Source organism: Calypte anna, chromosome 4A, assembly GCF_003957555.1.
Source record: "Calypte anna isolate BGI_N300 chromosome 4A, bCalAnn1_v1.p, whole genome shotgun sequence".
Taxonomy (NCBI): Eukaryota; Metazoa; Chordata; class Aves; order Apodiformes; family Trochilidae; genus Calypte; species Calypte anna.
In genome coordinates this window covers 42,471,095-42,759,452 of record NC_044248.1, presented here as the reverse complement: position 1 = coordinate 42,759,452, position 288,358 = coordinate 42,471,095, and the positions used below count along the sequence as shown (strand labels likewise).

Below are 288,358 nucleotides of genomic sequence, written 5' to 3'. Positions count from 1 at the left end.
TGAGATTTGATAGTGTTTGCCATCAGAACGTTGGTTGTGGAGCATAAGGATTGTAGTAGTGAAAAGGCTTGACTCGTGTCAGCAAAGTGTCATTAGACAAATCCCTGTGAAGTATCATGTCCTGAAGAGCAGAGCTTGTCTTTGGATGAATAACTGGAGATGCTCTGGTTCTCCTTTCGTGCTCATTGATGTAATAAGTCCTCTTTTTTCCTTCATTGCTTATGTGCAGACAGGTTCCAGTGAAATATGGATTAAGCAGAACTCCTTTTGACTATCAGTAGCATAAATAAGAGTAAAAATTAGCAATATTATGTATAATTAGCTTCTACCGTGCTAGAGAATGCTGTGATTGCATTTAGAAGAGTGCTAGATAGTAGAATCCTTTTAAATCAAACCGTGGGTGCATGAATACTTTATGATCCTTTGGGAAATAATCAGGAGGATGTTTTAAATGGAATTTTATTAATATGCTTCACTTCAGAAATGTTTTTTTTCCCTGTCTGGGTGGTATATCCACTTGTCTGTTATCAAATAATTTGTGTTTGATTGTGGAAACACTTGTTGGAGTCATAATGCAGTCAGTGGACTACTTATGTTCTTGAAGTTATGGCTGTGCATAAATAATTTTGCGATCAGCATCTAGCATTGTGAAATTTTTAATACAGAACCATAGTGTTATTTGTCTGTCTACAGTTTTTCACATTATTTCCCGTGTTTGTGTTGGGATGTATATAAGACTCAGAATTCTGCATATTTTTATGCCTATAATTATATATAGAAATAATAAAGAAATTGACTTCATTTATACCTCAGCGGTGATAGGAATGCTTTCAGTCCCTGATGTATTTATTCTTTCCCAGCATTGATGGTATAGGAGAATGCTTATATGGCATACAAGGAACTGAGGAAATGAGACACTGAAGCTCAGATTCTTGTTGCCTTTTAAAATTCTATCTTCTGCTGATTTGGCTTACCAAAATAATTTACAGAGACTTTTGGCTGAAGGAGTTGTACCAGAAAGACATGAGCCCAAAAGGCAAGCTGATAGGTATGTTGTGTGACTCTGGGTGAAGAAGGTTGTAATTTTTTCTGTCTCTAGTTCACACTTCACTGAGAGGCCAACAGAAAAAGCAGGTACCAATTTAACCATGAACTAGTAATTAAAGGTAAATAACACTTCTGCATTGCTCAGTAGTGTTTTGTGGGAAAGGCTGCAAGACAATTTAATAACTTCAGTCCCAATCTATGTTAATAGATTTACTTGTTACAGATTTTGTTGATGTAGTGTAAACTAATTCCCCTGCGGAGGTGTAGCAATAAATATTGACTGAATTAAGTTAAGGACACAAAGATGTAGAGAAAATGAACTTCTAGCCAGAAGCTAGGAGGTTTGTGAACTAAACTGCTCACTGAAGAAATCTTTGCCAATGACATTTTCTAGCTGCTTGGCCTATGTTTATATCCACATTTTGGGTATAAGTAAATATTTCAATGGAAGTAATGTTATAATGAAATGCACTGAAGCATTATCAGGTATATTTTGTCACAGTCTCCTAGCTTAGACATTTCAGGTGATTATACTTGCATGCAGTGCAAAATTCAGTTGTGATAAATTTCTAGACAACTCATGCCTAATCGTGAGTGTCATCCCCTAAACATGTCTTTGAAATATACCATATTGGTAATTATCACTGGAAAATAAGCATCAGTCTCGCTGTGAGACTGAGGAGTAATTCTTACTTCTGCAGTGTTTATAAAAGTAGGAGTACAAGTACTGATAATAGGGTAAAAATTACTGGGAGAGGAAAGTAGAATAATAGAGGGAATGAGGAAATGGAAGTAATAATTAAGATTGAAGAGATTATTAAATGATTAATGCAATATAGTGGTGAAAACTGAGCCTGCTTTTGTGGAATGCCTGGGGTCTCAGTAATCCAGTTAGCAGTACCACAGTAATTAAAGCTTTGGGCAAACTGTAGAATTCTAGTATCCAAAAGGTCCAGCTCGGTAATGAGGCAACTAAAATCCTGGCAAATATCCTGCAGGGAAGCCTGACTGTCATATGCAAAGCTGGCAAAGTAATGGTTTTCACAGGTGAAGCCTGTGAGCATAAGATGAATTTCTTTTAACTATGTAAGGAGCGTTTGAAGAATTTATCAGATAAATGCGTGTATGAAAATGGAAACAAAATGACTTTAGTCCTACTAGAGTTTTAGCATTATAAACCATATGAACATGTGTCACCTCATTTTCTTTCCTCAAATGCACTATGTGCAGCCTATAAAATTATTACATATCCAAAAGATAATCTGTGAGTAACCAGACATGGTTACATGTGTGAGTAACTCACACCTGGTGAGCTCAGTGTGAACAGGGAGCTCTCAATCTGGAAATTAAACAGGGGTGACTTTTCAAATACGGAGTTTGAGCAAGTAAAAAAGTGGGGATATGTAAGATCTTTGTAAAGCTAAGAGGCTACGGATTTTGGATTAGTGTAATAGTCACAGTTTTGTAGTTGCTGGATAAGTCATTTTCTACTGAGCGTCCTTTGAACATAATTTAGCTTTCAGACACAAAGTCATCAAGGCTAGAAATCAAATTTTTGAATAATAAAACTCAAATTGACAATAGATGAATCATAATGATTAAAGCTAAAGTTTTTGAATGATAACATTTGAAATGATAGACTGGAGGTTGCAACTAAATTGTTCGTAGGCAGTTATGCTGACTATTGTGCAAAGGCAATGCAATTGTGGATGTTCAAATATAGTAATTCAAATCTTAAAGTAATTAATCAGAAATAATACAAAATGATTGTGTCTTTGAAGTAACTCAGTTACTAACTGGTCTAATTGAGTATGGGTCTAAAAAGCTGCATTGTGAAGGACAGGAGCTTATATTCCAGAAGTCAGGGTAGTTTTCTATGTTTTGGTTTTGGTTTTTTTTTTTCTTTAAATGATTTAAATGATAAGCATTGAAACAAAATTCTGCCTTTTTACTGCTGTGCTTGGAAGACAGCATATGCTGGAGTAACTTTAGTCAGGTTAGTGTTTTTATTCCATCTTTTAGGCTGTTGCTTGCCTGAGATTTCTGGAAAGAGTACAAGAAATAACTTGCTACTCAAATAGTTGATTAAAATGTATTTTACCAGAAAACTGGCCCTAAGGTTATGGAAATAGTTTATTCTGGTGAAGATGCTTTTTAACATTGTGTCCTGTGTGTTGTGCAGCAGACATCTAAAGGAATTTCTTCCCTGTTTTTCTTAGTCTTTTTTTGGATAATTTGCTGAACAGCTGTCTTTGATACAAGGGTTTGTATTCATTCAGAGTAGCACAGTACCAATATTGGCTCCTTAGTATGCAGTGCAGTGACTTCTTTCAGTTTACAGGAGTTCAGAAAACTTTGTGATTCTCTAGGGACTCTAATCTAGGAATCAAGCTGTGAAGCAGAGATGGAAAATGCAGGCAGGGTGTGCTGTGACATGGAACAGGCCAATTACGGTCCTTACTGAGATGTTGTGGGCACACAGAAGCCTCAGACAAGGGCACAGGCCCAGTTCAGTGCTCAGATATAACAAATATGTTTGTTCCAATCAGTGCTCAAGTATATCAAATCTGTTTGCTCCAAGGAAGTCAGGTGTGTCACTGGCTTCCAAATTGCTTTTCCCAGAAAAGTCAGGGGAGGTAGAATTTGAGAAGCCATGTGGCATGTGAACCTGCTCCGTGTGGTTTTTTAGGTGACGTTACAGTTTTTAATCTGACCACCACTGGTGTCTCAGTGTCAGCCTTATATGATGCCTGAAGGGAGCAAACACACGTCTGCTTTATGTGGTTCATGGTGACAGGAATGGATTACCACATTAACTCATGGCAGTACGGAGCCTCAAGTGCTTGTCAACACAAATTTTATCTTGCATTGATAAGCAGCTCAGATAACCTTTCTTTTGTGCCTTGACAATGCTTAACTCCTCCACGTGTCCCTGCCAACTCCTTCAGCAATTTTGAGGCTGTATCATTTGACTCACTGCCCTCCCATCCTAGCACTCTCCATTCCTGATTTCCCAGTCCAGTCCCATTTCCCAGTCTGTTTTGCCCATTTCTGCACTGTTGGCTCCTGGTATCTCGCTCTTAATCTCAATGTTGCCTTGTCTGTGTTCTAAACCTGTTAGCTTTTCTCCATACTGTGTTCTTGCTGCTGTGTTAACCCTGTGGAGGCTTAGTGCTGTTAGCTGCACCTGGCAACAAACCAGACAAGGCTTCACCTAGGCAGAGTTATCTTTAGGGCTGGCAAGCTTACAGGATTTTATAGCAGAAACCAAATTGTAAGTTTGTAAATAATATATAAAACAATTCTGTAGAATTGCCTTGTTCTTTGTATAAAGTTCCTTCTCCCACCCAGACTTTGAAGAAAGTGTGCTCAGAGGCATATGAAATTCAATAAAACGGCTTAAAGAAGTGTTGCAGGTTTACTTCTGTTTATTAATACTGAAGTCCTCATTTGTATGGATAACCCTTTCTGTCCTGAGTAACTGCACTGACACCAATTCATCCTTGTTAATTGAAACTGCTTGTAAGACTGTCTGGGCCCTATAGGTGCACCTTGAAGTCTATGTTGACATGGTTTTACTACTAATTCTAGGTGTCACTTAGGCTCAGATGTTATACTCTAAGATAAATAAAAAAAAATGAAGCATTGCTTCTGTGGATTGCATAGGAAGAAAAGCTCTGAAACACAAGATCTTATTTTCTGTGTAATTAAGTTCTATAAAATTAAGTTGGACTTCAGGTTTATTGGAAGAACATGCCTTTAATTTAATGAAAATAATGCCCAGCAAAGAAAAACCTTTCAGCAATGCAGTAGCTCAGATTGTATTGTTGACTAAGTCTTATCTTAAGACTGTTTGTTGGATTTTTTGTTCCAAAATGCACTAAATAGGGCTCCAATATTTGCTTGATTTCCTCCTTTTATTTTTTCCGATTTATGTAAGTCTTGGTTGTCTTTCCAATTTCTCTCAAGTGAGCAAGCTCTTGTAACATTTAATTCTCTCCTAGAAATTAAATCCTGGCTTCATCTTCAAGAAAATGCTGCTGTTTATATTCTCCCTCAGAAAAGAAAGGTTAAGCTCTCTTTAACACTTTCGGAGGTAGAGACTTTTAAGTGCTTTGATTGTGATCACAAAGGCTGTCTCCTCATGCTTCAGAGATAATAAGTGGACCTGCTCCTGGTGTCAGCAGAAAATTACATTTGTCATTTACAGGCAGTCACAAAGCTCTGGGTGATTATATATTTTTGGAACACCTGAAGGGCAAGCATTTGCTGAATGGAGCTTGTGATTGCTCTTGAACAGGAAACAAAGGAAACTTCAGCCCATCATAAGGAGCAGTTGAATTATGAACTGCTGCTTTCTTCCAAACTGTTAATTCCTGTATTGTTAAGTTGCCAGATGCCAACTGTGAATTACAAGTTTACTGCAGAAAATGGGACATGCTTGCAGACTTACAGGTTGTGTTTTTTGGTTTTGTGGTGTTTTTTGTTTTTTTTTTTTCTGGCACTAACTTTATGAAGTTCACCTTGGTATTCTGCTAGGGACTAATATTGCTCAAGGTGCATGTGGTGTGCTTCTGGACTACTTCTGAAATTTAGACACTGTGTAGGTGACTGGCAATGAGTTTGTTTAGTGGAAGCAGAAAGCTGGGAAAATAAAAAATATTCTGACTTTAGTCAGTTATAGTAGTTGGAAGGCACCCTTAATTTTCCTGGGAGATTATCAATGCATGACTAAAGCAGAAACAAGCCTTAGAGTATTTATGCAAATGCTTATAGAAATTGCATAAAGATGGAGAAAAACTGTTTTAATACTACAGTTTCAGGTGTGATCAGAACAGTCACAGGGGGTGAGAGACAGTTATTTCAGGCAGGACGAGGAGGCAAACATAAGTATTAATCAAGCTTTACATGTGGGTTTGATTCAGCTTGATTGTATAGAAATAATATTCAACTCCAATGCTGATTATCAAAATCATAACACATCATAATTTTTAATGAACTGTTACAAAAGAAAATTTTAAATTATGAAACTGGGAGACAGTAGATATAGAGTGCCTATAGTAGCAAGAGCCAATATTATTTATATATTATATATATATAATAATGAGATACATCAGCATGAAGAGGTTTACATGAGATAGCTTGCTGTCTGTAGTCTCATACTGCTTTTTGGAAGCAGAAAGAATCACATATGGATGCCAACAAGGAAAATAAGTGCACAACTCGATGATCTCCCATTAAGTTACGAAGTGTAAAGTCACCAGCCTTTTATTAGCACCCAAAAGAGAAGTCAGGAAATGGAAGCAGTGGTTCAAGTAGAGTACTTGGTGATGCCAGTAAAACTATGAGTGATTTTGGCTTGCTGTTTGCCAAAGCCAGTTCATAAGGGAAATCCCAGGCCAAACATTGCATCTTGTTTCTCCAGACAAAAGTGTAGATCATTAGACTTCTCTTTAGCTTCAGAGTACCATTTATTTTGTCAGAGCCATTTAACCTGAAAGTCAAAATGTTTGTGACATGAGTTCTTCCCTCTTCTTTTATAGTCCTGTGTTATCACAGCCTTGCTGTTGTGTGCTCTGGAAATGTGAGATGGACATTGTTCCCATTTTCTTTAAGAATCTTTATGGTGTTCTGTTTTTACTGCATTCTGTCTGATACAGTGGTACCTCTGCATTGCAGTTGATTTATTTCAACATTCCTTACCATAACAGAAAAATAATCCTGGATGCTGATATTTTGATTACTGCTTTTTACATCAGTGCATGTTTACTGCAGCCTCTGTCTATGAATTAATGAGATAAGGGGCGTAAGAAAAGCCTTCAGTTGCTTTTACTTGCTGCAAGTTATGTTAGACTGATGGTAATTTAAGTGTCTAAAAATAGAAGTTTTCCAGAGGTGGTAATCACTAAACAGCAGCTCTCATTTGGAAGGTCAGTGCCTGATGCTGATTTCTGAGTGATATTTTAGCAACCATCAGTGGCAGCTTGACATTTATCACTTTAACAATTAAAGACATCTCAGCGAGTAAACCGCTGCCAAATCTACTAATGTTTCATTCACCTACTGCAAGATAAGGAGAAGAGGTTGATGACAGATCTAATCCTCTGAGACATGTTTAATTATAAAAAAAAAGTCATCACTGTGAACACACTTTATTTCTCAATTTTCAGAGGGATCAGCCTTGACTTTCTAGAAAGTAACCAATTGCATGGGTATACCTTTTTGGGGGAATTAAAATTAAACCTAGAGATTTGTTAGAAACAGGAAGAAATAATGGGTTCAATATGTTAGCAAGACATCCAGAGTTATGTCAAGGAAAACAAGCAAGACCAAGGGAACTGCAGGCCAAGCAGCCCCATCTCTGTGGCCAGCATGATCATGGAACAGATCCTCCTGGAAACTATGCTAAGGCAGATGGAAAAGGTGAAGGTGGTTGGTGGCTACTGATGTGACTTCACCAAGGGGAAATCATGTCTGAAAAATGTGGTGGCCTTTTATGATGGGGTGACAGCATCAGTGGACAAGGGAAGAGCAACTGGCATCATCTGCCTGGACTTTTAGCGCAGCATTTGACACTGTCCTTCATGACATCCTGGTCTCTAAATTAGAAAGATTAGGGATTCAGTAGAATCACTTGGTGGATAAGGACTTGGCTGGCTGGTTGGACATGGAGCTCTTGGAGCAAGTCCAGAGGAGGGCCACAAAGATGATGGGAGTGGTGGAGAACCTCTTAAGAGGACAGCCTAAGACAGTTGGGGTTGTTCAGCCTGGAGAAGAGAAGCCTTCAGGGAAATCTTATGGTGGCTTTCCAGTACTTGAAAGGGACTGCAGGAAAGCTGAGGAGGGACTTTTTACAAGGGCTTGTAGTGATAGGATGAAAAGGAACAGTTTCAAACTGGAAGAAAGGAGATATAGGTTAGACATTAGGAAGAAATTCTTTTAATTTGAGGGTGGTGAGACTGGCACAGGTTGGCCAGGAAAGCTGTGGCTGCCCCATCCCTGGCAGTGTCCAAGGCCAGGTTCATGGGGCTTTGAGAAACCTGGGCTGGGCATGAGTGCCCCTGCCCATGCAGGGGAATTGCAACAAACTGGATGAGCTTTAAGGTCCCTTCTGACCCAAACCATTCTGTGATTCTAAGGATAGTTATGCTGCTTCTTCAGAAATTGGTTGATTCATAATAGCTGATCCCAGACAACAAAATTCTGTGCCTTCTGTGCCAAGCCCCAGAAGAACTGCTTCAGGTAGGTAGCTTCACCCAATCCATCTCTTGGTGTTTCTCTTGCCTGTTTTCAAGTTTCTAAATTGAGAACAAAGTGAATGAACACATGAAAACATGCTTTTGAAATCAGAGCTTCCTTTCTGTAGTGTGAAGTCCTACTGAGTAGAACTTCGGGCCAAGGAAAAGCAGCACCTTGATCTTTGAGGTGTTGCTGGCTGCTTTAGGTTTTTCAATGAACACACCAGAGGTTTAAGTTCCAGTACTGCAGCAGGGAGGAGCTGCTGGCTAGGCTGCTCTGTGAAGTCTTTTGATGCTGGAACCTTGTGCCTGTTCCCCATCTGGCAGAACCTCTTGACAATCTGCAGACCCTGCTCTCAGAAGGAGCTTACCTGAGGTCTCAGTGTGTGCAGGATCTACAGATTCGGTTTGTTGTTGCTCCCATCTGCATCTGAATATTTGGACAGTGTTGCCAAAGATCTGCTGAGTATTTGAAGTGTGAGCAGATCTGTAGAGTTTAGTGAGTGAATGCCTGTTAAAAGATTAGGTTTTTAGTAATTTAAAAGCATGCAAATCCAAGCAGACTAGGCAAAATGAATACTCCACTGTGGGTGTGCTTTGGATGTACAATTCATGTGACTGATGCCAGTCTGACTCTTGTGTCACAAATTATTGCAGTGGAAAACTTGCTGCTGGGAAACTTGGAAGCTGAGGCAACAGGGTACTGGAAACAGGCAAGTTTGGTGCTTGTAAATATGGTCATTTGCTTTGGGAAATCTGGCTCCAGTTGTAATCCAATCTGCATGTTTCCAGTTTTATAGGAGAGAGGTAATCCATTTAGCCAGTGACAGTATAGTGTGTGATATATGAACTCATCTGAAACAATTTGAATGTAAATACCAACAGCAACTGCTCATGGCCTGATAAAGAATTAGCTTTGACTGCAGCAAACAAATCATTTTGAGTTGTAAACACTGAGTCACTTGAATCTTCTCATGAGCAGGAAGGCTTAATTTGAACCGAATGCATTATTTAACACCGGGAACTTGCACAACAATTGTAAACAGTGGTGTATGCTAAGCATTACCTCCTGCATCTTTTGGAGCAGTATGTGGAGGTGTTCATTAACAAACAGCATACAGTAATAGGGACTCTAAATTTTGAGCTCATCTTCAACTGGAAGTAGTAGAGCAGATTTAAATTTCTGCCTGAGCTGTGGCAGCTTCAAAAGTCTTGAAAAAGATGCAACAGGAACAATTGTTTCTATAAACTCTGTAGTTCCTGGAGAGAGCAGCCTGAAAAGTTCTGAAGTTTGCATCCATGAAATGGGAGGCTCTTGTTTACTGCTTCAAAAGAAATTTGCCAGTATTAAGGGACGAAGATCCACATCCAAAACACCTGAATGCTTTTATCTAGCTAAAAAGGCAACTTTTAAACTTGTGTTTTCCCCTCCTTTTCTATACTAGTTCCTTTTGTGTGTTCTTTTTGAAAATGTACACTTTAGTATTGGTCAGTGACCAAGTGTACTGGAAGGGAGACTGTCAGGGGATTCCTGGCAAACAGCTACAGGCTGCAATTTGATGAGTGCAATTTTTGAGTACCCAGGGCATGCTTGAAGTTCGGTTTTCCTCTGAAACATCACACTTTTATACAAAAGGCTTAAGATAAAGGCATTATAAATTAATGAAGTGAGTTTATAAATGTATCCATGTTTAGCTTTTTGCCACTCTGGACTGTGGAGTATTTTTTGTTTGGTTGGTGTTGGTTGGTTTGTTTGTTTTATTTTTACAAGCTTAGCCAATGTCAAGGGAATAACAGAACAGGTGCCAAAGAGACTCTGCAGATGTGAGTGTTAAAGGGCAAACTGTAAAATTTGCCCTTTACCAAGGGCAAACTGTAAAATGAGCAATGAAGTCTTTTCATCAGACAGACATTTGGGAGGCAGACTCCAGTAGGAGCCTGGGCTGAAGCAGTAGGAGCTCTTATACATGAGAAGGACTCAAGTCTCTCAAAGGCTTCAAGAGTGGAAGGTACCTCCTAATGCTGCTGAATTATAGCTGATTTACAGTATTATTATGCCCCTGTGAGTAGGGAGGCAGCTTGGTACCTGTCTGTTTTCCATAACTGTCAGCAAAACTGAAAAATGTAGATCAAAGGTTTCAGCACAGACCTGGGGCTGCTGAAGTGCTGCCTGCAGTCTGCACACACAGGAGTATATGCACTCTGTGCAGGCTACTACTTGGAGCAGTCTTCTTGGCACAAACTAAGGATGGCTTGATTACCTCTACCTTCAGTGAGAGGTGCCAGGAGGCCTATAAGGAATTTCATAGTGACCAGACACTTACTGAATTGTTCAGAAATAGTAATTGAAATGCAAGCTGCTGCCAGCCACAGCTTTTGCTGTCCTACTTGTTTGGCTGTGTAACACTTCATGGGGTTTTTTGAGGCTGAGACAGAGAGACATATTTTAATCTGTGAATAAAAGCACAGATTTCTTCATTTGTTGTATATGAATAATCAGTAACTTCAGGGGACAACTTCACAGGAGTGGTGAAGGTGTTTTTGACATCTCTACCCCACCAAAATGTAGGAGATTACCAATGGGTTACTTGTTTTTAAAGTTGTATCCTAAAGCATGTAGTGAAGTGAAATTTTCATGTATTCAAGACACAGATGTGAGTAAGCTGTAAGCTACCATTGCTTCCTCAATATCTGTCAACCAAGAATTGTAGAAACTATATGAGGATGATGTTTTGTACATTTGTGATGCTGTATTTTTTTATAAAAAAGTAGTGTTATAAAAGCTACATACAGCTTTTAAAGATTTGTACTCCACATTTAAAAGCAATAAATTAATCTCACTACAGCCATACTGTTCAAGCTGACATTCATGTATTGATGTTTATCAACACTGATTCTGTAACAGCCATGGTTAGAAAACAGTTTATTTCACAACTGAACACATTCTAAATATGTTCCTCAAAAGTTGTACATGAGCAGACAGTACTTCACAGCATGTGCTTGTGGTACATGACCATCAAGTTAATATACTCAGGCTCTTTGTGTGTGTGTGCCCCTATACTGAATCTTCTCATTGAAGCTGTTAAATACCTGTTAAGATATAAAATTCTTAAACCAAGGTATTTTGAGGAGGAAAATAGAAAAAATACCTTATAGACATTGCATGACACTTACTTTACTACTGTGCACTTCCCCCCCAAACCACCCCTAGAAATTTGACATGGTTGAAAAACACTGGCAGTAAAAAGGAAAGCCTTTAAGCTTGAAATGAAGAGAGCTCTTGGCTTTAGTGAATTTAAGATCAAGCCTTGGGACAGGAAAAGTCTGGAATTGTGAAACATTTTTATCTGACTGCAATACTTTTCAGTCAGGTTCTTCAGATATTGCACATGTGAGGGTTTAATGTTGAATACCAGGTTTACTTCTTGGAGGATATTTGACATTATGCAGGATTTTGCTTTAGCAGAGCAACACAGAAATGCACTGAAATCACAGTACAAACACAAAGTCTACTTAGCATAACACAGCAATTGCGTATACAGACGAATTGCAAGATAAACATGATTCTTATTATTGTGTCTTATATGTTCACCACCACAGTGCTTGGCATCCCCAGTTACTTGGGGATAATCTAAAGCCAGCTCAAGCCTTTCTCTCCTCAATCTTCTTTTTTTAATTGGTCAGGTGTGGTACTGGGTTGGGTTGAACCACATGTGCACTCACGTGTTCTGGTCTGGCTGACTCAGGAAGACATTCACACCCTTTTGCTTAAGTTTGGACTTAACTGTTTGATAACAAACATTCACACAACCACTTGATGCACACCACTGATACAGCTGTTTATCTAAAATACTGCCCTCTGGTCCCTTTAGTATTAAGTTCAGCTTTCTTTGCAACCACTAGTGATTACTGGATGTTGGCTGATTTGAATGGGAAAGTGTCTGGGTAATAGAATCACAGAATGGTTTGTGTTGGAAGGGACCTTAAAGCTCATTCAGTTTGTTGCAACCCCTCTGCATGGGCAAGGACACTCATGCCCAGCCCAGGTTGCCCGAGCCTCATCCAACCTGGCCTTGGACACTGCCAGGGATGTGGCAGCCACAGATTCCCCGGGCAACCTGTGCCAGGGTCTTGCAACCCTCAAATTAAAGAATTTCTTCCTAATGTCTAACCTAATTCTCTTCTCTTCCAGTTTGAAACCATTTCCCCTTGTTCTCTCTCTATACACCCATGTAAAAAGCCCTACCCCAAGTGTTTACTTCAGTAAGCAGCCTGGCAGGCTTCCAGAAGTGAAACATGAATGCCACAGGTCAGTTACAGCTGAAACAATGTTTTTCATGCTGTTGGCTCCTTTCAGATGATGTCTGCAAATGCATTGCCACACATGAGGTGTGGCTGTGCTTTCTGACTGATGTGTCTTCAAATCCTTTTTTCTCTCCCCAGCAGAAACGTCAGTGATGCCTAAAGTTATTGTGATATTTTTGGTGGGGAATTTATGGAATTAGGTTTGCTTTCCTGTGGTGTGAACATCTAATCCCAAAGTAGGAGAGCATTGTCCAGTACTGCCATTCCAGCAACAGTCACCATGAAATGCTTAGGAATAATCACCTGCTGGTGTGTGCAGTGAACTGATGAGACTTGAGGCCACGGAAATGGTCTTGGAATTCCTCTGTGAACAGCCATTGAAGCTGGAGTCCCTCTGCACTGCTCTTTTCTTACGGCTGGCCTGGGTGTTGTCTCCATCGTTGGTGTCCATCACCACAGTCATGTTGGAGTCCATTCTGGACACGGTGTAGAGGCTGCTCTGCTGGGTGGGGTGAAACCTGGCTGCCTTCAGCTCCAGCTCATCACAGCTGGACACCTCCACCAAGGGGCACCACCGGAAAGCTCTCTTGAAGCCAGCTCGGAACCTGGGAGGAAGGATGTTTAGTGAGGAACCAAACTTGTGAGGGTCTTCACCTGGAAACATAGACTGTGCTGACAGGACTCTGGCTCAGCTCATTGCTTGCCCCTAATCCTGTCTGTAGGGAAGTCAGCATTTGCTGGAGTAAAATCTGAGAATGGTGATAAAGGCAGTGGTAACAGCTCATTTCTGCTTCTGGATTTCCATCTACTTTCACTGCATTTTAACAACAGAATTTTCCTGGTATTTAATTTCCCCTCCTTTGCCCATACCTAAGCAAATGACCACCATCTTTCATAGCACTCTTTTCACAGAAATATGAGATGTGATGCATCTGTTTAGGTCCTGGTCCTACAAGCTAAAATTAAAAACATGACTTCATTCTACAGATCAGTAGTCTCAGGTAAATATCTGTGAAATCTCACCAAATCTAGCAGGTGCAGTGCCTTTTAAGTTCAGAGCATAATTCTTTGCTGTCAAACAGTACTGTAGTTTACTATTGAGTGTTGAGGATATAATAATTTGTTTTATTAGTCTTTTACAAGCCTTAGAGCTCAGGAGAAACCTAATGGGAAGGTATGAAATACACAGTAAATTACATTTTATATTATATCCTTCCAGCACTGCAAAACAAAACTCTTTCTAGAATTAGTGAGCATACAGATTGCACTGTATAGCACTTGTGGCTGTCTTTGCCTGTTTGTTTTCAGGTTTTGCAAGGCCCAAAATAGTAAATTCCTGTCAATTTAAATTTTGCTCTGGAATTTTGAGTAGACAAGTGTTTACTGGAACATGCATTTGTTTTTGTGGGATTCAAGTAGTTTTTTATTTTCCTTCTCACAAACTGAAAACCATTCAAGTGAAAATTCTTTTGCCTTTCATCCCACTGAAACCATTTATATTCTTACTGAAGTTTTGCATCCCAAGTATTTCAGAACCAGCTCTTACCTTTTATTGAGGCAGCAGTAGATGATAGGATTGTACATTGTAGAGCTCATGGCAAGCCAGAAGCTGGCCAGATAGATTTGCTGAATATATTTCCACCTATTTAATTGCTGATAGATCCCAGTAACTATGAAGTAAATGTGGTAGGGCAGCCAGCAGATGGCAAATGTCAGAACCACCACAATCATCATTTTCACCACCTGAAAGAAAGACAGAACAATTCTATTTTACAATACACATGAGCATTTTTTATTTAGATTAGTATTTCTACATCTGTTAATAAATTTTATTGCAGTTGCTTACTAAGATTAGTCAAAGCAAAGATGAATATTCCTTTGTGGAGTTTTCCTTTTAATCTGGCATCCCTATATTTCTGATAAGTTGTTTTTTTTTTTTTTTTTCTTTTTTTTTTTTTCTTTTTCTTTCTCTTGGGGTCCTCCGTTTCATAAGGCAAGTAACATGAAAAATCTTCTCTAACTTTGTTTGTAGTGAGAATTTCAAGAAATGTATTTTCTTGGTTACAGCATGTTTTATTTGACACCTCATTTTAGCCTTTACTTACCCTGGTGTCTTTTATGTTCTGGTCTACAATTATAATCCTTGTTCCTAGTTATTATATGGGATTTGAATAAACAATGGGTTGTAGGCAATCAGCCTAAAAATTTCTTATTGCTGCCTTTTTCTGGAAATCCATGGTTAAGTATGAAATCATCATGAAAGCAGCAATTTCTGAAGCAAATAGTTAAACTAGACCAGAAATGATAGTTTTAGATGGCCAGTAGGGTTGATTTAATTTTGTGAGAGAAAAAGCCACTGGAATGACAAGCAGTGAAACACATTATGTTATTGCTAATTCAGGTTTGCAAATGTATTTTTTCATAAATAGCAAAAACTGCCTAAAAATCTGAAGTATCTTTTTCCTCTCAGATAAGGCTATATCAGTCTGAGTTTCACTGAAGTGAGTGGCAATGTACTGATAAATGCATTTGTAGAGGGAGACATGCAATGGAGTATCCTTATTAACATGTGGAGTTAGTTTGTTTTTTTTTTTCCCCTGGAGTAAAATGTGCTAATTTTTCAGCAAAAAGGAATGCTTAAGAAAACTCAAAGCTGAGTTGTCATTATTTTGAGTATTTATATACTGAAATTCAATCTGAGGGGATCAACTACAAGTGAGATGATTGCAAGTCTGTGTAGCATGAAATCCTTTCAAAGACAGGGCAGTTAGAGTTGGATATGAAGTCAGCCATAGAAGTTATGAATCCAAAAGCACTAACCTGCCTTTGTTTCATCAGTTAAGAATGTGTTGACAGAAAGGGAGGAAAAGAAGGGAAAGAGGAAGCTGCAAAAACAGGAGATTATTCCCTTTCCTCTTCCAGAGATGGGCATGCACAGCAGGCAAGACCATAACCTACAGTAGATGGTGTGGTTCATGGCCACCCCCTTGCTCTTTCCAGTGTTAAGTTTCGTTTCTTGATGATATAAAAAACTATGAGCAGAAACTACCTTTTCAGGGTCTATAAACCCAGGGCACCTGGGTTTTACTTGGTTTAAATCGTGAGGACTGACTGCCAGTAAACTGTGAAGTCCAGTTAGACACAGGGAAAATATGGGTCAAACAGGTCAAGTATGAACAAATATGATCAGGCAAAAGCCTGATTGTCTCTTCCCTGTGGACTGTGAAGTTTCACTAAAAAAACTCATGCCATTTTGCAGGTTAAGCTGCATAGTAAGAAAGAACTTCAATGGGTTTGTTAGTTTTTTTTCCCTCTTTTTTTTTTTTCTTTTTTCTTTGGAGTAATTAGACCTGTGGCTTTGACAGCACAAAGTTCTTTCTTCTTAATGTGCCTGCTCTCCTTAATTTTTTTGAGGTACTACTATTTTTCAACTGATGCAATCTTTTGTGTGTTTCATAGAAATCGTTAATAATTGCTCTTGTGCATTAGGAAGCCTTTCTGAAGCAAGCAAGCCAGAAAATTACTGAATTCAGTTGTGCTTAATGGCTAACTCTGTTACTGCCGCCAGTTCACCATGGAGCTTTCCAAAATGTGTAATTGCAGTGAATATCACCAGCCTGTGTCCCAGTGGCACTATTTTCCTTTGGTGATCTGTTCAATCTCCATTTGTTTATTGTGGGCAGCATGGCCAGAGGGAAGAAGTTTTGTTAGAATGAGTTCTACTGGGCCTCTCAGTTGTGCAACCTTTAGGCAAGTCTTGAGTCTGGATTTGGAATATGATGGAAAATCAAAGTATTTCATCAACCTGTTCTGCTGATACTGTTTTACTACTGCCTAGAGCAAAGAAAAACTATGTATCCATAAAATGTTAATATAGGCACTTTGTAGTCTTGCCTGCTCCTTTAAATTCTTTTTGAATAAGGAGTATTCTTTCATTAATGAATGATATGTAACAAGAAAAAAATGTATTTAAAAGAACAAAGCAGACACAAGCTCATTGGCATTGAAGTCTGCAGGTTTGCTTTGGTTCTGAAACTTTTTAAGCAGTGAAAGTGAAAAGAATCCAACAGATTCTGCTACATTTAAGCAGCAAGCATGGGGCTTTGTCCTCTTGTTTTTATTTTGCATGAAGAATAGCTGGAAAAGTTGGTTTGATTCAGGTGTATCCCTGAGAACAGCTATGGGAAGGTCAGGAATAAAATCTGCTTGTCAGAGAGACCCACTTGGTGCTGGGCAGCTGTAGCAGCTCCCTTTGGGAGGCAGTCATTTGCCATCGCTGCCTAAGGCTTGGCTAGGGAATCATTTCCTTTTCAATTTGCTCTGCAGCTCCCACCTCCCTTTCTAATTCATCTTTGATATTACTTCTTCCACAAGTCTGGGAATTTGGCTTCTGATTTCATTTCATATTTTTGTTTACTCTCTCGTGGATATTACTTCTCCATGTGAGTACAACTTAAACAGAGTTCACAGATAATCTCTGCGAGTTGTAATGTGTTTCTCCTTGTGCTCTGAGCTGTTCTGGAAGAAGAAAAATAGCAAACTAACAGCACTCAGCTCTGAAAAACTAGCATAACACTTCTCCCCATGTGTTAAGATGCAATCAGTGAATCCACTTCCCAGTCCTGGGGACATATATGGCACTTGAACACTAAGAGAAGGGAGCACCTTTATGACTTTTCCTTCTCCACAGTGCTTAGCTGGAATAAACTATCTGTCTTTTTCAAGAAAAGTAAGATTTAAAGCCATTAAAGTACAAGGATAGGACTGTTCTCTGAGATACCAAGTGCTGTGGGCTTCATATTTTTTTTTTCTCTTTTTTTGCGCTTTTATCCCACGGAAAGGATAGGTTCTTAATAGCTGAAGAAGGTGCACATTTAGAAGGAGAGGAATTGGGATCTTGGAAGTCTTTCAGTCAGGGAAGGTACAGTGTTTGGCAAGTAATTGTATTCTGACATACACTTGCCATCCATTTTTTCTCAGTTTGAAATAAACTACTTTTCATTTTAGTTTGCATAGTCCCTGGCTGTAGATAGATTTCACAATCGGTTTATTTAAGCTGTAAAGTTGGAAATGATATTCTGTTCTAGTATGAAGTAGCTTTGATTCAGATTGCTGTCTTAAAAATGCTAAAATGTGGAGTCCCCCTAAATAAAAGAAATTCTAATTTTTTTCATGAATGATCTTAACTACTGCCATTTTAAAAAATGATACTTTTCTAGTGGTGCATGGAAAATAGCTTTGACAGTGATTTTAAGATTCTCTCAACATGTCAAGAAATATGTATTCTACTGAAGAAAGGGGGTAAGTCTGTTGCTCTGGCTTTTTTTCCTTGAGGAGTCATTATTATGCAAGCATCTGACTGGGGAGGAAAAGTTGCTGAAAGTCTTATGTTACTTTATATTAAAAAAATATTTTAGTTTCTCACTAAAGATTGTTAGACTAAGTTTAGCTGATGTCTAACGTATACTAATGTCTGCTGCTCAAACTAGAAGTTCTTTTCTGTAACCCAGATGACATATACAGGTAGGTGGCCTTGATCTTAGTATAGAGTAGCATAAAAAGTTTGTTCTTTAGGAAATGACTCTGAGTAACTGTTGTGTGACCTACATAACTAAACATGGTTATCTGCCTGAGATCTGGTGCTGAAAAAAAGTGGAAAAGCTGAGATAGTGCTTTTGCATGTCAAATTCACAAACCTCACTTATTTTACAATAGTTTCCTTGTGTAGACATGACTTGGAATAAGTGGTGGTGCTTCCAAGCAGGGATGAGATTTGTTGGGGGGGGGAAAACAAATGAATCATCTCTTTCTTTGTTTTCAAACTCGGAGCAGCTGGTTCTTAAGTTTGCTTTCTGCCATAATTCTGCATTTGTTTTGGGACCTTTAGACCTTGCCAGTGCTTTAAGATATGCTAGAATTTTCCATCTAAGATTTGTCGCATGTGATTTTTAAATTATTTCTCTGGGAAACTAGCCCTTATATTAAACATTCAATAAACAAGTAAGGCTATGCTGAATTTCACAGGAGTCCTTAAACATGGTCTGCTTTATGTGGGCTTCTATCAGTGAAGACTTCCCTCTTGAGCCTAAAATTAGGTGGGAACTTTTGGTTATCTTAAAACCAGGAGCCCAGGCTCTTACTTTCACATGGAAATCCTCAGGTCTTTTGGATTGTTTTATTACCATCTTATTCACTTAGGATGAAATAAGCAATTTATATAATTAGAAAGCATTTTAACATTTCCTATATTTCTCTATAATTTTGGCACAAGAGCATCATAAGAAAGCATGCAGACTAGTTAATACCTAGTGTGAAAAAGCTCTTTTCTCTTCTGTTGATGTGAATAAAATAGTGTTGCCTGAAGATGAAATGAATTATTCCTGGTCTGCATTTGTTTAAAATGCATGGCAAAATTCTGTTCAGACAAAACCCCACATATAGAAAGCTATTCTTTTATTGCCATCATTATGCATTTGTGATGGTAGCAACATCTTTTCTTCCAAAGGCTACAGCAGAAGTCTTCATTACCATCTAGGAAAAAAGCAGAATATAGCAATGTCCCCCACTCCTATTTAAACCTAAACATAGTTGAAAGGAAACTATTAATATCAGGGATGCCTGAGGCATGTTTTGCTTTGGATGCACTTAGTTGTTTTTTGTTGTTACACAAATGATTGTCTGAGGCTCCGAATTTATGAGGAAAAGACTTGTAACACATGTACAAAACATTTGGGAACTGTTTGGTCTTTAGAAAAGTGGTATATGCTCTAGTCAATTATTTTTGACAGAAAGTACCAGCAAATTTGTTGTCCTGGCAGCATCTGCTCTTTTTGCTTTTGTACAGAAATTGTAAAATTGCTGCAAGTATTAACATAGCCACATTATTTGGCCATAATGGTCAACACTGATCATTACTTCATGAGTTTGATACTCCTGTGGAACAAGGTATGAGCTGAACTGTGCCAGGGTGGTTGAAACTTTTTCCTAGGAAAACTGCCTCAAAGCCTGTGGAAATCCAGGAGAGACTTTCTAGGCACCCCAGAAAAGGAGTAATGACCTAAAGGTGCTTTGAATGGGTTGATTACAATCTTGCAGTAACTTCTAAAGCATGAAGTACTTGAGCTAAGGGATTACAGGTGGTAGGGGAAAGAATCAATAGGCAGAACAGAGACTAGTCAGGCTTCCTGAACTTTTTACCACACAGCTGCTGGGCAAAAGCTCAACAGACACAAAACTGATGCTAAAATAAATTAGTTGAATTCCCTAGAGGGACACAGTGGGGAAGAGAAAGCTCTCTCTTTCCTGGGCTATCCATATGATTGCATTTTAGTATGTGTAATGGGCTAACTATGTCTGCACCTTAGGTGAGAGATGTTCTGAGACAACAAAAGACCTTCAGAGTTTTACAGGGTTTCTTTGAAGGCTGGGGAAATAATTTGCTCAGGACTTAAAGAACATCCTTTGCCCTGAGCATAGGATATGAAGGTTATCTGTCTGGAGGGTCAGGTCCCAAACCTGGGGAGAACTACACGGGGGAAAGGAGAGCTGTCTTTAAAAAACCCAAAAACAGTTCCATGCTCTTAAATATGGAGGTCATCATCTCCATGCTTACCATTTAAATTTTGAAAAAGAGACAGATGTGCTTTCTGTTTTGTTTTTCTGATAAATACCTTCCCTTTGTTATGCATTATGGGGTATGTATAGTTCAGCTGAGCAGTGCATTTAAAAACACAACAAGTTCACTGTCATTGGACTGGTTTGCTGAAATTTTTGGTCTGTTTTGATCCAGTATTACTTCCATTCTTAAAAATGTGAGGAATTGCTAAGCGGAAATTTTTGTCCTGGGACTGTGACTAGACTTGGTATTTCACAATAATTTTCTGCTACAAGTGATAAGAACTACAGAAATACAGGTGAGAAACATCACAGAAATTCTAAGTGCTCGATTCTGAGCCTACTCACTGACCATGCAGAACCAATTTCAGTAGCTGTTGACTCCATGTACTTGGTAATAGAAAGGCTTTAACAGAGCCTTTGAAAATTTAAGAAAAAAGAAGTTTTCTCAGTACAAGTCCTGCTGCTTGGTACTGCTGGACAAAAAGTCACTCTGTGTTTAGGGAGGGGGTCATACTTTGTCACTAATGTGTTGGCTGTGCAATAATACTTTTTCAGAATTTAAATGGTAAACATAAAGATGATCTCCACATTTGAATACATGAAACTGTTTTGGGTTTTTTTTAAGACAGCCCTCCTTTCCCCTGTGTAGTTTTCCCTGAGTTTGGGACTTGACCCTCCAGACAAATAACTTTCATATCCAATGTTCAGGGCAAAGGATGTTCTTTAAGTCCTGAGCAAATTCTTTCCCCAGCCTTCAAAGAAACCTGTAAACCTCTAAAGGTCTTTTGTTGTCCCAGAATAATGTCAATAATAATGCCCAAATCAGCTTTTCCTGTCAATATTCATTGTATTCTTGCTGAGAATTTTGATAACTATGGGAGCATATTACTGATCTAAATATGAAAAGGTATCTCCCTCCCCTAGTATTTTCACCAGACAGACTTGTGAAACTCTAATCAGGTTTTTCATTGAAGTAGATCTCTCATTCCTATTATTATTAGTGTTTTGAAGGAATATACTGTGAGACCTTGCAACACAATTGCAGATGATGTTACCAGGATTCACTTGGTGATGTTTAAAGGAACAGTACCTTTCTCTTAGCTTTGAGCTGCTCGTGGTACTTGTTGGACGTGTCACCTGGTATTTCTCCTCCCCAGAGGGTAATTCCCACTATGGAATAAGTGATGCCCATGACAAGCAGTGGGAAACAGTAGACCAGGACAATCACAATGACATGATACCTGCAATGAAAAAGCATTAAGCTGATAAGTGCTTTCAGAGGGGCCATACTGATGGAATGGGCTTACCTAAGGGCAAGCTAGGCATTTGGGGTTCTAGTCTGGACCATAAAAGAAAGAGGAAAATATGTCTTTAAATAATGTATTTATACAAAGGCCTTGCTAAGTGTCCTGTGTTATCTGAGGTGCTTCATATGTCAGATGACATATGAACATGGTCATCTCTGCTATGTAAGCACTGGGAAAAAAAAGCTAATTTCCTTTGCCTCCTGTTAGTTCCTGGCTAAATGCCATCTTCAGGTAAAATCCCAGTGAAGGATCAGTGAAGAATCCATATCTGTCACCAAGAGTGGCCTTATTGCCCTAAAGAGAAATACCTGTTTGTTTTTCCTAAAGGTATAAAATTTACACATGTCTAGGGCCTCTTTCACTTGCCAGATAGAGAGCAAAAGATGATAGAGTTCACCTTAAAAGCTAATGAAGGCATGAAAAGGCAGAGAGTTTCTATGGATAGGTAACCACTTACTTTTAATTTTGCCAGAGGGAAAAATAAGGTATATTAAATTTGACTGTTACTCTAGACTTTCAGACATTGGAGCCAGTTACAGGCTTTGCAGTTTTCTTAGTTGGTCTGATAGTGTAACAGAATGAGTTAGGAAAATACAACCCTCTCATCAATGGATCTAGAGAAAAAAATACTGATTAGGACAAGCAGAGCCTGGAAATACTTATTTTCCTAGTTAGAGTGAAAAGGAAGCTTGCTCTAAATTGCATGTTCTGTCTGTTTCTGACCATCTCTGTCTATATAGAAGTGGCCATCTTAATTGAAGCAATGATGGTAAACATGCAACAAGGGATGGAGGACACTCATAGAAGTGAAAGAGAATGTGTTGTACTAATCACTTAAAGTGCTCTTAGTAGCTTAGAAAACTTGCTTTACATTTCTCAGTGTTCAGAGCTGTTAATCTGCATGTAGAGCATCTGCAGGATACTCTACAGCTTTAGCCAAACCCACTGCAAATGTACACACCACCATGCCCAAGTTTAAAAGAACAAAAGCTTACGTAAAATGCTGGTTTGGACCACCTGGCCATGCTACATAGCAAAGAGTTCTCCCAGGCATCACCTTGGTGATGGAGTAAAGGCACTGGGGAAAGGCCAACAGGAAAGCCAAAATCCATATGCTCCCAATGACCACCTTGGTAGCAGTTGCAGAGAGCCTGGGTTTCAAGGGATCAATAATGGCCATGTATCTGTAAAAGAAAGCAAAAACCTCTGCATAAGAAACCTCAGAGATAGCACCAGCTAAAGCTCAGGGTTTGGAGGTGGATAGAAGGAGAGATGTTTATCTTCCTGGAGTTCTTATGATATTGTCCTCTTTGGGTGATTCAGTCTTGTGAAGCCAGTGCTGGAAGAGAAAGAAGGTTCACTGATGTTGTTGTTCAGCAATGTTGTATTTTATGTACTGCATATCACATACTTCATGTGCTTGTCACATTTTTCTTAGTATGACTACTGCTTCAGTTTGAGCTAACCCCTGGATTAACACCTTTCCCACCACTTTCCCTGATTACAATATTTATTTCACTTAACAATGACCAAATAATGACTTGCAAAACCATTGATCATATTAATTAAATAGGAATGCTATGAAAAATTTCTTCCTTATCAAGGATTTCAAGTCTTTTATTTTGCATTCTTTTACTGCTCTTACATATTTTTTCTCATAGAGTAACTAATTCCCCTCTCCTTTATCTGCTTTTTGTTTTTTCATCTAAAATGATACTTTTGATATCTCATATAACTTAATAAATAGCTTTAATCAAGTTCTGGGTGTCCTGTCCTGAGAGAATAGCAAGCTTAAGAAAATATCAGTTGGATTGCTGCATTCTACCCCCTGGTTCCCTTCTCCAAAGACTAATTGCAATTTGGTAGTGCAGATAAGTTTGTAGTCATGAGTCCTGTCTTTCAAATTGAGCTAGCTTGAGTGTGGGCTGCCAGATAGTGTCCACAATGTTCCATGATCTTTTACTGGTTGTAGCTGATAACCCATAAACAAATAATAATTTTTAACTGCTTGTGGGACTCTTAAGGCATCTCCTCCTAGCCTGGAATAATTCCTTTCAACTGCTGGTTTTCTTATTGACATTGTTTTGTGTGCTACTGTCAGATTTCTGTTACATTCCCATTATTCATATTCCCAGCAGATACCAGCAGTAATTCTCTTTGGCTGAGAGAAAATTCTGTTGTTTTATCTCCCTGTCTGGTGACTGCCCTTTAAAGATGTGGATTGTTTGTGTGTAATGACTCATGCAGCTGTACTGGTGGAAATTGTAGCTATTGGCTGTCTGAATGAGGTAAGTCAAAGGCCAAGGATCAGATGTAAAGCAGTCTACTTGTCTTTCTTGGTGAAATTTGAGTGATAAAACAGCAGCCAGTTTTATTCAGCAGTCAGAGATAGTCTTAGAATAAAGCCCACAGCCATCTTTCCTAAAGAGAAAGCCATAGAATCACAGAATGGTTTGGGTTGGAAGGGACCTTAAAGCTTACCCAGTTCCAACCCCCTGCATGGGCAGGGACACCTCCCAGTAGATTAGGTAGCTCTAAGTCTTGTTCAACCTGGCCTTGAACATTTCCACAACTTTCCTGGGCAGCTTATGCCAGTGTCTCTCCACCCTCACACTGAAGAATTTTTTCCCAATGTATAACCTAAATCTACTCTCTTTCAGCTTGAAACTGTTATCCCTTGTCCTAATGCTACACGTCCTCACAAAAAGTCCTTTTCCAGCTTTCCTGTAGCCCCTTCAGGTTCTGGAAGGCTGCTATAGGATCTCCCAGGACCTTTCTATTATCTGGGGTGAAGAACCTCAACTCCTGGATTCACAGGGGAGGTGCTCCAGCCCTTTAAACATCTTTGTGGCCCTCCTCTGGACTTGCATGCATACCACTCCCCCAAGAAACAATGGAGATGTAGGTAAGTAGTAAGTGCTTTAGTAGTTAGAGGATTTAGGGCAACAGTTAAATATTCAGGTTTCATCATACAATGAATGCCTCTAGAATCTCACAGTTCATTCCATCGTCTTTATTCTGCTGGATTTTTTTTTTTATTGGTAGGATTTTTTCAAAGCAACCTATTAAATCAGGGCAGGGAATTGTAGTAATTTCCCTACCTAAGTTTCTTAATAACCAGTTGATTCCAAATACCCCATTTCAAAGCCAGCTGTGCATTCACAAAGGCAATGAGTGCACTCCCCTGCCTGCTGCTGCCAAGCCACTTACAGGCAAGCATGAACATTTTCTCTCAGCCTCTTTTTTCCTCAAGTCCCAATCTCCTGTTACAATCTGGGGCTGACTTGATGACTTTTTTCCCCGTTTGAGTTTATAAACATGCTGTAAACAGCTGAAACAAATCACTTACGATGATGAAGGGGTTTCAACTGTGCCTCCAGATGGGAATTTGCAGGATCCAATTTTGAACATAATTTTAAAAGCATCTTACACATTTTTGCTACAATTTTCCCAATACTGTGTTAAAGAGGGAAATTTTTCCTGCCTGTGTTAGTCACTGGCAAAACAAGAAGTTTTTTGTTTTACAAAAAGACAAATTAGCATTATATTTTTTTTAAATCTTTTCAACTCTCAGGGCCGTAATACACAAAGTTCAGAAGCTTCTACAATCCTCAAGAAAACCAGATCTATTCTGACCCCAGCGGGTAAGAAAACAGTCTTGAAGGAAGAGTGCTGCAGCAAGCACACCATGATGACAGGAATTCTCTTTAACATTGGACTTAATTATATTGTTCTTCTATTGCAATACCTTTGATTTAACTGAAAAATGGGCTGGGATTTTTGCAGAGTACAGAGCTGGGCTAAGTAGGTAACATCTGGCAGAATCTCATCTTTAGAAAGCATTGGGTCAAATCCATACTTTTTCCATTTCCTGAAAATTTATTTATAAAAAAGCTATATAAAAGCTACAGAAGAAGGAATGAATGAGTGAGTGAGTAAATGAATGAATGAAGCAGTATAGTGTAAAATCTTTGTTGCTCCTAATACTTGAGCTGTCTTGGTTAAAGCTGCCAGAGGCATCTCAGTCAGTTGGAAAAGCAGAAGGCAGAGGGAAAAGACCATCAGGAAGTGTTAATAAATGCAAATAAATTTGAGTGTGTGTTCATACAGCAGCCTGGGGGACTTTCATCCTCAGCTTCCTGCTATAGGAACTGCCTCCTCCACAGAAGCCTGTGTCAGGTCTGTGATTTCACAGTGCTCACAACTTGAGCAACACGACCTGCAGAATCAGCTGTGAAACATGTGCTGCCTGTGACCCCTGCTCAGTGAAGTCTAGAAACACACTGACTCATTCATACTCTGTGAACATTTGTAAAACAACCAGTGGAGCACATTAAGAATACTTCTGGTGAGCTGCAATCCATGATCTCTCGTCAGTAGTTCAGGATATGAACAATTTCTACTGGAAAATCATCAGATATTCAGGTACGATCCCATCATTTCAGTCCCCTTAGTAGCTTTGTCCTAATTTGCAGCTTTTTAAAAAAAAATTAAAATTAACATGAATGTGTGAGGCTGAGTTTACTGGGTCAAAACAAATGCAGAGTGTGCTATTTGAAGCACTGGCTGCACTTTCACATAAGGCAAATGGGAACCAAAATTTTTAAAAAGGTCCAACCATCAGATCTGTGCCCTGGAATAAGGCAATCTCTACACCCAGGAACATTCCCTGTGATTCATGTTGACCCTCATCTTTCCTCTTGGCTCTGCAGAAGTGTTCTCTGAGGAAGCCAGGAAAGGGTTAAAGATACTGAACACATCAGGTGTGATTTGGTATAAAAGGAATAGCAGAGTGAAGAGGGAAAGGGGAATAGGCTGCTCTTCTGTTTGTTTTATATGATGCTCCTTGGTACTGCATGGAGCTGACCACAACACAGCTGTGGCATCGTTCACTGTGCTCCCCCTGAGGGAAGATTTTGATTTATCTTCGGGCTTGGAAGATGTGGTGCTGTGGAAATTGTGATTTCTTTGGGGAATTTTCAGAAACAAGAAATAGATCAGAGGGAGTACTGGCAGTAATTGACTGACTTCTGAGCACCAGCGTCTCACATAGCTAAATCAAGGAAAAAAACATTTCCAGTGTATTTGTGCCTGATTGCAATAGATTTATCCCTGACTGTTGCATTTCAGTCAGCGTGGAGCAGAACAATTCTTTACTCACTCTGGAAACACAAACCCATCAGTTCCCAAGGAGCTGCATTCACCTTCTTTTCCGGTTCCCAAGCATAAATTTAGGAACTTTCAGTGTACAGAGTACTACATTTTTGTGGATGTTTCTGTCAGAAAAATAAAAAACCTTATGCAGAGCATCCTAATAACTGTTCAGCTGATGATGTGATCAGCTGCAGAAATAACAGCTCAATCTTCATCACTAACTGAAAATAGACAGGATTTGTGGTTTTACACTATCTCCTCTGTTGTTAAAGGGAGGTAGCAGTTGGGAACAAGTTACATCAGTGGCAGAATTGTGCTGGTTTCCTCCTGCCTTCACCCATCCCCAGAGAACAGAGGAAGAAGAGTTGCTGAGAATCTTATTTTCTTGTTAATTTTTAGCTTCATCAAACATTAGCGTATCTGGCTGAGAATGCCACCTAAAATTTGCAATTAGTTGAGCCAACAGAAAAGCATTACTATTGAAGTGTCCACAGCACAGACAGAAGGTACAGCAGTATGTTTCCAAATCTTTGCACCTGCAGATGGGAAATAACATTTCAGAAGATGGTTTAAAATCTTAACTACCATCACCAGAAAGTGCTGCAGCTCTGCCAAGTCAGTGCAGGCAAGATGCATAACATCACTTGGATATGTAGAAAGGAGTTTTGCTAGTGATTTCAGTGCATTGTTAAAATGATTAAAAGATCTGAAGTATAAAGTGATCTGCTTTTCTGTATGAAAATTCAGGAGTTTATTTACTTTCTGAAGCATAGGTTGTGTCTCTGGTACAGCAAGTGTGAAGGTGATCATAAAGAAAGGAACATTTCTTTGGGGAGACTCACAGCACTTTCTGAGAAAGATGGTCCATCAAAGCATCTCTGCTGGTGATCTGATAACTACATCTCCCCTTTACTCTGTGGAGACTGCAGCTGCCCAATGCCATTATTGCCAAGAGCACAGAGGTAAAGTTTTTCCCTCTCCTGTTTTCTTTTACAGTCACAAAGGCTTTTTTTTTTTTTTTCTGAAAAAAAAAAAAAAAACCCAAAACCTTTTTACCAGATCTCTGGATATACACAGATGGAAATGGAAATGTCAATAGTCTCTTTAGTTAAAATCAGGGGGAGCCAAGCAGCTCAGGGCTGTCTGTGAGAAGAGCTATTAAAAACAGAGCCTGAAGTGATTTCTGAGGAGGCAGCAAATGCCCCTGCCAGCTGCAGCAATACAAAGAGGAGGGAAATTTGAAATCCTTCACAAACAATCTCTGCCAGTCCTTAGCAGTATGAATTAGATAATAATTCTCACAGGTGGGGAAGCACAGCCCTGAGTTACGGCTGCTGCTAAAGAATTGGTATCAAAAGCTGGAGCAGAGAGAACAGGTGAAGTCAAAAGAGAGAGAAAGTGCTTGCTGCAAAAGAAAGCAAGAGAGTAAAACCAAGGGAAGGCTGAAGGAGAAAGACTAAAGACAGGATCAAAAACACCATGCTGGGGAGGGATCTTAAATCAGTGCAGAGCAGCACAATCAATGAACTATTGAGAGCGCTGCCTCCCATCACTTAGTGATTGTTATCTCTGTATTTTTATTTCAGCAGAGTGAATGATTTCAGTCTCACCCTTCAGCTTCTCTTTCCTCACCTGTCCACAGCTATTGCTGTCATGGAGTAGATGCTGGCGAAGACAGCTGTGATGGGGAAGAAGTTGTGGAAGCGGCAGTAAGCCTCTCCGAAGTACCACTCGCTGTGCAGCGCGTAGATGAAGTTGATGAGGGTGTTGAAAGCAGCCATGGAGGCATCTGAGAAGGCCAAGTTCACCAGGAAGTAGTTGGTCACCGTCCTCATGCGCTTGTGAGCCAGGATAATCCAGATGACAATGAGGTTTCCAAAAACGGCCACCGCCACCACGCTGCCGTAAGCCAGGGACCACAGGGCAATGCGCCAAGAGGGCTGCACAAACTGGTTGGAGAAGTTGGCTGCTGAGGATGCTACTGGGGGAGAAGCATTTCCAACTGGTGCTTCCAGCACCTCTCCCCAGGGACTGCCCGCTGCAGCAAGGCTCATGTTCCACCTGCTGCTCATGCTGATGTTCCAGGTGGCTGTGGGTACAGAAGTCATCTTGGAGGTTCCTCTCTTCCAAGGATGATGCTCCTCTCCCAGTTCCCACTCCCAGCCCTCCAAAATCCCCGCTAACAGGTAAGAAAAGGAAAGAAAGTAAGGGGGGGGGTTGGGAAAAAGGAAGCAAGGCAGCACAGCAGGTGGTGGGAAGGAGAGCTCTGTCAGAAAAAAAGCTTTGGCTGTGGTGTTCCAACTGCTAGAAATGCTGCACCAGCTGAGTCAGGAGAGCTGCCTCTGGATAGAAACATATCCCATTCCTCCTCTGCACAGCCACCTCTTGCTTTTGGTTTTGCAGAAGGAGCTGGGGACTGGCAGCTGAGGCACATTTTATAGGCTTGGGAGTGCCCAGCGTCAGGAAGGGAGTGGAGCAATGAGCTCTGGTGGCTGGTGAGGTAACACCTCTTTCTCTCTGCTCCCCCTCCTCCCCTTTGATTTCATTCATTGCCAGCAGCAGGAACTTTCAGGAGCTGTGGAGAGCTCCACGGAGAAAATGAATGCTCCTCTCCTTTTTGTACAGAGATTTGCTTTCTGTTGCCTTTATTTAAGTTTCACTGTTGTGCCTCCTTTTAAAGTAGTATTTCTACCCTGGTTTTGTTGGGCTAATTAACAGGCTTAGTCAAATGTCCCAGGACTGAGATTGTTTTTTATTAAAGCTGTTTCCAGTTAAATTTATGCATTTATTCCGGGTGAATTCAGATCTGCTTTTTTTCTGCTTTCTTTTATTTCGTGCACGCTTTCCTTTTAATCATTCTGCTAACTACAGATTTAGAGTAGTGGCCTCTTTCAGATAAAGAAATACATCTAACTACTCACTCATTTCACTTTTCAATGTGTTATATGTAATTGACATCAAGAAACATTTATAAAATAAAAATGTGACTTTTTCTTACAACACTGACTTTGGTGTCTATACAGCCATTTGCATGTTCAGCAGACACTGATCTTTGTTGAAACATTATGCAGCCCTAAACACAAAGGTCCATAAACATAGGCAAAATGGCAGGGGTTTATTTTCGTTGTGTCTCTGGAGAAAATATTTTTCTCTCTCTTTTTTTACTTGCATTTATTCCACTCTTAGTACCCTTGTTATTTTGAGCAAACAATATTTTTATAAGTGGTGATTTCTAGACTGGTAGAAAAGAGTAAATGAGGAAATTTAACACCTGATGTTTTCACATGCAGGAAATCAGTTTTCCCTGGTAATATGGTAACAGCAGCTGGCACTGGAAATGCATGCTTTGTGCAAGGGTTGATAGCAAGGGACTTCAATTAACAAACCTTTGTTATTCAGAAGGCTGCTGTCTTCAGGGAGAAAAAACATGTTTTAGTGCTGATCTGCTCCATTCTTTGACAATTTAGAGCTACTACTTGTCATCAGCAGAGATTGCAGCTGTATCACTGAACTGGGAGCTATGCAATACCCCTCTCAGCAATGACATGTTCTACATTTTTTCTTAACAAAGGCTTGGTATAAAAATTAAACATTCCTGTGTGCTGCTCCTTCCCTGCTGCATTTACCCCGTGGAAGTCATGTGTGCACCTTGTCAGGTCTTCACTGCAGATTCAGTTTCAATGACTGCAATGAGGCCATTTCTATATGCTTCTCAGGTCTTAACAGCTGACATCCCAAGCAGCAGCCTGACCCAGGCTTAGAAGCTTTGCTGAAAACGTTTGCTACAGCACCTCTAGCAACTGCCCATCTGCTTCAGGTCCTTATCCCAGGAAAACTACTGGAGTTCATCTCACAGTTCCATTTTCAAGGCCCATGTCTTCTGACTTCCTTGCCTTTCATCTTCTCCTTGGAGGTGAGTCTGAAGAAGGGAATAGTAGTTCACAAGCTCTTTCCCCAGTGGCTTTTGTGCTGTGTTCTCAAAAGAACCCATGGTGAGAAGCCTATAATCAGTGGAGACTTTAGTAATGCTCAACCATTTTTTAAAATGTAGCTTAAACTACACTGAACTGTAGGATACATTTCTTTATCTTTGGGGCATGTATAGAGGGGACTCAAGGAATGCAGTGAAAATAAACAATTGAGTAATCCAGGTAGACTCTCATGGTGAAATTAGTGGGTCAGACATGTCTGGTGTCTGACTTCTGAAATTAGCATTAATTATGCCCAAATATAACTGGAAGAGATTATTAAAATAAGAGATAGAGGAGTGTTGAGAATCAAGGTGGAAGGGCTGTTTCCAGCAGAAGGGTGCGCAGGATTTGCAAACTGTGCCCCACCCACAAAATGTGGCAAATTTTCTCATTTTGAACCCCTCCTACTCAAAGTGTAAGCAGAATCAGTAAGTCAGTTGTGGCCATATACTAAGCTGCCCTTAGGATGGTTTCTTCTACATGGTAAAATAGCTGATATTCTATGATCTACCAAACAACAAAACAAATTGCATCTGCTTTAGTGGAAAGTATAAATTACACCTCTCAGGCTTTAGCAGCCTTAAGTGAGGAGGTGGCACAAGTTAGAGAGGCCACATTAGAAAATTGAGCTGCTATTGATTGCTTGTTCCAAAGACATAATAATGTGTGTGAAGAATTTGAAAGAATGTGTTGTTTTAATACTTCAGACCGTTCTCAGCTGATGGAGAAAAATGTTCAGAGCTTAAAGGATTAGGCTTCAAAGTTTTATGAAAGAAAGGGAATTGAATTTTCTTGGTTAACCTCTTGGTTACCTAATCTGAATTGGCTGAAGCAGCTCTGTGATTCTTATGCTGGTGGGGGTGATTTTGATAGTTTGGAGTCATAGAATAATTTGGGTAAGAAGGGACCTCAAAAGGTCATCTACTCCAACTCTCCTGCAATGTGTTGCTGTATGATTCAATTCTTACCTCTATGAACTGACTCATGCAAGCAAATAGAAAGAAATAGGAACCCTCAGCAAAATAATGATGACCAGAGCAGAGGACAGTCAATCCTTTAATCCAAGAAATGGAGCAAGAGGAATCAGAGAGAAGAATTCTTTAGAAAACACGTAGCAAACTTAAGGGATGTGTAAAACATCATTAAGTCTCAAAGGGGAGATTTGTTGTCCAAAAGGAGAAGATTAATTGTCACAAAGATTCCAGGTTTCTCAACCAGGTGGGCTTGTGTAGTTTGTGAAGGGGGGATGGGGGCAAATCTAAACTCAAAACAGACAGCAGGAGCCTCAGGATAAAAGGATGGTAAATTTCTGCTTTCATATCTGGTTAGGAGTGACAAATGACTAACCAAGCATTTACTCTCCTGAAATTTCTTCTTTGTTGGTATTTTGTATGCAGGACCTGGCTTACTTCTCAACAGGCATGCTAGCTTTGGGAATTATTGCCTGGCATCCCTCCCTGCACTGAGCTGGAGCAAACCAAATATCTCCACTCTGCATGTGGGTTGGGTTTTGCAGACCAGGTAAGGAGCCCAGTTTTGGGACAACATTACCATAGTTTTATAATGGACAACCTAGATTTCTCATCAGTCACTTGCTCTGTTAGCTGTCTGTTATCTGCTGTGCTGCAGCACACAAATCTGGCAGTATCTGAATCTGGCAGAATAGGTGGTTGAATAGCTAGAGCTGTTTTGTTTTGAGAAATTGAATACTAAACAGCACAGGACAAATGCTGGGCAACTGGATCGGCCTCCCATGGGCAACAATTTGCAATTCCTTTCAGAGATGACTGTAAAAATTTGCTGGGATAAATTCCCCTATACTCTAGTTTTTTTCTTATGGAAACTCTAAAGGAGCAGCCTGGTACAAGCAATTGGAGCAAAACCATTGGAGCAAAACTAGGTCCTCCTCTATCCAAAAGAGCACAGTAATGAAATAGGTTGACCTGCCCTCTAGCACCTTTGTTGTTAGCATTTTATTTAACTGATTAGGGAAGGAGGTTAGGCATCTTTGCTGCTAATTTTTGAACTAATGGCTGTAAGCTCAGGCTTGTTAAACACAAATGAGAAATTGAGAATGTTCTTTATGTGTAATCAATGAGAAACAAATTACCAGGGTTGGTAGCAGATTCAGATGTTTTAGATAACTTCAAATTATGGTTATGATTGGGTGGAAAATACACTTTAGCAGAGTAGAAGTTATTTGGCTTAATATCATCACTCTTTTATTTGCTGTTGTTTATAAAAATATTAAATCTTTTCAGTCACTAGGGTTCCAGAATGTTACACCATCTACAGATCTTGCTCCCGTTCTTCTAAAATGAAGGTAATTTTGTTATTTGTTTTTTGTTTTGGTTTGGGTTTTTTTGATGTTGTCTGTGGGAAGGAAAATGCAGCATAATAAATAAATAATGAAGCAGTGAATATAAAATACATTTTCAAGCATGGCTCTACTTCCCCTCAAGAAGCTTGAATCTAATATTGGTTCCAAGCACAGCATTTCAAGTCCTGCAGCAAGATTCATGTTAACAAACCTGATAGTTTTGTATACTGCCTGATGCAGTAAACACTGTCTTCCTAAAACAGCAAACACAACAGTAATTCCCATTATTACTCCAAGCAAATAACTTGCCTCAGGACCAGAGGAACTAATGGAGATCCCATGATAGGGATTTGTTTTCTGCATGGCTTCATTTCTTCACAGCAGTAACCTAGCACCTCCTCTACCTCCTGTGATAACCCACCAGACATCCCCTGTGTTCTCTCTTGTTGCCCTCTTCCTTTGGGCACAGAGGAGTCCCTGAATGACCCATCCTCGCATTCCCATGGTATTCCTAAATCTCAGTTATCTCCCTTTCTTCATCACCAGGCAAGGAAGAGGCTCAGTGTGGGTGGGAGTCACACATAGACCAATCCATCAGCCAGCCAGTGTGCAGAATTAATTTCTTCTGACCATTTGCTGGCAGGTGTTGTTAGACTCAATCTGCAACCTTCACTTCAGTGCAAGAAGTTAATCCAGTTCTCCCTCATCTGCCCTCTCACAGACTTTCAGGAAGCTTGCAGGAAATGATTTGCCAACCATATCTTACCCAACTGTTTGGTGGGCTCGTAATTGGCACGTGATGGATGGGTGAAGAGAGGCAGCAAGGTCATGTAAGTTGCACTCCACTGGGAAACAAGGTTGAAGGCACATAAGGTATGTGTTGCAGAACACACTGGCTCAACTTTTCTGTCCTCTAAATGTATTTAAACCATAAATCTTCCATGGGAAAAATGAAAGCTGGTGAGAAGTTGAACAGAGTGGAATCAAGATGGGTGTGGGATGATATACTGAGTGTCTGTATCTCCAGAAAGTAATTCTCCTTCCCACTGGCAAGTACTTTTAAAATATTGTTTTTCTTCTTACACACCATTAGTTATTACAAAATTACCTAGAAACATACAAATGGATTTTAAAGCTTAAATCTTCTACCATTTATACTCTAAAAAGACATTAATAAGCATCAAAAGGCTAAGAAGTCTGAGTAAAATGTAGTTATGTGAATCCTATTCTTCCTTTTCATGTATTTTCCTGAGTATCTTTTACTATGTTATTGTCATCAGCAGGACCTTTAAGCAATTGATAAGATCAATCCCCAAATCCTCAGTGCTTCTAACTTCTGGTTTAAAAAAAAAGAAGTGAAGGCATCAGGAGTCTGTGATTCCCTTTGTAAACTCAATTAAATCAAATCAATCATTAACTATATGAAGAGTATTAAGAATGCAGACAGTGACAATCAAAGATGTAAAGGTTTGCAGTAAGGTACATGAAGAACAACTTTACATTGTAGAAATCCCTTTTTGGTACATCAGCATTTGCAGATTTCCCTATAAAAGGATTGTTAAAGATGTCAAAATACAGACAATGAACATCACTATGAAGTCCACTTCTAAAGTAGTTTCATTTAAGCCCCATGTTCCCTGAGCTCCTTGGAGGAAAGACTTAAAAAATTGAGCCTAGAAAATTCAAGTAACTGAGATGAAATTAACCTGGACTCAAATTTATGAGAAATAATTACCAGTGTGTATGAAAGTTTCCAGTACCCCACACAGGACTGACCGGCATACAGACATATAGAGAACCAATTTATTTTAGGTATTTCATATTCCCTTCCACATTTTTACATGGTTATATTTTTAAAGAGATAACTCCCTCTCACAGAAAAGGGTTATTTTCACCCCTCCAGTGGCAGCCCCTGGGAGTGTTTTCCATCCTTCTCTTCTGCTCCACACTCATGTGCTCACAGGGAAACTTAGGTCATTCCCTTTCTGAGTGTTACACCTCCCAGGTTGTAAAACAAAAATCTGTGGGATTATTTTCTTTAGTTCTGTTTTGTGTGTGTTGTGTCATTGTTCACCTTATTCTTCTCAGACTTTTTTTTGTTGAACTATGTTTATGAAAAGCTAAGTGCAAGCTAGAGCTCAGTGAGTAATGAAATGAACTAGATGTCGAACTTTTTATTTAAACTTTTGGGTAAAATGCTCCCTCTATAAGATGTGAAAGTAATGAATAAATGAATAATGTGTGGCAAAAATATTACGTACGTTGAGTGACATGTATGAGGGATATTATTGAATAATCCTTAGGGGTAAGGAAAAAGAAAATAAGAAAATGCCCCACATACCAAGCTTCTAACCCAACATACTCCTACTTTCCACATACCCAACAAGATGCTGTATTTGAGGCTGTTATTGCAAAATACCCCACTGGACAACAAGTTTGGTTGCTAACAACTATTACAGGTGATGCTTTTAGATAACAGAGGCCTTATAATCCTTTAAGGGGGTAATTTGTTTTCTTAAGATCCTGCATACTGGTGGAGTGTTATCCTGCGTGGTGACTTCTACTTAGAGAATAAGTATATGTGTGAAATGGTCTGGGAAACCCTGACCTTTCTTGTAGTCATTGGAAAGGTCTCCTAGTCTCAAATCCTGAAAAATTCTGGTTCTTAGTTTAGTGCTGTGGGCTCTTGACATAATGATAACACTTTCTGGAGCTAGAAATGGCAGAAATACTCATTTCATGCGTGCTTGTAGATTCTGTGTTTTGAAGTTTTGATCTCCCTGTGTTTCAGTTTTTTGTCTGTTAAACATGCTTGGCATTCCTGCCTTTCTGCAGTCCTTTTGTCGATTAAAACTGCAACATCTCAAGGACAAGGGCTGTCTCTTTCCCAGATATTTTTGTCACCTGGTACAATGAGCCTGCGGATGCTATCATGCGATATTTTAATTGGGTGTTACAAAGAGTGCACTAGACAATGCAGTAAAAATGAGTATTATCCATCATAAACCCGACAGTATTGCAAATTAAAACAGCACAATCTGGACTCTGACATTGGCCTGTGAATAAAAACTTGAGATGTGATGTCTTCAGGCTGTCACATAGTGTGGGATTGGCATGAAGACAATGCAGTGGAGCTGTCTACCTGATTTATTTTGATATGAAACGAGCTAATCTCCTGATATTAATTTCTTGTTTTGCTGGTTGATGCATGAAGACTTCAGGATTTAGAAAGCTTGTAGCTGGTTATCTCTCCTAGCTTTCCTTTTTGATTCTCTGTCAAGGATCCTTTTCAAAACTGGGCACAGATGCTAAAAGTGAGGTGCCTGCAGTTAGAGTCAGCCAAACCTCTTTACCAGATACAGGTGTAACACAGTTTTCTGGGGAGTAATTAGGGCAGTTTTCACCTCTCACTGATCCTTGAGAAAGGCTATGGCACTGACTGGACAAAGCCCCAGAACCACCCATGTCTTTAGTTCCCAAATCACTTTTCTCGTGTTCTTATCTACCTTTCAAACTCAGCATCTTGACTTAGAGTCTGAAAGCACCTTCCTGACATTTGAGTGCTCACCAGGGCACCAGATCATCAACTGAACAACTAAAAGAAGAGATCATGAAGGGGTGAGCTGGAAGTGAGAATTTCATCTGTGCCTTAGGATAGATACATAGTACATCTTTGTTCCTGGTATCTCCTTTTATGTCTCCTCCTTATATTGTTTCAATATTTCTTGCTTGAAGCAAGAGAGATGTTTTGTTAGTGGACCCTTGGAGAAAGAGGCAAAGAAGGTCCCTGCTGCCTGCTGAAATCCTTGTTTCAAATCTTTTTACTTCACATCTGTTTTTGAAGGGAGAGTCAGGCTTTCAGGAAGGGAAACCAAAATCTTAAAGGGTCTTACGCCATCAAGTAATAAAAATAGTGCAGACATCTTAACAGTTTTTCTTTTTTTTTTTAAATTGAGGCTTAAATCAATAATGTCACTGTGTTGCCTGTGCCGATGGAATGTAATGTGTATTGTACCCGAGGTAGGTTGCTGGAGCTAATTTTCTCTAGTGTTTTCTCTTGGCACCAACAGCATCCCTCATTAGTTCCTTTATTAGTACATTTAAATACCCTTTTAGCATCATTAAGCCAGCAATGGCTTTACTCATTGCTCAGCAGTGTTCACACTGGCTGCAAAGGGTCTTTCCAACAAATGTTGTGTTGCAGTTGAAGGTGATGCTCGGTGCTTGTTTTGTGTGAGTTGTGCTCTGTCTCTATACCTGCTGTACATCTGCTCCGTGCCATTTGCTGATCACCTCTTTAGCTGTCCCAGTTTAGACATGTGGGGCACACCGCACTGATTCTGCTCAGCACAGCCATCTGGTAACACCTCAACGTGTGAACCAAGATACAAATTTGGAAGCATGTTTGGAAACAGCTGTGAAGTCTGCACAGTAATTATCTGCTGCTGGCACAGTGGCCACCTCACTGAAAACTGGAACACATGGAGGTTTAATGTCAGCAAAAGACCTGAGGTGTAACTAACATTGAGTGCAGTTAGGCACAGCCTCAAGCTGGTGGCTAAATTGGGCTCCTGCTGAGGGAACCCCACAGCAGAGGCAGTGAATCACTCAGTATTCTGCACCTTTACCAAAAATCAAAAAATGTCCCTGGCTGAGGGATAGAATTCTGTTGGGGCTGGTGGAATTACTTGAGACCTTACCTGGAATCTTTAGGCTACATAGAGTGGGGGCTTCAAAGTGAAGGGCTTCAAAGTTTTGTTTGACAACAGCGTACATACAGAGCAGAAAACCTACCTGATAAGAGAACGGAGGAGGGCATCTCCTCTTGTTGGAGCTCATGTGGCTGGCTCAGAGGTGGAGAAAAATATAGCTTCTCTGAGGATACACATGCTACAAACCTTCCTTCCTGGAAGGCATCTGCAGGTGCAGTGTTCAAGCATTGGGAGAACTCCCTGAAGCCAGGGGCAACGGGCAGGAATCTGCTGTGCTGCAGTGCAGCCCCAGCATGATGTTTTGCATGGCCACCATCCAAATCTCCATCTGCCTTTCATCAGGTATCATCTACTATCATCAAGCCACCTCATGTTTGTTCTTTCAGGGTCCCAGAGACCTTGTATCCCTTCCCAAGTCACTCCAAAGCTCTTGAGCTCCTGAATTCCTCTACCATAGACTGGCACTGCTCACTTAGACAAAAGCTCTCATCAGTGGAGATGTAGCTGCAAAGAGCAATAGCTCAGATGCTCAGAGCCCCTTCTGAGGGTGCCCATCCCTGTTGATACAATGGGAAGACAGGAATAGGCAGTGGATAACAAAGGTGCCACAAGTGATTGAATAAATATTGGCTCCAGCCTCTCTCTAAGGGCACTCTGTGCAGAAAGACTGGCAAGATCATGGCATCACAGAATCATGCAATGGTTCTGATTGTTCGGGTCCTGGGGGTGTGCACTTTGGACAGCCACCCCCAGCAGGCAGAGCCAACCCCCCATGGGACACAACTCCATGAGACAGGCAGTCAGCACAGAGGGACAGCAGGGACAGCCAGGTTGTGTGATCATTGCTGATTTATTGGAGCCAGGGCCGTGGTGGTGCCGGGGGTCTCGGGGACGGTGTCTCCGCAGATGCCCGGTGCTGGGCTCAGCTCAGCATCGGCGTCTGCGTCTCCCCCTGCTCCGCCGCCTCCTCCTGTACCGGCGCCTTCTTGACCTGGACCGGCGATAGCTCCTCCCACGACGGCGTCGAGAGCGGCTCCGGTACCGGCGGCGGCGGCTGCGGGACCTGCTTCTCCGGTACCGGGCCATGGTGGGACTGGCTGAGTGGGCTGGGCCTCCTGCTTTTATAGGGGTTCCAGGGTGGGGCCCTTGGACACCTCACCACTTGCATCACATTGGCTCCAGGGAGCCTTCCAGCAGCACGGTCTCCATGGCTACCGGCCAGCACCAGAACCAGGGGGGCAGTGGGGATGCCAAGGGTGTTAGAGATGATCCAGTTCCAACTCTTCTGCCACGGGCAGGGACACCTCCCACCAGAGGAGGTTGCTCAAGGCACCACCCAACCTGGCCTTGAACACTGGCAGGGAGGAGGCAGCCACAGCTTCCCTGCGGAACCTCTGCCAGTGTCTCACCACCCTCACACTGAAAAATTTCTTCTTAATGTCTAAATTAAAATCTCCCCTCTTTGAGTTTAAAGCCATTACCCCTTGTCCTACCTTTCTGTGCCCTTTAAACAGTACTCCAGTTGAGGTCTCATAGGAGCAGAGGGGAAGAGTCACCTCCCTTGACCTGCTGGCCACACTGCTTTTGACACAGCCCAGGATGCCTTTGGCTTTCTGGGCTACAAGTGCACATTATGGGCTTTTGTTGAGCTTCTCATCCACCAGCACCCCCCAAGTCCTTCTCCTTGGGGCTGTTCTGACCCCATTCTACACCCAGCCTGTAAATGTCCTTGGAATTGCTCCAACCCATTTGCATGACCTTTCACTTGGCCATGTTGAACTTCTTGTGCCTTGCATGGGCCCACCCCTCAAGCCTGTGGAGGTCCCTTTGGATGGCATCTATTTCTCCTTGGGATGGCATCTCTTTCCTCCAGTCTGTTGACCACACCACACATCTTGGTGTTGTAGCAAACTTGCTGAGGGTGCACTCAGTTTCACTGTCCTGGGATGTGCTCTATCATGGAGCTCCATGGGCTGCAGATGGAAATCTTTTCAAACCAGGGGATGGGCTGGGGATGTGAAAACAGAATTCAGACCCAGCACAGGAGCTGGCAAGTAGGGGCATCTCCATTCTTGGAGCTGTGTGCTGGTCCTGGACGTGCACACCCATGGGATGGACACACTCAGCAGACACCAGGGACGCCCACCCATGGACAGCCACCCCCAGGAGGCAGAGCCAACCCCCCACGGGACACAACTCCATGAGACAGGCAGTCAGCACAGAGGGACAGCCGGGACAGCCGGGTTGTGTGATCATTGCTGATTTATTGGAGCCAGGGCCGTGGTGGTTCCAGGGGTCTTGGGGACGATGTCTCCGCAGATGCCCGGTGCTGGGCTCAGCTCAGTATCTGCGTCTGCGTCTCCCCCTGCTCCGCCGCCTCCTCCTGTACCGGCGCCTTCTTGACCTGGACCGGCGATAGCTCCTCCTACGGCGTCGAGAACGGCTCCGGTACCGGCGGCGGCGGCTGCGGGACCTGCTTCTGCGGTACCGGGCCATGGTGGGACTGGCTGAGCAGGCTGGGCCTCCTGCTTTTATAGGGGTTCCAGGGCGGGGCCCTTGGACACCTCACCACTTGCATCACATTGGCTCCAGGGAGCCTTCCAGCAGCACGGTCTCCATGGCTACCGGCCAGCACCAGAACCAGGGGGGGATGATGGGCACCCCCATGGATGGAGTGGTGGTGCCAAGGGCTCTGGTGTGGCTGGTGATGATGCTGTGGAATGCTTGCTCTCCATTCACCCTGCTCTCATTCTTTCTTGGAACAAGTTATTTCTCTGTACCGTGGTTGCCCATCCAATTACCTTCACAGATAGGGAAAGGGCCACAACATGGCATTCTAGCTGCCACTTGTCTCTGTTTCATACCAGAAATAATTTTGAATTCACTCATTTCAGGGCGATCCTTCCCATGTCATGTTGTTCTGCAAGCATGTCTTGGGGTCTTCTGTTACGTTTTATGCATTGAGGGCAGACCAAAATTAGGCCAGTGAAAGATCCCATGATAAATTTCTGGCTGGCGTGTGCCACCCTTGGAATGTGACCTGATCCACTTTGGTATTCTGTTAGCAGCAGGTGTATAAGAAAGTTTAGTAAACTGGACTATAAAAAATTACGACCCGGTTGAATGTGTACGAGATAAGTGAACTTGCATGTTTCCTGATAGAGATGGTGATGGGAAGGAAAAGTGTGTAGTACTCTTAATTACAAAGGACCACAGAGCTTTATTTGGTGGGACCCATCCCTGTCCCACTGCACATTTCTAACAGAGCAGAGGCACTGACCAATGCACTGCACAGTGATCTGCCTCTGCTTACAAGGAAACAACACAGGGTACCTGCTGCCGTAAAAGATTGCCGTAAGAGATAAGAATGATAGGACAAGGGCTATTGGCTTTAAACTCAGAGGGGAAATAGACATTTAAGAAGAAATTCTTCCGTGTTTGGGGGTGAGACAATGGCACAAGTTCCACAGGGAAGCTGTGGCTGCCTCCTCCCTGCCAGTGTTCAAGGCCAGGTTGGGTGGGGCCTTGAGCAGCCTCATCTGGTGGGAGGTATCCCTGCCCATGGATCATCTCTAACACCCTTGGCATCCCCACTGCCCCCCTGGTTCTGGTGCTGGCCGGTAGCCATGGAGACCGCGCTGCTGGAAGGCTCCCTGGAGCCAATGTGATGCAAGTGGTGAGGTGTCCAAGGGCCCCACCCTGGAACCCCTATAAAAGCAGGAGGCCCAGCCCGCTCAGCCAGTCCCACCATGGCCCGGTACCGGAGAAGCAGGTCCCGCAGCCGCCGCCGCCGGTACCGGAGCCGTTCTCGACGCCGTAGGAGGAGCTATCGCCGGTCCAGGTCAAGAAGGCGCCGGTACAGGAGGAGGCGGCGGAGCAGGGGGAGACGCAGACGCAGATACTGAGCTGAGCCCAGCACCAGGCATCTGCGGAGACACCGTCCCCGAGACCCCTGGCACCACCACGGCCCTGGCTCCAATAAATCAGCAATGATCACACAACCCGGCTGTCCCTGCTGTCTCTCTGTGCTGACTGCCTGTCTCATGGAGTTGTGTCCCGTGGGGGGTTGGCTCTGCCTCCTGGGGGTGGCTGTCCATGGGTGGGCATCCTTGGTGTCTGCTGAGTGTGTCCATCCCATGGGTGTGCATGTCCAGGACCAGCACACGGCTCCAAGGATGGAGATACCCCCACTTGCCAGCTCCTGTGCTGGTTCTGAAGCCCATCTCCACATCCCCAGCCTGTCTCTTTGTCCCAGCCCATCTCCATGGTGTTGGGGAAATAGTGATCTGTAGCCCATGGAAGTCCTTGGTTGTGGAGATTGCTGCTTTCCTTCCAGAGGTTGGAGTAGATGGCCAGTGTCCTGTTTTTTATTTTTTGCTTTTTAGCTTAGTGCAGCTCTCAACAATTTCGAGGTGTTTGGATGTTAAATATTTTGCTTTTCCATGATGTGGCTTAAAACACATCTTGAGAAGGCCTTTTGAACTCAGTTTCCAATTATTTCTTGTCAACTTGGAAATCTTCTTCCTGGTCTCACATGATAATTACACAGTAGGATATCTGCCAACTTTGCTGAAACTACTTCTAGAGTAAAGTAAAACTCAGGAGATCCAGGGATGACATGGGAAAGTAGCTAGTGCTAAATTGAAAGGAAGACTATTCTGAATTACACATAGTGTTCACAAATCATTTCTTACAAGGAAATTAATTCTGTGATGTAGAAACAGTCAGCAGAATTTCTTCATCTATTGATAATTTTGTCTTCAGGTCTTTCGGAAAGGCTGAAGTCTCTGGTTTGCTGCTGTCACTAGCATAGCTCAGCCCCCTGATTTTTAGCTGCTGCACAGAGGACAAGACTGAAGGGTGTGAATAGCTGGTGCAGTGAGGTGCCTGTGTCAAACTGCAGTTTCTAGAGCAGAGTTATGTGAAAAATAATTCCTATTCACCTGGCCATCTAGGACTTCAAGAGGAAAATAGATTATATGAAGTGCAATACTAGCAATGTTTTGGAAAAAATGAAGTGGGTGGATTCAAGTGGCTCTTCTTACTGCCAGCAGTGTATCTGGAGAGGAGGGAAAGGCAGTGATGGAATGGGATATGATATAGGATAACCCTTGGGATATTGTATTCCTTGGGGTATTGTGGTTCATCTTCTTTCGTGTTACTATTCTTTTATCTTTTTCTTTTATTATTCTTTTTTACATTCCTTGTTTCAGTCCCTGATGCAGATTAGCGTGGCATCTTTACTAAATTAAAATATTCTTCTTCTACACCATGGTAACTTCTTTATTTTCTCCAGTTGGAAATAAATAATTTGCAATTTTAATTCCAGCACCTTCTCTTTTTCATCTTTCTCCATCTGCTCAAGTGCCTGTTTAATGTCATGGATGAGATTAACAAGCAATTTACACCCAGGTGTGCACTCATGCATGTTTCCCCATATTCTTCTTTTCTTTTAAATGACTTTCCTAGTTGTGTTTTTGGTTTTGTTGGGGTTTTTTTCCCCCATTTACTAACAGAATGATAAAGTCATGCATATCAGAGCTGAAAAGAATGTGTTCTATTAGAATCTTCCAGGTTCTGACTCTATGGTCTTGAAACTGTTGGGGTAGGTGCTTTTGCCTCCTGAAATTCCCCCAGGCCTGTTTGTGAGTCCACTCAAGACAACAGAGTAGGCATCTACTGGTAGCACAGTTTCCTCTGTATTCTACAGAGCTCTTTTGTTTTGTTTCCTTCCAAACATCCAAATTAAGGTGGATTTTACTGGGGACTTTTCTGTCTTCTGGAGTTACTGAATATATGTTACAAATTATAAGTTGTACATACACGTTCATGCACAATAAAGTGCATATTCTAATACCCTGGGTAAGATGAGGAGGTGTGAAGAGAATCATAATAACTCAGTGCTGAGTGAAATCAGGAAATAAGATTTTCATGTAGCTTTATCCATGTTATTCACAGAGTATCACTGACACATCTGTGTTCCACAGTTACCTGGAAAATAAAATGAGAAAGGTTCTTGAGTTTGCTACTTAATAAAGGGAGATGCTCCTGAGCTACTGTTATAGTTCCTCTATCTTAGGTCTACTATATAGGTATTCACACCAAAGGATCAAAAGCAAACACTCACAAATGTGGGAAAACATTTGCTTTCTCCCATTCTGCATTTTGGAATCTAAGATTTATGCCCTGCCTGCTGCAGAATCTGGTTTTTCATATGAGATTCCTGTGGTGCAGGGGAGGGAGGATCTGAACTTGGCTTTTCCACCTCCTAAACCAGTGTCATGGTCTACAGCTTGGCAATACCTTGTTATGTTTTGTGTGTTTGCTTATGTGTCTGCCAGTGGAAAAGAAACAACTCTCAAAACTGATGCATAAAGATAACATTTAATTACAAACATTCAGTTTCTAAACTATAGAGTTTCTTTAGTCAAAAGGACTGCTAGTTAGTTGGCTTACAGCAGAAAGAATAATTTTTTTTTCTCTCCCAAATTCCAATAGATGATCTGCCTCTGCAGAGTTTTATGGAACCCAGTATTGAAATAAGAATGTCTTGAGAACTGTTATTTTTCAGTGCACCTGAACCATTGTTGCCAAAGATTCGGGTTTTGTCTCTTTTCCATAATTACTTCAGCAGCAGTGTCTTGGTTCTCTCATTTCTCACTTCCTTCTGTCATCAGAGAGATTTTCATGCTTGCATTTAAGGTTTTGTTTTGTTTTACATGGCTTCCTGGAAAATGTTAATTGCAATTTTTCATGAGGGGACTTGGTATTTATTCTTTCCTGTAGGCTACCTGACCCTTATAAGCATCTCATTGTGAGCTTGTTGTGGTTTAAACCCCATGGGCAGGTCAGTACCACACAGCTGGACATTTTCTACATCCATGCTGTTTTATTGCATCCACAAGGATGTTAGTTGATCATCTGACAATTCCTCTAACTATATATTAATTTGTAAACAACATTGTATTCTTGGTACCATCCCTTTAGGGTTGGCACAAGGTTGGGATCTCATGCTAAAAAATGTCTTCTAGCTATATTGGACATTTTAAAAAATAAAGGTGAAAACCCTTGCCTGTCTGTGTAAACAACAAAGGAAATGGGTGACAGCCTGAAATGTTCTGTGCATGCACACACACAACCCTGGTTCAAAGGCAGGAGCAGATACACAAACAGATGGCTTAAAGTAAATTTTTTTACCTTGTAGTTGAATCATTCCAAATGACAAATGAAAATGAGTCCTCCAGTATACAGCCTAAGCTTTACTATAGAAAAAAACAGAGCCAGCTACCCATCCCCGGTGTATTTATAAGGGTAGCTACAAGGACTGTAAAAAAATGTGAGAGATCTGAGATTTTTAATATTCAAATGTGAGTCTTTAGTTTTTCTGAGGCAGACAGGGAAAAAATCACACAAATTGTGATTAAATTTCCCATATTCTCTTCAGACTAATGTCTGAAAATAATTTGTTCTCATACATGTAGTGAGCACACGGGACTGAAGCTGTTTTATAAATTTTGTGATCTTTTAAAACCAATACAGATGGTGGCTGTAGATAAAATGTTTGTTGTCTCACTCCCTTATTCAGATGATTTGATTTTGTCGAGCAGGATTTGTAGCAGTAGGGATATGTGTGGAGGAAGCATTTGTAGGCTGAAGCAACTTATTTCTTGTGCATGACTTCATGTGCTCAGGGTGTTATCTAATGGATTTATTTACAGATGATTCTGGTGGTGGAAAAGCCCTTCAGCACACAGGTACTGCTTTATAGAAGACAGAGACAGGAAAAACTTGGACTAGCACATGTAATTTGAATTCTAGCATAGTCCTAATTAAACATCTTTGCATCCCAGAAGGATGAACTAATGTTCCCAGGTGCTGAGCAGTGGTTTTGCTTCATGTTCTTGGTTCTTTACTGAGGGATGCTCAAGAAGGCAAAGCAAAGGGTAATTGTAGTCTGGAGCTGGGGCAGTGGACCACGACAGCCATTAAACCAAACTTCCATTCTGAATAAAAAGACAGAAAAACAGAAGCAGAAGAAACTCAAAGGAAGGACAAAAGGGAAAAAGAAAAATCAGTGTCTAGCAGGGAAACAAGATGGGAAAGACAGCACTGAAGATAATTAGAAGATGAACCAAGTTGGTTTGTGGTTTTGGGTTTTTTTTTTTGGGGTGGGGGTAGGAGGAGAAAGGAATGAAAACCACAGCATCTGTGATTCTATTAATGCTTGTATAATGATATATTTTCTCAGGTGTCCATTGTGAGATTTAGAAATGGTGCAGTTTTATCTTTGAACACAGAGCAGCTTTGCTTAGACCCCTGTCTTGCATTAACAGGAGGTTATTCAGCCTCCATTACCACAGAGCCTCAAAACTACTCCTGCCTCCAAACCTCAAATGAAAGTGTTTGACTTTGAACTGTTGAAATTATTATGTTAATGAAATAGGGAAAAACATTTTGTTGTTGTTGTTTTAAAATCTAAACTTCTGAGAATTTCCACTTGGAAGTATCAAAGCTCTATGTTAATATTTTTGGTCTTGATTTAGGACCAAAATTTGAAATTTCTCATGTCTGTACATCAGAGGCTGTCTTTTTTTGCATAGTATCCAGCTCTGTCCATCTCTTTTCAGGCAGCCCAAAGCCTTATGGTCAGAAAAGAGTGGTTTGATACTGTGGACAGAAAATAGCATGTTTCACTTTCAGCTTTTCTTTCTCCCATCTCCCTTGCCCCAGCTGCCATCAGTCTGCAGCAATCACCTGTGTTTTTCACTGCTGTCACTCCTTATTTGAGAAGACTGAACTGTTCCTTTTTTACGTGCAGTTCAGCCTGGCATTCCAGGTTTATATGACTGACAAATTCATATTGTTATGCTAATGAGGCATGCAGTCACCTGCATGTTGAGCTCCTTCCTGTCAGAATGTTCAGTGTCCCACAAGCTTTGTTTTTTGGAAGGATCTTATGAAATTAATCAGCTAACTCCAGAATCAGCTCCTATCCTACCACAGAAAACTGGAAGAAGCTTTTCTGCTATATGTACTCTGTACCTTTGGGCTGTGGTGGAATTGTATACTCTTAGATAATGGATTTTATAATTTTAAAACATTACCAGCAGTAGCTCCAGATCCCATGGAAAGGTGCCACTATATCCATAAAGCTTTGTCTTCTCTTCACCATTGACTTCACTGAGCAGCCAGTCCAGTGGAAATCCCTCCTTCAGTCCTGGGATATTAGATGTAAAACAGATCCAAAAGCTGTAGGGTCTATAGAGAGGACTTTCTGGTTAGCACAAAATCTGCAAAACGAGATTTAGTAAGAGAAAGGGAGCTCAGTCAAGTAAATTACTCTTCTGGATTCCCATTGCACTGGAAATGTTTCTTCAACAGCCACTGAGAGTTTCACACAAAGAGTGATGCCCTTGATAATTTTTTCATCAGCTGGGCTGTTGGGTGTTTCAGCTTCTTAGAAGCTCATTTCTTCCTCATTTCTTTTGAGGTATTTCACCAGTGTTTCCCTCTAGGATCCTGTTTCTATGGCAGATACATAAATAGCCAGAGCAGTTCAATACAGTTTTTCCCCTGGTGTGCCATCCAACTTATTTTTAATGTGGTGTCCTGCAACCTTACTGGGGAGATCAGCTTTAGGGTACCATGTTTTATGGCCACCCTGAGACCTAGCAAATGTGATTTTATTTATACTTCCTACTATGTCATCTGGCTGTGAGATCCACAAGTAAATCATATCCTGTGCCAAAGAAAGTATTGTCTTGTGGCTGATGATTTCTTTTCACTTTCTCTGGTATTTCTGTTTCTAAAACTCAATCAGTAACCACTCTATTCATTTTCTGCAAATCAGTTAAGATGCATTAGAAGTGTTCCTTTCGCAAGCAGAGGAGTTTAAATTCTGTCATATGTAAACTATACCAAATCTCTCATTTCTGTGGAGTATTGTTGCCTTTCTCTGCAAATCTTCTGGTTACCTCTATCCTTTTTTTCCCCCTGCATTTGAAGGTCAAATATGGTGGGCCAACAGCCCAGGGTATGTAGGAAAAGCACCTTATTTCATGAGACTCAGTGCTGACTGATTCAGTAGTAAAAGAGCTCTGTGTACATGCAGTGTTGTTAATAGAGGATTTTAAGTTTCTTTAATAAAAAAAAAATCTATAGACCTCAGTTGCAGAAGGCAAATGAGAAGGCTTGAATGTTTTTATCTTTCCTCCCCCAAGCTGAGGATTTTCAGTGCGTTGCTTTTGCCTTTTCAGATCAAAATCCTGATTTTTGTCATGATTGTTCTCATGTTAGAGAATGGGAAGGTCCAGAGAGAGATGGATGAGACAGGCTGGCTGTAGAAATTTTTGCAGTAGCCACCCCTTGGGGGAAAGAACAGATCAGAATATATGAGACAGAGGAATTGCTCTGGTGGAAGAAAGCTGAGGCTTCTGTCAATTAATTTATTTTAGAATTATCTTCCTGGCAGCTAATGAGATATGAAGGGGCAGGATTTTGTTGTACAAGGAGTTGATTGTTTACATCTGAGGCAGAAATATGACTTCACCTGTTTATGTTTCCTGAAGTATTAAGAGAAAACATAAGCATTCCTATAGGGCTTTTTTTAAAAAAAATAAATTAATGGGAGCGGCAATGGAGTGTCAAAACCTGTTGAAAAAGGCTGTTCCCTATTATATGTTACCTATTTTTACACCATATAAAAATGAGTTGATTTCTTCTAAATCCTGTATGATTTTCTAGTTGGGGTGGTATTCTGAATTTTGAAATTAAATTCTTTGTTGGTCTTAGCTGGAGTTTTTAGTTTTTTAGCCTTTCAGAATTATGGAAACCACAAAGTATAGAAAGGAACTATTGGGTAGTGTTGGTAGGTTTAAAGTTTCCAGAGGGAGATGATCTTCATGTGGAAAGTACATATATCCTCTGTATAAGGAATATGCAGTGTGGTAGATGAAGAGCAAACAGCAGCTATAAGGAGGAGCTGTAGTAGGACTATTGATTAGAAATTGATGAAGATACCTTTTATCTGGAAAATTCAGCATAAAAAATCATTAGGCATGATCAAGCTTGCTGATTAATTTGATCTTCTAATCTGCCTTGTATCTGGAAAACAAAGTCTGTGCCAGAAACACCTTCATTACATAACTGAATGTCATTCTCTTGGGATAAAACATCTGAGAATTACACTGACATAAGAGAAAAGTGAAGACAGCCTAAATGACATGGGGGGAAACCAGAATTTTCTTCCAAAAGGCAGGAGGCTGTTTACATTTATGTCTGTCATACCCAGTGCTTAAAAGGTCAATATAGCTTTTCTTTTAGAAAACAATAGATTAAAGGGTATAACAGTAAGTCACCAAGCACTAACAAAATATGTACTGACATTGAAAAAGTGCTGACATTTTGCAAGAGGTGCTCTGGGAGTCAATGGAAAACACTGGAGAAGGAAAATTATGTAGTTGCAAACATTAAGAAGAATTAGTGTTACCTTTTTTAGTTAAGCACAGGATCATTCCGGAGAGTGAAAGTATTTGCAATTCAATAGTGGTATTGAGTTAAGGCATTTGGGCCTGAATTTAGATTCAGAGCAGCTGATGTGGAACTGGGAGCCTGATACCAGCCCAGATTGTGGAATTGCTTAGGAGCATCTGAGCCTGGAGTGAAGCAAAATTAGGAGCAGTTCCTTGACAACTGTCGTTCAGGTAATCCCAAATTGTACTTCTTGGAAGAGAAAGCTGCGTTTTTGGCAAGTCAGTATTTGTGTTTGTTACTATGTTTTTGTGCCTTAGGGAAATAAAACCCCAGTCCTTCCTTTCAGGCTCTCTCTGATACGGAAGATCATGAATCAAGTGAGCAGTCTGAGAGGGTTCCTCACTGCTCTTCTGATGACTCCTGTGCTGTGCCTGCTTGCTGAAGGAGTCACCCTCAGCTCCTGGCAGAAAAATCAGTGCTGATTACAGAGAAGGAGGAGAGCAGAGAAAATGTAAAGGTGCTTGGCTTGAGGCAGCAGCCAGGGGATATGCAGGAACACAGAACTCACCATTAAAGCAAACCCCTGCAAAAGTGGCAGAATTAATGTCACAGAAGGACTTCCTCCCCTGAAATAAGCTCTTACTGGCATTAGTCCAACTGAGCTTTGATGAAATGTTAGTCCAGCTGCTTTTTCCCTTTTGGAAAAAAGGCAGCATCTTTCTCCCCAAGTCCAGGGGTATAAAGATGTTTAGCTGGCTGAGAGCAGAGAGAAACCTGGAGCAGGAGTAGCTCATTTTGCTGTCAGTAACATCTAGCATGGTGTTTATTGGCTGTGCTCAGAAAGGTCCAGGCCAGCTAGGACAGAAGGTGCCTTCAAAATGAAGAATGGCCACCTTTCCCGAGGTCACCCATTGCTTGTCCTTTGGTGCTGTTTGAATGCAAAGGCCCTAGTTTATAGGGAAGTTTATTCAAACAGGGTGAGGGAGACTGACTTTTAAATGGCTCACCTCTGCAGCTGAAGGAGAAAAACAAACTCCCTAACAGTAATTCACAGTAATTATCCAAATGATTTTCCAGCAGAGATTTATGCTAGGAGCATGTGGAAGTCAAAGCATGAGGCAGGGTTAAAGAAAATATGTCTGCATTGTGTTCTTTAGGCATTGACCTACTAATCACTCCCTTTGAATGGTTGTTTTCTGAATTAAATAGCTAATGTTTATAAAGCTTTTTAGAAAATGTAAGTAGAAACACCTTGCAAGTGCTCTCTGTTATTGTTACATTGAATTAAGAACAACAATCATCTATCTCAGTTGTAGAGCAAATCCAGCTCCCATTGTTTTTAACAGTATGGATTTGGTCTAGGCTAATGAGTAAGCTAAAGCTGATGTCTTTTCCATGTCATTTAGGGAGAAAAGCCATTTTATTTCCCAACATTGTCATTATACACAGAGACTCTAATGGGAGTGCCATGCCTTTTTTCTTTATGTTTAACAGCTGGTCCTACAGGTATTATTAACTCAAATGGTGCAAAAGATATCGTTGGACTGGAGATCTAGCTGAAAACAGCAGAGATAAAGCCTTTCCAGTAGAGATAAATAGCTTAGAGGTGACAGGATGTCCTCCCTGAAGACAACAGTGGATTCTTCAACAAGTTCACGTTGTTGTTTCGGAGTACTGAAGTAGCAGCTTTGATTGCCATCTCTTCTCAGCAAAGGTTTGTGAATAGAAATCACTGCAATTTGGGAAATTTGGTTCAAATTGCTCACCTTTCTACATTTTCACTTCTGTTTCTAGGGTAGCACGTGGAGGCTGCAGAGTCCTATTTCTCAGCTGTACCTACTGTGAAAAATATTCACCACCTTGGAAACTTATTCCAGCAGAGGTTTGTTTCTTGTCTTGTCTGCCAGCTCTTGTAACAGCACAAAACAGGGTGTAACACAGCACCATCTTAAGCATCATTGTTTTGGAAAACTTGGAGATGCACTGAAATGCAAATCTTATACTCCATAACTTTTCTTACTGCAGGAGGTGAGTGACTGCAAATGGATAAGGATGAAATCATATTTGAGAAAACTGGCTTCAGCAAAGAGAACAAGAACTCTTCAGCAAAGAGAACAAGACAAAGTTCTTAAACCCTTTATTTTATTCATGCTGCCTGGAGCAGGTATTTATGGTGCAAGCCCACTTGGCCATTATTTGCCTACATATTTTTCTTTTATCACCCCACAGCCACAGTGTCTGAGAATCTTACACAGGCATTGTAATTGCAGTGTTGTGTTACAGAACATAATGCTTCAAGGAAGGATTTTTTTACTGATGAATGTCACCAGCAAGTGCCAAACTGCTGTGTTCTCATCTCCTGTGTTTACTTTACTAAAAGCCAGCAGAGTGCTTCCCTGACTTTACCACTCCCCTGTGTACAGCAACTTTGTATTGATGCTTGCTGTATAACACTGTGCTATGTGATTTGTTTCTCTTTTCTGAGCAGACCCATTCATTTTCCTTTAAAAACATGCCAGCAATCAGATGTCTCTTAGCTCCAGCACTTTTTAGCATTCAGAAGCAGGAAAGTTAAGTAGCATTCTTTAAACCCTTTAAACCCCCCATGCAAAATGTCCACTCATCCACCTGGTGACATAAAGGGCATAAAATACCCAGGGTGAGATCTGTGCAGTACCTGATTCAATTTCTATCTCTGTTGCTTTACAAAATCTGGTTTTATACTGCAGTTTGGTCTAAACAAAGGCTGTGAAAGAAAACTAAATCGCTTTAATTTCTAGACCATAAAAAGCTTGGTACTGAATTTGTAGGGTTTTCAAATATTCTTAATTTAATCCAAAGAAAGTGGCAGGAAATTAAAATAAAAACACTTCTTATGTGCAGAATTTTAAATTATATAGTGAATTAATTTTAGTTGGTATGGTGATGATTTTTAAATGACTTGTATTAAAATACAGAATCTTTCAGAAATTCTGGAAAAAGCTACTGGTTTGACACCCATCCATTTATATATCCAGTCGAGGTAAGAGGACAGTTACAGTTTTAGTGGTCATTGGTTGCTGTGGCAGTGGTTTTGCCTCTTTCATGGTCAAGATACAAGATGTCAAAAGATACATCTCTATTTAAAGAAACAGTTTTGTCTCTTGCATTTGAAGCCTCACATTACAGGCTAAATACAGAACAACTCAGGCTCAAATGGGAGCTGCATATCTGGGGGCTGTTTCCACAGATACATAATTAGGGAGGAAGAGAGGACAGTGGAGGAGAAGAAGAGCAATGAGTCAAGATACAAAGCACAAAGGAAAAATCCTTAGGATTTGGTAACAAAAGCAAACGAGGTCGTGCTAAAGAGCTGCCTGGGTGACCAGGACTAAAGGGTTGTGGTGAATGGAGTTAAAAGTAGCTGATGGCCTTTCACAGGTGGTGGTACCCAGGGCTCAGTTTTGAGGCCACTTCTACATCTTTATCAATAGTCTGGATGAGAGGATTGAGTGCACCCTCAGTAAGTCTGCAGATGATACCAAAGTGTGTGGGAGTGCTGATCTGCCTGAGGGTAGGAAGGCTCTACAGAGGCATCTGGTCAGGCTGGAATGGTATCTAGGGCCAATTTTATGGGGTTCAACAAGGCCAAGTGTTGGATCCTGCACCTGGAGCACACCAACCCCATGCAATGCTACAGATCTGGGGAAGAGTGGCTGGAAGGCTGCCCAGAGGAAAAGGACCCTGGGGCTGTTGGTCAACAGCTGGGTGAATATGAGCCAGCAACCTTCATTGAAAGGATTGTCAGGCCTGGGGAAGTGGCTGAGTCACCATCTTTAGAGATATTTAAAAGACATGTTGATGTGGTGCTTAGGGATGTGGTTTAGTGGTGGATTTGGCAGTTGGACTTAATCTTTTCCAACCAAAAGGATTCTGTGATTTTAAATTGGCAACTCTGGCAGCCATACACAATTGTATAAACTGTTGATAAAATTTCCTGGCTTGAAGGTAGGACTAGTAGAATCCTTTCATGAAACTCTCTTCCTTCTAGGTGATAGTTGGTTGGTAGCTGTTCATCCTGGTTCTGCCATGCTATGGCTGTGAATTTCCTTGTTGGAACTGGCCTGTATTTCAGCAGCACTGATGATCACTTGTGTGTGGTTTGTGAGGTGGGGAACTGAGCAAACACAGCTCCTTCCAGAAATCTGGTGTGTAGCATCTCTTCAGAGAAACACAACAACAAATACTGGAGGCAGGGTTTCGAAATTTCAAATGGAGGTGGAAGCAGCAATAGAAATCCATTTTTAGAGTTCAAGAAGGAAGCCAAATTTCATTTCATTCCCACCCCTGACTCTCTTTGCCAGTGGAAACAAATAACAGAGCTTGCTGCTGTTGCAGCTGAAGTAATTTGCTTCTCACAGCTTTCACTCCTTGAGCTGATTGACTAAAAAGGTGTCTGTAAACAAGGACTTGAACAAGCGGTGGAACTTGAAGCAGCTGATGCAGGTGGCTCTCAGTGCTGCTGAGGAGCTAAGAAAGCACAGCCTGGAGGAGGGGGCTCAGAGGTGTCACCTGTGTCCTGCTTAAACCTGCACTTTACACCACAGCCTCCTGAAGGACTCCAGGGACAGATAGAAGGTGTCTGTGAAGAATAAGAGAAAAGAAAACTGTCCCCAGTTGCTTGTTTTCTGATCCCTGAGTGCCTTCTTATGCTCTGGAGAGAGCAGTGTTATTGCAAGACCAAGGCCCTTTTCTGTTCAGTACCATTTTTCATGTAGTTACTTTGGGATGAACTATAGCAAAATAACTGTCTGCTGATTTGCATCCAGCTCCTTTTTTGGCAAATATTTGGATAGGTTTTGCTGCTTGTTTCAGCTGAAGCCATGTCAGGTTCTCAGCTGTGCTCTGGAGGTAAGGAGTGATGAATAACTCCAATGGAAAAGCATTAGCAACACAGGAGCTGCCAGGAAAGCAAATGGCCATCTGCTGAACAGCTTGGGGGCTGCAAAGAGGGTCAAGAAGAGAAATGATCCCCAGGAAGCAGGTGTGTAAGGAGAGTGGAGTGGCCTTTAATTTGTTGCTTAGGTGGAGTTCAGAGCCCAGGGTTGTACTTAAGGCTTTCCCTTTTGTTTGCCCACTGACCTTGAGCAGTTTTTTTTCTTTGAGGCTTTTCTTTGAAAAATTCTTTGCAGTCTGTTCTGAGTGTAAAAGCTGAACTACCAAGAAAAATACATTAGCACACTTCCTGATGTATTGAGTTAATAGAATTACAAGGGCACCATCTCTTTATGTGCCTTTTCAAAGGAGGGCATGAAGGAACTATTGTAATGGTTCCTTGACAAGGAATGTGGTGTGCACCTTACTGCCATTCCTTCTGCAACTGAAGGTCTTGTTCTCAGCATAAACCAGGTGTGGTTCTGTCTGATGGCTGCACAGTGCTTGCATTTTTGTCCCCTTGTCAAGGGAAAAACTGCATTAAACATAACCATAATTCATTAACTGGACCCTTTCCTACACTAGAGATTTGTCTGCAAATACTGCATTAAAAATGTCTCCCTTTTGGTGTTGAGTTCAGTTTTTTAAAAAAATGTCTCATTATTCCATTTATAATGATGCTTAGCTAGTTTTTTTTCTTAAAGAATATTGAATGTAGATGTCCCCTGAATATGAACAGTTTTCTATTCAGAGGGTGTCTGAATTCACTTTACTCTTTCTCTCTTTTTTGTTGCTGTAAAAGTTTAGTGTCTTTTATTTCTTGAATTTGTCTGCATCTGTGGCTGAATTTTATTTACTCATTTTTTTGAAGGGTCAAAGGCAATAGACTCTGAGATCTTAAAAGTAAGTATGTACTTTACTGTCTGGCAAGTTCTGCAGTGCCTTGAATTATATTACTTTGATATTGAATTGGCTGGATTTAGGAGTCTTAGTACCAGAAGTTACTGCAAGTCTGGTGCTCTTTATACCAGTTAAGACAAGGTTGCTTTTTCTTGTACAGCTGGGAAGACTATGTGACTCCTGCTGTAACTCACCCAAAATTACTGCCAGTGGGAATTTGGAGACTTCTTTGAATTTCCATGAGAATCAACAAAAGCATCCATGTGATACATATGTGGTTTGCATCAGCTGCAAATGTGATTTTTGGCTAGAATTAGATATAGGTCTGGAGAACTGTTAATAACAGCAGGGAGTGTACAAAGGGGACTGAAAGCTGTAAGTGGTGAGGGTATGAAAGTTGTGGCTGCCCCATCCCTGGCAGTGTCCAAGGTTGGATGGGGCTTGGAGCAACCTGGGCTGGTGGGAGGTGTCCCTGCCCATGCAGGGGGTTGGAACTGGGTGAGCTTTGAGGTCCCTTCCAACTCAGAAAATTCCATGACTCTGTGGTTATCAGGGCAGCACTGCTATTACATGAATCAACTAAACCTGTTTCCTGAGATCCTGAAACCTGTTGCTGGTCTAAATATCCAGCATAGTGTTATGCAGCTCTAAAGGCAAATTTTAAATGAGGGAAAAGCAACTCCCTGGGTGGGATGTGGAACTAATTCAGTTGTTTTCAATTTTCCCAGAAAAGTTTGGAAGTTGGATGCATATTTAGGAGAAACAGAATTTAAAAAACAAAAAACAAAAAAAAAAAAGCCAAGTAGTAACAATGAAAGTAATTAGCTGTCTTTCTCTATTTTTTCCCACAGGAGAGTTGTCAACAGGCAATACTGCTAGCAATTAGGAAAGGTTTAACAGTGGTAAAGATTAAACCTGAAGAGAACTGTAATTGCTCCAACCAGTCTGGTTGTTAGAGTAACAACCAATTACAGCTGAATTTCAATTACAGAGATGTAATGGGGGATACCAGATAGCTTCAGATAATGGAAGTTTTGTGCAAATAACAGAAATGTCAAGGTAATTAATCTATTCAGAGGATTTTCCTTGTATGAAGAAACAGATGATCTCAATATTTGTTATATTTGGTAACTTAGCATTCAACAACTAAAATAATCTGTGAATTCAAGTGCATGAAATAGGGCTGAAGCTTAAGAGTTTGGGCAAAAAAAAATAAAGGAAGCTGTCAGGACTGTTCTCCATAGTTTCTGTAATACTGATGTGCAAATGTTGCAATTGCTTATGGCAGGTTGAAAATAAAGTGAAAAGAACCCAACACATCAAAACCATCCCCAAATACAGAGCTAATCTGTGTAATTCCTTGCCACAGGCTTTTGCAGATGCTAAAAGTTTTCTGGTGTTCAAAACTGATTAGACACAATAATAGAGGAATATCTTGGACTATTAAAGATACCAACTGTGGTTCAGGAAATTTCAGAATAAAGGACTGAAATGTGGGAAGCAATTCCTGCAAAATATGTTTCATTTTCTTCATACTTTTCCCTAGAAATCCTCTATTTGCCACTACTGAGTATTGCATACTGAACTAGAGACATCTCTCAGCTGGAGTTTTATGGCTGGTCCCATTTTCTCACTGAATCTCTTTAAACCTAAAGCTGTTACTTTATTTAAAATTGGTACCATTACAAACCTTTCCCTTTACCTCCAGGGAAATACCAGCAGGGTTCACAGATGTGTTCATGGAGTCTGTGTGGTCCCTAAGAAAGTAAGAGACCTCTTTTTCACTAAGTGGTCTCCTGAAAAAGCAAGGTGTTTTCTGGGAAGAATAGGACTGTAAATACACAAAGATAATTTTGCTTTATCGGGCACTTTTGGGAAATAAAAATATATATTATTCTGACTCATTGCCCATCCCTTCCTTGCAAGTTTCTACTTGCCTGTCTTTCTGACCTGTTAAAAGTGGCATAGAGTTATGCATGGGAAGGAGCTCTAGAAGTTGCTGGACTTGGAAAAAAGCTGCTGATATTGCTTAAGGAATACTGTGCTTTATTTTGAATAAGATGGCAAAACTCTGATGAGTGCCTGTGAATTCTCATAAGGCACAGAACATTCTGCTTTCCACGATGAATTTAGATACATCTGATGTAGACAGTTTCCTTGGAAAACTAATTTCTTTTTGGTCCTACAACAGAGCACAATTGTCCTTTAATCTTTGGCAGAATTACTTCACAGACAACCCCTACTTTGCTGTACTTCATGGGTTTATTTTTCATCAATTCTGTATTGCTACAGTGAGGAAAACTTGTGGCTTTATGCCCCCAGGACTTTTGGGAAAGAAAATAAAATTGGTAAACTTTTAAGTTAACTCTTGTGGTCCTTCCTGAAATGTTCTGGCATATTAAAATCAGATTTGAGATCTTACCAGCAACCCATCCTCTTGGTTCCTTAATAGAATATGATCTTAACCTATAAAACAGAATGGAGCTAAACTATAAAGTGAGCCCTGAACAGTTAGGGGGGGGGGCTCATCTGATAGAAATGGGGCACTCAGTGGAACAAAGGGATTAGCTTTAAGTTCTAGACTAAAATTCAGTGCCTGTGTGTGTTCTCAACTTCCTTAGCTTGCACAGTGCTGTGTGTTTGCAAGCCTCCTGTTTCTTTTTGAAATGGAAAGAATGAAAAAATTTTTGATAGGGTGGTCAGACAGAACTGGCAATGGTATTGGCTGTATTTTCAACAATAAACAATCAGACTGAATTTACTGAAAAGAAACGTGGTGCAGAAACAGTGATTGCCACAGGATACCTTTGCTTAAGAGATAAATTTTACTGTTTCTTACTATGGGGTTCGCATTTCTTTGAATAGAGGATTGACTAATTTTTAATGCATTGTGGTAGGATTACTTAACACTCAGAAAAAACCTGTGTTCTCTTTTTTATACAATACTCTTCCACTAAATGTAATTAAAATCTAGACATAAGAGCACATATGGAAGATAGATATGCAGACTGATTTGCAGTTTTGGACAACAGGAGAAGTTTCAAGGGAACCCTGAATTCTGCTGCCTAGTGTGCCATGATGTTGTACTGAAAATCTACCTCTTGGGCAGTACTGCCATACGTACAAAAATATGACTTAAAAAATCAGTGCAGTAGTGGAAAGGCTAAAGGAGTTCAGGGTGAAAAGTATTCTTTGTTCACTGTAGGTAGCATTTTATTGGAGTATACATCACTTTCTAGTTAGTGGATAAAGGAAAAACTGTCTCTGCAGGCAAGGAAGATTTCACACAGAAAGGTAAAAATATGATTTTAATCAGGAAGATCAGCAGCTTTATGCATTTCCTCAATATCTGGTTGGAAATGGAAGCAGTGGGCACAATACTGACTGACTCCTAGGACTCTGGTGGGGACAAAAGCACTAAATACAGTCAGACCCTTAAGCAGCATTTAGCTGGATCTTAGAGAGATACCTTGGATGCTGTCAGTGACTCAAATGCTAAACTTTATAGTAACATGTTCCTTATTTTTTCTCCAGGAACTACCAGGCAGAAGCGATGCTGTGTCAGGTGTCAGTAACCAGTGCCAGTTTCCAGTCACAGGTAAACCAGTCATGGGGTGAGCTGGTAGCAGAAGTGTCCCCCAGGAATTCTTGCTTAATGCAGGTCATGTAGCAGAGTACCCCAGGGAGGGAAGTACCTTACTCCTATACCTTGGTCAAGAACAATCTTACGTGGGCAAAAAATGTATTCCCAGTTCCAGAATGGGATGTAAAGAGGTATTTCTGATGCTCATTCAGTAGCTGTGGCTAGCAAAGACACTACTACTTGATTTATCTGCTGGGTGCATTTCTCCATCTGAATGAGTTTTCTAAGCTCACTGTGTAGCCAAGTGAGAGGAGTTTGCATCTCCAGGGTGCTGAGATTAAATGGAGCTGAATCCTCTCCAGGGGGATCCTGTTGCTCCAGTATCATTCCAGAGCTTTCATGAGCATCTTCAGAAATAGCCACACTCAAGTGGGGACTCTTGATGAACTTGAACTGAACCCAAATGCACATTACTGCTTGCATTCCTCTAACAGAAGGGAATCTGCTGCATCATTACTCAAGTTTGTAGTGTTGCCCTAGTCTTGCAGAAATTCAACCATGTGTATAATATTTTTTAGAAAATACTACAGGGTTTTTTTCGTTGTGGTATGTCAATGCTTATGTGTTGCAGGCAATATAGGGAGGTCTGGAATGTGATACTTTGTTGGAAAAGCATAGAGCTACCACTTACTTGACTGGTACCTCATGTGAATTATTTACCATGTACATAATTTGCTTTTTAAAGTTATAAAAATCATCATTCAGAGAGAAGGAGACTATTTCCTTGCATGAATTATTTAAAACCCAGTATAATTCCAATTGGGTTTTGTGGTGATAGTTACTGAGAGGACCAAAACTCCAGGTGATGTTTTTGTTCCAAATTAATTGATTGTGCTATTACTAATTATTATTGCTTGCTTTGTCACATTCATCTATTATTTGTGTAAACGTTCAGAAATACTTGTGGACGATTTTCACGTTTCCTATTAAGTATGAGAGAAGCAGTTTGTTTCAGTTTTGCCTTCCTTCATTCTGCATGTGTAGCTGTAACCATGGAAGCTGCCTTTTTAAAAAAGGAAGATTATTTTTGTGTATGATGCTGCTTTAACTCCCAGGTACTTCTTTCTTTCCTTCTGCCTCTGTGTTGGTCCATTCTGCCTCCTAGAATGTAATCCCAGTAATCACTTCAGCTGTTCTCATCCAGTTCTTTACACTGACAGGAATTTTATTACATTCCATTCCATACAGTTTCTTTTTGAGATTTTCCACTGATTTTTAAGCAGCAAATCTTTACTGTGGTTTACATCAGGCACTAAAGCATAGCTACATCCTTAGTCAAGACTACCCACTGCTATTTCCTTAAAAATGTATTTATTCCTTGGTAGCAGGATTCATCAATGTTCAATGAAGGGAGAAATTCAGTTTTGCTGATAGGCTTCTGCAGAGCTGATGTTCTCATGGAGAGAGCCTGTGGTGAAACCTTTCTGTGGAAGGATTTAAAAGACTCCGTAACTTACAGATGGCTTCTTTGTGTTCCCTCCTGGTTTGCTAAACTCTAAAATATCCAGCACTGGTGGGAATGATTTTTCTTGCCTGTGGTTATGTCTTCTCTTCTCATGTGACTTCTGTGGTTGTGAATTGGAAAGGGAAGAGAGAAAAATCATGGAAAATTAACATGCTGCTGCCCATTTCCTCACGTCTTGTTAATCAGGGAATGAAACCACTGGACTTCATCCAAATACTTTTGTAAAGAAAGAACTGATTTATCCCAGTGTCCTGGTTTGGGCCCATCTAGCCCCAAAGAACCAGGCATGCACTCACTTGCTCCTTCCCCCATGGTGGGGTGGGGAGGAGAAAATCCTACTAAAACCTTGTGGGTCAAGACAAAGACAGGAAAGGTCCTGCCATGGGCAAAGCAGTCTTGGCTTGGGAGAAAAAAAAAATTAATTTATCACAAATCACATTGGGACAAAGAGGAAAACAGAACCAGATCTTAAAAACACCTTCTCCCCTCCTTTCTTCCTCAAATTCCTTTGCTCTCAATTTCTCTACATCCTCTCCCCCAGTGGCACAGGGAATGGCACAGGAATACACCTGAGTAGATTTTCTACTCTTATCTTTAGCTTTTAACCTGGAAATGGGTAGATTTCCAACCATGAAAGTTATTCTTTCCATTTATAAGCTAATGTAACCTGTCAGTCTGTTGGATAAGGCTGAGAAATTGCAATGTGCCTTTCTGTGTGTAAGAAACTTTCAGGGTGTAAAAATAATCTGGCATTTGGGCATACTTTAGCTAGATGAGGGTTTTTTAAAACCTCTAGGCTAACCCCCCTGTGAAATCCAGGGCAAACTGAGGGAATTGCTTAGGGCTTTGTCTAGCTGAGTTATTAATATCCCCAGGGGTGGAGGTGCCACTGCTTCTCTGCTCCTCATCCAGTGCCTGACCATCATCAGCAGGAATTTTGTAACATCAGGCAGAATTTCCCCGCTTAAACCCATGGCTGTTTTCCCTTGCCCTTTTCTTGGGAAGATGGCATAATCAGTAATAGGTAAGATTGGTGCATTAATATAAGTACACTTATACACTTATACACTTATACACTTAATATAAGTACACACTGTCTCAAAATATAAGTACACTTGCCAAATCCTATGTATCTTTACTCCCTACCTGTGGTAAAAACAGCCTTGAAAAAAAAGTGCTTATGAACCAGCTCACAAACCAGTGCCTAATGACTCCACTATTTTTATTTATGTGAGGGGTGCAGCATTTGCAATGCTTATTTAAACGAAATTGAGTCAAACTGGGTTAATATCCCCAGTCAGCTTTTCTAATAATTACATTACATTATATTATGTACATTCCCCAGTGAGTTTTATTCTTGTAATGTCTAAAGTAAACTTCCTTTCAGAATATGTACTCTACTAGATGTCTGATATGTAATGATTACTTAGGGTCTTGTAAACTAGATTTTCCCACCCTCACATGCTTGTATTTAGGGATTATAATAAATTGCCTATTGCAAACATAGGAGGGCAAACAGACAATGTTTTCTTGGGAAAGCAGATCCTCACTACACAGCTATTTAGTACTGTTCTGAAAAGGAAAAGAAGAATATGCTCCGGTTTTTCCTATTTATTTTTGGGTGGCAAGTAAAAGCCATCCCCTTAAATGTCTGAGATGGGCAAGCCCAAACTGAGATCTGAGTTTCCTGACTATTCAGAAACAGCTGTGATTATTAAAGTCCAGTTGAGCCACACAATTATATTTTACCACAGGGTGGCTTAAATTGCTTTGGCTTGTTCTTCTTGAACTAGTAATTACTAAATCAACAAGTATGTTTGTGAGACCAAGATGTACCATTCCTAAAGAAGAAAAGGCCTTTACTAGAATCCCAATGAACAGGACCAAGCAGCTCCACAGCTCCTCCTTTAGAGTTAACTTGGTTTTTTACTTGAAATAAAACTGCGTGAGGGGAAAAAAATGTAGAAATGTACAAATACAGTAGAATTTCCCTTATCACCTTCAACCTCAAATACTCTCAAGACCAGTGAAACCTGCATGCAGTTATCACAGGTGTGACCTCAAGGAGGGAAGGTTTCACAGCTGTAAAAGTGTCCCTTGATTGCCCATCCAGGCACAAGAAGGAGAGCTCTAGGTAACAAGTGAATTGTTCATCACAGTTGAGATGGAGAACACAAGCCCCTTTTTAATAGAGGTGCAGAATATAAATAGGAAAAGCAGTTAGGGTAGAAAAATTTGTTATTTCATTTTGTTATCACAGATATTTTGTGATATCTCTAATATTTTACTGTCACAAATACTACATGTGCTGTACTACATGAGCTGTTCCTCAGAACCAAGCAGTGGCTTTGGATCTTCAGACCATTCTCCAGAAATAACTGTAGATCAGTCCTAGAAGCAGACACTGACTCAAAAAGCTGCCATTAATTTCAGCAAGTGCAGCTACTCAGGAGAGACTGAACTGAAAAGTCAAATTATAATTATTAGAATGAAAACTGGTTCTGTCCTGGCTCAAACCAGCAATCTTTTTTTCTTTCCTTTTTTTTATATTTGTTTTAGCTTTCTGATCATACAGGTATGATTGTGTTTACTGGGATTAGTGCATGTATCTTGCTGCTGGCTCTTGATTGAGATCAGACCAGATGGCAATTAGTTATGCTGAGAGAAAGCCAAGCTGGGGAGCATCCTCTCTCAGCACTGACTCTGGGGTCAACTGCAACAGGGCTGCTTTGTAATTTCTAGTGTGCTAAATAAGCATGTCAAATGAAAAATGCTGCTGCTGCTGCTAATGGCTCTCCCTTTGAGAGCTTTCCTTCCCAGCACTTCACAAACACTAATTAAAGACTCACTGAAAGAGGCTTCACCCACCAAAGGATTGATGTTACTGCCTCTGTGGATGAGCAAATCAGTGCAGAAGGGATGTCTTCCTGCAGGAGTAGAACTGAGATTACTGATCAGGTTTTGGCTCCCAGGAATACATTCAGATGTCTCATTATGCAGGGAGGATGGAGTGAAAATGCAGATAAGAAAAGCAAGGCCCTAGAGCAACCCTTTTTAAACATAAATAAATAAAAACGCACCATCTATTGACGAAACAGCTTTTCTGAGTGAAAATGCTTGCTTAGTTCCCCAACTCTACTCTTATTTTAGTCTGTGTCACTAGCAGGAAACCAAGCAAACCAATAGAAGTGCTTTGTAGCTTTGTTTTTTTTTAAATATGTATTTCTCCTTAGTCTTTTTGCTTGATAACTACTTGTAAACTCAAACGTGTTTCAAATGATTCATCACTTTGCAAGTCTGAAATTGCATCTCTGCTTCACCAACTCTTAACTTATAATGGGCTGGATTTTTGAAGTGTGGGGCATTATTTATATATCTTTTATTATTTTCAGATGTGATAATGATAATTTCTAACTGCTCCTGTAGTCATAATTGCTTCTTTTCTTCTGGTGTAAATAATGACTTGATGGCTGAAGTGTGTCAAGAGACCACTTTCTTTCTCTACTGCTCTTTCAATCTGTCATTGCAATGAGTGTCATACATTGTATCATCCACTCTATAGTCATCTCTCATGTGGCCCAGTCCCTTTGGCATTAACTTAATGAGAAATATGGAGGAGAAAGTCTCTTCAGGAAGAGATGTAGCTAGGAAAGAAGTAACTTGTCCTTTTTCACAGCAGCACAAGGTTTAGGACAGAAAGAGAACTGAATTTTCTGGTGTGATGGACTGCAGTAGCAAAGAGTTGCCCACCCTCTAGCAGCTTCCCAAGACCCCTTGGTTATTTACATGCATGATATTTTCAAAGGTATTTTTACTTAGATTTGGCTTTTGGTCTTCTCTGTGTTGTCTCTTCTGCTTACTGCCAGTAGTTCCTGCCATCCCTCTGGTGGATAGCTGGCTGCCCACCTGAAACTGTGAGCTCAAGGGTCAGTGAAAAAGGGGTTCCTTGCCTTGAAGATAAATAAAATTAATAACAGAACCAAAAGAACCAACTTAAAATGCACAAGGCAGAGCTTTAACAGGAGAAAGTTGGAAAGGGGAAGCTGGGGAGATGGGAGCATGAGTTAGGGGAGACATCAGAGCACTAGCAGAAGCAGCAGTGGAACCTCTCCAGGCATAAACAAAATCACCTAAGTCTAAAATTCAGGATGTAGTCAGTTGTCTTCCTGGCTAACAAGGCTCACAAGGTCTACAGATTCTAGAGCTTGCCAGGTAGAACAATGCAGTCATGGGTGCAGAAATGCTTAGGAAATTACAGCACATGAAAATACTTTGCAAAAGCAGGAATGTTGCTAGGGAGGCCCTTACCAGTGGTATTTATTAATTTTATTTTTTCTATTACTATGTACCCAGTACTGAATACATGTCAGAGCACTTCTTTACTTTTTCCTTTCCATTTTTTAAAAATTAATATATTTTCTAGGTCAGTAGGTGGAAGAGCCTTTACTAAGTGGGGAAGTTACATCTGAGTGATGCTGTGTATTTTGTGATGTGTCAATTAAGCCCCTCTTTTGGCAGGTTACAATGCTGGGATGACTTCTGTGCCAGTAGCTGTCAGATCAGGTTGGACTTGTTCTTGAGCACATTTTCACTTGTTGAAAACTATGTCATTTTAAAAGCCAAGGGAGTACTTGTACTCTAATTATTGTCAATGAGATGATGTGTGTGTATGTCTAGCATAACTCTGCTCTTAAAAGCAGAACACTGCTGGAAATCAGATGCTTTGGTTTAGGGAATGTTCTGTAATGATGCCACTGAGCAAATTTATTCCAGGGTGTTTGCTGGGTTGTCTCTGCAGCTGAATTTTAGGTTAGATGATAGCAGACAGATGGTACTTGGAATTGTGCATCAGTCATTGACAATTAGGGAGAAGATTTTGTAGTGCTTTTTTTGTCACCTCAAATGCAAAATTTGTAAGAAAAGTTTTCTCCTTCCACAAGTGAAGATGGGACTTGCAGAGGAAAACACCCCATTGCCAGGGTCTAGGGAAAGCAGTGAGGGGATGTACACACAAAGGCCCTTTCCATGCTGATAATGAAGCAATTAATAAAAGGCTCATTTCTGATTTAGTGCTTCTGTTTTTAAGTGAGTTTTTCTCCTTAGCTCATTGTACTTTATGGGGTACTTAATTGTTGTCAAGTTTGGATGATGGCACAGATGTTTATTGATGGCAGCCTGGATCTAATTTATTACCAACCAAGTATCAGGAAAACTTCTGTATGTGATTTTCATAAGGTGTGATTAATCAACACCAATTCATCAAAGCCCACAGTCTGTTAATTCCAAAAGAAAATAAATATAACTAGTCAATAAAAATTAGTTGTCAATAAAAATGTAGGTGGAATTGCAGCTGTGTTTGAACCTTCAAGTAATAGGAGAGAAACTATGCTCAAGTGATTTCAAGCTTCTGAAGTTCAACAAATTATTGCTAGCACTAACTCTTGATTTTTAAAGCATTTTTTCACACTTCAGAAACTGCTTGATGTTCCAAACTTCAGACAGCTCAGCTGCAAAATCAGATTGGCTCATTAAGAGTTGATGTTGCAGAAATCAGTGGAGTTAGCATTGATGGGAGATGATGTGTTGGGACTCTTATCAGCTCATTCTGTTAATCCATGGGGCTGTTATTGCTATTAACATTCAGATGGGATATAATTTGTGTTTCCTATCTTTCTCATGCTGTTTCTGGGTTGCAGCTCCTTGGCTTCACAGGTCTAAATCCAGAGGGCCAAAGCTGAGATGTGTTTTATTCAGTAGCCTCTGCCAACTGACCCATGGAAATGTTTGGTTCTCCCATGTCCAGGTTAACACAGCTCCTCCACCCACACTCTTCTTCTTCCTTGTGTCACAGTGAGTCTCATGCAGGGGTGAAAACAACCTGAGACAGCAATCATCACTTCTTTATTACTAAAAATAAATAAGATTGTAGAGTATCTGTGTTGATGGAACAATCAGGACAATGAATATTAAACAGAAAATTCTGGATGCAAGCAAGGTTTATGGGTTTAGAATTCAAAACAAAATAGAAGATTCTATCCTTTTATTGTTTGTTCAGTATTCAGAATTTAAGCACTACATAATTCTGTCACCCAGGCTGATGGTTTGCAACTAACTGCTAATTAGGAAGACCTGAGCAGGAAAATTAGACCCAGAAAAATAGCAAGTATTTAAAATTCCCCTTGAAAAATCATCTAGAAATGCTATTTTTCAGAAGCCATTTAGGTTGGTGATTCCTAATACAAACCTGTGCCAAGGATTTGGACCCCCAGCAGACGTATATTGGGTTTATGAAGCACTAGGGAGTTAGTTCTTCATGGTAACTTAGCAATTCATTATCCTGCTGTAGATTTGTCTCAGGCAGTTAACTAACTGTGCTTGTGTGCTATTTGCATCTGTTGCAATGCAAAATCAAATGGCTTCACACCATCAACCACTGAGAGGGATAGAAGATGATTTGCAAAAGCCCTGTGAGGAAAACCTGGTGTTAGGATCCAGGATGCTTGAGAGCTGGAATCTGCTGCAGGGTTTACCAGAAGCCAGCAGCACAGTAGCTTTTCTTTGGGGTGGTGGTGGCTACACTTTGGTGTCTAAATTAACCCCATAACAGACTGGAAAAGTAAAGCCAGCTCCCATGCTCCATCCATGGATATCATCACCTCCCAGCTGAGGCAAACAAAAGCCTTTAAACTGCTTTGAAGCTTACGTTTGTTTGCATTCTGCTGACCATATTCCTTCAGGAAGTACTGTACGGATAATACCTGAGCATGAAAGGAGCCTGTTTGATAGCAGGAGCAGCTCTGCTGTGTGAGTGCTGAGCTGGGTCCATCAGCTGTTTCTTGGACCCTGGTGAGTGAGCCCCTTGAGCCATGAGATGCAGATGTGGAATGAGTTTGGAACAGCTGTTTAGGAATTCCTGAATCGTTCACACAATGGATGTGCACTTTTATTTCATAATTTTTTCTCTTTGACTCCAGCTTCATTTAGTGCAACATGCCCCATAATTGTACCAGAAGAAAATATGGGGTAAAATCTACTTAGCTTTAGACTAAATTAAACCAGAGGTTTAGAAAGCATCCAAAAAACCTGGATTGTGTCAGATCAATACAAACTAATAAAGGCTATCAGAAAATGATGACAGAAGTAGCAATAACATTTCTGATCTAAGTGCCAAGTGAGGGCAGATTTCTCTCAGTAGCTCCCCTGGCAGAAATAATCCATTTCTAATTAAGAAGAGCTGGAATGGAAACTTGGGATGTGATGGCAAATAGCCACAGCTTGGGCATCGTTAGGCTTAAAGCCTAACTGGTAATTCTAAATAAACTTTCTAGCTGTAAACACTGTGAGTTAATGAACTGGAGAAGAAAATGGGCCTTTGTAGAAGTGTATGTGTGGAATATGTTCCATACTAAACTGTAATTAAGGCTTCATGTTCAGCTTTGTCATTGGCTTTTCCTAACCTGTGTGCACAGTGTTTGTGCTTGACAGTGAATTGAAGAGGTAGGAGAGGACACAGTTCAGAAGCCACATCTTCTGAAGAGAGCTTCATGTACAGAAACCAAGGTTGTGAATTAGGCAGGCTCAGACTATCAGGACTGGTGGTCCCTTCACATCATCTTTGGTAGCAGAGCATCCCATGTCACTCTTGGATTGTTGTCATGGCACTGACTTCTTTGCCAACTGAAGAATCCAAGGGCATTAACCTGTGGGGGGTTTTTTTGTTTGGTTTTTTTTTTTTTTCTGACTAAAAGCAGTGAAAACATTCTAAATGGGAGATTTCTTTCATTGCAATTCTGAGTAACATGAAAAAGAGCTGAGTTGGTGATTTACTGCCAGCTGCAGTCTTTTGCTTTTTATCTGCTCCCTTGCCTGCATCAAGGTAAAAAGCAGAGTAAAATCTTGTTTTGGTACAGCTCAGGAAAAACCACATTGTGTGGTGGGCACAAAACCACATTGTGAGCAGAGCTGTGAATATTTTTTTAAATGTTGCTCACAAATTACAACTTCTGCAGTCACATTTATTCCACTAAATTATTTCTGGGATCCAGGCCCCTTGATTTAGACCCTTGATTTACCTTCACTGTTTCTGATTCAAAAAATAACCCCCTGCTTGCAAGGGAACACTTTAGATTTAGGTTCAACATTAGGAAAAAATAGTTTAACTTGAGGGTCTTTTATATGTCCAGTTTTGAGCAAGTTTTTAGTGTACGTCAAGTACCTAAGTGAAGCCAAAAGCTGCATTTCTATCATAGAAAATAAGTTTTCTCCTCTATTTTAACCTTCAGTCTTGTGATGCCTCCTAGGTCCTTTTCCACTCCAGTTATTTGACTATGTAAGTGGGAAAAATCAGTGACAGCTTCAATTTAATATTGCTAACAGAATTCAGCTGGTGACTAAGAGACAGCCACTTTTTCTTTTTTAAAAAGATCCTAAATACTATAACAATAGCTGAACATCTAAGAAAATGTACTTCTGCTGGTATTAAATCTAGTAATTATTTTTTCTTCTCATTTGGGAGGTAGGCACAAATCTCTGAAATGCAGCTCAGCATCCATTTAAGTTGAGTGTATTACTCACAAAGGGAATAGAATTATTCTGCTTCCTGATCACTTCTGCCTGAGTGTCCTTCACTCCTCCAGGAACCATCACTTCATGTTTCAGTCTTGAGACTGAATACAGTGGTCCCTTAGCTAAACAACATGCAGGAAGTTAGTAGTAGTGATAAATGTCACTGTATTTCCACAGCCTATGTATATATAATCTAATTTTGCTGTTTGGTTTTGTTTTAATGAAAACATTAGCATAGTGAAGCAACAAGAGGAAAAGAAAAGCCCCTGCCTGCTGCATTTTCCTTTATACAAAGCAGGCATTGTAAGTTGGCATAGGCCAGTGTGATATTTGGGTAGAATGCATGAATTTTGATAGAGTGCTCAAGTTTGTCAGGTCCATTAAAAAAAAAGCAACCAGTAAGTATTTTTTCCCTGGAGAAGCTGTTGGACAACTAAGAACCAACAGGAGCTTTGTTGAAGGTGCAGAGTCTTGCTGGTTGCCACGTGTTGAACTTGGTGGGTGACTTCATCCTGGGCTGAGATGGAGCTCCCTGAAGGGCAGGAAGCAGCACAGTCCCATCCCTCCTCCAGTGATCTGTCACAGTCCTGTTGCAATAAAGCAGCCATTGAAGGGGAAGTTGCCTGGGAAAGCAAACAAGGGAACTTTCCTGATCTTGTCCTGTAGGTATTAGATCCCTAGGGCTATGTTGCAAAGCTCAGAGGTCCCACTATTCCAGATGCTTCTAAATGTATCAGGATGATCTCTGCTAATTATTTGTGAGGAAATCCCAATTCATCTCTCTGCTTGTCTTGTGTTTTATCATGCTTAAGCTTAAAGGCTGAGCAACCTTTACCCACTGAGAGCTCTGGGTAAATAGATGCTATTAGCACTGAGCTGCTCCTGCAAGGTGGGAGAAGCTTGATCTTAATTTGTGCCAAGGTCCTTGCTAGATGAAATCCTGACAATGATTAATCATAGTACCAGTTAGCTGTGACCCTTGCTGCTATGTCAGCTCTGCTGACTTTTTCTTCACCAGAGAGCTGTTTTACTTCAGTAAAACCATGAATCATGGTTGCCACTGTGGATCTTTGTTCTGAGAGAACGAGGAGAAATTGGTGTGAATGCTTTCCAGGCTAGTTAGGGGTAAGAAGAGTAAATGATTTTTAGCATCTTCACCGTCTGGAGATACTTGTATCACTTGCAGGGAGACAAAGGGAGTGGAGAACTGTGTTACAACTTCATTTCTCAGACACAGCTCTCAGAAATGAAGTGTAGCAAAAATAAAAAAAATTTTAAAAATCCACATTAACCAGTACAGGCTGTCAGCATCCCTCAGCATGGTCCCACAGACCACTTTGGGGCAGCAGTTCCCCTTGCTGCAGGGGGTTACATTCAGCCTGTGGATTTTGTAAATCCACCACTCATTATTTCACAGAAAAATAAACTGTTAGATGGAGCAGGAAACAGCATGCTCAGACTCTCCTCCCTCCTATGTGAGTGTAGCCTAGCACTGCTTTTTTAAATAGAGGCTTTTACAGCAAAGTCAAGAGTTTCAGAAAAACAAATCAGTTTTTATGTTTCACTTTTCCCCTGCTGCTGCTGGAGAAATGTATGTTTAAAATGAAGGACCTTCACAAACTGGAATCCCTCCCTGTGATGTTTGGCTCTCCCAAGTGAATTTGTTCCATTTCAGTTGTAAAAGAAAGAGATGGACAGAGGGCACTACAGGGCAAGCAGATGGGAGAGCCTTGGAGAGCACAAAGTGGGTCCCTGCCTGTACTGTGCTGCCCACAACTTTTTCCCTTTGCCTGCCTGTAACTTGGGGGATGAAATGCCAGCTGTACTTTCCATAAAAGACAGTGCACTTGGACATGTAAAAATATTTCAGTCTCTACTGTATTCCCACTAAGGGTGTCAGGTATGCAGTGGCCTCTTGTCCAGAATTGACTCCAAGACCTCTGGTTCAGCATCAGGGTGTTAGGGAAGATAAACCAGTTGTATCCTCTTAGTAACTCTTGCCTTTAGTACTTAACAGCTGAGGTTTTTGTTTTGTTCTGTTTTAAAAAAAGTTTAAACATCACCCAGAATTGTCTGTGCTTAGAAAGTGAGGCTTACAGACAAAACTAACAAAATCAGTTGTTTTGGAGTCTTCCAAGCATGAGTTGATTTACTATTTAAATACTGTCTAAAGTACAGTAGTTGATTACACTAAGAATAATTCCAGTCTTTATATATGTGAGGACTCTTGAGGCTCAGTCCAAGACTCTTTGCTTGGCTTCAGAGATACATGCTGTCCCACTGTTATAAATTATATAAATATATATAAAAATAGACATCATGCAAAACAGATTTATTTTGTTTAAAATTAATATAAAAAAAATTTGCACTGTCTACTGAAAGAACCTTGTCATTTTTCTTGTGAAAGGTTTCCTCCTGTAAGTCACATGCATCCAGAATATCCAAGTTAGGCAGAATTGAGTTCCAAATGGAAACCAAGACACAAGACTCCTTCCAGAGCATTTTAAATTTACTTCTTTGAGCCCGTGCAGCATAAAACTCTGAATTTCAAAGAAGTGCATGTCAGTTCATAAGGCAGGCCTGTAATAAGACCCAGTATTAATTGAAAGTGACTTTCTTCATTAATAGGGTGTGTGCCTATGTCCCTTTCTGGCATTGTCACATTTTTTTGTCAGCAAAGCAAGAGAGAAGCTGAGAATATCTCGCCTGAAACACAAACACACCAAACCTTCTGGGCTTAACATAGCAGGGTTCTCTTTTATGGGACATTTCCCCTTTCAGACCTGAGGAGCCGTGACATGAAAGGCTGTGGCAGCTGTCACTTTGGTTGCCAGAGGTCATCCCCCTCTCCTGGCTTCCCTGGCTCCAGCCCCTCTGAGCTCCCTTGAAAGTGTTGACAGAAACTGCCACGTCTGAGGCAGCAAATGGAAAGGTTATGCTGGGAGGGAAGGGTGATGATAGAGGAGGGAGGGAGGAGGGGGAAGAAGAAGTCACCACAGAAGCTGAACTGATCAACCTTTGTGTAGCTGAGAAAACAGTGAGCAGTCAGTGTGGTCAGAATGGGTGTTTGTTGGCAGCTCTTAGCCCACAGAATTACTGGGCATGCAGATCTGCAGAGCGCAATCTACTGGCTCCAGAAGAATAATCCCTGTGCAGCAGTCTCTCTGAGCAGTGATGACACAATCAGACAGTGTGGATGGGCTGTTACACAGCCTACCTGACCCACAAATGATACTCTGGAAGTGCTTGATATCAGCCATAATAGTTCAGCAGCAAATAGCTGGGTACATTTAACCATTCCCATGCTCCTCACAAGCAGTGATAAGGGGAACTCCTTGGGTTGCTTTGCTATTTCACCCTTTAAAAAAAAAACTCAGATCATGTCTTATTTTTCTCAGGGCTCCTTTCAAAACAGTGTTACTGCCCACCTGAGTTCTGTGCTTTCAGTGAGGTAGAGCAGCAGTCAGAGTTCTGCTGTGGCAGCCCCTTTTGCACCTGCAGTGATGGTGTGAGAAGCCAAGCCTCACCCTTCCTATGACATTTCTGAAAAGCATCTCTGGTGAGCAGCAGCCTCTCACCAACTTGTAATTCTGAAAAACGCCCACTCCAGGTGTTTGAATTCAGGTGTCTGAATTGGCTGTGACTTATCTTGCCAGCAGTCCTGTGAGGATAAATAGGTACTGAGTATTCAGATTAATCCAGTATGCTTAAATAAATACCTCACTGAATGAGGACCTTATTTTCACAAACATTTCTCTCCTTTCTTCTCCTTCTCTAGTCACTGAGTGGTTACAGTCTGAAATACTTCCTTGGCACTGCAATAGACACTGTATTTTTTTCTGCCTTTGGAGCAGCATTAGGGCATTTCTAGTGTATTTTGTGAGTTTGCATTAGCTCATCTTTTCAGTGTACTGGAGGGGAAGCAATTTTTAAACTAAGGTTGCCCTCTAGTGAACAATGAAATACATGCAAACATCTCCACTTTTTTTGAGGAGAGGTGGGACTGTAAGAGAGCTTTGAACTTTATTTTAGTCGAGTGGACTTTATTTTAGTTGAGTGCAGCTATGGTGGTGAGGTTTTGGGGGTTTTTTTGGGGGGGAAGGCACTCAGCTGAGGTTAGGGACTTTCCTAAGGCTCCATGTGGAGGCTCAAGTACTGAGGTTAAAGTTTTATATGAGCATTGAGACAAAATAGAGAAGCAAAGTTTAAAACACCATCCTTGTCAGGGCAGCAGGGCCACACTGTGGGCATTACTCCAGCTGATTTGCCTCCAGGTGGGAAAGAAAGAGTAAAAATCCTCCAGTATAAGCTGGTCTCCCCTCTGTGTGTGTCCACAGGGGACTGACCCCCAGGCACAAGAGAGCTGGACATCTCCTTGGGCATCACTTCCAGCGCCTGGCCACGTTTGCCCCTCTAGACCACAAGGTGCAGGGGACTGCTTCTTCACAGGAAAGCTCTGGTGTGTGTGGCCCTGTGAGAGGGGAAGGTTTGCTGTCCTTGGAAAAGGCATCTTTCTTCCAACCTGTTTCCTCTCAAGGCACCAAGAAGTTGCTGTTTATGAGGAGTGTCTTCTCACAAACCATTACTGCTCAGTCAGTGCAAATCCTCTTTCTCTTGTTCTACAGAATGAGCAATGCATCACTGGTGGGTGATGGTTTCACTGCCCTCTGCACCATTTCACTCACATATGTGACTCCAGTGGCCTCTTAAATCCTTGCACAGCAGATGGGACTGGAATCCCAACCAAATCCTGCTCTCTGTGGAAAAGATGGGAAACTTGCATTTCAAAACCATCCAGCTAAGTAAAAGAAAATACAGGCTGGTGCTGCCATGAAGTTTCAGGCAGCTGCAAACTTCAGACTGGGATGTTAAAATTTAGTGTAAAGCTCTTTCCATAAATATTGAATACTGGAATATTTTATGTTGAAAGGAGAAAAGGCAAGGCCAGTAGGGAGGAAGCGAGCAATCAGACCAATAATTGTCTGTATACACATGCAGTGTATGGGAAATGAGCTCACAGTGACATTACAGGAAGGAAATTATGACTTGGCTGGTAATGCAGAAATGTAATGAGATAAATCAGAGATCTGGAATGTTAATATTGATGGCTGCAATCTCTGCAGAAGGGACAGAGAAAAATTTAAAAAGGTTGCACTGTACATCAAAATCTTGTGTGCAAGCTGTACAGCATAGGTGGATAATGGAAGAAGTGGTAATGGTAATTTTTTTTTATTGAGTCAAGATGAGAAACAACTTAAAACAAAACATACAGGTAGCTCCAGATACCAATCACCACCTTGGAATTAAGAGGCTGATAAACTGTCTGAAAAAGACTTCAGAGCTGTCAGTGTTGCAGAAAGATGAGTACTGTCACTATAGTAACATCTGTTACCCATACAAAGAAGAATATTGATTATTAGTGCACTATGGAAAATACTATTTTTTTCAAAAGATCACTGGGAAGTAAATTTTTTCTGAATCAAACACTGCCCACTAAGGAAAACATTATTGGAAACAGAAAGTAATGAACCACAAATGCTTGTTTTATTGGTACCAAGAGACACCAATTGTCTTCATGGTCTGTGAAGGCCATGATATGGTTATGATAAACAGCAGATACCAGATGTGGTTATGATGAGCAGCAAGATGATTCTTTCTTGGGGTTTCTGCATCCACAGAATGACCTACATCTAGGTTCCCTTTTCCTTTAAACTCACTGGCTCTTAACATCAATGTCTTAATCAATCTTAAAATCAATAAATAGATTTAGTAGGTGTGTATTGAATCATACAGCTTGCACAGGAATATCCCTGCTATAGGAGTGTAGGTTATTCAAGTTTTACAAAAGGACTATTTTTAACATTTCTTTTGAAAGTATTCCACCTCCCATGGGCTGAGGATAAATCAAAGCAAGAGCAGTGCTGCAGTGAAAGGTTGGATGGAATGCTTGGCTGGAGGGGAAAGGCTTGGTTTCTAGTCCTTGTACTGCTGAGCATCTGTACAAAAATACTCAGCTGAGCAGGAACCCCATAATGTCTTCTCCCAGTTGGGTATTCAGCCCATGAGGCTTCTGCTGACACCAGTGCCCACATCATTATTCTGAAGCCTGGCTGCCTTTTGGAAAGGAGCAGCCCTTCTTTCATCCCACCCAGCTTTGCACATTGTTGCATGTTCCTTGTGATGACTGAGATCACCTCGTTCTGCATTCCTGCCTCCCAGCATGTTGGTTAAATGCTCCATGGGCTGGGAAGCTGGCAGTGAAGGCACCACTGGGATGTCATCAGCTGGCAGGGATAGCATCACCACTGGATGTGAGCTGTGTGGCATCCAGTGGGTTTTTGGGAATGCCTGCTAGCTCAGAGCCCCAGAATTGTTCTGCTTGGAAAAGGCCTCTTAAGATTGTGGAATCCAACCATAAGCTCAGGTTCCCAGGAAATGTGCACACAAACACATCCTCCTCCCAGCAGGGTCTTACTGACAAAAATCTGAAACCAGTTCAGGCAATTCCAAGATTATGGGTGAGCTCTGAGGGCTCAGAAGGTCTGGAATCAGCTAGCACTGGCTTTTAAATAGTAAGCAAAGATTTCTGGCATAAGCATCTTTATACTGCAGAGAGTAAGATGCTAATTGTTGAATAGCTGTTCATATATTGCCTTACTCTGATTAGGATTTTTAGTTTCTACTTCTATGTTAGTGGTTACAAAGAGAAAGAGAAAAAAATACTGTTTGGGAAAGAAAGAAAGAAAGAAAGAAAGAAAGAAAGAAAGAAAGAAAGAAAGAAAGAAAGAAAGAAAGAAAGAAAGAAAGAAAGAAAGAAAGAAAGAAAGAAAGAAAGAAAGAAAGAAAGAAAGAAAGAAAGAAAGAAAGAAAGAAGAAAGAAAGAAAGAAAGAAAGAAAGAAAGAAAGAAAGAAAGAAAGAAAGAAAGAAAGAAAGAAAGAAAGAAAGAAAGAGAGAAAGAGAGAAAGAGAGAGAGAAAGAAAGAAAGAAAGAAAGAAAGAAAGAAAGAAAGAAAGAAAATAAATCAGCTGTGAAACAGGACAAGAAAACTGTAGAGAACACAGTGGTAATTAGGCTGTCTGAATAATGAAGAGGCTTATTAATTGAATGCATTACTTGATTAACTGTAGAAATTATTTCCCACTCCTGAATACTCTTTAATGACTTGGCCGTATTTTATGGAAGAATAAGGGAAAGTGTTCAAGACAAAACAGAGAAAAGAATACCAAAAAAGAAGGGAAACAAGGAAAGAAGCACAGAGGCCAAGTTCTCCTGGTTTCTTAGTATGTCTGGCAAAATAAAACAACTGTAAATCAGGCTTAATTATTAAGAACAGCACAAAGTAGCTAAAAGCACAGGTAGATTCCTGTGGAAGGGATGATGTCCTAACACCAGGGATTAACCTTAACATTTATAAATGCACAAAGAAGTGTTCTGAAGGAAACTAAAAAGACCAACATAGAAATAATCTGAGATAATCAAAGGAAAAGAGAAAACAGCACTTAAAAGAGAAGAAAGAAAAATCATGAAGGGTTGTGCATTCTAACATCCAACAACTCTACCTGTCTGCCAACAACACAGCCAACATTTTGTAAAATTGCCAACTTAAATCTACAGGTGGCCAAACAATGAAGAATGCTGTCATTTGACTAATTACAGTTTCAAATTAATCACTTCCAGCTACATTTCTGCCTCATTTATCTATGAGCTTTGTGAAACTACTTTTGGAAAAGAAACAGAAAAGCAATTCTTGACTTGCAGTTTGAGATATTTCAAGGCACCAGATTCTGGATGTCAAGGTCAACATCCTGGCACCACGGGTCCTGATGTGCTTGTTGGAGAAAAGAACTGAGCTGCTCTCAGGAAACCTGTCTGACCAATCCATCCAGGTCAGTTTGGGCTTATTTGTCATTCACTCATACTTAAATGTGTCTGGTGTAAATCCAAGTAACATTTCAGCAGCTAGGAAAAAGCACAAATATATTTATGGATATGCTGAGCAGGAATAAATTGGTTTCATTCACTTCATGAATAATTTCTGTTTGATTCCTCCATATGAAAAATGTAGCACAATAAAGAAAACCCTGCTCTATTTAAAAGATTTGGATCCAAAATTCAGATAGGAATTTCCTTCATTTTTCTGATAGCATCCCATTGTTCCTTTTACCCAGTTGAAGGGGGGAATCTCTTTTTATTTTTTTACTAGAACAGATGAAAAAGTGCCTGACCTAGTCCACAGAGCTCCACTGTGGTTAAGTGCTATAAAAATGCATGCTGAAGAATAATGCTAGTCACAACAATTTTCCTGTTTAAATAGTGAAGACAGACAACCAGGGGAAATGGCATCAGGAAGAGCTGAGATGAAGAGGCCAGACCCATCAAGTGAGACTCAGAGCTAGAAATTAAACACAAGCCCCCTGACTCCTAAGCTGGTGTCCCTCCCCTGGATCACACCGCTACTTTCATGGGATTACTTTGGAGCTTTATACTGAATCCTAATGACCCAAAATATAAAGCCCTTCTTATTTAATGTTTTCTCAGCTTAAAATAAGATTTACATGCTCCTGCATGAAATATCTGGCCTAGGAAACAGTGTTTTAGTCAGGCAGAACACAACACTCTGTGTCTGCCACACAGTCAGATTCTGTTACTGGATCTTCTGTGATTTTTATAACTTGTATATAGTATTTTCCTGTGATGCCAATAAACCAGAAACAGCCTGCTTCAGTAAGGTTCAGCTCCAGTCACCTCACCATAATAGCACTATCAGCTTTTATTCCAAGACAAAATATCATCCAGTTTGTGTCTACCTTCTGCAGAATATTTCCAAGAATGAGACAAAAGTAATAATTATAAAAGTCATCTTTTTATCTGGATGTGCAGGAGCGTAGTGAAGTGCCAGGATGAATTTATGGTGGATTAAAGGATGAAACACTAGCTCTGCATCAACCCCATCACAGGTTGTGCCTGAAAGGCAGCTGTTCACTTCGAGTGATTATGATTTTAAGCAAAAGTTACTGATGCAAAGACTATGTTTACCTGGAAATCACATTCACCTGCAACCACGGACTAATAATTTTCAGAAAGCTAAACTGAAGTCAGCTAATATTTGCACTTCAAACACAAAAAAACGTGGCTTGGAAGATGTGTTTGCTTCCCTCCGAGTTGCTCAAGAAATGATTGATAATCATCCCAGATAATAAATAATGATTAGAAACAACAGGAAAATGAAAAGATCTGCAGCACTGTGCTGTGCAGTATGTAGGCCAGGTCATTACATCACAGCTGTCAAACTTTCATGACCATGAAGAAAAGCAAGAAGAATAAATCACAGGCTCAGGCTTCTTTCTAGCTTAAGTTTGTTATTTTATTTGTTTGCTTGCTTGACAATGAAATTACACAAGGCCCATCTGTAAAACAGAATATATTGGGGGGGTCTCACCCTGCCAAATGCTAAAAATCTTTTTTAATATGGGGACTGTGAAAGTGCTGGGTTCTCAAGCAAGAAATGCCTGGGAAGAGATTAAACCATGCAATGCGTCATCGCTGGGAGCGGGAGAATAGGGCAAAATGTGGCTCTTTCTGCCAATGCACTGCATTTTAAAAACTAAATATAATAGGCTTAGTACCAAAGTCACATTTAAACTGAAACAGAAAGGCAGTGTTTCCTCTGATTCCCACCCTGCAGGTTCCATTTGTGAAGAGGTTTTAATGTGGGCTCGTAGAAAAATCCAATAATTGGTTCTTCATGTAATCACAAAGGCCTAATCCTGTGCTCATTAAAGTAATTGATAAAGCTCTTGACGTCAGCAGTGTGGGCTGGAGCCCTAATAGATCATTCTGGCTTTCAGACATACGTGTCACACGCAAAGTTAATCAAGGAAAGGCAGGGGGAAACACACAGAAGCTACTCAGAAGAACATCTTTTCAAAGGCTGAATGCTGTGTCCTTATCTCACAGACACACACAGGGGGAGAAATGGCTGATTCCATCCCAGACTCTCCCTGTTCCAGGATAATGGCTGTGCCCTTAGTCAGTGGTGGGAGATGGAGAGAGGGGAAGGGAATGCTTACAGATCTGCTCTAGCCCAACGAGGGGAAAACACTCCTTCCTAAAAATGTAAAAAAGAAAAAGGAGAATGGGTAATAATCTTCCTGACTGCACTTACTGAAAACACTCCTTCCTAAAAATGTAAAAAAGAAAAAGGAGAATGGATAATAATCTTCCTGACTGCACAACAGAGCTGCCCTTGCAGAATCACCTGAAATAATTGCAGTATTGAATGAGCAGTCTCTGACTTTGGTCCTTGGAAAAAACAATTCCACATGCACCAAGACAAAGCTGAATATAAGGCTTCAGTAATTTGGGACCAGCTGACATGCTGAGCATAGTAAATGAAGCTTACACAAGGTAATACTTTTCCATCCAGAATATTTCTCTTAGGTTAGTAGCTGCAGACCAGATGCTTCTCTTGTGCAAACAGATGAAACAGCCTGAACTTCCACTGAACTATAGCAAACTGAAGCAATTATGCATCTCTTAGCACCTGTAAGTTGTGGGTTACTGTTCAAGAATTCCTCTTAAACTCTCCTGATTTCTCTCTGCATCCTCTGCCTTCTTGTTTAAAACTCTTCAGCTCAGTGTTGTTTTTATCTTTATCCTGGTACCATATTTTCATTCCTTTACTTATTCTCAGTCCCCCAAATACCAGCTGTGTCTCTGCACTCTTTTTTTTTCTCTCTACCTGATTTTAATCCAGCTTCCATAGTTGGCTGAACCCCTGGGTTTATGTAAAGTAACAGTGTAAATTGATTTATGTTGATATTTTTGTTTAGATTTTAATGGCAACAACCAGAATGTTAACCTGCAAAACTCTGACACCCTTTTTAAAATATTAATCATTCTTGTTATAATAATGCCTAAGAAACAAACAGATGAAGTTCCACTGTGCTGATACTGTCTAGAAATGGTCTTTGTTCTGAACTTTGGCACTTTTCCTCTCATGTCTTGTTTTCTCAGCAATTTATAAGAACTAGTGTAGTGTCTTTGGTTCCTCCATGCCCTGTGAATAGGAAGCCAGTCTCATCATTACTCATGAAATACCTCCTTTCTCTCACTTTCCATCATTCATAAAACCCATATAATCCTACAATCGAATGCTCTAGCAGGATTACACCCACACAAAACCAGGACAGGAGTTCAGCCTCCTGCTGACCCAGAATTAAATCCTGCAAACAGGTTCACATCTGGGGATTTGACTCCAAACTCCTTCCTGAAGAAATTCAGAGAGGATCAGATGTGAGGTTCTGGTTTTGCACCATTTCTAATCCTAGTAATTTTAACTTAATCCAAGTCTCAGCTACAGAACTGGACAATTTTAATCAGGACACTACTGACAAATCGGAAAGTGAAAATAGGAAGCTGAGAATGACATTTGCAGCTACTGCCATTCATTAGTAACACATTTCGTACCAAGCAGGCATTGAGAGAACCTGATTTTTCTCTCAGTCTGCTTCTGCAGTGTTGTGACTATTAATTTCAGTGGAGTTGCTCCTAACCCACCCTCGTGTAACTGGAAAAAGATTCCATCTTCAAAATGGGAACCAGCATGGCCTTATGTGGGCAGCATGCCTGTGCTCTCTGTTCTTTGACAAATAGGTGGTTGTTTGTATTGCTTTCCAAGTTTTACCTTTAATTAGCTTATTGCCAAAGTCATCCCCAGTGCGGCCTGGGTTTTTGGTTGCTGAGTACATTTTCTGTTTTATTTTTCTTTCTACTGTCATGAGGCATCCTAACTTTGTAAAATATGTTTTACCTGGAGAAGAATTGAGGTTGTGTCCTGGTCTGAGAGGACCAGGGTAGGAAAAAGCCTTCCTGGGACAGTCTGCTGATGTGGCAGTGATAATGGGGAGCAGCTGTGACTATGAGAGGCTGGGTCAGGTGGCCCAAATGGGCCCATCACAGTGCTGAGGATAAAATGGCTCCCAAGAGAACCCTCTGGGGGGTTTTCTGGTTGGTGTGTTTGCTGGGTTAAGGTCTCTCTGCCCCTCCTGGTTTCCTCTCTCTATGAGAGCATCATTCACCCAGTCACCTTCTGCCTGCCCAGGTAGAACCAGGGGTTTGCTCTGAGACTGCTGTGAATGTTACTGAGACCCTGGACTTGGGCACTCCCATCCCTGTGGGACTTTTCTGGTGGGGAAGTAATTACCACCTGAGGAGGGCAAGCTCCATAGTTACATATTTGTAATTTAATTTGAATTCTTGAGGCCATCTGACCTGTGTAACTAGATTTCCAGCTGGCAGGGCATCCTTGGTCAGAGGGCAGGCTACAAACCTTCAGAGCCCACAGCCAGAGGGGCAGATTTGGTCCAGGCATTTGTCGTATCAACAGATACGGCTTTTAAAAAGTAGTTTAAATCTGGTTTTGGTTCAGCCTGAGTGTTCAGCTTGGTTCTACCGCACATGGGGGGAAAGGAATTCTCTGCCTTCATCAGTTTTGAAAACCTCCAGGCTTGGGTTGGTAACAGTGTAACTGGGAAGTTTTTCCGGGATTAAGCAGACAGCTCGAATTTTGTCTCGCTAAAATGCCAGCGTTTTCTCTTTCCAGGACTTTGGGTTTTAGATGGTCAGAAGGACACTGCTGTTACCCCCAGTCCTTGGGCTTTGGTGGGCACGGAGCGGTGCTGCTTGGTCTCTCTGCAGCCTCCCTTTAGGGGTGAGGTCCTTGTTAGCTTGGGCTGATTAAATGAAATAAACTTGCTTTAACCCTTCCCAGAAAGAAGCCTTGACACCCAGGAGCACTCAGACAACCCGCCCAGTGTACCCAGTTCACCACAGAGCTCCTCTTTTTGGGTAAGACCTTGCGTTCGGAGGAGAAACGGAGCACAAAAAAGCACCATCCGCGGCTGTCTTTACCGCCCCAGTCTGCTTCTCGGACCCCCACACCCCCACACTTGGGGAGATTTTCCTTTTCTTTTTTTTTCCCTTTTTTTTTAACCTCTCCCGCCTCCATCCCCCAAATCCCCGCACCCCGGGGAGGGTCGTGGCGCAGCCCCCGGCACTGCGGGGAGCGGCCGCTGGAGGGCGCCCCGACACCGCCAAGCGCCGCGGTTGCGGGTTCCGCTGCGGTCTCAGGGAGGGCTCCGGGGGCTCATCCCTCGGAGGCACCGAACCTCCCACCCTCCCCTCCCCTGTGCAAGCCGGAAAAACCCCGCAGGCGCGGGCGGTGTCTCCCGGGGCTCCTCACCCCCTCCCCTGCGCCCTCCCGCAGTGTCCCTGCACACCCCCCTATTCCCTGACACCCTTCCCCGCGGGAGCCATCTTGTGTGGCTGGAGGCTTTCCCTGGGGGTTGCGGCTGAAGTTTGCCATGGGGATGCACACCCCCTTCGCCTACAGCCTGACACAGGGGGAGGAGGTGGCATCGAAGCCGCCTGTCGTGTGCTGTACTGGGGATGGCGCTGACGCGCTCCCGGGATGTGGGTGCAGCGGTCGAGGCGCTGCCGGTGGTGGCCTCGGGGCTCTTGGAGCACAGGGTGGTTCCTCCGGGCTGAGTTTTTGCTTTGTGAGCTGGTGATTTTAGGGGTTTGGTGGCAAAGCTCTGTTTTCCCTGTCCTCCAGTCCTAGTGTGTCCCTCTGTCGTGCAGCTGTCCCTGTGAGCTGTATGGTGTGTGCATGGGTGGCTCATGTGGAGCTTCTCATCCCACAGCACCCCCAAGTCCTTTTTCTCAGGGATGCTCAGAAGTCAGTCCTTGCTCAGCCTGTATTGGTGCTTGGGATTGCCCTGACCCAGATGCAGGACCTTGCACTTGTTGAACTTCATGCAGTTTTCATGAGCCTACATCTCCAGCTTGTCCCTCTGGATGCTTTCCCTTCCCTCCTGTGTGTCAGCCACACCACACAGTTTGGTGTCATCACCAAACTTGCTGAGGGGACACTCAATGCCGCCATCCATGTTGCTGACAAAGGTGTTAAACAGAACCAGTCCCAATACTGATCCTTGAGGGATTCCTCAAGGAGTCCCTCACTGTCCTCCACTTGCACACTGTCCCATTGGCAGCCACTCTTTGGGTGCAGCCATAGAGCCACTTCTTCATCCAAGTGGTCCATCCATCAAACCTATGTTTGAGGAAGAGCCAGGAGCCTTGAGAACCATCCATCCACCCACCACCCACCCAGTAGAAGGCCTCTGCTGACAGAAAAGTTTCATTACCACCCACAGTAGCTCAGGTTCTCCCTGGATGCTTAATTCCCAACAATCTCACTGAGCTTGGTCATGGGTCACCAGTCCCAGCCAGACACTGTGCTTGGTGCTGTGGCTTAGGTCACAAGTGGCAAACCCAAACTGTTTTCATGAAACATACCAAAAAGCTCTCAAGTAGTCAAGGTCAGGTTTTTTCCAAGGGTTTTGGTGCCTCTGCAGCTTGGAATAATAGTTTAAATCTTCCTCACCTTCTCTCATATTAGCAGAGGTGGTGTTTAACTGCAGGAAGGAGGTGATGAGGTAATTGTTTGGATACAGTTTCAGAACAATACGAGCACAAAAGAGTTAGAGGCAGGAAAAGCAGGTATTCTGCCTAATGCCCTCAGCTATCATTAAGAAACATGAAAATCTAATTGTACTGAATGGAAATGTACATCTTCATTGCTACTTATGACACGGAAGAAAATTACTGCATGATTGGCATCATAATGGCCAATGTTGAAATGTGATGACACACCAATATGATGTACATCTCCATTAGGGATGATAAATCAAAGGTTATTCATTTGGGCTTGATTTATGCCTGGGAAATGCTACCAAGGGAAATCTTGATTTAAATCTCTCAAATCATACAAAAAAAAAAAAAAAAAAAAAAAAAAAGAAAAGCCATGACTGCCCTCCTCTGGCAACAAATGCAAACTGTAGGCCTGTTGGGTTTTATTTCTGTGTATAATTAAAAATTTCGGTCTTTCATTATCTCCTTGATCACCACTATGGTCTGTGATACTTTCAGTAATATAATTCATTGTCCCTTCTTGTATTTTCTTTTCTGTTTCAGTAGCAGACCGGATAACATTTAATCCTGTGAAATCTCCCTTCTCACAACCAGAGGCCATCATCTTGCTGGTAATCTTATTGCAGCAATACAGGAGAGAACTACACAAGGTTTGTGCATTTTATTACTGAGCATGGAGCAAAGGATTTGTATTTTCTGAGTTAGATGAGAGACACAACCTCATGGGTAAATGGAACAGGATCCAGACCACATGAGGAAAGAATCATTAGTGGGACTGCACTTAAATTCTTTGCTGAATTGTTGGCTTATCCTAGGGGGCTCCTCTATAGCTGCCTCTATTAAATAGCTGTAGAGAGAAGAGTGGAACAGAAGAGGAAAGGGAGAAAATGCCTTGACTTTCTGCTCTCCTTTGTACCCCCACCAAGCCCTCTGCCCACCTCATTTTCCTGTCACTCACAACTCTGTTGGAACATCATCTCTGACCTCTCTGCTATACATAGGTAAAGCTTCAGTCTTAGAGCTGCTTATACCACTCTGCCCCCTGATTCTTAAATCTTCCAGCTCTTAAGATGCACCTTTTCCCACTCTTCCATGCAGCTAAAATTCTTGCCTAAGCTCTGATTATTTAACAGGTCAGTTGCTGCCACATCCTTTTCTCTGGCCTAATCATGCTGCATGCCACTGCTGTTGCTTCAAAAATCATTTTCCTAGCCTGTCTCTTTGAACATGTCACTCCTGTCTTGGCATCCCTGCATTACCTCCCCCCTCCCCTATCTCACATCAACATAAGCTGCCTATCTTCATTTTCAGGCCCCCTGGGACCCTGCCTATCATCTCTCATTGTCAGGAGACAGGAATAGGGAACAGAGCAGCTCCAGTGACTGCCCTGCCTCAGCAGACTTCCAGCTCTGCCCTGCTTGGTCCCCGTTTTAGATCAGGCTGTGGGTGAACAGGATTGGTCAGGAGCAGAAGGAGGGGGTCACTGTTCGAGGCAGTCAGGAATGCAGCAGCTGTGACATTCAAATGTTAAAACCTTAACATGAACCATCTCCTTTTTGTTCAGAGTTACCAGCTCCTTGTGTTCCTCTCCAAGCAAGCCCTCTCATTTTCTGCTTTGTGAGGATCTCCTCTTACTTGGAGGATACCCTGCATAATGCCTTGGGGTTTAGCTTGGTAGCTCTCTAGAATCTCCTCAGATTCTAGAGAATGATGTCAAGAAAAGCTCTGACAACGTTTAGGTTGCCAGTGAGGTAATGCTGCTGCCAGCCACACCGAGCATTCTCCTTTCCTTTGCTCTTTCCCTCTGTCTGTCTGTATCCATTTGTGGTCTCTTGTCCCCTGTTTAGTTTGTAACCACTTTGGGACAGAGCCATCATTTTGCTCAGTGTTTACACAGTGCTTCCCACAGTATTTGTTGTTAGGGTTCCTGTGTGGTCTAATAACAGAGGCAATAAATAAAACCAGTAACAGCCCGAGGCAGGTGCTCTCTGCTTGCATAGACCTCATTGATTCCAGGCTGTGGGCTGAGCAAATTGCATGAATGTGGCTTGGGCCTTGTGGGTAACTGAGCAAAGGGCAAGACAGAAAAGCATTGCTGTGTGTTCCATTATAAATGTTGGCCAAAATGCCTTTAATCAAAATTCCCCCTCACCCTTCTCCCCCCCCCTTTTTTTTTTTTTTTTTTTTTCTGTTTTGTCTAGCATTGTGGAGCAGATCTAAGGGGCAACCTTTTAGTTTCATGTCATTTCCTTCTAGAAGAGGACAGGGTGAGAAAGAAGGCAAAAGTTTATAGGCTTATATTTCTTTCAGAAAAATACAGCAGAAGAGCTATAAACAGCAGGAGGAAGCAAAAACACAGATATTTGAAGATCCTTAGACCTCACCTTTTGCCCTTTGTAGGTGGTAGAAAACTACTCTAAAAGCCTAATCCTCAACTGTTTTCATAGCCAGTAGTAAACTTTGCCTTAGATTCTTAATCCATAAATTGAGCATCTCTTGCTGTAACCCGTTTTTTCTAAGTCCTTTGAAGACTGACAGGGATATGTCAGGAATTGTTACTATTCTGTGATAAACTTGGGTTCAGTTTTGTTAGCAAGATGGGTTTAAATTTTATTTAATTCGCTGCCTGCCCTGATCAGCCTACAGAAATGCCTGGTCCTTGCTAGAGAGAAAAAGGGATATGGCTGTGTCACAAAACACTCAGAAGGGATTCTCTCTGTCTCTGAATTTCAGAGTTATCACAGAGAGCTCTCTTTAGGCTGATGTAACTCATGAAAAGCAATCTTTGGCATCAGATCAGAATCCAAATTATGCAAAAGTGAGTTGAAGTACATTATCAATACCAATACAACACAGAACCTGTGTGGTTTACAGGACTAGTCAAGAGCAGACAAAACAATAAAGCAGGGTGCCCAGTTACAAATTCTTTATCAAAGTTATTGGATTAACAGGATGAGTATCAGATGGGATACAGAGCAGCTGTATGAAAACCACAGGAAGTGGTTTTGAGGTTTTAGTCTAAGCTGTGCTAAGGATCCTAGTAGAGCCCTGTGTTTTATTTAGTGCCTTTTAATTTGAAAGCTTCCAAAACACTTTCAGAATAGTGATTAAGAAAATGAAGATATTCCACTGTGTTACAGAATATGGGCACTGGTGATATTAAACTATAAACAGATGATTAGCACCTCTCTAAAAGCTGGATATAATCCCACTTGTTTAGTTTGCCTAAGGGATTCTTAGTGAAAGCAAAAAACCCCAAAAGAAGACCATGGGGAACAACCACCAGTGAGGATAAGAGAAGCCAGAATGAATAATGGGACAGACAGTGTGATGCAGGAGGCAGCTGTTCCACATGATGCTGGGCTGTAAAATCAGGATCATCCACACTGAGAAACCTTTTGCTCACTGATCCCCTGCAGAGCCAGCAGTCCAAGGCAGGCTTCACCCTGAGAAAAAGCACCCAAATGACTCAAGACCTTAAGGCAAGGCAGCCAAGTGTCAAACGCTCTGAACTAAGGCTTAGCAGGATCATCTGGTTTATGCTGATTGGCAAAATAGACCAAAAGTTGCATGCCTGAAAGAATACAAATGCGTGAGAAAACAGGAAATACAACAAAAAATATTTCTCTGAGAACATGAAGCGTGATGTGTAGATATAGCCTTGGTTTAAGTAGGAGAAACAGGCAGCTTCCCCAAAGTCACTCTTAAATGCTTTTCCCTGTCATGTGCTTGTCTGTCCTCACCTTTAAGATGACCTTGGTATCTGTAACTTGGCTCCTTTCTGTCCTGATCACTGCCACTGATGGGCAGATTTAGGCAGCACTTGACAATTAAACAGTAATATGGCATTTTTGTTGTCACCATGCCACAGTGACATTCAATTGAAGAAATACAGAATTATAGCCTAAATGTGAGCTTTTAGGGGTTTATTTGTTTGGGTTGGGGGTTGTTTTGATTTTTCAATGCTTATTGCATTAATTCTAGAACTAGAAGAGAATAGAACAGCAAGGCAGTTAATGAGACTGGAGAGGCATAAGAACACAGCAGTTAGATGGTATGCTATGGGCCAAAGTGAAGGCATTTATTTATTGCCTTAATCAAATGGCAACATAAGTTTATTCTCTTTCCCTTTGTTATTAATCTTCTAACATGGAAAACACTTTCTTTCCCTGTGGAACTCCTCCAAGTCAATCTTAGCACCATAAGGAAACCCAGCCTTTAATACTTGATAATAAATAAAACATCAGGAATAAAGATCTACAACAACACATTATGACAAATACTACCAAAACCCAAGCTCAGACCTGTTCAATAATGTCCCTTTGGAAAATCACTCTGCTGATGTATCTAAGCACTTAAGAATTTAATATCTGAGCACCTCACAATCACTAATGGATTTTTAGTCTCCCTTCACTCCAAAGGCAGAAAAGTAGAGTGGCCTTTTGCAGATTTAGAAGTGCAAGTGCCAGTGACTCACCCAGGGTCATAAGTCAATCTTTTGGGAGAAATGAGGCTTGGAGCAGAGTTTTCTTAGTCCTGGTCCTTCAGCTATCTTTTTTACTCCATTATTGCATCTGAATGTGTGCAGGAAAGGGCTGTGTGATGCACCACACTTTGGCTTTTGTTAATATCCCAGGTTCTTGTAGCCTCAACTAATCCTCAGGAAGAGTTTGCTATTAATTTAGCTTTTCAAGAAGCTGCTCTGATTTGTCCTGCCCTTAGGAGTTGTACACAACCCTGCAACAATTTGTGTATTTACAGCCAGTCCTCCCCCCCTAAAATAAACTGTCCTGGAAGGGTTTGGGACCGAGGTTTGCTGTGTGTTTAAAAGCCCTTTGTAGCATATGGCTTGGTTGGGAAAATCCACGAAAGCAAAGTGATAAAAAACCAATCCAATGAAAGAAAACAAACAAACAAAAAAATCAACTCTCCCTCCGGCCAAGATCTAAAAGAGTGGATGGTGCTCAGTCGATTCTACACCCGTGTTTAGGTTCTCCAGCCCCTACCTAAGGGAGCACTTAAGCACTTTGGGCTTAAATGCATGGGCGGTCACGTTGCCGCGGGGTGGGGGGTTGGGGAGAATATTCATGTGCTTTGCTGGGTCAGGAATCTGACCCGGAGTCCTGTGGTATTTGATTCTTTTGAAAACCAGGCCATTTCTTTAGTGCTTTACACGGATGCAGAGTCTAATTTTAGGCAGTTGTGGTTTTGAAATCCCCTCCCCATAGGAAACGCAGCATCCCTGATATGTGGGTCAGAATGCTCCCACTAGGGATAATTTCTTTAAGCCAGCAAAAACCAACCTGAGCAACCACCTCAGCAGTACCCTCCCCCCCCCACACTCAAGCTTTTCCTACCCCCAAGGTCGGTTTGGGAGCCTGGGTACATTTTGAATGGCTGTTGATATGAAGCCATGCTCTTTTCATGTCACTCACTTAAAGAGGAGTCTGGAAGCAGTTGTTTACTGCAGCAATGCTTAGGAAGAAAAAAGAATAGTGAGTGTATTTCCAAATGCCCTTAGCATCTTTCTTTTTCTTTTGCTCTCCAAGCCCCTGCTATTCAAGTTCTCTTCTCCTCAGAGCACTAACAGCTGAATTGTTCTGTGCACACAGCTCCCATTAGCAAAAGGACTCATGCACATCATTCCCATGAACCACTTTAACAGCACAGGTCTACAGGACAAGATGTGGCTCAGAGGGAGAGGATGCTAGGTAAATGTTAACCATACAGTGTTCTCATTTTGACTTACATTTCAAGTAGCATTTGGATTTTTAAAATGTACACTTGGATCATTTGGTATCAGTCATCTTTGTCTTACCAGTTGGACAAATTAGATATGCCAGACCATAACAAATCTGCGTGGGGTTTGTTGTTCTATATTGGAGAAAAGGAAAAAAAAGGGGGAAGGAGGAGGAGGAGGGTGGTGGTGTTTGTGACATTTGGATTTACAGTCATACCTCAGTAATCCACAAACCCTAATTTCTCAGCAATGAGTTCATGTTCTTTGCTTTACATTAACTGCATTGAAATTATTCCAACTTGCAGTAGTCACAACTCATTTAATATCCCTTGCTCTGTGCAGACAATCTGAGGTCTGACTGTGCTTGGATTCATAAATGGACAGACAGTAGGATTTCTTTACATGGCAGAGACTCTCTGGAGATCCTCCCACCTCCCAAAAAATGGTTTAGTTTAAGAAGAATTAAAGTGTGCCTCTGACTGACTTTCATTTGGGAAACAAATTTCCTTGGTTGTATCAAAATGAAGCTCAACAGTATAATTAGGAATGTACATACTCTCATTACATAGATTCAGACATACTATGTACTATAAAAGAAATAGAAATCTTTTTTGTGAGGTAGTGTGGGAGGAGATAAAAACATGTTTTTCCCTAATGTCTGACAATTAGTTTCTGATTTATATCTTGAAGCACATCAGCTGGTAAACCTTACAATTTCATCTTAGCTAGCATAGCTGTGGACAGCTTTTCAGAACACTCATAAAAATTTAAAACCATTTTCTAAGCCTAGTAGACCTTCTCTGTTATCAATGACAGTGAATGGTGTCTAGTTGTGGATTTTGTCTTTTAAACAAAAGATCTTCTTTTGAATGGCTCTTGCTTTTTTAATTAAATGAGAGGACCTCTAATTCTTCATGGCTACAGCAGTGATTGACAATCACATGGATATTTTTCTGTAACCATTAATGCCAGCAACTAGGAAAAGAAAGCCAATAAGAAAAGGTAGAAATTGTGTATCTCAAATACTTCCAACTGCACTCAAAATAACCACGAAACCTTTGCTCAAATGCATGGACAGAACTTTAAAACATAGCAAACTTAAATGCAGGGTGCACCCCTGATATTCTCCAAGCAGTACTTACCATTTATTCACAGTTTTGGACCACACATTCCATCAAAACATTGTCTTTGTGGTCAATGTATTTTCTTCCCCAGTTTATATGTGAGTTTATGCAGCAAAGGGCTGCAGTATGGACAAGATTTCAAGTACCATGCTTCCGTGAGCCTTATTTAAACCATACCAAAATGATTAATATTGCTTGACCATACCTTTTCAATTGGCTCCCTGATAGAAGTGGTAATAGGAATTCTAATACCTGTGTAAAAAGAGACATATAAAGAAAACAGGGTAATGTAAAATAATTCAGATTGTCTCTGTGTAAATGAGGCAATAAATGCCTGCAACAAGAAGCTCAGTCTGACTTCACAGCAGGGCCTGGTGCTTAATTGAAAGTCCTAACTAGACCCATTTATCAAAGAAATCACTCAGAGGGAAATTTAATTATCACAATCTCTATATATATTTTTTATTTTTTTTTTTAGAAAGTCTCAGCAAAGCACATTGAAAATTTCTTTGGGAAGAATTTTACAGTGTTACAACTGAAAGTCAAGTGCCAAACTTCTCCCCCCACAGAGGACCAAAAATAGCCAGGCAGGCTCAGGGCAGTGTGTAAGGAGCTCCTGGTAGCACCACCTGGGCACAGCCTGGAGTAAGGAGAACACAGCAGGAGCTAAAATGAAAATGTTGCTTCCTAAACCACAAAAATTGGTCCCTTGGCAAGCTGGAAACATCTCCTGGCTTGAGAGACCTGCCCCATGACATGGCAGTGAGACACATGGTCCTTGGCACAGAGTTCCTTGGCTCTGCAGGACACGTGGCATGGGGAATGGATTAAAACTGGAGGTAGTAGATTCAGATTGGATGTTAGGGAAAAGTTCTTCACCATGAGGGTGGTGAGACCCTGGCACAGGTTGCCCAGGGGTGTGGTGGAAGCCCCATCCCTGAAATTTTTAAGGCCAGGCTGGATGGAAGAGGCTCTGAACAACCTGATCTGGTGGGAGGTGTCCCTGCCCATGCAGGAGGGTTGGAACTGGATGAGCTTCCTTGAGAATTCTGTGGTTTTGTGATCCCTCAGCTGCCCCCTGTGAAGCACTGCTTGTGATTTGTCTCTGTGCACACACAGAAAAGCAGAGGCACCACCTGGCCTCTGCTCAGTGCCAGATGCTTTGTAAAGGAAGGAAGCAGTGGCACATTTTGAGTGCTTGTATAAAGAGCAGGAGTCTTTGGTAGAGCTGCCTCTGCTTGCATCAGCTCTGAGTTTGCTCCAGTGAGCAAAAGGCCATTCTGCAGCCTCGGCATTTCCCCTGATGGGCAATGTTCAACTCCAAGCTGCCTTTTCCTTAGCAGTTGTACAAGTTGAGAAAAGGAAGGTAGCTCTGAGGTGTGTTCCTACACACCTTCTCTATTTAGTGTTCCACAAGAAGTTTTCCTCTGCATGCTTTTTAAAGACCAAGTAACACTTAACTGTCTAGTTAAATTTTCTTTTCTTATTTTGGAAAACAAGCCTTTGCTTTTATGTGCAACCTGACCTCTCTTTCTTGTGCCTCCAGTGTGAGCCTGGGGTGCTGCAGGAGGCCACTTGTGGAGCAGATAACAAGTGGAGTTACATCTTCGTGCATCAGATGGCACTTGACATTCCAGTGTGAAGATGAAAAGAAAGAGCTGAGAAAGTATGCAGGTCTGTGCCAGGATGAAAATCCACTTCAGTCTATCAGCAAGCTGATAGCCAGTAGGGTTTGGGGTTTTTTTTGTAGGGCTTCTGGACACTAGCTTGCAGCAAGTGATAGGCAGGAGTCTGATCCTTCACTTTGAGAGCAGGGACCTGCAGCACTTGCACTGGAGGTAAGATGCAAGGAGCTGGTGTACTCACACTGGCTTCAAATGAAGGGCAATAGCAGGCACTTGAAATGACAGGGAAAAATGGAGCCAGGGATTTTCTTTCACATTGTGTGGCTTGCACAGCCCCACACCTGCTCAAGTTTCCCCAGGCTTAAGGAGACAGTCCATAAGTCATGCTAAGGCAGCATAATTTTCCCTTCTATTCTTCCCAAGCAGAGAAAATTAGAAATGATGATCCATGTTACCATTTTTGTGCAAGACTTTTTACCCTCTTTTTCGGTGGGAAAAGTTGGAGCTTGGTCTCCCAATGTCACCCGAGTTGTTTACTGCCTTTTCTTTTTTTTTTTTTCTTTTCTGTGCTTCCTACATTATTCAGGCTATACTAATCACCAGAGGGGAAGGAAACAACTCCAGAGCAGATTGAATTACTGTTTAATTGGGCATCCTGTGAAATAAACATTGTGACTTGGATAAGATTAAAATGTGAGTCACAAGTCTGGTGAGTTTTCAAGTGTTAGGGAACGAAGTGAGGGAATCAGGCAAGAACAGCAAGGAGAGAGCAGCTTGGAGCAATGCTCAGCAGGATAGAGGTGAACAGAACTGGGCAAAACAGCTGGCAGTTCTTTATTTGGGAAGAATTACTTTAAAAATATTTTTTAAAATGTTCTTTTGGCTGTACTGAACCCATTTGTGGATGCCCTCTGGCAATATACGACTGTCCAGCTCAGCTAAACTCTTAGATAGTAAAGATGAGTACTTAGAAGCATGAAGAATGACTTCACCAACAGGTTTGGCATCTTCCACTCACTCTCCATTTATGTGTCAGGCTTTGCAGTACCTCTGGTGAGTAGATGGGCTGGGAGAAGCAAAGGAGAAGAGGCTGGCTGCAGTGGAAGATGTTGCAATGGAGACTTTCTGCTGTCAGGCAGGAATTGGCCAGACTCCTCGGTCCTCAGGGTGTTTATTGTGGCTTGGAAATTGCAAAGGTTGCTGGCTTCCTCTTTGCCACCAGGTGGCCTAACTATTCCACCGTTCATGAGGAACCCAGACTCCATTAGAGAACAGCAGCTGCAACTTTTTAAGCTTTACATGTTTTTCTTCCCAAGCCTCCCCTCCTTCCTTGTTCAATTGATTAAAAGTGATCGGGGCAGCTCTGGTTTCTCAGTTCAGTCCTCTCCTCGAAGCAGATCATAGAATCATAGAATTGGCTGGGTTGGAAGGGACCTCAGAGATCATCTAGGATGATCAGAAATGAGGAAGCTTGGGCTACCAGCAGCCCAGCTTTGGCTTTAGAGGCTGAGCTCAACCATCTCCATTTAGCCCTCAGCCCAAAGGAACTCTGGCCATAACAACACAGGTTACTTGGATTTTTCCTTGTGCTTCAGTAGCCAGTGACTGACTCCTTTCTTTGTTACATCTGACATGTTTCCAGTAGCAGGTTTTGTGACCACCCAGGAGTTCTGTGCTAGGCACACAAGCTGCTTTTTTTTTAGGGCTGTTTTTTGTCCCTGGAGCATCATGGAGCAGATTCAGTGGGCCAGAGGATTCTCCTCAGCAAACAGGTTTTGGTTTTCCAAACCACAGACAGCTTAGGATTTTGACACTCCCCCACTCAGGAGGTTTGGGGTAGCCACGTGGGAGCTGGTTCCACTAACAGCTCCTTGGGTTGCAGCTCACTCCACTGCATGTCCTCCTTTTGAGGACTGACTTCCCAGCTTGAGCTGAGAAGAGCTTAGACTGACTTGACCTATAAATGAGAAGGAAGTTATCCTCAGATGTTCACCTTAGGGTTGGTTTTTTTATGGGAAACCTCTACCTGATGTCACAGCAGTATAAACTAAGAATAACTGCATCAGTGCCAATGGTATTTCGTGGCAAAGCAGGTGTTGGGAGGCCACTGAATGGCCTCTTAGGAAAAGGAAGCATGATTTCAGGAGGTGATGAACCCATTTTAGATGCTGCAACACCAAAGGCTTAATTTTGTATTTTCTGCCATTTACATAATGCCTGAGAGCTTTCGGAAGGTACTTTAAAAACATATCTCAGTAATTAAGTGATTAACTAAGATTCTTTGGTTCAAATATCCATGATTCATTTGTTTACCTGTATTTGTAATTATACATTTCAGTTTTGATGAGAGTGGGGACAAGATACAATAATGGAACATCACCTAAGAGCCTGGAAGTAGAAGTCTCTTCCCAAGATAGCTCAGATCAGCTCTGGAATTGGTGTCTGAAAAATCCCAAATCAAAGGTATGCAGCTTCTGAATGCCTCCTATCATAAGACAATTGCAGCACATGAGAACTCCACTGGGCAGGTTTTCCTAGAGGATGTGGTGATTGAACTTTTCAAAATACCAGCCATTTGGAGAAAATTTCAGGGGTCTTTAAATTACTTTGGTAAATGGATTAGTTATAAATAATAAATACCTGGAAATCAGTAGAGACTTTCAGTTGCATCACAAAAATGTAGTACTGGAAATTTCAGCTACTTTAACCTAGCCTTGGGCACAGAAGAGTCCAATTCTGATCATTTGCAGGATAAGCAATCAAATTCAGGGTAAGGAGGCTTTAGCCAAGGTGTAACTCTGGATTTACACCTTTGCAGATAGGATTGGATGCTATCTCCTCATCTGTGCCTCCTCTGAGAATAGAATTAATTTTGAATTCTGGTATCATCTGCTTGCTTGTGCACTTATTTGCTAACTGTCTGACTGAGTGAGCGATTCTGGGTCAGAATGATTTAGGCATCCTTTATTAGAGAGTTTCCAACTCAGTACATTTTTTAATCAAGACTAAATTGAAGTCAGGTTCCAGGTACATATAAATATAATATATACCAGTGAATACCTTGCCAATCCCTAAGTCTAATTTTGAACATAGCTGTAATAGAACAAAAAAATATGAAGGTTCTTTTATTTTATAGAGAAGTGTTTAAGCATTGCCACTTCCTAAAGGCAACTTAAGACCTATTTTCATATTTTAAAAAATCACATTAGCTAAAAGCTTGTTAAGAAATAAATAGTCCAGAGGATAATTGAGACTTAGCTGGCTTAAACATTAATGAATCAAAATCATATGCCAGATCATTAATTAATTCTACAAATTATCATGTTGCCATTACTGGCAAATACCATGATAACTGATACCAAGGAGCCAATTAAACTCTGTAGTATATTTTCCTTTTTACTACATGTCTCTTGCCAAAAACACAGTGGGTTTTTTTGGTTCATCACATACAGCATCTATCTTTTTAAAACTTCTGGTCGATTCTTAATTTTAAAAAACATTTCCATTTCCTTAACATGCTATTTATAGCAAGTGCCTATCTTAGACTGCAAGGGTATTTCCATCAGTGCTGAAACCCCAGGAAAGTAAAATGTAGTGAAAGTGACAGGAAAGTCCATTCAACAGTTCCAAACCTTGCAAAAATTCACACCTCTTAAAATCAGCCTCTTTGGCAAAGGACAGAGTAACAGACAGGTCTTGCAATGTGGCCTGAAGTGCAGCTGTCTCAGGCTCTGCCAGCCCAACGTGGAAAAGGAATTAGAGGAGAAGCAAGAAAGGCAGAAGAGAAGCTCAGCTGGACATCTCTGGCCACCACTTCTCATCCCACAACACTGAAACATCAATCAGTTTAGAAGGTGGCAAGCTTTAAAAACTCTTTTAAGGAGTAGAAATCCCATCTGTGGTGGGGCACTGCTCAAGCCAGAACCTTATGAGGAGAGAAAGGCTCAACAATGATGATGTAGGGAGGTGATATAACACCAATCTAGCCAGAATAAAACTGTAGGGCCAAAATGACAAGAGTCTTTGCACCTTTCTCTGGAAATTCACAGGATTTTGTCTGGTATGGTATATCTTTTTCTCTTTTCCCATCATGTGATAAATGCCAGATTCATCTAGGATCTAGAGCACACAGGTTCTTCTAGGGCACATCTAAAATGCTTTAACTAATACTGGAGACCAGTCAAAAGCCAGTGCACTGCAGGACTTGTGTGATAGTGTGATGCTCACTTAAGCATCACTAAGTAAGTGGTAGGTGTAATTTCCTCTACCTGAGATTTAGTGATCTTAAAGGATCCAGCAAAGAGTGTCTAGTCTGATGCCCATAAGATCAAACTTGTGTAAAAATGTCCCATTTTTCCCTCCATATTGATTGGTATTTTTGTTCTACTCCTTCCTCTTAAGTGAAAATAAAAAGTTTTAAATCTGGATGGTGGGGGTTTCTTTTTTCCCCTAGGAATAACACTAAGATATTCTGAAATAAAAATATTCTTGCTGTTTCCCAGTGACCAAAGGCAGCACTTTCCAGTAGGAAGCAGAAACTCATGAATTACCATGAGGTATGTTTCAGTAAGGTGCCACCTTCTTTCAGCATCTGTCCACCATCAATCAGTGGCAGACAAATCTTCTTTGGCAAAACAAATGCATAATGCAGATGAGAGAGTGCTAGCACCATGCCAAGAGTCTTTCTTCATGGCTTCATATACATGCTGAATAGGTGAATTCTTGATTATTTGTCACCCTTGGGGATGCCTGAACTTCCTAAAGATCCTGACCTTTGCCATGCATTAAAAATGAAACTGGCAATAGGCAACACTGTGGATAATAATACATTCTGATGTACCTAAGTTATCTACCCCTCTGCTGAATTCCTGGCCCTTTTCTGGGTCTGGAGATGACAGATAATACCAAAGCTGTTTCAATCTGGCCTTCTGCCAGAATTAGAACATCTGAAAATAGACAGACCAGTGATTATGATCTTCCTCTGAAGCTGCTGTCTTGAGCACAAGTCCAGAAGGAGCTGACAGCAGCCAGCACTGGGTGCCTAGGAAGCATGAGAACAGGACAAGCATTCAGGGATGTTCCCTCCAAGGACTTTTCCAGCCAGCAACTATTTGCAGCTCACCAATTTACTGAGATATTTAATAGTCCTTGGAAACTTTTTCTTGTATGAATTTGTCTGGTCTTTTTTTTTTTTTTTTAACTGTATATTGAGTAAGAAATACAGCCAGTGTAGGTCACTCTCCTAGTGATCAGGCTCCCCTGCTAGATTGGTGGAAAGATGACAGTTTTTTTGTAATGACTCAGAGGTGGAAAGGGCTCTTGTTACACGGTTGGATGGCCAAGTTCATGGTGAAATAGCTGCTATAATTCTGCTGGGATTTCATATTATCATTAATGATTTGCAAGGGCACTTGAAGCCTGCGATGCTATCCCTTAAAAGGATTTAAAATCTAAACACATTAAAATCTCTCTATTTGCTCTGTGTGGCTTAAGTTCCTATTTTTTACACTGTGGCCCAAATTCTTCTGACACTCTGAAGTCTGTCACTTTTGGAAATTAGTAATGCCACCATCATCAAGGAAAAACACAAGCCCAAACCAGGAACTTTAACAACTGTGCAGTCAAAGCAGGTAGTATTTGGCTTCTGTAGAAGGACCTTCTGCCTGAAACTCTCTTGCTCTTTAGCTTTTGTTTTCATCTTTTTCCATCCGTGGAAGTTAATTCTTTGCAGTTATTAAAAATTAGACAAATCCTATGCAGGCAAACCAATTTTATTCCAGATGGATGTGTTTCTAGGTTTTTTGGTTTTTGTGTTCTTTTCAAAAGGAGTCCAATGGCAGATCATGGTTATGGCAGTTTGGGGAGAAGGAAACAAACCAAATTTTCATCCACAGAAATCAGTTATCACAGAAAAAGAAGAAGCCAGCAAAATATGCTCAAGTGACTTTTTAGATGAACAATGTGGGGAATATTATTAATGATGGTTGATATAAAATGGTTTGGGGTTTTTTGGGCTTGTTTATGAAGCCATCCTAGAAGGTGTGACACAGTGGGGGAAATTCTTCCCTTGGGGAAGTTAATGGGAAAAAAATTCAGCATTTGCAACAGGGCCAGGATTTTTCTGACTGTGTATTATCCTGTTCCTATTCTTCCTTCTCTGCCTCCTCTCCAGTACACACAGAGTAGACAAAGAACAGTGCCTCTGTTATTTCAGCTCTCTTTTCAAAGGAAGGAGACTGACTGGATTCCCTATTACCAGGTCACTTAATTGCTCAGTAAAGGATCACGATTTTTATTGTTCCATTTAATTAGACATAGTCTGGAATAAAATAGTTTGAATTTTCTCATCATGCAATCTATGCCTCGGATAAAGGATAAAAGCTTATTTCAACAGGAAGCCATGGCTTGAATCACATCTGGAAGAACTCTAGCACCTCAAGTCACTGAAATTAAGCTATTTTTGTCTGTGTGGTCAAATGCAAAACTTGTCCTGATTTTTGTAAGAGCTGAGGAGTGGTATCAGTTGTTTTTTAGCTATGTTGGATTTTGGCAAAGAGGTTAAGCTCAGGGTGTAAAGAGGGCCTGGGAAAATTGAAATATAGATTATGTTAATTGATTGTGACCAAAGATGAAAGCTGTCTCCAGGACCTACCATTTCTTTAGGTTGCTGCAGAACCTTATAGCTCCAACAGAGGCTGTAACTACTGTACAAGAGAAATTCTGCTATTTAAAAGCTCATTTCTGGGAGGCAGGGGGGAGAAGAATATCTTTCTTTTGTACAGATATGGAGCTAACTGAGAGCTTGGCCATACTGGTGCAGAAGGATGCCAACCTCAGTAGCAGTTTACCTTTTTTCTTAAGAGCACTGAGAAACCTCATGAAGTTCAGTATCTGGCAGTTTGGAAGAGGAAGGAATTCTGTAGCTTTTGTCTGGTAAAACTTCTGACCCTTCTGTGGATATGTGTGTGATGTCTAAAAGCAAAAAAAGTAGAGCAGAAAGTCACTGAAAGGGAATGCTTTTCTGCTTCAGTTAAATTAAAATAAGTAATTGCTGGTGGGGGCTCAGAAGCTGCATGCCCAGTTAAGGGATTCAGTGATTCTACACTTTGCCAAAGTAGCTGTTTATCAAAAGCTCTTTTGCAGCAGCCAGAATGTGTTAATTTTTCTACAGGTGGTGGAGCTGGTGGCATGAAGTCCACCTAGATTTCTCCTTTGCTGAACGCCAGCATTTTTTCCAATGAATACACTGAAGTTTGATCAGCATAATGCTTTTTAATTTATTCTGGAGGTTGATGTATGTTATTTAGAAAGAGGTTAAAACTGTACAGATAAGAGCCCGGGCATGAAATTCTCTCTAGGTGTTATGTCTGTATTACATACTGTAACTCCCAACAAACTAGACTGAAAAAGCCTGGGACAGCCAAGGTGCTGAGCCTTCCTCTTTCCATTTTTTCCCTCTTTTCTCCTTCCTGTTTCCTTTCAATAACCACAGCAGATGTACCTCCTTTGAAGCCAGGAGGCCACTTCTTCACTCTGCACTGCTGGTAAAATACCCTGACACTGGCTCTGCCTGTGTTCCTTTCCCCTCAAAACTATTCCCTTCCAAATGGCACTCTGACCTTGCCCATCCTACTACCTCAAAACCCACTTGCCCCAAAAAGTACTTGCCCATCCCACTACTGCATTTGAAATACTCTGTCAGACATGGCTTACTCATGTGTTTAAGGTGCTAGTGTACCTCTAGCTCTTCAGCAAGTTCATGCAACTCAAAATAGATCCACCCAAGTTAGTGGAGATGCTCCAGTTCCCCACAAATGTAGATCTTGATCCGTCTTTTCTCATTTGGTTCTTTAGGCTGTCCCTTTGCTTTTTCCAACTTCCTTTCTCATCTACATTTACCAGTCTAGTATTTTGAGGTTTTATACAGTCTGGTTTCATTTACTGTTAAAAATGCATCTCCAGTATCAGGCACATCATTTTCTAAGCCTCCATCGTGCCAGGAGAGTTCGTAAAACATCAGTTTTTCACTTCAGTTCCCAACCCATATGTTTTCAAGTAGCACTAGGGAAACATTTTTTAAAGGACAGACTCCAGAGATGTCTTCTAATATCATCAGCAATGATAATCAAAAGCTGCTTCTGCAGAAGCCTGCAGGATGATCAGTCTCTCAAAAGGAAATTCAGCAGCTTTTTGAGCAGTAGCCTTTATTCTCCACGCTTCCACCTCAAGCTATCGTTCACCTCAAGGTTGTGACACCCTGGACAGCTCTGTTTCCATATGCACTTCCTAGTTCAGTGTCAGGAGGGACCCTTAATCCAGGGTCAGAACCTCTCATGGCTTTCTAAGGGAAATGTAACTCAAATGCTAAGAACAGTTCATCATAGTTCAGAGGTGGTGCAAGTTATTCTTCATTTACTAGTGCAAAACACCTCTGAGGAAGTTGGTTGTTGTGTTGTTTGTTTGTGGTTTTCTTTTCTCATCAAAATATTCTGCTTTCTTTTCTTCTTCCTCTTCTTCAATTCCTCAGACTACATCTTCAGTATTTACCACCCTTTGGGATGGAAGCAGTTCAGCATTTCCTGGGCCATCATCAGGGTGTATCTGGCTGTGGAGTCCAGCAGAGCCCCACTGACTCCTGCAAGAGGGTGATAGGTCCTTTTCTGCAAATCTGGAGGTGATCATTGCCTGCCTTGGCTTGTGCTTCCTCTTCTCAGGTAACCCCTTGAGCTTAATTTATTGTTAATAAAAAACCCTTAAAATCTACTACTTTGGCCCAGGGGAGACCTAACAGCAACCTTCCAGTATCTGAAGGGCCCTACAGGAAGGATGGAGAGGGATTGTTTGCAAGGGCCTGGAGTGATAGGATGATGGCTAATGGATTTAAATGAGAGAAAATGAGATTTAGATCAGGTGTTAGGAGAAAAAAATTTACCATGAGGGTGGTGGAACAATGGAGCAGGTTGCCCAGGGAGGTCTCATCCTTGGAGATATTCAAGGTGAGGCCTGAGGAGGCTCTGAGCAACCTGCTGTAGGTGAGGGTGCCCCTGCTGACTGCAGGGGGGTTGGACTGGGTGAGCTTTGGAGCTCCCTCCCAACCCAAATTATTCTAGGATTCTACTTTCTTTCTGCAGGGATGAAAATGTGAGCCTGGCCTGGCTTGCTCTCCTTAAACTTTCATCAGAGGGGTTTGTGGTTGTCTTTAGCACCTCCCCAAGAGGGCCATGAGAGAAGAGAGAGGGGATGTAACTGCAGCTTGGGCTGTGGCAAGAGAAATTGAAATGTAAATTCTGCACCCCTGCAATAAATTTCCCAGCAGCCTAATTTTCCTAGGAATGATGCCTTGGGCAGAGCCTGCGTGGCCCAGGAAGGAGCAGGTTTTAAATTTTTTAGAATTCCCTTAATCTGCTTTATCAGCCTCTTCTCCCTACAGTGCTGCTGCTCCCTGAGAGATTTAAAGCTGCAGTGGCTTCCTCAAGGCCTCTTCCTGATTATTGTGTTTATTCTCATCCAGTCAAGACAGAGAAACATTAGCATGTGATTTACAGCGTGGGACCAATGGCTGATAGCAGCACTCAATATTTGAAATTCAGGGAGGATTGGCTTGCAGCAAACTGGTCAGGATCAATCTAGAGATAAAAAGGAGGGCCCTACCTTTTTAGAAGGCAGGAGAGATTCATTGTTGAGCTCTGTCAGTCTTAGCTTGTCAGGTAAGATGCTGTGTGCATTGCTCCTAGGAGCCAATGCATGTGATGGCACTCACACAGTGTTAATACATGCCCCTCTGTTGACTTTAATTTCTTTCTTCTATGTGTGGGGTTTTTTTTTCTTTCAATTTTTTTTTTCTTGCAACCATCCAGTTTTCTCATGTTTCAGGTCTTTGTATGTATCTGTCAAGCAGGCAGTGGATTCAGAGCAGGTTTTCATGCCAAGGCATTCCTTTACCTAATGAAAACAAGTGAATAAAACATAAGAGAAGTACCTTCAAATTAAAAATAGACAAAAAAAAAACCCTGAAGAAAGCCAATATCTGAAGGAAAACATTTTTGTCTGAGAAAAATGCCTATTGAATGGATGAATACCTATTTATTTCTTCTAATTTAAGTATGCACTTACATTTAAATCCTGATTAAATAAGGAAAGGGGCCCATATGTGGCATAAGGGAAATATATATGCATATGTGAAGAGTCAAGAAAATCTAGATAAACTTCTGATGGCATGACATATTCATGCAGAGTAGTCACTTTTCAAAACTAAAATTCTCTCCCAAAGGGCCCCCAGTTTGTATTATTAATGACATTTTTTCCTAGCTTGCATTACCATTTCCATCTGAAGGGAAAAAAACCCAAAATAACCAGAAGAAACTTTTCTCAAGTTTTAAAGGACAAAACCATCTCGGAGCCACAAACATCAAATGCTTTTTTGCTCAGCCCTTGGAATGGGTTTCAGCCACTCTGCTTTGTGAGGGGATGGCTTGAAATCCTGTGCCAGGGGTCTCAAAGACAAGGTTACAGCCAAGTGCCAAACAAAAAGAAAAAAAAAAGGCATGGAAAAGACTCTTCACTGTGGCACACTGCAACAGCAGCCCCACACAATGGGGTCCCCTCCATCCTTCAGGACACCAGTCCCATTTCCCAGGAGCTTTGGAGAAGGGAATACGTTTGGACCCTGACTGAAGCCATGGGGTAAAGCTGCCTGCTTGGAGCTAATTCCAGAGTTGTGAGGAGCTGGGCCATTGGAGTGGTTTCAATCTGTTCCTCCAGGTTTCTGCTGGCTGCTTTGGGGCTTTGGATGCCATATCCTAAACGTCTGCCACCCAGGAACTGTCCCTCTTCTGTGTCACACTCACATCCTGTGATTGGAGTGTCAGGCTTCGTGCTGCCACCACTGAGGAGGAGACGGAGGAGGAACCAGGAGAAATCCATCGCTGCCGTAGTGAATGCCTGCAGGTCAGACCAGATTGGGCTGTTCAGATGTTTTATTCCTCCTTTTCATCTCCTTTGTGGAGGCTCAAGCAGTACCAGGACAGAGATCTCCTTTTAGGGCCTCAAACCCATTAAAGATCCACCAGGTCTGCTGTGCAGGGAGGCAGATGGGGAAGCTTTTCTTTGATGTGTCTTTGTCATCTCTCTGCTGCTTTTTGCAGGTGTGGGGTCACCTGGTGGAGGGTCCCCATGGGAAGCAGGGGTCAGGGAGCTTCCTGACTGCCAGGCTGCCATGCAGGGCATCTACCCTGGTGACAAGTGTCTGGTTGTACAGCAGTCCCCAGTGTCTCATTGTACAAGGTGGCACAGGTGGTGTCCCCACAATGAGGCACAGAAAGCACAGGCAGGTGCTGGCTCTGATGTTGGGAAGTCATTTACAGAACTGCTTTTAGGGCTGGGCAGTAGCTGCCACCAGCTGTGCTCCATATGGCCACTGGCATTTGCCTGCTGTTTCGTGGTTGGGGATGAGATCTGTGGTACCCAAAGGCCCTGGGAATTTTTTAGAATCATAGCATTGTCAGGGTTGGAAGGGATCCTAAAGCTCATCCAGTTCCAACCCCCTTGCATGGGCAGGGACACCTCCCACTAGATCAGGTTGCTCAGAGCCTCATCCATCCTGGCCTTAAAAACTTCCAGGGATGGGGCTTCCACCACCTCTCTGGGCAACCTGTGCCAGGGTCTCACCACCCTCATGGTGAAGAACTTCTTCCTAATTTCCAATTTAAATCTCTTCTAGTTTGAATCCATTCCCCCTGGTCCTACCACTACCTGACATCTTAAAAAGTCCCTCACCACCTGCTCTGTTTGTTTTGTTTTGCTTCCTGTCCAGCTGGATGGAAATCAAAGCTTTCTTTGTCACCTTCCTCCGTTCTCATGACTTGAAAATGGGACCTGGAGCTACCACTGCCTGTGCCTTCCCATGCCAGCTCTTGCTCTTCCCTCAGCAAGTGCCATCTACTCACTGACCAGCAATGAGAGATTTTAATACTGGTTTGTTGCCTTCCTTAGAAAGATCTGAAAATGAGTAAATCATAACACATATCCCACTGATAAAGCTATCACTCAGATGTGTAAAGACTGGGTGCTTGCAGAGATGTGGAGAAATCTGTGTCTGTTTTCTAGGAACTTTGGGGGGTTTTTAATATGCAAGACTTAAAATTCTTGCCTGGAACCCATTTTAGTATCTGGTATTGCTGAAGTAAAATTAACACTTGGAATGACCATCAAGTTAATGCTTACCTCTGTTGTTCTGATCAGGCTTTTAAAGATCAATTAATAGCCTCTTGTCACTGCTTTTATGGGATTTCCTATACCTATTGATAATAAACCTGACTTCTACAATCCAAAAGTAAACTCAAGAATAGATTGTAGTTACCTTGGAGAGATATTCCAGGTATAGCTGAAAAAAATACAAGAGTCATTTGTAGTCAGAAATCCAAGCTAGGATCAGTACATTTGGGTTGTTTTTAAATATGTAGCTAAATATAATAAAGACTTCCCACAGGCTTGAACAAATCATCACTAAATCCACATTTCAATAGGGAACAGGCACACTGGACTGCATAACTCTTGTGCAGTCTGGAGTGTTTTACATCTCCTGTTCGTCTCTTTACTTTTTCACAATGTTGCCCAGAAAATGTTAGAATTCATGCATTGGGGTCCAAAAATAGCTTAGGAAAGAGTACTGGATTAAAAATGTACTTCCCTGGAAAGCAAGATTTGTAAGAACATATTTTGTAGAAATTTTTCTCTGTAGACTCTCCAGGACATATTAATCTCGTGGTGTCTAGGTTAAAAATAAACCATTGAAAGAGAGCTTTTATTTGCAACTCAGAGCAGGACTTGTTCTCTCTTTGCCTTTAGCTAGTGCTGGGATGTATAAATTATTTTGTGTATTACTTACTAGCTGAAGGTTTGTTGGTGAGCATGTTGCAGTTTTAGCCTCTGTCCTATGGTAAGGTCTAAGTGAAGTTGTCTTTTCTGCAGGAGTCTGAATTGCAATAGATGTCACGGACATTCCTGGCCACAGCAAACCTCAGAAAAAAGCCATCAATTGCCTTGACCTTGTGTAGCTGACCCTGGTGGAACTATGATTACCTCTCCAAAACTCACCCAGATTGCATTGGCAACCAGCATGAAGTGTAAGACCAGTCTACCTGAAAAACTAATAACTTAGCCATGAAGATTGGCTTCCTGTGCCTGTACTTCAGCCTGCCTTGTAGGTAAGAATGAGCAGCAATTTCCACGGGGAGTGGGACAATTAATACAGCCCTGAAATGCACCCCAAATTAATTGCCTTTGCACTGAGTTACCTCCCTATGGGCTAGTTAGGAGAGGGGAACAGCACCGAAAGTTTTTGTGTTGACTTCTTCATCCACAGGGAATAAGGGTTCTACAGAGGTGATGAAATGTACCTGAGTGCTTTCCTGGATTGGCAGAGGGCTGGTTAGCACTGTGGTACCTCCTCGTGTTCACTTTGGGCTTGGCTCTGTGTCTCTGCTCATCCTACCTCGTGAGCATCCAGACTCTGCCTCTGCCCCTGCAGGAATGAGTTGTTTAGAGCCAGCACTGGCTGACACTGCCCATATGTGTGATTAAATCCCTGTGGCAGTGAGCAGGGGCTGTACCAATGGCCTTCTCAAGAGGTGGTAAAAGCCATAGTAACAAAGGCAGGGCACACACCTGATACTAATGAGCATTTATTGCCATATCTGTTTGCAAGGTTCCCTTTACTGAAGTCCTTAGTCCTCCCTCACATGCTTTTTCTCTCTTGATCTCTCCCCACCTCTCTGCTTTTGGTTGTTCAGACTCCTACAGACAGCCACAGAGGAAATGCAGGGTTCTTGCAGGATCTGCTGGGTGAATGGTGAGCCCCAAGCAAACACACTGTTTATTCAGAAATAATTCAGGCTGTTTTCAGGAGCCAGGAGAATCCTGATTTCTGATTGTGCTCACCTCTTAAAGGGGAGCGTGCAATTCTCAGTGGTAACTTTCCATTTCAATGGCTACTGAAAGAGATCTGTTTGGGGAATTGCCTTCCCTTAGTTGTGTAAAAATCCTTTTATGCCATTAAGATGCTTTGCAAAGAGAAACAAGGTCTAAGGGCTTGTCGAGGCAGAGTTTTCACTACCCAGTAGAGTTGGTCTCATTAAAATGGACCTCGTCTCCTCGCTGCTCCTGCTGTCAGTTTATCACACAGATCATCTGACATCTCTAAAATGGAAAGCATGACGTAAAGCATGAAAAAGAGATCAAGACTGGGGAAAAAAAAACAACAACCCAACAAAAAACCTGAAACAAAAATTACAAAGACTTTGGGAGGAATGGCTCATAGGGAAAGATGCCTGTATACAAACTCGTCAAGCCTTCAGGCAGCAATAAGCATTTAGGGCTCTGCACTACTCTGTGCCCTCACCCACCTCTGCAAGGGTTGGTGCAGGCTCCTGGAGCTGTACTCAAGGTAATAGTCTCCTTGGGAATGCCCTTTCCCCCCCCAAAAAAAACCCCTGCAGGAACACCTCTCCACCTTCAGGCCCTCCAGCCAGGAGTGCTGATACAGCCAGGAGGGGCTGTGGCTGACAGGGGCTGTCTCCCAGCTCTCCTGCCCAGACCCTGCACCAACACAAGGCAGGCAAATTGGGGTCTTTGGGGCAGTTCTCAAAGGTGGTGGGTCTCAGTGATGGTTTTACAGAATTATAGAATGGGTTGGGTTGGAAGAGACCTTAAAAGAAAGGACCTCATCCAGTTCCAACTCCCCTTGATGGGTAGGGACACCTTCCACCAGCCCAGGTTGCTCCAAGCCCCATCCAACCCAGCAAGAGGAGCCTCAGTTGTTATGTGAGGGTGGCCATGCACTGCAGGGAGCTGCTGGCCTCTGAGGTGGCTTCACTGAGGACCATTCCCTTCTTTGCTGAGGGAAGGAAATGCCCTCAGAAGGGAGCTTGCTGTGGAAGATGTAAATTCTTCTGTTGGTTTCTGCATGACAGCAATAAATTCTTTTATTGCTCCTTAAGTCGAATTTTCCACGGTCAGTTTTCCTTGGAGACTATTTTTGCATGCATTTCCTCCTTGCCTGGACAAGACCAAGACAAATTTGAAGGCAGAGCATTGCAATAACTCAGCTCCACACAACAAGCGTGGTTCAGTAGTGGTGGGGAATACAGGCAAACTGGGGATTGACAGGAAAAGAGATTGGAAGGGAGGAGGATCTTACACTGGCTGGGGTGCAGTGGGTTTTCAACATGAACTGGCACAAGACTGGAAGGCAGGTGGGGGTAATGGAAGGAAAATCAGGAAAAGAAGCTGTGGGACAGAGCAGTCCCTTTGTACATGTGTATATATATATATATGAATGTGTGTTGGGTATTTAGATTAAAACCCCCTCTTACTCAGTATGTAAAATGCAGAAGCATCTAATGTGAAGCCAAGGCTTTACCTCTGGCAGTCCCTCTGCTCCCCCAGATATGTTTGTCCCAGGCACTCCAACAGGAAAAAACAAACAAACAAAAAAAGAAAACCAGGCCTGCAACAGCAGTACAGAAACAGAAAGGCTTCATTATAAAGTGGTGTTCAAGGGCTCTCTAATTGAATACAGGGGGTGTGGTGTGTGCTTTCCCAGGGGGATTTGCCTCGACCTCCTCCCCACTTCACCCAGAAAGCATCTAAGCAGGGTTGGATTTTAAAGAGAGAAAGATAGCCACGTTCAGAATGCTGAACTAACAAAATCCACAGGCAAAAACCCCACAGGGAGGTGTCTACTTTGCTGTGTTTCCTGCACCAGACAGGTAACACTGGTTAATGTGTTGAAATGGGTAATGTGTCATTAAAAGGAAAATGGGATTGAAATGAAGGATGCCAGATGTGGGAGGCCAGCCCTTTAAGTTCCCAGCTGTAAATGCAAGGTTTGTGAATGAGCCTCTGCCACCAGGTACTTTGGAGGAAAAGCCTATCTAATAATTGTAGAAAATGGCATGGCACAAAACTCTCCGAGCACTTGGCCTGGAGGCTGTGTGTCCATTAGAGGAAATCAGAAAGTCAAAACAGACACTGTGTAATTTCTCTGTACTTGCATTAACCATATCCCCAACACTCCCAGTGTGGTTCACTTTAGTATAATAAAGCACTTTATTCCACCCCATCACAGCTAAGTGTCCTCATCAGACAGCGTATCACAGTGCCTGGAATTCACTTTTCCATTAAGGAGATAGTGCATCTTGCTAAGACATTGGTCTAAAGCACCAGCAGTGTTTTCATTATTTTTAGGAGGGCACAGTGTGCTGATAAAAACCCCCCTCCCAGCCAGAGGAAATGGTAATTCAGTAAAAACCAAAAAGTATTTTCATTTCTACTATTTTGCAACTACCTTGGTAAAATATTTTGTCTAAATTGCAAACTGTTAATCCAGTTGTTCCACCACATGGCAGACCTGTCCTTTCTAGGCACCAGAACTGGTTTCCTTGTGATGTTTTATTGCATTAACTCTTTGGAACTGGCAAAGTTCCAAGGAAAAGGATGGCAAAGGATGGGACTCAGCTTTTTTGACCTGGTGTCACTACCTGAAGGTTGGGCAAAGAAAAGTCTGAGCCAGACTCTTCTCAGAGGTGCAGCGGGACAGGAGAAGAGACTACAAATGCAAGACAGATTAGATATTAGGAAGAAAAGTTTTTGCAAGAAGGGCAGGCAGTCAAAACACAGAACCCACAGGGGCTGTGGTCTCCATCCTCAGCAATGCTATAACCCCAACTGGACAAGGCTCTGCACAACCTGATTTAATTGGTGCTGCTTCACCCTACGTGACCCCTGAGGTCCCTCCCAGCTTAAATTATTCTGTGTTTCTGTGAGCAGCTCAGAGAACATGGGGAAGGGCAAAGCAGCATGGGCAATTTTATCAGCTCTTTGTATTTTCTGTATGCCAGGACCAAGTTGGAGCCCCAAACATCCCAAGTGTGTATGAGTGCCCAAGAGCTGCACCAGCTGCTGGGAGGGCAGCCAGGTAAGGGCATCCCTCCTCTGACTTTGGGAGCCTGGGAGGGCTGAAGGCTTTGTAATCACTTGTTTTACACATGGGCATTGCCACATGCCTGTGAAGCATGGTATGTGATGTCTTTCTGGGGCTCTCTGGCTGAAAAGACCTGAGGTTGGTGCCACAGAGCCAAATTGTGCTCTCTGGTCTCCTGCAACCACTCTGAGGTTTGACCAGTTTAGTAAAGCAGAGACCCCAGTGAATAATGGAGATTTCTGCAATTCGTTTAACTGTTAGAAAGTTCTGGTAGCCTTATAATCCTTGAAGTAATTTTAACTCCTTGCTGACATATTTACATATTGGTTTTTTAAAATATCTATGTAAAAACATTAAGCAATATAAAGATGCCTTTTTGTGTTATAATGTAATACCAACCACAAGCAAGAGCTTCTCTGAGGCCACCTTTTAAACCCTGCTGCACCTTAAATGCCGGGTTGTTACTGTGTCATGTTTACTCTCACTTCTAGCTGCATTTTACTGTTTGGCTTCCTAAATCTCAGCAGGGGAAGGACAGCTTAGCTCCCTTGAAGGCCGTGCTGCTCTGAAATGATGACTGTTGCTGTGGGGGAAGGGGCTGATTTGTAGGACCCTCCATAAATCATTTACCAGCATGCCTTCTTCACTGCAAGCCACAGGCTCACAATTTGTGGGGCTTTAAGAAATGTCAGCAAGAGAACAACGTGTAAAGGACAAAAAAAAAAAAAAAAAAAAGGAAATAAAAATGAATGAAGAGATGGACATCACTAAAACCTCTTGCCTGGAAAACCGAAAGCCTTTATTTAAGTCATAAGGACAAGCACTGAGAGCATTTTAATGGGTGAGTGCCTTCCTGTGCTGCCACCACGTGTTCCACAAATTGCTGCTCGGTGGCTTCAGAGGCAGCCAGGGAGGGGGCTCAGCCAGCCTGGGGGGAGCAGTGCAGCTGCCACCCCCGTGTCTCCCTCTTGAAGCCCTTAATAAATCACCCTGCCACGCTCATAAAGGAGAGCCCAGCAGCAAAGCTAAGGCCTGCACAGGCAAAGCTGAGTGGAAAATCAAGGGGTTTTAAAAAGGGGAGGGCAATACCTTCTCTTTCTGTCACAGAGCTACACCCCGGTGGGGTTTGAGGACAACACCAGAGCAACCACTGGGGACAGAACTGGGAGGCATTACATTTTTCCTTGATGCTGGAGGAGCTCCCTGGCATCGTTCTTATGCCAAATGGAAGTGCTGATACAGATTTTAAGTGATAATTAATGTCAGTCAGCATTAGTATAAATAGAAACCCTGTCTCAAAAAATATTTCTCTTCCAGGTGATGGATTTGGTGCTGCAGCAATCCTCCCTTCCATTGTCAGGTGCTTCACTTAGCAGTGTAGAGCAGTGATTAAAAAATAAGCACTCCACAGCATCATAGATTCATAGAATTGTCAGGGTTGGAAGGGACCTTAAAGCTCACCCAGTTTCAACCCCCTGCATGGGCAGGGACACCTCCCACCAGCCCAGGTTGCTCCAAGACCCATCCAACCTTGGACACTGCCAGGGATGGGGCTTCCACCACCTCCCTGGGCAACCTGTGCCAGTGTCCGCCTCATGGTGAAGAACTTTTTCCTAATGTCTCATCTGAATCTGCCTACCTCTAGTTTTAATCCATTCCCCTTACTCCTACCACTACCTGGATCCCAAAGATCAGTGAAGGAAGCTTTAAATGGATGAAGAACTGAGGCATTTTTGAGTAGGACTGAAAGGAAGATGTTTCCACTGCAGGTTAGAGTCGACCAAGACATGGAAAATATTTTCCACCCAAGATTGTTAATGAAAACTAAAAGATGTGACAGGTAGCAACAGATCTGCCACAACGACTGGCCAAGACCACCAAACACACTGGTGGAGGTGAGGAGGTAATTTTTTTTCACATTTTATTGTCTGTGGGACAACAGGCCTGGAGGATTCATTTTATGATGTTCCATGCATTCCACAGTGCATTCCCATGGAAAACCTGCAGTGGAGCTGGGACAGGAGGCACTAGATAAACATCCTGTGTTATGTTAGCTGCTAGCCATGTCTCTAAAGTCCCTCAGAGAAACTGTAAATCATGAGGAAGTTGGTGCAATGTTTGGTTAGATAGACTGACTCAAACAAATGGCATGGAAAGGTCAGGGATAGGGAATGTGGAAGCCACTCCTGGAAGTGAGCAGCAGGAGGATCCCACATTAACAGCAAAGAGTTTTAAGGCCATAGCAGACAAGAAACTGAACATGGGTTGCCAGGGCAAAGTACCACTCAAAAAGAGGCAAAATAATAAAGAGGGAAATGTGAGCAGATTTGGGTAGGGGATTTTTATGTTATATGCAGTCTAGATGCAGCCAGGTCCTGGCAACACACTCAGCTCCAGACTTCACCTTTTGAAATAAGGGTGTAAGAGAATTGTCAACTACACTGAAAAAAAGCCACAGCAAGTGCCACAGAAATGGTTTAAGAGCTGAAGAAAGTGCTTTGCAGTGAGAAACACGGAGAACACAGTCTGTTTAACTTATCAAAAGGAGACCAAAAGGTGGATTGATTACAATGTTCCTTCATGAAGCAGTGGGAACCATGAAGCTCTTTGACACAGGAGATAACAAAAGCCAGTAGCTGGAAGCTGGAGGCAGGCAAATCTAAGACAGTAAAAATGCATTTTTAAGAAGAGGTTGAAAAGCTCTGAACAAAGTACTGATGGCAGTGATGAACCCTCCACCTCTCAGACTCTTCTGATCAGGATATGCAGCTTCACCAAGCAGAAGTGTATGTGTCTAACACCCTATTGCTGTCTCCCTCATCTTCATGAGAGTCATCCTTTAAAATTTCTAATGCCTGAGACTCCATGTGGCAACAAAGAGAAGGGAAGAACAGAGAGGCCTAGAAATAATTCCCTGGGATATTTTTAAATACCCAGTAATTATAGTGGATTTTAAATAATTGAGGGAAGTAGTTTGCACAAAACCTCAGATCTGCCTTCTCCAAAAGAAACTCCTGGCTCACGAGCTTCTTTCTTTCTGTTCCTTGCAGGAATGCTGGCAGAAGCACACCAGCATTTAACAGGTTTTCCCCAGTGCTGTAGCTACTGAGGGCAAAGACTGAGAGATGGGAAATGCCCCAGGAAGGCTGTCAAGAGCCAGCAGGCACCAGGCAGTGAGAGCAGACTGGCAAACCAAGAGCAGCCTAACTGCAAACATGGGTGATAGCTACTCCCATCAACAACTGTATACACCTTAGCCCTGGTAAGACCCAAGGCAACATTTTCTTCTGTGTTTATTTTCTGTGTGTATGTTCTGTGTTATTTTTCCAAGGTCACCAAGGCACAGAAACTGATCTTGCCTGTGGGACACAGGATTCTCTTTCCAAGAAATAATCATCAGAGGCTGATCAAAGGCATTTCTAGTGAGGGAACTAAAGAGGAGGTGTAAATGCTGACTCATATTAACTTGCTTCCATTTGGGTGCTTGCTATTGGTTTTGAAGTGCCAAAACTGAAGACACTGGAGGCTGAAAATGTTGCCTAATTTCCCCTTGCTATGCTTGATCTTCATGTCCCAGAGGAGTAAAGAAAGCAATAAAAAACTGATACTGGTCAGGAAATGCAACATTGCCCTAGTGACAAGGCACAGGGTGTGCAAAGCAGCACAGGAAGGTGCTCCCCCAGCCCACTGTACCAATGGCTGCATTTAAGATCACCTGTTGCATCCTTTTCAGAGTGCTTCTCGAATTTCTTCCAGACGTGTAGCAGGAGCCACAGAGCTGTGGGTGGGGAAAAACAAGGGAGAGAGAAATTACAATGTAAACAGGTAGGGAAGAGACTGAGAAAAGTGCTGGAGCAGCAAACTAATGCTCAGGGACACTCTGCCTTGAGTTCTGTGATAGGGAAGGAACATTTGGGACTGAGACATCTGAACTTCCTCCTCAGGTTCCTGCAGCCTGCCTGAGTTTGCTGACATGATTAAGGATTGGCTGTGCCCATGTGGATTTAAATTGATTTCTCATTGCAGCATGAATCCCTCCCTACAAGAGCAGGCCCAGCAGCTGAAGTTGCCTTTACAAGTCATACTGACATGGGAGAAAGAGGCTTATGAGATAATGAGCAATTATTTTTTAATTAGGTGGTGAACTGAGGATTTCCCCTGTTTTCTGATCCAGATCCTGCCTGGCTGAAGAGAAAGGAGAGGAGGAAGCAGGACATGGATAGACTAGGAGAGTGCCACAGTGAATGAGAGTTCCACAGAGTGGCTTTGCTCTTGCCATGAGCCCTGATCTCCCACAGCTGACTCTTTCTTGCTCTGGTATGCATGGTTTTTATTTTCCCCTCTCCTGCAAAGTGTGTCCATGTACAAAATCCCTTAGGCACAACTTGGGAGGCTCCCTAGTTTCCAAGGGAGAAGTAAACTAGGCAAGCCATGGGTTCACTCTGGGTGCCAGAGACTGTCTTCTGACTGGTTGTCTTTTTCTGTTACTCACTTGCAACCCTCTAATATCATCAATGCTTTAGTAAAGCTCCTCAAATGTGCAAACAATGTCATTTGCTTGACTCTGAGCATTCCCCATCAATAACAAATCTCAAATTATAGCTTAATAGACAAGGAGGCTACAGCAGCTGGCAGTACCACACAAATCTGGCATTCTTGCTGCTGACTTCATTAGACATTTTATAGTCCTGGGAACTAAAGATAATGGATCTCATTCCCATATGCTTCATCAAAAAGAACTGGGACTTCGTCATGCCCTTGATCTATGAGACAGCAGTGAATACAACAAATACTAAAATGAATCAATCCTAAACTGTTAGAGACAGCACGAAGCACTTTCCACTTTTCAGTTCTTGTTTTCTAATCTTCATTCCACTAAATGCTCTCCCAAGGGCCCTTATATACAGCAGTTTGCTGCAGACTTTGGGATCAGGTTGAGAGGAACTGCCCCTGTGGATCAGAGAGCAGAGCTGAAAGTTAGAGCCCTTTACCCTAAGCAGGCACTTGAGAGCTCCACTCTCTACAGCAAAACTTTTTTGGAGTTACTTTAATTTTTAAAAAGGGCTGCATGATTATCTTCATACAGGTTTTCAGAGCAATGATGTCCATTCTAGGGCCACAGAAGTATTTGATGACTAGAAAGCAAACTTTGGTTTGTTTCCAAGTGCAAACCTGTAAGCAGCTGCAGCCCAGAAAATAACTTATACCTAATTAAAAAAAGAGAAGTAGGCTTTAGTTTGAACCTGGCTAACAGTGAGTGCTACTTAGGTGCTAGCATTCAGAAACTATGGTACCATCCCATTTTAGCTTGTGAAAGTACCACGGTCTCTGCAGTCTTGAATCAATTTCTATTGAATCCAAAACATCATCTGTTTTAGCTCTTTAAAATGCATCATACTCAACATCAACAAATTGTTTTAAAACAAGCTTGCAAAGAAAAGAAAAGCCTTTAAAATAGCAGCCCCTAGACTGGCATCTACAAACCTGAAGCAAAGACAAGAGAAAAATGCCATGGTGTAAAATCAGTTTCCAAAGCAAGGCGAGGCTGCCTAGGATACAAAATTAAAGTTTCACCAAGACATTATCAGATGAAATAGTTTGGAGAGTTCCCACTCAAAGGCAGAGTTACAAAAAGCAAAGACAATCAGCTCCCTTCTCATGATTACAGATGCCAAGTGGATCTGATGACGGCCTCAGGCACTTTTGTGGCTCCATATGCCCAAAATCTCTGCAAAATCACATCAAGTGGTGTTTGGTATTTAACCTTGCACTGCCCTTATGGCAAGAAATAATGCTGCTTGGGTAGAAGGGCTCTGCAAAATAGGGAGAGCTTTTCAGTCATTAATATCAAGTAAATAACTCAGAAAGCTGGACAGAGAACTAAAAGAGAGACTAATGCATGCATTAGTGTAATTCACTGATGAAAAATCACCACTTGTAAATTAGTTTCTCCTTTATGTATTTGGATAGATGGGTGAATAATGAGTCTCTCAGATTTGTGGAGCATCTCTCACCTGGGAGAAGACCTGCTTGCTTTGAACCTTGAATCATTTTGGTCATTTGGAGAGTAAAACACATCAGCTGTTTAACAACACACCCAAGTTTACAACCTGAGGTAGAAGCAATGTAATTATTTTTGAGAGGAGTTAAACTGCTCATGTTAGTATGTGGATTCATGAGATGAGCTACTGAATGACTATGAAATCCAGACTTAGCTTGCAGGAGCAAAGGAAAATAATCTGCCCACCTTCAAGGACTTGCTGGGTGCAGGGAAGGACTCAAGCTTTCTGTGATTCATTATGATGCTTTTATCAGCACTAAACTAGAAAAATTGAAGTTCAGTTTTCAAGATTAAAGGAAGCTTATTAGGAAAGCAGTCCACCAGGATGATTCTTGGTAGATAGACTTAGTTGTCTGAGCTGTTTGCTCAAAAGAATGCAAATAAAAACTGGTCTTGGTGCAAAGGGAATACATAGAAAGATTGGTTTGGGTAAAATTGTGTTGCCCCCAAAAGAAATCATCTGCAGACTGCAGTATAAGATCATGACTTGATGAAATTGTCCAAGGGAAGTTAGCAGGCTTGAGACTGCAGTCTCTAACAGGGCTGAGACTGTGATTGACACATGCAGTACCTTATGTAAAGACCTCAAAGGGTCCTTGCCAAGGTTAAAAGAGTCCAAAATTATTTTGTTACCCTTTTATGAGGCTCTCTCCATGGCTGATTTGAAATTCATGCTTTTCAGTATTTTTCTAAAAGAGCTTTATTATTAAACCATAATTTAAACATAGCAATTACCTGAACACCTGAAGCCTGAAATGCTGCTGCCATGATGCAACTCTGCTGTGCACACAGAGATGTAGAATCAGTCATAGACACATCCCCTAACTCTAGGCCAACCTCTTCACTCCAGGAAAGCCTTGTGTGCTGACAAGGGAGGTGAGCATCATACCTGTCTAAGCACAACCTCCTAAGTTCAAGGGTGTCAGATGTGCAGAATTTAACCCTGACTCTACCACTCACATGAGGCCATCAACCAGCTGGCTGACCCTTGGGCACTGGTTACTGCCATGTGCTGGGGTTGGAGGGATTTGGGTTTGTGTGTGAATTATGCCCATGGCAGGGGATGCAATGTGCAGAGACTTCAATTGGCTGCAGCCTAGAAAGGGAAAAACTGGAGAAAAATCATGACACACTGGGAACTGTAGTAACACTTGTGTTCAAATGCTGCTAAAATAAATTAAAAAAAGCAACTTCATGAATCCCAGACAAGATCTAGTTTGGGTCCTGCAAAACAAACATTTTTTTCAAAGTTTCAAGATATTTGCACAGAATTCCTAACCTACTGGGTTCTCCTCTGCCCCCATCCTTGCCCCACGAGGAGGGGAGTGGGCAAGTTGGTGGGCCACCAACTGTCCACTCAGTCATGGCTCTTGTGGCCCCATTGCACATCCCTACTGCCTTGGTTTTGGTTCAGTTCCCTCAGGACTGAATCATCCATTAAATGAACAATTTAATCTTAACAACTCACTAGCTCAGTGACTCCTCATCATCCAGACAAGCTTCCAGTCCCTCCCTGCTGGTACCTGCTACCTGGAAGGCAAAGCAGGATAACACAGCCTTGCCAGCTTGGCATCTCCCTTTTACCCAGGCAGGATTAACCTCTCTTCTCTCTACAGCAGTTCTTCCCAGCTGCTAAAAACTGACTGAGCAGGCAGCTCAGTGCCTGGGAACAAGCTGGAGGGCTGCCCTTTTGACTGCCCCTGCCAGAAAAACGTGCTCGACCCAAGGAGCCTTGCACTGGCATCCAGCTCATGAGCAGAGACCTGCTGACCCCTGGGCAGCCCCAGCAGGGCAAAGGGGGAAACAGGACTCTGTTAACAAGAAACAAGAGGGGTGGAGCCTGGGCAGCTGTGGGGACATGGATCCTGGCCATAGAGTCAGTGGAGATGCAAAGATCAGGCTGTACCTCAACAGCACAGGTTAGTCTGCAGCAGCCCCCATGCTGAGCTCTGCAAGGCATGAATTAAACCCAGGAAATAATTAAACATCATCTGCTTTAACAGCCACCAGCAGGAAAATAAATGAGACATCCCAACAGAGGACAATAGAGAAATTTCACTTTAACGCTACCAAGGGGAGAGGGAATTTGAAACAAACAAAACATCTTTTTTTTTTTTTTCTTTCCTGCAGAAAAAGAAACTCAGCTGCCTGTCAAAGTGGGGCTGTAGCAACACTGAGGGCTCTGAGCAAAATTCCTCTCTTTGCTCCTGCATTTGATTAGCTGCCTGTGTTATGTGTTTTAATTTCCTGCCATTGAAGCACATTGCTGTCATGGTGATAGGTGCTGTAGAAATGAGTAAAATAAATAAATAAAAGTTTTTGACCAAGTCTGCACTAATTGGCATGTAAGACAAACAGACAAATGTTTTCTGGGATTTGTGTCAACTGTATCCAGATTCCTCCCCTGCTCCTCAGTTATCAGTGAAACCCTTTCTAGAAATGGAAATGAAGAAAGACAGCAGATGGTGCTGGGAATACTCTGAGTAAGATGTCTCCATTCAGAGCCAGATATTAGCAGCAAACCATCCAGTTAACAGCCTCTGTGAAGCAGTGAATATGTAATGTGGTGGTAGGGGAAGAGGGAGGAAGGTGATACTGCAGAATGACTGGTGAAGGGCTGAGCAGAAACCATTCAGAAATGGTGTGGGTGAGATGTTACACCTGGGATGGAAAAAGCTGAGCTAGTAGGAATAGAGGGAAGTGGGAGGGGAAGGAGAAGGGAGCTATCTGTCACACTGGGCAGGGGAGAAACATGGGATGGCAGAGATTAATCTTGTTAACGTAGTTTGTAACACCAAAATTAATGGTGTAGTTGTAGCTTTTATCTCTACATCTGGACTTTTTTTAAGAAGTCAAAATTGCCATGATGATAATTAGCACAGGGTTCAACCTCTAGGAGTTTTAGAGACATTAACCAAAGACTGCCTGTATTTTTAAAGTGAAGAAAGAAGTTCTCTGAGTGACAGTGGAAAAGAAATACATAAAAATTACTCTTTTTCCAAAAACAAGGAGGAATTGTTTCTTGCAGAGCTTCTACCACAAGCCATCATCATCCCCTCCTGACTGGCTTTTCTGTAGAGACTCAGAGGAACAACACATATCCTCAAGCCATGTAATATCACTGCTATTGCACTGTCAATGCAGTTCTGATCAAATTTTCTTTGATCAGAAAATGAGTCTGAGCTGGAAATAGGAAACTAAAGTGATATTTACTGGACATAGCCAGTATTACATTATCTGATGTTTAGTAATTTTTTTCCTGAGTACCATTATTTCTCAGATAAATATCCAAATTTAGGCTGTATCAACTCTAATCTCAGTTATAACATCTCCTGTCATATTACACCATCACCTGCTTATACTTTGCAATGCAAATCTCCCCAAATACAGTATTCCTTTAAGTTTACACCACTAAATGGATGCCTGTAGCCTGAAATCCCATGGCATGCATTTTTGGCATTGCACAGTTGAACTTGTAGACTTTAGACTTAATGTCATAACAGCCCACCATAGTCACTGAACCTCTGCTGTTAAAAACCCTGAGAAGTTATATCTTTACAGAGCAGAAATTGTATCTTTGCAGTTTTATTGAGTTGCTTTTGTTACAGTGTGTAAAGAGTCACTGACTGCTCGGTGTTGATTGCCTTTTTTTATTCAGGTGGCTGTAGTCTGCATCTGTGGAGGGGTCTGCAGCACAAATAAGGCTGAGAGGAGCAAGCAGACTGCTGAGGAGGACCACCATAAATAAGTAGCTATGCAGTAAGGGCTGGAAGTAAAGGAGAACAAAGATCCTGGGATCCAACACACCCTGTCTCCTCAACAGAGTGTTTTACTCTCTACCAAGGCAGAGAAATCACCACCACCCCAAAATCCTCTCCAGGGGTGAGCAAACAATTGGACAAAAGCAGTCACAAGTTGTGCAAGGACCAGCACCTCTCACAGCTCCAGCTGGACACCTGCACAACGTTGGCCACAAAGAGGAACAAAGCTTCAGCCACAGAAATCTCAGCACACCGGGTTGGAGAGGGGGACAGACCCACACTGCCTGGCTGAGACTGAGGGACACACACTGAGGTGAGGAGCAGCCCATCAGACAGAGGCAGAACCTTCAGAGACAGAACCTTAAGAGCTGCTGAAGGTGTTCAGAGGAAGTTTTCATATTCAGCATCCAAATTCTGCCTTAGGCTCCCGTTCAGGGTGCTGGTCCTGTGCCAGCACTCCATGCCCATGGACACTGTGTTGGGACTGGAGCAACATGGACCTTTCAAGCCTCTTCATGTTATCAGGAGGACATCATTCCTCTTGGCATATGCTGATGGACCAAGATTGCATTTGGAGGCTCCAGCAAGACAGAACACCCCATTTACAACCAGTCAGCAATGCTGCATCTGCTGAGCTGCAAAGGAGCAGTGCTCCCACAAGGCTGTCCTGGTGTCCTCAACTGGTGAGTGTCCTGCTCTGCATTTCCTCCTGGTTTTTAGGTGCAGACACAGGTGGGGTTTGGGGAGTTTTCTTCAAGGCCACATATATCATCATCAGTCCTGTAAACGTTTGCAGTGGCACCAGCTCCTGTCCTTGACTGTGCTGCTTTGCCAAGTGGGGCAGCCATAGCAATCACTCTGATGTTTTGTAAACCTGCAGATCACCACTGCCAATCTTTGTATAAACAGGGACTAATTAATCTTCACCACATCTCTGCAGAAAAGGTATCTGTTATCATTTATTATCTCTCCTGTTTTATAAACACAAAAGGGAGATGGCAAAAACAAAAGATTGTTTGCTGAGGGACAAGCAAGATAAACACATTGCAGGCAACAAATACAGTTCTGCTCAGTGGTAGGAGGCAGACTGTGAGATTCCCAGGCTTTACTCTAATGCAGATAATGAAGAGTAGCATTCCTCATAAATAGGTAGCTGTTCCATGAAGTGGAGGTTTCCCACCCTGGGAAAAAGTAGAACAGCATCTAGAATGTTTTACTAATTTTATTATGACAGAAATACTCAGATGAAGGCCCAGGATTTTGAGACAGAGCAGCAGCAGCACACATTTGGTTTTCATTTAAAAAAAAAAAAAAAGCACAGCTCCCATTGAGGCTTCAAAGTGCCTGCTCTGTCAAAAGGCCCACTGACATATTAAACCTCTTGACATTTTGATTTTTAATTTACCCTGAAATATTGCAAATGGATCAGCTAAGTGCTGAACTTCATTTTTCTTCTAGCCTGCTGCAGTCAGATGGCACAGAGCTGTATCTTTAAAATCTTGCCCCATTTTGTGTGTAGTAGGGATATGGAAAATTGGCTTTTTATGAGTGCAAAGGCAAGAAAGGATGTAGAAAGCTTGCTGAAAAGGAACTGAAAATTGCCTGCTTTGCTGTAGCCTTGTCTCAGTAAGATGCTCCTTGTCTGAAGAAATAGTAGTTGTTTCCTACCTTCTTTTTCCACATATTAGTAATTGCACTGTCTATTTTAAGGAAGTAGTTATGAGTGCAGATTATTTCCATGACTGGTCAAATGATGAATAATGATTTAGTATTCGTGTGCCACATTTTGCAAAGCACTTTAAACTGATTTGAGTGTGTGTGAGCCTGATCTTTTTGAAAATCTTAACTGAGTAAGAAGCAGCTGAAATTATCCTGAGAAAAAGCACTCAGGTGGCATGTCATTTCTTAGCTGTGTGAGGTGAGAGGGGAAAGGCAGAGCAGTGGTAAAAGCCAGGAAAGAATTTCTTGAGAATGAGCTCAAAGGGAAATCCCTTAGGGCCTCTGAGCTGGTAAATAACTAGCATTAAACAGTCCTGCAGATCTTCAGCTCACTTATTTCTTTCCTCTCTTTCTTTCATATGGAGAACCCTCACACAGTGCAGTAACCTGAATTTATTAATTCTTTATTTCATTTAATAAGCATTTTCTTCATATTTTTTCTCTTAATTCTGGGCACCACTTGCTAGCACCCTAAATCTTTCTCCTATTAAATAATGTAGTTAAAGATTAATCTGAGAAAGTCCCCTCTTTTCTGGTTGGGCAGAGCACCTGAGCTGAAAGTTAGGCATTTGCAAATCAGGAATGAAACTGAGGCCCCCCTCTATCCATCTTGGCCACACAGAAATGACTCCAGAAATTACTCCGGTATCTAAAATTAGGAGACATGAACATTGAAAGTCAAGAGCACCGTCTGTGATGGACTGTCCTGGTTTGGGCCAGGATAGAGCTAATTTTCTGTCTTGTAATTTTGCTTTCAGAAGAGTCTTTTGTAAGTAGCTGTACTTGCTGAAATTAACAGCATGTTTCTCAGTCAGTGTCTGCTTCTAGAACTGATAATGCTTGATGTTTATAGTTACTGATGGAGAACGGGCTGCAGAGCCATGGCCACTGCTCCATTCTGAGGAACATTTTGAGCTCTGATACTTCCAGTACCAGAAGGGGCTACAGAAAAGCTGGGGAGGGACATTTTAGAAGGGCGTGGGGTGATAGGGTAAGGGGTAATGGCTTTAAACTCAAAGAGGGGAGATTTATGTTGGACATTAGGAAGAAATTCTTTCTTCTGAGGATGATGAGACACTGGCACAAGTTCTGCAGGGAAGCTGTGACTGCCTCCTCCCTGGCAGTGTTCAAGGCCAGGTTGGGTGGTGCCTTGAGCAACCTCCTCTGGTGGGAGGTGTCCCTGCCCATGGCAGAAGAGTTGGAACTGGATCATCTCTAACACCCTTGGCATCCCCACTGCCCCCCTGGTTCTGGTGCTGGCCGGTAGCCATGGAGACCGTGCTGCTGGAAGGCTCCCTGGAGCCAATGTGATGCAAGTGGTGAGGTGTCCAAGGGCCCCGCCCTGGAACCCCTATAAAAGCAGGAGGCCCAGCCCGCTCAGCCAGTCCCACCATGGCCCGGTACCGGAGAAGCAGGTCCCGCAGCCGCCGCCGCCGGTACCGGAGCCGCTCTCGACGCCGTCGTGGGAGGAGCTATCGCCGGTCCAGGTCAAGAAGGCGCCGGTACAGGAGGAGGCGGCGGAGCAGGGGGAGACGCAGACGCAGATACTGAGCTGAGCCCAGCACCGGGCATCTGCAGAGACACTGTCCCTGAGACCCCTGGCACCACCACGGCCCTGGCTCCAATAAATCAGCAATGATCACACAACCCAGCTGTCCCTGCTGTCCCTCTGTGCTGACTGCCTGTCTCATGGAGTTGTGTCCCGTGGGGGGTTGGCTTTGCCTCCTGGGGGTGGCTGTCCATGGGTGGGCGTCCCTGGTGTCTGCTGAGTGTGTCCATCCCATGAGTGTGCATGTCCAGGACCAGCACACAGCTCCAAGAATGGAGATGCCCCCACCTGCCAGCTCCTGTGCTGGGTCTGAATTCTGTTTTCACATCCCCAGCCCATCCCCTGGTTTGAAAAGATTTCCATCTGCACCCCATGGAGCTCCATGATAGAGCACATCCCAGGACAGTGAAACTGAGTGCACCCTCAGCAAGTTTGCCTACAACACCAAGATGTGTGGTGTGGTCAAGAGACTGGAGGAAAGAGATGCCATCCCAAGGAGAAATAGATGCCATCCAAAGGGACCTCCACAGGCTTGAGGGGTGAGCCCATGCAAGGCACAAGAAGTTCAACATGGCCAAGTGAAAGGTCATGCAAATGGGTTGGAGCAATTCCAAGGACATTTACGGGCTGGGTGTAGAATGGGGTCAGAACAGCCCCAAGGAGAAGGACTTGGGGGGTGCTGGTGGATGAGAAGCTCAACAAAAGCCCATAATGTGCACTTGTAGCCCAGAAAGCCAAAGGCATCCTGGGCTGTGTCAAAAGCAGTGTGGCCAGCAGGTCAAGGGAGGTGACTGTTCCCTTCTGCTCTGCTCTTGTGAGACCTCAATTGGAGTACTGTTTAAAGGGCACATAAAAGTAGGACAAGGGGTATTGGCTTTAAACTCAGAGGGGAGATTTATGTTGGACATTAGGAAGAAATTCTTTCTTCTGAGGGTGGTGAGACACTGGCAGAAGTTCTGCAGGGAAGCTGTGGCTGCCTCCTCCCTGGCAGTGTTCAAGGCCAGGTTGAGTGGGGCCTTGAGCAACCTCCTCTGGTGGGAGGTGTCCCTGCCCATGGCAGAAGAGTTGGAACTGGATCATCTCTAACACCCTTGGCACCACCACTGCCCCCCTGGTTCTGGTGCTGGCCGGTAGCCATGGAGACCGTGCTGCTGGAAGGCTCCCTGGAGCCAATGTGATGCAAGTGGTGAGGTGTCCAAGGGCCCCGCCCTGGAACCCCTATAAAAGCAGGAGGCCCAGCCCGCTCAGCCAGTCCCACCATGGCCCGGTACCGGAGAAGCAGGTCCCGCAGCCGCCGCCGCCGGTACCGGAGCCGCTCTCGACGCCGTCGTGGGAGGAGCTATCGCCGGTCCAGGTCAAGAAGGCGCCGGTACAGGAGGAGGCGGCGGAGCAGGGGGAGACGCAGACGCAGATACTGAGCTGAGCCCAGCACCAGGCATCTGCGGAGACACCGACCCCGAGACCCCCGGCACCACCACGGCCCTGGCTCCAATAAATCAGCAATGATCACACAACCCGGCTGTCCCTGCTGTCCCTCTGTGCTGACTTTCATGTTACCCAGGGAAGCTGTGTCTGCCCCATCCCTGGCAATGTCCAAGGTTGGATGGGGCCTTGAGCAACCTGGGCTGGTTTGAGGTGTCCCTGCCCATGCAGGGTGGTTGGAACTGGATGAGCGTTAAGGCCCTTTCAACAAAATCCATTCTGTGATTCACTGCTCGTAAGACAGGTGTTTAAACATCAAGAACTTTGCCTGGGGCAAACATGGCACTGTGTGTGGTGCTTGTACTCTCCCTGGTCTTCTGCTTTTGGACTTGGGAGGGGAGGAGCACTGCGTGGTTATGTGTTCCTGTGGCAGAGAAAGTGTTGCCCTGGTGGAAATTGCAGCTCTCCAAGGTAGGACAGTACTGGAAAACACATGAAGAAGGCTGTTGTTGGGTTGAAGACTTGGGAAAATCATAAGGTTGAAAGAAATGATAGAAAGGGTCAATGGTTTTGTCCTTAAATAGCCTGGGCATCTCTTCAGCTACTTCTACACAAATTTGTCAGAGAACTGTGGCCCAGGAGCAGGGACTGACTGCAAAGTGGGCAATTTAACTTACAGAGATCAGAAAGGACAAATGTGCACAAACAAGCAAGATGTGGCAAAGCATGCAGCAACCTCCTTTCTACAACTTCCTGCTGCAGCAAGGTGGGGATTGGTGTTTTCTTCCAAGTAACAAGTGATAGGACAAGAGGAAATGGCCTCAAGGTGCACCAGGGGAGGCTCAGATTGGATATCAAACAAAACATCTTCACTGAAAGGTTGTCAGGCACTGGAAGAGGCTGCCCAGGGAAGAGGTGGAATCACCGTCACTAGAAGTGTTCAGGAGATAGGTAGGTGTGCTGCTTGGAGCCCTGGTTTAGCATGGACTTGTTAGATTTGGGTTGGTGGTTGGACTCGACCTTAAAGGTCTTTTCCAAACAAAACTATTCCATGACTTTGTGATCTCATAGAATAGAATCTGGGCTCTCAGCTGGTAGATGCCACCTCACCATCTAATTACAGGAGCATTAAAAAGGCACAGCTGAAGAAGCAGAGGAGTTTTCCTGGCTTCCTTTCCATTTATTTAGCTAAGCAGGTGCCAGGTTTTCAAGCAGGTCATCTTATTGAAGTTTAGGACAGATTTGTATTGATTTGAAGTCAGAACAGTGCCCAACTAAGTGAACCTGCAATAAACTAATTTTATGCTAAGTTAAGCTTGTACAAAAAAAGTCTCGTAGTGGTTAAAATGAACTGGCATTTAAAGAAATAAACTTAATTTGATAAAACTTCAGTGGGAAGGTGAGGCTACTCATATTGTGGCCCTGCAAATGCATTTTAGAAAGTTACTCATAAATACTGTTGCACAGACAAAAGCCTGGATTTGAATCTATAGATCAACAGCAAATAGAAAGGGTTTTATGAACAGATTTTTTTTTAATTTAAAAAAATGCTGATTATAATTTGAAGGCCTTGTTCTAATTCTTTGGCTAAAATAATTTTCTATTATAGTATAATTCACTATTCGAAGAGAATAAGGTAGCAGATAACGTCTAAAGCCAAGACAAAACTATGAGATGGCATGTAAAATAACTGTAATTAAACAATCAAATGTAGCAATTAAACATGAATGCTTCCTTATTAGGCTGAATGAGGATGCCAAACAAGACTCCACAGGTGGTGAGTTTATTCCCCCACACTCATTGGTATTTTCATTAGCAGCTCTTGGCACAGTCAGCCATGCAAATCTGTCCTTGCCTTTAAGAGCAGCTCCTGTTTAGGTACCATTCAAACCCAGAAGGACATGCAAATATTGAGAAGGACAGGATTAAAGTAAGAACGTGGTGTTTTTGGAGATAAATCGAAGAAATGTCCTGAGATTCAACAAAGTCAGTGTTCTGTGTGGAGAATAATGAAATGTACCTCTGTAGCATGGCAATAGAAAATGCTGGGATGAGTGTTGTTTCACTACAGGATCTCTTCAGAACCCTGCAAGGAGGCAGGACAGCAGTGCTGCTCTGAGGCACCAGCTAGCCAGCTCAGATGGGCTTTCCCGGGCACCACAGCCATGCCCAGGCAGGAGCACTTTGTGAAGCATGTGAACCCCCTCCAGACACTGCCATTTCTCAGCCAGCATCTCTTCCAGCACCTGGAGCCAGCAGGGTTTTTTGCAGCCATCATGTCTTGGCAACCCTGACACCCTACAGACACAGCAGAGGCATCCAACGTGGTCAGTGTCCCCCAGGCTGAAGCAGAGTCACCTCCTGAAGCCACCTGCCACCCTCCTCCTCTTTGGGCTCAGGACCACCCCAGGGCTTTTTCCCAGGTTACAATACTTTCTGCATCCTTCTGGAGGTGAGACCTGCCTGAAGGCAAGGACTGGACTCTGCCTGCAAAGAGGTATCTGCTTTTGCAGGAACCCATAAAAATGACTCCTGGCTGAACAACCACCAGGTCAAACCCCAGGTCACCCTGCTCTTTGGAGAAGCCTGGATTTGCATGCTGCCAGCCTGGCAAAATGCCCCAGCAACCAAACAGTTAACAGCAGAGCTGTGGGAAAACCAGGCGAGATAATTATGCTAATTATGCTGCTCTCCTTCAGCAACAGAGGCAGTGGCACACTGTGTTTGGTGTGGGACACATTTTTAAAAAAAAAATTAACTGGGGAGAGCTCACTGGAAAGCAACAGAGGTGATAAAGGATTTGGAAAATAAGGCCTGTGAGAGAAAGGCATGTTCAAACTGGAGAAGAGGGCTAAAGGGACGCATAAATGTCTACAAGTCTGTTAAGGGACATTGTGAAGAGGACTGGGACCAATTCTCATTAGTCAGTGAAGACAAAATGGGAAGTAATGAGGTTTAAATCCAATAGACAAAAATTAAGTTAAGTATTAGGGAAAACTCCCCAAGATCAAGCAGATAATGGAGCACTCTGCCAAGGGAGCCCAAACAGTAGCCACCACCACAGAGATGTCAGGAAGGACAGGAGACTCCCAAAAGCAGCAGGGAAACCACCTGAGCAATCCTCCAGCAGACAGGCTGGAAACCATGACTGGCCACCCACTGAGGATCTCACCTAAAAGTTTGTGAGCAGGACAAGACACCCCAGGAAGAGCAGACTGCATGGGAAAGCTAGAAACTGGTCAGGTAAGAGCTTGGGAGTGATGGGACAGAGTTTTTGCTGCAGCAGGGTCACCAGTGGTGGGGATTGTTGTGTCATTCTCTCCTTGGTTTCCAACGAGATTTTCTTGCCAGGGGTGGAGAGACACAGCCCAGCAGCTTGTCCTCCTGATGCCTGGCTGTGACATGCACATGGGGACTGCTGCCAGACTCAGGCAGTTCCTGGTCTTTATGTCCCTCTCCTTAGATGGCACAGGGAAATAATACAGCTGCTATAAATCTCAGAGAGTCTGCTTGGACATTTTGAACAAGACTTGACCTCCACCAGCTGTGCACATCAGGGAAGCAGGGTGCAGGGTGTACTCAATACCACTGCCCCAATTACCTGATCAACCATGGAGCTCCACAGGCTGCAGGGAGATAAATACCCAACCACTGAGATGGGCTGGGGATGTGGAGATGGACTGGGAATATGGAGATGGGCTGGGGATGTGTTGGTGGGCTAGGAATATGAAGATGGGCTGGGGATGTGGTGATGGGCACAGGAGCTGGCAGGTGGGGGTATCTCCATTCTTGGAGCTGTGTGCCAGTCCTGGACATGCACACCCGTGGGATGGACACCCTCAGCAGACACCACGGACGCCCACCCATGGACAGCCACCCCCAGGAGGCAGAGCCAACCCCCCACGGGACACAACTCCATGAGACAGGCAGTCAGCACAGAGGGACAGCAGGGACAGCCGGGTTGTGTGATCATTGCTGATTTATTGGAGCCAGGGCCGTGGTGGTGCCAGGGGTCTCGGGGTCGGTGTCTCCGCAGATGCCCAGTGCTGGGCTCAGCTCAGTATCTGCGTCTGCGTCTCCCCCTGCTCCGCCGCCTCCTCCTGTACCGGCGCCTTCTTGACCTGGACCGGCGATAGCTCCTCCCACGACGGCGTCGAGAGCGGCTCCGGTACCGGCGGCGGCGGCTGCGGGACCTGCTTCTCCGGTACCGGGCCATGGTGGGACTGGCTGAGCGGGCTGGGCCTCCTGCTTTTATAGGGGTTCCAGGGCGGGGCCCTTGGACACCTCACCACTTGCATCACATTGGCTCCAGGGAGCCTTCCAGCAGCACGGTCTCCATGGCTACCGGCCAGCACCAGCACCAGGGGGGGATGATGGGCACCCATATGGATGGAGTGGTGGTGCCAAGGGTGTTAGAGATGATCCAGTTCCAACTCTTCTGCCATGGGCAAGGCCACCTCCCACCAGATGAGGCTGCTCAAGGCACCACCCAACCTGGCCTTGAACACTGCCAGGGAGGGGAGTCCACAACTTCCCTGGTGAATCTGTGCCAGTGTGTCAGCCCCTCACAAGAAAGAATTTCTTCCTAATGTCCAACATAAATCTCCCCTCTGAGTTTAAAGCCATTACCCCTTGTCCTATCACCCCACACACCCTTGTAAAATGACCCTCCCCAGCTTTTCTGTAGCCCCTTCAGGTACTGGAAGGTGCTCTGAGGTCTCCCCAGAGGTTTCTCTTCTCCAGGCTGAATAACCCCAACTCTCTCAGCCTGTCCTCATAGCAGAGGTGCTCCAGCCCTCTGAGCAGTTTAGTGGTCCTCCTCTGGACTCACTCCAACTGTTCCATGTTCTTCCTGTGTCTGGGGCTCCAGAACTGGATGCTGGGCTCTCATGAGAGTGGAATTAGTCTTCCAGTGTGTTTTTTATTTTGTTTCCCAATTAAAAGAGGGAATGACTTTACTGCCACTAATTCAGAGAATGAGTTTGAGTAAACCTTTTAAAATCCCTTGTCCTCAGCTGAAATCTGTGCTTTAAAAAGCCATAAAATACACAAGGAAAGCCTGTCATACCATTCCAGTGTGCACAGCCTGTACTCCCAACTTTTTCACAATGCATGAGGCTGGGGCTTGAGTCAAACCTTGCAGAAGTCAGCACATGCCATCTGCTTTCGCTTCCTTCAATAAGTCCTTTGGACTTGCCTGTCCTTGAAGATGCAGTTCCCCAGGAAGCATCTGCAGAGCTGGGGCCACCCAGCCTGTTAAAAGCAGGAGGTGTATTTTTGGTTGGTGGGTTTGGGAGAAGGGAATTTGGCTTCTGGCTTGGCATCCCCAGCCTGCAGTGAGGCAGCGGGTGACTGCCAGGTGAGAGTCTGAGTTCAGCAATCAAGCAGCACGACTCAACTCTACACCAGAGAAATGGTTTAAAAACTTGGGAAAGATGACAATGACAAAATGGGAGTCCTTCCCTTGGGCCTCTCATTTCTGAAGGTCCATGAGTAAGGGATGTGGCAATTTAGAGAATTTACATTTCCTTTCAAATGCAGTAATGTTTCTTTACTTACAAAAGATGTGATTTAACAAACTGGCTTGCATCCTGGAGCTGGAATTCTAAGGAAGGCGAGATATATGGGCCTATGGAAAACCTGCAAGAGTCAATCAAACTGCAGCTACAGAGAAGACAAGTTTGTTTTACTCCCAATATAAAAATATTTACCTGCCAGGGTAAGAGATCCGGAAGTCAGGCTTTCCTTTGCATTTCTTCCAAATTCTGTATGTACAAAATTTGATTTTGTGATATCCTACCCAGCATCTAAATCAGTGAGCTCTCTCACACCAGTGATGGTATTTCTGCAGAAGATGGATTAATCTCTGGTTTTTTTTTCCCTATTGATCTGGGACTTGAAACAGCTTCGGGGAGGGAGGCAGATAGGAAACAAGAGGGGATTTAAGCCTTTTGCTTCACCTCTAAAAAAAAAACCCATGCAGCTTTGCTGTCCCTGGAGTAAGCCCACGTTATTACTACAGCCACAGCCACATCATCAGAGCTACAGCACTCTGAGTTGTAGATCATCAGTCTGCTGTCACAGCCATGATGTATGATGGAAAAACCCATCCATCTGCAAACGCCGAGCACAAAGGGCCGTGGCTGCAAGGATGCAGTGTGGCATGAGCAACACACACAGCAGCAAGCATTTTCCAAACAAAAAAGACATAAACGTGGTAAATTGAGACTCACTGGAAAGATAAGGGAGGATCTTCAAAGCCTCTCAATACCAGCTCTCCAAAAATGCAAAATGAAAGTTAGGGTCTCAGATCCAGAAACAACATCTGTGAATCCAGCTGCCACTTACACACACACACACACACACACACCTCTTTCCTTTAAAGCTTACATTTGATTTTCTCTTCTGGTGTAAAACTTCAACCATATTTGCACCTGCTTCAGGATCTTTGCAGACAAAGATATTTAAGGCTGTGAAATCTTGGGAGAAGGTAAAATGACGTGGTGGATCAACCAACTGATTCTTCTTCCCTGCACAGCAGGAGACTCCAGCAAACCTCTTGTATTTTGTGCAGAGGTTCACCTCTGACTGAATTTTTCCTTTGGCACTATAAAAGCAGAAAGATATTAAGAAAGAAAAAAAAAAAAAAAAAAAAGAAAGAAGAAGGAAGTGAGACAGACTGCAAGCAGAAGCCATTATACAGGGTTCCAGGTTTCTCAACTAAGATGAACAGTTGGTTTTCCAGGATACATTACTCTGCTATGCAATACTCCAGATATGGGTGCAGAGAAGGATTACAGCTAAATAAAAGAATATAAAAATAATTTAAGAGAAATAGCATGCCTTGATCACAGAGCTGCTCAGCCTGGGGTACCAATCACCCAGAATGGTTCTCCAGAGTTTTTAGCACCTATCATTGAGTGTCAAGTAGAGCTGATGCTTTACAAAAGCAGAAATACTGAGAAAAAGTCTTTTTTTTTCCCCCTCTCCATGCCAGAAGTGCCTTATCTAAACATCAGGAGCCACAAAGAAGTGGGAATCACTCTAAAGGCAAATCAGAGCAAGCAGCTCAGTTGCTCTACCTTAGGAGTGTTGGCAGGAGGAATGTTTGTTACTTCTTGAACAGCTACAATGCAATTCTCAAAACATACACCTCCGTGTAACATAATACACTTGAAATACCACATTCTTGCTCATTAATAGTAAATTATGGCACATACATCCAGCTGTTCTTGAGAACATAAGTACAGAAGCCTTTGGCAAGCAAGCACCTCTTCTGTTTGTGGTAGGGCACCTTGATACTAAAAAGCATTTCCTCACATTTCACATAATTTTCAATGTCTTATTTTTGTTAAGGAAGGAAAAATTATTGATTTCTAATTCTTTGCCATTAGCATTACAACTTTTTTTATTCTTTTCATGAGAATCTGCCAAGACAACATTTTAGTTTTGAACTAATATTCTTTCCTTTTTTCATTCACGCATCTCTCGCAATAAATGTTTGAGCCAAATATAGATTTTTTGTTGCTTATAGTTTATTTAAGGAATTCCACTCTTTTTGCTTGCCAAATATCACTTGTGAGACTCACAAATTACTTTGTAATTGGAAAACATGTTTTACAAAGCCAACATGCCTCTAAATACACATACCCAGCCCCTGATTGTTCCAAAGCAGGTGCTGAGCTTTGCTGAAGACAACATAATTTGGTTATTCCCTGAAATGGCAATGAATTTTTAGGGAAAGAAAAGCAACAGAAGCCTCCCTCAGAAGATGAAGGCTACCTGAGGAGCAAGAGCTGTAGAGTCTCATGAGGCAAAGGGGTGTCACATCTCATCATTTTATTGCAGTTGTATTATGCAAAGCTCTTTTAAAGGAAAAAAAACACAAAACACCAAAAAAATCAAAACACAAACCACACCAAAAAACCCCAATTTACCCTACAAGCATTAGAGAGGAAAAGATAAAGAAGAAATATTTCATAGGGATAACAGTTTCTATAAACATTTGTAGACACCCCCGCCTCCTCAAAGCCCTCCCACTGTTAGCCTTAAATAGGCCCATAGATAATTAAATATCACAGGTAAGTCTTGATAAATTATCTGGGAGATGAACTTCCCATTTTCACCTTGTCTTCAGTATTATGATTTATGTTGCCTAAATGGCACCCTCCGCTACACTGCTCGAGTTTTGTGATTTTAAGGCTTGAGCAACTATAATTAAAGAGCCTTTTCAGAGCAAGCGTAGCACTGTGCAGGGTAAAGTGACATTCAGAATACATCAGCATCACTTTACACAGGAGTTCTGATTATTTTCACTGGTGTGCTTCAGCCCTGTCACTTATCCCCAGTGAAGCTCTTCTGCCTCAAACCATGGTGTCTCATCTAGTCCATGTGGCTTGCCCTCTCTCCATAAACCTTTGTCATTTTAATCATGTGTTTTATACGTTTAATTCTCAAGGTAAAGACCTACTTTGTTTGCACACTAATGATTTTACTAGCCTATTGCCTAATGCAAACAGTCCTAAAATAGGGCAGCTAATCAGCATGGACATCAGGGCAGCATCACCCATTCACATAGCAATGTATGTCTGCAGTGGAATAGATTGGTTTATGGTTTGTTTTTTTCCTTTTTTTTTTCTTTTTTTTTGTTAAATAGGATGCCATCAGGACCTGAGACTGCTCTTTGATTCAGTGATAATGAGTGAACGTTGCACCAAGGAAATTTACATTTTGCCAGTGGTTTTAAAAAACGACAAAACTGTTCTTCTGAGTTCAGATTTAGGCCCCCAAATAAGCACTGAATTTCCTGAAGTCTGAGCACGCCGAAACTCCTATTGATGTGAGTGAAAATCTTGGCAATTTAGTAGAAGATGACATCCAACATGAAAGGTAAAAGTAGGGCAAGTGACTACCTGTAAACATTCCTCCTGGAGGATCTTCCTTTCAAAAGCTGATTAACCCATCCTCCTCTTCCCTTTCTCCCCCTGCAAGGAAAATCAAATTTTCATCAGCTTCTTCTGTATCTGCTTCATTTGGAATCTTTTTGAAAATATATTAGGAAACCTGTACAGGGCTCTGTGCTGAGGCAGAAGCACATTTCTCTGTGCTGATGCCTACCATGTCAAACTATTATCTAGGCTTCCTGCTGGCTGAGGCAGCTGGAGAAAGCTGAACTTTGACTTCAGGGGAGGCAGGGAGAGGTAATTTGGGCTGTGCCTCACATCTTGAGCAGGAAGGAGGCTGCAGGCTCCTCTAACTGGGAGCTGTGAGGCCACTTAAAAGGGCTGGGGTGGTTTGGGGAGGGGCCGTGAGGCACCAGCATCCACAAGAGGCTGGAAGTCACCTGGAGGGTGAGGGTCTTCTTCCCTGCTATGAAGAAGCATAAAGGGCAATTGCCATGTTGCCATCAGCTCATTGCGCTGCTCAGGTGGAGAGGGACACTGCCTGCTGGGAGGGTTATAGGAAGAGGTGTTCATTTTTTTACCTGGGTCCAGACACACCAGGTTAAAGCTGGAACAGCTTGACAAGGAAGTAACAGGATGGAATTAGTTGGCCAGTTTGGTCACATGGGCAGTAATGGTATTTCTGAGCTTTTCTGACCACTTCATGGTCTACCAATGCCTAAGGACCATTCCTCAGGCCTTTCAGTGACTGCACACCCCATCCTGAAAACAAAACATTATTGTTTTATTTCTGTCTATTTGTGTAGGACCAACCCCAAGTTCTGTATTTTCTAGAAAATTAACAGCACAGACCATCTCCAGATGGAAGAGTCAGCATCCTGAAGATGGAAAACCAAACTTTCTAAATCAACAATAGCTTTTAATATCCTAAATCAAGGTAATTGACTGTTTCCTGGAAGCAGAGACCCTGGGTAAGTCTTGGCTGCTTTCAGATAGCTGCTTGCAGGGCTACTTCTCAGCATCTCTCATGCTGAAAGGAGGTCTTTTGCTCAGGGGTGTCCTTGAACAAACTGAGAGGGGTCTGACATCTTGTTATCTACATGGTTATTATCCAAGCTGTACAGGCTGGCCAGTCCATTTGAAGATGTCCTTCCCCTACCTAGAAGATGGGGAGGAAGAACCTGTGCTACCAGTGCTGATGTCTTCCAAGCCTTAAGTTAAGAGAAATAGCTGTCGACCTTCTTCCTCCATCAGGGAGCAATTTTTTCTTCTGTTTTTGGTAAGAAAAGTAGCGTTTCTCATTCTCCCACAGAAACTACAATATAGCAGATAGTACATTTACAGACAGTAAAAGCAAGCTCATCAGTTAACATTTGCAGGCCAAGTATGCAATCTCACAAACAACAAATTATTTTAAAAATTAAGCACCAAAAATGAAGCCCCTTTTCAGCTCCTCAGCTGTGTATATCACTTGGGCCCCCCTGCCCCTTCCCTTTTGTTAATTTATTAAACAGGGGCAGCAAGACACAGCAGATGAAAAGCATGGAAGTGAGGCTCATTAGGATTCCATGTCCTTTGAGTGGTACGTAAAAAAATGCTGTGTGAAATGTCATGGAAGTAGATTCTGAAGTTTTGACAGATGTGAGAAAAGGAGAAGTGTTTGCCATTTGTCTTAATGACACTTTAGTACATTTGGAGCCAAGGGAAAAAAAAAAAAAAAAAGAAAAAACCCACTGAGCAACAATTCTGGAGGGATGTGAGCCATTCCCAAAAGTGATTCAAGGGCTGAGAGTGGGCCCCAGGGTGTCTGTAGGAAAGGGAATAGGAAGTTGGGGAAAGGGAGCAAAAATCAGCCCTTCATGACTTGAACTTAATCCTGGGGTAAGAGCTGGCTAGCATACCCTGCCCACAGTACTACAGCCCTTAGGACTCATGGGATGCAAATATTATAGGAGTGTAAGAGAAGGTATTTATGTGTAATTACTAACTCAGCAGAAAAAAAAAAAAAAAAGCAAAAAACAACCTATTGTCAGTGTTATACTAGAGCAAAATATTTTTAGGGCAAAGTCCAGCCCTACAATAGCAGTCACACACTAAGTTGCCATCAACCTGAAATTGTCCAGTGGGGTTTTCAGTTTAGTTCATTGGCTTTACAGCAGAAAAAAGGAAGAGTCATGGACTAGCAATTTATTTTGACTCCTGAACTTGGGAGCTTACTCTCCCAGGCTGATGACAATGTGGTTTCAGTGGCTACATCTCTTGTCCTCTTCAGACTGTAAGCTCTCATTTCTTTCTACTGTGGTGAAGGACATTGCTGGCAAGAGTAGTTCACACTTCTGGCCAAACCTAAATGAGATCAGCAGCTGCGTTTCCCCCAAAGGGGCATCACCTCCAGCCAAGACAACTCAGCTCCCCTCCAATAAATAATCTCCCTCTTCACACCCTCAAGGCAAGTTTTCCTGATATGCAAGAAAATCCACTGGGTTCAACCAACATGATGTAGCTGCCCATGGGCTATAAAAGAGCCACCACACAGGTAACCACACTGCAAACCACATCTTTCCTTACAGTCTTCTGCTAAGATCAACCCAGAATAAGTGTTTGGCTAATACCTGGTATCTTGCCACTTAGGTGTCAACAGTGGTCCAGCAAGCTTCAGTGGGAATCTGGGAAAAATCCCTCCCTCCAATCTTTCCAATAATTTGGATTGGAAATATTAATTGTGTCAGCATTACACATGATTAATGTCAGCATCTACCCCAATGCCAAGGAGTCCAACTGGAAAAGGATGTGCAGTTTCCAAGGAACAGCATGGTACCCTGGAATAGCAGCAGAGGAGGGGGTCCAGGTGAGGCAGGCTTCTTTTTTTTCCACATGCAGAAAGATTTATGCAATCTCAATTTCATGATTCAGTATTTCTGAAGTCACCATTACGGGTGACAAACAACGCCATGGCACAGCAGCACGTTTGTTTAAGTTAGGAATGAGAAAGGAGCAGTACCTTATCATGAGGAACTAGTTCTGGTTGAACTGTTTGCAGCAGAGAATCAATTTGTTGAATTTAGTCCTTTTGCCTGCTTGTGAATTGTCCTGAAACAGATCACAATTTCCATTAATATGTCCACAGCTCAAAATTATCTGACAAGCAATGCAAACACATTCCAGACTGAATTGCTGGTAAGCTGCTCACCATGATTACTGCTTAAAAATTGAGCTGTTTTTTCCTTTGGCCCATAGCTCACCTACTCTGTCAGTTCCCTGACTGGATAAGCAGAGTTTTTTCATATATAGATACTTACAATGGGAGTTAATTGCTAGGACTTTCTCCTCCATCCTTTGCTTGCTTCTATTTGCTTGAGTTTCTAGACTACAGTCTCCACAGGTATAATTTCATAGCCTCTCACAACAAAACAATACCTCTGTGAGGGCCATGGGGCCAACCTGGGGTGTGTTGGCTACTGCTATGACTCTGAAGTTAAAAAAATACCCCACAGAACCCCTCTGTGCTTTTGCTACAAAGCCACCAGCATGTAGAGCTGAAGTTTACATAATTAATGCTACATCTTTTGTGGTCTGGGGACAAAAGATCCACATTTTCCTGTGTTTTGCTGATGGCCTGAGAGCTGGAGCAAAATAAGGGAGGAAGTGTTTATTTTGATGTTTGCTGCATGATGAGCAGTGGCCAGGGAGCCAGCGGTGTGGCTCTCACCGTGACAGAAAGGAGCTCCTGGTACCTCCTGGCTCAGCTGTCCCTGCAGCAGCTGCAGTGCTGTAGATGGATCTAGCCAAGCCAGGTAGCTTGCAGCTCATCCACACGTCACATCAAGGGCCTCCTCCCAAAGCTCCCAGGGAATGAGGGAAAAACTGAGACAGCCCAGCACCAGCCTCTAGTTACTGCTGTAATTAATGCAACTGCACTGGCACGAATCAGGCAGCTGAGATGCTGGACCTGGGAGCACAGCAGTGACTGCAATATTAAAAATCTCTTGCTGGGGGAGCTTCCCCCAGCTGCTCCTGCCATCCAAGGCAGCTCATCCACACCATGGCCCACACATCTGCCCAAACCCTTTTTAACTACAGAGCATTAGAGGAACTGCTGATGGGAAGGAGCTTAATGCTCTCCAACAATATCATTTTGATCATCTGTGGACTCAGGGAAAATTTCTACCCTGGCTTACACAGGTTGCATTTTTATTTGCAGCTCTGTAAGCCCTGGATTATTACATTAAAAGGAAGGCAGCTACATATAGAGGCAGCTCTGCAAAGTGCTGCAGACAGGACAGGCTCTCGTTTCAGGAGAGATGTGACCAAAATGCAGCTGCCACAGAAACAATCTGGGAATCCATCACACATCCATGAACCTCTCTTCCTGTGAATATTACTGATTTCCTCACAGATCCCCCAGCAGAGCTTTCCATTGAGGTAAATAAGAAATCCAAGGAGCTAGATTTTTTTTTTTTGCCTCCTCCACATTTAAATCTGTTTTATTAATTTATTGTATGCAGATGAGCCATTGTTACACAAGTGCTTGTGTGGCAGATAAGCAAACCCGAGCCCCTGTGAGAAGTGAGCAAAGTGAGCACATTCCATTTCAAGAAGTCATCTGTCTGCTAATCCCATTTTACAGTCTGCAGTCTTTGCCCATTGCTTTTGCCTTCCACAGGTTTCTTGGAGAGAGAAGAACACGTTACAGGGAAGCATGTTTGTTCACAGCCCATGGTGTTAGCCAGGCCTCCAGGAGCCCTTTGCATCAGAAAAGGAGGTATTTATTCCTTAGAATGACTGCAAGAAAAGCCTGTGCTCTCAAAAATGGCATGAGCAGGAAGGCATCTCCCCCATATCATGTGAGTAACACCAAATTTTGTCCTTCTGTGGGTGTGGTGATGCGAAAAATAGAAAACCTGTATCTCCTGACCCCATGAGTCTGCTTTACATCTAGAGAACAGGGCACAAGTAAGACACGCCTGGAAGTGAAAGCCTGTGCCCTTTGGGAGGGGAAAAAGGAAAAAAATTAAACCTTTTTTAGCATTTGTTATTGCTCCTCTTTTGCTTTTTAAAATAAATTCTTCAGCTGGAGCGTGGGAAACAAAGAACATCCATGCTAAGGGACAACAGCTCCCTGTCCCTTGTGAAGGTGCACAGGGTGGGGGTACACAAGGCAGGGTGAAGGGCACCTGCATCCCCTGGGGAGGGTGAGAGCTGCCACCTCCCCAGGTGCTCTGCTAAAGAGTTCAGACCTGCTGCAGGGGACTGAGGAGCACTTGGTACCACTTTGTGTCCATCTCTGAAGGGCTGAAACCTCTGTAGTGCAGGTGTATGGGTGTCATCCTCCTTTTGGAGCACCCTGCTTCCTACAGAGCTCTGCTAAATCCTCTCTCACCAAGTTATAGACAGAAGAAGCAGCAGCTGCTCCAGCACTGGGAATGTGCCACAGTTTAATCAGGCTCTGCCTCCAAATATTAATGGCATAAGTAGACTTAGGGACTACGAAGTACTTCAAGAGGTCATCCAGCCCATTTCCTTGATTTAAGGCTGGATTAGTTACAGTATATCATTCCTGCCAAAGCTGGATCTAATCTGCTGTTCAAGATCCTTGGCAATGGAGAGCTGACAGCCTCTGCAGACTGCTGCCTCCCCATCATTACCATTACAAAGTCTCTCCTTGACACCAAACTCGGTTCCTCAGCGATTGAAGACCACTGCCCCTCTCCTACCCACCAGAGATGGAGGAGATTATTCCCAGCTCCCTTCCAGTGGCTTTTCATCTTTGAAAAGACGGGTTTCACACCTCCTCTCAGTCCTCACCTCCCCCGGGCTAAACACAAATTAAGTTCTTTCTTGGTGGCACTGTTGCCTTCTTCCCTCACTCCATCCAGGTGTGTGCAAGCAAACAAGATCAGTAAGCTTACAGAAACTGGGGAGAAGGCTTGTGCCTAAGTGAAACTCTAATGTGCCATCTCACATTTACAGAGAAAGTTGTGAAACTATTTACCAAGCACCCAGTAAATGTGGTTTTTAACCAAGGCAACCTCTGTATCATGAGGCCCACGTTTGTAGGCAGCTGCTCCAGATAAACAGGCAAAAGACTTGAAATACCATCATGCTACTGCCTTAATTACCAGCCCAGTGATCTTGTATCCTGTGTAAATAGGAACCTTAGAGAGGTTGGACCTCTCTCACCTAGAATCTTTTGGACCAAAGAAACATGAATCTTAATCAGCTCAGATAAAGAAGGTCAATGTACACATATCAGGCTAGGAAAGGTATTGCAAAAACTGCTTCCTTGATGAAAAAGATGGTATTTGACCTTATACATATATTTGTACTACTATACCAAAGAGCAGTAGCTCCAGATGAAGGTGCTGGCATGGTTATAGCCCACCTGGAGAGGAATCCCCAAGGCCATGAAGCCTCTTAGCCCATCTGGCAGGCATTTCCTCTCCATAGCAGCCTACATGAAATGTAGGTGACGTGTTGGAATCACCTCATGGCCAGCCAAGATGCTTTGGTCTCTGGCAGTCTCAGTGACAGGCAAGTTATCTGTGCCCTCACACAATTACCCTTTTTACCACTATTTCAGGGCTTCCTGGTAATTTTACCAGCAGCTTAACTCTTCCTCGCTCCACATTTCCTCCTCGTCTACAAATAGAGTGTGTGCCTTGTTTTACTTTTTAAAAAGTTATTTGAATAATGGCACAGTAATTCTCTTTGAACAGCAAGACCACGTGGACTCACGCCTGAGAGTTTGAACAGCAGCTGTTGCAGAAAATAACCTATTCATTAAGCTTTCAAGGAGAGCCGATCAAATTACTCAATACAAATAATTTATCTGACAATTTTCTCTTTGCAGATTGTCTCCACGTAGGCTGCTTTTTGCCTGTGCAAAAACTAATTTTTTTTTTCCTTTTTTTCACACACACACACAAAAAAAAAGAGTTAAAAGTTTCCCTGGCTCCCTCGGCGGTTGCTAGGAGCGTTCATTATTTGTGGGTCAGTATTTGTGCTGGGAGATTGGCACACACTATTGTTTCCACACTCTGCTGAGATGACCTACACTGCAAAACGGGCCTGAATAAAATTGCTGAGGCTTTGTCTTTCCCTGTAGGTAGCAGACTGCGAGGTGGATGTGGAGAAGCTGGCCCAGGGAATGTTAAGAAATTGCAGTCCTGTTTCTCCCCACCAATATGGGACAAGGGGGGAGGAGCACTTGATGTTCTAAATGGTCCCAAATTTAAACCTGCCTGGTTTCATTCCTTGGGCTGGGAGAGGAAAACATATATATATATATATATAAAGGTTGGTATCTGTTGGCCATTCAGCAAGTTTACATTCCATTTTCTCTTGTCACCCTGACACAAATTATTTGCTCTCATGTCTGGATTTCTATTTGCAAAGGTTGTAGTGGCTATCCTTAGCCTTTCCTATTTGATTAACTGTCTAAAAGCCAGAGCTCTTTGGTGGCAGGCAGAAAGTTCATTATTGAGTGGCCCGGAGCCTGTAAATGACAGAAATTCCCCTTTTTTATTCCGCATGGATGGGATCCACTGAGCTTCTCTCTTTCACACCAGGCTACCGAGTGGGCTGGCTTCCAAACCCGAAAAAAAATCATCTCCCTAGGTGCCACCCGGCCTGGGGTGGGATGATTGATGACACAGCTGCTTCTGCAGCTCCAGTCGGAGAGCTCTAATTTAATTAATGGCTTTCGGCGTGTGTGTAACACGACTCCAGCAGCCCCTCAGAGAGGAAAGGGGGGGGATGGCAGGGCAGCTGCTGCCGGCACAGGCAGGGAAAGTGCAGGGTGAGCAGACAGATGTGCATGCACAAGGGCCAGATGTGTTCAGGCACCTCCTGGGTTGGTTGGAGCCTGGGTTGGAGGTGTGGAGCCTTCTTTTGGTGAACCTTCCCCCTGAGGTCAATAAGCAGCATCCTCCCGAGATGCCCTCCTGGCCTCTCTGCTGGGTCCTGGGGAAGGAGGAGGTGGGTGCCACCCCCTGACATCTCCCTCTGCTTCCTGCCCGGGTTGGAGGAATGGGAACATCTGGAGCCTGGAGCAGGGAGAGATCTGGGAGGTGGGAAGGAGTCATTTGTTTTCCCTCTGGATGGCAGCAAGGGATGATCCAAACAGGCTAAGGGTGTCTGTTCACCCAGATGTAAAAAAGAAAAGAAAAGAAAAGAAAAGAAATTAAAAATAATAAATTTTAAAAGCCATCCTGAAATCTGGAGAACTCAGGAGAATGTGGCGAAAGCATTCCCAAGTTGTGAAATGCTGCAGGATAGCTTCTTCTTCCACCTCAGTGCCTTTGGGTGTGAGGACAGACCCCAGAACAAGAAAAAAGCTTAGATAGAAGCTGGATAACATGAACCCCTACTCACTCCTCCTCAAAAAACTCATCCAAATTTAGATGAGCCTGAACCCAAACCTCCCACACCTAACTCAGTCGTGCCCAAAGAATATTGCCAAAATACCAGATAAATTACCACCAGTTTGGGGAAAAAGCTGCCTTGGGAGAGGGAGTTGGGGGAGTTTTCTGCTTAATGAAATGGAGGGTAGAGTTTTCCCCTGTCTTCCCCACCTTCAGGTCCCTCTGCTGATGAAGTGCTCCAGAGCAAACCTTGAGTTCAGAAACATCTCTGCTCCTTCAGGAGAAAAGCTGCTCTCTTCCAGACCAATTCTCAGCCCAAGACAGAGCCAACAGATGAGACACCAGTATGTTTTTTGCTTGCCAGTGGAAAGAAAAAGAACAAGGGCAAAAGAAAATACTCAGAGAACTTCATTCAGCTCCTAAAATGGTCCCTAGCTGAATGGCTTTGGGATAAAGGGTAAGTATTTTGTTTTCTTCAGCATGCCCTGCAGCATTTGTCCATCATTTTCTTTGAGATGAGCCAGTCTCGTTCAACTCCAATATTTACTGGTAGAAATATTCCTCTATCTTGTTTTCATGGAATATTTCACCCCGGTGCTGCAGTCAGGCATTTCTGAAGAGTATTTGCTTCTGCTCACCAGCTTCTTCAGCTTTGTACTATGTCTTAGAAATAGTGTGCTTCTCCTTTTTTTTTTTTTTTCTCCTTTTTTTCCCCTTTCCTTGCCGTTCCCTATTCATTACCAAGGTGCAGCTAGAGAGAGGAAGAGAGACAGAGATTCTCTCTTGTTTTGGACTTTCAGCTGGACTTGTGCTTCAGAAAAGCTCTCCCAAAGGCCACCCTTCACTTGTGTTATGCTTCGGTGCCTCTCCTCCCTACATGAGAGAAAAACCCCAAACAATATCATCTCCCTGGAGCTCTAAGAAAACAGGTAATGATGCATGGATGTGCAATGAAATTTCAGAAATGTGCACTGACTTTTTAGAAATATGCCAACTGTCAAATGAAAAATAAAAAGTCAGATGTAGTCAATATTTAAACCGTGAAGTCCTCAGCAGCACCGACTCTGAACTGCAGCCTCTGCTACACCACAGCAACTTATCCAGCATATTTTTTAAGATTTACCCCCAAAACGTGACCTGGTTTACTTATAATTATTAGTCTGTCACCAGCCTGCTGCTGATCCACTGCCAGCAGCCCTAGAATGTCTTAGGAGGAGTGGCTGAGGGAACTGGGGTTGCTCAGCCTGGAGAAAAGGATGCAGAGGGGAGACCTTATCAATCTCAAAACTCCCTGGAAGGAGGGTGTAGGGAGGTGAGGGTTGGCCTCTTCTCTTGAGTAACAAGCGATAGAGCAAGATTAAATGGCCACAACTTGCACCAGGGGAGTTTTAGATTGGATATTAGGAAAAATGTCTTTACTTAAAGGATTATCAGTCACTGGAACAGGCTGCCCAGGGAAGTGGTTGAGTCACCATCTCTGGAGGTATTTAAAAGATGTGTTGATGTGGCACTTGGGGACATGGTTTAGCAGTGGGTTTGGCAGTGCTAGATTAATTTTTCTAACCAAAACCATTAACCTTTTCTAACCAAAACAATTCTATGGTTCTGTATATACATCTTTATGTAGGCCCATGAATGAAAACATAAACATTTTATTATTATTTGAGACTCTGACATACTCTAGGAGTTAATTGCAGAAAGCAAACACACACGTGTGTGTGTGTGTGTGTGTGTGTGTACAAACCCACGGGTGTGCTTGCATGTTCCTGCTGGCACACAGCAGCCTGCACACACCCAGTTCAGAGCAGGAGAGCAGACAATACACAATTACACATCAGATATGTTACAAGATGCACTCACCTGAGTCCAACCTCTGGAAGCCCTTGCACGGCCCTGCTGGCTGCTGAGCATCAGTGCTGGGTAGCAAGCTGCAGGCAGCAAGTGGGCAAGGAACAGGCAAAAAAAAACCCAAGAAAAAGACCTGGGGGGTGGCAAAGCCCAGGGTCTTGCTCAGCTCCTAATTTACCCTGCTGGGCTGTGATTGCAAACAAATCTGCATCAAGGCACGAACAGCAGGGATGTGGCTGACGTGCTCCAAAGTGCCAGGCAGCATCTGGGGGGCCAGGCCAAGCCCCACACGTGGCCAACCTCCCTCTCATCTGTTTTAGGGCTTCTTTTAACCACTTAATCAAACTGCACTCCCCTGCTTTTCACTGGAGGTAGCTCGAACCACATTTGGACAAAGCAATTTCGATGCATGTTTTGTTGATAAGGGAAAAATTTAATGCTCATCCCTGCCTTAGAGGAGCCCTATAGAAATAGGTTTAGAAATAATCACATGCATGCCATGCATTTTCTGGCTTCTTTCATAAGGCTTTTCAGAGCTATTTACATGAACCAGGCTTTGCATTTCCACAGGGTTACAGGTTACGCCCTCAGCTCTGTGCAGGGGTCTGGGCATCCTGGTTCTGCAAACCCCATCTCCCCAGCCTGCAACCAAACGTGGGGTGTGGTGGTGCTCCAAGACCCCATAACTGAGCACAGCAGGAGCATAAAGGGACACTGGCACAGGGCTGGTCAGTGTGGTGACACATCCCAGCTCAGGGGTGGCACTGAGCATGGCTCTGCTCTGCCAGAGGGTTGGGTCTGAGACCCAAGTGCTGCTCACACTTCCCTTTGTGTGCAGTCCACAGCATCTCACTATAACTTGGTACTTTCCCCCCCAGAATCAGTACAAAATAAATAAGTCCACACCTCCAACCTTTCAGATTTGTGTTTTCCCTGTTTTTCCTCCTCCTCTGAGCTTGAGGAAAAAAAAAAAAAACAAAGCAAAAACCCTCCTCTTTGCAATGTTTAATTGGCATTTGTGAAAATGACATCAGAGGGGATAAAAGCCCAACTTCTCCTCACACACTCACTGGCAATGAACTGGGCTGGAGGGCTCAGAGGGAGGGATGGGCAATAGGAAGGGGAAAGAGAGACTGTGCTTTTCCTTTATTGAATGATGAGAGAAGGAAGGGTGTTCTGTCTTCTCTGAAGCTGTGGGAGAGCTGTTTTCATATAAAATATCTGAAAAGTTTGCTATGTGGTTTTCAATCAATCTTCAAAAGAAAAAAAGTTATTTATTTTGTTGTAGAAATATTTTAAGAATTTAGAAGTAATCCCTGTTTTATAGGCATGGTATACTTATTGCCTTATATACTTAAGCAAAAATATTTTATACTTCTTATTCAAATCTATAAAATATCATTACAGAAAATTGTTACTTTTATTACTCAAGCTGAACTTTTATGAATAGCTACTCAGTTAGATTTATACACTGACTTTTTAGAGTTAGAAATGACAGTGTAAAACACAGGGATAGCTAGGATATTTATTTTAAAGGCTACCTTACAAATAATTTTCTGATAACAATTCTTCTTTCTGCTCAGCTTATTACTTTATTTCTCCCTGACTTTTTTCCTCAAAAGGTGCCCACGCAGGGGGGGTGGAACAGGATGAGCTTTAGGGTCCCTTCCAACCCAACCCATTCTGTGATTCTACCCTAGAGCTTCAGGCATCCTATTCCTCTGCCTGTCACTTTCATGTATGCATACATAAAAAGTGTGATATCCTGCCTCTGTCTACATACACACATTTCCTAGCAGGCACCAGAGTTGACCACTATATTTTAGTGCACAAAAAGGATTTCCATGAGGACACCACCTTGGTTTTGCCTTCGTATAGCTTCCCAGCACAATTCATTTAGGGATCAAGGTGTTGGTGTTTGTTCTCTGTGGAAAGGTTGAGGCACAGAGGAGAGGGCTTTCTTCCCAGCAAAATTATTTCAGCTCCATACCTGAATGAAAGAGCTTCTTTTTCCTCCATTATTTATGAGGGGGATTTTATATTCTCACAGACAGCTACTCTGCTTGGTTGGATTGGCATTTTCTTTACAGTTTGAAAGAAAAGTTGGCTTGATTTATAGGGATGCAACGAGTTAAACTTGCATACTGCTGATATGCCAGGGAGTTTTTTCTTCATCTGTTCTACAGCAAGCATCTCTGAGAGCACTCACCATACTGGAGCAACACTCAACCTCTACAAGCTCAGAGAGCTCAGAGCCAAGGGCTTGTAAGGCCTCTCAGCCAAGAGTTCCTGGGGTCTCCTCCCCTTCCTTTTGTTTCCTGAGCAGCAACAGCAATAAACAGAGCTTTTTGTTGCCATCTAAAGAGAGACTGGAGGGAGCATGGAAGGAAAGCCACCAAAACTGGTTCTGTAGCACCCCACTGCTGTTTTCTTGCAGTAGCTCTGGGCAAGTCTTTCAGCTGACACCTGAACTTCTCCCCAGTGCCCATCCTGCAGGCTCGGGGTGCTCTAGGGGCACCTTCATGGGTAGGACTGCTGAGAAAAGAAATGCTCAAATGGTTAAAAATATGGTAATGGTTAAAAAAAGAGAAAGAAAAAGAAAAAGAAGAAGAAGAAAAGTAAGAAGAAAAAGGAAAAGGGAAAGGAAAAGGAGAAAAGGAAAAGAAAAGGAAAAGGAAAGGGAAAAGGAAAAGGAAAGGGAAAAGGAAAAGAAGAAAAGGAAAAGGGGAAAGGAAAAGGAAAAGAAGAAAAGGAAGAGAAAAAAGGAAAAGAAAAAAGGAAAACAAAAAGAAGAAAAGGAAAAAGAAAGGAAAAGAAAGAAAAAAAGGAAAAAGAAAAAGGAAAAGGAGAAGAAAAAAAGGAAAAGGGAAAGGAAAAGGAAAAGGAAAAGGAAAAGGAAAAGGAAAAGGAAAAGGAAAAGGAAAAGGAAAAGAAAAAGAAGAAGCCCTTGACAAAACTGAGCACCACCTTCTGCTCCCCCAAAATTTCAGGTTTCAGCCCATCTATTTCATTGCTTTTACCCTTCATAGTGACAGCACTGAGCACTGCAGCTGGTACTGTAGAGGACAGCTACCCCTAAGGTTGTTTTGCAGATGGGGTCTGCACTGACTCCTTCCTTCCCGTTTGGATTTTGCTTTGCTCATCACAGATAGACCCAAAGCCTGTGTTTTTCAGAGGCTCTTTGTGAGCTGAAGGAGTTCCAGATCCTTGAAAAATCAGATTTATTTCTAGGCAAGAAGCACACAGTGTAGAAGATCAGCCTACTGTATTCTCATAACCTACTTATTACTGCTTATCTATTAATGAGTAAGGACTCAAGAAGTCAGGTTTAAGACAAAACCAAAATTGATAGCTAAGAGAAATAAAAAAGTGAATTTTTTAAAGCACTTAGCATTGACTTCTGATGAACACATTGATTTCCAACACCATTTCCAGTGAAACAGCTCCAGTATATGAAATAGGCCATAAATATCACAAAGATCTAATACTAAATCATAAGCACCTCATATCCCAGTCTTCAGACCAAGGCTGGAGCATGTGCCTCCAAGTATTTCTAGGATCTCCTGTTTGGGACTCAGCTTGAGGCATTTTGTATTTTCACAAGCTGCTCACAAGTTGGCAGCTGAAGCAATCAGAAGTGTTGGCTCCTAGAAGTTTGTAGACACTTCAGAAAAATCCCAGTGCTCAAGAAAAAAAAAAAAACCCAACCAAAATAATCTGCCTGAGAAGGCTGTTCAGCCTTGATAGCAAAAGGAAGTTGGAAGATAAAGATCCCGTTCAACAGCAACACGCAGAAAACAAAGTAAGTATGGAAATAATTTTAAAAGGTCAACGGTGTAGGAAGCAAACACTGAAAGGAAGAAAAAAAAATCTAAATAAATGTAAATCCATTCAGTTTTGCCTCCTACAAGACATTAAATATTCTCCAGCAGTGCTGCATGGGCTGTTCTGTGCAGCTGGGCTCCGAGGAGCTGCCTCTGGCTCACATAGTAGCCACAGAGGGATGGCAAGTGGCCCCAAGCCAGCATTGCTGGGGGGAGCCAGGGGTTTCCAAAAGGGAGCATCTTGCCAGCCCCCCACAGCACCTCCCAAACACTGCTTCTTTGTCATGCCTTGTGACTGGGGGGTTTTTGGGGTTGTTTTTGTTGGTTTGGGGGTTTTTTGGGGGAGAGGGTTTGGTTGGTTGGCTGGGTTTTTTCCCCCTCCCAGTGTCCCTTGCCTCTGAAATTAATTCCCTCAGGATCTGAAAAATGTAGAGAAACAAGATAAACCAGGTGCCTCAAATTGCCAGTGAGTGGGTGTGAGTCCACCTGTGCCTGATTAGGACAGGCCCCTATTGGGCATGAGCAAGACCAGGGGGCCAATAAAGGTGGGACACACACCCACAGAAAAAAGCTCAGCTCACTCTGGTGCGAGGCATGGAGAGGCCAGCAGCTCGTCGAGCTTCAGGAGCAAGAATGGCTCCTCCCGCAACAGAAAAACACCAAGATGTGCTGACCTCTGGCTTGCACTCTGCTCAGGATGTTTTCCTGGTGGTGTTGCCAAGGTGATGCTGGGAAACACTCTGGATGGCCCAGAGCAAGTGGTTCAGGGTAATTTGGGGTGTGTTTGGGGGGCATGATTTGTGTTGACTGGATTAGTGCTCAGTTTTATCTTAATTTTATATATTCCAGGCATCAATGAAGACACTCTGAGCCATCAAGGCTGGGCTTAAAGCACTGAGCTTAGGCTACACCTCTGAGAAGAGCAGGTAAATATAAAGTCAGTATTTGGAGGTTCCCATTCTAGAGGGTGTCTGTGGGGCCTGGGCACAAAGCACATGGTACAGATGCTCCCTTTCCAAAATTCACCTTCCCCAGCATCTAGATCTCCAGAGCAGGGAGAAATGCTGCCCAGTTTCATCTGGCTTCTGCAAGTTTCTCCTTTGTCCCTGCAGGTACTGATGGATGGACATTTAATATCACTGAAAATTAGTAAATAAATAAATGGTTTTAAAAATAATTTTTGGGGCTTCACATCTAGAATAGGTAGTTTATCTCTTTTCCTTTCCTTACATCTCTTTACTTGGGTATCAAAAGAAGTGTAGATGAAATAGTAGAAGTCACAGGAAAGTGATGGGGCTGCACAATAAAAGATATTGATAATCAAGCAGGAGGGCATGGCCTGTGTTCTGCCTTCAGTCTGCCCAAGGTCTGCTCAGCTTGTTTGTTGGGCCAGGTTTCTCTTGGAGGAAAAAAAATGTATTTTCTCTGGCTGGGGCTCTACCTGCTCATGTGAAACGAGCCTATATATGCAGGAAAAACCCTCCCAGGTCAGCTTGGAAAAGTCCCCCTAGAAAAATGGGAAAAGAATGGATGACTTCTATGCTTTCAGGAAAAGACTAAAAGATAGGTAAAATCATCATACCAGCAGCTGCACTGACCAGTTTTTCCCCAGTCAAAGTTATCCATAGGAGGAGCACTGGGGGTGATGCCCCAGAGGTCCCTAGGGGAGCCTTTGGGAGAAACCTGGGTGGGATGAATAGAAGGGGTTGGGTAATGAGCCACGGGGTGAATTCAGCCATTGCCTGTTGAAAGGGTGGCTGAGAACCTGAATTTTTGTGTTGCTTTGCAGCATTTTGGTAAAATACCACTTCCCTTGATGAAAACAGACTCTGGACTGGCAGCAACCTCCAGATTTACTGGGATGAGGAGACCTCAGCTTGAGTGCAGCAGGACTGGCCACAGGGAAAGAGAAGTGTCTGTGTGCCTCCTTGGTGACCAAAGCAGCTGCTGGTAGGTTAATTTTTAGCCATATTCATGTGCTGGGCATGCAGTGTCCTTCCCTTTTTATGTTGCCATCCTCAGGAAGCAAACATATCCTGGGCTAAAAGTGAGTGGAGTTGGACCTGGGCAGAGCAGGAGCTGGCCATGGAAAAGGATGTTTTGTGAGGATGCTGAAGCTGGGATGCAGCCAGCTAGAGAAAGAGCAGGGCTAGGGGGGCCAAAAGCTTGGGGAAGAGGGTGCAAGACCTCTACGGAGACCACAGAAGGTGGGGAGAAGCAGAGGATGAAGGCAGAGCACTTAACACCAGAGGGGGGGTTGTGTTTCTGCAGCAGAGCAAGAGGCAGCTCATGGTCTGCACATCCCCCATGGCCACCAGCAAGGTCCCCTCTCCTTTCAAGTGACAGCAAAGGAGCATAATTAGAGGCTAATAAATAAAAAAAAGCCCCAAATACAGGGGGAAGAAAAAACCCAAAAAACAACCCACAAGGATACACAAACACACACAAAAAAACCCCCCACCCATAATAATAATAATAATAAAACAAAACAAACAAAAAAAACCCAGGACCAAACAAAAATAAATAATAAACAATAAAACAGAGGGGACTGAGGAGGGGTGTGAGTGTGAGGGGATGGTAATGCCTGGGCTAAACGGTGCCACTGTCACGGTCCCGGCAGCCCTGAGCAGCCCCGAGCAGCCCGCAGCAGCAGACAGACAGCTGGAATTAATCCCAGGAGACACGCGTGACAGGCGAGCCAGGCAGACAATTAGAGTGAAGGAGGAAATTGGAAATGGCAAAGGTGTGAACATATGTCAAATTACAACTAAATGATAAATTACAATTCTGTCATTGAAATAAGCGGTAATTAAGAAAGATTTCAGCTGGCCCTCTTGGAGGAGAGAGAAGAGGAAGAGGAGAAAGCAGATATTTCTTTTCCCACCTCCCTTTTTTTAATTGGTTTTGTTTTGTTTTTTTTTAATAATATGGTTTGGATGCATTTGGTGTATGTATTGTTTCCATCCATCCGGCGTACACCGGGGCTGCTTTACCCGGTTTCTCTCTGCCTGTATTCGGGCACTTAAAATATAATACCTTCTCTTCACCCTCCCCCCCTCCCCATCCCCCTGCCTGGCAGAGTGACGGTGTCAGAAATGAGCAGGGAGCTGATAACAACCGATAAAAACCCATATGGAAGGATTAAAAAAAAAAAAAAAAAAAAAAGCCCACCCCAACCCAGCCTCCCCCCAATTCCCCCCCCTGCTCTGTTTAAGCCGCCTCACTCTAATTATTTTAAACAAGCCTGGCGCAGCGCAGCTGACAATTAGGAAACCCTGCTTGCTGGCTCTGGGGATTCATGCAGACCTCCTCTTCCTCCTCCTCATCATCCTCATCACCAGCTCCACGTCCTCCCCATTTTGGCAGCCGCGATGGATGCGGGCAGGGGGGCAGCCCCCTCCGCCGCGGCTCAAACCAACGGGGGACCCAATAATTCACTCCCCAGCACTCCCTGGGGAGTACCCTGGTACCCGGGGCAGCCCAGCCTCTGGGTACAGCTGTGATGAGGGTGTTTTTTTGTGGAAATTATTTCTCCTGGATGCCACTGCTAATTCCCACCCCCCCGTTGCCAGCAGCTGCCAGAGCATCTCCCCACAGAAGGGGAAAGCGTGCCCGGGTGATGATGGATGTTTCGCCTCCTGGTAGCACATTTGTCATGGGAAATTAAAATAATGTTGTGTAAACAGCACCTTTCGGCCAAGGATCTGGAGATGCTGTGTAAATACACAAATAGGTGCTGGGTTTTGTTTTTTTTTTAATTATCTGGGATGCACAGAGAGGTAGACTTGGTACCCCGGATCTGTTTATACACAAAAGAGTTACTGCAGAAATGTATCTATTGACTGTAATTGTTTCAAATCCACTGAAGGCGGTTTAGAGTACAAATCAATACTAAATCTTTACAAAGCAATCGGCTCTCTTTGCATTTCATTACATCCATTAGGCTTAATTAATCTGCAAATGGAGTGACATAAAGATTAAAAAAAAAAAAAAAAAAGGCAGCAAGACAGGCTAATTACAGGTCAAAGGCTTTTTATGTGCATCCTTATGCTTTCTTACATACACATGCATGATACATAAGTGGGCAAGATGTCCTATGGATACATTTGCAAATTTATATTCTGCCTCTGAAATGTAAGTATTGGTGCTTTGTTTCTTGCTCTGTGGTTTTTGTTGGTTTGGTTGGTTGGTTGTTGTTTGGGTTTTTTTTTGTTTGGTTTTGTTTTTTTTTTCATCTAAATGTAAAGAGGAGAGGAGAAGGCATAAAATAATTCAAAGAGTTAAATGCATCAGCATGTTTCCCTGACAGCGAGGTTGGCACTAGTGACCATCATCAGGGGATAAATCATTTTGCAGCCACTGCAGCCAGAAAGTGAAGTTCAGATCCTGGAGAGCTTAATTAGGCAGCATGTTAAAAGTGAAAGGGTGAGAGTCATGTTAATTATGTGGGGTTCCTCTTGGAGCAAACCCAGGCAGCAAGTGTGCTGTAAGGCTAAGGTAGCATCATGTTATCCCCTGAATTAATCAGCCTGCCTCTCTGCTATGACACAATTGCTTATACAAAAACTCCATCCAAATGCAATTGCAAATTGCAGGTGGGAGTTTGGATTTGATTGCACTTGATTACTGTGACATAACTGTATGATTTTGGAGCAGCTTCATGCTCTGAATGGTATTTTGGACACACAAATGGGGTATTACAAGAGCTCTCCAGTCTTGCCATGAACATGCAGCCCGAATATTATCAACAGGCTCTGAGGACTCTTTGGTTGCTGGTTTTTCCCCCCTCTTTAGAAAGATCCATGTTATTGAAGCCCTGTTCTTATTTAACACATGTGGGAGAGCTTTTGATAGGAGGCTCCAATAGATTTCTCTGCTTTGTCCAGTTGTTAAATCTTTACCTAAATCTTAAGAGCTTAAATCTTGTTCAAATCCTAATTGTGGGTTACACGCATGTGATCTCTACAGTTTCTCTCTCAAAATTAATGACAACAACAATGATGTAATACAGAAAATTTTAGCAGGAGCACATTTTGGCAGGTAGGAACATGTTGAAACTTCCAGCCATAGCTGTTGCCCTCTAAAACCCTTCAGCTCCCTCACTTTGACCCTCTGGAATAACCACCAACCTTGAGACACCCTGAATTTGCGGAAAAATCTCTGGAAAAATCTCAGGATGACCCATGTTCAGACATTCACACCTAAACCTGTGTGATCAACCAGCACTTTTTCTCTGGGAAACCAACCAGAAGGCTACCAGGACAGGAATCCTCCTCTGAGATTTGAAGCTGCATGATTTCCCTTTTCTTGCATTGTCTTGCTGGGGCAGCAAGAGCAGAGCTTAGAACATGGAGATTTTTTTCTATAGTGGTGAAAAGTCCCATACCAACACCTCTGGAAGCCCTAGACAGTATATATGTGTACTGTAAAAACTTTCCTAGTGGAAAGACCTTGATGAGATCTTTTTCCTACATACTTTGGACTTATGTAGGGCAAAACCTATTTTTTTTTATTCTGCTGTGGCTTCATCTCCCCCAAACCTGCCCTATTAGTATTGCCTAGTACTCCAAAATCTTCATAAATCAGAGCTTTCAGCTGTGGTGTCATTCTGTCAAAATCTGAGATGAAATCACAGAATCTTAGAGGTTGGAAGGGACCTCAAAAGATCATCAATAAGGTTTTACTAAGCAGACCTTATAAATGATGTATTCCAGTAGTTCACATAGGAGGCCTAAAACACTTTATCCTTCCCATAATGTTAAGTGTGAAAGACATGAGAGAAACCCATGGTGTGGGCAGAGAAATGGCTGCTTTGTCTGGTGGTCATGCTGTGCTCTCCTGCTCTCTCTCCATCCACTCACCTGAAGGGCAGGAAATTCAGCCTGTCCTTACATTTCAAAAATACCACGTGAAAACTGATATACAACTGACATACAGCTGATGCTGTTTGCAAGCTTGGTTTGAGCATGAGAGGCTTCAAAAATCAGAAAATTCTGCTGAGACATCTCAACCCGGGAAGTGCACAGAGGAGGTGTCAGGAAGGGACCTCTGCAGACATTTCCACAAGAACCAGTTCCTCCCAACATGTTTCTGCCTAAACCCCACCAACAATCGTATTGTGTCACCAATCCTGACTAAAAATAAAAGCTCCTCTCTGCCTTTTTTGGGCCACTGCTCAACATGTGAGGAAGACCAGGAGGGCAGGCAGCATCTTATGCATCTGTTGGTCTGCAGGACATTAAAATGCATCATCAGCAGCCATCAGGAGCTACTTCAAACAGTTATGGAAAGGAAAGCAAAGCTTACACATACAATGAGGGGGAAAACAAAGCCAGAAATATATTTGACACTGCTATTACTCTGAAATCAGCTGGCATGAGGGTGCCAGGCATTACATGGAGGCATCAAATATGTTGTTCAACCCTTTTGTTACTGTAGGTCTGCAGTGAGCTGTGATTATCACACATGGAAAATGGATTGGCAGAAAAGATGGGCTGTGACAAATACCAGGCAGTCATTAACCAATTGTGGCTGTTCCTTGTAGGCTGAAAGCAAAGAGGGTAAGAGCAACACACTGACAGTGTAGGTTATTTTGAGAATCTGTGATGATCTATTCCAAAATTATCTGCATATGAAGTAAAATAGTAAAAGAAAATGCAGCAAGAGACAGCCCAACTATAGTTTACACAATCTGCTTTTCATGGTTTAAATAAAAACATGAAAAATGCTGTAAATACTTTACCTTGCCAGTCTGGGACACTTATTACTAAGGATTTTTTACCTTGAGAAGAGCCCAGCATTATGGCTTCGAGACTCTCCTATTATATCGCAGCTCGTTTTAGCATTTTGGAAAACCAAGTTTAGCTTCCATTTGAGATTAAAAGAACATAAAAAACAGTTCTACTGCTGCCACACACATTAAACTCTGTTCTAATAAGGAGCAGCTGACTGCAGCAAATGAAGCTGGTTCAGCCAACAGCAACCTCCTTCATTCTGTTACTTTTAGAAACTGGGAACAGGCAGGAGCACATCACGTTTGCAAATGTCAGGCACCACATCCACATTTGAATTCATGACAATGGCAGGATACTCAGAATATTGGTTTATGGATTAATTTCCTCCCTAACCTTCCCCCATCCCTCTGCACCTTCAGGAAACCTCCTGTGACAGAGGCTGCTCAACTTTTGCCATGGCTCTCCAGGCAAGCTGGTCTGGCCCTGACTCTGCAGCTGCTGCAAATTCACTTATCTCCCCATTGGGGCTGCAGCCAATGACCAAAACACCACAGTGAGTTAGGATCTGTATAATCCAATTTCCCTCTCCTCTTATATTTTATTTCCAAAACCTGCAGACATTTTACAAGGCAAAGTGATGCTTCAGTCTGTCTTCTCGCCAGTGTTCTCTGCACTTCATTTCATAGCCATAGTGCTATGGTAGCAAAAACATTTGAAAAGGATGCAGCAATTCTCAGCAAATTAAAAAAAAAGCATGTCCCAGAGCCTAAATTTATAGCCAGCAAAGGAGCATGGAGAAACCAGTACACAAATCACAGTCCTGACTCAGCAGATATTTGGCGGGTATCCTGATGTGCCCTGCAAGCCCAGAGTGAAATAGGACGGGGAAAAAAGCTGAAGGAGGAGATAAGGCAGGAGCTGTGCTGTTTGGTGTGGGAGCAAGAGCATCTTCTGTCACTTTTTTGGGGGGACAGAGGACACTACAGAGCAGCAGCAGAGCCGTGGGATGTCCCTCAGTGGCAGCACCTGCAATGTTCACCAGTGGCAGCAACTTCAGCCCCACTCCCCTCACACCCCACACTGAGCTCTGTCCTGTGGGGCCACAGGCAAACCCATGCTGTAACCTTCAGCATTGGGTTGGAAAAAGGTGCTGAGAAATTACATGGAGAGAGAGGTGGGGGAGAGCTCTCCCCACTGGAAGACAGGGGTGGCACCTGATGTTTTATTTCAAGGAGCCTGCTCTGCTCCAGTTGTGTCCCTCTCCACCTGTGGTGTATCAGCACCAGGCAGTGGGAAAAAGTGATGGGAGACCCCATGGGACCTCCAGTGTGTCTCTAAGCTCATCATTCCAGCCCTGAGGCCACATTCCAAGCCCCCCTCTCCTCCCTGGTTTGGGTTCTTGAGGCCAGAACCACAGAGCCCAGCACGGGGAGGAATTCCCCCTCCCTTCAGCACACAGGTACCACACCAGCACAGATGCTGGGGGGTGATGAAAGCATCCAAAGCACCAGGCTCATCCACCACACTGCCACTTCCCAAATTTTCAGGCCAAAGGGACCATCATTATCCACTCTTAACGAGGAACTTAATGATGATCCTGTTGCTGGGTGACTGGCACATTACTGAGAGGTGGATATAACAATATATATCCAAAGCTGCTTATAAATCAGTGACCTATTCTACCTTATACTTGCTGGGGACATGACCCAAAATATTTATTCCCCTGTAGGAAACAGACTTCAGGTCTCCTAATGGCCTCCAGTGCTCCTGGCTGACCCAGTTTGGAGACTCAGCCCTGTTTCAGTGCTGAGCTAGTTCCATCAGAAATGCTTTCCTTTAAAACTGCTGCTACCAAATGACACACTACGAACTGGTTTTTTGAAAGAGAGAAAATGAGTGGAACTAATCAGAAAATACAGACTGCGTAAACTGGAACAGACATTACATAACATCAGAGCTCCTAATTAATTCAGATTCATTCAGATTTTACAGTTCTCTACAGAATCAACACTTCTTTTCAGATGGAGGGGAGAAAAGTATAAGATAATACAACAACACATATAACTGCAGCTTCTGAGCATATTAATGACCAGAAAAGTGGAAAAGGCAGGAATTTTGTTTTTGGAAAAGCAGAATAGCATCTACAGTGATGGATGCAAGGCACAGCAAAATAGGTCAGTGAAGGGAAATATCTGTAATGAATTCTATAAAGCTGTATGTATAAAAATTAACGTATTGATGAAAAGTGATTTTAAAATGAAGGCTCAGATACAAATCATTAGTCCTGTGGCCAAGACTAATTATGTATTCTGCTGTAATAAGCGATGTCATTACAAGTGAATAACAATGCTGTAATGGGCAAGGAGCCTCTCTGGGGGAGGGGATTGATTATCAAGCAGTTAGGAAACCTTTTCTCAATTACTTGCATAGTTTTAGTCACCTTGGGTGCCGGCAGAGACCGTTCCCAAAAGGCAGTGGTGATGCCAAGAAACGTGAGGAGGAAATCCAAGGTTTAGAGAGGTGTTTCACAGAGTTATTGAAGCTGGAAAAGACTTTTGAGATGCTCAAGTCCAGCCTGTGACCTAACCCCACCACATGGGCCAGACTAGTGCCACATCAACCTTTCCTTAAACACCTCCAGGGATGGTGGCTCCACCACTTCTCTGGGCAGTCCATCCCAGTTCCTGATCACCCTCTCCATGAGGAAGTGCTTCCTGATATCCAACCTAAACCTCCCCAGGTGCAGCTTCAGGCCATGTCCTCTCCTCCTGTCACTCATTGCCTGGGAGTAGAGCCCAACACCCCCTGACTACAACCTCCCTGCAGGGAGTTACAGAGAGTGTGTTGGGGAAGCCTCTGCAGGGACTGTCCCACTAGAGCTTTGGGGGATGCTACTGCATCAGGTGAGCTTGGGAATTAAAAAAACAGCCCTCCTATTTGCTGAGTGAATGGCAAGGACCACCAAGGGCTTGAGGATGGAGCCTGCAGGCAAACCTCTGGCTGCTGTGCTGCTGCATCCTCTGCTTCTCACACCTCTAAGGCAGGCTCAGCAGGCAGGCAGTATCACCCCACACAAACCCTCCCGTTTCCCCTCCTTCACACCATCTCCCTCCAGCCTGCACACCCTTGCTGTAGAGGAGTGAGAAGGGCTGCTCTGTGCTGTCCTACCCAGCTGGCATCTCTGGGGCCACGAGGGAATGGCTGTGCAAAGCTGCACTGACACCAGCAGTGTAACGCGGTGCTGGGAGGAGCATTACTCACAGCTGATGAGCACAACCCTTCCCCAGTGAAACACATCCATCCCAGGAAGAAAGGCATAGATCATTTGCCGAAGCACATTTGTTACGGGGAAATGTGTACCTCAACTAATGAAAGGCATAGATCATATAGCAAAATGATTATGCTCGTACCTAGCAGGCTGAAGCATTTATTTATTTTTAACCAACTTCTTTCGGTCAGGAGGCTGAACGCAGCCCTCCCCGGCCCAGGGATTAGCAGTCCAAAACCCATTCTCTCCTGGGAAGTGTATTTATTTCCCCGTGATACAAACACATGTTCCCATCCCGAGCTTGCTGAGAATAAATGAACAAGGAGCCTTTCTCTTCCAGGAGCAGAGCCTCTGACTTGAAGCTAGTTTGGTGACTGAAGATGGATTTTGCTGCTGCGTGTTAGCAGGTGATGCATCTGGTATGTTCAATAATTAAAAATAATGTCTGAGTGCTATGAAACATTTTAGGCACTCTTCCATAAACAGTAGTTTTGCTGCCCACCTGAGACACGATCTGCATCCTTATTAGCATCTTCAGACAGAAATAGGTTGTGAGTGCCCTCCCCCCCTCCAAGGGTCAGCTGTAAACCAGCCATTCCCAGTATATAAATTCAGTTGGCTCCAGTTCACACTTGCCCTGAGGAAGGAAATGGGTTCACACTTTATTTGTGACTAAGGAACCCCCTAGCACACCTCGTACTGAGGTAACAGGTGTAGATCCCAGAGTTATGCTGTAGCACCAACACACACACTGACCAATAGGGGTAAAAATCCCAACATAACAACTGGTCCCATTACACAGGATCCCAGCAGCAGCTGAAGGAAGGCCAGTTGCTTTTAAAGACTGCTTGTTTAATTAACAACAAAGCTAATAATAGCTTTGAAAAAATAAATGAAGAGCCTGTATATTATTGAATTGGCCTTTCTTCTGCTGAACTGTATCTGTTTGAACAACCAGTCCAGGGGAGGGTGTGAAAAAGCAAATTACTTTTGGGAGCGAGCAAGGAAGGGAAAATAAACCAACAAAAGCAAAGAGGGGCAGAAGATCAGGTACAAAATGACTGCACTCAATATGCCTTCCCCTTTTATTTTTTTTTCCCCCTGAGCTCCATTGGCTTTCAATTGTAGAGCATATTGATTTGAATTTTTTTTCATGTTACCTTTTAATTGCCTCGCTGCAGCTGCAAGGCAGCACCTTGCTGAGCCTACTGCCAGCCACCATCCCAAACACCCCACCAGCCCCAGCACCCCGTGCTCTCCATCAATAGGAAATCAAGCTGCTACTCACAGAAAAACTCTTCCTACTTTTCACACCTGGCAGTCAGGCTTTTCCAGCTTGCTCAGATGTCACCAACCTTCGGAGCAGCTTCACCGTCCAACTATCAGCCCTGCTGGAGACTTTTTATCTTCCTTACAAACTTATCTTTCAAACATGCTTTTTAATGTGTAATCGTTGTTTGCTTCAGCAGGGGAGGCTTCCTTGGGGCTTACTGTACTTACCTGGCCCTTTTGTGGTGAGCCTTTCTGAAAGAAGATGTTGCAAAAATACATGCGGGTCGGGCTGGATATTTGGTTTGCATTTCATGGAGATAACAGCATTTTCCTGAAGTCATACAAGCCCCATTTCATTATTCCCTGAACCTCTCGGTGAACCTCGGGCTCCACTGTATAATTTATCGTCCCTGATACAATCCAACAGTGTAATCTCATGATTTATGTGCTTCATTTATAATTTGATCATTTCGGCATAATACGTGTTTTCCTGGGTGATTTATGTACTTTCTCTCACAACCTGTGTGTTTCGTGCCACCATCCCCGTATCCATCAGCCACACGTTATGGCCCTGATGGCACTTTCCCAGGGAGGAAGGTGGGACACCCCAGCCTGAGGCCAAGTCCCGAGGTTAATTGCAATCAATTCCCCTTCCATGCAATTACATTTTCATCTGCACACGCCTGGGAAGTGAGCATCCTTCCGGCCCTAGCAACGGGAAAGCAAATGTGCCTCTTTTCCCCTCAGAGCCAATAAAGCCAGCCCTGGCACAGGGATTACAGGGGGGCAGCAGGGAGAGTTTAGCCCTCCTTTCTAGCATTTCCATTGAGAAGGTGCTGAGAATAATTAATTAGCTGCCTGCTGTGCTGATGAACACAGCTCTCCTCTCGACAGAAAAGCATTCCGAAAGCTGGCAAGGCAGCAGCAGCCTGCTCTGATGTCAGGAGAACATCCCTAGCACAGCACAAAGCCCAGGCTGGAGGGAAAAGTTCAGGAAAACAAAAACATCAGCTTCCCCTCAAATGAGAGCTGGAAGAAGCCCTGGGGACCACCCTGTTTGCTCACCCCGTGGGTTCAGCAAAGGCCAAACTCTTCTCCATAGCACTCAGCCCACCCCCAGCTGGGTCACACGCTTTGCACCTTCACCACCCATCATCTCTCTCATTTCCAACCTCCTGGTCCCTTCCTGCCGTGCAGAAACAACTCCTGGCCCTGTCTGCAGCAAGCACAGCATCACCTCAATTCCCCCCTTCCTGCACCCACCATATGGGGGGACTCACTCTAAATGAACACCACTTTTTCCATCCTCCCATGCAGGGCAAGCTTCCCAGACTGCACACCATCCTCAGTGCTCTCAGATGAACTCTCTCTAGTTAAGCCATATTTTTCTTGACCAGCAGTGCTCAAACCAGGGCAGACAATGTCAGCTTAGCCCTTGGTAGCCCCACATGGCACAGAAAGCCTCACTAGCCCAGGATCCCCTGCTTTGCTTCCATGAGGAATTTGCTTTTTGCACAGTCGTGCTTTCTGTTCAGCTTCGGATGCTCTTCAACCCTAGTTCATCCTTTTTTCCTGTTGATCCTCTGTTCTGCTAATGCTTCCTCACCTGGGATGTGCACCATTTATTCCTACCTAAAACCAGTTATTTGCACTTTTCCTTATTGAACAGCCTTGCCTTTTTTCCAGCAGCTCTCCCCAGTGCCTCCCATCAGCCTGCTGCACCCCTGCCTTCCCACTGCCTCCCTTCCTCTTCACCCTCTCTCTTGCCCATCCCAAAGGCATTCAGGAAAATGCCCTGCATCCCACTGTGGGGATAGGGCAGATGGGTGGCAGGTCCTGCTGGGCAGCTTTCTGCCTCTCCCAGTTTGCATCCCCATGGCATGTTCAGGAGATGGCATCAGAAGCCTCTCTGAGAGAAGATAGGATATTCATTGCCTCTCCACAAGGCTTATTGCCCTGTCATAGGAGGAAATAAGGTGAGTTTGACATGATTTGTTCTTGACAAATCCCTGTTGGCTGTTACTTATCTCCATGCTATATTCTAGAGGCTCATAAATAATTTGCTTGATTATTTCTGCCAGCATTTCTCTATGTGCTAAGTGGACTGGTAGACTGACTGGTCTACAGCTCCTTGCCCTGCCTGCACCTTGCCCCTTCCCCAGTTTGCCCATTTTTCAAAGATGGGCACTCTGGTTATCCTCTGCCAGGCTTCAGGAACTTCTAGTTGTTACCAGCTCTCAAAAAAAAAAAAAAAAAAAAAAAAAAAAAATTGCCAACAGTTCAATGACTGTATCTGTGAGCTCCCTCAGATCCAGTAGAGTGGAAAATCCCCCCCTGTCTTCTTCCATTCTAAAATTAGACCTCCTGGTTGCAGAGATGAACACTGTCAACCTAAAAATTGTTTGTTGGTGATGATATGGTTAAAGCTGGAGGGAAACAAAAAAAGATATGGATATGGCATGCTTGTGTCTTCTTGACATCACCTGTTCTGGCCTTCCAACCACTTCTAACAGTGGGCAACCTCTTTCTGGTCATCCTGAGTAGGAACTGAAATACTCGTGGAACTTTTTTTTTATTATTATTTTTTTTAAATTCATGGGCAGGTTGTATTTCATTTTATGCCTTGGATCTTCTTATTTTGCCCCTGCAGCTCCATGGTATTTCTTTTCTGCTCACTGACCACAGCCCTATTTCTGATAGGGTTGGATCTACCAAGTTTACTGATGGCCATTGCTGTCCTTTTTCTTCCTATGGATTACAAACCAAATAAATCTGTGCTTTGGCTCTCCTAACCCAACTTCTAGCTTCACATTTTAAACAAAATACTCACCATTGATGAAGTCCACTTGTTCTCCTCACTTTCTGTCTCAGACACCTCTTTCCATCATGCCCAAGGTGACTTTGGCAAGGTTGCATTTTACTGCCTTCCCTTTCTGACAGGAGCAGTGGCCAACACTGTAGCTGTTCCCTTTCACCATTTTCCATGACTTGCTCAAATCCGAGTTGAAACTACACCCAGGGCAGAGCTGTGGTTGATGGAGAGAAGATGCTGTGCATATCTGCATTGGAATGGAATGCTTCACAGAATCACAGAAATGTTCTGGTTGGAAGAAACCCTTAAGATCAATGTGTCCAAACCATTAATCATCATTCCAACCATTTCCTCCCTTAGAACTGCTACATAGAATTGTACATACTTTTATAGATGCATATAAATTTGTGGCTGTACATAAATGTACAAATCTATAAGAAATACAAAGTATAGGTATAACCCAACCTGATACTGGGAAACTAGAAGGGGTGAGATGCCTTGGATAGGGTTTTTCTTCAGTACAAACACTGCCCATTTTCAGATATCACAGCTCACAGGGTACCATGCCAAAAGGAATACCAACAAGATGGGTCCAGCGGTATTGGTGCTGGTGTGGTGGGGTTTTAATTACTTGAGATGAATAAAAAATCCACCCCTCGCTCAGGCAGGGATGAGCAGTGTGGGAATATTGACTGGGAGGGATGGACAACTTGTCCTAAAAATATATATAAATTAAAAAAAAAGGGGGGGGGGGAGAAGAATGGGGTGGGGGGTGGGGGAAGGGGCGAGTCAGTGTGTTTCTCTCACCCGCAAGCCTCCCGTAAGCTTTTGTGTCTCTTTAGCTGCAACCTTCTGGTTTTCTTTGTTGTCTGCGTGCATTTCCCTCCTGTGTCAAAGTGTGTCAACTCTCACCTTTCCCTCAGCACTGCTGGACCCCCCTCCAGACCCCCCAGGCCCCCCTGGCCCCGAGGGCTGAGCCAGCCACAACACCTCGCTGCATAATGAGCAGGCATTTCCTCCCCATCAGCATATGCAGAAAGGTAATTAAAACTGTTTAGGTATTTTTTTTGTTGTTGTTGCTGCTGCTGCTGCTTTCCGAGGCTCAACAGCATCAACGCAACTTCTGCTCAATTAAGCTCTGGGATAAAAATAAAATAAAAGAAGGTCTTAGGGCGGTGCTTTCATTTCCACACGTTCAGGCTGGAGCCTGAGGTTTCCAGATGCCCTCTCCCAACCCTTCTGTGGAAGGAAACCTTCCAATAAAGATGTCTCCAGCTGAAATGACCATTATTAACCACACGCAGGGACATGTATATGTATAAGTATATATATATATACATAACGCATATAGAGACACGCACACGTACCTATATATAAACCCCAGATCTGTTTGTGCTGCTTCCTGCTAATGCTAAGGGTACATTCCTCCCCATTACAGCAGCATTTGCACGTTTATAGGAGGAATAAAGAAAAGAAAAAGATGCACGGTGCGTGCTGAGGAGCCTTTCCCCTGCCATCCAGAGAAAGAAGAACTAAAAGGATTATAAAAGTTCAGATTAAAATGATATAAAATCTAGCATTTGGCTCCAACACTAGTGCCTTGGTCCTCTGTAGCTAATCTGTATGCACTCTGTGACCTCCTCGCAGCGAACCCTGCTAAATATATTATTCCCACGGGGGCTTTCACTGCTGCTTGGTGTCAGAAATCAATATGTATGAGGCGCGTGGATGGGAATTTCTAATAGATCTGCCTGGCCCTGTGCTGCTTTTCAATATCTGCCTTGGACTATTAGTGCCGGCTCGGTGCCTGTGAAATAACCGAGATAATCTTTTAAGGTGCACTGTTAAGGTGGAACCTAAATGTTGCCGTTTCAATTAAAACAAACAGGGGGAAAAAAAAAAAAGAAAAAAAATTATATATGTATTCATAAATCAGCCGGCGCTCTGCGTAACCTTGTGTGCAGCCCGATTATAAACAATGATGGGGATTAAAGTATTAGGGCAAGTATGCTAATGTCTAGATTTCTGAGGAAGAGCTTAGCTCCTTTCTTGTTTTATTAACGAAAAATTGCATAAATTCGGGGGGGAGGAGGAATTAAAAGCAGAGGGAGCGGGGGATGCCACATTGTCTGTGCCAGCACCTCCGCGCCGGCAGAGCGGTGGAGGTGAAAGAGCAAGATTGCTCTATTACTGCAGAAAATGCACCCATTTTACCTCAGAGACACCAGTCCACGGGGCTGCAACGCTCTCCATTTTAGACTGGTTGGTGCACACTGAAATTACAGCCTCAGTCACCCCAAGTGGCAGTGGCAGGGCTTTATTTATTATTTTTACTATTATTGTTTCGGGGGGAGGCTTTTTTTTTTTGTTGGCTGTTTTATTGTATTTTTTTTTCTCCATTAATTATTGCATAATTACACCAGGTCGTCCTCTACCCTTTTTTTACCTGCAGGTGCTGAAGGTGTGCAAGAGAGCTCAGGGTGATGGGTGACCCCCCCCCCAAAAGGCAGGCAGGCAGGCAGCAGAGCGAGGCTCAGGTTTGAGGGCTGGCTGTGGGGAGGGCTGCCTCCTGCTCTTTCATTCTCCTTCTCACTCTTTGTTTTCAGCTGAATGCACAGAGGAAGCTGTCTCAGCTCAGTGCACAGAAGTGCAGCCTATAAAAGCAATAGGACCTCTTGCTCTCTTTTTTTTTTTTTCCTTTCCTTTCCTTTTTTTTTTTTTATTAGGGGAAAGGTAATCACCAACCCATGCATACACTCTTTGCAGGGGGCCAGCCTGAGTTCAGCTCCAGGCTGGAGATGACAAGTGGAGAGAGTCACCACCCCAGAGGATCCTTTTTAGCCACATTTTAGCTCTGCTGCCCTTGTGAGGCTGTCACCCTACCAGAGGTTGAAGCACTGGCACACAGCCCTGGTATTATTCTTTCCCCTGCTCTCCTCCCACCACACTTCACTTAGCACAGCCCAATCCACCTGACAACTCTTTAAAATGCCCTGGACTGCTTGTCTGGCTTCAGATGGAGGCAGGGGGTGGGGGGCAGCAGCCCAGGATTAAGGACTCAGCTCTGGGTAAAAACAGGGAGAAATCCTTACCATAAAGTGCTTGCACGGTGTCAGGCCACTCCATAAGGTAAAAGTGAAGGGCTCAAAAAGGAGTTTTTGCTCATCCAAATTTCCCTGCATCCCACTGAAATGAGGAGAAGATAGGGTGGGATCCTTCTGGTTTTGTTTTCCATAAATATTATGCTTTACTCCTCAAGAGACACAACTCTGCAGGATGTAGCCCCACTCCCAGGAAGGAAAATCCATCATTGTTACCTGGAAAATACGAATATGGCTTTGCAAACACATGTTTGGGTCTGCTTCAGCTGCCTAAGCTTTAGCATGGTGAGCAGGCATAAAATAGATTAAAAAAAACCCAACAAAACCAACCAACCAAACACCAAACAACCCTGTTTTTCTTTTGTGTGGTTCATTGTTTTGGTTTTTATTCTTATCCTCATCTACAAATGAAGCCAAAAGTCTCTTTGGTCCCTGAAAAGTTTCACCCTAATATATACTTGTGCCCCACACACTGATTTAAACTGATCACAGCTGCAAAGCTTAGTTGTAGATTTAAAAATCCACTTGGCCAAGACTGCTGGTATTTACATCTACTTGCCAGCAGCTTCTCTGGACCAAACAGGAGTGGGCAAGCAAGGCAAGGATGTCCCAGCCCTGCTGCCTAAGGTCCCATGCCAGCACAGGGACAACCCCAACAGTGGCCACAGAAGCCAAATGCCAGGCAGGTAGTTGGGATTTAGTTCTCCCCTGCATCTGGGAAAAAAAAGGCAAATGTTTATCAAGGGCTCCACCACCTCTGGCAGTTTCATCCTGGATGCTGAGAGGCAGCTCCTGTGCCATCTCAGCTCCTGGTATTTATAATACAAACACTCCTAATCTAACACACACAATTCCCAACAGTTTAATAGGGCTGAAGTTCCCTTCCCGCCTCCCCTTTCTCAACCCCTCAATTAGGTGGGTTTATGTGAAAACAAACAACCTGGTGTTTTCTGCATCTCTAAGGAGGTGTAATGGTGCAAAGTGCTGGTTGTGAGCGTTTACTGATGGGAAAAGAGGAGCTGAGTGGGTCTGTGTAGACTGCAGGCTGGGTTTTCCAGCTGAAAAAGGGCAGCTTTTCAGCAGGGTAAGAAGGGCCAGAAAAGGAAAGGGCAGAGGAAGGACTTGCAGCCTTGTGAAGTTGCCATCATGTCTGTGGTAGCAGGAGAGGTGAGAATGAGATCCAGGAGTTAACCCTGATGGCTCCTGGACAGGGCTGGTACCAGACTTCAGCCCAGCACAATTCACCTCCCCAGATGTGGAAGTCCCTTTCCTATGCTTTCCTGATCCCTTTGATCCTTACCTGTCTTTACCTCTGCTGTCAGAGTGGTTCCAAAGAATGTTTATCAATATGGTGATAGACGCTTTATATATATAAATATATATACATATGTATTTAAAAAAACTATAAGGTAACTCTTGATAAAGGCTTAACTATGTTTCTTAACAGAGAAAAACACTTTACATGAAGAGCTTTCCATGGTGGCAGAGCAGGTCATGAGAATCCCTTATGGCCCACTGCTGATGGTCACTTTTGCTTTGCATTGCTTCAGTCCACATTGAGCACCAGATCTCAGCTACTCAGACTGAGCTGCTTCTGTTATTTAAACAAAGAGAGATTTTTAAATCCATTTTTTAAATCCATGCTCAGATTTCAGAGAGGATGCACACCCCGAGTTCCCAAAGAGAACTGGAAACCCAATGGGGTACCAGAGGGCAGCATGTGCTGGTTATAAGAGAAGCATGAATTGGTTTTCTGAGTGACTGTCATGGTGTAAGATGTTACCAAGGTGTAAAATTAAGTGTGCAGGTGTCAAAACAGGGAGTAAAACATTACTAGAAAAAAAAAAAAACCCATCACTTGAGCAGTTAAAGGAAGCAACCTGCAGAAGGTGAGCCAGCTGCTCCTCAGAATTGCCACTGTCCCATTTGTGCCATTGCAGCACCCAGGCAAACACCCACCTAAGCACAACACTGCTCTGCCTGGCCTTCTACCATGACCTCTGCCTTTACTGTCTCACAGCCCAAATTGCAAAGATGGGATTTGACAAGAGGGGTCACATCCCTTCCATCCTAACAGCAAATAAATGTCCCTTCTGATCACGGCTGTCACCAACTGCTCCCTGCTGAGTGACACCCCAGCCCAGCAAGTTATTCCTACCCCAGTTCCTGGCTGTATCTGATATACAGCTGACTCTGAGACAGCTCTGGATGAGGGCAGAACCCAAAAGAAGCCCAGATCACAGGTCTACCCTGCATTGCTCCTGTGCAATATAGATACCATCAGCACCCAGACAGAAAAATCACTTTCCCAGGAAGCGTGACCTTTCAGAAGGCGAGCGCTCTACAGCCACGTTGTTAGGGGAAACACACTTAAATCAACTTATTAGAGACCAGCTTGTGGCTGCAGGGGAAGACATGCTGGTGCAGACCAGCCCACTGATGCTCTCTCTGCATCCTGCTCAGCACGGGTTGATTGTTCTTACAGCAGGAGGGGTGATGGATGCTTCCCCTGCACACAGGGGCACAGGCGTGCTGCTGGCCACAGCCCTCTTGGTGCCCCCAGGACCTGGGAAAGGTGTGGGAAAGGGCTGCTGGTCAGGATATTTTTTCCTCTCCTATCTCCTCACAGTGCTATCAACCCCTGGCTGATGGAGGAATGGGGGACAGTCTGACAGCATATTTCACATCAGGGCAAGTAATGCCCGAATCCATGCTCAGAGATGTTTTTTTCAGTCCCTGGTTTCCCACTGAAGCTGCTGTGCCTCTATTTGTGGGCACAGGTGTTTTTAGCATCCTTCCAGCACTCCTTCCCTGGCTGAGCACCTTCCCTAAAGCCTGTCCTTCACCACCACAGCTCTGCTGGATGCCCTGGCAGCATTCACCACTACCCTGATCCAAAAAAGTTGGGCTCTGGGGAGCAGCTCTCAGGGGTCTGAGCCCCCCTGCTGAAGGACAGCAGAAGATGCAGGCACCGCTGGGCTGGAGCTCGGCTCCCCCCGTGGCTGGGCCTCTGGAGAGAGGCAAAGCAATTCATCTTGGAGCCCTTCCCTCTGCAAATCGCTCCTAGGGCCACACAAGGCGAGGCTGAGCCATTCAGGCTGAGCCCTGGCCATGCATTATCCCAGGCAGCTTCCCTGGCCTCCCACAGAGCATCTCCTGCCAGAGGCTGCTGCAGCAAAAGTGAAGCTTTCATAGAGCATAATTTTACATTCCCCTTCACTTTCCCCAACCCAAAAATGAGGAGCACAGCTGCTGCAGCTCTTGCATTTACTCCGGTTCAGTCCCAGCTGCTCCAACAGCAAAAATAGCCTTGGGGATGTGTGTGCTCCCTGTCTGACTGCAATATTGGTGGAGGGGTTTCCAGGCAGAGCAAGGCCAGATCTGGAGGGATTGCTCAGCTGCACTAACCCAGGCTTGATTTTTTTTCTTGATCTTTCCCTTTTTTTTCCTCCACATAAGGAAATGGGGGTAATAGGACCATTTAGTGTCAAGGGTGGGAAGGGCAGGGGGGAAGAGAAGATGTAGCAACAGAGCAAAATTGCACAGCATATCTTTTAAGGAGTAAAAAGTAAAGTCAGGATAACAAGCCTTATGTCCAGCCCAGCACTGTCCTTCCTGCTAATGCTTTGCCACTCAGACACATGCAGATGTTACAGGTTATGGCATCACAGATGGCCTTGGCAGCAGAGATGCTCTTTGGGCTGTGCCTGGTGTGCTCAGGCTGCCTGGGACATGGGCAGAGGGGTGGCTGCAGGTGTCCCTGTAGGGATGTGCCCACATTAGTCCCTCTTTCTGCCCCTGCTCCTCTGCCTGGAGGTGTCCCCAGCCCTGAGCAGAGACTCCTGGTCTCTACAGATCAGGACAACCCTATACTTGGCTTGGCAGCTGCTGCCTTTTCCCAAGCAAGCTGAGAGCCAACCTCAGTGACCCCACAAGGCAGCCCCCATCAGCACACTTCAGGCCACAGGAATCACAGAATGCCAGGTTGGAAGGGGCCTCAAGGACCATCTGTTACAATCTTTCTAGGTAGGAGCACAGTTTAGATGAGAAAAACACAGTTTAGATGAGAGGAATCTGGTTTAGATGAAGAGCAGTTTCTCCTCTTGGTGCTGTGGGCTGCACCAGGGATACTCAGCTCCTACAGTTACTGTACTCAAGCTCCTGTAGTTACTGCAGGTGAGTTGCCCAGCTCAGGAGCCACCCAGCTCATTCATGGCAGAGTGGCAGTGGTGACATTGGGCACAGCCACATCTCAGGTAGGGTTAGATAGGGAGCAGCTTCTCTCCATGGACAGTCCTCCCTAACAAAAGTGGGAAAAGCACAAGTGGTAATGACAGTGCTTGAGGGGAAAAAAAAAAGCACTGGAAAAGGGGAATTCAAGATACAAACTTCATGTTCTGGCATATAAAAGCAAACATGAATCAATTGCCAGTGCAAGTTTCCCATCTCCCACAGGTGCAGCCTGCTGCTCCCCAGCCTCCTTCCCTCTCATCTGCAGGCAGAAGCAGGGGAAAACAAGCAATGCTCTGCATTTAGAGTAATCTAAGAAAAATGCCAACTTGCCACAGCTGCCAAGACTGCTTTTGAAGGGCTCTGTATTTCAGTCCACACCACTTCCCTGCTCAGAGCCTTCATTAAAGACCATGGAGGATTGGCACCCACCAGGGTCAGTTGAAATGGCCAAATGCAGCATCCCTGGGTGCCAAAAAAGCTACAAGAGTTTTGTCTTCTGCATCTGCAGAGGGGCAGGAGCAGACCCCAGTTCTGCAGGCATGGCAATGGCAGAAGGAACTCAGACACAGAAAGTAACTTGTGGATAAAAATCCCTTTCTCTTTGGTACAGCAGACACCGAGACCTCCAACACCCCCTTTGTTTAAGCAAAAGACATTTGAAGCAGCAGTGACAACCCATGGGAGCAAGAAACACTGCTCTGTACATCCTACATCTCATGCAGATTGCTGCCAAGTTGGTGGAAAGGCAGCACATTGCAGGGAAAGCAACAACAAATCTAAAATAATAATTAATGAATTATTACTGACAATTGGAAAAAAAAAACACAAAAAAACAAGCAAAAAAAAAATATCCAGTTGCTTATACATATGAAACTTGGCTTCTGGAGTTTCTAGCAGTAATAAATATTTAAATACCTTCCTTGTGTTAACAGAAAGCAGAAAAGAAATGCAGCGACCAGGGTGGGAGTGGTGACACATCAGAAGACCAGTCTGGAACTCACATCAAAACACTCTGGGGTGTCACTTGGCCCCAGCAGTGGGGAGGAGGCCACTGCACATCCTGGTGCAGCTCTGCTGGGGCACTGCCATCACCCCTGGGAGATTGCTTTAAGTAACAGTCAGGTTTCTCTAAACAACCATCCTGGATATAAAACACTGGATATAAACCACCTCTGTGCATGGAAGAGCTGGGCTGCTGCCTCTTCCGAGCTGAGCCAGAGGGAGGAACCACAGGAAAAGCCAACGTGGGGCATGTGCTGGGTGAGCATCCCCCCTGACTGCTCCTTGGGGGGTGATTTGGCATCCATGGGGACAAGTTCAGCACTGACTGCTTCAAGCCAACTTCCCCATCATTCCTGCATGGAAACCACTGGCAGAAGAGCAACAGCCCCAGAGCTCTACCACCTTCCCACCCTTGGCACATGATGGGGAAGGAAAGGAGGAAGGAAAAAGGAGGAAGGAAAAAGGAGGAAGGAAAAAGGAGGAAGGAAAAAGGAGGAAGGAAAAAGGAGGAAGGAAAAAGGAGGAAGGAAAAAGGAGGAAGGAAAAAGGAGGAAGGAAAGGAAAGTGAGATTTTCCCTCTGCCTGGCTTGAGGGAGCTGCAGTTTTCCCTGGCTTCCCTTCTTTCGGGTGCTGCAATTCTAGCTTACATTATTAGAATAAGATGTGCTGGGTCACAACAGGGGAAAAATAAACCCATTCAGCTAATAATCCTGCTTCCTCTTTGCAATGAGATTGCCTTGGGATCATCCTGATCTTATAATAGTTGCTCTTTCCAGCAGAACTGGGAAATGAAAGGCAGGGGACAGACTGAAGTCCTCCAGAGATCCCCAGCCCAGTCGGCTGCACCTCTGGCAGGGTCAGTGCCTACGGGCACTGGGTCCCCTCCCATCCAGCTGACCAAGTGATATTTAATCTCTTTGTTTATATCCAAGGCCTGAAAGCTGAGAAAGCATCAGCCTTCCTTCTGCTGTATCAAATTCCCATGTGCTCTTTGGTGAGATGAAGATCAGGTGCAGAGCTTGGGCCTCCAGCGGTGGCCCGAGCAGTCTGAAAAATATAATTTTTATACCTAATCTTTGTGACACCCATCAGACTGGCATACAAAAAGGATGTTGGCTTCTTTACACCAGGTTACTATGCGTAGCTGTGTGCAGGCATCAGGCCAGCATGTTTCCTGCAGAAACACTGATCCATCCCATCCAACCCATTTAAAAGGTTACCACTTACTGCCAGCTGATTCATCCTTTGAGATGCCTTGAACAGCTCTGCCATGAGAATTCATACTCCTTCTTTCTGTTTACTACACTTCTCCTCAGCCCTTCCAAGCTGTTCGAGTTTCAACTAGAGGGAGAAAAAAAAGGAAAAAAAAAAAGGAAAAAGAAAAAAAGGAAAAGAAAAAAAAAAAAAAGAAAAAGAAAAAGAAAAAAGCTCCACCACCTGCAGAGCTATTTCTGACTGACCTTTTGCTGTGCATCACAGGTCAGACCTCAGGAGCACGGGAGGATGCTGGCCCTGGACCTCTGCCTGCTGAGAGGTCACCTGCCTGCACGTGCTGCTGCTGTCCCCTGCCCCGAGAGAAGCATCCCCCTGCCAGAACCACCCAGGCATCCTGGAGGTAAATATTCTGCTTAATTGGTCTCAGCTGGAAGCTGCTCTCTGCTTGTCCAGGCGTTTAAGGAAGGAGAGAAGACATCAGAGTAGCCAATTAAAGAACTCCCCCCACCCCCCTTTCCCTTCCTCCTCTCTCCCAGCCCTAAACCCTGAAAGGTTTTTTTCAGCTAAAACCTGGAGTGTTTCTCACTCTCAAGAAGATCAGCTCCAGATTCAAGTTTTGCTGCTGGCATTTCCAAGTTTACAGCTGATAGCACCTGTGGAGATAGAGACCCGGCCAAGTCATGTCAAGGTTTGCATCTTTGTCTCCATTTTAAAATTTTTATTTATTTACTTATTTATTTATTTTTAAGAAGAGGAAAGAAGTGACACAAGGGAACTCTTCATCCAGTTCAAATCCAAGTTTATTAGCCTGTAAAAGTCTGTTTCCACACAGCAATCATAAGAAATGAATGAATGTTTATGGAGCGTAGCATAAAAATATACTGAGTCAGCCACTGGTTGGAGTTTATGATTGCTCACAAAAATTAATCAGCAGATCACATGGCATTGCATCAAAAAGCAAATCAGTCGTAGGGGTGCAAACAATCAGGATACAGAGGCAAAACAAGGAAGAGCAGAATATCAGAAAGCAATAATTAGTTCACAGTTCCTAACACAGGTGACAGATTTCTTTAGATCAGGTTATTTGCCCACTAATTCTCCAAGAGCAGACTGAAAGCCAGCAGTTACAATGTTTTGCAGGAAGCAGTACATTCTCAGTCAACACATCAGCCAGCCAGATTCACTACTGATCTCTAGGTATCACTATTAAAAAGTAGGCACAGAAGAGACTAAGAATACCCAATAGCTGAGCTACTCCTAAAACCTGGTGGCCTCAGACACGCAGACACAGCTCTTGATCAGAAGCTAAAGCAACAGGCAGGCATTGAGACCTTCTACTCACTCTCTGGATGTGTAAACCCTTCTCTCCTCTAAAAACACCTCCAGGGTGCCATCTGCTCACCAGATCTGGGGAGCTTCTCCTCTGCCCTGCACACAGCAAACCCGACCCAAAACCCACAAATGTATCTGAGGGAAAGGGTGTTGGGTACCTGGCACAAACTTGTGTCTCGTATGTCCCAGGGAGGCAGTGGTGGGAACATCTCCCTCTGGGTCCTGTCTGCTTTGGTGCTGATTTTCTGAAGGGTTACATGTGGCTGACAAGCTGAGATCTGAACCTTGCTCAGAACTGACACAGGGAGCACCTAAGTGAGGAGATTTGGGCAAGCAGCAAAGGTTTCTGACCTGGGTTAACTCTTCTCTCTCTCTTTCCAAAAGCAAATATCTAGCAAAAAAAAAAAGCAAAAAAAAAAAAAGAAATTTATTTCATCTGTTTTTTTCCCTGAAGTGCAGAGGGCCAGGGTCATTACCTCTATAAAGAGAGCAGATCTAAAGAAGAAAGGTGTAGGATGCTTAAATTCTTCATAAACCAAGCCAGGGAGAACAGCACTGAACAATTAATCTGGGCTCTGCCTGACATCACAACACCTATGGATCTTCCTACAGCAGTTCTGATGAATTATTTCCTAGCAAGTATCCTTGACTCTACAAGCCAAAGGGGCCATTTACAGACCAGTGAACCCAAATCTTCTCTTATGGGGACATCACATCAGACTAAGAAGTACCTTGGAAGCTTATTGGGAAATTAACCTGCCAAAGTTCATTTCTAAAAGCCCTTTTTCAGGAAATGGGCAGTAGCATGACAAACTACTCCTGTTTAGGAACTTCAGAATAATGTGACAATCTTTGAATTTCATCTAAAAACTTGGAAGAATAACAGAAGTACATCCTGAACATCACAGCCTCTCAGCAGTCCCAACCCTTGTCTTGCAAGATCACATCTTGCTGCCCATATTTCCTTCATTTTCAGGCAAAACTGAAAGCTGCAGTTACCCAGCTGAGTGTGTCCATCCTGACAACCAAACTACAAACAGAAGCCAAGCTACAGTGGGAGCAGATCCCGAGATCTTTGCTGATGCTGAGCTTCACCTTTCCCTCCTGAGACAGTTCCAGTGGTCTCCAACTTTATGGTATGTTCTGTGGTTATTACCAAGAGGACATATTTCTTACCTTAGAGATTTTGGGAGCATCTCTCCAAGCTCACCACAAACTGGTGACTGAGTAGATCCTTACAGTGAAGTAAGGTAGGACTCATAACTCACCTAGGTAATATTCTCCAATTTTACAAGCTATCTAGCAAAGCCCGTGGGGATCTGGGGAGGAGTAGGGCCTCCCAGGAGGTAGGTTGCCTGGCATCACCAGACCCTTCATAATTTCAGACTTGTTCCTTGGAGAAATATATGAGAGCACTCAACTGGCCAGTGGCAAAACCACATTGAGTTCAACACAGCCTGGAAGAATTGGCTTTTCATACAAAAAAGGCATTTTCCTTCATCTTAATAGACTCAGTAATAACTTTGTCAGTTTTGTCTTTGAAAAATTATCTGCTTGTTGTCTGGGTTTTGCTTTTTTTTCTATTTTTTTTCTTTTTTTTTTTTTTTTTAATTAAAAAAGAAAAGCTGTAAAAAGGTAGAGGTAGTTTTAAACTGCAGGGTTCATATCTGGGGCAAGTATTTCTTCGGAGCCAAGGGAGGCTTTTCATTCTGAGGAGCATAAAACAATACTCAAGGGGAAAAAAAGTTGAAAGAGAAAGCATTAAAAGAATAGGAACTGAGAGACCTCTTCCTGCTTCCAAATCGACCATCTCATGAAATGAGTGCATTTCCTCCCTCTGAATTCTATATTTAATCCAGAGAGATCACTGCCTATGCCTGAGCAACCTGGCAGCCCTTTTCCTCCCCTTCAAACAGAGCTGAAGTTTCACTCCTGTTATTGTCTAATGAGCAGCCCATGTCTCCCAAGAGCACATATCCTTATGGATTTTGATGAGAGCAGACAGGATCAGTGGAAAATCCACTTCTATTCCTTTCACTTTTGTTGCTTCCTTTAAAAAACAAAGGATACACCGAGGCTCCCCCTGGAAAATCAGTTGGCACTGAAGGAATCACAGAGACCAAAGGACCTACCTGGTGTTTCAAATCCTTTCCAAGTCCTGGTTTTGGCACCTCAGAGCAGACATTCTGTTTATTAAAGGAATATTTGCAGAGAAAATGACATCCCAAATTCCACCAAAACCAGGTGATGTGCTGTGGGCACTGTCACCAACTTCCCCCCCTCTCTGAAGTTGCTCTGGTGACAGCAAGCAGCATGGGGAATGCAATGGCAAGAGGAAACCATTGCTTCTACTACGTGTAGCTCAGAGGGCAGGTAAAGAGCAGAACTTAGGAGAAGCAGCAAAACAAAGAGGAAGCTATTTTTACTGTCATCATCTCATAAACTGTATTTGCAGTCCCAGATATTCCAACAGCTGCTGCAAGACTCACAGATTTCACTTTAATTTGCTCTTCCCTAGGAAGGTAACTGCTAATTCATCACATCACCCCTGCTCATCCACACTTTTTATGCAACAGACACCTCAGTTCAGGAGCTGAAGGCTTCTCTGCCACCCTCCTTGCTCTGAACCTCACTAACCTCCCCATAGCCTCAAAATCTCAACACAGGATTCCTCATCTTAAAAAGGCAGGACTTTTTTTTTTCTACTACCTTAAAATCCAGAGTGCAACATTACCTTTGGATATACAACTTATGGGGTTTCCACCAGTTGCCAGCTGGGATGGAGTTAGTTTTACAGCTACTGTATCACTTCATTAGCATTCATAGCCATGCACAAGGCTGAGGTCAGCACTTGGACCTTCTCACTCATTTGGAGGATTCCTTTTTTTTTTTTTTAAAGAGGTTTCCTTTAAGATCTCACAAACAAAACCTGTTTATGGAAAAAGAGAGATATTTTGAATACTAAAGTCCTTTATTCAACAACACAGAAATATCACAAAAACAACTTTACTGGGCAAGTTGAATGTTTTTATACAGTTTTGTACATGCCCCATAAGTGATTATTTTTTTCATAAATACACTGTTTTCCAAAACTGTTTTTTTGTTTTTCCATAATTGCACAAGCATACATACACCTTACACAAATATCTATTAGAAAATTTAATAGATAACTGCACAGTTCAGAAATAGGAGAACACTGTGAAAGGAGTACATTTCTGTGGCCCGTGTTTCTGAAAAAAACCCTCCTAGTTCCCTGCAATGGTGAAAAATGAAGCACTTTCTAGCACAGGAGCTGTCTTTTATTCACTAAGAATACAGTGGAGCTCAGCGTGAGGCTGCCAAATTTAATAAAAACAAAATCTGAAACATTTAGCTGCTACATGAGAACCCCCTGTTTGATATCACTATGCATCTAACCATGATCAAAGACCCACTACTGCTTTTTGCTGAATGCATTCGACCCTGAATGCTGTGTTCATTTAACTGCTTTCTTTCTTCATTATTTGATTACAGATACAGCCCATTTGAAGACTTTATATTCTTTAACATTAATTGTAGGACTTACATACCAGGGGTTCTCTACAAAAGGGCCAATGTCCCTCCCTCGTAGGGAGGGTCTGTTCTTAACTCACAGAATGGGAACATGTGCCTGCCTTTAAGTCTTTACCATTTTTCAGAAGTTTATCTGGGGTATGCCAAAAATGCTGCCATTAGGCCTACTGCTCACACCTAGAAAGTGGTGAAAGCCTGTTCTGCTTTTTTTTTTCCCTTTTTTTTTTTCTTTTCTTTTTTTTTTTTTTTTCATTTTGAGAATGAAAGAGGGAGGAATACAAATCCTGATACCAAGAAACTGGGTTTGGACCTTGTGAAAAGCACAAATTTTTGGTAATTAGAACTTGACAATAATCCAGTTGACAAGTACGTGTATAAATGGGGGGAGGGAGGTGTAGGGCTGGAGTGTAGGAGAGAGACAGGCCAGAAAAGGGAATTCTTTCTTCAAACATCACTAACTAAAATGCTCTATGCACACTACGTCCCATAAATACCATTTCAGCAAAATCTAAAAATTTGATGGTGCAAAAGAACAACGTCTGAAATGAAAACCCTATGGGGAAAGCAAAGAAAAATCAACTCTTGTTCATTTTCAATAATTAACAGGTTTGCTTGCTTGTTTGTTTGTTTGCTTTAACAATTTTGAATTGACATGTAAAACACCACAATTACAATATACAGATCCATCAGTTCTTTGAAACAAATCAACAAAACAAAAAAAAAGAAACCACATAAAGACATGCAACATTAGGGTATTAGACAGTAAGTACATTGCTATGAGTATCTTTGTACACCTAATGTAGCCTGAACTTAATTTTGTCTCTGCTTCTGTAAGAGCAATCACAATTTAAAAAAAAGAAAAAAGAAGAAAAAAAAAAAAAAAAAGAAAGAAAAAAAGCAAGGCAAGCTTACCAGCCAGATGTGCAAATAAGGCTTCAGTTTGTAAATCAATCAGATTTTTGGTAGAGAAGATCTTACAGAGCCCATATTGGTCTAGCAGTCAGTAACTGAGGCCCTAACCAAAAACTCTCCAACACACACCAAAAAAAAAATCCATACACAGCTGCCATACAAACAGACATAAAGCTCATTGAAGGGGTACTGGGTGAGTATTCATCTGAGGACCTCATAAACTGTGAGAGGAGCAGCACGACAGAACATTTAGGGGGTGATGTTCCATCCCTCAAGCCACACAGGTGATGCTGTGCAACGCAGAGACGCAGACGCACATCAGCCCTAAGGACGCAGGTGGAAGCCCAGCCCTCCCACACCCCTACAGAGACCTGGGCTCATCCATGCTCTACCTGGCCCTGCTGACACACAGGTGTCACCTCGGGAGGTTTCTCTTCCTCCATCCCCTCTGTCTGTGCTTTCTGGGCCGTTCCAAACACCCTCCATTCCTGTGGGATCCGTCCCCTTCCTGCACAGGTCCCGCACTGCAGCGTTCCCAGCCCATCCCCTGTGCTGCCAGGAACCAGAGCCTGAAGGACTTATTAAAAAAAAAACAAACCCAAAAAACAGAGAAAGTGCTGAAACAAAAGGAGATTTAAACGTGCTGTGCATCATCGACTGGTTATTTCCATGCCCAGCACCTTGTCTGTGGAAGTAGTGGTTATCCTATAAAATGATCCATCTATCAAATCCATGGCACCAGAGTATTTGCTTACTTTGATGGGATGGCCTTTTCACCTTTTCACCAGTGGTATGACAAAGCCAAGCAATAAAAAGTGATGATCACCTGGTAACAAGTATCCCTAAGTTCAGTATCCTCCGTATTTTTTACAAGATGTGAGTTGCACCCCTCTGTGTGCTGCCTTTTCCAGGAGCAGGCATTCCCTCCGTGCAGCCAGAGCAGTAAGAAGAACTGCAGAGCATTCTTCTGGGTGCCTGAGGGACCAGCCAAACCAAGATCAGTCAACCAAGAAACACGTGGGGAGAAAAAGTCTCATTTTTTAAAAAAAAAAAAAAAGTGGTTGTTTGGTTTGGTTTTTTTTAAGTTCACTTCTATACCACAAAAATATCCAGGCTCTCAAATGAACACAAGTGCAAATATGAGACCTGAATCAGTCTACCTGTCAAAATTCACTGAACTGTGAAGAGCTCCACTTGGACCACTTTACAAAATGTTTACTCCATCGACTGAAAACGTTATGTAAGCTGGTAGGGGAAGGGTAAGGAGGCTGGGTCATCATTTTTTCTAAGGTCTCATACTTACTTCATTTTGCATCCTAGAACAACTTGTGTGTAGCCAACTGGTTTTGCACAACCACCTATGCTGGTGCGTGGTGAAAAGCAAGGCAGGCACCAGACACCTTTTCTTGAGATCCCCCTTTGTAAAGCTCCTCTGGAATCAATGCAAGTGCACGCACCAGGACTCAAATACAATGCTTGAAAGGTTAATTTTAAATGTTAATGTCTTCCCCTCTTATCCCACTGTGGCAGAAGGCAATTGCTAGATGCACCACAATCTTTTTCTCTAGGAAAACTTGGCATGGAATCTCTCTGGAAGGATGCATGGTAAAACAGTGCTGCTGTTGCTGCTGCTGCTGCTGTGGCTGCTGCTGCTAAACAATGAGCAAAATAATAGTTAAAGCTAGGGTTTATTGCTCCAGATTTAACTTGCAGAACCACACCGTTGTGTACAAACTGGTAATCTCCGTAGATGCTCAGACATGATTGTCTCCTTGTGTCTAAACACACAAAATACAAGCTGCTATCTGTACAGTTTACAGTACTGAAACACATATATTTGAAAATGAAGTATAGATATGTTACTTTTCAAAGATACATGACTTTATAGCAGGGGTTTACCCAAACTCCTTTTTTTTTTCTTTTTTTCTTTTTTTTTTTTTCCTTTTACAGCCACTTTAAAAATAGACAACAACTTCACTAGTATAGCTAAGTTACATCAAAGAAAGAATCAGTGTACTGAATGTGAAGCTGGCCAATTCCCCAGGCTCCCAGATTTTTTTGTCTTTTGCTTTTGAGGAAACCCCTATACATAAACGAAAATAGTATCTGAGTATATTCTTCAATGGTGGACTAAGCAGTTTCTTAAAACAAGACTTTAGCTTGCCATTCACTTCGGACTGCCTTGAAAATAAGATACACTACTGCTTAAAAGAACCATCGGAATGCTTCAGCGCTGGGAACGGGTGTTCTCTAAAAAAAAAGCAAGAAAACAAGTTAAGCTTTCTTTTGCAGCATTGGCATACCTGAGTTCTTCTAGTTGTTCTCTTCCTTGACATTTTAGGCATACTTGTAGTGACCTAGGAACATTGCTTGACAATTAATAAAACATCCTTTCTCCAAACACACCATTTGAGGATCACACGCATTATACTGGGTATGTAACACACCTAAGGTGCTGTCTTCTCCTTAGTTAAACAAAAGGTAGTCATGGAAATGTAAACATTACTGAGAAAAAACAAAACAAAACAACTCCCACACAGTCTTACAACCGTGTCTGCCTGTGCCTTGGTGCATCGGATGCACAGTTAAGGCTTGGTAGGTGTGCAGGTTATAGACACACGTTTTGGCAAGAACACTGCTTGTGATAGGTGTGTGAGGAAGGCACTGATCTGTCACTCAGTGCTGTGCCTGCAGAGCAGAGGGCAGGAGCTGCAAACCTCGGGCTGGTCACCTCATCACACATTCAGGTTGCAAGGCAGAAAGTGCCTAAGCACATCCCTGACTTCATTCCAGTGAAGGAAACATCCTGCTGACTTGGGGGGGCTGCCCAGACTGCCTCTGTGCTTTCTTTTGCACACATACTGGGCCTTGGCTTACATAAAAATAGTTTACTTGCAGAGTTGTTACCTTTCTCCTTCCCCTACCTGCTGCCCCCCCCCAAAAAAAATTACAGCCACTTGCATTCAGGTGCTTCCAGAAGCACATGAGTAGAGCACATGGCCTGTCACAGCTTTAAAGTACAACATAAATGAGAGGCTGAGGTGCTGGGACCACAAGGGCTCTCTTTTCCTTTCAAAGTCAAAAGATGTTGAAAGTGCTCCAGAATCTGTGCCTCTGGACCCAGACATCCCTGCTCCAGAACTCATCACTGTGCACCAACCAGAGAGTTGAGAGCAAGCTGTGAGATGGCTTTGTACCAGTCAGTCCCAGCTCACAGGTACCTGTTTCATTAAGAACTGCCCTCAAGGAGTAGCATCACATCTCATGAAACCCCCCTAAAAGCAAACTCTGGAAACATGAAGCGCCCCTAAAAGCAAAACTCTGGAAAACTGCAAATAAACCCTTGCAATGAAAGAGTTCTCACTGGGTTTGCTGATGTCACATATAAATACTGTGTCTCTTTTTGAGGAAATTATTTCATTTTTTACTTCAGAGAGGACCTTCTAAGTGTTTTCCTAGTTTTTCCATAATAAACCACAGACCTGCAGTGTAAACAGAGTGCATTGCACTTGGTGACAGTTATTTCCTACTGAATTGCAGGGAGCTGCTCATCAGTATGAGTATTTTTATTGAATAATTAGCCCATTTTGTGATAGTCAGGCTCAAGCAGCACATGGATCCTCTTTTTGACAAAGCTGAAAAGGGGAGCTCTTATTGTTATGCTTATAAGCTCATGCCCATGGAAATACAAGCGATGAAAATACTTGTGCTGTGTCACCCAAATTCTGAGCTGTGGTCAGTGCAACACCCGCTCCCTCTCCAAACATGAGGCTTTAATAAACCATCTGAAAATCAACTCCCAAAGCCAACGAGCTGCTCTAATGAATAAAATCCCTCTGACCAGTTGGAGTTTTCTTTGTGTCAGTGTTCCAAAAGGTAGGAACTGCTCACATTTATCTTTCCCAGTCCCTGTTTGTTGGGTGCCAAGGGTGAGCAGAGGCAGTGGCAGTGACAGAGCAGAGCAGCCCCTCTCCCCAGGTAGGCTGAGGAGAATAAATGCAATTTTTAGACCCCCCAGACCAGTCTGTGCAGGCTGTGAGATGGCTGCTGAGAGTGAGGTGTGCAGATTTGTCATTTATGAAGGGGTTTAGTGCAGGAGAGGCTGGAGTTTGGAATGACAGGAAACAATCACCCAGCTAAATTGACCTCAGAAAAACAGCCAAACAGGCAAATGTATTAACCTCAATAGATTGCCTTCACCTGAAAGCTGGAAGTAATACTCCACTGTGGTTCCATCTGCCTAAACACAAAACCACAGCTAGGCAGAGAGATTTAAAGACATAGTGACTGAGATGGCCTTTATTTATTTTCTTGCAGCATCAAGTTGAGTTACTGTCAGGCATTGCCATATCAGCTGGAAGTAAAGGTGCAATGTCTGATTAAAAGGTCATTCAGACCTTTAAATACATGGAATATTTTTGAAGGGCAAAGCTCTGGTTTAATATGTGAGCTTTTGAGAAACTAAAAGATAAGGAATTTTGCATCTGCGTATCAAGTTCTAATTAAAGATATACATTTACAATTAAACATCCATTGTGCTAAACCCCAATTTGGGAATGAATTACTAATCCACACTTTAAAAAAAAAAAAAAAAGGAATGCTTTTAAAATTAAATCAGTGGATTGAGTTATATCTAAACTAATTTATATGATGAAATGCACAGATTTTACCACTCCAAGAATCAAGGTTATTTCCAGACAAAAAGAGAGCCTGAATTTAGAGGCTCAGCACACCAACATACAAGCTTAAGAGCAATGACCATCCACTGCCTGGCTGCATAAATCCCTGAGTCCCAGCTGGGGAATCAAACCCTGGGTGAGATTACAGCACATTCTGGATCTCTGTGCTGCCAGCAGGGAATTGTTATCCTGACTGACAGGGAAGACAGATTCTCCTGGAAGCCAGGGGAGGGGCAGCAAGGAGCAGGACCAGAGCTATCAGTGTGGTTTTGCTGGAAAAGCCTCCACTGCTGGTGCAAATGCTGACAAACAGCAGGGCTGCTCCCAGGAGGATGCTCAGAAACCCATAGCCCAGGCTTCTCCCAGGGGGTAATGCCACAAAGCCTGGTGCTGGAGAGTATTTATCCCTGCACAAACCTGGGACAAAATTACCTTGGTGCTTTCAAACTCTCTATTTCATTCCCTTCTTGCCAGCTTTCACACACGCACCAAAAAAAAAAAAAATAGAGTAATTCAAACACTTGAAATTTTAATTGTTGCCCTGAAAAATGAGCTTCCCACAGGGAACCAAGCAGACTGCACTTTTTGGAGAAAGAGGTACAAAAGGCAATCAAAACCAACAGAAGACTGAAAATCCCTCAAATTAAGCACCAACAGAAAAATCAGACCTAGGTAACTCTCCTGGCTGCCCCACACAGAAACATTAAGAGCAGACCCTGGCTACACCTGCCTGCATGTGCACCACTGCCAGTGCATGAAAACAGCACACTGGCAGTGCTGTGAGTTCCTCACCAGAGCCTCCCTTTCAGCAGCACAGCTCTGCATTTTCACAGCAAAAATATTCATTACAGAACAGCCCCCTGGGGTGACTGATGGAGCCCATGGGACCAGGCTGGCAAGGCATGGGATGCCAGATGGCAGCCTCTGCTCACCCAAGGCCCAGCTGCTGTCCCAGCCTCACCCCTGGGCAATCTCATGCCTACAAAACCTGCCTGAGATGCCCCTCTCCCTGAGTCTCTGAGTCCTGTAGCTCACAGCCACCTGAAGGATTTGGGATGGAGACCAGGAACCAGGGGATCTGTCTGCTTCTGCTCTGGATGCTGTTGCTCGGGGTACAGCCCAAATTCACAGCTGCATAACCCAGACTCACTGTAAGCCATCTGTGTTATTATTTCCTGCAAGGCTGGGGAATCACTTGAGCTGAGGTGAAAAACATGCAGAAATAAAATAGAATAATAAAATAAATCAGAGCACTACCTGATTATACCAGTATCAACTACGTGACTATGCCAATACTTTACCAGTGTTAAAAGATGCTGCATTATGTAAGAATAATTCCATGTTTGATCCATGAGCAAAAATCCTGCTCTCATTGAAGCAAACTTACATACTGCCTAAAGTAAATTATTGGCTAGATGTGGCACTCCTTATGCTTCTTGAGCAGTCCTGACTGACATGATCCAGCTCAGCAGAGACCCTTTGGGAAGCATGTTGCTGCTGAGGTATGTTCAATAGGATCTGAGCTACCTGAAAGTCTTTATGAAGACCAAAACAACCACAGAAATAGACAGCAGTGAAGTAACTTTGTCCTTAAAGAAGGTCAAATTCACAAGGCAAAGACAATCCAAACAGGTGGATGTACCCATATTTCCCAAAGCAGCAAGACTGGGAGCAGCCACACAAGGAAAAATTCATTTACCAAGGTCTGCAAAGATCAAGAACCTTACCAAGAACCCCATGTGAGCTTCTTACCCTGGAGGACAATCAGTTCTTGGAATCCTTTCCATGAAATCCTTTCCATCAGACCAGCAGTTGGATGGTCAAGTGGCCATTGGATGTATAGCCAGAAATCTAGCCCACTAACCCATATAAATTTATATGTGTGTGTGTGTGCATCTCAATATACACATCTATGTATGTATATATGTGTGTATATATATGCATATAATCAGAAATACAGAAATTCCATGCTCCATGATGGCCAAAATGCTCAGCTGGAAAGTCATGGCCCCTGCACAAAATGATGGATGGATCAGCAGCCAAACCCAGCAAACACTGGCCACAGGACAGGGACTGCACACTTTTCTTACACATGTGTGAATGTGGAATAGAGACCTAACCAGTCCCACAGAACTCACACCATTGCCTGAGGAGAGCAAAGCATCGGAAGAGTGAGATAAATCACAGTGAGAAAGCAACCTGGCCTCTTCTCCACATCATCCTTGTCTTTCCAGCACCACAAGCTACCTTAGCTGCCAGCTCCACCACACTGGAAACACCATCAAAACCACACACAGCATTCCTCACACATGAACAGTGCAGAATCTGCTGCAAATCCACCTGCTACAAAACTCACTTCCCATCCACAGTTTCCCTCTGGAAAGACCCTTCCCCAGGAGAAGCACAGGGCAGCAGGACATGCATGGCAGTACAGACCCAACCTCAGGGCAGTGCATCAGCACCCAACATCTCCTGACCTGCAGGGTGATGCCACCTCCTTCCCCACAGAGTGATGCCATCTCCTGATCCATAGGGTGATGTCCCATCTCCTGACCTGCAGTTGGATCCTCTCCAGTGGAGGAGGCAGCCCAGTGCTGTGGATGAAGAACCCCAGCTGCCTCCCCTGCATGGCTTGCTCTACCATCAGTGAACACCACCTGGACACTTATCTCCCCTCCATACTTGCCAAAGTACTCAGCCACAGAAGAAAGAAGAGAAGAAAGTGGCATTTGAGAAGAAAGTGGCATTTGAAAGTATCTCAGGGCTACTTTGTTCTGCTCATAAGTATCTATCACCCACAGCAAGAGCTTTGGGGAAAACCTCTGCATCTCCTAGAAAGGCAGAAGGGAAGAAACACCACAGAACTTGGTGGTTTCTCCCAGCCACTCCTTTCCCTGCCCTGGAAGCATGCAGAGAGTCCCATCATGCTGAGAGTCCCACCAGGCTGAGAGTCCCATGAGGCTGACACCAAGGGTGCCAGGAGCATCTGTGGGCGGATGAAGCATCCTGGTTTGGGCACACCTCCTCCTTGCTGCCCGTGTTATCAGGTAGTAGCAGACGTCCTCTAATAACAAGCTTATTCTCAGGACTTAGCAGATAAAAAGGGACAGGGACACTGGGTCAGAAGCTTGGTGGTGAGGCTGCTTCCACATCAATACATCTCTCCCCATACCTGCACTATGGGCCTGTCTCTCTTCACAACAAGGATGAGATCAACATTTCTTTTCAAAGTCAGCTTTATTTGCCCTGGGAGGACACATATCTACGTGCTGGCAGTTGTTTTGCCACTTGTCCTGCATTATCTCTCAGGCCACGTTGAGACAATCCAGATTTAGAACATATCGGGCTAAGAAACTCATTTGACTTTCTCTGCCACCAGCTCCACCAAGTCAAAAGTAAGCTGCTGCCACAGGGTGTCTCAAATAGGATTTTTTTTTTTTAATGCACTCCTAATTCAGGGTTCATGTTTTGAAAGCCCTCAAACAGCTCACTCTGAGGTAATCTCAGGAGATTTCCATGGGGCTATCTGGGAATAAAGGATTTCTGCCCATGGTTATGGAGACCTGCCACTGGATCCTGCTGCTTGGACTGGGCAGCAGCAGCAGACAGTAGCTCCCCAACTAAATCAATAGGATTAGGCTGAGGAGTAATGTGTTTCTCCACAGGAGAAAGAACAAGAGAGCATGTCCCTCATTTACATTCAGCACACACCATGGTTTATTATATATATATTAATTTTTTTTCCACTTTATACGCGAGATTAAATTTGGGGGAAGGGGTAAACAATTTCACTTTTTAAAATCTGAAAATATAAATAAATAAACAAACAAACAAACGCATAATACCACCACCGGGGAAAACAGATGGCAACTACAGATCAGGAATCATAAGGAATCCAGACTAACGCTGTCAAACAGCTCAGTCCCGGGCAGCGCTAGTGATGGAGCCTCTCTCTCCAGGCTGCTGACCACCTACAGCTAACGCAACCGTGCCAGGTTTCGGCTGAGCAGCTCACACGCTGCCCCATCAAGCCTGGAAAATCCCCAAGGGGGCGGCGTGAGCCGCTCAGCATCCCTGGTACCCAGGCTGGGGAGGAACACAGGAACGCATCTCTGCCTCCGTGCTCCCAGGCTGCCGGTAATTGGCTGCAGCCGCCTTTCAGCACGCTGCCTCCTCCCTTCTGCCAGCGCAGCTCTTTTTTTTTTTGGCCACCAAGCTGAGGGACAGAGCCAAGTCTCCACCTCTGCTGTCCCGCTGGCTGCCGGCTCACGCGTGCCTGGCAGCGCCGGGAAAAGCCGGGGTCAGGAACTCCGTCTGCTGCCCTGCGGTCCAGTTCCAGCTGGCCGGGCTCCAGCCTCGGGCTGGGGCTGCTGACGGCTTTCTGGCAAAGGCAGCAGGGAAAAAGACAGCAGAGGTTTGGGTTTTCAGGCTGAGGGTCTCTGGTATCTCCCTGCCAAAGAGATTCACAGTTCTTCCTCTCTTTCCACATCCCTACACCCGAGCAGTTCTTGCAGCTCCTTCTTGGGTTTATTGTCAGTTTGTTTGGGGTTTTTTTTTGTTTGGTTTGGTTAGTTTCTTTTTTTTCCCAGCTACCCCTGTGCCAGAGGATGGAGCTGCTGACCCCACTAGAGTGCCTATTCAGCTTATGTCAATATTTTGCCTTTTTAATTTTTTTTAATTATTTGCATTCTGGTGGGATCTGAAGGCCCTCAGGCAGGATGAGGGACTGTTCCTGTTGGTTCTGCCTGCCCAGCCTCCCAACCCATAGGTCTGGCCTGTCTCCTGCTTTTCCAGGGCTGGGGAAGGGCTCATCCAAGTTCCAACACAGTGTTGTTACTTCAGAACCGACACTGATGCTAAGCAGGTCAGAAAACCTGTCACTCAGTGCTCCCGCACTGACTGTGGGAATTAGTATCAAAGAGACAAATGTTTTATTAGCACAAAGCAGGAACCTCTGTTGCTGAGAAAAGTTTTGGAGAGACATTTTTGGACGCAGCTTCATTACCGCCATGCGACATAAAATCTAAGATGCTGCAACACAAGAGACACAGGAAAGGAAATATCCACATCACAGCTCAGCTCCTGCTTCCAGCCTGGACCTGCCTGCTTACTCCTTGGCTCTCCTCTGTCAGACATTATCAACTAGACGTGTGCCTGCATTCTGCAAGGGATGCACCACGTGCACACACCTCCCCCTCTCTAAGACACACACTGCCATTCACCTTCTCCCTAATCAAATCCCTCTGAAGATCATCCATCAGTCCCTATCATTTATCCTTCCCCCACACACAAGCTCACAAAACAGAATTATTCTTGTTAACATTCATTCCATTAATGAGAAATCCCTGCTGGTTCATCATCCAGTGGTACAAGTCTTTGCACACTGGATGACATCTCTATCATCCTCCAAACTGCTGCCCTGGGGTACAGTAATCTCTTACAGACTGGTCTCCAAGCAGAGGGGAGGCAAGTTTCTCAGCACCAAACCTAAATTTAAATCTATTTCCCCCAGAGCTGCTGGGGATTCAGCATCTTTTTTTCTCCTGCATGGGACCTAAAATCAGCTATGATGCCTCATTGGTTAGCTAACTGCTTCTGTCCTTCGGGATTTTTCAGAGGCTGTTGATAAAAAAGAGTCAGTGAAAAAAATATCCATTAAATGCTCGGCTTCTGCTTGCTTGTTTCTCCTTCTGCAAAACTTGCAAAATAAAATAAAAAATAAAATTTAAAAGGGAAGGAAAAATGAATTCACACAAATGCAGCTTTCAGTCAGTTACCTGGGCTGAGGGAGTATTTTCAGGCAATGCCTAAGACTCATATCAGGTTGCAGCTCAGCTTTCTCACAGCCACTGAGCACCAGTATTGCCAGACTAGATGCAGGGAGAGGAGAAGCAATGCAAACTTTTACGCTGCAGGTTACTGCAACTCCTGACTGGAGAGGAAAATATTAAGGGATTGTAAATGGCTCTGAACCCCATTCATCCCCAAGGTACATCCTCTGAAATTTTCAAGGATGACAATTAAGACCCATCTCAGTGATAATATTCATGACACACTCATCTCCTCTGGACCTTGACCTCCAATTTCTTTTACATCAGCTTCCAAGCAATCAACTGTGATCACTGCCTCCCAGAGCCCAGATGTACTGGTGATTTAGAGGGAACAAGTTTTTACAACATTGCTAAGCTTGGGTCATCAAGTCCTTTCCCACCCCCTCCCTGATGGCAAACCATGACCTATCCAAATACATTTTCTCCTCTTTTGCTCACTCTAAAACCAAGAGCTTTTGTTTGACTGACACCACTCATTTTGAAGAACAGATATCTAACAACACATACTCCTTGCCTCTCCTTTTGTCCACTTCTCACCTCTTCAGCTGCACCCCAGTAACACCCTCTGCCCTCTTTGTACCTCCTGCACAGATGCCAAGAGCTCTTCACCTCTCTTCCAATCCTGTAACTGCCAAGGTTGCTGCTCCTCCTCTGCATCCCCTCCCAGCTGTTAGGGTGTGCAGAAGGATGGATTTTACTGAACCATGGCTGTTTGGGGATATTTCTTTTGTGACAATGGAGCAAATTCTTCATGCTAACAGAGTGCAGACAGGGTGCTGTCATCATGCTCCAGCTTCCCTTGGTCAGGCAGTACACACCAACAAAGAAAACTCTTTAAGCCCAAACATTCCTCCTGCGAAAATCATCATTTTCAGCTTTTCCTTAGCAAGCAGTCCCTCCCTCTTTCACAGCTGTCAGCTTCTCTGTCTGTATGTGTGTCCTTATCACTTCCTCAGCTCACAAACAACTTGTTCAGATCATGCAGCTCCTCCTGTACCACATGCTCACCCCAAACACCCAGATTCCCTCAATAAATTCTAGTCAACTGAAAACATGAATTAAAGAAACTGGGCCCCCTATCATCAAGGGCACGTGGAAAGCTCTGCTCACCCTCACCAAGGTTCCCTTCTGCTGTATAAAGTCTCAGCCTTCCCCTGTAGAACTGCTGGGAAGATGGTTACTGGTGAGCTCTTCAGCTGCCTCCCCTGAATTACTAATGGCAAACCTTCTGCTCATAGCAGCAGACACATTCTGTGTCCTTGTCACCAGAGCAGATCTCACTGCTACCTGCAGCACTATCACTGTGCCCTTCCTGCCAGCAGATCACCTCCAGTGCCCATGGCAGATGAGTTGCTCCTATGGAGGAGCAGGCACCAACCACTCAAAAACTTCTGCATCCTCCTCTCTTTGGGACTCTGCAGCTCTTCCTTCAGTCCTCATATCTTCTCTCAAATCCAACCTGAACTCCTCAGAATTTCCCAATATTTTCTGGTGTTTCTCAAGTTCCTCCCTCCACCTCCAATTCTAATACTGTTTCTCCACTGAATAATGTCTCTCATCTCTATACAAAGAGCTCCTAGACACATGAAGTCTGATACCAGCTAATGGTGATCCTGCATGGAAGTACAACAGAAAGGTGCAAAGTTTTAAAACACTTCAGAGACTGAGGCAAAGGAAAATGCTGAGTAGAGCAAAGAACAAAACCCTATGGTGAGCATGGGAAAGGCATCTGATGAGTTTGCTGCCCACCAAGAATGCAGTATCCAGCATGATCCAGGCTGCCTTTGTTCCTTTTAGATTCTCTTATCTCACTTGGCACTGAGTGACTGGTTAAATGGGAAGGAATATAGAAACTCTGGAAAACTACAAAAAAAGTAGGTGTCTGCATGTGACCGAACAAGATATGACTGTAGAAAACAATAAAGATACCCAAAAGAAGAGAGAGGATGAGACACAGCAGGCTGGGCTCACAAATACAAAAAAAACAAACAAAAAAAAGTGTCAAAAGCAGCCATATGCTTCAAGACATTGTGGTTCATTATGATCACTCAAAGTAGATGAGCTATCAAAAAATCCACTCTTCTTTGGATGCTGGTATCCCTCTGAAGACATGATCCCTGCTGGCAATTTTTAAGCACACAGCTGGTGACTCAGGACTTGTTAGCAACCAAGGCCAAGTCCCAGGGATGATTTTCTTACGGTGACATGAGTTATGTTCTTACTGCTCCTGACTCACTTGGCTACACCCAAAAAGCTTATCCTGAAGCTCTTCCCCATTGCTCTGTGCAATTCAGCAGCCACCTCCCGCTGCAGGCAGTGATGGGAAGGATTATGCTGAATTTGGTGAAGCTTCAATGCTTAGAAAGATTCCACCAAGCCCAACCTTCAAAATACATGCATTTGAAGAGTCAGAAAACTACTAGTTTTCTTTCTACAGATGGAGATTTTTTAGGATATTTAGAAAGGACCTGTTCTCAGATGCACAACACAGAAATTAGTATCTACCTTTGGTTCAGCTCCCTAAAGCACAGTTTGTTTGCAACCAAAACCACAGCATTAAGATGTTGCTCTTCAAAAGGAATAATTTTCTGACATCCTAAGTCATGGTCCAAGTGAGCAAGGTCTTCCCTGACTTCAGTAAAGGTGTCAGGTGTCCACCTAGCAAAGAGAATTGCATGGAAAGTGGCCCAAAAAAAAGCAATAATACAAACGTACATGAACAGGCAGACAAAAATTGGCACTGTTAGGTACTGCTCCCACCCTGAATTTATGGTATATAACACGATATTCACTTATCTACCAGATTAAATAAGTCTTCCAATATGAACAAGATGGGATGTTTATAGCCCACAACAGTTTGTACAAACACAGAATTGGTAAGAATTTCCAAAAATGCCATAGCATGCATGGGAGTCCTAAGCCATGATGGTTCTATGCACCTCCAACTGAAAACAGGTAGTAAAAGGTGGCTTCAACCATTTGGGAAAAAAAAGAGAAAAAGCACTTATTATGCTAATTACCAGTCCAGGAAAAAAAAAAAAAAAAAGGCTTCATTCATCATCTTTCTCACAACACATGCAATTTATCCAGCCTAAACAATACACAGAGCTTTCCTTATGTCAGCTTAAAAAACCAGACTAACCAATCAAAGTCCAGCACAGAAACCTGATGCCCCAACTGTATAACCCATATGAGTACTGAGAAAAATGTGCAAAGAACTATTCAGTGCAATCAAATTGTGGAACCACCACAACCAGTTAACCTCTCTTACCATCCAGCCAATTTCACTGGCAAACAATCACAGTTCAATGATTTAAAGCAAGCCATTTCCAAAGCAAGTATAAAGCAGTGTTTGTATAAGAGGCCACTGACTGTCCAACAATTTTTCCAAATTCTTTGAAATTCTGTTCCTTTCAGTACTGAATTGCACCACTAAGAGATTCCCTTAGGCAGGAGAAACTTCATTTGGGAGGGAAAAAAAATTAAAATTCCCCCTTTTTAACAAACTCCACTGTATCAAACAACAGTTTATATAATGTATATTCTAAATCAAATGGCTACATCATGGGCTTTGGGTACTTTCTTTGATTTGTAAGTATCACAGGAGGAAATGCAAGATGTGACCCTAAGGCAGAGGGTCAAACAGCTTGAATGAGATTTCCAAGAAGCAGAGATGAGGCCCTGGTGTGCACGGACTCCTGCAGCTGCTCTGGGCTCTGCTGGAGGTGGCAGCAGGAGACCTTGTGCCGTCCCCAAGAACCTCCAGGAGTCAAAAGGAAAAACTCATTGCTGAACACATTTATCACAGATGTATAGAATCCAGATGAAAAGGACAAAAACTGTTGGAAAATGCTCAATAAAGGTCAAGTCTTGCCCTGCCTCTTGCCTCCTCTACTTCCTGCCAACACCATCACTGGAGGACTCTGCACCCTGTCAGAAGCAGCCCCAAGGGACAGGGATGCAGTCATCTGAGGAGGGCTTTGGTACAGTGCCAGCAGTCAGTTCCAGTGCCAGGCACCCTCCCTGTAGGCTCAGGCCTGGGAATGGGAAAACAAGAGTGCAATGGACATGCATAAGAAGCAGAGAGGAAAAAGAAAACCCATCATTCAGGGCCAACCAAGGCTTTATAGCTAATAGCCAATGTGAGCTGTGCTCGGGACAGACTGGATCTTGCTCCAGTTATAAACACCTGGGCACAGGGACTGCTTTTTTGCCCATTTCCATGGTGTTTAACACACAGGGAGCCTTGGCCAGATGGAGGGCCACGAGGCAGTGGTAGAGATGTGAGAAACTCTGCCATACAGCAGCACTGCAGCGAAGAACAGCAACACTGGCTACAAGGTGGCTTTTCCTTCCCTTCCCCTGTTAGTTGCTTGGACCACATTAGCTGCCTGCTCCTTACCAAGCTTCCCAGTTCCCCCCCACGCTGCTCAGTTCCACGGCACCATCACTTAACTTAGGCACACCATTTCCAGCCAGACAGAGGGCAGGGAAATTACTTCCTCTGAGGCCCCTGCTAATTGACCTCTATCCACAGAGCTCAGCATCCCTCCCTTCCCAGCACCAAGCACAAGCTCGGAGGCTGCCAGCGCCGCCTCTCTCCCCCCGTGGCACTGCCAGATGGCATGAAGATTTTCCGGATCAGACGCTGCTCTTGCTGGAATCAATCACCACCAACCTATCCCTGGCAAAGGCCACCTCAGGCTCCTGCTGGCTTCAAATGCTGCTCAGCGAGGTGCCTGGGAATTGGATGCTGGTATTGACTGTTCCAGGTCGGGATGCAAAGCGTTGGCTTTAATCACGCGGATATCAATTAGCGCAGCTGTTAGGAATAAAGCCAGTGCCACCAATTATGATAACAGCACTCCCAGACAGCAGATACTCCACAACATTTGGGATGAACCCTCCAGTCCCTGCCAATGCAAGTCAGCCCTCCTGCCTGACTTCGCACCCACACTGATGAAAACAAGGAGTGGGGCAACTGAGATCCATGAGATGCCAAATTGGGATGGTTTCCTTCAAAGAGGAGGGGGACGTAAAGCAATGCCAAGCTCCTAATCTTTATACCCTGCAGCATAAGTTATAGATGCCTATACCAATCAGAGGAAGAGAAGTGGTCTCTGTGGGCAAGTAAAGATTATGTCTCTTTAAACTGGCTGTAAATCTGAATGAACACAAAATATACATACACAAGTAGGCAGCGTGCAAGGTGACGTCAATCTGATTTTTATAGATTTATTATTACCGTACATAAAATTTCCGAGTAATAATAACATCCTATGAAAAATACTAGAGCATTGGGATGCTTTCAAGGTGAAAATAGTACAAGAAAAATTGGAAAAAATAATCCAAGTGTTTAAAAAAAAATGCTGGGAGAGAAGCATTCCATTAAGAATGCAAGGGTCAGGGAGTGGAGAGCATTCATGTGAACCTGTCTTCAACTCCATGTACTAACCTTGAGAGTTATATCCTACACTTTCATTGCACCAGTAGAAGAGAGATTTAAAGGAAAAAGAGAGAAATGGTTTCTGTGGGATCAGCCAGTTTACTGTTTATTGTTATTATTCCCATTTTTTTGTTTATTTCACTTTTAAACACAGTTCCACCCACTGCCTTGAATCATCTCCACAACTCAGAGCCACTGTTGAGTGCATTTCACAGATTTTACAAGCGTGTACTGGAATGTGAGCCCCTCGGTCCTTGTTGTGTTTCCTTGGGACCATGCCCAGGGAGGTGACAGGGGATCACCCACCCAGAGCTGCTGCTTCTCCCCAAGAGGCCAAATGAACTCCAGAAGCTGAGTCCAAGGGAGCCACACTCGCCCACCCACAGCCACGGCTGCTGCCGTGAAAAGAAAACAAAGAAGACACACACAGAAAGCAGCCATAGAAGAAAGTTACTCAGTTTGGGGGCATTCTCCCTCTCCTACTGAAAAGCCACGTTTCTGTCCAGAAATTAACCACATCCTGTGACAAACTTTGTGTTGGGCCAATGCCTGCAGGGAAGCAATGCCCTACTGACATGTCCACCGCTGGGAAGAGAAACCCCTTTCCTTCAGGTCACAGGAAAGCAGCAGAGGAGCTTTTGTGTTTACGTGTCTGACGAAGCACAAACAGGGGGGGGGGGAGAGGGAGAATGAAGAAAAGAAGGGAAGGCAGGTGGTTCTAAGAGTACACAAGTGGCTAATAAAACCATGGTTTTTACTAGTCACAGTGGTTAAACAATTTTAACGGGCAGTATTCTCATAACACGCCTGAGCAGTTTTTAAGGCTGTCAAACACCTCTGTCAGGAGTGAGGAAGTTCTGGAAATGGTCTCAGAGATGCACACAAACCCAGAGGAAGATCTGATAACACACAAATTCGTTTTTTCCAGAGATAGCTCACTTTCTGCACAAATCGATAAGCCATCAGAACCTATCATTTATCACAAACATTAAATCCCAGCAGCCTGCTGGTTTGCAAGCTTAATGAGGGAACCTGGCACACAAAGGCACCCCTGGGGCTGGGTGGGAGTGGGACAGGGGAGATTCTCCACTACTCTGGTCCAGAGCAGTCTCTTTTAGGCTGTTCTCAGCCTTATAATCCACCAGGATTACAACAGACTGGGGCATTAAGTATCTTCTTTGTGAACTTGCTGCAAAACCAACAAAGGCATATTATTGAGAAAACCAAGAGCTGAAAACCAAATCCAGTTTCTAGCACCTGGGAAGTCCATCCTGTGTTTTGCATTAGTGATGCTGGGTCACCATACACTCAAACCCCCCAAACCCAGAAAAACCAAACACAAACAAAAAACCCCCCACAACCAAATGGAAAAACAGCAGCTAAGAGGCTGCAGAGCTAGCAATCAAACTTTCAGCAAGGACAGTTCACTCTTGCAAGAAGGAATTAACTTGTTATTAATCGGCTGGATGAGACTTAAGAGATAGTTAATGGTATCAGCCAAATGTGGATTAAACCCCCAAATGTTGCTTTCATCCCATGGCAGCATGGATACCAACACCATGATCTCCATTTATTTAACGTGGTTAAATTAATGGGCTCTTGGTATTGCTTTTCCCTGGAATCCCTCATCCCACCTCTTCTCCAAGACAACTTCTGCAAGCAATGTGTTAGGGAATACCCTGCTCTGTATAAATAAACACACACACACTGAAACAGAGGGAAACTGCAGTTCCTCACTTTGTTGCCAATTTCTGTGGCTACAAATCTTGATGTCACCCAGCACACACTACCCCTCTGTACTAAATCCATCATCCTCATCACTTCCAGATGCATCCAATATCAATGTGGCTAACCAGCAACACTGTAATTTTAATAATGAGAAGGGATTAAGTATGATTACTGAGTATGATTACTAGTCTTTCCTCTCACTTGTTTCCTTCACCTAACAGTATCAACCCTTTGCCATGTTCCTCCCAGTTGTGTAGTTCTGTTCTTATTGTCTGTCATCCCCAATACATGAACCGAAATGTGGGTGACATGGGATCTGCCTGTCTCTCCTACAGCATCGAGCAAACCTGAAAACCTGGCCTTACAGCTTTGGGAAATGCAATACATTGTCAGTTCTGAGGACACATAGTGAAAACAACCGTATGTACAGTTCAGTCAGCAAACAGTTTGGTCGTACCTGTGCTATTTTTTCCATTGTGTTTTGTACACCAGGAGTGGGTTATTTCATGAAAGACATTGCCAAAGAGATTACTTGGGCACGTTTCACCGACTGCCAGGCTCTATGGCCCGCCGTCTGTCTTTGGCAAACTGCTACAGGTCACCCTGGAGATGAACTCGCCATTACCTTCCCCTGAACTTCCGACGGCGGGAGCCAGGCGTCCAGCTAAAACTTTCCCTTTCCCACCTCCCCGTCCCTACAAACCGGCCCGAATCGTCATGATCGCCATTAAGAAAAAACAAAATGAAGAAGATGAAACCAGAGACAGCCAGCAGTCTTAGAGCAACAGCACAGCAGGTAAACCAGGCGAGCAGCGTCTCGAAACAGCCACGGGCTGGCGGGGGCGGCGGCCGGTACCCCCCGGGCCGGCCTCCGGGTCTCAGCGGCCGGACCGGCACCGGGGACGGCTCTAGGACCCGGCTGCCCGCTCGCCCTCCTCCGTCCCTCCTCGGCGGGGCCGGCGGCCGCGGGCAGCGCCCGGCTCGGCGGGGAGCCGCGGGGGGCGGCGTTTCTCTTCCCTGCGGGGCGGAGAGAGGGCGGGCGGCGGGCAACGCCCGCGGGGGGCCGCGCCCGCGGCTGGGGGCACCCTCAGAGCCTGAAGGAGGCCTCGGAAAAGGGATGCTGCATCTTGAAGCTAGACAAGAAGCACTGGAGGGGAGGGGGCAGGGGGTTGAGGAGGGACGGCGGGAGGCTGGGGAAAAAGAAATCATCTCCTCTGACCTCTAGCGAAGTGCCCGGTTTTTTCTTAAGCTCTTCACATTTCCTAAATTTGCAGATCTGGTGTCCCGTTTTGCGGTTCCTGCAACTGCTGCAGACTCCACAGTTGATGAGCCGCTTGCAGGGCACGCACACCCCGCAGCGTTTCCGCTTCTTCTTGGCGGGGTTGCCCGCCCCGGCCCCGGCCCCTCCGCCGCCGGCCCCCCCTCCGCCGCCGCCACCTCCTCCGCCACCGCCGCCTCCACCGCCCCCCGCGCCGGCCGCGGCGCCCAGGGCGGAGGCGGGCGAGGCCGAGGCGTGGCTCTGCGGGCAGTCCGCCAGGTTGGCGATTTGGAAGGCGCTGTCTGTAACGGCGGCCGAAGCCGCGGCGGGGGAGTGCAGAGCCGTCATGACGATGACCCCGGGGGGCAGGGAGAGGCCGCCCAGCGCCGGGATGGCCGAGAAAGTACCGACTCGTTCGGGGAGGTTCATGATCTCGGCTTCGGCGGCGCCGCACTTGAGCTTGTTCATACACTCGCCGGCCAGCGGCCGGCAGTGCTCGGGGGAGAGGGTGGAGAGGAAGTTGCCGTTCGCCATGGGCAGGGCGGGCTGCTCGGCCGGCGGGCAGCCGGGCTTGCCCAGCCGCTGCGAGTCGCTCCGGTGGTGCATGCCGCCCCTGCCGGCGTGCAGCGAGGAGGCGGCGGCGGCGGCCGCGGAGGCGGAGGCAGCGGCGGCAGCGGCGGCGGAGGAGGAGGAAGAGGAGGAGGAGGAGGGCTTCCTCGCACCTCCCGCCGCGCCGCCGCCGCCGCTGCCCCAGAGCATGGCGGTGGCGGCGGCGGCCGTGGCGGTGTCGCAGTTCCAGGGGGACATGCCGATGCGGGCGGCGGCAGCGGCGGCGGCGCTGGGGAAGATGGGGGTGGTGATGCGGGCGATCTTGGCCGCCTGGGGGAAGGCGCCGCCGTTGGTCTTGTAGAAGGTGGCGAAGGAGCGGTACCTCTCCATCTCCGAGTTGTAATCCACAAGGCTGTTGAGGGCCCCCTCGGGCAGGTGGCTGTCCTTGGGCAGCCCCGGCGCCTCGGGGTTGGGGCCGCTCTCCACGCACACGTTGGTGTTCATGGTGGCCGAAGGGGACGGCGGGGAGGGATGGGGCGGGGGGATGGGGGGCGAGGGACGGGGCAAAGGGGGGGGGGGGGGGGTCGCTTAATCCTCCTCCTCTGGGCGCATTCCCGCCGTGGATGCCTGGTCGGGCAGCCGCTCCTCCTGCATCCTCATGGGAGCTGCCGTAGCTGAAACACAGAAAGTCATTTCCGAGGGAGTGCGCGCGATGGGGGAGACGCTAATGGCCACCAGCGGCCACCGGGGGGGACGGGAGACGCGAGTGGAGGGCACACGCCGCAGCCCCTGGGGGGCAGAGGACTTGAGGGGGCGACCCAAGCAGAGCAAACCCGATCCCGGGGCAAACCGGTGGCGCTACGAGAGGGCAACGGGGACAACACAAGGCATGGAGAGCCGGAGCTGCCCACCTACCATCTCCAACGGGGAAAATTAAAAGAAAGCAGGGTAAAAAAAAATAAATAAAAGGACTGGGGGAAAAAAAAAAAAAAAAAAAAAAAAAAAAGAGGGAGGCCGGGGACGGGAGCCGCCAGCTGCCACGGTGTCCTTCTGTGCCCGGCGGTCATTAGCTGCCTGCCGGCACAGCTGGCTCCGCCGGGCGCTGGTCGCGGTAGCACCGGCCCCCCCGGCTCTCCCCGCCGATGGGAGGTGATTGAGGGGGCCGCGGGAAAAAACTGGGGCTTGGTTAAAAATAAAATAGTAATAAAATAAAATACTTAAGGCAGGCAATTTCACAGCTTGCAATCCCGGCGCCTGCAGCTGTACTAAAGACCGAGTATTTATCCCAGCTTCTCAGGAGGATTCCCCGCCACCGCCGGCGGAGGCTACGCAGCGAGGGCCGCGGGGGACACAGAGAGAGAGACGCGGGGACAGCCCCTCTGTGGGGCAGGGGGCTTCGCGGGAGACACAACCTGGGAAGGGTCGGGAGGGCACATCGCTATACCTGAGAGCCAGCCCTCGGCGGGGAAAGATGGCTCTGCCTCGGGGTTAGCAAAGTTTAAGAGGAGGGTAAGGTAAGGGGGTTGTTTCCCACCGCCCCCCTCCCCACTCCCCGGGAGATGAAGGGGAGTATTTTAGTTTACGGCAGTGAGGAAGGTGTCTTATGGCAGCCTGCGCGAACTAAGGCAAAACATAAGCGTAACTTAAAAAGCCCTCAGTTTATGAACACTGCCTCTTTGTTTTCCAGATGCTCTACCTGAATACTTTAGATATTTCCAGCATATATTTTTTCCGATACCGATACCGACCAGAAACGTTCACTTCGGAGACACTCGTGGGGCTACGTCTAGTTTCCAGACTCCGGTATGTTTAGTTCAAAATGGTTATCAATTACGGTAATTACGCTCGTAATTAGATTGATGAACCGTTTGCAGCCCAACCTACCGAGTGCAAAAACTTCGTCTTCTCCCGACGTCGTGTACTAAAAAGCGGGCTTTATGTAAACAAATCCAGATGAAGGAAGCTTAAATCTATAGAAGAAACCTCACCCCTTGGCTGCGTTGGGGACTGGCAGGCGTCTTTCTCTCGGAAAAAAAAAAAAAAAAAAAAAATCCCGCGCCCGCGGGAGCCACCTCTGTGCTTCCACGTCAGGGAAAAACCCAGGCTGTCGCTGCCTTCCGAGGTCTGGTGGCAATACAAAGGCTGCCCCGGAAAGCTCTAGGCTAAGCGTCGTCTTGTGGAGGGATGCGAAGGATTTGTATATAGCAAAAAAAAAACCCCACAAAAACACCAAAAAAACCAATACACCAAACCTCCCGTTTCCAGAAAGGCAAACCTATCTGCATGTCCTCGATAACAACTACTCAATAAAACTAGTTTTGCCAGCCATGTGTAGGAAAGCCACGCATCTGGTAGGGAATAAAACGTTAGCGTTCAGCCGTTTGTGCCAGAAGTCAAGGAACAGACGCATCTTCTTGCCCTCTTCCCCCCCCAGCGTTACAGTGGCTTCTCTCCACAAAAAGCTGGCCACCTTGCTCTTCCCGCAGCCCTCTCCCGGGCTTTATTGCCACCAGGAGTGAGAAAATGATGGTGCCCACCAACCGGGTCATTATTGTTTAATCGATGCATCTCCGGAGCATGAAAAGGGTACCCGAGACGCAGTTATTGATTTCTCCACCTCCTTTCCAAACTATCGCCCTCATTTCCACGAATGAAATAAATAAATAGAAAATTTCTAGCCAGGCTTCACTGTTCTGTCCCTGCTTAAGCCGAATGTGACTGTACATGTTCAATATTGCATGTCTGCTCTGCCAAAGACAGAAAGATCAAAGGTCATATTTAACATTCAGGAGGAGGGGCGGGTGCAGATTAATTAATAAATTAATATAGCGGCGCCTTTCATTGCCCAAGTCTAGCATTAATCTACTTTTACGATCCCAGAGGGGAAAAAAAAGAAAGCCCCAGGCAAAAACATAAAATTAAAAAAAAAACAAAACAAAACACACACCCCGTAAAAACAAAACAAAAAAATAACAAAACAAACACGACGAAAAGGGGGAGAAAGGAGAGGAGGGGAGGGAAAGCAAACCAGTCACTTACCGAGCTCTTTATTTGGGGGGGCTTGAGAGTGCAGACGCTACCAGCCTGTCTGCCTTTAATTAGTTGCACATCAGTCCCTAACACAAAGAAGAACAAGAAGAAGAAGAAGAAGAAGAAGAAAAATATCCAGATGTGCCTTGGTAGCTCCTCAATTACAACTTTGATACTTGTAAACAAACTGCGAGGGGCGGTGGGGAGGGTGGGGGGCCGGGGGAGATAAATGAAGCCGCCGATCGACTAAACAAATACCTGTAAGTGGCTTTTTCCCCCCCCCCCTCTCTAGCTCGTTGCAGAGAAAGGAGGAGGAGGAGGAGGGGGGCAGGGGAGGCGGCGGGGGGGCGAGAAAGGAGCAGGCACAGAGAGAGGGAGGGAGGGAGTGTGTGTGTGTGTGTGGTGGTCTCTGCCGGCGCTGCTCGCCGCCCGCCCTCGCACACGGCGCCGGGAATGCGTGTGTGTGTGTGCGTGTGTGTGTGTGTGTGCGCGCGTGTATGTGTGTGGTGGTGCGGGGGAGGGGAGGGCGGGGGCGGGCGGGAGGCGGTGGCAGCGTCGGGGCGATCGCCGCCGAGGTGAGGCAGCGCAGGGATGCGGACACCCGCAGCCTCCCAGCGCTGCCGCCCCCGCCGCCGCCGAGAGGCGCGCACGGGCCGCGTCGGGGCAAAGCACGGGGAGCGGGAGCGAGGGGAGGACGCCCCCGTCCCCCCCTTCCTCCTCCTTCCTCTCCTCCTCCTCCCCTTCCCGGGGCGGCCGCCCGGTGCGGGGCTGGCGGCGGGGGCGGGGCCGTGGCCGCGCCGCAGCGGGGAAGGGGCGGGAGTGGAGCGGGGACCACACGTCCAGCCCCGCCGCACCGCCCGCTGTCTCCTTTCACCCTCCCCGCGGGAGAGCGCGGAACCGCTGGGAAACTTTGTGCCTCGGGAAGTTTGCGGGGGTCCCCCGCCCCGGCAGGCTCTGGAACAAGGGGTTATCACCCGCATTTAGCGCACGGGTCCGCAACGTTTAATTTTTCGAGCGCGTCTTTGCATCCCTAATGATTTACACCCCCCCTCCATCCTGCCCCTTTTCCCACAGTTATTTTTGCAGGCGTGTGAGGTGCTGCAGACTTCAGGCGTCTCTAGGCGGAACGGAACCAGCTGACTCGTGGATGTTGGGCCAGTGTCTGGGCAGTGGCTGGAAGCCCCTTGCCAGTGTTTGTCGTTCGCTTGCCAGGAGGTTTGTGCCACAGCCCAGGCGGTGCGGGGCAGGTGCCATGGGCACCCACAACATATAAAACGCTTCTCTGAGCAAGCCTCTGACATTCAGGGTCTTGCATGCAAACACAGAGCAGTTCCTTAAAGAATTTCAATAACTAAGAGTCAAAAAAAAGCCAACAAACAAACAAACCCCACACAAAATAAACTAAAACCCCAAACAAACAAAAAAACAGCCAAACCAAACCACACCACCGAACCCACCTGCCTTCCCTGGAGTGCTTACAAGCACAGAGAAGGGCCTATATTCACTGAATAAATTATGAGCTGCAAATTCTTCATCCAGCTCCTCTTGGTACCTCCAAAGTGAGGACTGGCACTTCTAGAGGCACTGCTGCAGCACCCCCAGTGCAGGCAGGGTGGGCACTAAGCAGTGAAGGAATAGATGTCTCTGCCAGGGAAATAAATTTAGCTATTTGTAAATTACAGAAAAAGAAGGGAAAGTTGTACCAGTTCATTGGCTTTCTCTCTGAGTAAATGAAGGCTTTTTTCACAGACTGGAGTTTTATTTCCCACCGCTCCAATCTAAATTCAAGCTTGGCATGCTCAGTGCTAAGGAATTACCTGCAGGGAAGTGCCACAGGAACTTTTTTTTTCCCCAGAAGCAGTAAGAAAAGGCAGATTTTGGCAGCAAGATCTGGCAAAGACCAGCAACCTCATGGCTGATATTCCAACAAGTGAGACCAGTTTGGCACAGAGGAGGAACAGTTGTGCTCAATCAGGGAGCTGGTTGATCACTGAGAAGTCACACCACTGGTATTTATGCTCTGGATTGGGATGCTTCTTTTTGGAACCAGTACAACTGATCAAACTAATAGGCTGCCTCTAACCACCTGATATGAATTTTAAGAAACCTCCAAAGATGTATTTACATAATAAAGCATAACCTCCTGACTAGCTAGCACCATCCCTTATGACACTTCTGCCTTTTTCAAAGTCTTTGCTGTTTTGATACATTTTAATATGAACTTGGGGGGAAAAACACAAATGAGGGGAAATGATGTTTTGGTAATGTCACAAAGTGACAAAACCCAAGTGCTTTTCCTGTTGAAGTTCATTCCCTACCACTTTTCTCCCAAATTAGTTGTCAAAACCCACATACTCCAAACACTGAGGATGTTTTTCAAACACAGACTCCTGAACTCCAAACTTCCTTTAATCACGACCTGGGTCTCACTAAAGCAATCCTTCCCAAGGTAATTTATTACTCTTGAAGGAGTTACATTTTTAATAACCTAAAAGAGGAAAAGGGGAAAACTCTGATAATCTTTTCTCATGCATAAGGAAGGCTGTTTCATGTATTTTTTGTCATGTGAATTAAATTGCAGTGCTATATATAAACTTTCTGCTTCTGCACACTTTTCAGGTGTTTGGGAAGAAGCATGGAATCCAATTTGTATGGGTTTTCTCTGAAAACTTTTGTTCACTAGAGGTTTGGGGTTTTTTTGTTTTCAGATATTAATCTGTTTTACCCTGCAGTCTGCCCTGAGCCTGGTAGCAGAGGAGGACTGGGAAGAGTGGAAAATGCAGAGGTGTTTACCAGTGAGATAGCCAACCTTCCACATACAGTGTTCTCATGATGAGTCTTAAGAAAGCAATTCCATATTGTCTGTTTCACCATAATCTGTGTTTTGATGGGAGGGACAGAAAGTTAAAAATCACAGGCTGTCTTTTTTCATCCAGAAACCATTCCTGTTTCATTTATAGAAAGAATTAATGGAGAGCAGTATGTTGCAACATTGTGAACATCAGAGCTACCCTGTAAATAGGGAGGTTGTTCTGAAAGTAAGTTGCAAAAAACTACAGAAAAGAAACAAACTGAAATTCACTTTCTGTTTTTGTTCATTCTGTGTGTAGCTACAAACTGGCAGTCCTAAACCTACCCTGATCCATCAGTATTGTAAGCACTGCACCAGAATTAGAAAAAGGAGGTGAATCAAGCCCTTGGGGAATGCAGCAGTTCATTACAGACTGCTAGGTAGGTCTTTTTTTTTTTCCTAATATTATTACTCTTTCCTTTTGTGTGCTGTTTTCCTAAGGTTCCTAAAGCCCATGAATCCACCATCAGGGCTCTACTGCTCCCAGCACATGTCCTGACCAGGCTGCTCTTGGGGCAGGGATCTCTGCAAGAAGAACTTCAGATGGGAACTGGAGAAGCAGCTGCCTCTGTTCCCCTCACTTTCCCATTTGGGGATAACCTACATTGTGCTGGAAGTGGTAGGTTTTACAAGAGCCACATTTCTGGCATAGCCTTTCTTCTAGCAACAGTCATTGTGGGAACTCTGTCCAGTCCCCCCCTTCTGGGACAGAAGGTAAACTGAAGATATTTCTCAGTTTCCCAACCAAGTTCTTTTTTTTTTTTTTTTAAAGTTTCATTAGTGTAGAGACAAATGGAAACCTCTAACACACCATGCACAGCAACTGCACTTGTCCTCCCTGGAATCCCTTGTAACTTTTTAACATCCTTTGAGCTACAAATTATCCCATGGGGTCTCTGGGACCTGGGCTCCAATCTAACCTGCAAGCTGCCTGTTTGCAATGCCATGATACAAACCCAGCCCTTCTGAGCTGCACTGCAACCCTTTGACTACGAGCAGTGCTATGTAGATGCCCACCTTGCTGCTTGCCAGCTACTCTGGACTTCTTGTACAAGTAAAGAAAAAGACCAGACACAAACTGGTTTTATGTACTGCAAGAAAAGACACCTGGGAACTGCTGTAATGTGTAATTTGCCCACAAAAATAAGGTTAAAGCCATCCATTAGAATGCCTTGCTTATCATCCACTTTCATTGAGAACTGCTCTCCTTCCTTTTGTTTGAATGGAAATGCAGTGATTATCCCCATTACAGACACCTCCAAATATTTACTGAAACAATGCAGCAGAGCAATCTTTCTTTTAAGGTTGTCATACCTGAAATATCCCCATTGCTTTGGATCTGGTTTGATTCCACTTCGAGTGCAGCTGCTTTCCTGCTGCTTCCTAGGCAGGACTCCAGGTTCCTGGTCTCCAACCATGCTGCCTCCCAGACGGCTCAATCCATGACTGACACAAGCCAGCATCACAACTCTGCCTTCAGTGGGACATTGCCAGCTGAGACACAGCAGTGCCTAAGGAAGAGAAAAGCCACAGTGGTCCTCATGCCCTCGGTGTTGGCAAGAGCTCTGCAATGCAGGTCCAAAGATCTGGCCAGTAAGAACCCCTGGGTTTGTTTAGACCACCTCAGTATCTCTAGATGCCTCTCCATGAGCAATTCTCCAGTGCCATAGTTTTATTTCTTTCTGGTTCTTACAAACCTGCCCTTTAATGGAGAGGAGCTACAGTGGCTTTTACCCTGCGGATACTGAGCAGCTACTCACAAGGTGCATTTGTTCTCCCAAGGTTTGCATGTCCCCCACAAACCAGGTTTGTATCACTGCTGCTAGTTCAGCCCACCTGACAGGTTTTCTTTCAGGTTCTGTCTTCATTTATTTTCTTGGTTTGTCAAGTGTCACCACTTTGGACTAAAAGTTCCTTCTTTGAGAGGCTGACACCACTATCAAGAGCCCAAACTTTGGCTCTGGGATTCCCAAGATACTCACAGAAAGCTTTTTCAGGTTCTACTGGACTGGGAGAGCATTGATACCAAAACAGTCAGTAAAACAAACTTTTTTTACTACCTCATTAAAAAAAAAAAATCTCCTTCAGGTCATTTCTATAGGAGGAGATTCTGAGAGAGATTCTTCTCTAGAGTGAAGTCTTTTCTGTTGTGATGTTGCACAGCTTTGGTCACTCTCACTGAAAGAGTCAGAGATTCTATAACTATTACAGTTCTCACACACTGACAAAAGGTACACGTACAGTTTACCATCCAGGTTTGTAAATGCTCTGCTCCCCTCATCTATTCTCACATTTTCATTGCTAAAGATTCAGGCTCATCTGGACTAAGCCTGTGTTTTTCACATACTTGATTTCACACAATACTATTATTTATGGTTAAGGCTTTATTGGGAAGAATGACAACCACTCATGACTCAAGGACAGACTCAGTACCAGAAGCACTCTTACCCTTCCACAGGCCCTCATTCTGACTTGCAATAAGCACCAGCAGGCAGCAGGTGGTCATTTTCCTTACTGTCCCCTGAGGTCATGTTAATCAGCTGTCAGCATTACTGTCAGAAGGCATAAACGCAGGACTCCGCATGCTGCACAGTGCAGGACTCAAGGCTGATCCCACAGAAGTACTGCTGATCCTCCATTGGTATCCCCAGAATGTTTCTTTCTCTGATTTCAGAGGTATTCCAGATGAATAAGGGTGTGGAGGCCAGCTGGCTGCTCCACATCTCAGGGGGTTTAAAAGATGCTACAAGTGTCTGGATGCTGACAGCACAGTGTTTGTCATCTGGGTGACTGCAACTTATCTCCTTTGTAAGGCAGGACAAGCAGCAGCAGGTATTGTCTCACAGAAAAGGCAACTCCTGAGGTTTAGGTAATACCAATTCCCATCAGTTCATGAGCCAAGTTCCCTGAGTGCTTTTCAGTATTCACCTACTTAGAGCTGTGGCTCTAAGAGAGATGTTCAAGCAAGAGGATGTTGGGAAAGGGAAATGATGCTCTAGAGTGGTCAAAAGAATACATCATGTTGGACTCTGTGATCTTAGGGGTCTTTTCCAACTGTGACAAACCTGTGATTCTGTGATCACACCCCAGAAACAGTGACAAGATGTGAGACAGTGGGCTGGGGAAGGACAAGAACGAACACATTGAAAAGCAAGCTGGTAAGAGCACTGGAAGAAATGTGGATAAAGCTGTATTGTGAGGATTTAGCAGGGAAATCAGGGTAGAACAAAACACAGAAGGCACCACATGAGCAAACTTTCATGTTGCAAGCAGACAGCTGCCCTTCCTCACGCATGTGCAGTCCTGTCCAAACCTCCAGTCACACCAATATTTTAAGCTGCTCTCTCCTGCCAGGCAGAGAGTTGTTATTATGGTAGCTGGTGCTGTGCTACCTAGATGAGCCCCCAGAGGAAGCCCTCTCACCTCTCCCTCACATGCTGGCCTGCCAGCCCATTCCCTGCACACCTTACTACGTGCTCTGAATGATGGTTACCTTTCAGCTGGTGCTGCAGCCCTTTATGGGGGTAATTTTAGCCCCTTTGAGCAGATGCACACCTGCTTTACCCTGCATCTGCAGAAGAGCAGCAGCAAGGCCCTGAGTATAGAGAGCTTGTTAAAACAGACAGGAGATACTACCAAGCAACTGAAACAAGAACCACTATACCTTTGGTCTTGGAATTCTGCCTGTTATCCCAGCTCCACTGGATCCACTTGATTCCAAGTTGCAGAGCCTTCCAAGCAGGATGACAGAAATGCCTTTGGTAACTGATGTTATTATTTTATTACTCTTGGTACTTAGTGACCCAAGACATCATAGCTGAAAACTGAGATTAACTGAGGTTAGTTCTTTTATATAGGGATTGTAAGTATATATATGTATATTTATTTATGTATATAATAGATACAATCTATTAAAATACTTTAATGTCAACATTACTCAGGTTGCAGAGTTTTCCTTAACACCTCTCAAGCTCATTTCATGTTCAGGTTTGCTGTTACACAAAGCAATAAACTGACCAAAAAGCCAATTGCCCTTACAGATAAAGTGAAACTTAAGGCTTTAATCATCAATGCTGTCAAAGTATTTAGAAGAAATTAGCTTATCATGCATGGCAAAGATGGGTTTCTTGAGACTTCTAATGAAAGCTGATACAGCCATTATCTGATTACTTTAACATACACTCAAATCATTAATACCAAAGTCCTTTTTAATCATCTTTGTTTTATGGCCACAACCATCCTAGGAGGAACCTGGGAGGTGGGAAGAGGAACTTGCTTTTGTTTATGCCAGTTCTAATGGGGTCGTGACCCAGAAGAATGCTAATTTGAGCATGATGTTCATTTCTTGTCCCTGATCACAAGACGTGGGGCAGACTTATGAGAGGTCAGCAGTATTTAATGTCCTGAGGGCCAAATGATGCTTTTTGAGATTAAACCAGAGGCTATGCCAGTCTCCTGCAGTCCCAAGGAGTGCTGGTTGGCATATTAAAATGGTGAGGATCCACAGTCCCCAGTACCAAGCCCTGTCCAGAGTAAGGAGCTGTGCCCTGGCATCTGCATGGGAATGATGGTCCTGGTCTCCAGAAAAAAAAAATCAAACCAAACATGGAGAAAGTAAAGACGCAGACGGGGTCTGGTAATTATTTCTCAAGTTATAGCAAACTGCACTTTTGTTATTTTGCTGCTGGCTTCTGCTTGTAATTTGCTCTCAGATTTTAAAGAATAGATTCCTCCAAATTTGTTGGCATCTGGCTGAATCAAAATGTAAAAGTCATGATAAGGAATCTTTCAGAAAGAGTGAAGACTGTATTATCTGAATGTTTGGTGTGGTTTTTTTTAATGACTTTGGGTTCTGCAGATTGCAGTCATTATACAGCTATTTATGAGGATGTATTATTGTTTTCTTTGTCAGCAAAAAAAGCCTTGAGAACACTGTCTGTCACCTAGGATTAGTACTGCCACAAAATAAATGTTCTCTCAATATTTTTGTGGCTGTTCTCACAGGATTGTTAGGGAACCTGAACCCCACTATTACTGCAAATTAAAAATTATTTAATAGTGCTCCCTCTGAAAGGGTGTTGTTTTTACAGTTGTCAAAGACCTCAGACACTGATAATTTTGTTTAACAATACATTATTTTCTTTCAGTCCTTCTAGACAAATTGCAGGTGTTATGATTCTTTAAATGTCTCTGTTATTGTACAAGCACTACGATGACTGAATAAACAGTGGCCTAAAGAAGGTATTGATTTTGCATCTTTAAAAAGCAAGGTACAGAAAACACCAATAAATGTTTATCTCAAAAATACGAATGTCTCCATGTACCTTTCAATTCACATTGCAAGTTTCAGAGCTTTGTGTATCTTCAGAGAGAGTTTCTACTGCGTATCATTTAAGTCTCACATAAGCTTGTAGGTGAAATGGTACATTAGTCTCATTCTGAATCAGTATCCTTTGGGAATGCTTCTACATATTTTGACTTTCAAGACTGGAGCTTTTTAGCCTTTTTCTCTGGGTGAAGTCAGCTTCAGAATTACCTTTTTGTTGCTCCCCTCCTTCTGTCTGAAGAATCTCAGCTGGTAAATCCCACCACTGTACATTGTGGACAAAGAAGAAAGTTCAAGGAACCAGGAACACTTCAGCTTCCCATCCCTGCCATGTTGTGACTGTCAAACAAGGGACTTGCAGCAGATCTGCAGAGGATGAAAAAAGAAATGGACCTTCAAGGAATGTCTGTTTTCACACACTGACTGGAGTATTAAGCTCCCAACATTTTCCCACCATATGAAATTCAGCACTGTGTATAGTTCTACCTGAATTACTGTGGTTCACTTCCTGCTGCACCAATGATAAATGTCTTTTTATATTTAGGGATTTTAGGGTTACTCATCTTTCATATTTCAAATCTCTCTCTGCATCCTGCTTGTTCCAGTGTGACATATGAGTCTACAGATAATATTTGCACCCCATGCTTAAATATGCCTGTCCTAAGCCTCCAGAATTGAGTCCCCAGTTCCCCTTTGGCTGATTTTCTTTTTTGGCCACCCCACCCCACAGCAATCACTTCAGCACCATCACTTTGTTTCACCTTCTTCTGGGTTTGATCCGACTCAACAAACCCATTCATTTTTTCCTAACAAACCACTGGAAGTTTCCAAATGATTTTTGCATCCCAGGGTAGGATCCAGAATGAATACCTGCATACACATATGTACATTTACATATGTGCGGTGCCCAGCTGCTTGCCCTGTGGCAGACCAGAGTTGAGCTGTCAATAACATAATCCTCTTTAGAGTACAGGCCACAGATAGGTCTGAAAAGCATTTTAAAGATTTTTATCCATTTCCCTCAACTCAGATTTATGTGTTAAAAGGGAAAATCAGACAAGATGAGTCCAACCCAGAGTGCTCCAATGATCCATTCTCAGTGAGGAGGCAAGTGCATCAGATGATGTAAGACAGAGTGCAGAGGAAAAAAGAGGTTTCCAAAGCACAACCCAAGGCTGATCCAGATATCAAAACTCACACCTCAAATACTGATCAGGCTTACATCAAACTTAATGTAAGAAAAAATACAATTAGCAAGAGTGGGAAGCAATGATAAGGGGAAGACTGGAGAAGAACTGAGTATTACAGACATGTTCATACCAACTACACACAATGATAATTGTGGAACAAAGTAATTTTAACTATTTTTGTTACATCTGGTTTATGTACAATCTCTTTAACAATAAATAAAACCATCTCTCCTCAGTTACCAACCAAGCTAGATACCTTTGGTGTTTTCTTCAAGCATTACCTGCCTTCAGTATCTGAAGGGTGCAAGTCTTACTTTCTTCCTCCACCAAACACCTGTTGACATGCCCCTCAGAGTAAATCTTGCCACCAAGATGAATAAAAAAATTAATGGTAACTAATTAATATTGCAATTATTCTGGTCCAGCCTGTATACCAGCTCTTCAGTAAGTTTCATGACACAGCTGGCCCCTGCTGTGCCTCCAGCAATCTCTGCCAGACAGATACAGGGTGCTGAAGATGGATTTAATTTCTTTTTTCCTTTTTATCTGGTGTAAAGGAGCAAAAGGGCTGAAACTCTCACCTTTTCTCTCTTTGTTAAGGATAATGTATTCAGATCCCTCCAAACAGAAGTGCCTGGTACTGCATGTGTGTTGTTAGCAGGAAAAAAGCATTACCTCTTGCATTGCTGGGACTTTTAAGCACATTTAAGTGAAAGGCAGCCAAGTTTCTAACATTCCTTGGAGTGCCTGTCTTGGAAGAGGACTTGCCATAGGAGGTACTATTAAAGAATGCCCAGTAATTAATTTCTAGAGATAATTTTGTACACATGGTGTATATTTTAAAAGTTTTTTTATATTGTAAGGAAGAGCCTCAGAATACACAAAGATCTGCACATACACATATGTCTCTCATACCACTTCATTACTTTAGTGCTCTTTACCCAAGAGGATTTATCTGGTAGGCTCTGAAATAGATCTACTGAGCAGGGATGTCTGCTGGCTCAATAAGTGATAGAAGTGAGACATCATAATGCTTCCATTTCATTAGGAAACTCTCTGTCCCCTGGCTGTGGCTGGCTAAGACCCAGGGAAATGTGGATACACATCTTGATACAGTATGGAAAACACATGCATAACACTTATCACATACTGTTTCCATCTCAAAAGGACACTTCTCTCAATTCTAGTTTTATTTTGTTTGAATTTGCCATAGGGAGAGGGCCTAGATGATTCTGTTCCTATGATTTGTAAAAAGCACCAACAACTTGAATGTGCATTTTCCCTTCAGTCAGATTCCCATCTCAATTAAAGCTTCTTGTTCCATGTTTTCCCTCCCGGCCTATGACCATTCCCTTAAAACACCTGAGGTGAAGTCAGGCAGATCAAACACGACATGGCAGCACTGGGCATGCTCTAACAGCATCAACATACACCAGTGAATCATGGAGTGGGTTGGGTTAGAAGAGACCTTAAAGCTCACCCAGTGCCACCCCCCTGCCATGGTCAGGGACACCTCCCACCAGCCCAGGTTGCTCCAAGCCCCATCCAACCTTGGACACTGCCAGGGATGGGGCAGCCACAGCTTCCCTGGGAAACTTGTGCCAGGGTGTCACCACCCCCAAATTAAAGAATTTCTTCCTAAAGGGAATAGGGAATATTTTCCCTATAGGGATCTCCTGAAGGGAGCAGTTTACCTTGCCACTCAAACTCATTTTTGTCCTCAAGTGCCATACACGTTAAGGGCAAAGAGGATCATGTAACATTACTGCATGGTTTAGGGTGCTGTCTGTGACAGACAATCAGACAGCTAAAGCTTCTGGTTCAGATGTTTGTGTGCTGGTAGAAAAGCACAGTGTATCAGCTGGTCTGTCTCCCTGCTGTCATTTTGGTGGGGGGCAGGGTGACAATTGCAGTGTTTTACCTTGAGGTCTGGGCTGAGCACCAGACTTTGGTAATGCAATAAAACTCCTCCTTCAAAGCCCTGCTACATTTTCCATATCTAGGAGCTGTATTAGTGTGCACTCATATTGCTTTAGAAGAAAACAATACATCTAACTTATCCCACATCTTCACTTTGCATTATTCCTTGCTTCCCATTTATTATAAATTTTCCTCCCTCTGCAATAAATTGACCTTTTTTTTTTCTTTTTCTTTTCTTTTTCTATTTTCTGCTTTCCTTTTTCCAAACCTCTCACTAAGCTTGATTTGCTGCTTCTGCTGGGCCACCTAAACTATGCCATGTGTATTATACCTCAGGGTAGATCATTAATTCCTACCTCTTTGATTTAGCTGCAGTCTCAGCCAGATTCTTGCATCATTTTATCTCCCTCAATTTTTTCCTGCCAGTTTGAAACTCAGCTTTGGTTCTGCCTCCTTAAACATTAGAAGAAAGTGCATTTCTTTTACTTTGACCTCATTTTCTCACCTGACAACACTTCACTTTTTTACTGATGTCTCCCCAAATCATGTTTTTTCCATTTAGTGCTAAGGGTAGTGTTTCTATGTTCCAGCAGAAGCAGATATTTGTGTTCCTATCATGTTCAGAGTCACCCTATGCATCTGCCTGTGCAATTCTCACTTCAGTGCCAAAACAATTTGGGGATTTGTATTAGAGCTAGAAAGTCTTTCTACTATCTTGATAGCTTGGCTGTATTTGCTGTCATGGTATTAATATGGGAGAGTCAATTCTGCATTCCTCAGTACATTTCTGTATTCTCTCTTGTGCTCTGGAGCACTCTTGGCCACTGGTTTCTAATCAGCCATGTTCACATGCAGTGATAGTCACCAGATAGCTGGTAAAACTTCTGTTACTATGCAAAAATTCACTCCTAGGCTAAACATACACTTCAACCATTTTCTTATTTATCCTACACTGACTTCCTTCACATTTGTTTATGTCCCTGCTCTCCTCTGAGTTGCATCCAATACTCCACATAAGCAATTGTTTCAGCCAAGTTAAGGTAATGTAACTCTCTTTTACCAAATACTGTCACCAGTCCAACCTCTGACCAACACTCTAAGCTCACCACTAAGCCATGTCCCTAAGGACCAGGTCGCCACACTGTTTAAATACCCCCAGGGTTGGTGACTCCACCACTGCCCTGGGCAGATTATTCCAATGTCTGACAACCCTTTCTGAGAAAAAAGGTTTACTAATATCCAGCCTAAACCTCCTCTGGTGTAGCTTGCATCCATTTCCTCATTACTCCATGGTTCTGACAGATGAGGTGACACCATCCTCTGGTCTGCAGGAAACTTTTATTCTGTCTCCCTTTCTGTCCCTGACATTTCTTCCTTAGCCTGCTTGGTCATGCTCTGCTCATCAGCACTCACAGGCTCAGCCAAAGAGGCATTCTGGCTCCTGGGAGAACCTCCTCAGTATTATCTTGGGCTTTGCATTAGTGTAATGCACTAAGAGCTTTTATTTTATTTATTTTGGCTGGATAGTGGGTGTGGATTAAGAGTGCACAATACTGCTTTACTTCCAGGCTGTTGTGTGATCTCTTGCTTTACAATCATCCAGAGGAACCAGACAGGCTGGAGAACTGGGAAGGGAGAAATGTAATGAAGTGGGAACTGTCCTATTCCCCTTCCAGTGGATTCAGTCATTAAAGGTCATAAAGAACTACATGCCACATAAATAATTACATCTCTGCTGGCTCCTCTCTCTCTCCACAGAGAAGACACTTTTCTCCTAACAGAGACAGGTCCAGTCATCTGTGACACTGAATTTCCCTCACCAGAGGCAGTGGGGAAAACTGGACCCATAATATAGCTGACATTGGTACCTGAAGTGGTGGCTTCATTTCCACAACTGATGCTTTACTTTGGGATCCATGCTAGTGAAGGGAGCTGGGTTTCTGCAGGTTGTTATTTATGCCATTATGTCAGTCATATTGTTCAAAGGGATTCAAAGCAATTAATCTCTCTAAGACTTGAACCAATTCCTGAATTACTACATAAATTATAAAGTAGCCTGCATTCAAACTTTTTTACATTATTGCCTGGTTTATAGCTTGGTAGGAAGGATTTCATGATGTAGGAATGCCACATGAATTTTACATTTAATACTGATGTTTCATTGCTTCTAAAACTTTTCACACTCCCTCAATTCTTGTAACCATTTCTAAGCCTTGTTTTTATCTGCCAAGCTGATACGTTCAAAGAGCTCCAGCAAAGCTTGTGTGAAAAACTTGTATGGAAAATAGGATGTTGAGTAGCACTTCCCAAATGTGAGAGAGACACAGTGGTGTGTTTTAGAGGCCAATTAATTATAGAGTAATTCCTGCAAACTGTGGCAGCAATTAATGAGTGAGTAACATGCAGTATTTAGAAGTGAAGAGCAGTTAGCAAACACCATGCATTGTTCTGTGATGGTGATACAAGAAGCAGTCCTGTACCCATTTAGTGATTACAGGCATTAACAGATTCCCCCAGTTAATGATGTACCTTTTGCTTATGCCATCTAGTTCTAAACTGAAATGTGACTAGGTAAGGAAAAAAAATTAAATAGCACTTTCTTGCATTAATTTGTAGGAGAGAGAAGCAAGTTTCCATAAGAGTTTGCTTGGGTTGAGAAACCAGCTGTGATTAATTCAGGAAGGTCAGAGAAATAAAGACTTTACTGGACATCAGGAAGAATGCATGATGTACCTGGAGGGCTCAGGTGGCTTTTCTCCTACCTATTGCCCAGGGGGTAAGAAGGACAGAACCCTTTCTCTACCCTTATGATTTCTGCAACAGTTCATACACAGCCCTGAGGACAGGATGACTGTGACCTGTTCCCTTTGCATATGCATCATGAGGAAGGTCTCCTCAGCTTCCACAGACATCTCTGATCTGGCACAAAAGCAACTTTTTTCATTTTGTGCATTCTTAACATTTTCTGCTAGCTTGTTCTATCAGGCCCACCAGCCAAAATCTCCTGACAACACCACTGACTTGCAAGGTCTGGTTCAGTACAATCTCCACGCAGGGGGGTTGGAACTGGATGATCTATCTTTGAGGTTCCTTGCAAACCAAACCATTCTGTGTGTCAGAATCTACTTAGCTGGACTTTTTAAGATACATTAATGAAATTTGTGTGTGCCATTCAAAGAAAAAGCATGTGATTCCTGCAATTTTACCAAAATACTAGCAACTCACTCACAAGAAGACTGCTAATGAATTTAAAATTCCATGTATGTGCTCTTTTTTTTTTTTCCTGAGGCATATTAACAGTTTTGGCAGGAGGTGTCAATTTGAATTGAAAAAAAAGGCTTATCTTTCCTCACAATTCCTTCTTCACTTAAATAGGGGAAGTATCAAATATGAACTATTGGCAGGTTGAGATTGATCTGTCACAAGGGCATCAATAATTCATTGCTTATTTCTGACCAAAAAAAAAAAAAAAAAAAAAGTTTAAAAAAACCCCACAAAACCAAGAAAAAAACTGCTTTTACAGACAAGTAAGCCACTTTTGTCAAAACAAACAAACAAAAAAACGAACAGAAGGAAGAAGACAAACACTGAATGTAAGCAAACCCAGCCATGGGGTTGCATTTCTCCCTCCTCTCTTTTAGGGAAAGGAGAGAGTTAAATTGCCATCCGCTAAAAGCAACGATTTTCTGCTGAGGTCTCCAAGTCAGTGAATTTACATTTCGTAAGAACACCCTCAGGGGCTTTCAGCTACTTTGCTTAAAAGGTAGACAGATACATTTAGAGCAGCACAGGCAGAGCTCCATGTGCTAACATGGCCAGGGAGCTGCAGATCCACTGCCTGGCACCCATGTGCTGGGGGTGGGTGGCTTCCCTCTAAAACAGGTAATGCATCAGGATACTTTTATGTGTTGGCTGGGAATAGCGTTTCACTAAAGAATGTGACTGTAATTACCAGTAACGAGGGTATAAATTTCTGATCCCTGCTTGGTGGGCTGAATTTTGCTGCTGTTCCTAAGCGTTTCTGTTTTACAACGGCCTTATTTATAGCCTGAAATTTGGTGCACTATTTTTTCATGCATGTGAAATGCTTTTTATTGCATGTGGGAGCAAACTGCCACCTTCACAAACTAGCCTTTCATTACAATATTATTACCAATTTAGTCTGAAATATTTTAATGATATCATAATAGATTATTTTGTGTGTGTGTGTGTGGGGTGTTAGTTGGAACACATTCACCCTGTGGATCATCTTCTTGTGTGATTAAATAAAAATTTTAGATCACTGTGCTCAAAGTCATACAGTTGCTACTGAGAAATGACTTGTAAACAAAGCAAATGTCTTTCCTGTACTGTGCTCCCCAAACTGGGTCATTTCTGCTATGTAGAGTTACTAGAAATCTGGCATATTAGTTCACCCATAGCTTCAACCACCCAACCTGCAAGCCAGCAGCTCTTCATTTCCACTCCCAAACCATAGGCAACTTACCTATTCAAACAGTTCCATCCACTTCATCATGCAGGAAGAGCAAACAGGTTTTGGGGGCAGGATGTCATTCAGACTGGGATATTTGGTAAGATGCCTTTCTTTGATGGTTGAGCTTTCCAAGACAAGACACCTGGAAGGTCTGAATGTTGACAGATGTGGATATCTGGACACTGAATAGCAGCTCTCCTACAAGTACTTCCTTGCTTAGAAGTGGAAAAGCTGAGTTTAAATTCATTGCTCTGCCTTTATCCCCACTGGGACTATGGCCTCTGTCACTTCAGGGATTTAACCACTGGCCCACAGAGTAATTCTTTGGATCAGAGAATGGTGAACCTTTAACAGAACAGAACACCTCTGAGAGAACAGGGGGGAGGCAGGCAGGTAAGCAGATGTGCACTACAAATCACTTCTGCATTAAGTCCTGTCTAAGAAATTCACACTGAAACCAACATACACTTCCATGAAACATTTTGTATTTTTTGTAAAATGCTGTTTCTTGACAGAAGGATGTTTTCTGGTAGGTGTGGTTTGTTTTGTGTTGAGTTTTTTTATTTTGTTTTTTCAAACAATTTCATGGCAAGCTCTAATGGATGCTAGGGGTGTTTTTGACAATCCAGATAGCAGAGAGAAACATCAGCTTAAAAGCAGCAACAAATCTTAGGGCCTGATTCTGGAAGAGCCCATTGCTCATACTGATGACTGCCTGCCTCAGCACAACACCTCAGGCCATGGCTCTGTCACTATTAAAATGTAATAACAGAGAGTTTGGTTAAAACATCCCAGCCTTCCATGTTAACACAGGACCTCTAAAAGCCAAAACCTCCTTCTCAAAATGTTTCACCGAAGACAGAATATAAGATTGATATAAGTAACAGAGAGCTAATATTCCTGACCACATGGACTACTCCTAGATACCACATCCTATGGATAATAGATTTTGTGGTACCAGCAGCTGTGTTCCCCTGAAACCCAAGCCACAAGTCTGAGGAAGTTTAGAAGGGACAACCTTTCATGCAGTAAAGAACTTTTCAATGTAATAGTGGAAACAGGAATCTTTTGTTTTCCCCAAATCTCAAGTCAGTGGCTTTTTATCCTATGTTCAATCAGGGCACAGCAGATATATTCAAAAGGAGAGAAGAAAGGCTTTGTTTTTACACAGCTCTAAAGCTGCTTCTCCCTCCTCCTCCTCCCCTGTACTTCTGACTGACTTCTAGGCTCCTTAACATCAAGCAACCTTTATTAAACTTGGATTCTCCATGATTTTATAGGCAGATGCCTACCTTGAGAAAAACCTGTGTGCACCTTTGTACATTTCAGTGGTTGTGACCTTCTCGAAAAGTCAGGTTATTGTCTCATACTTAATTTCTATGTGGTTTACACCAGCAGAAGTATGATCAAAGCATAATTTGCAATAATCTCTGCTTTGTTTTTTTCTTTTAGAGGGGTTAGAAACAGCTGTATGTAGGCTTCCCTGGATTTCAAGCTGACTTTTGACTAGCTTTTTGTGCAGGTATTCCAGGTGTTGCCATTAGTTAGATATTCTGATTCTTGCTTTCTAATTATATAGTCCACAATTACTATCACCTTCCATTTCACTTCTGACATGACATGATCTATTCGTAGATGTATTTTGGGCACTCCAGGAACTCAAGCTCCAGCAGGGTATGATGCGACACAAATTGCGTGTTGCAAATTACACAGTCAGGTCTCTGGAGCACAGTTTCATTTGGCAGCCTCCCAGGAGGGTTGGGAAGTGTAATTGTGACAGTCACTTACCTGCTCAGGGAGAGAAAGGGATCAAGGCAACTGGGTCTCTTCTGCAGCCACACCAAGGTGGAAGGACACAGCCTATGACTTGATGTGGAAGGAGGACACAGAGGACTCTCTGAGGAGGCCTTTTAGCTGAAAAAAAACCAAAAAACAACACTGATCTGAGTAATAGAAGACAACAGAGACTCCGATGAATCTTTCTGGCTGCAGTGGCAACTGCGTCTCTTCTGCAGCCACAGCAGGGTGGAAGGAGGCAGCCCATGATTCGATGCGGAACGAGGACACAGAGGACTCTCTGAGGAGGCCCTTTAGCTGAAAAAAAACCAAAAAACACTGATCTGAGTAGTAGAAGGCAACAGGGACCCTGATGAATCTTTCTGGCTGCAGTGGTGGCAGGAGAATGGGTCAGCAGGGTGACAGAAGACTTGCAATGTCATGCCTACATATACAGCATCCATAGTATTTCCTTCCTCAGGAATCCTGACCAAACACAACATGCTCAGACCTCAGGGAATTTTTCTTGTTATTTTGGCCTCTAAACCCTTGAGGCAAAATGCTGCTATTCCTTAGGTGGGCCCCTTACCACCTTCATTAAACCAAACTACCACTGGAGCAGCATCTTCCCACGTGGGAAAGAAACTGCACAAAAGTAGAGTGGTGTGATGCTTGCACTTTTACACAAATACCAATATTTAGTACCCTGCAGGCACTAAAAACCATCTACACGGGGTGACAGAAAGACTTATTCACAGACAGCAAAATTAAAACCAACTGGAAACAAAATTTCTGTATTTCTTTTTCAGAACAAGTTGGAAGTAATTCATCTCTTGAGATACACCAACATCTTTATCTCTCTAATGCTGTTTAGTGGTATTGCCACTACAGAACATGACAAAGAACATCAGCATTTTATTTCTCCTCAAGTGAAATCACGTTTTATGTTATTTACACCTTAGCTGTCTGAAAAAGTTTAGCTGGGAAAACAACTGTGTACAGTAGTACAACACCTTATTTCTATTTTTAAATAAAACTGTAACAGTTTTGAATTTTAATCGAGAAAGCCTTGGCTAGAGCTAAGTATGCTCTGTGCACAATGTATCCCCAAGGTATTTCTGGGTTTCTCTTCCTTTTTTCATTTCCAGAGCCCTCTGAGTGTGTCCATCCTAACAAATTGTTATTTAGGGCACACTGTGAGAGTACTGTTTACCAGGAGTCAAAACAGACAAAAGGACAGCTGTCTACAGGTGAACATCAAGATGCCTGACTCTACAGGTTTCACAGTTGTCCTTAAGGATGCTATTTAAAGGTGACAGACAGAGCACACCCTGTCCATCTACCCTCTTCTGCTTTGCTGGGGATGTCACTCAGGTGCCTATGGGAGGGTGTCCTGGGCAGGGCTGGACTAAGGAGCTTGGCTGCAGAAGGGTTCTCAGGTCCCTTCTCTCAATGCTATGGTTTGGTAGCCAGTGCCAAACCAGGTAGTGCTGTTTTATTTCAGAGCCTTTTATCTGACAATCAAATACTTTAAAAATATATATATTTTAAAAAAAAGTAAAAAAAAAGAGCTGGCTGTCAAGCTAAGGTTGAGCTCAAACTTTTAAACCTACAAACTGCAGGCTCTCCTGGAATCAGGACTGAAGCTGGGAAGTAGAAGAAAAGGAGGATCAAGAGGACAAGCCCCACATGCCACTCTCTGTGTCTGGATCTTCATTGAGTCCAATCCAGGCTCTTCCTGAGGTTAATTCCCATATCTAAATGGTTGCTTAAGAGAAGCAGGCAGGGACACAGCTGCAGAGTCTTAGTCATGTTTCCAAAAGAGAACTTGAAAAAGCCTAGAATAAACTAGGTTGTAGCAAAGACCATGGCAGTGATACTGGGAGAGTTTAATTCTCTCTCTCTCTGTATGTGTGTATATATATATATATATATATAAATATATAAAAAGCAGCGCCTGCTAAGCTAAAACAGCTTCTGCAGTGACATTCTCTACTCTAGCAACAAGGTGTATATATGCTCCAAAACAGAATGCATACAGACAATCTTTCAGACAGGCTATGGAGACCTTTCAGATAAACTATGGTAGTTTTACATCACCTCTGGCCTCTCCTGATCTGCTTAATGATCTGCAAAAGCAGGCAAGCAACCTCTGCAGGCTTGGGGGCCTGTTTATGTTTTAGCTGCCTCTCAAAGGTGCTTTCTGGGTCACAGAGCTGTCAGGAGTCACCTTGCTTGCACAGCAGAAACATCCCTCCCAAGGCAACCCGCTCCATGCCCTCCCTATATGCAGAGAGCCTGGCAGCAGGTCTCTGAAGTGAAACATCTTCATCTGTAGACAAAAAAAGTTCATCAGATAGAGACCCAAACTCCTGAGGATAGCAGGACAGAACATAACACACAGTGAATCAAACACAAACATGTAATCAAACATGAAAACATACGGAGGTGCTGCACAAAATCGAGCAGAGACATACAGTAATAACAGCCTTCTAGGAAAGAAAAAGGGATTTATTTCAGAACAAGGTCAGATTTATTATTTTTTTTTTCCTGAGGAAATATAAGCTTTCCTCCAAAAAGTGTTCTGACAAGCTTCAGGTTTCCTTGTGAATGCCCTACAGAACACTGGTCAGAGCTTTTAACACCAGGCAGAGTCGCCACTATGCCATGCTAAAAACTCTCAGGTAATTTATGAGCTATTTCATGTACTAGGCCAGATTTTGGTCTCATGCCATATACTGTAAAACTAGAGCCACTTCCACTTCAATATATCCAGTTCCAGACAAGTTCACCACTTGGGCCCCTACCATGGTTTCAGTTTCCTCTGTTGCATTATTATTATATTACTTAGCAGGTCTGCCGATGGCATTGCGTTTGAAATGGAGCAATTATAAACATTGTCAGGAAATGCTGGAGTAGCAAATGCTTTTTAAAACAGCAAGGATGTAAAGAAATTCAATGGAAATCTTTCATTTGATATGTGAAAAGCAGAGGACCAGGGAAAGAATCACTGGAGCCATGAAAGGGAATGAGTGAGAAGTCAGTGACAGATGAGACTGATGCAGTGCTGAGCCTGAATTAATATCCTTTGCCTGAGTATTTACAGAAGAAGCTGAAGGTCACATCCCGGAAACAAGGATCCATTTTCTTGAGGGGGAAAAAAATTAAATGTTAAAGGGTTTTATGATACAATCTGGACAGGTAGCTAGTTAATTAGAACTATTAAAAGTTGACAGGACCCGAGACTTAGATTAACTGCATCTCCGAAGTTGGAAGGAAATAGCAAGGGAAATTGGCAAACCTTTAGTAATACTGCTTGATAGCTTCCTGAGAAAGGTATATCTGGATATGCCTAGAAGGTAGCTACCCCAGAGCTTTACTTTTTAGGAATAATAAGGAATAGAAAAACCCAACCCAAACTTTTTGTTGTTGCTGCTGTTCTTTTTTAAATCAAGGGAGGATTTAGGAACCCACTGACCAGTAATCCCAACTGCAGCCACAGAACGGATATTGGAAACATTTATATGGGTTATGCAACATGTAGAAACAGCCAGCCCAGGAAGGGGATGCAGCTGGATTCATGTCATGGCTGTCAAATGTGCTTTAAGTTCCTTCAGTGCTTTTTCCTCAAGGCAAAAGTGAAGAGACAGGCAGAATTTATCCAGATGGAAGAGATTCATTTGGTGTTGCACCCCACAAAGGGATTGATCTCCAGAATCAGTAAAGCTCGGTATGGAAGAAGCATGTCTTCAAAATTATCTGTGGGACAAGAAGCAGAGTGTCAGCAAAACAGCATGTTCAGGGTGACCACAGGGACAGGAACAAGGCAGTGCTCCCAAATTTCAGCACCGTATCCACTTTTGTTCAACTTTTTATATAGATGGCCTGCAGGGGATATAATTTATAAAGTGGAATTTTTTTGCTGAGAGCACATAAGTGTAAAATGGTGCACAGAGCAAGCAAATTTAAAATTATTTGAATAAATTAAACTTATGGAGAGATAAAGGGCACAGGCAGTTCAGTGCAGCAAAGACGTAATCACTGCAAGGCACCAAATACAATCATAGGCAGGAAAAAGGGTGGAGAAGAGGGAATACTGACCAGGGGAAAGGATATAAGGTAATTACTGCTAAAACACTGAATTAATGCTTAGAATAATCAGGAAAAACAAAGCAAGACAAATTTTTCATGCACAGACAAACAAATTCTTCATATTACATGCTGAGTTGTCTCCTCAGCAAAGCAGGACTGAAACACCTTTTCTAGCAGTCTAAAGATGCTGAGATAAAAATCCAGAGTTTGGAAGAGCTGCACTGTCTCAAAAAAAGACACAACAGGATAGACTTTCAAAATGTATTTTCCCCTCCTCCCAGCAAACAAACATGCAAAATCACTTTCTTGCACTTTGAATGTTAATTTTGGGTCTATCTCTGCAAAAAAAAAAAACCCAACCATAGCCGAGCACAAATAGATTGAAAGGTAGTTATTACCGGTGAAAACAGCCTTTTTACTGCAAAGGTTATGACATTAACCCAGGGAAAAATTCATGAATATTCACAATCACCATTTGTCATTAAGAATCATAAAATGCAAAATGTTGAGTAGGGCTTTAGAAAACTCCTCCAGCTTACTAAATTCCCTCTTCACTACTTGCTATTATGCTGGCATATACACCACCACTTTTTTCAGCAGTGCATTTTCCAAACTGAATTCCTCCAATTTTTCTTTATCCATCTCTATGAGGAAAGGAGAACAAAGATTGGAATCACAAAGACCTGCAGAAACCTGCTAAAATATGAATGACTAAATTCAGCCAAGGACATCTTGAGGCATTTGCAAGCAGAACCAGGAATTCCCCCAAAGGAACACAAATATTAAGAGGACAAAGCTACTGGGTTTGCCCCTAAATACCTCAGAAACTATTTTGTTTGCACATTTGCACCTGTTGGATTTTGTCAAGCCACCAGGTGTTATGTAGCATGCATGGAAACACAGCAGAGCCTTTTGCAAGGGAATAAAAAGTCTGAAAGCCTGGCTGTGGGGGGAATAAAATTAACTAGAAGGCAGATGATTCCCAACCAGAAGCAGTCACAGGCAGGTAGAAGGACTGGATAAAAAGAGGAAGCTACATGAGGTGCTTCAACTACAGTCTTGATGGGCAAATGGTTTTGCCAATATTCTTCAAAGCAAAGAAACTGCAAGGGCACAGAGCAGGAAAATGGGGGGCTGCTCATGAAGTGTGAGCAAATTCTGCAGATGAAGGCTTCAGCACCAGAGGGGTGGAATGAAAAGCCACAGCCATAAATGAAGAGCCATGATTAAAGCAGAAAACATATACATTCAGTGGCCATTTGCATGTTTACTGTGCTCAGTGATTAATGCATTGAGTGGGTGGCAGAGCCAGGAGCACCCATAGAAAAAGTGCAGCCAGTTACACTGCAAAAAAAAAAAAAATGGGGAATACCCAGGTGTTCAGATGAAGGACAGAAAAGAGAGAGTGCATTCCCATTTGCCCCTACATTCTAGAAATAAGGGAAAGCACAGAGCAGGGAGCTCAAATCCTGGGAACCTGAAGCGTGGCACAGAAGGTGAGAAGGGCTGTCTGGGCTCAGCCTGTCCAGAAGCCAGAGCCACAGATTTGTTGAGCAGAGGTAGAGGGTGGTTCCCTGCTGTGGGGCCCTGGAGAGCAGACAAAGCTTTTGAAGGCTTCTGGCTGCAGGCTGCTCTCTAACCCCAGCCAGTAAAGGCCACCCTGATGATCTGCTGTAACATCCATCCCCAGCTACTGCACAGGCTCAGGGTCACTGAGTATTTTTGTGGTGTTAGCTGCTCTCTCCCTAGCCCCACTACCACTACCCCCTGCTCCCACCTCACAGGCAAGCTTCCAAAATGCCTGAACAGCCCTTTTTTTCCCCTGTGTGCAAGGCAGTGGTGCAATCAGACGTCAAATCCTCACCCTGTGTCCTCATATTGCTGATGACAGAGCTCACCCTTGGTAGCTGGAATTCCTGTTGCATTCATCTTCCCTCTGGCCTATTAATATATACAGGCACTTGTGCTCATTGGCATGGTGACTGTGCTTATGTCAGTCATGCTTCTTTGTATTCTCCCTGCTTAGCCACTCACTGTTGTGCAAAGGATGTGAGCATCAGGCTCCACACCTGCCAGGAATCTCTCAGCTCTCTGTGCCTTTCGTCCCTTTCCAAGCACTCTGTCCTCTCACCAAGTATTCTGCATTTGTTTCCCATTCTGATTCTCGTTTTTATTCCTTTCCCCACTCTTATTTTCGAACTCTCCAGCTTTCCTGGTATTTGCCCTTTGTTATATTTGCTGTATCACTCAGATTTTGTTACATTCATATTACAGCCATTCAGAGCCACTTTACTGGGGAAAAAAATTTCATAAAACCGAAAAAAATCCCAGCTCCCCTTCACTTTCCCTACCTCCTGTCACTTCCCATCATTTTTTAAAAAAAGCTACCATCCTGCAGGAGCAAAAAGTGAGAGACAAGCAAACTGAAATTATTTCCTGGCCTGCCTGAGCCATCAACACGACGAACTCTGAAAGCCCCTACACACAGTGGTAACTGGACCATCCCCTTACACTGGCAAGGGTCCTCATTCCACATGGATAATAGTATCCTTCCCCCTCCAAGGTCTTTGTTCCCACTTGTCCTCTCTGGCTGGAAGCAGTTCCATGGCATAAATAACCCCAAATCCTGATCCAGCTTAAAATCAGACCTGATGAAAAAAAAAGAACACCTATTTTCAGCCATATCCAATCCTTACAGTGTTCTAGACCTAGTGACAAATGTACCATCCTCACAGATAATCAGAATTCACTATGTCAGTAAAAGGATTTTGGCAAAGCCCTGACAAAGCTTAAATGCTCTGCAGAGACATCCTGGATTTTGGCAGTGTTTAAACTGGGAAGGTTTCTGGGATTCAGGGCAGACCCGTGGGTTACTTACAGAAAGACTCTAATTGAAAACTTAGCCCTTGCTGTGTAAAGCAGATGTTTTGATATTAAATAACATGAGGAAAACATTTGAAAAATGGGCTAACTACAGTAGGAAATTAAAATACATTTCAAACCTTTACAAATTATTTTCTCCTCTGAATTCTTTGTTCCCTTTTTTTACTGAATTTATTTAGATCCTTAATGGTACAGTGCTACTGATATGGTTTTATACAGCATAAATTATTATAATATTTATTACTATTAATGTTTAAACATCCTATTAACTCTCAAAGCAGAATATGCCCTACTCCACAGGATTCCTTTCTCACCACAAAAACAAGGAACAGCTTGGAGCTATATCCAGGCAAATCTTCCCCCTTCCAAATTGCCTGGAGAACGAGAGGGAGCCACAAATCACAGCCCAGTGTTCAAACCTGAAGTTTCAGGAATTCACTTTGCACAGCTCCCATCACCTTGAGGAGAGCCGTGGAGGACTGCCCCCCACCCCCACCATTCATAATTTCCTCTTTCCTTAAAGATTTTTCTTTCCTCTGTTTGCTAGCAGTGTTATTTCCCGGAGGACTGCTGCTGGATTGACTGGGCTTTAATTGCTCAGCCCTGCCGGGCTCAGGCTGGAATTTCACCTTCACTTCTCCCCCTCCCCAGCCCCTGCCAACTCTCTCTGGAGCTGCCACAGCTCTTGGTGATTTTTGAGAAAAACAGTGATTAGAGATTCACTAAGTTTATCTCTTGAATGCCTTCACGGGGATACGCCTGGCATGGGACAGCTGATTTATTCCTGCTATCCCCTCTCTGCTTTCCAAGAGCTCTCTTCCCAAGATCTGTATTATTTTCCAGTTGTCCCTTGTTTTAACACAACTTTAGCATCATTATGACTTTACTCATCACTCCTTTCCTCCTCCACCTCACTTCATTAAGGGTGAGCTCTTTGTAGTGTTGGTTCTACAAATGGAGTGATGCATTTGGACAGCTGCTTCTCATGCCCAGTTACTCAACTTTGCTATTTCTACTTTCCCCTAGGAAAGCAAAATTCAGCTGAAAGACCCCCAAGAAGGCAAAAAATAAGGGCTTTGTCCTGCAAATGGATGGACAAAGGGCTTCAGTGTGCAGCAGGTAGTCCAGCTCTGTTGTTGTGCAGATAATTAAAACCAGTAATGAAAGGGAGGGGTTTGATGGCTGAGCTCTAGCCACAGCCACAGCTCCCGAGCTGCAGAAGCTGAGTGGTCCCTCTGCAGCAACATTTGCATTATTGCTAATCTGTAATTGGGATCCCCACTTAGCTTTCTGACTCTCTTTGACCATTTTCAGACCTTTACCATCCAAGTCAAGAGGCTCCTTCCTCTAGAAATTATATTAAGATTTGAAAGCACATCTCCTAATTTGTTTTAACTGTCTGCAATGATTTCAGTTCATATCTACATGAGTGCATTATTTTCCCAGCATACAACTTGAAAATAAAACAAGAATCATATCCACTTCTAAAACCAGGTATAAAGGAATTTTAAAACATTGATCTTGTTACATCTCTCTCATTGAGTGCCAGGAAATAATGATGAGGTCTTGCTTTCTCCCTCAGACAGTAAGGACCAAATTCACATACAAATTTAAGTGAACCTGAAGTATTCCACCCAAAGCAAGCTATCTGGTATAAGTAAGCTACCACTTGCTTCAGTTTCTGTCTCCTTACATCCTTCTGATGGCTGACTTTCTTGCTACACATCTCTTTCAGCCCCTCATCATGTAAATTATTCCATGTTAGGCTCCTTCAGATTCAGTTAGACCAAGAGGATTAATTTGAGAGCTGATGAGTAAGAAGGTGTAAATTCTGCAGTGGGGTATGAGAAGGGAGGAGATTTTTCCCTGCAGGCTTTAGCAGAGAGGAATCCCAATCCCTTTATCATTGTCAGGAAGAGGCTGAGGAATCCAGAAGGACACAACATAGCAGCTTAGATTTATTCAGACTCATCTCTTCATTTGGGCCTGATATGAGTACTGCAGAGCTTTGTTCCTTCCAAACATAAAGCCATGTTTGGAAATGGTGGGAGACTTTTCTTAAGGAGATAATTCTAGAGTTAAACAAACAAACAAACAAACAGGACAGATAAAGTTACTCTCTTCCCAGTAAAACTGAGGATGTAGATCTCTAAATACAAGCCACATGAATGACCATTGTCACCTAACTTCATTTTTATTCACTTTAAGGAGAGGCTCAATAATCAGAGTTACTGTGTGGCTGTAGCTTTTGCTAAGCCCTGTTTACAGCACTCCTGGGAGGAGAAAAATCAAGCCATTTATTTAGGTGTCTTCCTCTAGATGGAGGTTTGTAATTTCAGTTTTGCAAGCCTGAATGTCTGCAGACGATATAAAAAGATGTGAAGCAGGTAGCAACTAAAATCACCTCAACATTTAGATAGCTCCTGAATGTAATGAAATGTCCCTGCCAGAATGATCAGTTTTCTGTTGGTGCAAAGTCAGCCAGGAGATAAACAGGGGAGATGCCAGGGGAGTTAGCCCCGAGAGAAATTCAGACCTGTAAATCCAGTCAGAACACAGATCCCCACCAATATTTCAGACTTTCTCCAGCCTTGTTGAAAAAACCATTCCTTCTGCTCCTAAGCTTTGCAAGGAAGCAGAAGATGGATTGCAAACCCTCAGCCTGCTGTCTCAAGTGAAAATTCTTCCTGCAATATTTTTGAAACTTGGAAACTTTGTCTGCTGGAACCTTTTCCTGCTGAGCAACTGAAAGTTATCACCACCTAATGATTATTCAGTGACATCTGCAGAATAAGTTTGATGTTCTGGGGCCCGTTTCTCTAGGACAGATGTCAGTATTACAAACTATGCTATCGTTGGCACTAATTGGTATCATCTTTGTCAAACAATCTGCAGTAAAGAAAAAATAAAAAACCAAAAAAACCCAGAAATTGCACTTACATTAAATTTCCTTTTTGCCTTTTTTGTCACATCATGGACACTTTCTCTTACCTGTACCTTTGAAAAACAGAGCACTCACCAAGGTAAAAGCTCAGACTCTTCAAGTAGCATTAAATCCAGCATTCTGTGTGTGGATCCCCACAGAGAAGACACAGACATTAAATCTCATTCCAAAATGTGTTTACTCTCAGTAAATACTTCTTCCTGCAAAAAGCACTGCCATGGCATTGTGCAAAGCTGTATAAACAGTTGTAATTTTTTGTCCTACTTTTTGATCCTTGCTGCTTGCGTCCAGGTTGCTGAATTGTTCAGTTGTCAAGGGCAGGTTTAAAAATTTTATGCATGGGCATGGGATGTGATGTAAGCTCTCATGCACCTGACATCTCACGCATGAATAAGTCAGGCATGGCTGGGGATTCACTCTTGAATTTAAAGCCAAGGAAGAGGAGCTTTCTCCAAAGATACAATGCAGTGAGCTCATTTTTGCAATCAGAAACTTAAAAAAAGATTTTAAATTCTAAATTAGGTTTCTTTTCACTAGCATTCCCTGGAAAACAGTTATAAATCATTGAAGTTGTCTAACCCTTTATGTGTAAATACAGAATTACAGAACCTTTCAGGCCGGAAAAGCCCCTTGGGATTGAGTCCACCCATCATCCCTCCTCTGCAAAGTTCTCCCCTAAACCACATCCCCCAACACCACATCCAAAGGACCCTTAAACACCTCCAGGGATGGTGACTCCACCACATCCCTGGGCAGCCTATTACCCTGTCTCACCACTCTCTCTGTGCAAATTTTTTCCTAATGTGTGCAAGCTGGATCCCTTGCTTGTCTTAGATGTGCTCTCATCTGCTCCTGACTGCCTCAGTTTTCCCTTGTCCCTATGCTAGTTGTGGTGCTTATTCTTTCTGTACCAGCCTCATAGAATCCTCTGACATCACACACTGAAGTACTGTCAGTGTGATGAATTATGACTTCCCTTAGGACCTGCTAGGTCTAAACTGGCTATGGTAGCACAGGACAGGTCAGAAATCCCAAAGCATGGACATTTTGGACCAGTCAGAGTGAAACAATCTTTACAAGCTCTTTGTGGATTCAGTAGAAAGCAGTTGTAAAGAAGTTAACAGCTGCAGAAAGTTATCAGTTCATTTTTGCCAAGTAAGCAGAAGGTCAAACCATGCAGAATAACCACTGACTGTCCAGAATCTCCTGGTTCATATTTTTCTGTCACAAAGCTGTAAACAAAAGCATGAGTTAATTTTACATGTTCAAGCAGCACTCTTGTCCACTGCCTTCTACAGGGAGCATTCACATTTAACTGTGCAAGCTGGCAAAATCAGGGCCTTATTTTTGGGAGCTCTTGCTAATTTTTCCCATACAGGCCTCAGATTTGTTCTTCCTATCCTACTGGATTCACTGTGAATTATATATTAATTTCCAGGAGCAAGATAAGGGCCAAAGCCATTTCTCTTCTTGATTTCCAGCCATTTTTTCTCATTTATTCCACACCAACAGTTACAAAAAGTGGTCTGGGGATTGGAGCACCATTCTGACAGTGAGTAACAGGGAGCCTGGGTTTGTTAATGTGGACAGTCTTCAAAATAAACAGGTAAATTGAAAGATACTGGAGGAAAATTAATATGAGGGGTAAAGAGGGATTTATGCCTAGCTCTGACAAACTGCTAATACCAACTCTCTGAACCAAGCAGTCCCTAGCACTTTCTGTTCCAAGTTTGTTTTCCAGGGAGACATTTCAAGGCAAGCCTCCCAGAGAGACAATCACTCTCCCAGAATAAGAGACACAAAGGGTACTAGAAAAACCAAAGGCTGATTTAGAAGAAGACTTTAAAGGGCAGCCAAAGTCCTTCCTGTGGCAAACTGGGACATAGATGTCATTTCTGCCTGTTTTATTTTTTTTAAAATAAAATCTCCTGAGCTTCTAGTTTAATACTTTATTTTTTTTAGTCTAATCAGGGAGTATGGGGGGAAAGACACATTCGTGTCCTTCAAAAAAGGTAGTAATGCAAAGAGTTTCCAATTAACTTTAATTAAAATATTAATTAATTAACAAAGTGTATTTTTGGAATAATTATGTAATTTCACACACCATCGATTGTATTTTAAACAAATTCATTTAATTAAGTTGCCATGTACACTGCATGCTCTCTGTAGAGTTATCCTTAGAAACCAGTGCATGCCTACCTTTAAGGAGATTCAAACTGCACAGGGGAAGTTTACAACAGTCCACAGTGGTATTCACAACAGAAATGAAGCCACTTCATACTTTTAAGTAAATTTAATACCAGTGATTGTATCTCCAAGGGCAGAAGTCCCCTGCCTGCATAAAAGGCAGTGGGAAGGCAAGAGTGGCGCGAGCTTTCTCACTACCAATACCCCTCACCCTGACCTGGAGGGGCTGGCTTTAATAAACAGTTCATCATTATCCTCTTCACCAAGCCTGTTAAGCAGCTTAAGAAGCTTGGCATTTCTCTGGTGGGACTCAGCTAAGGCTACCAAATCATCTCCTGCAGCCTGCTGAAAGCCATGACGTGCAGGCAGCACAGCGCGCCAGGGAAGCGCTCAACAAGGAGAGCTCAGGGAACATTGGGCACATTTCCTTCTGGAATCATGAGCTTGGCTCTGCCTTCCATGGGTTTGGGATGGGTTGTGGCCCTGAGGCAGGGGATTGTCACCTTGGTTTTCCTTCCAGCACCTGCCTTGGTCTCCTGCATCCTTACTGCTTTTGAAGGTTAACTCAGGATCTCATAACACCGCTGTTCAGTTTGGGTCTCTTGATCCCCATCACCATCTACTTCAGAATGAAGGATTCCAAACAAACCCTGCAAATCCTAAGCCTTAAACCTGTTGTCTTGTACATGCCCCCCTTCCTCCTGGCTTCTCATAGGAAATTATTTATTTATTGTAGTTCCAGTGTTTCACACTTTCCAACCGCAATAATCCACACATTTCTGTCACTGTTTAGTAACAGTTTTTATACTTCCTCAGCCTGTTAAACAATGTTAGCTTGCTGAACAAGCCATGTTAATAAAGCTACTTGTCTGCTGCTCACATTCCCTTTCACAATCTCCACTCAACTTCACAAAAAAGTGTTTGCTGAAATGCCTTTGGACATTCAGGGCTTTGCTGGAGATCAGTTCCCTGGGACCTCTATGCTGCTGTACTGCGATGTTCTCCACCCACAACCTCCCTTCCCACTCCTCCCAGCACAAGGCACCTTGCAGACTCCTTTGATGCTCAGTTAAGGACTTCTCTGCTCACAGTTTGAAGCCTTCTTGCTGCACAGCCAGCACGTGGTTAGCACTTGCCACCAAGAAGGCCCATTCAGTGACAGCAGCCACGTTTTGCTGTGCTGTAACACAAACCTCACAAAATTTATCAAGTAAGTTCAAACCTGTGTGGAGAAGTTGACTTGAACTGATGTTCCTGAAATAAAAGGAATTACATCCATAGGGATCTTGTCCCAGTAATATCATTGAAACAGGCTATTCATGAATGTGAATATCACAAACTGAATCTATCTGAGAAAAGACAATATAAACTGTCCCTCTGGATGTTTACAATCATACATTTCAATCCCTTATATCCCCTTATGTCTTTTAATTTTTTAGGTAGAGTCTGAAAATTCACTTTAACTCTTGCTGTTCTTGAGAGTTTATCCACAATTCAATGAAAGTTGTAATGAAGTGATGAAGGGAAGACAACCAGCCCCTCTCTAATCAGCCCCATTCACTTATCCCACTCCCAACTTCTCATGATGGCAGATGTCAGAATGAGGGGACTGGCTAGAACTTTCTAGAGCCTCTAAATGCTTCCTGGATTCTTCAGTTTCTGCTTGGTCACAAAAATCACATTTGAAAAGCTAGCCATATGTAGAAATAAATTACGAGAGGAGCAAGCTAACACAGATGAGAATATAAGCATTACACAGGCACTCCTCACAAGTAGGCAACAGTTTTGAAACCATTCATTTGAAACCAAGATGAAGCTGACTCACAACTTAAAGCATCCAGACAGATTCTGTGCTAGCAAGAGCTCCATGGACCTTTTTTTAGTTCCACAATCTCAGATTCTCCTGGGTTTTAAGAATGAATAACTGATTTGGTAACAATTATAATAGCAGTAACTCATGCCTTCTGCCTACCAAGTCAGTCTTCTGAGATCCAGACATTTAAGGATAAAATATTCAGCAGCAAGGAAGGTAGACCAAGTTCCCTTTTCCACTTCTTTCACATGTGTGAGGTTGTGTCCTTAAATCCACATTTAGACACACAGATATGTGGCCCAAGATTCGACTGTGCTAAGCAGCCAGCAATTTTTAATGAAATCACTGCCCTTTTCACTTTATTAAAAATTACCACTATGTGAAGCTCTTAACACTGCTGCTTTGCAAAAGGCCCTTTCCATCTCTCTCTCTAGATTTCTGAGCATTTTGTCCACAACCAAACAGACCTTCCCAGCTGAATGATCCTCAGCCCCCCACAAAAGACAGTGTATTTTCTTGCTAGAAAGTCAACTCCTTTCTTCCACCTCTTCCTTTTTCTCTGCCTGATTCCCAGCCAGCTCTTGAACTTTCCAGTTGCAACTGGCTCAGATTTTCATCTTAATTTGTCACCCCAGGAAGGTGATTACTTTTTTTTTTTTCCTTTATTCTCCATTTCAGCCTCCTTGTCTCCATCCTTGAATGCTGCTCTTTCCCATCTCTCGCTTTTCCACTGTTTTCTCTCAGCTTCCCCTCTCTGCCTCCTCTGGAAGCCTTTAATCACACCTCTGCATCCACCCTACTTCACCTCTTTCCCTCTCCCTCTGTCTCCAGTTACAGCTCTGCAGGCAGGGTTTATGAGCAGGGATCTCTAGTGCTGTCCTACAGACATACACCTTGGCACACTCTCTGCTCTGTTCAAGCCCTACTGCACCCCCGAGTGCCACAAAAAGCTCTACTCGGAGAGGCAGAACAGGAAAGAAATGCTTTACAGCCACCTTCCTGTATGCTATTTTTTCCTCTCAGCATCTAAGGAGATTTAGAAGAAAGGGGGGAGGAAAAAGCCTAGATTTACAAACAACAATGAGGCAGGTAAATATTCTGCAGTTTAGCTGCAGTCAAGGGAATATAGAAACAATGTCTTTAAGGAAGAATAAGCCAGAGTCCCCTATGCTCATAACAGAGCTACCAATTTCAAATTCTTCTGGTGTGTCACCCAGTTTATTGCCTCAGTAATAATAATATCATACCCAGAACCTACGTAGCCCTCTTTAGAATTAATTAGTATTGTACATCCTGACCTCTGTAACTGGAAAAATTATGGAGAGGTTCAATCACATGGCAATGCAGGACAGCCAGGGGATCAGCCCCAGCCAGCATGGGCTCAGGAAAGGCAGATCCTGTGTAAACAACCTGGTCTCATTCTGTGACCAACCAGATGACCCACCCAGTGAACTAGAGGAAGGCTGTGGATGTTGTCACCTGGAATTCAGTAAAGCCTTTGACACCATCTCCCACTGCATTCTCCTGGAGAGTTGGACTCAAATGATCTTAGAGGTCTTTTCCACCTGTGACAATTCCATGATTCTGTGATCCCAGTCCAGGAGGGTGAACTAAGTGTATGGAGGGAGATGCTCAGAGTTATGGCACTGACAGCATCACGTCCCAGCAGCAAGACCACAAATATGCAAGGGAATGTAGAAAGGAATAGCCATGCTCTGCTCCCAGCTACATTTTCTTTGCTGGCTGATTTTAAGAGGGTGCTGGCGTCACCAAAAGCAAAATTTTGAATAAATTTTTAATACTGCTCATACCTATGTAAAAGCACAGCTACTCATCAGCTCCTGCAGCACATATCCCTATATCCCTTGGTATATCCAGCAGGAGAAGCCAGACTGGGGCAAGCAGAGATGGACTATTTCACTCAGCTGTGTGATCAAATCCAGCCCACAAGGCCCAAAATCACTCCCAGGATCTTCCCTCCAGAAGAAACCAAGAAGGGAGGAGCACATTTCCCCTGATGCACTAAGATATCTGCATTACTCCCCAAAAGGTCTCTACTACCTATCCATCACCACAGCAGGCTTACCCCTCTCATAACACATTGTAACTTTAATCTACCAGCAGTCTGCTCAGTTTGGACTTTGAAAGGGAGCAAACATTTATTTCTAAAAACTGAAACGTAGCACTTGTTTTCACAAAGGAATCAAAAGCCAAACCCAATGTCCAAGTGAAAAGAAGAACATCACAGTATTGTAGGTGCCAAAGATGTGCAGGAAAATTTTGGCTCCCAACAAAAGCCAATTAGAAAAAAGAAACTCTTATGTACCAAAATTTTGAAGCATGCTTTACACAGCACTGCTTTGCTGAGAAGTACTTTGCATTGCACAGCAGAGACAACAAGTACTGGGCTGTCACCCACAACTGAGGAATAAAAAGCCCTGAACAATTTACTGAAGCATCCAAGCCTTCCTCCCCTCCTTAATCACATTCTTTGAAATCATTAAGGATTTGCAGGGAGTGCAAAGAGGATGAGCTGTTTTGCATTGAAAGTACCAACTCTGTTACTGCAACAGCCTGGAAACTACACCTCCTGGGCACATACACCCTGTAGCAAAAATACCCTCTGTGTTTCCACAGGAAACCTGAGAGCTCTGGCTGGCATGGAGCATGGCTCTGAGCAGCTCTCCTGCCTCTCTCTCTTCACTGACTGAACATCTACCATAACAATTGATGAACAAGATGAAGATACTGAACCTACTGCTTGCCTGTTTCATAATGAATTCAACATTTCTCAAGACAATGAGCCCTTAAATTATTGATGATGTACATGGTCAAAACCAGTCCATAACTTACAATGTATTAAAAGAATATTAAAAATATAACCAAGCCTATGAGATTTTTTTTTCTGTTGACAACACAAGCCATTGGAACACAGCTCAGAAGGAATAAAAAAATAAATAATCCAGCTATACATGTAAAGGATTTAAGCAGGGCTTTTTTCTCCTTAATAAGTCATGGTTAGCAATAAAAAGAAAGTGCCAAAACCTGGTATTTTAATTACACAGTGTACATTTCTTACAGGTCTTGTTTGCTTTTCTGCATGTGGATTCCTCTAAGGTTCCTAAAGCTAGCAAACCGAAACGCTTTTGAAGATGTTCCCCTGCAATATGTAATTGAAATGCCTTAAAATATTTAGAGAGTTCTAGGAGAGAATGTTCTGCAACAATAAATTCCTGTAGTGTCATGGTAGCAATTTCAATAGCACAGCTGAGAGGGCACAGTACTTTTTAAATTCCTATACATAGCTTATAATTTTGTCTATCTGCTGAAAATTTTTAGCACCGACTCCAAATTATGATTCTATGATAAGAAAGTACTGGACAAAACCAGAACAGATTTTACAAACTAAGGATTCAGAGGCTACCAACCATACAAAAAATTGTACTTTGGGAATGCTTTCCCCCCCTCCCCTCTATTTCCTAATTTAGTTCAGTACCATAAGCCAAAAGCTTTCTCCTGAAATTCCAAATCTGTCTTTCCTAGAACGGAAGAGGGTTGGGTTTATCTTTTTAAAGGAACAGAAGTTTGAAACATCTCCATTGGGTAAAGGTATTTCTGTACAGCTGGAAAGCTTTTGCTCCAACCTGTGTTCAGGCTGAATTAGGATGTGCCCTGATCTAGCACACCCACCTAAGACAGCACAGGGATTGTCCCACAGAGCTCTACACATGCTCAGAGCCAAACACTTCACAGAATAAAACCTCCATTTACAAGATATTTAATTCATAAGGTAGGACCTAGAGCTGTCCTCCTTATTCTGTATTTCTGAGAATAAACCAGTACACAGCCACACAGAATTCAAATCTTCACTGTTATCTCCCAGACTTGTGACTGATGAAACATCTTAAATACACCGAGTGGAAAGTAACTACTCATCTCCTGTTTTGATCTCCTGAAACAGAAGATCACTTCCCTTTTTCAGACAGCTTAAACTCTTAGTTATTTGGGACCAGATCTTAAGGTATTTAGGTGCTCAATTCCCATGCAGCTGCTTAATGAGGTATTCAAATACAAGAGGCCTTCACAGCACACTTAGGGACCATTCTGTGCTCTCCCCACATTAATTGTTTTTCAAGGTTTCTCTTTCCTTTAACACATTCTAGGCTTCTCTTGCTTTTGCTTGTAAGTCTTTCCAGGGCTTCCCATGGTGTCCCAGGGTCATTTCCTCTATTCCCTGCAAAGTGCTTTCATGCATTTGAAAGATTTCTTGGGCAGATGAGTATAAAAGGGGGCGATGCACTGCTGCTGCAATAGAATACAGAAAAAGCCATAGTCTCCATCTCGGGTGAACCACTGTCTGTGTTGCAAAGAGATTCTCTGAATGTACCCACAGCACAGAGCACTGCTGCACTGTCCTTTACTTTTCTATTAGGGGGAGTGAAAATAGAGGGTAGCAGGCTAGATTAATGAAGTGGATGGGTTCTTAAGATGCTATTACAATAAAATAAAACACAAAAAAAGTGAAATGGCTGAGATTAAAAGAAGTGTTATTTTCTGCCAAATTTTAAATGATATTTTTAAAAATAAACACACTATAAAATAAATGTGTAAGTGGATAAGAGTGCCTGTAGAATCAGGAACCTTACTTTTCTATAGGCAATAGGAAGAGAGGCAGGAGAGGGACCAAGAGGGTGATGAGACATTGGAATGGGCTGCCCCAGGAAGTAGTGGATTCTTCATCCCTGGAGATATTTTAAAAGAGACTGGATGTGGCACTCAGTACCATGGGCTGGGAACCACGGGGGGAGTGGATCAAGGGTTGGACTTGATGATCTCTGAGGTCCCTTCCAACCCAGACAATTCTGTGATTCTATGAGATGGAGAGGCAGAAGGAGAGGCAGGAGAGAGGCAGGCAGGTTCTCCCCCACCGCCAGACCCCTCTGAGGCTGTGGGCAAGAGCAAACACAAAAACCCCAAAAGTCACAGACTGCTTGGATTCTCAGAGCGTTTTCCAATCCCCCCCAGGATTACCAGGAGGGCAAACCGGAGGTGCCCAGCCCAGAGAAGGCTCCGGACCGGGGCGGTCTCCGGCAGCTCAGCCTCGGCCCCTCCGCCCCCTCCAGCCGGAGATAAAAATACTTATTTGTATTTCACCGATGTTTTTCTTCCCTCCACAGGTCAAAATAAGGTCAAAAGACTACACATAGTATTTCTGCTTCCCCGGTACCCCATGGCACTTCTCAGTACACTTAACAGTATCCATAACAACCACTCTTCCTTGAGGAAATTTTAATTACAGCATTCTTTGGAACTGTTGATTGTTTGTTGTGACAGGCAAAGAAGGGAAGAGAAAATTCACTGTGAAATGTGATTCTAACCAGGTTGAGGAAGAGGCTGCTTTACTCTCCTTTATTTCCGACGCACAAAAAAAAAAAAAAAAAAAAAGAAAAAAAAAAAGAAAAAAAAAAGTACACTGGGCAAAGGATGGAAAATAGATCTTAACAAAATAAATAAATACAAGGTGCCTGTACCTAGTATTGCTCTCGGAAAAGTCATCGCACTGAATAAATTACAAGGGAGTTGAAGAAGCTGGAAAATTCACTGCTTCCAGATTAAGAAGTAGAAGGAAAACAAGTGTAAAAATTTTCTGGCTAATACTGAACTAGATTCGTGCACTTTGAACCATTTCAGACTTTTCAGGGGTACAAATAGTGGAAAAAAGGTATTCCTAATGCAAACTAAAGAAAAGACTTCATCACAACTTAAGAAGAGCAAACAGCAGTACAGACTGGGATGCATAATTAAGGGGAAAAAACCCAAGGCAGAAAAATTGAAAGATGAGTTAAATCCATTAGAAAACTGGGAAAAGTTCAGTTTAAAAGGATGGGCAGATGAGTCTTCCTCCCTACCCTCAATCCATTACTGGCATCTGGTATGGAGAATAAATCCAGCAACTGGTTTTGAAGTTGAGGTCTTGGTTTCCTTTCTGTGAGCAAGAGGGGCAGGTAGAAATCCACATCGACTTTAATGTGTTAATGCAATGTGTAGGAACCAGAGTGTGCTCTTAACCCAACAGCAGGACAACAGCACAGGAAGTATATTCCGTGTCATACAGGAAAATGCTGATGAGTTTCTCTTTTGGGGATCACCTATATTTTAAATAAATCCAGGTTTTAGATGACAAGTAAAGTTCACACCAGTCACAGGGTCCATGTTTCAGCAGCTTCACTATTGTGTCCTGTAGCCACTGGGCTTCATTAAGCACAATCTGAAATTTTCTGGCAGTGATCACATTAGCAAACTTGGATACTCATTACAGCAGATTACAAGCAGACAAAGCTCAGGCATTAAAAAAAACAACCCACAAAAAAGCTGCAATCCAATATTCCCTCATGCCTCACTTTATCAGTGTTAAAATCTCTTTAGGAGGATAATATGCCATACGATGCTTCACAATCAAGAAAAATACCAGCTGGGGCTCTGATGTCGAGAACATCAACTCCCCATGCACGAATCCAGAGTAAGAAATTTCAGAGGAGGAAGAGGGACACTGCAGAAACCTCAGGAAATGGCCTTTCAGAGTGAGGTGAAAGCACAGCTTTCCACATTAATTACTTAACTCCTCGGAAAAAAAGCAGCAGAAAAAATTGTTTACACATGACCTACAAAGAGCAGGCAACACAGGAGTGAAAAAGCAAATCAGAAGCAAGTGCTTTTGCTTGGATGCTGGGTGATGGTGCTGGGAAACACCAACTTGAGAGTGTTTTAGCACAGTGGAACCCTGATTTCCAAACTGGACCTCTGGACATCAACAGAGGAAAGATTAAGATGCCAAGTTTCCATTTCAGGAACTATTCTGCCTCTTCAATTTACCTGCTACCAGCATGTGTAGGTTAGCTCTCCTCTGCATGCTCCTTTGCATTCAGTTTATTTCCTCCCTCACACTCCAGATTTTCTGTATTCAACGACTGAATCTTCCTTGCCTGCCTGTGAGCAGGCACAGCATTATATTGAAATTGCTGTTCTCATTGGGTTTAGTCTTTTAACTAAGTATGCCTCTTGTTTCCAGGCTGACAAGCGTGCTGAGGAGTGGCCAGCACCATGGAACATGGCCCACGTACCCCACAATTTGAGGTAATTTGGAGAGGAAAATATTTAAAGGGGAGAAGAGAGGGAGGAGGGAAAGAAGAGGAAAAAAAAAAGAAAAAAAAAAAAATGCCTATTTTACGTTTCTCCTCTCTTGTCAAAACTGGAAAACAAGCATGAAAAGCCTTGCCTTGTGTTTCGTGTCAGCACTAATTACATTCCTGCTCAGGGCCAGCTCTGAGCCCAGCATCCCACCGCAGGGAAAGGCATCCCAGGGAGGAGGAAAGGCCTCCCCTCCCACCCAGCACCGGGAATGCCTCCAAGGGGGAGCGTGCTGCTGTGTTGACAATCGCTTTCTTTGCTGCCTGGAAAAGCTCCATCTCATTTTGGCAAAGGCAGGATTTCCATGCTCTGCCCTCCATCCTGCCCCAGCTTCACAGCATCTCCCACATTCTGATATCCTTTGTCCTTTCCAGTTTTCTCTCGTTTTCCGTCTGTTCTCCTGAAGAGATGAAAATCTTACACTCTAAAAACATTCTGGAGCATGGACACAGCACCTTTCCTTCCCTGAGTCTCTGGGAAAATGCACAGAAAATAAGTGGAGAGAGGTTCTCCTCCACCCAAGGCAAAGTGGCAGGTTCTGTCCCTTTGGTAGCTGTCAAATTTGAGTAATTCTGGTGGGTACATTTAAATCCTTGTTAAGGGCTCCCACATTCATGAAAAGTAAATCCAGCAGTTATTTGACTGTAATTATTAGGGATAATTTGCAATTAAGCAATTGGCCTCTGATGAAGGGACAGATAATTGATCAGCCTGGCTTTGGGTTTAGAATGGGGTAGGGGGTAATTAAGTAAATCCAGTCAGCTAAATGTCTGCCTTCCCACTACATCTTTTCCCACCTTTAAATACAAGCCAGACCTCATGCAGATGTGCAGGCCATGGGAGTCTAAGCCTATTAAAGAAATCTTTTAATGACTGTAAAACTACCACTAATTGAAATAAAAATATTTTCACACCATTTTTGCATTGTGCAAATGGATCCAAAAATAATTCCTGATGCAATACACGGTGCACCAACTGCTCTGCCTGACAAGTGCAGCATTTAATTTGCACTAATTAGTCCAAAGCGGGGGCCATGTGAAATTAACATGATTCATTAATTCTGGGGCTTATGTTTTACATAGTGTGTGTTTACATTTCAAAACTATTGGGTTCTCTACAACCCAACACACCACATTTGTGAAAATCTTATCAGATTGAAGATGTTCTCCCTACATCTCTTTGAGTGTATTCAGATTTAATTTCTGAATTTTGCAACTTGTTCTATTTGTTTCAAAGCAACTGGTTGATTTTAGATTGCATGGTTTATTCCTTTGTCCTACTCTTTGCTTCAGCTCCTTTCATAATGACAAAATATTCTTTTGGGTGGCTCAGGTCACTGTAGGATAAGCAGCAGGTGAAGAAGCAATTTTCAAGAAGCAATTTTCAAACTACTTTATGTTCTAAAAAAATTTAATAAATCCTTCGTATCGACTAAATCTGAAGTTTTCATGATGCTGTTCCAATATTTGCTCCTATAATGATATCAGGAGATGTTCATTAAAGATCTAATCCAGAGCCCCATGAAAGTCAACAGACAGACTTCCACTGGCTTCAGAAAGCAGAAATATGCTTCTACTTATGCTATGGAACATAAGACTCCAATAATGGCAGCACTGGCCAAGTTGTCTTACAAAATAAATTATCTTCAAGTGAACTGTGCTGAAAAGCATTTTAAAATGTGTCAGGCATAGCTTAATGCCACATTTCTGCAAATTAAGGTGCAACAATTGTGTTTATATTGTTGGGCATACTCACAATGTCAAATTCAGTCCATTTTTTTCCTAGGATACAGGTTACATTTTTGCACAGACCCAGAGCAGTATTATGTCAAGTATAATATAGAACATACTATGAACTTTGTTTACTCATTACCAATAGTGATGAGTAGCAATGTAATGATGATGTATGTGCTTTGTTTTCCATGTGAGGCTTCAAGGCATCCCTTTCCAGAGAGCTCTAAGAATCTGGCTGACACGTTGTAAATGTGTCTCTCTCTCACCTGTAGAGGCAGAGGCTGGCATCCCCATAACAAACACCTCTTCATTAGTTCCAGAAATACAGAGAAAAGATGCACCAAGGTTTACACGTCTCCCACAATCAAGAGAGAGAAATTGAAGCTGTTCTCTGTACATGAGCAATAACAGACGTGGTACAATGCATGCAAGAGCAGCTCCTCTAAGTGGTGGGAGAATGACAGGACAGTGTGGCAGAAAGGATGCCCCAGACATCTGGCACAAGGTGTCCAGCAGAGATAGGTGACCAACCAGTCAAGGAGTTGGAGGCACACCAGCAAAGGTAAGAGAGCAAGCTCACAGTTAGTAATGCTTCCCCAGCTGCTGTTCCTGGAGGAATGGGGTGGGAAGTGGTCATTTGAGATTCTTCCCAAAAAAGGGGGAAGTCAGGAGCAAGACCATCCTTTTGAGTGACATTCGAAGGGCAACAAAAGGGAATGGAGACATTTTTAATGATACAAGCCTGCTAAAAACTGATATCCTCCACACTATCTGAAAGTAACCTGCTCTTGTTTGTAAGAGCCACCTGAGGCAGCAAGCAGTTAAGATTTTGGAAGATTCATAGGTTATGGGGTAAAAAAGAAGAGAAAAACCAAACCAGTCAGAAACAGCCACTTTGAGGGCAGCTTTCATCACCTGTTTAAGTCTTCTGTTTTCTTACCCAGCCTAAAAACAGTGCGACTTTTTGATCACTAACCAAACTCAAGTAAGGACCAGGAACAACAGGCCTATTTTCTCCCTCACAAAACTACCCATGTTGCAGGCTGGTCCCATGTTGCAGATCATGGCACAGCCACATCAGTTACCTTCTTAAGAATAGCTAGGGCAGACCAAATGCTGGTAGACAGCTTCACTGTTAGCAAATGCTTCATTAAAACAAAAGACTTCATTTTAAAAGATAGAAAACTGTTTATACACAAGTCCTTAGCAATATTCCCCGATTGGCTGTGCATCTTTAAATAACTTATTGGTGTCAGTCTGTTTCAGGATACATCTGCAGCATGCAGTGTCATCAAGAAGTACTATTTGATTACAGTGCAGTACTTTGGGTGGCTTTTAGAAAGCAATAGATTATAGCATTACCATGTACTCTGCATAAAATCTCTATGCCACTTAGCAAATACAAGGCCAAAATGAACACTCTAACCTTGAAAATACATTATTAAAGTGCTGCCTCGTGGATTGATGTACAAAATGGGTAAGTTCAGAGATCTCTCAAATTCTGGTACCATGGTGAGCACAAAGGGTTCTGATGTGCAAGGCTTTCTCAGCCACTGCACAGGGCAGTAAAGGATGTGATGCCTTCAGGAGTACTTGGGCTACTTGCAGAAGGAAAGGCACTCTGAAATTGTGTTCTTTGGTAAGAAGCAAACACTTTCCAGCATAAATTTAAACCTTAAAATTTGTAGTCGGGCAAGCATTCCTACAGATAAAAAGTGTACTGAAATATCCTATATGAAAACCGGGCAAATACGCAAACCAGACTTGTAGCCAGAATATGAAGTTCACTCACATTTTCTGTGTCCTTAAGTCACCTTTAGTTTGAGTCACACAGCAGCCACTGACTCCAATGTGCTGTTCCTGCAGGCGTCATAAACATTAATGGCCTACAGCCAAACACGTTTGGTAATATATTAAATGGGCTACATAATCAAATGGTATCTGGTTTGTTCTCATGTAGATGAACACAGACTACATTCGTGCACTATTCTGATTCTACTTAGGCCTGGGAAGCACTTAAATCTCTCCTTGCTTTTTAACTGCATGATGTCTCAATACTTGAGGTGCCCTTTTACCTTTTCAAGTGCATTTTTTAATTTAAAAGAGTGCCTGCTTATAAATGGATCTTCTTCTTTATCTGCACATGCAAGTGCACAGCTCATGGGCAGACAATTATTGTTATACCTGCACAGCTATGTATGTGTGTGCCTGGCTGCATGGCTGCTAGAAACAGAGATGTGTCAGGGCTTGCTTGAAACTCAAACATGAGAAAAGGGGTATGTCAAAATCTGGCATTTGGTGGGAGGTAAGAGGGGTGGTTGTAATTCCACACTATCCCTTTCTAATGGGAAACTTGTAAAAACCTCACTCACCATCCTGGAAAGGATTTGCACAGCTCTAATAGAAATGCTTGACTAAGATGGATGGGTCTGGGAGTGTCACATGGCCTTCCTGAGCATAAGTTATGTTACTAAATCAGCATATTGATCTGGGAACACAGCGTCCTGGAATCCTGAAAATGTCAGGCACAGTCTCAGTGCCTCACTTCTTCAAAATCAAATTAATTTAGCCAGCTTACTCTGGAGAAGAAATTACAATGTCAGATCCACGCAAACAGCAGGGGGGCATTGGGCTCTGCCTTTGACTGTTTTGAAAGCAGACACCTAAAAAAAAATAACATAGCTGGGTTGCCATCTAGTTCTCCCTTGGTGGTAAGAATAACCACCACAGATTATGTGCATCTTTGCTTATGTGAACCTGGGCCTCCTGGGGCCTGACAGCTCTCTGTGGATCTTTGGGCATCATCTGGTCAGTGCTATTATAGACATTTCCTTCTGGGCTTTGCTATCCTTCAGCTGAACACCCCTTTTCTATGTTGAAAAGCTCACTGAAGCTAAAAAGTAGCCTCCAACTAGTTCACTACATGCTGGCACTGAACATTTTAACTACCCATTTTTTACTAGTAGTCTCAAAGGTGATACAGACATCATTACAGTGATCTGAGGGTCACCAAGATAGAGAAAGAAATACCAGGAAGCTGCAGGCAGAGAAAGAGACAGCAGGATCTTTTCTGACCTGTACCCTTTGGGGATGAGGTGGGTAGGCTGCTGTTACCTGCTGCAAGTGAAAAATGCAGAGCCACAACTTGCTGACACCATAAGCTAGCAAAAGAATGGGGGGAAAAAAAAGCTTGAATACATTCTCAAGGCAACTACAGTTTCTTCACTAGATTTCAGCAGACAAAAGCTGTACAAAGACAGCTTGGCAGCCACCCTGCTCTCCTCCACTAAGGCAGTGATGAAATATAACCACCAAAATTTCCTTGCTAGCATAAAGTGGAGGATTCATATTGTTCACATTTGAAATAGGATTACGCAAAGGAGAGCTGGAGTGTAGGCTGGTTGGTGGAGAAGGGAGAAAAGCAGTTCTAGTTCCCAGCAGGCCAAAAACTCCTTCAAAATAATATAACAAAAGGTGGTGATATTTTCTCTAGAAAACATTAGACATGGCAAAATTCTATTTAGCATTTACAGAAACTGTGCAAAAGGGAATACACATCCTAGGAACTTATTAGGTTCAGTGAGGAAAGCGGGGAACAGGCAATAAGGACCAGAGCAACACACAAGTACCTGTGCCCCTTATGGCCAACACAAACAACTCCCTTGCACACCAGACATTGCTTTTCATTTGTCCCTCTTGCCCCACTTAACCTCCCCTTAGCTTCAGTGAATACCCACAAGCCATGATGTGCAGTAACAGCTCTATCCTCAGTTTCAGCTCTCTGCTTCTCATTTCCCATTGAAGCAGGGGTGGTACTGGACATTATTCAGGACCCTGATGCTTGTCTCCTCTCCTTTTCCTGCATGAGAAGCAAGGCACAGCCCCACCACCTCTGCTGTGCTCTCTGATGCTTCTCCACACCTCCCCTGAGCTGAGGGGAAGGCAATTCCCCAGGAATTGCTTCGGCTCCTCTGTCAGGAATGTTCTGAGTCCTGGCTGCTCAGGCACACAAAGATGTTCAAGAATATCATTAAATCAAAGCTAATCAGATGGCTCCCCGTTCATCTCAAAGACACTGTTCAGGCTTCTTCATTTAAAACCCTGCATAGATTTGGCTTAATCTGCTCCACAATTCTTTCCTTTCTGATTCCCCCACTTATCTAATATTGCTTTTTCTTTGTCATTTCCCATGCCCTTCCGACACAGCCTTCCTGTAAGTTTTCACCTCATCTCACCATTGATTTTCAAGCCCTGTCTGAGGATAGATTCCTTTTCTCCTCTGTGTCTTAATTTCTCTCCTTGAAAAGCAAGATCTATTTCAGCTCTGCTGCCTCCATCAAGATGGGGAACAATGCAAGCTTGCTGCAGTCACACTTGTGTCCTAGCCCTTGAGGGCACTGCTAACAGGATAAATTGAGATGCCACAACACAGTCCTTCCCCTCCGAAGCTCTATGTGCTCCTCAGGTGGTCTTGTGCTGGACCCTCTGCACAAGCTGGGGTTTTACAAATTGCAATAGGTTGCTTTTGATGCTACATCACTTAGATCTCACGTTGAATATGAGAAATCATTCCTCATTCCCTGATTATTTTGCCTTCTAGGTTGCATAAAATAAGATGGTATTACCATAAAATATGAAATCCCTGGGATTGTATTCAGTATTTCTTCTTTTTCACACCCTTCCCCCACACAGACTCACACACTGAATCTCCTTTGTAGGCAGTCATGGATTTCTATCATCTGAGGATCAGAGCACTATGCATCCATCAAGAAGTGTAAAATATTCACAGGAAGAGACTACAAGATGAGGAAGAGGTCCAGAATGCATAATATGTGTCAGAGGAACAGATGTACACAGAAAATAAAGTCCTGCAGACCGCAATAGGAATTTACTCCCTGACAAGAGCTGTGCATTCTTCCATGGCTGTCATAGATTTCATGGAGCCAGTGAAACCCAGCCTTTTTTAGAAATCCCATGAAATCTACCTTTTCACCTGAATCCACGTGAAATCAGAACTTTTCCATAGGAGCCCCCATAAAATCCACGTTTCCTAAGAAGATCCCAGGAAATTATGTAGAACACTGCAGCTTCTTTTAGCCTGGTCTTTCATTGCACATCTTAGAATTGCAACCTTGGGTACTGACATTTTTGCACTTCTTCCCTTCAGAAAAAAAGGTTGCACAAAAATGTAACAGGAATGAAAATACTCTTCTGTAGGAGAAAAAATTAAAAGCCCTCATAAATATATTATAATTAGCATGGAAAGTTTTTATTTATATGCAGAGAATTGTTACTAGTTCAGGAGTAATCTCAACTGAATATTTTTCCTTTGACTACGGAAAAACTGACACCATGGAAAATGTCATGAACAAAAATGTGTGTGAGTTTCTAACGATGCTCCCCAGTTCTCTTAGGGAAACAGATGAAGCACAAAGTGACTATTCTGGTACCTGACCAGCAGTGAAGAACTGCAAATGGTAAAGAAACACCACAAGCAGCTTTAGAAGGTAAATACAGCAGTGTCTATTTGTTGTCTAAACATGCTATTTGTTAAAATAAATTCTCAGCTCTAGCAAAGAGGAGTGGCACAGTTGTTCATTAACCTCCCAGAGTGATAGCTGAGCTATTTGTTGTGGTTAAAAAGGAATCAATACATCAACTCAAACCCTGCCTTACACAAGCTGGCCAGCAGACAGCCCAAATCACAACCCATCACATCTCCCATTACTGCAGTTCTTAGTTCCATTCAGGGCTCTTGCACTTCAGCAAGACCACGGTCCAAGTAGGAACCAGAGGTTGAGGTTCTTTCCAACTAAAGCCTTGATCCAGAAGAAATACAAGCATTGATGATAGCAGGATTAAACTCTGGCAGTTCACCTAAACTCAAGGAATCTCATGGAAAGCAGATAAAAATAAAAATTAAAAAAATCTAGAAGAATTAGTTGTGCTGCCAAGAAACTTCTGAAGGATATAGACGCCAGTGCAGACAAGGAACAGTGCAGGAAGCTAATGGCCTAAAAAGAGCAGATAAAAATGCCCTTAAATAAATCAGAGGTCTTCAAATTGACTGGGCACATTGAATTTCAGCTGAGGATTCTTAAGCAGTCACTTATACAATCTCTGAATCACTGGATGGCCACCTCTGAGCATGAGAGAATAGAAGATGAAGTCCAAAGGGCTGAAAAAGAACAAACAAGAGTAGCTAGCCCTACAAAGAGGGGAAAGCAGAGCTAAGGAGTTACCAAACAGTTCTTTGTCTTCAATCCTCGGAAAAACACAATGAGTTATCAAGTGATTTGTAAGTGCCTAGAAGATAACACAGAAATGAAGAGCAGGCAGTATCAATCTGTAAAGAATAAACCCTGTAAAATCAATTAGATTTCTGTCTGCCATAAGGGAAAAGGCCTCATGGCAGAGGAAAAGCAGAAAGATAGCACATTTCCTGATTTAGTAAAGCTTCTGATGGTGTCTCACATGGACACCCATAAAACATGGCCTGAATGGAATGGTTGTAAGCCAAGAAGAAAAGAGGATGGGCATGATGTGTACAGAAAGCTCTTATTTGTCCATAGTCAAAGAAAGGCATCCAGGGAGAGAGAAGGATTACAAACCTCTGCTGTGGATATCACTCTTTTCAGTATTTTCATCAATCATGAGCCCAGGAAACAGCACATTTCCTGTGCTTCAGACTACACAAATGGTGTGCCCAGGACAACTGCAAGTATGGAAGGTCAGAGTTGGAAGCGAAGTTGACAAATCACAGTGGTGTCAAGAAAAGGGCTGAAATTCAATGGGGGATGGAAAGGAATGCAAGGCAAAGATGGACTGATTTAGAGAGCTCCAGACAAAAAACAATGGAAGAGATCAGAGGTCCAGGAAACATGTCCAGAAGAAAAGATTTGAAACTTTGGGGTCTTCAGACAAAAGAGTTCTTGGGAAGGCAATGTTAAGATTTGGAAGGTGTAGAAGCTTGTCACACATGAGAGAAAGTTTAAGCACCAATGAGTTTAACTTGCAGCAAGATGGATGCAGTCAGACATTACAGAAAAATATTTATTTTTATTATTAAGATACTGAAGCATTGGGACAGAGCCTGGGAAAGCTATGGAATCTGGAATCTTCATCACCAGATGTTTATAAGAACAGCCTGGACAAAAATTCTGCCAAGAATGACATAAATATAACCAATCCTGCAGAAGGGGCACTTTTTGAGGCTCCTTGCAGCCCTTTTTTTCTAAATGCCAAACGTCCTCCTATGCTTTAAGGTCCCAAACCACCAGAGTACATAAACACAGAAGTAATCCCATTAACTTCAGAGCAAGTACACATAGGATTTAAGCATATATTCAAGTAATTTGCCAGATCAGCACAATCAAAGGAAGTATCTTGCAAAAAATGGCTGCATTTGTTTAAACTGCACTAGATATATATCAGCATTATATTTAAAATGCTGTTTCCTGGACTCCAGTGACTGTCTGTAGAAGAACATTCCAGATTTGTTCTGCAGCCTTCTAAACAATTGCTCATTAGCATGAGCCCTATCAGCACTGTCTGTGTTCACTGAAGCTGATGGGGTGGGGAAGAAAACAACACAGGCAAAAAAGTCCAAATGGGAAAGTAACACGTTCAGAATGGCAGTATTTTCTACTCATTTTCTACTTATTCCAGACTTTTTTTTTTTTGGGGTAAGCCAGGTTGCACACAGACAGTTTCAATATGTAGTACCTATAATGTTGAGGACACTAGATTATAAACATATACAAAAAAGCAGAAAGCATCCTGTTTCCCACACCTCCTTCCATATGTTAGCACCAAATGTTTTGTTGTATGCCAATTTTCAACAAATACCATTGCAACCAACATTTATTTAGCATACAATTCAGCAAGATTTGCTACAGATTATTAAACATCATCCTCCTGTCTCTACTATATTTCTACCTTCTTTTTCTTTTGGAGGTTGGAGGAGGGAAGTCTCACACATCAGGTCCAAACATCAAGTACCATGGGTTTATGACCACTGGATTGGAGTTGTGACTGGCACATGTTACAGAAGACTGAATGGTATTTTGGTATGTTGGTAGCATTAAGAACTGGTTGAGCAGGAAAAACACATTAGAGACTGAGCTTTCCCTTGGCCTGGCTGTGTAGGAGCTGTTATCATTTATTTTGCCATTGATTTACACAATAAATCCTCCTCTATAAAGGTAAGGTGCATGTATTACGAGCACCTAAAATTATATATACCTCCATCTTTCTCAGAGGTGGAAAGAAATTACATCCCCTAGCAACACCACCTCCTTCCTGAGCAAACACCTGATAAAAATCAGGGTACTTCTCTGATCTCTGGAGGCCTGTGCAAACCAGGTTTCTTGGATGGGGAGAGAGCTGGCTTTCAGAGTATGAGATCTTATAAATACACACACACAAGGAATACCTCCAAAACTGCCTCCCTCAGTGGGCTGAACTCCTGAGGACTTGTAACCACTAGGAACACCAAGATGCTGCTCTAGATTCCTAAGGATATCATCACACAGCCTAAAGGCACATATCAAGTAAGAATGTGGAAGGAAAACATAAAATCTGGAACTACATCTGGAACCAGGCAGGCAGCCACCAGGGTTGCTGAAATATTGCTCTCATGAGTAGAGAAAGCTCCTCAGAAAGAGAAACATCAATGCATTTCTCAAGTTTTCTTCAACACAAGTTTTCCAGGAAACCACGAGTTCCCACAAAGGTGAGAAGAAGCCTGACTGTAAAGAACAACAAGCCAATCCAGGCACAAATGAAGAGCAAGGGAAACAGGATGCCAGGAGAATCCCTGCCTCTGTCCAGCGAAATCCCACATTCTCCACAGGTTCCTTCTACCTGGACTATTGCCAACTTTGACTTGGCTTCTCAGTCCCCAGCAGGGGAAAAACAGAAAACAAAAACAAAACAAAAAACAAACCCAAACCAACCTCCAACACTTTTTTTTGTCAGGTATATTTGTATCTGAAAATGCTGCCTGGGAAACTTGCAGCCCCAAGCAGAATGCCTTCTGCCACTCAACCTCCTCTAAGAGAGAGCAAGAAAATGCTTGAAGACAACAGCCCACCTTGTGTCCATGCCCTGACATAAGATTTGTTTGTTTTCTTCTAGAAATTATTACATTCAAAGCATTTAAGTGTTTACTATCCATTTTGGAGCAGTCTACTTTTAACATATTTTATTATTATGACTTACAGTTGAGACACGGAAACAAAACAGCCCACAGAGCTATCATTTAAATCCACTGATACTTCACATTTCGTACAACCTTTTGACCTACCAATCCAAATAGCATTTAAAAGCCTGAATAGCAAGAGGCTGTCTGCTCAGGGCTGCTGATACAGAATGTCCCTGTGTAAATCACAGTACCACAGAAGTCACAAAAACTGTGAATTTTCATGTCAGCTGTGAAAATATTCCATCTGGTTTCTGTCTTGTAGCAAAATGTTTAAAATCTGTCTAAGTACAGGAAGTTTTTTTTTGCTTCATCAGCGCAGCAGAAGTAAGCAGTGCAAAACTGGTGAATAGTGCCTCAGAGCCCTGCTATTGCTCCAGGTGCTTGCAAGGTTTCCAAAACAACATTTCAGGTTTCATTCATACACCCAACCACACTACTATTTGATTTCATGCCCTTATTACAGGCTGAGCAACCCACCAAGTGGGTTTGTAATGGTTACTCTTGAAAATATAACAAAAGCAATAATTGGCCCCATAACATCACTTAGCTGGAAGTGACTTTGACAGCATATTTTTTGTGAGGGAAATACCTCTACATCACTGTGCATTTGCTTCCCTCCCATATTAGGTCCCTACAACTTGTAAGCCGCTAGTAAAGGTAGTCAGTCCACCAGAACATATACTTGCAGATTTAGGGATTCAGGCAGCCAGTTTCAGAAGGCTGGGGCCCTGAGTCTTTTTATGTGGCTCTTGACAGGGACTGATTTTATGCTTTCTCTTTATTTCTATTTTTCATTTAGGTCATTTATCTATTTAATGGAAACTGTATAGGAAAATTATGATAAAAAATTACACAAGAGATATATTACCTTTTTAAATCCCCATCACTCTCATTACCCCAACCCAGCCAATGTGGCATTCAGGAAAGAGCCTGATATTAATTTTACTTTTTTTATCCTGTGTCACCTCCCTGAGATCCCTGACACCTGGAACCTCTACATTCTGCCACTCAGACCTAATATAAAAAGGGAGAAACCAACAGGAGAGAACAGTGCAAAAGAAATCCAAGGTTTCCAAGGACTAGGATTTTCAAAAGTGTTTAGAACCAACTCAGAGCTTTTTTCAAAGGAGCAGAAAAAAACCACCAGTGCTCAAAAGGATTTGGCTTACTTCACCTCCTTTCAAACACAGCAAAAAACTTTAAGCATGTGCTCAGGTGGAAGAGGCATTTCATAGCTCATTGGGGTGGTAGTTTGGATGGAAGAGCTTGATAGCCCCACTCACACCAGACACCTGGGAGAGGACTGCTTGGGATCAAAAGGAACTCTGAAGGATTGTATAATTTAATGAAGAACTGAATGCCCAAGGTAAACCTGGCCAGTCCTGGGTTCCTGTATTATAGCAAGACCTTTAAAACACAGGATAAACTTCCTCCTCTTCAATCTGAAAGGGATTCTCATCACACATACTTTAATCCATGGATAGAGGTGATGCTACTGCACATCCTTAGAGCAGAAAACTCTCCTGTTCCTAATCCTCCTTTATCTCCCCGTCTTCTTCCATACCTTCATCCACTCCAGTGGGTGCTTTGTTCTCCAGAGCTTTTGCAGAGGGCAAAGAGTGGATGGAGGAGCAGGCAGGAGGCTCCTATCACAGTTGCTTTTCTTACCCAGATGGCTCCCAGGATTTTTTTTTCCTTTCCCTACTGCACTTTGTTTGCAGGGTGAACAAGGGTAAAGATGCCCTTAAAAGATAGCAGGGAAGTGCCATGGTGATTTCAAGATGGAGCATGCAATTGCTATTTTTTGATTGTGTTAACCCAGGCGTAATTATGTAATTATCCACAAAAATTTAGTCAGAGTTTTGCATATCTAAATCATTAACTTTAACAATTGACAGGCTGCTTTGATTAGTATTTTCACAGACTAGCACAGCATACAGTTGTCAGCTTTCCTATGATTAGTTGTAATTTGGAATTTGTTTATGCAAAATGTTTTTATTGCTTGTTTGGGGGGCAGGGAAAAAAAGTAGGGCAGAGAAGACATGTTTATCCTGCCAGGAGATCCTAAAGAACTTACTGGGGTTATTGCAAATGCATTTTTGCTGTGATTTAATGTCACTAATTCAGTGAAATGACATAGCAAGCATTGGCTTGTGTTTGTTGATGGGGACAAGAAGTCTGGGTGAGCACCTTTTGACAAGCAATGGCTTTGATTTTTAGATCAGAATTTAAGGAAATTAATTCAGAAGCACCTTGTACTTATGCAATGCCATATTTTAAGTTTTGCTCTCCAAAACCAACACTGATGCACTATGCAATCAGTGTAAACATTTTAAAATGCTACTTACGGCAGACACTAATACGCCAGCTCAGCCTTTTTATTCAACATTGTAATTGATATAATAATTTAAGATGCAGTTTATTAAGCCAAGAAATAATAAATTATTTCATTCTGCACCTGCTAGTGAATCAGTTTTTGCATTAAGCTCTCTGAAGAGAAATCTGAAAGCCACACAGTTCATTCTTCAGAAAGCAAACCCCAGTGCACCAGAATTGTGTTGCCATGAGGTACTGCAAGGCCTCTGAAGTGCTGTGGTGTGGGGTCTGGTGATTTCCAGGTTACTTGATGGAGGTGAGGTGCCTGAAAGGTTTTCACTTTTTTACTCTGCTTCTAAGCAAAAGGTACACATGACAAAATGCATCTCAAAACCAACGCATTATCTACTCAGGATGTTTTGACTGGATTAGTGCTGTGATTTTTTTAGGGGCTGGTGGTCAGAGCTTCTGCTCAGGCTGGCAGGGAGCTCAGCTAAGATCACACTTCTCACCTTGCACCACCATTATGACTTCCACAACTTGAAACACTGTCTTCGCATTATCCTCATTTGTACAAATCATTAAAAAACTGGGTAAATTCACTGGGTTTTTTGTGAAAATTCTCCCATTCAGCAGCCTCACCTTCATCAGCATTCACATGATTTCTGAGATTTCTCTGATTCTGAGATTTCTCAGAGGAGCATGCTTTGACTTCATAACCAATGGCAGGTTGTGACTTACAGCTTCATCTGCCCCATGGTAACTGCAGTTTGATAACTGCAGTTAAAACTTGCCCACTTCCCACATGATCCTCAGGGGCCACTGTGATGGACAAAGCATAAATCCCAGCTCTGCAGAACCTGCACGTGTCTATAACTTCACCACTTCACCTAAGTTAAGCTTCAGCTTTTCCCATCAGAAGAGGAGGTCTGCTTCAGAGACTCATTAACAATTAATGTGGAAGACACATTAGATGGATAATTTGTTTTAATCCTAAGTCATTTCATATATATATATATATAAATAAATACCATGCTCTCATTAGTAGATTATCTGAGCCCCATCATTCAACACTCTCTGCTCAGCCACCTGATGCTTGGTTTTAAAATCTTGCTTCCTAGGTATAGCTGACTGCTGGCATATTCACTGCACCAGCCCTCAAAAGGCTGGCTCACTGCTTGGAATTCATGGGGAGCGACCCTGTCTGTCTTGGAAGGAATTTGGCTGCATGACTGAGTACATGAAAATCAGGGAAGCCAGAAGAAAAGAATGATGTTACCTGAGTTTCTTCCACCATTTGAAATCCACTGAAAGGGAGGCATCTTTGTAGCACAAGCTGTTGGCAACTCCTCTCTCCAGAGCATATCATCAGTCCCAAGCTTTTATTCTTTTAATTTTAATTGGTAGCTCCTGCCTAGAAACCAGTTGGGAATTGAATTGCCTGTGTGTTCCTCATGCTCCAGAGCAATTGCCTGTGTATTCTGTGTGCCTCCGAGCAGTTGCCAGCCTGTTCCTCCTGCTTCCTAGTAAATGCCAGTAATCTGTGCACTGGTGTGGAAAATTTACAGTACTTGATTACGTCAAGAAAGAGAAGAGCAAAAAATGCAGTGTATAATGATGGCTTCACCTTACTTTGGTATTTTCACCTTGCTATGGTGTCCCAGCACCATTGGCCTCAGCACTGTGAGAGCAGCTCAGCTGGGTGGTGGCATCTTTAGAGGCCCTGGCTTTGCACCACTTTATGGATGGTTCCAAGGAACATCCTGGAATTCTTATATCACCCATCTCTCCACCTCACCTCCCCATCCTGCTAAGGCTGATGTTATGACAGCTTTGCAGTGCTATCATCCTTATAACAGCATTAACATCTCACAAGTGGAGGTTCATTCTCCCCATGAAGCTGAACAGGTCTCAGATTGTCTCTGGAAGGGAACAGCAGAGTGCTGCTACCCTAACACCTCTTCTCCTTGAGCCACATAAAGACAGAATTAGGCCAGGCTGGGTGGCATAATGCAGATGAACTGAAACCACTAATTAAACAGCTCATCTGTGCCTTCTGGAGCCACTTGTTCATGCACTCTATTTCAAGTCCAGTTGCTTCTTCTGCATTAAGTGGGATGAGTTAGCACAAGAGAGAAACAGGTACAGAAAGGAAGGCAGGATAAGAAACTTCATTCTTCTATAATGCATTCTCCCTACCAGCACAACCTCCAAGCAAATGACAGAAAAATAGCAGTGACTCATTTCCTCCAAGATTAGACCAAGAGGGAAGAAAATGTTACTTTCCAAATCACCAATCTGTGCAGAGCTCCTGTCAAAGTAAAGCTCCTATTACACATCACCCTGGACTGAGCCTATAGCCCAGCCAAGCCATGCAGAACCATAAGGCTATTTGTAACATTTGTTTATGAGAAGCTGCAGTTGTTCACAGAAACCTAAGCACCACAGACTGGACAAGGGAAGAGCTCTGAATGTCACCTACCTGGATTTCTGTAAGGCCCTTGCCACAGCTCCCACAGCATCCCTCTCTATAAATTGAAGAGATACAGATTGGATGGATGGACCACAGGGGGGATGAGGAATTGGCTGAATGGTTGCATCCAGAGGGTCATGGTCAATGGTTCAGTGTCTGGATGGAGATCATGTTGCTGCTTCTCCCTGTGACATGAGCACAAGGCTTGCTAAGAAGATGCTACAAAACCAGACTTAACTCTCCTTCACCCATCTGCCAACCCAAGAAAAGACTGGCTGTCCTCAGAGGATTACTTTTAGAATGACTGGCACAGCTCCTGTAGTAAATTACAAACTGCTTCTTTACTTTTCTGGGGTGTATTGCCCACTAAAATAATTGAAATCAAGTATCATTTTCAGCTGTCCTTTCTAAAGGAAAAGAGGCATCAACATCTTACTACCATTTTCTCCTGCCTGACCCCCCAGTTCCCATTCAATTCCAATGCAGCAGAGTTAAGAATTTTAAGCAAGGCACCTTCACAAGAAGTTCTGAGATGGACTGGTCCAAAACATCATTCTGACAGTACTGTTGCTCAGTAGCCATCAAAGCAGTTTCCACCAGTGTTAGTTCTTGGATGTATCTGAAGAATCAGAACAATAAAAAGAGGCATAAGCCCATTTCTGAGTGAAATGTACACTGCATCCTATGAGCAAAAAAAAAGGTAGATTAAACCCTTAACCATTGGCATGTCATAGCTGGAGCCCCCAGAGAGTGAGGGTTTAACTTGGCATTGCCAGTCAAGCTGTTCTCAAACAAAATAGCACTGGGCTTTGAATCCTTCCACCTCAAAAACACGCCTGAAACTCTGCACTGACAGAACTCTCTGCTCTTTTCCCTTCCAGACACTTAAAAAGAACTGTGTTTTCTCTTCCATGAAATTCAGGAAAGCAGGGATATGTCTTTTCTTGCCAGCAGAAAAAGCGGGGGCTGTCAAAGACACCTAAACCTGATCATCTTCTCTGCACAAGCAGGGCAGGGTTTTGGCAGGTGGCTGCAGTAACTTTGTATAAAAAACACCTCAAAAAGAACCACTTAAACCCACCTAAATCATGCCCACTGACATATTAACTGCATCCATCGCTCCTAAATCATATGCCAATCCAAAAATCAGGGCACCAGATCCTTCCCTTGTGCCCAAAGTGGACACTAACACCCTCCTGGCACCTCCAGGGAGCTACACAATGCTCAGTTTAACAGAGGGCACAGAACATGACCCCTTGGGACTCAGCAGAACCCACCCCAGGAGCTCTGGCAATGCCTTTCAAACGTTCCTCACTCAACAGTGCCCTTCATTTATAGTTAATGCTAATGTGACAGCCTGTTCTCCTGCCCTACCACCTAACCACACATCCAATTCTGCCTGTGCCTGGGACAGGAATCCTGTTTTTATCAGAACAGACATGTGCACTGAGGCTTTAACCAACAGCTGAGACAGGGGTTTTAGCGTGAGATTTTCCAACCTGTCTCAGGTATTTAGAAGCACAAATGGCAGCAAAGGACTAATTGAACTGTGCTTCTAAATCCCCCAGGTGCTACTGAAAATCTCCTTCTTAATAACTTGGAATCTCCTAAAGAATAAACCTCATCGAACTGAGATGGGTATGCAGATCCTAGGGTTAAGATTTTGAAAAACGCTCTCTCCTGGCTTAAATCCCATTGACTTCAGTGGGAAGAGAATTAAGTTGACATTGAGCCTTTTTGAAAATTCCCCTCCAGGTGTGTTTTCTCCATTTGAATTTGAATAATCTGTTAACTGCTGAGATTGCTTTTTGATTTATCAGTACGAAGAATTTTACAGGAGCTTTTTGCCTTTAATTTTTTTGATGAAACCAGACTCCAAAAACTGTCACAAACATTCTGTCTGCTAAATCCACAGAAGGAACTATGTCTATTTTCTGTATTTTTAATAATGATTATTGTTATAATCATTATTATTACTATTATTTGTACGTCAGCAGCAACACAAGATCTGAAGCCACAGACATTATTGTGGGCGGTGCTGTGCACAGTCTGTTAAAATATTTGCACAATACACAGGCAAGCTGCCCAACTTAATACTGATAGGCAGACTCCAGAGTAACCGAAGAATCATAATGAATATCCCCAGTAGGTGTAATTATACAGCAGCATTTCAGTTACTACTTCACCTCCTTACAGATATTTTCAGGAGACAGGGATTTCTTTCAACTCCCCTGAATATTTTAAGTTTACCTTTTAAATTAGCCCTACTTACAAGAAAGAGGAAATCAATTTTTTAATGTTGGTAAGTCCCCCACTGTATTTTGCAGGCTGCAGTCTCCTCTCTGAGATACACAAAACACAAACTTTTAGTGGTACAAACTGCATTCACTTCCAATTCAAAAATACACATTAGGACTCAAACTTTGCTTCTTGAAGGTAACAGACAGCAGGGAGCCCTCTGTTTTGCAACAGCATCACTGAGGACAGACTCTCCACACCCCAGACTCCTTGTGAGAAAACCCAGCTGCAGTAATACTACCTACAAACAGCAGGATAACCACTTCCTTGTGATAGAAAAGATAAAGATACAACAGCAGAATTGTGTGAGAGAAGTCATCTGATATGTCAGCTCATTAAATTAGTCAGAATGGGTGAATGGGGAAGAGGAATATACCATTGTAAATGTATGTTAATTAACAAATGCTATAAGAGAGGCATTTAAATGTATGAAGATGAATATTAATGAGATGAAAACACCTAATTATTGTGCACCTAATGGTATTATCCAGAGCATCCAACAGAAAATGCCTAATTGTCATGCATCTAAGGCAACAGTGCAAACCTTCAGAGACAAAGATTCAGTGTACATACAGATCACATTATGACTTTATGTACAGACATTGCAAAGTACTTGCACTGAAAGTTGAATTTGGAAGGGGCTTTTTAAGTTTCCTTTGATTTATCAAAAAATGCTAAGTTTTCACCAATTCCTTATAGCATTGTTGCACTTCAAAACTGCACATTTCTCAGTGCTTCTGAAATGCCCCATGTTTCCACACACACATCTACCTTTTGGAAGGGTATCATGAGAGACACTGGGCTGCAAACTGGCCTGGAATGAATTCTGAGGAACTTTTCAGGAAACTGCACGGAGCAAAATTCAGCCTGTGGGGAATTCCCCTCTGTCCAGAGGGTACCGAAGGAGAATCTTCAGTTAAAAAATAGTATGGATTCCTGGAATTAAAAATTGCATCACAATACATATGCATTAGACAGCTGAAATAAAATTATAGAGGTCACTTGAATTCTATTATTCCCTAATTACTCAGTGGTTGGCTTTACAAACTTAATGTTCTTCTAGAGTAAGTTTTGCAAGTTGTTTTTTTTTCTTAAATGTAATTGCAGACAGAAAGCCAATCTCTTGAGCCCAGCTAGAAGGACACAGGGAGTTTTGCTTCATAGGGAAATCCCAAAGTGGCCCAGCTATGCACGTATTCCCTGTCTGAACCTCTAGGGCATCTGCAAGGGACACATCCAGAGAAGGATGTATTTTAATGACTATTCTCTGCATGGCATTTGCAGTGCAGCAAGACTAATATCATCCACACACGCGATCAATGGAGTCTTAATCCTCCCATCAATGCAATTAATGAAAATAGAGCACATTAACTTAGTACTGGAGCCAGAATTGATTCCTGAAAGACAGCACTCTCCTCCCTCAAAACTGAGTTATTAATATATATACAAGTACCAATGTGACAGGCATTTCAGATATACCTTGACATATATACTTATTGTCGCTCCAAATTACTTACAGTCCATCATATTTTATAAAAGTTGTATTTTATCTATGCTCTAATTTTCTTACAAGACTGTTGCATGGAACTGTAAGGAAAAAGTTTGTGAAACAGGTATACATTATTCTGGTGGATTTGCCTTACCCACTAAGCTTTTTATCCTTCCAGAGAAAGAAATGAAGTTAGTTTGTGTGATTTACTTTAATAAATCCATGCTGCCATCTATTTACCACCCATACTGCTGTAGTTACTTCTGAACTGATTGCTTTACTAACAACTCCCAACAATGTCTTGGGTACTGAATTCCATTTTATGCACTGGTTTGAAATCAGCAGATTTTCTCCTATTCTCTTTTGCAAATCAATGCTGCTCATCTCAACAAACTGAACAATTCAAGTAACAGTAGCAGGGTATTTTACATTACTGCACATGTAAAGGTTCTCAGAGGGATTTCCCCACCCCATATTTACAAATCATCAAAGCACTTGTGCTACCACAATTAGCAGAGGGCAGAACCAACCTGTCAGCAGAATTTTGTACTGCCTGAGATACAGCTGGAATTTCTAACAGAAAAACTAAGTTTCCAAGCAGTTACATACCCTCGAGTTAACACCCCTGAGTCAGGGTTACTACAGGGAGGTGAACCATGTTGTAGTGTCATGGTTAAGCTATACAGGAGAGCCATATAAGTATCTGGTTTGTAGTATTAACCCCAGTTTTTGCTCATGATATCCAAACATGCAGACAACTTCAGTAAAAGGCAGCAAGTCAGAAGTATGAATAATAGTGTATTTACTTGCAAACAGCTACACTTCTCATTATTTTTCTCTCATGTCTGTTTGAATCTATAGCAATAAATTGCCTCCATATGGGTTGTGGAGTCTCTTAGTGCATTTCTTACATGTGACTTCTTTGCAAGCAACTGGAGTAACCCTAGAGTGAGGTTAAGTCCCTTAGAAAAACACAAGCAAATCCTTGCATTTACTGGACTGTAGAATCTATATGCTGCATGGGACAGAGACAGCTGCCTTCAAAAGGATGAACAACACTGACTCTGTCAAAACTAAAATTTTGGATCCAGGAAAATTATCTGTTTCAGACAGAGGAAAGAGTTCTGTATGGTGCTTAGCACCTCGACCTGAATGGAAGCCAGTCAAAAGCTGTGGTAGCCCAGATTTTACAGAAGACACTTGGTCCCTCTTTCCCCAGAAGAAAGCAAAGAACCATAAAAATACATCCTTTACAGAAAAACATTAATTCCATCTGGCCAAAAAAAAAAAAGTTTTTTTAAATGCCCAACTCATAAAAAAGCTACTCCCTTTTCAGAAGGTTCACATAGTCAATATTAAACTACTGTGCAGAAGAGCTGAAGATATTGATAGCCAGTAGAGCAAAGGAGACTGCAGTTAATTGTTAACATCTCCTGGGCTACACTTCCTATGTCCCTGCACAGATGATGAATAAAATTATTTACCTATTCAAGTAATGAGAGCTATGCATTTTGATATCCACATACACTGTAACTCAGACCTCCTCTGAGACCCCTACCTGTAATTAGGAACAGATGTAGGATCTTGTTCCTGAATTGATAAAAACAGAACTCAGCCCTCCTATGATATATGGCTTAGTGGCACAGCTAATGGGAAGGACACCTTTCCAAAGGATCCCCCTCCAGGCACTGGACCTAAGCAGCTCCCCCCTGTGCAAGAACCCTACTAATCCAGGTATTTCTCAGTGCTTTCCCATCACTGATTTGGGACACTCGCTAAAACATTTATGGGTGACACAGCAAGCGGACAGCCAGACAGTGACAAGCACAGTTTATATGGCTTTGCCCATAGACGTGTACTATTCAAGGCCATGCTCATTCTCTAACACATACTGACTCCACCACAGTGGAGTAATTTAAAATTAAGCATACCCAACATTATGTGCTTTCAGCAACAATCCTCACAGCTCGGCATGGGCAGCAAGGGAACGCTTCAAATTATTTCATGGGGGAAACTCAAGATGACATTTAGTATAACATATTTATTCTCATCTCCAAACATCACACCACTGCAGGAAAACACGCCTGCTGCAGACATTTCACAAACTGAAAGAAGACACATTTCTTACTTTTTACCAGCAGGCTGAAACAACCCAAGGGGAATAGATGAGAGCTGCACACTTTCTTGCTCTTCCACATAGGTACCCACACCAAAGCCCAGGAGAGAGGAGTGAATGCTCCAAAGGGAATCTGACATCTAAAGATAATGCAGGCTGACTCTAACCAAGTCAGATGCATTGCTTGGACTGCCCTATATGTGCCAGCCCCATGGGATACTCTGAGAGCAACAAGAAGACACTGAGGATCTATGGCAGGACCCAACCCATTCACAGCACTTGGCCTGAACTGGTTCAAAGAAGCTGCTGTGACCATTTTCAGCAAGTGAGAGGACTAAAGCTGCCTTCTTTCCTTGACCACTGCATGCCCCTCATTTGATTTACCTTGATCCAGCAGAATTTATAATTCCCACTGGCTCCACTAAAATTACGCCTTGTGAAAAGCCAGAAGAGTTGCAGCCCCTCAGGCCTGCAGAAGAGAGAAATTTGTTATTTACTGAGGTTATCTCGGTACCAGAGTTTCAGTGCTTTCATTTCAACCTGACTGAAACAATTCAAATTAAACTGATGCAAATGTCTTCCCACGTCTTTATTTAAATATGTTAAATATGGGTTTGCTTGATTTCAAACCCAATCCATATCTCTAAGAAGCAACCAGATAAATAAGACCGGCCATGTCATATTTTGCATTGGTAGAACTAAGCAGGTTTCCCAGTAATCATACTGAAACCCTCTCATGTATTCTAGGTCTGAAAATACATCTACTCTCCAGCATTACCCTGCTTTATGCCAAGAGAATTTGCAGCTGGAATGGGCTCAGGGGAACCTCAGTGCCTAGAAATAAAGGAATTGTGGAGGGAATCATAGCTGCTGTGCTCACGAGCCCTTCATGGACATTGTCTAAATGAAGGTAATTAATATAAGGGAATGTGTCTGTGCTCTTCGGTAGTTTATAAATGTTACAAAAAGAGGAATGTTTTATATGTCCCCTGACAGGTTTTAAATGTTAGTAAATGACGTGCAAGGAGATATTTTACATCACTGCATTTAACAGCAAGCTGACAGCTGCAATTACAGGCCAGTCTCTTACCCCAGCACTCCTTCCTGAGGAGTAAATGGAGTGACTTTCTTCCAGAATGACAAAATGCATCTTCCAGAATGACAAAGTTCATTGAGATGCTGGTTTAGCATTTCAACACCTGCAGGAGCAAGATGAGATATTTCTGGCACCCCAGGAATCCCCCTTTTGCTTCAGGATGCAGCACAGAGTGACATGCCAGCCACTGGTACCTGCTTACCCTCTCACAAGAGATCCACTGCTCAACAGCTCTTTGTCTTACAGATCTTTTTGTCTTACTGAGCAGCCACTTGCTCTGTTGCTCCTCTGCTGTGGACTAGGAAAAGAACTGGACTCTACCTGGCACCTCCAGGGATGCAGAGATAGAGGGGGGTATCACATGTGTTACTGCATTGCTCTTTCACTCTGCATTTGGCCAAAAAGCTATTACCACTGAACTGTTGCAGCATTCTCTCTGGTACCAGGGTTCTGTGCCTGCCCACCTATCTTCACCAGGATGGACAGACAAGATGAGTATGTCTGTCCTTTCAAAACCTAGCAAAGTGACTGCTCAATAATGTGTGTTCCAGCAGAAAGCCCCTTGAGTTTTTAGCAAGCTCAAGCTACTACCCTTCCCTTCTGCTCTAACCAACCCTCACCAGCCTCTTTGAAGATTAAACCTTAGAGCAGGTTTGTTTTTTTTTATTTAGGTACGTTTCAGTTTACAATCTTTATTGCAATGTAAGCAGAGGGAGAAGAACCTTAATTTTGTGCCAAGGCCCTAAATCTGCTCATGACACTGTTTGCCCGCACACCTGTATGTTTTCACTTTCTCCTTTCTCTTATTTGAAAAATAACCTTTGTTTTGATCCTTAAGCTGCCTGCCTTCACTGTTGTGAGCACATTCATTAGTCCCATTAACCACAGAGGTACCGCCTAAGGCAGCACACAGCTGTTCTGAGCCACTTTAGTCCATGCTCTAAGTGCTGTTTCACTCCACGGGAACTGCACCCCACTGATGACAAAAGGCAACTCAGACACTGAACAAAACCAAGCAGAGTTGTGAGCAACACCATGCATTTTCCCAACACTGTCCCAAAGGCAGGCAAATGGCTTTTGCAATGTTATTAAAATCTCAAAAGGTAGTATTTTTGCCACTGAAAACCTCTTCCTTCCTCATATTTTAGAAGTGAAAACACTTACAGCTTAAAATATCTTACTATGAAAAATGACATTTTTGATTATTTCCCACCCAGTTATTTATTTTTTTTTTTTACATAAAGGGCTGTGAAGTCATCAAGGCTACTGGACTTAGTGACCTCAGAGGTCTTTTCCAGCCTCAATAATTCTGTGAAAGTAACTGATTTCTTTCCTCCGCCACTCTCTATCATGGCAAAGGAACATGTTCAACTATTAGAATAATAGTTTTCTTTCTAGAACTGATTCCACAATTGCACGGCAGCAAAGCTTAAAAGAAATCTTAAGTGGCAAGAGCAAAGTGTTGTTTCAGATTTGGGACAGAATTAGGTTAGCATCTTCGTGGCATTCATTTGAATGCCATTTGACATCTTTCATGTACACTCCTCTTTGCACAGAGAGTTCTCAGCTGGGTCTCAAGAATAGGTCTTTTGCACTCCTGTTAAAGTCTAGGCCTTTAGTAAAAAATTTCTGGGACTAAGTTATAGTTTTCTTCAACTCCTCTCTGTGTTGGGTTATACATTTCTTCTGGTTTGCATTAACTCATATATAAATATATACAAGTATAGTATATATACTGTATAGTATAGTATATAACGTAAAGGGTGGCTGTGACCACTCTTGAATCCTTGAGAACTTTACTGCTTAGGGCTGTGTTTCCAGAGCTTCTGAACAACCAGGGCCACATTAACACAGTTTGTCCTGAGCATCATGTTCATCTCATTCTCGATGGTGTATGTCAAACACATTCATACTAAGTCAAATAATATTGATGTGGCTACTACAGCCATTATTTACAATGAAGCACAACAGTGGGTTGTTAGATTTGTCTGCCTGGTTCTTATAATTGCCTGTTAATTAAATTTAGGTAATAACATGGGGGTAGAAGCAGCACTACCATATGTCTCCAAGAAGCAGTGGCTACAGGTACTAAAACTTGGCCGGAGAGCCAGAAGCCTGTGGTAAAGGATTTCTGATCAGAGACACCTGAGCTCAGGCAGAGCCTTCCAGGTGCTAGAAGTGGTGGCAGCAGGAGGGACACCTGCCTGACCCTCCTACCATCCAGAGCCAAATCCCACAGGTGCTGGAGGTCACCCCCTCACTCAGCCAAACCTCTGAGGACCAGGAAGGCCAACAGCAATTCAGCAGAGCCCTTCTTAACCTTCATTATTGTGCAGCCCCATCTTATCAGCTGCTGCTCCACTGTCAGCTACAGCTGGTACTCTAGCCCAACAACCAGATTACACATCCCTTCTCAGCTACAATGTTATGTTACAGCACCCCCCTGACATTCACAGGGTATGTCCTAAAAGGGTCTTACCCCTCTGCAATCAAATTAAAGTCATTCAGCAATGGCTCCTTTGCTGAAACACATAAACACTGTGCCTGTCTTGTACCTGAAAGAGTGGTATTTTTCTGCAGGGAAAACTTATTTTTCACAGACTTGACCAATTTGGATATTTCTCTGTTTATCAATATCCATAATTCTCCCACATTTACAAAACACAGTAATAATACCGACCACCTTATGCACACCCATGAGGCATCATTCATTACTCCTTCAAAGATTCTCCAAAGAATGAAATCTGGATATAAAATTATCATTAGTACATGTGAGGGACTTAATATTATTCTCCATTCCCCTTTACACAAATGGCTTGTTTTGGGGTTTGGAAATTGCTCTTGTGTGTATATATGAATGAAAATTCACCACATTCTGGTACAGCTCAGTGGTACCAGGAATCACATTTTTCTTACCAGTATTTCAGCTTTTATATTCTGTTTTCTAAAACAATATCTAAGAATGTAATTTAAAAATAGAAACTGCACTAGGCAAAGTAAGTTTGGGGACTTGTCAAACCCACAAAAATTATACGATCCTGTGATATGAAAGACCCAACAAGTGAATTTACACATTCACAAAGGAGTATCAGGCAGTGATAGGCACCTGCCGAAGGTGATCTGCCCTGTTGCTTAAACACAGCTATTTCTTTCCTTTGGCTACCAAGAGAACCCACACCAACTAACATCACCAGGCACATCATTCAGATGCCCAACATTAGGAAGCACATCTAGTCCCCAAATGCAACAAAAATTAAGATTCAAACCTACTTCAAACTAGACAGAGCCTACAGAGGGGCTGGATGTCTCCACAGAAATGTATTTCCAAACTCTGCTCAAAGTTGAAGGTGAGCACATTTCAGCTCAGAAGAGCTGAGATGGATTTTCACACCTGCCAGTAGACTTCAGTAGCCAACACCAGATAGGAGGTTTTCTGGCATCCAGATGGCAAATAGGGAGCTTGCATCAACTGGAAGCCACCACTCCTACCTGCAGCTTTGAAAAACTCTTTTTAATCCCTCCTTGCCCCTGTGAAATGGGGGTGTTTTTTTCTCCTTGCTCTGTTTGCTGTAGTCTGAGAATTCTTGTGGAATGTGTCTGTCTCTCCTACCATAACAGGGTGCTTAAATACAGTGGGCCACTGATCTTAGCCCTCTATACACTAAGGGAAAGCAAGTACAGTGATGACACCTGAGCTGAGGCAATTGTTTGTCTACATGCTGCTCACACAGAGAGAGGAAAGTAGTCCCCTTTCATCCCCCAAATACACAATTTGAAGTGCCAGACTTTGCTCAGCAGACTTAGCTTAAAAAATGACCTTCTGGGCCACCAGGTTTCTTGTCATTCTGTAATTCCAACAGATATATTCCCCACAAGGAAATCATGAGTGGAAGGAGGGGGTTGTTAATTAAGCCCTCTTCCTCCACAATTTTTGCCAGAAACTTGACTCGAAAAAGCTTTCTAGTCCAAGAACTGCATTCTATTTTTTATCCCATTTTTTATGCATTTCTAGACCTCACCTAGATTAGAAGTGAATGAGGCAAAGCAAACACACTTGTGCACACACAGGGAGTGCTCGCTGCATTTTTCTATAAAAGAGAGTTTGCTTTCCCAGTCCTCCTGCATCTGTAAGCAGGAAAGCTTGAAAACCTTGCTAAGAAAGTCTTTTCCCATGAGAATTGCTGCCTCACTGCCTGCAGATTCAAGAAGCAATCTCTGTCTGCTGTGCACGGGAGTCCAGTATTTTGGCACAGTTTTAACATCAGCATCATTAGAAACCTTTATTTATTTGTCACCTTGTACCTGACACTGCCAAATGCAGTCAGAATGTCAATTCTTTATCAATGTGAGCTGTTGACATGGAAACAGATCTGCTGAAATGGAAGCAATAAGAACACATGTGTTACTCCTCCAAGTTATACTTAGAAGGGGTAAATCTGTGTGTGCTACAACAGATTTAAACACCGAATCAGCTACACAGAAGAAATAAACTGCTCCTTGGGATGACACTCATTTTAGTTGTTTACATCATGGGACCACGTTTAGAATATCTCCAGTGTTACTATGGTAACTGCTTTTGCTTAAACGTAGTTGTGGACGCACTTTAGGTATCATCTATATTAACTGAGGAGGGAGGAACAAAACTGGGGAGCAACAGCTGAAGGAACAACTGGCTGCTCTCTGTCAGCCCACCCTATCTGCTGCATACACCATGGGTGGTAGAGCCAGAGAAAATCCACCTTCGTTTGTCCCCATCTAAGCTTCCAGAGAGGATCTGAAGCAGCCAACAGACTGAACCAGGTAGGTTGCAGAGATAACAAAGAGACTCAGAGCTGCTTATCACCCCCACACAGCTTGCAGTGCACCCCAGAGCTGCTCTGATTACCAGATTGGTGATGGGAAGAGGAGGCAGGCAAGAAGAGAAGTGTTCAAGAGGCTAAGGAGTCTGTTCTGCACCTCTGGCAGAATCTGTGACCTCCCTCTTTGGGATCTCTCCCAGGGAGAGCAGTGCTGCAGAAAAGTAGTTAGACAGCACAAAGCTGCCCAAAATCCGAGGCTCAGAAGGGACATTAACTTCACACAGCTAAAAAACTGTCCTAAAAGATGCAGCACAGACCTTTGACCAGCACTGCATTTCCACTAGAAAGATTAAATCTTTGTGCTGCTCCAGCTAGTTTCATAGTCATGGGGAACAAGGCCAGAGGGGCCACTGTGATCTGATGTTCTTACCAGGGATTAAAGGAACCTACAGCTCCCACACAGCCACCTCCAGCCTGGAAGTGAGATGGAGATCACTGAGCAGGGAATGGAGGGAGAGGTTCTTCTGCCCTCTTGCCAGGGGTCAGGGCAAGGGGCAGCAGAAGGAGCAGACACATTTAAAACAACTTCCCTAAACGGGATCATGCAAGCATCTGGAGCAAGAGACTGTTCAAAGGTCCTGGCAATACTGAGGCAGCCCAGCTCTGAACTTGCTAGGGGAACCCACCCCCACCTCCTGCCACTTCAGCTGCCACAAGACATCAAGGCAGGGTTGGGTTGTTTTTTTTCCCTTTTCTTCCCTTTTCTGCTTTTCACATTTCTGCATGATTACATTAGATAATGATACATAACTCCCAAAAGCTTGTGCATCAATTAACAAGGAAAGGAAGGATACACATCATTAAGCATACCCTGGCCTGTGAAACACAGACATGGGATGTAGCATAATGTTTAAAAAAGCAGCAGGAAGGCCTGCCTTGTTTGAGTCAAGTTTTATTTGAATTCCTGTAATAAACAATCTGATATTAAGCAGCAAGGCAGAAGATGCACCACTGCTCAGCCCCAATGGGTGCTCCAGATAGATCTGCTCTAACTTAGTCCATACAGCAAAATGCAAAGCCAAGGAATGCAAGTTTATGTGAGCATGAGGTATAATAGTGCTTTAAACTTAGTACAACATTTATCAACCTGAAGAATTCCAAAGTACTCTACAAACCATATACTAACTTAAATGTTTCCATCTGTATTGTTATCTTACATATCTTTCTCCATCTGTATTATCATCTTGGTGTGTACTTTGGTGAGATTCACAGTCTCATGTTAGATACTGGGCCAAATTGCTGATAGAGCTACATGCAATCAGCAGAGATGAGGAGACAGGTTGCTGGCTCTCACAGTTGTTCACAGACATGGAAATATTGAGGAAATTCTGCTTTTCTGAAATGGGGGAACTGAATGGATGAGAAAAGGCCTTGCAGTGTGTACTCTAGGTACAACTGCTCCACATCAGCCTTGCTTCTGAGTGGGGTAACACAGTACTTCTCTGTCATTAAGGCATGGCTATTGGAGTCAAATACATTTTTGGAAGGAGGGATAGGATAGACTATGGATCTGCTTGTGGGCTATGTGGAACAGACTGATGAAGCAGGCAGAAAAAATCATCTTGCTCATACCCAGTTACCAACAGCAAATGGTAGTCTGAAGATCACACAGGAAGGTTGCAGAAAAGAAGAAAAAAAAATCAGCTTCCCCCAGCATAAAGCAAAAGCCTTTTATGCACAGACACATACACCCAAACCCCCAAACTTCTTTGTTTTCCTCTGGAGTGGACTGTGGCAGCCAGGAAGATATATTGCACAGGGACAGAAAAAAAACCCAAAACAGCAGTGGATTTATTACAGCAAACTCTTAATTTTTTGAAACACACCTGTGGGCAACTTGGGTTCCAGTTAGAAAATGCAAGATCCTCATTTTTTAAGCCTCATCTGGAAACATAAATTATGATGTTATCCCACACTGACAGCAATAAAGACAGCAATCTTCTATCCATGCCTTCATTTCTAACATTTCCAATGTTAGAAACCAAAGGTACTGTTTTCTAATGTCCCTAATACATCTGAGGAGCAGATGATCCCCTGGAAAACACAATCGTTTGATCCTATATAAATTGGATGCTTTTGAGAATGTCACCCAAGATTTCTCATGTCAGTCCTAGGAGAACATAATCTAAAACAGAGGATAATCTTGATTTTCCTCCTGACTCAGCAGATGAGGAGATAATTAGATATGGAAAATTCATGATCTTGAGGGTAAATATACCTTACTGTAATCCTACTGCCAAATGAATTTCAAGGTTTGCTTGTTGCAGTAAGACATATTAACCCAGTATCTGGAGGAAATCTAAGACCTGTCAGGTTTCAGAAGTCACAGGTGGTCCTTCCTACATTGTAATTCTGTATTTTCAAGCATAGAAACCCATGGACAGAGGAAGGAGGAGAGAGAGGAGGCTTTTGATGCTGTCTCCCTCATTAAGAAACCCAGGAAGCATGGGTTAGATGAATGGACAGTAAGGTGGATTGAGAGCTGGCTGAGTGACAGAGCTCAGAGGGTCATGATCAGTGGTGCAGGGTCAAGCTGGAGGTCTGCAGCCAGTGGTGTTCCCCAGGGGACAGATGTGTGTTTTGTCTTCTTTAACACACTCATCAGTGACCTGGATGAAGAGACAGTGTTTCCTAAGCAAGTTCATTGATGATACAAAACTGGGAGGAGAGGCAGACAAGCCAGAGGGCTGTGCTGTCAAGCAGCACAACCTGGGCAGGCTGGAGACTTGGGCAGAGAGGAACTGAAGAGGTTCAACGAGGACAAATGTAATGTCCTGCATCTGGGGTGGAACAACCCCTAGCATAATGATAGGTTAGAAGTTGAGCTGAGAGAAAGCAGCCCTGAGAAGGAGCTGATCTGATGGAAGACCCTGGCCAGCAGATCAAGGGAGGTCATCCTCTCCCTCTCTGTGAAGCCTCACCTGGAGTACTGTGTTCAGTTCTGGGCTTCCCAGTTGAAGAGAGGCAGGGAACTGCTGGAGAGTCCAGCAGAGGACAATTAAGATGACTGAGGGTCTAGAGCATCTCTCTTACATGGAAAGGCTGAGAAAGCTGGGACTGTTTAGCCTGGAGAGAAGATTGAGAGGAAACCTTACAGTGACAATAATTATCTAAAGGGTGAGTATAATGAGGAAGCTCAATTTAAGCATGAGAAAAATCTTTGTAGTGAGGGTGACAAAGAACTGGCACAAGGTGCCCAAGGAGGCTCTGGACTCTCCTCCTCTGGAGACACTCAAAACCCACCTGGATGTAACCATATGAAATGTGCTCCAGCTGATCCTGCTTTAGCAGGGGATTAGACCAAATGATCTCTAGAGGTCCCATCCAACTCCAATGATTCTATGAAAATAGAGAGGAAAGAAGGAAAAGTTGTTCCTGTCTCCAGTTCCTCTTACAGACTGGTAATGTTATTTTTTTAAGTACTCTTCAGCCTAACCGTGACTTCCACCTCTGAACTGGAAGAATCCCATATGTCAAGTAAGAAAAGATGGGTTATCCTTCTGCAGCAACACCTCAGTGCTGATGGAAACTCGCATTTGTCAGGGGAAAGAATTGTTGGTTTTCTTTTTTAAATTAACCCAGAGAAGAAAAAGATGTTTGTCCAGACCCAGGTGCTTTTTCATTCCTCAAGCAGCTGCTACTTTGAGAGCATTTTAAATGGTTGGCCTTTATGAAATGAATTGGTAATCACAGCTCTGTGCCTCACACACTGTAGACTGAATGATTCAGGGGACTGGTAATAGGATAAAGCCTTTCACCTCACAGGCTGCAGTTCAAACTCAGAATAATTCTTAACTTCATAAACACTGTCACTACATGATGGGCATTTGATTGCTATCATACAAAGAATGAGGTGTTTTTCCTTGTGGAAAAGCATTCATGCTACAGACAATATACTAATTATTGTCAGTAATTAGCAGCACTCTTGGCAGTGGCAGTAGAAGGACCTGTAGAAAATTACCCATATGTTCAGCCCTGGGAGGCTGTCATTTCAAGGCAAGGGGTCAAGCCCTTCAGGTAGTCACTGTGGCAATTCTTGTAGCTCTCTCCCATCCTGGGTATGTTTTGCAGATAAGCTGAGTTCAGCCTCCAGAGCTGTCAATCTACTGCTTTTATGACAGCCAAATTACTTTTGTTCCAAATGCTGGAGGCAACTTTGAATGCTGGGCCTAATTAGATTGTAATTGTTGGAAGATCTGAGCAACTGTGGCAGGTTGGGGTGGAGAGTTTTTGGTGGCTTATAATATTTGTCCACATAAGTTTCACAAGCACAAAACCCTACAGCTGCCAATAACAGGGAGAATTTTCTTAGAAAATTTTTAATACCAGCCCTCTAAGCCTGACAGGGAAAACTCTTGAGTTTCCACATGCAAACTAAGTGATCTGCAAAAGCCATCTGTCAAAGCAGACAGCTTCATGGGTCAGGCAGTCTTTATGAGCCCAAGTTGCTTTGGAGAAAACAGAAGAAGGTGACTTTAATTAGGAACAAATGTTTTTGTACAAATAGAACAAGGTACACTGACCTAAGCAAGAGCTAACAACAACAAAGAGGTACAAAAATGTCACTGTTTTTTCAGAACAATAAAACTCCACAAACTAAAAATAAATTTCAAATATTTATCTAGGAGTAAATCCTACCATTTAGCACTACAAGCCTTACCCTGCCCTAGGGGAAAAATACTCATGATCAGTCCAGGAACTCCATGCCCTGCTGCTGAATATCATTTTTCCTCTGCCTTCCTTTGGGAAAGCAAAGACCCCTCAACACTTCAACTCCCTGTAATATAACACAGTCCAGATATCTGCAGGGAAATCCTGAAGATCTGAAAGTGAACATTTCAAGGCCAAAGAGCTTCTGCTAGCAGACCACGTGCTTCCAGGTTATCTCCTGAAGTCTACCTGTCATCATGACAGCATCACCTCTTTGTGCAGCTCCAGGGAGAGCTGTGCAAATAGTGGATTATCTGGTTCAATGGCCAAACAAAAAACAATCATAGGCAGAAAAAATTTCAATGGAATCTACTTGAGATAAAAGCTGCCCCCTGTTTTGGCTGAGGAGGCAGAAAAAGGGTGGCGGGAAATGTTTGCTTTTAAAGTAGTAAACCCTCAAAATTAAATAGCTTTTTTAAACCTTTCCTTTTCTCCCTTTTATATTTTTTTCTCTCTAATAAGCCTTAACCAAAGCACTTCTGGTCTCCCTGAAACACTGGTTTTCTTCAGAAAACTTACTACTTAAAAACACTTTGCTGAGATCTAGAACTTTATAATCTGAACTAGAGCGATCCAGTGATCAAAGTTTTGTTTAAGAAGAAAAAACAAGTTTTCAAGTAAGAAACCACTGGTCCACTCAGTCACTGTGGACCAACAATGTGACTGCTGAATTTTCTCCTGTGAAGGGAGAAAAAGGACTGAATTAGAATGAAATTTGCTCTGAAGGACAAAAAGGAAAAAACCAATCAGAAGTCTGTAGAACACCTGCTGGTAAATATACCCAAAACCATTTATAGAAGAAACAGACATCTAAGCGCATATATACCAGAACTGGAACAAAATTTGCTCAGAATGACAAGAGTGGGAAAGATTCACAAGTCTCCAGGACAACCCCAAACCATAATGTGCAGTATCCCAGACTGTATTTATGTCACTGCTGAAGGCAGCAGGAGACAGGCAAGTGCTTGTTGAAGCCTCTTCCCTCCAGAGCCCTGTTACATGCAGAACAAGACACCAGTCAATATTTATCCTGTATCCCACCAGCTGGGAACCACAAAAGAGTTTGATGCATTGTATCACAAGACCACGATGCAAATTGTTGTTTATTAACCCATCTTCACAGACCTTCCCTAGACAGCCAAGGCTTTAAGGGACAAATTATTGAAGCTACAGAAAGACACAATTACTGAATATTGAAACCAGAGCAGAAGTTGCACATGTCTTGGTGGAATATAACCCCATAGCTCTGAGCTGAAACACTACAGAAGATGTATCATTCCCAGGATGACAGTGAGCTTGTTCAGCATTCACAAGTGCAAATACTCAAAAGAGCAATAAACCTCCTTTTATGCTGCAGTGACCAACTCCAGATAATACTGAGCACCAAACTGAACAGGCTATAGATCATGGGCAAATTAAACACCCTAGAAGCACAAATAGCAAAGACACCAAGTCCTTTCAAAGTTTACCAACAGCTTTGCACAGGAGGCTAAAAAGTGAAGCTGCAAAGAGGAACCTGACAGCCAACATGAAGAAGCTGGAAGACACAATGAGAAAGCAGAACCAGGACTTCAAAAAGCCACAGAATAAAAAAAAGAAATTCAAAAAGAACTCCAGAAAATAAACGTGGGGGCTGAGGGAAGGAAACAAAATCTTGATGGATTTTGAAAAGAGAATAGCTAAAAAGGTATTAAAATGTGCAGGGGCTGGCAGCACAAGTGAAGATCCAATAGTAAACACACAAAAAGGGAAAATAAAATTCTTGCTGGGGAACATAGGATGTTCTTTGACGGTGTAACAGCAAAGATAAGTAAACACATCCTTGCTTTCCATTCTGCAATGGAATGACTAAGACACCACAGAAGAAAGCAGGCGGGTGTTATACAGGGAAGAAAGTCAATGCAAAAATACAGAAAAGTTATTTAAATACAGGAGAAAGTTAAAAACTCCTGTAAAGCAAACTTCTTTAAAGCATTAGATAAGCAATCTTTTCTAGGTGGCCACAGGAAGAAAACCAGAAACATATGGAGTATTCCTAGAGGCCAAGTTTACCTCAAGTCCAAATGCGGAAACAACAGAGGACCAGAATAGGTAGAGTTTCTCTTCACTTGTGTTCCAGGCTCACATAAAGGTCAGAGAAGCATTGTCCCAGTTCAGTGCACAGCTATTTTCTGGGATCAGGGAGCACATTAAAGTGAAATGACAGGAGAAACCTTCAACACTCTCACACATATACAGCAATACCCTGGGCAACAGAGCTGCCCAGTCCTGTCCAAAATGGCACTCCTACCTGTTGCAATGGCCCTTTATGTGTTACCCTGTGGCATTAGCAATCAGCACAAGGCATAACGTATGGCACCATTGCCCACAGGACCTACCTAGGGATATAACTCTGCCCCAAGAGAACAAAGCTGCAGAAGATTATGTCCATTAATCTTGCCTTAATAGCTTATGGCACACAAGGAGATGCAAAGGTAGATCCCCATAAAGCCAATTCATGTCTCTAGCAGGTCTGGCAGTGTATCTAACATTCTAATTCTGCATCTAAGGATCAGACTGTGGGGAGTCTACCTTTAGAACATCATATTAAGGCCTTGTATGTACATTCATGGGACCATCACTGCCTGCTCAGGCATGTTCAGCTACAGACCAGCAGTTGCAAGAGGGAGAACACAAGATTCTCAGAAACTCTGCTTATTATGGCTGGAAGGAAGGTGCCCAGCTTTTTCACTGCTACTTCATTATTTTTATTTCTCTGACAGTTGCCTGTCTCTATTCACAGACATGCACAAGGGTTTTGTGCCACACATCTCTTCCTTCAGCAGAGTTAACTCTAGATTTACATCTGTTTAAGGCTAGGGCGCAAAAAAAACTTCAAAAAATCCTTTAAAAAGAGTCCAAACCTTCAAGACAGAGCTTGAACAATTCATACTTCCACTTCTGGCAAACCTGCAGAAACACGCAGTTGAGACAAAGACTAATTTGTGCCCTCGCATGGAGAGGAAAAAAATCGAGTACCTACATGAACACTGTGACAAGACAGTGCTCATGTGGTAACATCAACCTGGAACAGCAGGACTAGGTTTCTCTGGGCCAACAGCTGGAGGTTTCTCTGTCCCATCCCTCCAAGCACACACACACACACACACACACACACACACACACACACACACACTTGCCTTGGCTTTGCCACATGAGCTGCACAAGGGTCCCTGCACAGCTCAGGAGCAAAATCAACATACACCCTTTGCTCAGGGTGTGCAAAGAGAAAAAAAAAAAAATAAATAACCAAAAACCTACCTCTCAGGCCCCCAGGCAGAAGGGATGGGGAAGAAAACAGCACTTCTCAGCTTCTCCTACCAACCAGCAGCCATACTGAACTCGGCAGCTCCAGGGAAGAGGCCCAATGGAACCTGGAAAGCCATTTGCAGTATTCCTGGGAGTACCAGTATCTACACAAACACGGGGTTTATGGCTTGATCTAGTTGTTGGGTCCCTCAGCCTCACATACCACCAACAGCCTCTCCACCAAAAGACTTCAAGCAGCGCACCTGGCGTGTGAGGCACTGAGGAGGACATGGCCACCCTTCAAATCATTTAAGTAAGGTTCCTGAGGTGCCCGGACTCCAGCCACCTCCGAGTGCCATGGTCCCTGGCTGGGGACAGAGACATCCCCTGGGGGATGAGGGGCTCCCACCCTCCGGGTGAAGGAAGCACAGGGCGATGAGGAGACCGGGGAGGCACAGGCCTGGCGGCGGGAGAGCGGGCTGTGTGGCGGGGACAGGAGCTCCGCCATCTCTCGCCTCTGAGGTAACGAGAGAAACGCCCGCGCGCTCAACACCTGAGGTACGCCCGCGCGCTCAACACCTGAGGTACGTGCGCTCCAACACCTGAGGTACGTGCGCTCCAACACGTGAGCTCCGTGCGCTCAACACCTGAGGTACGTGCGCTCCAACACGTGAGCTACGTGCGCTCAACACCTGAGGTACGTGCGCTCAGCACCTGAGGTACTTGCGCCCATCACCTGAGCTACGTGCGCCCATCGAAGAGAGGACGGAACTTTTCATCGCTGAATTATTAACCTCCGAGGATGGCGGGTGTCTCTTCCCCGCACCCATCTGCTTCCTCACGCCGCCGGAGAGCATGGCCCTCACAGCCTCCCGGCCGCGGCACCACCGCCGCCACCGCGCCAGGGGACAACATGGCCGCCGGGGAGGTGAGGCGGAGGAAAGAGACGGGGGAAAGGCGGGGAAGCGGCGCGGCGCGACCCGCCCGGCGGCAACACCTGCCCTAGTGCTGCTGCTGTGACGGCGGCGGCTCCCCCGCAGAGCCGTCGGCAGCGCCCGCCCAGGAATGACGAGCCGGCGGGGGGGATGTCGAAGGATTATGAAGGAGCCGCACGTCGGCTCCAATTAGGATCACGGCTCCCACCGTTCCCGCCGCGCCAACGGCGGGGCCGCAGCGCCCCCTGCCGCCCCCCCCCAGCGCAGCGCCGCTCCCGCCGAGCCCCGGCGCAGGGGCGGAGCCGCCGCCGCTGAGGGGGAACCGGGGAAGGGTGAGAGAGAGGGCCCCGCAACCGCTGCTGTGGGGAAGGTGAAATGCGGAGGCTCCCGCCGTATATTTTTCCCTCTGGTAGGAAATGGGGTTGTTTGGTTTGGGGTTGGAGGATTTATTTTTAAATAGAAATCCGAGGGGGCTTCAGGATCTCCTCAGGGCGCTTTGGGCGGGAAGAGATCGTTGATGGTCGCCCGCTTCCACAGGCAGGGACGGCTTCCCCCTCAGGTTGTCTCGTTCAACCTGCCCTGGAACACTCCAAGGGAGGGAGCATCCACAGCCTCCCTGGGCACCCTGTGTCTCACCACCCTCATCAAAAAGTGTTTTAATACGTCCAACCTAAACCTACATACTCTCAGTTGAAAACTGTTGCCCCCTTGGCCTCTCACTACAGGTAAAAAGTCTTTCCTCATATTTCTTATAATCTCTATTTATACACTGAAAGGGGTCAAAAAGGTCTCCCTGGGCTTTGGTGGACTTCATGAGGTTCAAAGGGTCCAACTCCTCCATCCTGTCAGGGTCTCTCTGTCATCTGTTCCCTCAGGAAAATCCACTGCACAGTAGGGTGTGCTTCATCCATGCTTGCTGAGAGAGCACACAATGCCACCACCACAACCACAGAAAGTCAGGGACCTCAAAAAATCATCTATTCCAACCCCAAGACATTTATAAAGATACTGAGTGGTACCAGTTCCAACATGGACCCCCACAGGACACTTCTTATTACTGATCTCCCATTTGGACACTGAACTCTTTGGATGTCACCACTGAGCCAATTCCTTGTCCAAACTCATCTCTCTCCAATTTAGCAGCAGGGTCCTGGCCTGCCTGGCCATTGGTGATGGAGGAGGATGGTGCTTGTATGCAGGAATGACTGGCATTGGAAAACACAAGGTTTTTACCCCAAAAGCATCAGCTGAAGTACTTGATGTGCTGGCCATGGCTGAGGGTGAGGGCTGAGGGTGGCCACCCCGTATTAGCATCCACGCTTGTTCATCTGTGGCTGCCTGCACTGGAAGAATATGTTCCCCCCCAAATTACTCAGCAAATAAGGAGCTACAGCAGCAGCCACTACAGCCCTATAAATCCACAGGAAGGGACTTTTTCCTTCCCTTATCCGAGATAAAAATCTCAGTGCAGCAGAGGCTACAGCATGTGCTGGGCTATCAAAATGGTATTTATGAGGTAATCATTTATTTTAACTGCCACCTACATAAAATTTATCATGGGGGAAAAAAAAAGACTGATGGACTTTTATAATTTACATTTTTTAAGCATATTTAACAAATCAAATTTGCAATCCTACCACCCAAGAATGTATCAGGAGGAACCAGTCAAGAGAAGCAGCAAATGGGCAGAGGAGCACTTCTTGCACCTACCCCTGAACACCAGTACACAACATTTTGAAGGCACAGATGTTGCTTGACAGCAGCACACACATGTAATACATAACCATCTCACATCATGGTTGTGGGATGGGTACTACCACCTCTGCTTACAGACAAGGAAAAGGGAGTGGAAAACTGCTGAGGGAAACAGCAGAGCAAGACTTGAAGTGGAAATGTTGGCCAAAGGTTTGTCCCAAACCAGACCTATGTGCAGTTGGTAAGCCAGGAAAAGGAGCCCTCAATCTAGAGAAAGCAAAGGGAGAGCATGGTGACAGAGAAATGAGTAGGGGTGAAGGCCACCCATCCATCTGTTAAAAAAGCAGCCCCAGGACCATGTTTTGTTCTGGTTTACAGCTATTCCTCCTTGAACCATGAGTATTCTGCCATTCCCAAGGGCCACCTGATCTCTCACACTTTCAAGGGTGAGTTGTAAAATACCCAAGTAAAATAGAGGAAGGAAAACCAAACACATCCCATGGCTTTACTAACTGAGGATCTGTGAAACCTTTAGATCTTCACCCCCAGGACTCATCTGTACAAAACAAGCATACTGGGTTATCCCACAGGCTGTTGATAAGAAATTCCCGTTTGTTCAGCAGGTCTGCAGAGCTAGAAGTTTTCTGTTCCACATGCTGGACCATACTTTTAAATTAAAATGAAAGAAAACAACTACCTCCCAACTACACAGATCAGCTCTTGAGAGTGCCAGGCTGCTTCCTCAATATTTTTGGTGTCAGAGCAAAAGGGCACGTAAGTATTTTTACAAAACATTACCATTTCTTCTTCATATATATAAGCATCCAAGTATTTTGTCCAGAGTTTTGATGCCTGTGGGGGCTGTCAGGGTCCTTGAATCAAATGTGCCCTGCAGGGACAATCCATGGACATCATGGCTTCTGTACATGGCAGATTGTGCCATCAGCACAGAGTGGCAGAAGGGTTTTCTCATTAATAAAAATACAGAGTTTACTGCAGGTGACCATGCTGCAGGTACCCAGCATCCAGAAAGAACTTTATTTCATCTCTTTCTCCTTGTGCTGAAGTGCACATTTGTCTCCAGATAAACTTTGCTGCTTCAAAGGCATACTGAATCCTTGCAAAAGGGGATTTCATTCTGGAAAGAGGGATATTGGGCAATACAGCTGTAGGAGTCACAGAGCAAAGCATATAATGACTCATTATTTACCAACAAAGACACAGCCATGAGCAGGATGTGATGGTCTGGGATGAGCTGATGTCACAGCAAAGAGTGGGAAAATGGCAGAGACAATAAGAGTATTATGACTATCTTTAACCACATAATAGAATCAGAGCCTTTATTACTATTATTAGTCACTGCAATTCTGTAATTCTACAAACCCACTCCATCCACGTACAAAGCTGTGAAAAATTTTTATAGCAGATCATTGGTTTTTCTTACAAATTCCTTCTCATTTAGTTTTTCTAAGATATGTCTAAACTGGGCAAAGTGGTTTTGAAAGAAAAGCTCTGAAGTTACCCCTTGGGGAACAAAGAAATACAGTATTGCCAGCACAACCCATTCAAAAAAATGAATCAGCCTGCTGGAGAAAGAAGTAGTTAAAAACATAAGACTAAGTGCAAAAAAAACCCCCTTATATTCTTTGTATTTGCTTCTCTTGCTTTGCATACTTCGGACCTATGCTTTCAACTTTTTCTTTGCAATCACAGCAGCAGGAAACTTACTATTTCAGTGGAAAACAAGAACCTGGCTTAATCACATGAATCCTAGTGCTTGAAGGAAAGCTCTCTCTCCTGTTCAGCTGGGGGTTTGGCAGTGGGAAAGGTACAGACAGTCTTGAGGGGGTCAGCTAACCAGCAAAGTCAATATGTGGCCAGGTTCCTCTTGGGCCATCAGCTGGGTATTGTCCTTTTAGCTGGACCAAGGCATGGTTCATGCCCAAGTGAGCAGTCATACCCACTTGAGGAAGGGTGTGTGGTTCATGGTATGTTTGGGACATTTGACTTCTGAGTGAACCTCTCTGACAAAGACCATTACCAGTTTCAAGTAATTTGCTCTGCCCGTCACAAAAATCTGAAGGAGATTTATTACAATTCACTTTTTCCTATAATTCCTACCCTGGATTTTCAGATTTCTCCCGTTATCTTTGATACTCATTCCTAAAAGCTGTTTCCAAGCAGTTAGGGAGCTGATACATATGAAAAAGTTAAAAAACAGTAACTCCTGCAAAGAAGCAGCCACAGAAGGACCCACTCTGTTGTAATCATGATTGAAACGAAGAAGAAAATCCTAAGATGCTTTTTGCCCAGCAGGCTGGAAATCAGCAGCACTGTAAGCTTTAAAGCACTGGCACAGCTTGCCAACACAGCTCTCTTCTCCCTTGCATGCTGCCTGAATGATGTCCCCAACAGGAAAATAAATCACAAGCCTAACCCTGGGGGAGCTCTCTGAATTCACAGTGGTCAGTGCTGGGCATCAGGGAGGGAACCAGATGTCTGATTTTACTCTTGTTCTTCATTCTTTCTAGGACTTGGCACATCTTTCCATCCTCTCCTTTCCTTGGTTATCAGTTTTTGACACAATAAAAATCTGTAAAGATGAGGCCTTCTGGAGCCACATATTACATCTGCTCTGAGCTTTTCTCTAGACAATCAGTGCATCTCTTCACTGCAACCCCTCTAACCTCTACTTAGTAAGTCACCACCACCAAAACCTGTTCTATTTGTGCCTTTTCCCAAATTTCCCCACTAACAGTGCTGAAGAGTGACATATATCAAAGGCACTCAAGCTATTTGATTGTAAAACTATCTAATTTCACTCCTCTGAATGAAGCTTTTTTCCAAACAAGCCAACCATCCAGCTGATCAAAGCTAAAATATTTGAAGCTAACTTTTGAACTATAACAGCTTAACGAGCAGAAGCTTCCTTCTCTTGTACTACTAGTCGTACATTCTTAGTAATTTTTGTTTTCACTTTTAATAAGTAGATTGCTTCTGCACCCATTTAATGCTCCGAATAAGTCTGTGAAATGTGCTTATTCCTGCTAACCATAAAGCCATATATTTGCAGTCTCTTTAGCATCTCCTCCAGCTTTTAGGAGGGTTCCTCTTAGCTCCTCCCACTCATTAACACATGATCCAACAAACCAGGTAACTAACCCCCTAGCCCCATGGCATCCGGATTAACTCTGAGGGTTAATATTATGTTTGTAAATAGCCCCTTGGGTTGTTCACCATCAGATCCTTTTGGAAGGCCCAGGACCAACCTGGAGATGTGAATTCCCATCTTGTCAAAACTTCTGTGAATGAATCTCATGGTGTAGGAATTGGGTATTGATTCATTTGCAACTGGGGATTTATGCTGACTTTATAGTTCCCACAAATCCTTACACTGTTGGGGGTCTAGTCTAGGATCCAAACTCTGTGGGAGCATGGGTGCCTGGTACAGACCCCACCCTGGCATCTGCAAGCAAAGTGATGCCTCTGCAATCCATCCCACTGCCCTCCAACCCATCTCACTGCTCTGTGGATTCATCCCACTCCTCCTCTGACCCATCCAACCACCTCTCCCCAGCCACCTTCCCCTGCACAAATGCCACCAGCCTTGCCTGCAGAGGTTGAGAAATGGCATCTCTCCCCTCCAGCCTTTCTGTTGTGCCACTTGTAAAACAAAAGCCTGCCCTAAATCCAGCTGTGTATTTTACCTGTTGGCTCCCCTTCCCTGCTCTGGTTTACGCTTACATATTGTCACTTTCTGCCTATCAGCAGGAGATGCTTTCCTTCAGTCACAACTAACTCTGATGGCAAACAGGGCTATTGAGAAGTGACTGTGACAGGCAGGCAGCCTAAAACTCCTTAAAACTCTCCCTTCCTGGGATGCCACAGCAGTAAGTTCATTTCCTTCAGACTTCTTTCTAGAAATATTTCTGTCACAGAATCCCTGGGATCCCTTGCACCATCTCCCAGGCTTAACACTACCTGATTTATTTGCACAGTGACAGAATACAGAGGAAACCAACCCAACCCATCCCACCCACACCACTAAGGGAGGCTTGGATCCTCAGCTCATTCTCCAAGGAGCATCCTCATTGTAAGCCACACTAATCCATACCCCAAGGTGTGTCCCAGTGACTCTGTCCCCAAAGGTTTATCAAGATTATGAGGCTCTCTCTGATGGTGGTACCATCTCACCACCACATGGTTTTTCATTTATGTGGCACAGTGTCTGTTGACACAGAAGTGCCTGGGTGAGGCTGGGTCCTCTCAGCAGCAGGGATGAATTAATTAGCACTGCACAGCACTGTCATGCTGCTGCTTGGTGCCTTTTCCCTCTGATAAATAAAACTCCATTGCACCTAAAGTACCTCTGGTGGCTGTCCTCAGGGCTGGATCATGCTGAGCAGACAGACACTGTTTTGCTGGCGTTTTATTCCACAAAATTTGCTCTTTGCCAGCAGTAATAATAATAATAAAACCAAGGAATAATAATGATTTAGTCTTGTTAAAGGCTCGGTAGCATTTCCTCCTCAAAGCTGATTCTTGAGATGAAACTTGGATTTAAAAAAACAGCAAAACAAACAACAAAACTGTGGTAGGCATAGTGTTCTTAGATGCTCTATTACCTCTATATTCTTTCTTACAAAGTTCTCATGGAAAACATAAGTCTTTAGGCACTCAAAATGCTTTCCAGCCAACTTCAGGAAAACAGCCTTTGCTGAGCTGCATTTTCTGTGCCATTTGCATAAAAATACAGTTCAGCTCTCGGTACATGCTGCAAAAATCAGACTCTTTTATTTCCATTAAGTTGGAAACTGTCCATATTGCCATATGTAGCTGTTTTATCTTTCCTCTTTCTTACAAAAGTACAGTCCTTGATGCCAGCTTGCTTTATGTTTTTGCCATTCACAGTGAAGTAAAAGATAGGGGCACCATTCCTGAAGAGACAGCAGCACAACAATAACTTGGCTTAAAATCCAGAGCAGCAAAAATTCAGCTAAACCAACCATTTCCACCACCCCACTGCAAAATCAAGGTTCAAACTCTGTGTTTTCCTAGAGACCTAGGGAAGTTATCTAAGCAATATTAAACCCAGCAAACAATAACCTGCTGGATTTCTGCCCAGTTGCACAATGCCAGGGCTGCAGCCAACCCGCACCCCTCCTCAGCCTCCAGCCCCACAGCAACCCCCAGGCTCAGAGAGACCCAAGCCTACCCAGGGATTAATCTGTGGAGTTTCTGAATGTTGGCTTTGTCACCAAACACCTCAGCTGGGCTTTTTATTTAAGCATGTTAATTACCTGTGGGCTGAAATTGCAGCAGAGCCACAAGCACATCATGGATTGATGTCTGCCACAGGGATGCCCCTGCCCCTTGGTTCAGCAGGTTTACCTGCATGCTTCTCCTGCCCTGCAAAATGAGTGAGCAATGTGAACCTCAGCAAAAAAAAGGAGTTGGGACAGAATTTCTGGCTACTCAGAAAGTATTTGTAAAGGATTTTAAAGAGTATTTTGTAACTATTCTGAAGACAATGATCAAGACCCACAGCCATACTACATCATAAGTACACCAGCATTAGTGAGAGGTCAAATTGTGCCAGCCAAAACACTGAGCCTGGACTCTTTAAATAAATGCAAAATACCAACACAGAGATCTTGCACAGAGGGGGTAACAGAGTGAGAAACTGCAGTGTGCTTTGGGTGCTCACATATGCATTTGTGCCCAACAAAAAATGCACTTCATTGAGGATGCTGTCTCACATTGAGCAACAATCCACAGTTTTATGATGGTGAAAGGATAAAGTGCTCCATGGATGCAACATGAAGCAACTGTGCAGCCCCAGAGACAAGAAGTCAGTAGAACTGGTTTTGACACAGGGCTAAATAATGAACAATTATTTAGCAATTAACTTAGGCAACTGCATCAGCCCTATTTCTTTCTCATATGACAACACTGAACTCAAAAGAGCAAAGAAGTGTAAACCAAGTAGTTTCTCCTACATCAGCTAGAGTTTGCTGACTTTGTCAGCTGTGATCTAGGTCCCAAAAAACTCCCTGCAGAGCTCACCAAGCTTGTCCCAGCATCATGCTGTCACCCCTGAAGCATGAGCCATGGAAAGAGAGGGTGAAAGAAGCAAGAGGGGGACATGACGGGTGGTGGGAGGAACCTGCCCCAGCTCCATGCCACAGCCACTCACCTCCTCCTCTCTTCCACACTGTCCTGGGCCTGCCAGGCTTATGTGTCTCATCTCCAAAGTTTAAAGGTGGGAAAAGCTCCTTCCTTCACTGTCTGGCAAGCTCTGTCCTGCTTCACTTGCTTGTCACACTTCCTCCACATAAACACTGATTTGGTGGCTGCCTGGCAGCTTGGAGAGCACAGGTTTGCAATGGGAGGCACCAGAGTGGCAGGCTGTTTCTCCTGGTTTCCTTCTCCTTCCTTTCATCCAGGCTATTTTTAAAGTTTGGGATAGGATTCAAGTCAAATGATAAAAAAAGAAAAAAAAACCCAACCACTTCTAGGCATATTTATACAGTAGTCTTTTTTTTTTTTTTTTGCCTACTAGTTTATTTTTGCACTTGCTGTGTCTTCACCATTGGATCTTTTTGCTTGTTTGTTTTTTTTTTTCTCCTCTTATTGGGTTTTTTTCATTCTTTCAAAGGAAACCAATGAAAAAAAAAAACATCCTGCTCATGGTCAGTGGTTGTTGTGATGTTAGAGAGGAGAGAACACAAAAAGCAGTGACAACTTTTTGGAACACGTACAGAAGCAGCAAAGCTGTTCAATTTAGGGGCTGTATGGTTGCACATTTGTGGTACCTTGTGGTCTCACAGGCTGCACACAGACCTAGCAGCTCCTATTTTTGGTACATAATCATAGATCATACTCAAAAGCTCTGCCTTCCCTTCCAGAGCTGCTAAACAGAGCCAACAGCAGTTCTCTGCCACAGGATGGGTTCTTTAGTACAGAGGAAAGATGCACTTGGGGTAAGGACTAAAATTAAAATTCCCCCTTTTTTTTTTTCTTTTTCTTTTTTTTAGTGGTTTTTTTGGTGGGTTTTTTTGTTTGTTTGTTTTGTGGTGTTGCTTTTTGTTGGCTTTTTGTTAGTCCCTCTGACAGCCCTCAGTGCACAAATTTGCCTTCCTGGCAGTCTTGCTGATGAGGTTTTCTGCTCTGGCCATAAAGCCCATCTCACAGCAAGCACCCACACCCCTGCAGCCCTGGGGGGAAGCCAGAGAAAAACCTGGCCATCCAAAATCAGATTTCTTTCCCCAACACAGGCAGTCATCCTCTTTCCTCCCCCACCTGCAGTAGCTGCATGGGACACACTTAGCCCATCCCTCAGAAGGTGCACCAGCAAGGTCCAGCATTGCCATTGATGGTCTTTGGCAAATGTTTGCACATATTTGCAGGCAACAGAGACCTGCTGTGACAAAAAAAAAAAAAATTTACAAAATGAGGGAAATAAAGTTGCATGGGTTGTTGTTTTAGCTTGGGATAATGACTCCAGCAGCATCTGTGGGCTGACACACTGCTTAGATTAACGTCGCTTTCAAGAACGTGGCTTGATTTTTTCATTATTTTTTTTCTCCTGAAACATTTGTCTTTCCCAACAACCCCCTCACCTTAGCACCAAGTAATTGACTCTGTCTTGGAGATACTAGAGCTTGTCACAATGCTTTAAATACTGCCTGGCTGCAGCTCTCACATAGCCAAGGGAAGCAGCTGAGGAGTTGGCACTGCCTCACCTCCTCATACCAGGCAAACCACTGGTGTAGTAAGCACCTCCTCACCATGCTCTCAAGACCTCCCCACCGTGCTGTCAAGACCTCCCCAAAATCAGGTCCTCCCTCAATGAGGTCCCTCATGACCTCCCTCAAATCAAATCTCAGGGGTTTCCCCCAGATCTGCCCAGGCAGAAATAGGAAGTGCCATTTGCCATCCACCCTCCCTGCAACACCAAACCTGACAGCTCTCCATTGCTTTCTGCCTTTCTAAAGCTTCTTAATATTTTAATGAAAAAAAATTAATTAATAGCTTAAATATACTTGAAATTCACTGGAAAAGGTGGCCCAGCACAATCACAGTGTAACGGAGCCAGGTATTCACTGTCACCCATGCATTGACCATCTCCCCAGACAGGAGAGCAAGATATTTTTTGCACCAGCAAAATCATCTTGGCTACAAATACCTTATTGCTTTCTCAAAAGAGATTTTTTTTTCAGAGTTATTTAGAGCACAGAAATGAAAAAAAGAGAGGAAACTTTAAAGTCAGCAACAGAAGTAAGATCTGTTCAGATAAACACAAACGGAATGGCATGGTTTTCTTTGGTCTTCTTTCTATCAAATCTAAAAAATTATTTTTAATTGATTCTTGAAGCACTTTTTGAAGTTCAATAAATGCTTCAGAAATCAGTTGGGAGTCCACAAATGTTAATAGTATTTAGCTCATTTCAATAAAAATGGCCTCATTAACATGCCAGCTGCTAAAAACGTGTGATGCCAACTGTGTCCTTCTGCCAGCCTGCAGGGAAGCATTCCTACTTACTACTCAGTTCTGCTTTAAAAAGAGATCATTTAGAAAACATACCCATTTTACTGTATGCATGTGTTCAGATAATAATTACTTCACTTCTGCCCTACCCCCAAAAATGCCTTTAAAGGTCCCCAGCAGTCCTTCAAATGAGGTTGAGCTCAGGCTGGTCTTTGCAGGTTTTTTTTTTCCTGTAGATTTTGTAAAATTTCATTCACTTTCCAATCCATCAGCACAGAAGGAGCCAAGTGAGCACCATGCCTGTCTGAGGCAAGGAGTTTTTCATTATGGATCTGCTCTGTGGAAGTAAGTAATCTTTGCTTGGCTCTGCTGCTATCAAGCCATGACTGGCAGGTGCTGCTCCCTGACCTCTGTGCAAGCACCCAACCTTCAGCTCCAAAATTTGAGTCACACCACATCTAGTGCAGGAACTTTTGGCTTTATTTTTAACTCCTGTTTGTTGTTAGCTTTCTGACACCTATGGATGAAAACTTTTAGGAGCTTTTGGGACTGGGGTGATGCCTGGTTTAGATGTGGACAACATCTTACCCAGGCTGAGGCCAGGGAAAATATTTGGAGGCTCTTTTTGAAATTGAATTTCTTGCTTTAAGCTCCTGAAGCCAGCTTGCCCTTGCACAGAGAGGACTCCAGGCAAAGCCCCAGCACTTTAGGAGCACAGAAAGAGGAGCAGTCACAGCAACAATTCACCAAATTAAACCCCGGCACTAGGTCATGAGGTAAGTAGTGTTAGGTAGCTATTTCTAGAGAAAATGTGATAACCTTTGTTCACTAAAGTACTGATCAAGTCAATGGGATTGGCAACCTTCTAAAAAGGTCACCAGCAGATGGTAACACCAAATATTTCCACATCTAATACACAGCTTCAGCATAAGGCTGCATTAATAATGCAAGATCCTGACATGTAGACCTCAGGTCAAGAAAACCAAAAAGCTCTGGCCTTTAAGAGTCAGGTTTTGATGCTGGGTTTATGTGAATGCCTCTTCCTCAGTGCTTGCATTTGTGACCATGTGTCCAGCTGGCACTGTACCATATATATACACACATAGGTGCATGTATACCCATATATACACGTGTATATATACATCCAAGTGTGCATATACCTATACAATCATACCTATAAAGCATCACTCCCAGCCTGTGGGTCAGGCACTCCTCCCTGGGCACAGTCTGCCGAGCTCAAAGGCTGAAGGTGCCCCAGCCCCGTCCATGCCCTCCCTGCTGCCGGTTCCGTTCGGGTGACCCGTATTTCGCCGGGGAGGTCAGAGTGTGGCAGCACAGCCGCGGCTGAAGCCCTTCCCGGAGGGAGGAAGGGAGCACGCAGAGCTTTTGAAGCCTCGGTAACAGGGAATGCCACAATTAGGGGCTTGCAGTCGTCTCTAGCAAATTTGCATTTTAAATTACCTTTTGTTTTTTGCGGGGCATAATTGTGTTTCATCTTTCTTTTCACCCTGGCTTCTGTAACTTTTATTATTTCCTCAGGATGGTTCAAAACGCTGTGGGAGACTACAATTAAAAAAAGAAAACACTTCTATACCAATATGATTTTTTTTCTTAAAATATTCCTTTCAGACTAACCATTGCAGGGAGAGAGGGAGTAACTTGAAGTGAGGAAAAGAATACAATGATGCCAAAATGGATTTTAGTGAGGAGGGAGCTGTAGGTTCTGGCTCATTTCCCCCAGCTCCATGCAGAACACAGAGGAGCTGCAGCAAGAACTTCCAGCCAGGCTGACATCCTGACCCACCCATGAGGGGAATCCCAAATTACCAGACCCTTCTCCCTAGGGTTCACAGCCTGGCCCCAAATGCTAAATCAAATTATTTCTGGGTCCCATTAAGCAAAGATACCTTGACAGCTCTGCTGTCAGGATAGATTAACCCACGGCCAGATCGACCCCTGGATCCTCTCCTCTCACCCCTTTGCTGCTGGTTCTGTGAAAAGTCAAACAGATCTGTGGCAGCTCTGTTGAACCTTCAGTTCTCATCCCCTCCAGACAGCCTCTCACCATCCCCCAAGTGCTGCCCTCAAAATGGGAGCAGGGGGCTTGGTCCCTGATGGGGCCACAGAGATGCAGGGTTCAGTTTCTGTGGGAAAGACAAGAGTCATAAGAAAATACTCCCAGCTGTCTCAATACTCTAAAAAAAAAAAAAAAAAAGAAATCTTCAAAAATGTACATCTAGATCTCTCTAGTGTGCCTTGAAGGGGGAGGAAAAGCCAAAGGAAAAAAGAAACACTTCAATTTATAATAAAACAACACGGGGACCTGAGTGGAGAGGTGAAGGTCAGATGAGCCTGGATAATATTTACTGCTGTCAAACCCTGTTTGAACACAAAGTGCAGCTTGCATTGCTGCCACGCTCCCTGCCTGCAAGGCTGCCCAGCAGCTTGAAAGAGACCCCAGAATGTAATGGGCTCTTTTTTTTTCCTAATTGCAGAATTTGAATTGAGAAAAATGACAGGGACTTTGTATTTTAATGTCACCTTTGATACGTTGTGTTAATTTTCCTCTTTTAATACCCTCATCTGGAGTGCTAATGCTAGATGACTACACTGGTACATGAATGCAAGCATGTCTAAGTAGAAAGGCACCAATTCCTGTCCTATCAGGACAGTGATTCATGGGTTTATTGACAGTACAAATCAAAAGGAGCTTCCTTAAAAATTCTGTCCTGGGCTGCATCAGAAGTGTGGCCAGCAGAGGGAGGGAGGGGATTCTCCCTTTCTGTTCTGCTCTTGTGAGACCCCACCTGGAGCTCTGTGTCCAGTTCTGGATTCCCTATTACAAGAAAGCCATGGATGTGCTGGACTGTATCCAGGGAAGGGCCAGGAGGATGCTCAGAGGGCTGGAGCAGCTCTGCTGTGAGGACACTGAGAGAGTTGGGGTTGTTCAGTCTGGAGAGGAGAAGGCTCTGAGGAGACATTATTGTGGAGGAGACCTTCCAGGATCTGAAGGGTCTACAGGAAAGCTGGGAAGGGACTTTTTAGGATGTCAGGGATAGAACATTGGGGAATGGATTCCAATTAGAGGAGGGGAGATTTCAATTGGATGTTAGGAAGAAGTGCCTCACCATGAGGCTGCTGAGCCCCTGTCCCAGGTTTCCCAAGGAAGTTGTGGCTGCCCCATCCCTGGCAGTGTCCAAGGCTGGATGGGGCTTGGAGCAACCTGGGCTGGTGAGAGGTGTCCCTGCCCATGTCCCTGTCATAAATCATGACAGTTTGCAGTTGTAGGAGGCTTTATCAACTCGTGTGGTAGGACCAGGAAGTCTTCCAGGCCAGAAGGAAGATTATCATCTGGTGTAAATTGTCATCCTTACAAAACAGCACATTAATTGCTCTGGTAATTTACACCGGCTGAGAATCTCCCCTGGGGACTGTGTTTATTCCTCAGCTTTGTCTCTCAGACAATAGAGGTCTGTCAGGGATGGGGCCTGTGGTACTTTCATCATACCCATAATAATGGAAGGCAATATAAACCTTCTGTCTTTCCATTTTGGATAACCAGTGTATCCACTGAATTGGACCTAATTGCACAACAGTGGAAGTGGAGCTTGGAAACAGTGATGGAAAACACCTTCAGGGGCTTTCTTCCCCCTGCTCCTTCCCCCTCTCAGTTACCTTTTACCAAATGATCTTCAATCTAATAATAATACCATGGAAAATATGCCATTTTACACACATTTCAGTGCACAAATAGCAAAGCTGTGTTTTGTCCTTTACAAAACAAGTCTTTAAAGGCACAGAGGGAGCAGATGAGGAGGGTATTTTGAGAGTTAAACTGCTTGGTGCTCATATTTACCCAACTAAATACTGAAAATATTTTTGGCTCACTTCCTCAAAATATGACCTGTCGGTTATTTCCAACCTGATAAGGTCTTTTAAAGCCAAAATAGTTGAGCAGGTAGGGCTGGCAACACCCTGCTAAGTTGCTTTGGTTTTCTGCTAGAAGCTGAGCCCTGCAGAACATTCTTTATTAATGCTGTAAACATAAGAAAAAAAATTGCAACCCAAATAGCCAACCTACAGTGGTACCCCAAGAAAAAATATGTTACTAGGGCTCTCCTGTGGTGCCTTTCCAGACAACCTGGGTCCCATGCTTGGGTTCAGTGCTTAGGCTCACCTGCAGACCCCTTGCATATCCACAACTACAATCCCAGGAATTCAGCCTCCCCTCTCTCAGGCTGCCAGGGAAGGAGCAGGAAAAGTGGCAGGATCTTCAGTGTTTGCTGCCTGGCCCTTCCTCCCCCATCCTAATGCAAACAGTCTCTTTTAACCACCTAAACTACAGCTTGGGGATGTTGAGACCCAGCATATTCCTGGCTACATCAGGTATCACCATGGACAGGCAGTGGGATGGAGCAGGGAGAGGAACCAGGTGGGTCCTCCAAAGATCCTTTTACAGATCTCCAGCTTTTCTGGAGAGATGGTGTCACAGTTTTAGTAACTAGAGAGTGCCAGATGCTCTCTGTTATTCCCCATTAACCCTTCCAAAGGAAGATGAAGAAAGGAATAAGGGAGAGAGACTTCTAAGGATGGAAGAAAAAAACTTGGGTAGGCTTAACAAGGTAGTAGTAGCAAATTACAAATGTATACACAAATATGTAATGATGGAGCCTGCCCTCCTCAGGTGGTAATTCTTTCCCAACCAGAAAAGTCCCACAGGGATGGGGGTGCCCAAGTCCAGGGTCTCAGTAACATTCACAGCAGTCTCAGAACAAACCCCTGGCCCTACCTGGGCAGGCAGAAGGTGACTGCCTGGGTGAATGATGCTCTTGTCCAGAGAAGAAACCAGGAGCAGCAGACAGACCTTAACCCAGCTAACACATCAGCCAGAAAAACCCCCAGAGGGTTCTCTTGGGAGCCATTTTATCCTCAGCACTGTGATGGGTCCATTTGGGCCACCTGACCCAGCCTCTCATAGTCACAGCTGCTCCCCATTATCACTGCCACATCAG

General features: G+C 43.4%; 2 protein-coding genes across 3 annotated transcripts; both read right to left on the bottom strand.

Moving 5' to 3' along the window:
• Positions 1-12,879: 12,879 nt before the first annotated feature.
• On the bottom strand, positions 12,880-29,102 carry TACR3 (tachykinin receptor 3). 2 transcript variants are annotated; one of them, XM_030449961.1, is made up of 6 exons: positions 29,009-29,102; positions 28,301-28,757; positions 22,510-22,698; positions 21,298-21,448; positions 14,137-14,333; positions 12,880-13,195 (listed from the first exon to the last, which is right to left on the bottom strand). In XM_030449961.1, the coding sequence occupies exons 1-6, from the start codon at positions 29,100-29,102 to the stop codon at positions 12,880-12,882; spliced, it is 1,404 nt and encodes a 467-aa protein (XP_030305821.1). The 2 variants fall into 2 exon arrangements, with proteins under 2 accessions (XP_030305821.1, XP_030305822.1); XM_030449962.1 differs by having other exon boundaries at positions 28,301-29,077.
• Positions 29,103-101,441: 72,339 nt separating this feature from the next.
• On the bottom strand, positions 101,442-195,484 carry CXXC4 (CXXC finger protein 4; the record flags this gene model as incomplete). Its single annotated transcript, XM_030450323.1, has 2 exons — positions 101,442-101,555; positions 194,381-195,484. Coding segments are annotated over 2 exons (1,218 nt in total), but the record flags the coding sequence as incomplete, so codon positions are not given.
• Positions 195,485-288,358: the final 92,874 nt, after the last annotated feature.

Coding starts and splice junctions, on each gene's coding strand:
- TACR3 (XM_030449961.1), bottom strand. CDS start 29,102: ATGTGCCTCAGCTGCCAGTCCCCAGCTCCTTCTGCAAAACCAAAAGCA. Junction 21,449..22,509: donor GGTCCAAACCAGCATTTTAC/GTAAGCTTTTGT, acceptor TTTTCATTGCAG/GTATCATGTCATTGTGATTG. Junction 13,196..14,136: donor TACTGCTGCCTCAATAAAAG/GTAAGAGCTGGT, acceptor CCTTCCTCCCAG/GTTCCGAGCTGGCTTCAAGA.